This window comes from Bufo gargarizans, chromosome 5, assembly GCF_014858855.1.
Source record: "Bufo gargarizans isolate SCDJY-AF-19 chromosome 5, ASM1485885v1, whole genome shotgun sequence".
In the NCBI taxonomy this organism is placed as follows: domain Eukaryota; kingdom Metazoa; phylum Chordata; class Amphibia; order Anura; family Bufonidae; genus Bufo; species Bufo gargarizans.
The window spans coordinates 405,786,015-406,074,372 of NC_058084.1; the positions used below are offsets into that span (position 1 = coordinate 405,786,015).

Sequence of the window (288,358 nt, forward strand, 5' to 3'; positions counted from 1 at the left end):
GAAGAAGCACAAACCTTTCCATTATACATTTTCTCTGTAGATTCCACTCCTGATTTTGGCTTACAAATTCTGATGAAAAATACAGACCAGATACTGACCGTGTGAACGTGGCCTGTTTCCCATTCTTTGAAATCAATGTACGTGGGTGATTCAACAGACAGCTGTTGGAGTAAGCAGTAGAAGATACTAAACAGGAATAAACAGTAGGTTCTCCAGCATTGTTCACAATAAACTCCTGCTTTATTGAATATCCAAGTAAAAGTCCTTATAGGGGTTGTTCACCTTTGGGGGCCATTCGGGCAGACCCCCCCCCAGTGTGGCTGGACCTATGGAGGGAATCATACTTACCTTATCCAGTTGCTGGGTTCCAGCTACTTCGCTGCCCCGGCGCCACTGCAGGTCTCAGTTCTCCATTGACCCAGTGACGTGATGCATGGGGGACACGTCACCACTGCAGCCAGTCAATGGCTGCAGCAGCCATATCACAAACGTCAAATTGGATATTACCTGGAAGTTGGACTGGCACAGGAAGAATGAATGAGCCCGGAAGTATCAATCACTTAGTGGGGGTGATCAACCACTTTAAGGGCTTATGCACATATTACTTTCCCGTGTCCATTCCATATATTTTTTTGTGGCACATAAGCAGAACATAAGCATAACCGTTGACTTTAATGGGGCCTGAAAAAAAAAAATTACTCTGTGTGCATTCTGTGTCCGTATGTCCGCATGACCGTTTCGCAAAAAAATATAAACCTGTTCTATTAGGGGAAGGCCTTTTCGTTCCACAAAATGTATGTACACTGTCATACATGTGTTTTGCAAATTGCGGACTGTGTATACATGCTGATAGTGTGTACATGCTGATGGAAAAAACATGAACTATGTGTTTTGGACCCACATTGGGTCCTTACTAATAGGTTTAATATATATGTTGGAATATGTTGAATATGTCGGGCCTATCTACCAGCGACAAGGTGGCTTCTATCAGACAGCACCTACACTAACAGTCTTGCCTCTCTTGGGCATCTGGTCTACAAAATTCTGGACAATGTAGAATCTAGCTATGTGACACTCTGATTAAAAGCAATAGGCATATGGGGAGTACACACTCTAAATAGGGGAAGCCGCTCCCCCAAATATACAATGCAAAAGAGAGTTAGACCAGCACCTCCAAACTATGTATGAAGGGTGTTCAGGTTCATACAACCAGGTCTGGCTATGCTGGGGGGATCTGCCCAAAGCTCCCCAGGGGGGGACAACAACTTAAAGAAGTGTACATCCTGATAGAAAAAACATGGCCTACGTATTTCTGACCTATACCGGGTCTTTACTAATAGGTTTTATTATGTATATTGTAGTAAAGCGCAAGGGGCCGTCATTGACAGAAGATATGTGTCACCGAGGTTCCTGGCCTTGGTGAGGTAAGAGCAGGTAATTTTAAGTGGCAGCGGCAGCTAGTGCTGACTGACACTATTGGTTATTTAGTGTGGCTGTAAAGCCGATCCGGGTCGGCTCTTACTGGGAGCAGCCAAAGTGCAGGGTGGCTGTTCCCCACATTCCAGGCCGGGTTTTGGTTAGGGATATAAAACCCAGCCACAGTGAATCTGTGGAGTCTCTGTGGTTTGAGATCTGCATGATGTGTGTCGTACTAAAGGGCTGAGAGCCGCATTGCTGGGAAGCAGGCCCTAAAGCCTGTTGGGGACTGCTACTGCCAAAACCGCTGACAAGGTGAATGCTTTTTGTTCTGTGCACTTGCCATGGTGTGAATGAACACCAAGACGAGGAACTGTCATTTTTGTTTATGTGTGAATAAACACTGCATTACTTAAGTCAAAGACTTTTTTTTTCCTCTGTACTGCATCTGCTAATCTGCCTACCAGAGCGAATCCCCACAATATATATATATATATACTGAACAAAAATAGAAACGCAGCACTTTTGGTTTTGCTCCCATTTTGCATGAGCTGAACTCAAAGATCTGAAACATTTTCTACATACACAAAAGACCCATTACTCTCAAATATTGTTCATCTGTCTAAATCTGTGTTAGTGAGCACTTCTCCTTTGCCGAGATAATCCATCCCACCTCACAGGTGTGGCATATCAAGGTGCTAATTAGACAGCATGAACATTGCACAGGTGTGCCTTAGACTGCCCACAATAAAAGCCCACTCTGAAATGTGCAGTTTGATCACACAGCACAATGCCGCAGATGTCGCAACATTTGAGGGAGCGTGCAATTGGCATGTTGACTGCAGGAATGTCTACCAGAGCTGTTGCCCGTGCAATGAATGTTCATTTCTCTACCATAAGCCGTCTCCAAAGGCGTTTTCAATAGAATTTGGCAGTACATCCAACCGGCCTCACAACCGCAGACCACGTGTAACCATACCACATATTTTTGTTCAGTGTGTGTATATATATATACAGTGGGATGCGAAAGTTTGGGCAACCTTGTTAATCATCATGATTTTCCTGTATAAATCATTAGTTGTTACGATAAAAAAAAGTCAGTTAAATACATCATATAGGAGACACACACAGTGATATTTGAGAAGTGAAATGAAGTTTATTGGATTTACAGAAAGTGTGCTATAATTGTTTAAACAAAATTAGGCAGGTGCATAAATTTGGGCACCACAAAAAATAAATTAAATCAATATTTAGTAGATGCTCCTTTTGCAGAAATTACAGCCTCTAAACGCTTCCTTTAGGTTCCAATGAGAGTCTGGATTCTGGTTGAAGGTATTTTGGACCATTCCTCTTTACAAAACATCTTTAGTTCATTCAGGTTTGATGGCTTCCGAGCATGGACAGCTCTCTTTAAGTCACACCACAGATTTTCTATTATATTCAGGTCTGGGGACTGAGATGGCCATTCCAGAACGTTGTACTTGTTCCTCTGCATAAATGCCTTAGTGGATTTTGAGCAGTGTTTAGGGTCGTTGTCTTGTTGAAAGATCCAGCCCCGGCGCAGCTTCAGCTTTGTCACTGATTCCTGGACATTGGTCTCCAGAATCTGCTGATACTGAGTGGAATCCATGCGTCCCTCAACTTTGACAAGATTCCCAGTCCCTGCACTGGCCACACAGCCCCACAGCATGATGGAACCACCACCATATTTTACTGTAGGTAGCAGGTGTTTTTCTTGGAATGCTGTGTTCTTTTTCTCCATGCATAACACACCTTGTTATGGCCAAATAACTCAATTTTAGTTTCATCAGTCCACAGCACCTTATTCCAAAATGAAGCTGGCTTGTCCCAATGTGCTTTAGCCCACCTCAAGCGGCACTTTTTGTGCTGTGGGCGGAGGAAAGGCTTCCTCTACATCACTCTCACATACAGCATCTCCTTGTGTAAAGTGTGCCGAATGGATTGAACGATGCACAGTGACTCTATCTGCAGCAAGATGATGTTGTAGGTCTTTGGTGCTGGTCTGTGGGTTGACTCTGACTGTTCTCACCATTCGTCGCTTCTGTCTAGCCGAGATTTTTCTTGGTCTGCCACTTCGAGCCTTAACTTGAACTGAGCCTGTGGTCTTTCATTTCCTCAATATGTTCCTAACTGTGGAAACAGACAGCTGAAATCTCTGAGACAGCTTTCTGTATCCTTCCCCTAGACCATGATGGTGAACAATCTTTGTCTTCAGGTCATTTGAGAGTTGTTTTGAGACCCCCATGTTGCTACTCTTCAGAGAAAATTAAAAGAGGAGAAAAACTTACAATTGACCCCCTTAAATACTCTTTCTCACAATTGGATTCACCTGTGTATGTAGGTCAGGGGTCACTGAGCTTACCAAGCCAATTTGAGTTCCAATAATTAGTTCTAAAGGTTTTGGAATCAATAAAATGACAACAGTGCCCAAATTTATGCACCTGCCTAATTGTGTTTAAACAATTATAGCACACTTTCTGTAAATCCAATAAACTTAATTTCACTTCTCAAATATCACTGTGTGTGTCTCCTATATGATATATTTAACTGACATTTTTTTATCGTAACCACCAACGATTTATACAGGAAAATCATGACGATTAACAAGGTTGCCCAAACTTTCGCATCCCACTGTATATATATATATATATATATATATAATGTATTTTATTTTACTCACTTATATAGCGCTGACATATTCCGCAGCGCTTTACAGACATTCGCATCTCTCTGTCACCAATGGGGCTCACAATGTAAGATCCCTATCAGTATGTCTGTGGAGTCTGGGAGGAAATCGGAGTACCTGAAAGAAACTAACGCAAATACTTGGAAAACATACGAACTCCATGCAGATGTTGTCCAAGGTCAGATTTAAACCCAGGACCCCAGCTCGGCAAGGCACCTGTGCTAACTAGATAGATAGATAGATAGATAATCTAGATCATATATATAACAGATTAATTGAAAATAATTACTCCATACACATAAAACCGCAACGGCTAAATAGTAAATGCATGATTATGGCCCCAGAGTTATATACAGTACATATGGGACTCAATTTTAGCTAAATATAAAAATACCAAACCTCGGCAGACGGTGCTGCTCCATAGCTCCTGTGTGGAAGATTCGTCGAACAAACAGGAGTGGAATAATCCAGGCATGTGTGACCACTGATGAACATATAAGAAAATAGAGCAATATGGGGAGAAATACAATGAAAACGAACTACTGTAGATTAAATCTCACTTCAGAAAAAAGCATTTATCATGTAGTTAATACAAGGCACCTACTATTGTATTGTGATTCTCCACATTGCCTCCTTTGCTGGTTGGATTCATTAATCCAGGCATGCTCAACCTGCGGCCCTCCAGCTGTTGCAAAACTACAACTCCCAGCATGCCCGAACAGCCTACAGTTATCATCCTACAGCAGGGCATTGTGGGAGTTGTAGTTTTACAACAGCTGGAGGGCCGCAGGTTGAGCATGCCTGCATTAATCCATCACATTATACACTGCTCAAATCCAGGGGTTATGACGACCCTGCAATCCAGCGGTGGTGGCCATGTGTGCACACTATAGGAAAAAGTTCTGGCCTCTGTGGTGGCTGGGACTGTGGCAGGACACATAGGCACCCATGCGCAGCAGCTCCCGTCCTGGACACCTTGTATCTGCACTGCAGCTGTGGTTTCAACCCCTGGATATGAGCAGTGTATGATGTTATGGGAAAAATGTATCCAGCCAGCAAAGTAAGCAATATGGACAATCACATTACATTAGTAACTGCCTTGTATTAACTTTCTCTACATGATCAATGCAATTGGCTGAAGTGAGACAACCCTTTTAATGAGAGGAATCATTGCTCTAGATCAATGTGAGCAACCGTCGACTGTGAAACTAAAACTCCCAGCATGCACACTTACGTGTTTTTGTAACTCCCATAGAAGTGAAAGGTGGATTCTGGGAGTTGTAGTTTAAGAACAGCAAGAGCGCCAGAGGTTGCTGATCCCTGCCCTAGATTTATTAAGCCTATGGATGACAAAAGCTTAGACCGACTGTCTAGACCTGCGCCAGTTTATCACGGGGCTCAGGCTGGATGATAAATTTGGTGCAGAAATAGACACATTTGGTGAAGTGTATGCCAACTACTGGCTGGCTTAGTTTGAGATGGAAATTTTCGCCAGAATTGTGGTGCAATGTTGCACTAAATGATGTTGCCTATGAGGCCATGCCCCTTTCATATGTAGGCACACCCTGTTCGGATAAGCCACACCCCTTCTCAGGCTAGACCCAGATAAGTCTCTAAACCTAGATTTACCACATTTTAGAGAAATTTACGCCAGAATCTCAGTGCATTTGTATCAGTAATTGTGTGTCAATGTTCACATACAGCATAAATACAATACATTAGAAAAATACATGAAATCCGTCCTGAAGCTCAGTCCGAGAGGAGCACCAGTCTGTAGTGCCCGGATCCTAAAAACCTCTCTAGTCAGAAAGGTTTTCACACCCAGTCACCCCCTGATAGTTTCTTAGCCATTTCTGCAGTATGCATCTCCAACATGCATCTCTACAGAAGTCTGTAGGCCCCCAACAAGGGGATGTCATTAAAGGGAACCTGTTACCTGGATTTGGGGGATAGAGCTGAGGACATGGGTTGCTAGATCATCCGCAATACCCAGTCCCCATAGCTCTGTGTGCTTTTATTGTGTAAAAAAAAAGATTTGATACATATGCAAATTAACCTGAGAGGAGTCCTGTCCCTGACTCATCTCACCTACAGGACTCATCTCAGGTCAATTTGCATATGTATCAAATCTTTTTTTTTTACACAATAAAAGCACACAGAGCTATGGAGACTGGGTATTGTGGATGTGCTAGCGGCCATATAGCAGCCCATGTCCTCAGCTCTATACACAAAATCCCGGTAACAGGTTCCCTTTAAGGAGTGAACCAGCACTATGATCTGCCCCCTTACCTGGAGTTCACAGGTGGTACAGCCAGCATATTGAGTGCAGCCTGGTTTGCCCTCCAGGAGATAAAGTACCTATGTGCTATTAGAAGTTATGTATGATTTAGTAGGTATTTGACTTAGGTGAGTATCTCCACATCTGCTTCCTCCCCAAACATATGAGCCCCTGCAGTAGAGACAATTTTATCCAGGATTATATTACGTATACACACTTAGGTCTCATGCACATGACCCTGTCCACATTGTGTTCTTAACCGTTGTGAGACCTCAGCACACGTTTAGTAGTGGCTTTTGTGGGTGCACTTCTCCTGATAACCTCCTTCCACCCGCGGAGTGAAATAGTAGCTTTAAATAAGTGGTTTGGAGACAGCACACCGGAGTCAGCAAATAGCTTTGTATTCAGTCTTTATTTTACCAGTGGTACAATCTCAAGACATTTATTGCTTATGGCAACGTTTCGGGCCCAGTTCGGTGCCCTTTGTCAAGCTGAATGGCCGGTCAAACTGCTTCCACGGCACATTGTGGCAAAACACAGATCCGCAATATCTAGAAACCCTCCATGTGAAATCCGTATTTTTCTCAATCCCATCACTAGAAATGACTATTCTCGTCGGCTGTACAGAGAAGAATTGGGCATTTGAAGAATGGACATATGGAGACAGACAGCACAAGGATGACAACTGTGTGCGGTTGTTTTTTTCCAGACCCATAGAAATAAATGGGTCTGTGTGCATTCTACAAAAAATGCGGATTGGACACAAAATACATCCAGGTGCATGAGTCGGGAACAGATTGGAAACTTAGAGGGGCCCTGGAAAAAAAAAAAAACTAAAAGTACCCCCATGTTGTAGGCAGGTCCAAATTGACAGAAGATGGGACAGAAGTAGGTGGGGCCAACAATATCGTAGTGCAGCGCAAAATACTGCCCACAGTATGACTGTTCACAGTCATCATTAGGAAAGACCAGGTGATGCAAATTACAAAGCTTTATAAATACTCAGACTTTAACTTTATTCCAAAAAACAGCAGCCATGGGTTGTTTTAAGCAGCTGTCTAACACTCTACTCTGAAAATGAAAATAGCTGAGACCCACAAAGCAGAAGAAAGCTATAAATATATAAATAGCAAAGCGCTTTCAGGTTGCCTTTTCCTCCGTTTGAAATGTAATTAAGAAATGGCAGTTAACAGGAAGGTCTGGAAGACCATGAAAAATGTTACAGACAGCTGCTCATAGGATTGCTAGAAAGGCCATCAGAAACCCTACTTGACCGTAAGAGACCTTCAGATAGAGTTAACAGACTTTGGGGCTGTGATACATTGTTCTACTGTTCAGCGACACTTACACAAATATGACCTTCATGGACGAATCATCAAAAAACCTCTCCTGCGTCCTCACCACAAAATTCATCATAAGTTGTTTGCAAAAGAACATCTAAACAAGCCTGATGCATTGTGGAAACAAGTCCTGTGGACCGATGAGGTTAAAATAGAACTCTTTGGTCACAATGAGCAAAGGTAAGAAAGGCTGTACTGGGGAAGTTAGACTTATTAATTTTGGTGCGAGTGTCCGGTACACTAAGGGTTAATAATACAGGGTGTGGTGGGGTGTGTCATTAGGGGAGGGGCTGCGCTTTTATATAGGGGGCAGTGAGAGGGATGGGTGCCATTTTGAGTTTATCTTTAACAAGCTAACAAGCAGCAGTAACTTTACCTGATGGCTTCGGTGGAGGAGAAGATTGGAGGTTAAGGGTGGCAGCGGAGGCAAGTGGATCAGAATGGCTCAGGGAGCAGATGGCAGGGTTACTGCAGGGGGAGGCTAGTATCAGCATCCTCCCGTCATGGGAGGAATCCATATGTGCGGCGGAACCCTGAAGAAGGCATCCCCCCTTCATCTTCACCAGCAGGCATCGAGGGAGCAGTAGTGGGAACTGTGGGCTCTCCCTCCCCCAGGGCTTCTGGCTGGGAGGCCCGCTCGGCGAGGGAGAGATAGGAGCTGCAATTGGAACAGACTGTGCTAGATGTGGTCAGCAGGGGGCACAGGCCTTATGGAGCTGACAGACAAGAAGAAAATGTGTTGGGACATCGAGATGAGGATGAGGTATCAGGATTGATGCAGTGCGCACCCAGCATGATGGAGTCTGGGGTGGTGTCTTCTGGCGGCAGGTCATTGGCAAGAGAGACAAAAGTCAGGAGCCAGGATCATCGGCTGCGGGGTTCACAGCACCCGGGCAGCCAGGGGAGACAATGTGGGGATCACTTCAGACATTAGTTAGCAGCCCGGGGGGTGTGGGGGCTCACAGGAGTCATGGGGAGCTAGTTGGAGGCCTGGGGAAGCTATTAAGTAGCTTGGCAGGTTGGGTTGCGGGGTTGGGGGTAGCGGAATCATCTCCGTTACTGGCCCCCCATACGCCGCCTAGGGTAGGGGAATCAGTGTCTGTCCAGATTCAGGCTGGAGGGGGGGAGAGGACAGGCAGAGGTTGGATGATGCAGCAAAAAAAGAAGATTATGTGTGCTTTGAAGGCCCGTTAGGGATGCACATTTGAAGCAGGACATGCGAGAACGCATATGGAAGGGGGAGTATGTGGATATTTTCTCACTACTCTCGCTAGAGTATTTTATATTAGACAGGTCAAAAAAGGATGAGGGAAAAATGGATGACGATGATAAGAGCTGGCATAGACTTATCCCGGACAGCTTTTCCAACTGGTTACATGCTTTTTCCATCTTAGCGAGTGTTATTAGAGAAAGGACACCTGAGTGTTGCTAGTCTTTTTTCTGCTATGTAGGTGTGATAGGGGAGGCTTGCAGGGTTTATGGGGGTTTGGGTTGGCTCCGCTATGATGAACAATTTAGGCAGAGGAAAGCGGTTCGACCTAACATACGATAGGATCATAAAGATATTGGTTTGTGGTTAAAGGCGACGGCGCCATGGAGGCATGGGCAGTCCTTTTGGGGGGTTTGGGAGGGTATGAGCAGTCTACTTTCGCAGCGGCATCTGCAAAAGGGTTGTGCTTTATTGTTAATGAAGGAAGCTGCAGGTTCGGCGCAAAATGCAAATTTAAGCATGGGTGCCTAAATTGCGGGTGGAATCATGGAGCCAATCGTTGCTTTAAGACAAAAAGGGCCTGATGCCGCTGCAAAAGGGGCTGACTCCATTTCAGGTGGAAAAGATGGAACGGCTTTTAAATAGATACCCCGATCAAAAAGCGGCGGACTTATTAAGAAGGGGCTTCATGCAGGGCTTTAGTATTCCGTCAAATCCCGCACCAGTTGTTAGTTCACGAACAAATTTGCGTTCAGCATTAGAGCTTCCTGAAGTAGTTTCTGAAAAGTTGGCTAAAGAAGTTGTACTGGGTAGGATGGATGGTCCATTTGTAGAACCGCCATTAGTTAACTTGAGGGTTTTACCATTGGGGTTAGTGCCAAAGAAGGAGCCAAACAAGTTTCGGCTGATCCACCATTTATCCTTTCCAAAAGGGGCGTCAGTCAATGTTGGTATAGATCCTGAAATTTGTTCGGTGGTGTATGCATCATTTGATGTGGCTGTGGCATGGGTAAGAAAATTGGGTCCAGGTACATTATTGGCCAAGACGGATATTGAAGCGGCTTTTCGATTACTTCCAGTTAACCCTGACAGTTTGCATTTGTTGTTTTTGGGACAGGGGGTATTTTGTAGACAGGTGTTTGCCGATAGTTTTCTCGTTGTCGTGCACGTATTTTGAAGCATTCACTTCATTCCTGGAATGAGTGGTGGTGGATGTCCATCTATCATTCATTACTAGGATAATTTTCTCTGTTTAGGTCCGGCGAATTCGCGGGTTTGTTCATTGTTGAATACATTGCAAACGTTTTTTGCATCTTTCAGGGTGCCATTAGCGGAAGGCTAGATAGTAGGTCCTAAGACAGAGTGAAATTTTTTGGGTATAGTTATAAATACTGAAAAAATGGAGTGTTGGCTTCCGGACGAGAAGGTGTGCGATTTACGGGCAGAAGTGGAAAAGGCGAGGGGGCGCCCAAAATTCGCTTGGGAGAGTTACAGTCTCTGTTGGGTAAGTTGAATTTTGCATGCCGAATTATTCCAATGGGTCGGATATTTTCTCGGCGGTTGGCGGCGGCTACTGCAGGGGTAGTGGCTTCACGCCATTTTATCAGGTTGGGGCGGGAATTAAAGAGGGATCTGGAAGTTTGGGCTAGTTTTTTGAAGAATTTTAACGGGAGGGCGTTGGTTATGGGTGAGGTAATTGAAAGTTTTGACTTTGAGTTATTTTCGGATGCAGCAGGGGGTTTGGTTTTGGGGTTTATTGTCACAGGCAGTAGTGTGCAGATCATTGGCCTGAACCATGGGTTACTCGGGGTTGGGTGAAGAATGTGGCTCTTCTTGAGCTTTTTCCTATAGTTCTTGCAGTGGTCTTATGGGGCGATAAATTCACAGGAAGATCTTTTTTCATTGCGATAATCTGGGGGTTGTGCAGGCGATCAATAGTTTTACCGCCTCATCTCCCCCAGTGGTTTGGTTATTGCAGCATCTGGTGATACTCTGTTTATCGCTTAACACATGGGTGGTGGTGGTTCATGTACCTGGTGTGGCTAATTGTATTGCGGATGTTCTTTCTCATTCGCAGTGGGAGCGTTTTGGTCAGTTGGCCCTGGAAGCGGATCTCAAAGGGTTGGAGTGTCCGGGGTCCTTATGGGAGCTCTTGGAGGTACAGTAGAGGGTCTCTTGCAAGCCTCAATGAGCTCAGGTACATGGTTGGAATATAGTAAGGCCTGGAGTCGGTGGGAACAGTGGTGTGAGGTAATGGGGATGCGTGTGGATGAAGGGGGGTCCCATTGTTGCTATTCCTGGGTCATGTGAAAGAGGAGGGATGGTCAGTCACACAATTAAATACAGTTGCAAGAAAAAATATGTGAACCCTTTGGAATTATATGGATTTCTGCACAAATTGGTCATGAAATGTGATCTGATCTTCATCTAAGTCACAACAATAGACAATCACAGTCTGCTTAAACTAATAACACACCAAAAATTAAATGCTACCATATTTTTATTGAACACACCATGTATACATTCACAGTGCAGGTGGAAAAAGTATGTGAGCCCTTGGATTTAATAACTGGTTGAACCTCCTTTGGCAGCAATAACTTCAACCAAACGTTTCCTGTAGTTGCAGATCAGACGTGCACAACGGTCAGGAGTAATTCTTGACCATTCCTCTTTACAGAACTGTTTCAGTTCAGCAATATTCTTGGGATGTCTGGTGTGAATAACTTTCTTGAGGTCATGCCACAGCATCTCAATCGGGTTGAGGTCAGGACTCTGACTGGGCCACACCAGAAGGCCTATTTTCTACTGTTTAAGCCATTCTGTTGTTGATTTACTTCTATGCTTTGGGTCGTTGTCCTGTTGCAACACCCATCTTCTGTTGAGCTTCAGCTGGTGGACAGATGGCCTTAAGCTCTCCTGTAAAATATCTTGATAAACTTGGGAATTCATTTTTCCTTTGATGATAGAAATCCGTCCAGGCCCTGACGCAGCAAAAAAGCCCTAAACCATGATGCCCCCACCACCATACTTCACAGTTGGGATGAGGTTTTGATGTTGGTGTGCTGTGCCTCTTTTTCTCCACACATAGTGTTGTGTGTTTCTTCCAAACAACTCAAATTTGGTTTCATCTGTCCACAGAATATTTTGCCAGTACTGCTGTGGAACATCCAGGTGCTCTTGTGCAAACTGTAAATGTGGGGCAATGTTTTTTTTTTGGACAGCAGTGGCTTCCTCTGTGGCATCCTCCCATTAAAATCCATTCTTGTTTAGTGTTTTACGTATCGTAGATTCGCTAACAGGGATGTTAGCATATGCCAGAAACTTTTGTAAGTCTTTAGCTGACACTCTAGGATTCTTCTTCACCTCATTGAGCAGTCTGCGCTGTGCTCTTGCAGTCATGTTTACAGGACCGCCACTCCTAGGGAGAGTAGCAGCAGTGCCAAACTTTCTCAAATTATAGACAATTTGTCTTACCGTGGACTGATGAACAGCAACCCTTTTGGAGATACTTTTATGACCCTTTCCAGCTTTATGCAAGTTAACAATTCTTAATCATAGGTCTTCTGAGAGCTCTTTTGTGCGAGGCATCATTAACTTCAGGCAATGCTTTTTGTGAAAAGCAAGCCCAGAACTGGTGTGTGTTTTTTATTGGGCAGGGCAGCTGTAACCAACACCTCCAATCTCATCTCATTGATTGGACTCTAGTTGGCTGACACCTCACTCCAATTAGCTCTTGGAGATGTCATTAGTCTAGGGGTTCACATACTTTTCCACCTGCACTGTGAATGTTTACATGGTGTGTTCAATAAAAACATGGTAACATTTAATTCTTTGTGTGTTATTAGTTAAAGCAGACTGTGATTGTCTATTGTTGTGACTTAGATGAAGATCAGATCACATTTTATGACCAATTTGTTCAGAAATCCATATCATTCCAAAGGGTTCACATACTTTTTCTTGCAATTGTAGGTGCATTGCGGGTTTGGCTTTTGGGTTCAAGTTAAGTGGTCTCTCGGATGTTACTAAAGCATTTTGAGTCAAGCAAGTTTTAAAGGGTTGGAGGAGGGGTAGCGAGCAGAGGATAGGAGGAGGCCGGTGTCATTCGCATTGCTGTTAAAAATTGGTCGACAGGCGGAATTAGTGTGTAGTTCTTTGGGGGAGGTGCGGTTATTTAAGTTGGCTTTTTGACTGGCGTTTTCGGGGGCTTTTCGCTTGGGGCAGTTGGTGTGCAGAAGCGTTAGGTGTGTAGGGGGTCTTTTGGGGGAGGATGTGGATCTGTATCATGATAGGGTCATGGTTAGGATCCAGGTGTCTAAGACTGATATGGAGGGTAGAGGGTGCAGAGTTTGCCTGTTTGTAGCTCCAGGGTGTTTTTTATGTCTGCAGGATTACAGGTCGGGAGTGGGTTTTGATGGCAGTCCTCTTCTTAGACATGACGATGGGTCTTTTTTGTCGCGGTTTCAGTTTTTGTTGGTTTTTAGAAAGTGTCTATTAGGGTTGGGGGTGGATCCGACGGATTTTCCAGGGCATTCATTCAGAATTGGGCAGCAACGGAGGCTGCTAGGTTAGGGATGAGTGATGATTTTATTAAGAGGATAGGTAGATGGGAATCGTTTAGGTTACAGTTTTATGTGAGGTTAGGTAGTGTGTTTTAGAAAAGTATTGGTTGAGCGGTAATGTGTTCAATATTGTCATTTGAGGTGGCACTCCAGCATTAGTCTGGATTCTCTGGCATTCTTAAATTTTTTGGGGGGCGCTTCGGGCAAATGTGCAGCAGAATGGGAGTCAATTGTTCATCAGAAAGATGTCGTGCGGTAGCTAGGTTTGCAAGGTATGTTGTAGGGGGGGTGTTAAAAGAGGTTCACCGTTTTGCGTGTTTGGATCGGTCTCCCGACATTCTAGTGTTACGGGGGAATGATTTAGGGATTAGGCCGTTTAGGGAATTGATTAGGGACATAAAGTTAGATTTTTTGAGACTTTGGTCATTGTTTCCAAGTATGATTACGATATGTTCCAACATTATACCTCGTCGGAAGTGGCGGGAGGCACATTCGGTGGAACGCATTAATAAAGCTCGCATTAAAGTGAACAGAGCAATAGACAAGTTTGTGGATAGGCATGGAACAGTGGCTGTCAGGCATTTGGAGTTGAGTCGGTGTGGGAGAATTTTGAAGGTTGGACAGGGTTCACCTTAATGCGGTGAATATTGATTTGTGGTCTTTGGGTTTGCAAGGAGGGATTGAGAGGGCTTTAGGGGTGTGGAGGAACACGCAATCTTGAAGGAGTGAGGTGTCAAGTTGCGTGTTGTTGGAGGTGGGAGGTCGTTGAAGCTGGTGGAATGGGTTGGTAATTGAGAATGGGAGGGCCTCAATGGTGGGGCTGGACTCTCGTGGTTTGGCACTTCGTTGGTTCAGGGAGGCGTCCATCAGTTGGTTGCTCCAGGCTGGTGTTCTACGGCCGGAGGCAAGGTGGATTTGCTATGTTGTTTGTGGGTTGAGTAACTTTGGGGCTTTTAGGACCTCCCTTGTCTAGATTAAATTATTGTTATTTATGTTATGTACTTATTTGTTAATAAAAGGGCTCCTATGGCCGATTTAATCTGACTCTAGTTTTGTGTCTTTATTTGGGTAAGCGGGAATGGAGAGAGGAAAAAGGGGTTGGACTAAGTTAGAGAACCCAAGGAGTTAATCAGTAATTTAATCATGTTTGGAGAAAAAAGGGCACAGAATTTCTTGAAAAGAACACCTCTCCAACCATTAAACATGGAGGGTGGATCAATCATACTTTGGGGTTGTGTTGCAACCAACATAGGAACATTTCATGGGTAGAGGGAAGAATGGATTCAATGAAATTCCGACTAATTCTGGAAGCAAACATAACACCAACTGTAAAAAGTTGAAGTTGGAAAGAAGATGACTTCTAGAAATGGATAATGATCCTAAACACACCTCAAAATCCACAATAGACTACCTCAAAAGGCGCAAGCTGAAGGTTTTACAATGGCCCTCTCAGTCGCCTGATCTGAACATCATTGAAAATCTGTGGATTGACCTCAAAAGAGCAGTGCATCTCACAGAAATGTAAGACTTTTCCAAGGAAGAATGGATGAAGATCCCTCAAACAGGAATTGAAAGACTCTTGGCTGGCTACAAAAAGTGCTTGCAAGCTGTGATACTTGCCAAAGGAAGTGCTACTAGGTACTAACCATGCAGGGTGCCCAAAGTTTTGCTTCGGGCCCTTTGCCTTTTTTGTTATTTAGAAAATGTTAAAAATGAAATAAAAATGGCTTTTGCTTAAAATACAAAGGGAATGTGTCATCTTTAAGTGTATGCCTTTTGGAGATCATTTCATCTTCATCTTGCTTAACTGTTAACAGTAACAATACTTTTGACCAGGGGTGCACAATCTTTTGCATGCCACTGTTTGTGTCTATGCATATAGTTTGAGAGGGAGGTCACTGGTGACAGATTCACTTTAAAGGGACACTGACAGGCCCAATAACCATAATTAGCTGTACATATCCATGCACAGGTATTCTAATGTGCATTAAAAACATATAAGTATCCCGCCTGTCCACATTATGAATACAGTTAACTCACGTTTTATAACCTGAACTAATCGCTGTTTTTTCTGCCCAAGGGGCGGGGTTTCAGCTTCTCTTGCGCCCAGCCAGCATCAGCCCAACTGCCGTTTTTGAAGCGCCGCCCAGCTCATCAATATTCACTTAGCTGGGTGGCTTCTGCAGTCCCCGACCTTCCGAGATCCGGCACATGCCCAATAGAAAGCTATGGGCATCGGACTCGCTTTCAGCTTCTGCGCATGCGCCCGGCATGCATAGCTTTCTATTGGGCATGTGCCGCTGGGCGGCGCTTCAAAAACATCGGTTGGGCTGATGCTGGCTGGGCGCAAGAGAAGCTGAAACCCCGCCCCTTGGGCAGAAAGAACAGCGATTAGTTCAGGTTATAAAACGTGAGTTAACTGTATTCATAATGTGGACAGGGGGGATACTTATATGTTTTTAATGCACATTAGAAGACCTGTGCATGGATATTATGGTTATTGGGCCTGTCAGTGTCCCTTTAAGCCAATTTCTACTGTACAATAGGATCTGTTCTAGCTCTGTTTTAAGGCAAAATATACAGCATATTATGGAATATAGTATGACCATTTTACATGCTGTAATATATTAATGAATGCAAGCAGGCTTTAAGGTATAAATTGTATAAAATGTTCTATGAATATATGAAAATTGATATAAATATAAGCAAAATATATTCACATAACAGATATATATTGAATTATAAAATGTGATCCAGTCCAATAATACTGGCCGTGCAGCGACGTGGCTGTCCACTCTAATGTCATTATAAACTCATCCACCTCTGCACAACAATAAAAAAAGTAAGCGTGGTGTGTCAAATTAAAAGTCCAGATATTAAGTATCTATATATTGTCATGGTGATCCAACTATATACCAGTTAATCTTATTTCACATGAGTGATACGGAATGAGTCAGGGTCTGCTCTGGGAAACTGATGATTTTGCATGGAAGTTTAATAAGTTTTGGCTTCAATTATGTTCAGTGTTTTAGTTTTTTCCACATGGAGGCAATCAGTTTTTAAAGCATTTTTCATGCTTGCGAAGAAAAACTGAAGAATAATACCAGTGGGGTACATAGAGAAGTAAGGGCCCCATAGAAAGGATCAAACCAGCCCCCCCCCCCCCCATACACACACACACACACACACACACAGAATAGAAGTGTTTCTGCCTAAACCCCTGTCAATGACCATTGGGCCATTTTTCCACTGCTTCATTTGCTAAAAGTTGTTCCTTTAGAGGGTCGAGTCTTGACCAAGTTTTTACCTCCAGTAGAAGAGGAGATAATCCCAACTAAGATTGGGCCCCTGTTGCCCTGGGCCCCATAGCAGTCGCATGGTCTGCAACTATGATAGCTACGCCCCTGAATAACACTCTAGCAACTATCAGTGAAACGCACGTTGTATTTGGATGCCTTCCTTTTTTCCATTCCTTTCAATCCAGCCAGGGCTGCATGAAAAATGCACAATGTAGAACATGCTGCGAATTTTACTGAACGCAAAGATGATCAGTGATATACAACGCTCATGTGCACAGACCCGTTGAAACAAATTTGTCAAATTTCAGTCCAGATGAAATAAAATGGATTAAAATGAAATGAATGAAAATTAAATAAAAGAAATGCATTGAAAAGAAATTAGAAATCGGGCCAAGGTGTGCCACAGACCTATACATGCGCTGGAAATAAGACTGGCATGTATGGAGTCTGGAACACAAGCTGGTCAGCCATCACAAAAATCCAAAGAGTTCAATGTCGGTATTCCAGCCACTGAGGACAAAGGTTTCAAAAATCGTAACTCATTCCTTATTCTGCTCTAGATATTTTGGTTATAAAGTCTTTTCCCCCTCCAATCCTTTAATAGACTGAATGGTCTTAAAGTTAGTAAGTGAACTGGGCTCACACTGATGCATTGTTTATGAGGTACTGATGTTTCTCAAATCAAATTCGGATATTATATATGTTCTGGGATCTTTCTTTTTTCAAGCTTCTAGATATTCTACCAATATATTGTTTTCTACAAGGTCATTGTACTAGATAAATGACCCTTGTACTCTCACTTGTCAGTGGCTCTTGCATATTATGTGTGTATCCCTTTACTGTTGAGCGAAGAGAAATGGTTTTCCTAGTGAAATTGGTGAATTTACACCCACCACATCTTCTACACCTGAAAAAAACTTTTAAAGTAGTCCATGATGCAATAGATGCAGGAGGGGATAGTGGAGGTGAAATTGTAGGGGCTAATTTGGAAGAAAGATTTGGGACCCTGTTATAGACAATGGGGGGCCTCTCAGGCAGTAACTTCCCCAGTATCCTATCCTCTCTCAACAGATACCAATGTTTTTAAATTATATTCTCAATTTTCAAATCAACTTTAGTCAAAATCCGGTAGCGCCTGAGCTTCCGCCTCAAAATCCTCTTGCCTAGTTCAATTCCTACAAAGTCTTTTGTATTGACTAAGCGGTACGTTTAATAGTCAACTAGGTGGGTGACAGCTAGTTGGTGGGATGAAACTACTGTATTTCTACCTGAAGGTTTCCAAAATGTAGAACATACAAAGGAACGCTCATTAACTAAGATCAATGAAACCTCTGTTAGACGCAAATATAGTACAATATCTGTCCCAAAACAGTTTATAAAATGTAGATTTTGAAGTAAAATAATTATGAGTTTAAATGTAATTGATGCTAGAAAGTAAAAATAAAAAAAGTTTATGTTCTTCTCTCAAATCCCTATCCTTATTGTACTCACTTGAGGCCCAACTCATGGTCTATACATGTGTACAGAGAATTAACATACTTGTTGCCATGAAATTTGCTCAACTAAGTCTATAGCCTGAGTCGTATCCTTAACATAACTTGGAATATTTTTGACATATGGTCCTAGCAAATGATTAATGTAGCGAGATAAATTAGAACATATGGAGTCTATACCCGTCACATTGGGTCTGCCGGGAGGATTTTGTGAATTTACAATTTATAAATTGCAATTTATAATAAAGTATATAGAATAGTAACATAGAAATACACATTGAAATATAGGCATACAACCAAATTATAAAGGAAATATGGCAATCCAAAGTGGGGTGTAATAAATGAAAATAAAAATAAAAGTGAAAATTTGGAATAAAATGAGATGGGACGGAGTGAGAATAAGATGAAAGAAAATAGATTAAAGTGAAAATTATAAATTATGCATTTTCTGTCATCCAGTCCGCCATTTTTAAGTGATCCTCACTTCCATATTACAATTTTGGATACTGAGGGAGGGGATATGAGGCCCAAAATGCTTATGGCCTTAAAATTTGAATCTACTTTTGAATACTGCAACTACAATATATTATTACATCCATCAACCTTCCTACTGCAGTGCTGTAATTTGACCTTTGTGGAATTATAAGATCCAGAACACTTCACCAGCCAAGGATCTGTGGAACTGCAAGACACAACACGCCTCACAAAGTCCAGTACACATGCAGTGTACATCATACACATTCTTGTGAGTCTCGGGATGTCGGGAATGCCTATAACCAACATCTACGGCTGTGGTACATTTGACATCTATGGAGCTACAAGACCCAGTATGTTCCACAATCGGTGAACTGCAAGACACAGCACACCCTACCAGTCCGAGGTGGGGGGGACAAGGCAACCATTAACTATCTATCTACCTACAGTTGCTGGTAATAATACTAACTTTATACAGTTTTGAAGATTTATACTTTAAACCTAAGCATACCCCCTTAGGGTCATGAACTAACTCAGACTTATTGCTATATAGCTGGATTACTTTATGGTATAAAGATACTTAATATCTGGACATTTAATTAGACACACCACCACACCGCTTACTTTTATTATTGTTATGCCGAGGTGGATATGTTCATAATTACATTAGAGTGGATTGCCACATCGCTGCAGGGCTCGCACCAGTATTAGACTGGATCACATTTTAGAATTTGATATATCTTTTATAATAGAATATATTTTGTTTATATTGATATCCATTTTTATATATTTCTAGTAAATTTTATACAGTTCATACCTTGAGAGCCTTCCTGCGTTCAAATATTATATTTACTTTTTTATTATCCTGGCGGTACTGGGATTTTGGCAGTGCACTCGGTAAGAATTATATCCAGTTATAGAAAGTTTTCAAAGTTAAATACATGCATACACACAGGCGCTTATTATTACACAGCTGATTTAAAATGCCAGAAGTGGCATGTCACTTTTTGGAAGTATATTTAATTATGCATTGCTGCCTATCCCATTAAGGCCTCTTTCACACGAACGCGTGTCCCCCGTGGCCATGCTGCGGATCGTGATCCGTCCGTTCTGCAAAAAGATAGAACGTGTTCTATCTTTTTGCAGAACGGAACCCCACCGAAGCACTCCGTAGTGCTTCCATTCCGTGGTTCTGTTCCGTAAAAAGATAGAACTTGTTCTATCTTTTTGCGGAACGGACGGATCGCGGACCCCATATATATGGCGGAATGCACACGGCCAGTGCCCCGTGTATTGCGGACTGGCCTTAAGCGGGCTGCAATACGGCCACGAGGGACACACGGTCGTGTGATAGAGGCCTAAGGTCGATAGAAAAGCGCTAAAATGTGTTCAAGCACATAAAATACACAACTAAAATACAATTCAATAAAATTCAATCACGTATCAAATAGGCGCCAAAATAACAAGACAAATGAGAAAATCGTTTTAAAAAATGACCAGATTTCAGATGGATTGCGCTTCTGATCAGGTTTTGATAAATCAGCATGAGCATTTTGCCCGGTGAACGTAGCTTAATGATTCCATCACCTGCTTCTCAAGCAGCTGAACCTGAACTGCAGATCCGCAGTCATAATGTTAAACATTTGTTGTAATTTAGTTTTGCAAGATAAAAATTTGCAGTAATGTGGACTGATTTGCTAGCATTAAGCTCGTGACCCATGTCTGACGACTTAATGTGAAAACTGAAATTTATAATCTGTGCTTGTGACACATTTCTGAATCGAAAAGACATTCCTGAAAATGTGCAAATATCACACAGCAGTGTCAGTGCAATCTGCTCGAGAAATGTCTTACAGAGAACGATTATTCAAAGTAAAAACCATGAAGATGACGCACACAATTTACGAATTTATTGAGCATGCTTCACAAAGGAGAGGTAAATGTTATTGAGAGTTTGATTGTCCCTTTCACCGAGGTTAAAATTCAGCACTTAGAAGTAGTTCACCACCCGTCTGATGGACTGGATGTTCGCACTCTGGGCCTGCCATTCGTTGAACGTGCGGTAGTCTCCTCTCTCCACGATGTACATACGTCCACGGTAGTTGGGTTCTTCATACAGTACCCAGCTAAAATTTTTAAAAAGTAGATACTGAACACACATTCATAAAATGTATTTACATGGAAAAATTAACTAACATAAGACGGGTTTATCAGCGACACGTTCCAGATAATCTACCAGTCTAAAGGTGCCCCCCAGATCACCTAATGAATGAGCGAAAAGTTTTGTTCTTTGGAAGAAACATTGGTTCATGTGCACACCTAAATTATTGTTTCTGGGCAGCAGATCATGCTGTCTATTTAGCAGTCTACTTATAAGAAACAATGCAGTTGTATGAGGATGAGTGGTAGCAGTACCCATCGCTCCTCTCTATACTGTGGAGGTGATTGCAGCATGTGAATGTTGTGCTTCACCTCCACTGAACAAGCAGGCGATAGTTGGGGAGGAGAGCTTCCTTCCTAACAATTGTGTGCAGCAATACTGTGTAAAGCTGGAAGAAGACATTCATTCAATTTAGCCTGTTAATCTGCACTGTTGATCCAGAAGAAGGTAAATAACATAATGAGGTAGAAGCCCATTTTCTTCATCTTAGGATACAAAATTCTTCCAGACTCTAAATTTTGGCAAATAGAATAACTGGCTTCATTGCTTATGAAGCACCAGTCTTTGTGAATATGTTTGTTTTCCGCTGAGCTGATTAATTTGATGCTGTGTGCATTCACCACTAGGGGGAGCTATTTTCAGGGACAGCACAGCTCAATAAACAGTAGAATCCCTGTGTAGGGTTGCCATTGGCCACAGCCCTATAAGTTCTTGCCATACATATTGCTAGGTATATAATATATATATATATATTTATATATATAGTGAATACATAGCCTGTTGAGTTAGATACGTTGTATTTGCAGGTCCTATAGATTTGTTCTAGCCCAGTGTCATTTATGTTTCTAAGATTTTGGGGGGACTAGACTAAGCTGTTTACATAGTGTTTCTCTCAATGCCATACTCACGCTCCATCACCATAGACCTTGATGGCATTCACACAGTTCTTGTTCCAGCCGTGCCCTTGGAGAAAAGGACAATCTTCACAAAACTCCATGCATTGACCAGTGAAGTTACAGCCCTCAAACAGTTCCAGTCTGTAATGTTCTCCATGCTAGAACAAATGCAGAAAAGTGTGATTTATGCATATACAGAAGAGCTTTTTGTCAATGTAGCAAACGTAGTTACAACTACTTAGAGTTAGTCAAATAGTACAACTTATTGTGGGTTCTTCAAATCATAACTCTTGATGCCCCACCAAGCTGAACATTTCATGGCCACAGGATCTTCCTTTCATGTTTCTTTCATAGCTAACATTACACAAGGGTTTAGTAGACAAAAGAGTCTGGAGACTCTGCCAACAACACCAGGATGGTCAAGAGCATAGCCACCATGTGATTTTTAAATAAAAATATATAAATTATAATTCAGTGGGTTATCATAGTGTACATATGAAATGGGTGAATGTCAAATTAAGCCAATGCTGTGCCATCCATGATGCATTGTGAGACCACTTCAGCACCTCAGGGAAAGCACTTCTCAACACCTTCAGTTTCGGGAAGGGTGGTGGGTTATTATTTTACATTTTACTAGCAAAAATAAGCAACTTCTTTGCTGTCCAGCTGTCCACCCATAATCCAGTCAAATCTGGTTTGATTGGTCTCCCTGTGGTCAGGGAATAGGACTACAAGCCTGGCTGAAATTCTGCATCTGCACTGTTTTCTTTTCCCTCTGACACATGAGCAGTAAAGCAAGGTCTTCTTGCCCTGGTGTCAATGGTGTACTGTGCAGGAGCACTTCTATGAGAAAATGAAAGGTCCTGGTTTGCTGTATGTTATATAAGTATTTCTAGTTTCTGAAAACACGTAAAGTGATTGTCTTATCAAGATAAATCTATTTCTTATACCCTATTGTGACACCATAGACATCATAGAAGGAGTTCCTCACTTTGTAATCTTCTCTATGAGCCAGAGCAGCTCTATCTGTGGTGCACTGGGCTCATTCACTGTATTCACTGTATGGTTAACTGTTCACTTATATGATTACCGGAAAGTCAAACTTTTAAACTTTTCCTATATGGACTGAAGATGTATCTTATGGATAAGAACCATGGGCAGGATATAGGAAAAGTAAAACGTAGATACAAAGCAAAAGTACGAAAGGCAACAAACCATTTTGACTGGTCTGCTGGATCCCATGTGATCATTGTGCCCATTCCAGCGATGGAAGTCTGGATATTCTCCATGTTCCAGAATGTACTGCTGCCCTTTAAAGTCAGGGTGATCGTAACAGATCCAGGCTCCACTTTCTACACGGATGGAATTGACACGATTCATAAATCCCCTGTCTTGAAAGTTATCACAGTCTCCGAAAACCTCCAGTTTCCTTCCCGTGAAACATTTTCCCTCATAGAAAATGATCTAAAACAAGAAAAAAGAAAACCTCCTTACATGTACAGCCAAGAGCGTAGAAGATGGCACTGACTCCTCGTCTTGTGGAAATGTGATATATGTGATTGGTATCTAAAGTGAAGCTGCGAACAAAGATGTTTTGTAGAAAATAACTTGCAGATGCTTCTGTCAAATAGAAGTGTTTAATGTCCCTGCAGGGTGTACCCAAGAAATCACCCAAATCCAAATATGTATCGACTTATATACTCAGCTCTTAAAGCAATGATAATGTATTACTAATGTCTACTTCCATCACTGCTCATGAGCTCATGTTGGAAACTTCCATGACATTAGAAGGAATATTGCAACATTTAGAAAGACAGAACGTCTCAGAAAATAGTCATTATTAGTCATTTAGTCATTACTTTGATTTGTGTGTCTGTGTATTTCTTCATGACCCATGGGACGACTATCATCAAAATATTAAAAAGCTATTTCAGTCAAAACTGATATTGTCAATGGTACAAAGAATTTTAATTTTGAGCCTGAAGCCAGTAAAAAAAAAAAATTAGAAATTTACTCCCATCATTCAAAGGGATGAACGACCATAGGTCTTCTTTTTCAGTAATGCATGCTGAGTGGGATCGGAGGAAAGGAAGGAAAGTGAACAGACTAGAACTTGCCCCTTTCTATAGTACTGCACCTTGTAAGGTAAGGGAATGAACCATGCCAACATGGATTTAAAGAGGACCTTTCATGGGTCCAGGCTTTATAAGATAAGTAGCACGTTAAGTAGGGCATAAAGCAGGGATCCTATAGTGCTTACTATTATTCCTGGGAGCCGCTCCGTTCGCCCGCTGTGCCTTCGGGTATTTTCCCCGCTCAGTATGCTAATTACTAGCATCGGAACAGGGAGGAGGAGAGGCCAGGGTTTCTTAATGGGCGTCTCCTTCTCCCTGGCTGTAGCGCTGTCCAATCGCAGAGCAGAGCGTCACAGCCAGGGAGAAAAAAAACTCCCTGGCTGTGACGCTCTGCACTGCCATTGGACAGCGCTACAGCCAGGGAAAAGGAGATGCCCACTGAGAAAGACTCAGTCTCCGCCTCATTTTTTCCGATACTCCTCATCATAATACAAGGCGCCAAAATCAATGGGGGGCCACAGTGGACATCAAACAGCGGACGAAACCATCTGGCGAAACGCGTTGGATAAGTGGGGGAAACTGGGATGGTTTTTTTTTTGCTACTAGATAATTTTTAGGAATTTCAGAGGAGCTTTTTTATACTCTTCATCCCCTTGGCACTGTTGCTGCTCGGCACCACTATGCGCTTTAATTGATTGGAAGCCGTTATATACTATTCTTTTGGGAGATTTAAGTCTTTTTTCATTAATAGATATTACTGTAAATTACCTTAAATGTATTTTGATTCAAATCATGATTATTGTAATTTGTGCTCTTCTATGTATTATTAGTCCCCTCCCATTCGTCCCCCTTTGTGTATGTTTTTGTTCCACTGAATCATGCAGACTCCACTGTATGTCTTTTATTTATTGTATTCAATAAATTCAAAGATTTGGGGATAATTAAATGGTTGTGTGTATTTCCATGACCTGGGTATACACATGTGGCTGTAGGTTTCTTAATTCATATAGTTGCGCTCTGTTTGAGCGGACTATACACATCTGGCTTGCATTCCGCCGGTGGAATGCATTTTTGCGTTCCATTGCGACCATTTTCTTACGGTCACATGTTTTAGATACCTCCTGTTGTCCGGCCATCTTGTCCATGTGCGATTTGACCCTGGGACGCACACACATGATGTCGCTTGTTTACAGGTGAATATGATTAATATAGTTATTTGGATACTTTCATTCAGGCGATATGCGTCTTTCTTCATGTCGCACAGGTCCACTTTACCAGCTCTTCTACAGGTCATGGCTCTTACATTCTGACCAGATCTGGTCCTATCCTTATTTCTTTGATGCCACATTATATTTTGATGTAAGGTTTATATGTATTCATATATATAGTTATTGATGTAGCTGGGTTATATATGTCATGTCCTTATCTTTGGACATTAGTGGACTCTGTTTAGGTGTTGGTTTTATTTTTCACCAACACAAAATTCTATTGTATACCATTTTTGACATGTCTATGTGTTGGTGTTGTCTAATAAAAACAAGTTTTATTCATTGGTAATTGTGGGATGTGCATTTCTGTCGTAGTTCTCTTGACTGTACTTCAGTCCTTGTTTTTGCACAGCATCTGATGTGTGGACAGCAGGGGCAGATTGGCCATAGACCTTACAGGGAAATTTCCCGGTGGGCGGATGCCCAGGGGGCCAAGTGAGCCCTCGTCATGGCCGGCCAGTGGAAATTTTTTGGGGATGTATTTTGTACTCGTACTGGCAGTATTTTATGATGGACTGTGGTATTTGGCTCTGTTGGGATAGTATAATGTGACACAATATGATATTGCTGGCCTACTTGTGCTGGCCCTGCCTTCCATCAATTTAGACCTGAATACAAAATGGAGCCACTTTTAGTATTTTTTCCAGGGCCACTTTAAGTTTCCAGTCTGCCAATTTATTGGGTGGTTTTCTCCATGCTGTGCCATTTACATTTACTATGAGGCAGTCAGAATTTTTGGGGGGATGGGCTATATTTTGAGCAGATTTATAATTGTGACTTTATGTAATATAAATAAATAAATAAATAAAATTGCAGGTGTACTTAAAAAATATTTTTCTCAATGTGAAATATTTTTGTCAATTTTTTTTATATTTTTTGACTTTTTTTTATTTTTCACTTGTAGGGAAATATAAAAAATGTAATTATTTTTCCTATTTCCCACTGTTGACCAGCAGAGGGAGCTAACATAAAAAAAGTGGTGAATTCAATAATCTGGTTGCTGAAAAATGGGCCTGGCCCCTCTCCTCGCTGGTGACTTCACACCTCCCTTCCCCTTGTGATGGTGTACAAAAAGAGCGGGAGCAGGTGTTTTCAATACCACTGTGCAGCACCAGTTTGTTGGGATCTCACAGCAGTAAAGTACAGTGAATGCCCAGGACATGGGGGAAGTATTTAAACTGTTACCAATAGTGTGGAAATATTTATAGGGTTTTTTGGTATTCTCATTGGGGCACTGAACCCCCTCTCTCTGGCAGCGGCCAGTCCTCCTGCCCCCTGCGTCTCGTAGCAGCCAGTCCTTCCATCCACTGTCTCTGGTAGCAGCCAGTCCTCCTGCTCCCTGTCTCCATATCTCCCAACTGTCCCGGATCTGGGAAGGTCCTGGATTTCCGTGGCTGTCCCGAAACGGCTAAGGTATGTCCAGCTGTCTCTCTGTCCATAGGCTACATGCTGTGAACTGCACAGGCCAAATAGCCTGCGCAGATCACAGGTAGACCCAGTGAATGACAGTACATAGGGTTGAGAGCTGTGTGTGCCGTACTGTATCTGTGGGTGTCATGCACACAGAACCCTTTAGATATGGCAGCCCCCAGTGTGGCACTTTTAAATTTTTATTCTTAAACCACTGGTCACATTTTATTCTTTTTCTTGTTATATACTGTACACTCTTTGTAAATACTGTACAATAAGTACCAATTGTCAGAAGGAATAATCTTCTAGGTCCTTTATTGCAATGTATAAAATACAAAGCACTTCAGGACTGGACCCTCCTTCACATGATTAAGCAATCACATAGATCCTATTGTTACTGGCAGCGCAATATTCCACCAGACTACAGGGAAGTTGTGCTCCCAGTGCATATATCCACATGTTGTACGGGGGAAAACCCTATGTTGCGCCATTGTGTCTTTTTTCCTTAGAGTACTGTTAGTGTACTTACGTGAAAAAACTGACAGAACTTTTGCAATAAATATGATTATATATATATATATATATATATATATATAATCCATAGATGATTCGTGTGACGAATCTAACAAAAGGTGTGCAACATTTTGCAAATTTGTTGCCAAAAAACAACTGCAAGACACTCCAAAATAATGAAAGCAAAAGGTTGCCGTCATGGTTGCACTCCATGCTCGCTGCTGTCCCACTATCTGGATAAGGCACGGGCTTTAAATCACTCCCCTAGCTTCAGCCGAGTCCAGTCTTCTGCCCTCTAGCAGTGGGGACGGCCACCAAACTCCTGTGCCACACACTGCATCATGCAGCCGGACTGCTAGGCCTCTTCCTGTATCCTATTGGGCATGCGCTTCCTGGCCTTCAAAGGGCCAGCACAGCTGTACACAATCTGCGCCAGCCAATGGCTGGACTTCTGTGGGTATTTTAAAGAGAAGTGCTTGAGTAATAGGTATTTCTAGTTTGCTTGATCCTGCATAGGTGCTGTAATCTGTTTATATACCAGCATACCGACTTCTGCCTGATTCCCAGATTCTGACCCTGTGCTTACCTTTGGACTGTTTCACGAACTTGCAAGAACTCTACCTGTCCTGACTTTGGTCTGTTATTGTCTACAAGTTCACCTATTCCCTTGGTTCCCAGCAGCAGTGTCTCTGACATCCCACATGGAGACTACTCTAGAAGGTAGCAGCCTGGTGCATTCCCTGCAGATCCCTGTATAGGGATTAAAAGTGTGACTACCAAGGAGCCATTAGGATAACGCCCTTAGGTGTAACCCGTAGCCAAATCCATTGCTTGGGAGCTGGTTGGTCCATAACAGGTGCATCTTAATACATAACACCTTAAGTTTACATTGTCTAAATGATAGTCCTGATTAGTAATTCTGCCCCAATGATTTTATTATATGTAGAGGTATAAGATTCTTCATTAAGTACACTACTGCTTACAAATCACTAATCAGAAGCAGAGAATTGTCCCTCTATGTGCAGCCTCCATCCAGCCTAGTATATTCAAACTTGTAATAAAGTCAAATAAAGGATTTGTTGGATTCTCTGCTGTTCTATGGAACCAAGCGTAGATAAAACCAGGGAGGAATGGGTGTCAGGTCAATAACATGGACTATTAAATATGGGTGCAATGTTATACACCCTTCTGAAACTAGACAAAAGTGGTATTTTTGGCATCTTCACTGCGCAATAAAAATATGGTGTTTTTTTACCTCTAGGACATTCATTTCAGATTTCACAGTAGCATTGTATATTCTCGTTGACCCAGAAACGTATTTATTTCTCCTGGCAGTACGGTTACCTCTCACAGTGCTGACATTAATACCAATAAGTATATCCAGGCTTGAATACTTGCTTTAGGGAAAACATCTTTCAGAAACAGGAGTACTGAATGAAAGTTCTCCCCATGTCATATAAAAATTATGGAAAAATCTAATATTGCCTGTTCAGAGGGAAATGTTTCTATTGGTACCTATAGATACAAAAATGTTTAGGACTAGGAATGCCTGCAATGTGATAGTGCACCATTGATTTTCCATCTTGATAGTATTTAATGCAATTATACCTTAAATTATGAGCATGAAATTGAAATTGTATTAAATGTATGATGCCTTCAGGGTCGGTGGGTAGAGTAGGTGGCTGTCTAAGCAGCCACTTAGGTGAAAGTGCAATTTATGATAAAAAAAAAATGAAAAATGTATACTTTATAGACTATAGGTGCTGGGGTATGATGAATGCTTCTATGTATATCACTGATGAGGGAAAAATGACTATTATTTCAGACGACCCCCTCTAGTAGAGAGCCCCTCTTCGAAAGTACAAGATGGCAAATATCAAAAGAAGATAAAATAAACTTACACAAACATGAATCTTTGGATATCTGATTATAATGTGTGTGTATTGGCTTCATGTCAACAAACATACTAGATCATTATACCAACTGGCCACTAATGTAGTAGTAGTAGTACTTAGTATTAAGGCTCACCGCTTAGCATTAATCATATCAAATAAAATAAAATAAAAATATACCATATGTGTGTGTATGTAGCTGAATTAAGCCTGTTTACTTACTTTTCCAGAGTACTGAGACATCTTTGCACTGGACAGTGTCCAAACCAATGAAGGAGCCAACAAATGTGACAGGCAGAAAAATTGGACACTGCAATATATATGACAGTTCAGACAGAGGCTGATATCGCGAGCCTCATGGAACAAAACAGCAACTATAGAAGGTTTAACATTTCTGCTTGGTAGACACAATCCCCTGTATCCAACACTGCTGATCCCAGACTTTCAACATATTGTGGACATGCAGACAAAAGATTTGCTCTGCAGGAATTTGGCTGATGAGAACGGCACTTTCACTGCTCCTTTTATGTATAGAGCGAAAAGCATGAAGTGAAGAACTGCTCAGTGTTCTACGTGGGAACATTAGAGAGGTTTACTATATGCTGCGAATAACTTATAGAGATACAAATTAATCCACAAATAAATCCTACGAATGGGGCACAGAATCAGGAGTCTAGGTTCATGACCTGCTGCCAGGGAAACATTTGTTGTACAGTTTACTATGAAGCTAGTGGTTAGGAAAATACAGTGGGGAAAAGGAGCAAACTGTAGAGATTTAAGTGGGAATCTTAGGATATATTATGTCATAAATGCCAAATCGATATAAAGTGAATCACACGTGCTATTTAAAAAAATATATAATTCGATAATATTTTTGGATCTCACTGATGATAATCCTTTGCTTTTGAGCTTCTTAACCTTTATTAACTGTTATTTTTTAACCCTTGTCAAAGGTCCATGTGGGGGAGGGTCAGTGATGGCAGATTTCATGGTATTTAGCCGTTTAAAAGTCCAACGGTTTATTTTACATCCAACATAAGACTGGGCATATATCATCACTTGTATGGTACCCCATCAGAACAGAACATTAACTTCAAAACAATGTCCTAGCCCATGTGGGCTCCAACTATACAACAGATACCTCACATAGATACTCTTAAAGACAAGAGATCAGACTCACTCAGCCAACAGGTCATGTAGTTTCCAGGCTCTGACACTGAATAAGCATTTGAGGCTTGTATTTATTCCCACAGTAATGAGCCCAGTAGCTATACCTGGGATTATTTGAGTCTAGGGGAAAATGTTTTACTGGAGTTAGAGGGAATGGCAGGTTCCTCTACAAACCTACCCACCATTCCATAAAAATCCAAGCCCATAAAACACTGTAAAGAAAAGTGTCTCAGCAAACTACACTTTGCTGAAACCTCCAAGCTTTCCTGTATTCTTTTATCCCATCCATCTGAGCATTCTGGGGGACATTTTCACCTCCTCCAGTACTTTACCATACACAGTGTTACATTCTGTATTGCATTACTATACATTTTTTAACAAAACATGAACGGATCCAAGAGAAGCAAGAGGGGAGAAGGATACATTTTTTTAGGTTTTGGAATAAAGTTATGGAGGTTAATATGGAAATAAAAAAACTCCATTCAGGTTCTGTGGTTCCCGGGTTGTCTTCACTGGATTTCTGGTTCCTGCATGTAAACTTTCTGCACAGACATGGTCAACTTAACCAAACTCCTGAATCCATCTCATCTACGTATCTCCCAGGGAACGGAATAGTTTGGACTCTGTCCACAGTGAAAATGACATCCTGACCATAGACCAAGATGGAAACCAGGTAAAGGGTGTGACATCAGTAGAAGCTGGATTTTCAAAATAAGAGTGTCATTCCCAGAGGCTGATCCACTCAATTTTGTTATGGTAATGATATTATTAAGGTGGATTTGCTTGACCCGCTGGGTTCCAGAAAACCCCTTTAAATATGGAACTTGTCTTTTATAAATATGACGTGCATCACTTGCATCACGTGACATTTATTTAATGCTCATTACTTTTCTGGTGCATCTATTTGATAATTGGGTAGCAGTGTATGTAAAATGACAGCCCACATGTACACTAAAATAAACAAAAGAGTAGGAGAAAGGAGAAAAAGGGTTATGTCCTGGATTTTAGAAGTTTAATCCAAAGGGAAGACAATGTTACATAACTTCTCCATATATTCTGTGCTTCAAATCTGCTTCTGTATTACAATCCAAAAGTATGACATGTGGCAATGCCTGTAGTGTTGCCTTTTCAAAGGGAGTCTGTCACATCTAAAATCAGTTTCAAAGCAAGCATTAAGCTATACATGGTAGGTCCCCAGAATCATACCTATACCTGGTCCTCTGGTCCTCTGGACTATATATCTGCACACACTTCATCTATTATACCTCATACCTCACATATCAGTAGACTGCTGTATATACTATATATCTGTACAGAAAACAGGAGAAAAAAAGAGCTTAGAGTACCATAAGTTAGAAAAATATACGTTTTTATTAAATTCATGATAAAAAACACACATATAGTAAATGCCAAGGACAGGGTAAGGGAGCAGGGGAAAAGAGAACGAGCGCCATCCTGGATGGACACACTGGTCACAACATATAATGGTCTATCAGTGGGGTAACTGCAGATGTGGGAAAAACAACTAGTAAAGTATGGTACAATGACCAACCCATAGGTGCAGACCTTTAAGAATAATTAGTTATAGAGGGTGAGTGGAGATCAAAACATGGTCTAACCGCCATGGCTATAGTGCATAGTATATGGTGCAAGCAACATAGATAATACTATGTATAAACAGTGTACCAAATGGATCAGCAGTAATGGACCAGGCAAAATAGCTCAACGTTAGCAACACATAGCCATGGCTGGAAACCTATGATCAAGGACTCACCGATATGGGACCAGATGTGAACAGAAAAACCAGGATGGCGCTACCCCAACGCGCATTTCGGCGTGCCTTCGTCAGGGGGTAGCGCCATCACTGCGGACCAGGTATTTATGTCTCCTTCAACCAATAAAAATAAATATAAAGCAGCACTCACTCATCTCCTGGTGTGTTGGTGGAGTGGCGCGCGCAATCCGCACACTGTCACTTCCGGCAATCCCACAGCCGGCGTCCCGCCGACACGCCCACACCACATGACAAGTCACATGATCGGGCAGCGTGACGTACGGACGCTCGGGCGCGAGATGCCGTGGGTGGTGACGGACAGCGCGCGCACGCAACACAGAAGGGGAGGAGGAACGGGACGTCTGTGTCTCAAAAGAAAATGTAGTATATGAATTTAAAGGCAACATATGTGCTGGCATATCAAATTTTACAATTATATGGACAGCCCTACATTCGCTCATCATAGGTATGCACATATGAAGGTGACGACATACATTTTTACAAATAAATAACATAATGTAAATCTCATAGTGACGTATGAATGGATATATGATAATATAGACACTGGGTATATTATAAACATAATAAGCACATATATATATAATTTCATCATGCTGTGGCATAGCATAAACATATAAATATATAAATGTACAATTCATTAGCATGATAAACAGAGTTGAGGTATGGGCAGCGAAAGACACATCACATATAAATATATAAATGTACAATTCATTAGCATGATAAACAGAGTTAAGGTATGGGCAGCGAAAGACACGTCACAATTTAAGATAATGCCAACAATGATTAAATAGAAGATGACAAAAAATACATGAATCAAATATAGAGTGGATTCCGGCAGAAGCCATGTGTGATGGGTCAACCATGATTAAAAATAAACAATGAAGTTAGAAATGACAATCATATTAATACCCAAAATAAGATGCATGATAATGACATAAATAGATATACAGATATGAATATTAGATATGCAATAAAAATCTATATACAAAATGAAACAGGGTACAAGACCCAATGGACCAATCAAAGGATTCAATAAAAAAAGAGATAATAAAGTGACGAAAAAATTATTATTATTTTTTTTACATGCCATTTAGGAAATTCATGAATGGCGATAAAGACAAAGGTGCAGTTAAAGTGCTAGTGCATAAATGTGAGGGGGTGAGAGATGGTGAAAAAAGTGATGGAAAGAATAAAAAGTGCGGAGGAAAAAGGTGAAAAGGAATAAGGTGCTAGAGGATGATGATAATCAATAGATAGTCGATCCAAGATCCATAAACACGTGATAATGCTCAATTAACATCCATAATCAAAAATATCAAAAATATCATGTCAAATGGGTTAGTCGACAATGGCGTAACTAGGCTTCTGGAAAAGTGGACAACCACAATAGCGGAATCCAAAATTGCTTCAAGTAGAAAAATAATAATAGAGCAGACGTCCCTACAGAGCGATGTAAAAGTGCTGTGGAGGAAGACAAGAAAATAAATAAAGAGATAAGAAAGTTAATAAAAATGATAAAATTTAAAGGTAAATAACACACATGCTGTTAAAAGAAAAAATCGGGTCCACAGTCGTGGGCCCAACGGCTACAGAAAAGCAGAGAATCCCAGGTTTTCATTTAGACCCTCGGGACGTAGTGTCCCCAGGGTCCAAATCCAGCGGCTTTCACACTGGGCTAGCCTTTTAGATACACATCCTGCACGGAGGTCCACCTGAATACAATCAATCCCCTTTATTTTGAGGAGTTTCGGGTTGCAAGAGTGGAATTCCCTGAAATGCCTTGCAATCGGTTTAAGAACCTCACCATCCTTTTGTTCTTGTGCATTTAGGATATCCCTCACATGCTCCCTCACACGGACACGAAGTTCTCGCGTCGTGAGGCCCACATAGATCTTGGGACAAGGACAATGGGCGTAATAGACCACTCGTGTGCTGGAGCATGTAAGAGCATGGTTAATCCTGAATGTCTTAGTGCCCGAGGAGTCTGTGAAGTCTAGAGACCGCTCCATATTGGGGCACGCAGAACATTTGCCACACGGTCTGCAGCCGGTCTTGGGACTACCCTGTCCAAAGAACAGGGGAGGAAGAGTTGGTTGAAGGTAACCTCTGACCAAATTATCACGCAGGGTGTTAGCCCTGCGAGCTGTGACCAAAGGTCGTGGAGGTAAAAGTCTTTCCAAGACCGGGTCAGTTAATAGGATCGGCCAATGAGAGGCTAAGCAGTTCCTCATTTCGTCCCAATGGGAGTGATATTTGCTTATAAAGCGGATCCTATTGTCAGGTGTCTTATCTCCCTTTATTTGGAGAAGTTGGGCCTGTCCCTGCAGCTTTGCCCGCCGATATGCCTTTTTAATAGAGCGATGACTATAACCTCTCTTGAGGAAACGATCTTTCAGCTCACAGGCTCGCCTCTCAAAAGTTGCATCGTCGGAGCATATCCGGCGGATGCGTAAAAATTGGCCAATTTTTACGCATCCGCCGGATATGCTCCGACGATGCAACTTTTGAGAGGCGAGCCTGTGAGCTGAAAGATCGTTTCCTCAAGAGAGGTTATAGTCATCGCTCTATTAAAAAGGCATATCGGCGGGCAAAGCTGCAGGGACAGGCCCAACTTCTCCAAATAAAGGGAGATAAGACACCTGACAATAGGATCCGCTTTATAAGCAAATATCACTCCCATTGGGACGAAATGAGGAACTGCTTAGCCTCTCATTGGCCGATCCTATTAACTGACCCGGTCTTGGAAAGACTTTTACCTCCACGACCTTTGGTCACAGCTCGCAGGGCTAACACCCTGCGTGATAATTTGGTCAGAGGTTACCTTCAACCAACTCTTCCTCCCCTGTTCTTTGGACAGGGTAGTCCCAAGACCGGCTTCAGACCGTGTGGCAAATGTTCTGCGTGCCCCAATATGGAGCGGTCTCTAGACTTCACAGACTCCTCGGGCACTAAGACATTCAGGATTAACCATGCTCTTACATGCTCCAGCACACGAGTGGTCTATTACGCCCATTGTCCCTGTCCCAAGATCTATGTGGGCCTCACGACGCGAGAACTTCGTGTCCGTGTGAGGGAGCATGTGAGGGATATCCTAAATGCACAAGAACAAAAGGATGGTGAGGTTCTTAAACCGATTGCAAGGCATTTCAGGGAATTCCACTCTTGCAACCCGAAACTCCTCAAAATAAAGGGGATTGATTGTATTCAGGTGGACCTCCGTGCAGGATGTGTATCTAAAAGGCTAGCCCAGTGTGAAAGCCGCTGGATTTGGACCCTGGGGACACTACGTCCCGAGGGTCTAAATGAAAACCTGGGATTCTCTGCTTTTCTGTAGCCGTTGGGCCCACGACTGTGGACCCGATTTTTTCTTTTAACAGCATGTGTGTTATTTACCTTTAAATTTTATCATTTTTATTAACTTTCTTATCTCTTTATTTATTTTCTTGTCTTCCTCCACAGCACTTTTACATCGCTCTGTAGGGACGTCTGCTCTATTATTATTTTTCTACTTGAAGCAATTTTGGATTCCGCTATTGTGGTTGTCCACTTTTCCAGAAGCCTAGTTACGCCATTGTCGACTAACCCATTTGACATGATATTTTTGATATTTTTGATTATGGATGTTAATTGAGCATTATCACGTGTTTATGGATCTTGGATCGACTATCTATTGATTATCATCATCCTCTAGCACCTTATTCCTTTTCACCTTTTTCCTCCGCACTTTTTATTCTTTCCATCACTTTTTTCACCATCTCTCACCCCCTCACATTTATGCACTAGCACTTTAACTGCACCTTTGTCTTTATCGCCATTCATGAATTTCCTAAATGGCATGTAAAAAATAAAAAAATAAAATAAAATAAAAAAATGTCGTCACTTTATTATCTCTTTTTTTATTGAATCCTTTGATTGGTCCATTGGGTCTTGTACCCTGTTTCATTTTGTATATAGATTTTTATTGCATATCTAATATTCATATCTGTATATCTATTTATGTCATTATCATGCATCTTATTTTGGGTATTAATATGATTGTCATTTCTAACTTCATTGTTTATTTTTAATCATGGTTGACCCATCACACATGGCTTCTGCCGGAATCCACTCTATATTTGATTCATGTATTTTTTGTCATCTTCTATTTAATCATTGTTGGCATTATCTTAAATTGTGACGTGTCTTTCGCTGCCCATACCTTAACTCTGTTTATCATGCTAATGAATTGTACATTTATATATTTATATGTGATGTGTCTTTCGCTGCCCATACCTCAACTCTGTTTATCATGCTAATGAATTGTACATTTATATATTTATATGTTTATGCTATGCCACAGCATGATGAAATTATATATATATGTGCTTATTATGTTTATAATATACCCAGTGTCTATATTATCATATATCCATTCATACGTCACTATGAGATTTACATTATGTTATTTATTTGTAAAAATGTATGTCGTCACCTTCATATGTGCATACCTATGATGAGCGAATGTAGGGCTGTCCATATAATTGTAAAATTTGATATGCCAGCACATATGTTGCCTTTAAATTCATATACTACATTTTCTTTTGAGACACAGACGTCCCGTTCCTCCTCCCCTTCTGTGTTGCGTGCGCGCGCTGTCCGTCACCACCCACGGCATCTCGCGCCCGAGCGTCCGTACGTCACGCTGCCCGATCATGTGACTTGTCATGTGGTGTGGGCGTGTCGGCGGGACGCCGGCTGTGGGATTGCCGGAAGTGACAGTGTGCGGATTGCGCGCGCCACTCCACCAACACACCAGGAGATGAGTGAGTGCTGCTTTATATTTATTTTTATTGGTTGAAGGAGACATAAATACCTGGTCCGCAGTGATGGCGCTACCCCCTGACGAAGGCACGCCGAAACGCGCGTTGGGGTAGCGCCATCCTGGTTTTTCTGTTCACATCTGGTCCCATATCGGTGAGTCCTTGATCATAGGTTTCCAGCCATGGCTATGTGTTGCTAACGTTGAGCTATTTTGCCTGGTCCATTACTGCTGATCCATTTGGTACACTGTTTATACATAGTATTATCTATGTTGCTTGCACCATATACTATGCACTATAGCCATGGCGGTTAGACCATGTTTTGATCTCCACTCACCCTCTATAACTAATTATTCTTAAAGGTCTGCACCTATGGGTTGGTCATTGTACCATACTTTACTAGTTGTTTTTCCCACATCTGCAGTTACCCCACTGATAGACCATTATATGTTGTGACCAGTGTGTCCATCCAGGATGGCGCTCGTTCTCTTTTCCCCTGCTCCCTTACCCTGTCCTTGGCATTTACTATATGTGTGTTTTTTATCATGAATTTAATAAAAACGTATATTTTTCTAACTTATGGTACTCTAAGCTCTTTTTTTCTCCTGTTTTCTGCCGTCATGCTCGGAGCTTGTACCGAGTCATTTTCTTTCGGGTGTCCCCCTATATTTGGTTATTATACGGGCACTGCCCTTACTATATATGTTGGGGGACTTCTGGGGTCGTTTTCTTCTTTTTCTTATATATCTGTACATATTGCATCTATAATACTGTGTAATATATACTATATTCCATACAGTAAAAAAGGTATTTCAATGTATATTGGATAACCAGAGGCCAAAAGGGCAAGGAAAAAATGGAATGGAGCTATATAGATACTCTTAGGTGAATGCCTGAAGCTTGTCTCAGTGTACATGTTAAGTGTACATCCACAATGTGATGTAAACTGGGTATAAAATTGGACATGTACCTGAGATAACTGTTTACCCAATGCTCTTTTGTCTGACAACTACAGCATACCTCCCGATCCTCCCATGCTTGGTTTGGTGAATGGATAGAGGGGAGAAAAAAAATGCCAGACATCTCTGGTAGTATCTTATCATCTGAGAATAAAAAGAGTGGGCAGTTGAAATGCTAAGTGCCCAATTCTTATCTCTCAAATCACTGGCGGTCCAGGGAGAATTTGAAGGCCATGCACATTAGATAGTTGTCCAAACCTAACAGAATTGGCAGGTTTGGGCAACATACAGTAGATCTAATTTATACGACCCCCTTTTTATTCACATGTACAGAACTTATGTTAAGCATTTCTCTTTAAAGGGGTTCTCTGAGCTTTTAATATTGATGACCTGTCCTCAGGATAGGTCATCAATATCAGATCGGCAGGGGTCCGACGCCCGGCACCCCCGCCAATCAGCTGTTTGAAGAGGAGGCGCGTGCCGTGCCAGCGCTGGCTCCTCTTCACTGTTTACCTTCTCGCTGTCGCTTCTGCAGCAGTGAGCAGGTGTAATTACACCCAAGCCGCCCCATTCATTTCAATGGGACAGAAAGCTTCTATACAAGTGTATGGGAACGATCCGTCCCATTGAAATGAATGGGACGGCTTGGGTGTAATTACACCTGCTCACTGCTGCAGAAGCGACGGCGAGAAGGTAAACAGTGAAGAGGAGCCAGCGCTGGCACGGCACGCGCCTCCTCTTCAAACAGCTGATAGACAGGGGTGCCGGGCGTCGGACCCCCGCCAATCTGATATTGATGACCAGTGGCGGATTACAATAGGGACGTTCGGGTCGGCAGCCCCGGGCCCAGCACTGCTGGGGGGCCCAACGCTGACCCGAACGCCCACATACTGCGGCGGGGCACAGGAGCGCATAGCTCCCTGTCCCGTCGCCGATCACCGGCATTCACCGCATAGGCCTCAGGCCTTGTAGGCCGGAGGCCTATGCGGTAGTGAAATCCCGGCGCAGGCGTGCGTGATGACGTCATCGCGCGCCTGTGCCGGGACGCAGCACTGTGACGCGCCTGACTCATCCCGCCCGCCTTCCTCTACGAGCAAGCGCCTGGCCCTGGACATAGGTGAGTATTTCTTTTTTCATTTTTTGTTCATTTTTTATTTTTTTATTTAATTTGCCTACTTGGGGGGGACACAGGAGGACCTATTAGGGAAGATAAATCGATTACATGGGGGGGGAATGTGGGGGCTGTATGGGGCCAAATTATTATGGGAGGGAATACTATGTGGGGGCAAATTACTAGATGGGGCAGTGTGGGGGCAAATTACTAGATGGGGCAGTGTGGGGGCAAATTGCTATGTGGGGGCAGTGTGGGGAAATTGCTATGTGGGGACAAATTACTATATGGGGCAGTGTGGGGGCAAATTACTATGTGGGGGAAACTATTGTGTGGGGGAAATTGCAATGTGGGGACAGTGTGGGGTAATTTCTGTGTGGGGTAATTTCTATGTGGGGACAGTGTGGGGTAATTGCAATTTGGGAAAATTGCTATGTGGGGGCAAAATACTATGTGGGGGCAGTGTGGTGGAAATTACTATGTGGGGGCAGTGTGGAGGAAATTACTATGTGGGGGCAGTGTGGAGGAAATTACTATGTGGGGGCAGTGTGGGGCAAATTACTATGTGGGGGCAGTGTGGGGCAAATTACTATGTGGGGGCAGTGTGGGGCAAATTACTATGTGGGGGCAGTGTGGGGCAAATTACTGTGTGGGGGCAAACTACTATATGGGGGCAGTGTGGGGCAAATTACTGTGTGGGGGCAAACTACTATAGGGGCAGTTTGGGGGAAATTACTGTGTGGGGGCAAATTACTATGGGGGTATTACTATGTGGGGGCAGTGTGGTGGAAATTACTATATGGGGGTGTTGCTTTTGGGGAGGCACTATAGGGGCAATTCTATTATTTCTAGGGACACTATACAGGGATTATTGCCTGGAGCACAATAGAGGGTGGTATTATTACTGGGGGTCTCTAGTGGACATTATAGCTGCTGTGGACACTATAGGGACCATTGGGGTAATTTATCAAACTGGTGTAATGCAGAACTGGCTTAGTTGCCCATAGCAGCCAATCAGATTCCACCTTTCATATTTGACAGCTCTTTTGGAAATCCAGTTCTACTTTACACCAGTTTGATAAATTACCCCAATTATATCTATCAGGGGTCACTATTTTTTCAGCAGTATAGTTCCTGGGGCATTGGGGAGCACAACGGGCACAGTATTGGGGGTGGCAGGATGACACTGTGGGGACACCAGGATGAGGAGGTTGATGGAAAAATTTAGAAATCTAACGTGTCTCTGTTACAAACTGTAGAGACGAGATGCGGCTAAAAGAATTTGCCATGGTGGTCTGGGTCAAATGGAGGAGAAGAGGAAATAGAAGGTCTACATGACAGGAGATGTCACTGGATGTAACAGGTATGTGGTGCTGTATTCTCCTCCATGTCTTTTTTATTACAATTATATGTATTTTAAATTTGACGACCAAATTTTTCAGTTTAGGACCCAATTTGGGGTATTTTTTTTTTGTCTGAAGATGTCATATGGCCTAAGAAGAGACTGTGGCGCTCATAAAGCACCGCAGCCTCTTCATACAAAAAAAACTAAACTAAACTAAACTAAAATGGAGGGGGGGGGGCCCAAGTTGGGTAGACAGCCCCGGGCCTATCATGCACTTAATCCGCCCCTGTTGATGACCTATCCTGAGGATAGGTCATCCACATTAAAAGCCCGGAGAACACCTTTAAAATTCAGCCATTTGAGCTGAAGAACTCTCCTACCTAATTCACAGAAACGTGTTATCATTGAGGTCAGGTAAACTCTGTATGCATCTATATTAGGAGCAATCGGACTGTTTATTTTCCTGCTCTGATGTGAAGCAGTGATTTCATGTGTATACTTTGAGCTGCCATATACATGTTATCATTGTCAGTGATCTTACAGTTACAGTGGAGCAGGGGCGTACATAGAAATCACTGGGCCCCATAGCAAGAATCTGAATTGGGCCCCATAACCCCACCCACTACCCACCCCTGGCCCCTCCTACCTCCTGTCCTGGCTCCTCCCCTGCCACACCCCCATTTGCTAATAAAGAAATGTATACACGACCTACTGAAACCGTTAGGGATAAATCTTTATTTTTATTTTTTTATTAACCAAATTTGTTGCAGTAATTAAAAAAAAAAATTATACATATTTTAAAATAAGGATTTGTTCTGTGAAATAAAACAGAAATCAAATATTATAGATAACGCTACTTTCACACTAGCGTTAAAGTTTTCCGGTACTGAGATCAGTCACAGGGGCTCAATACCGGAAAAAAAAGCTTAATTTTGTTCCAATTTATTGTTAATGGGAACAAAACTTAATTGAACCGAACGGAATCCTCCGAAATTCATTCCGTTCCGTTTAGTTGTGTTCCCAGAATAGAGAGCAAACCGAAACATGTTGTAGTTTGCTTTCCCTCCTGGGAAAAACTGAATATCTGCCACAATAGAAAATTGATCCGTCCCCCATTAACTTTCAGTGGAGTTCATGACGGATCCGTCTTGGCAATGTTAAAGATAATACAACCGGATCCATTCATAACAGATGCAGACGGTTGTATTATCAGTAACAGAAACTTTTTTGCTGAACCCTGCCGAATCCAGCAAAAACGCTAGTGTGAAAGTAGCCTAAGCTAGATTAAAAAAATTATTAACTTACCTTGAAGATGAAATGGTTCTGCATCTAAAAGTCTAAGTCAAAAGAAGTAGCATGGCAGGGATCATAACTATAAAAAAAGTTATGGGGGAGAATATGGTGATGTAAAAAAATACTGACCGAGAGAATTAGGCCCCTTTCACACGGGCGAGATTTCCGCGCAGGTGCGATGCGTGAGTTGAACGCATTGCACCCGCACTGAATCCTGACCCATTCATTTCTATGGGGCTGTTCACATGAGCGGTGATTTTCACGCATCACTTATGCGTTGCGTGAAAATCGCAGCATGTTCTATATTCAGCGTTTTTCACGTAACGCAGGCCCCATAGAAATGAATGGGGTTGCGTGAAAATCGCAAGCATCCGCAAGCAAGTGCGGATGCGGTGCGATTTCCACACATGGGTTCTAGGTGACAGTCTATTCACTGTATTATTTTCCCTTATAACATGGTTATAAGGGAAAATAATAGCATTCTGACTACAGAATGCTTAGTATAATAGTGCTGGGAGGGTTAAAAAAAATAAAAAAAGTTAACTCACCTTATCCCCATGATCGCCTAGTTCCCGGTCGGTCTGTTCTTTAGCTGTGGCTAAAGGACCTGTGGTGATGTCAGATCACATGCTCCATCACCATGGTGATGGACCATGTGATTGGAGCATGTGATCTGACATCACCAAAGGTCATTCAGTCCACAGCTAAAGAACAGACCGGGATCTACACGATCATGGGGATAAGGTGAGTTAACTTTTTTATTATTTTTAACCCTTCCAGCACTATTATACTAAGCATTCTGTATTCAGAATGCTATTATTTTCCCTTATAACCATGTTATAAGGGAAAATAATACAATCTTCAGAACATCAATCCCAAGCGTTTGGGTACCAAACATGCGCGATTTTTCTCACGCGAGTGCAAAACGCATTACAATGTTTTGCACTCGCGCGGAAAAATCGCGGGTGTTTCCGCAACGCACCCGCACATTTTTCCGCAACGCCCGTGTGAAACCAGCCTAAAGGGCATAGGTCAGTTTTGCCGCAAAGGGAATGTCGTAAGAACAAAACCCATAAAAAACTGTGGAGAAATTGTGTTTTTTTCTTTTATTTTTTATTCCACCGCATTTGGAATTTTTTTGCCCGCTTCCCACTACATTGCATGCCATATTAAAGTACGACTTCTCCCGCAAAAAATAAGCCCTCATACATCTATGTGAATGGAAAAATAAAAAAAAGTTATGGCACAAGAAAACTAGGGAAGAAAAAAGAAAATGCAAAAACGAAAAAACCTCTGTTATCCTAAGAGTTAAAGGGGCTATCATATTTATAATACTAGACTAGAGGGTTTCATCTGCTGAAGAGCACAGTTAATACAGGAACTCTAGTCTCTCCACATGGGTAATGGGCTGGCGTACTACATGCAGCATATGGGCCGAGCAGCGCTCCCTGCAGTGACAGGCAAGGGGGGCACATTGTAAAGTAACACAGATATCACCCTGCCCCCCAGAGATTTGTAAACTAACACGGGCCCTCATAATATATATAGTCATGTTATGTCAGAGTCGGCCAGGCACTGCTGCAGGGAGTGCACTGTGCAGGCAGTGACACGGCAGGACTTACTTCAGACCAGCCAGGGACACAGCCGATGCTTCAGAATCTTCCTTCTTCTCTCCTCAGCTCAGGCACTCTGGCGACGGCTGACAGGGTCAGGAGGAGGTCAGGTCAGGATCAGGTCAAACGGGGGGGGGGGGGGGGGCGGGGGACCATTTCGGCTTGGCGGCGATTGCGGAAGAAGAGTTGGGGCTGCTGTTGAAGAAAAGCAGCCGCATAGCCGGCTGCATGTCATGAGTGGGCGGGGTCAAATAGTGTGGGCGGGGCTTTCTCTGCGCTACGGGCCCCCCAGTGCCGCGGGCCCCATAGCAGTGGCGTGGTCTGCCTCTATGGGCGGTACGCCACTGCAGTGGAGTTGCAGCTTGGTCACTATTTCAAGGATTATTCACAGTTCTGATAGATATAGACATCAGATGTCAGGTTGTCAAGTCACTAGTGTAACTTAATTATAATGTAATCACAGAGTACCTTCACCAGTGTAAAACGTAACCTTTACTGATGATAATTAAAAATCACCAAATGTGTGCCCTTAAAAAGCTATTAACAATGAGGCTGGGCAGGACAAGTAAAGAAAAATTGACTCACCCTTGCCCTATCAAACTATAGGCTCTGCCTAGCAAAACGGAATGGCTGCCCCGATAGGGGCGATCCCGTGTCAGGAACCTCCTGATAGGCCCTATATGTCCCTGACAAGGGATAGATACCGCCACCCGAGAAGAGACCTAATATGACTACAGTCCAATAGTAATGTCATAAGTCAATGCATGTATCATAAAATAATAAAGTTACAACAAAAATAATCGCACATAATACATACATGCTCCCAAGTAAACCAGTGGTGTCCAGGTTTTGATCACCAAAAAAGTGCGTCTTATAGGGCGAAAAATCCGGTATGTATTATGTGCTATTATTTTTGTTGTAACTTTATTATTTTCTGATACATACATTGACTTATGACATTACTTTAGAACTGTAGTCATACTAGGTCTCTTCTCGGTTGGCGGTATCTATCCCTTGTCAGGGACATATAGGGCCTATCAGGAGCTTCCTGACACAGGACTGTTTTGATAGGCAGGGCCTATAGTTTGATATGGCAAGTGTAAGGGTGAGCCAATTTTCCTTTCCTTGTCCTGCCCAGCCTCATTGTTAATTGCTTTTTAAAGGCACAAATTGGGTGATTTTTCAATTATCATCAGTAAAGGTTACATTTTACACTGGTGATTACACTGTTTTAGGAGCCTGCTAGCCCTCCCATATTTTTCACCTGTTAGTGCACTTCTAAACACTACTTGGATATGTGCTGATTCTGCTGTAATCACAGGACTTTATTATTTAGCAAGATTCTTCTACAAACAGAAAGCTTGCAATTCCATGTTTGGTTAACTTATCTTTCTGTCTCTTCTACCTACTCATTCTCTCTGAATGTTATACATATGATGGCCAGTGACCCCACATATGTGGCCATCTTTGTGCTTGTAATGAGGGAGGTCTAAAAATAAAATGACCAACAAAAGAAATGTTTTAAACATAAGCTGCTTAATGGTGACTAAGATTATCAAAATGTTAGTCATTTCCTCATACAACGACCACAAGAATTGTTTTTCTTTTCAGCTGAAATATTCAGGCTCTTTAATTTAGTTATTTCTTTACTATAGCACATCTAACAATTCAGTGATTTCTGTAAACTGTATGCAACATATAATATTGTAAATGCTATATTAACACTTCTGTAAAATAACTGAATAAGTTGATACAGTACAGTTGGTGCATCATGATTTCAGTATTTTGTTTGCTGTAATCAAAAATAAGGCTACACTGGTATAGCTTATCACCAAAGAGTGGTAAGAAACACTAGTTCTATGTATAATGAAGAAAGTGACACTGTTATTTTCTGTATTAATCGCAGTGATCGCTTGACTAGTAGTAGGTTTGAAATTTTGTGTCTTATTAGATGAAGATTAGCTGCTTGTCTCCAGCAGAGACGTGCCCAGCACTTGCTTCCTTCCCCTAGCTGGGGGTAAGCTAGACTGCAACTAAACTTGGACCAACCCTTCCTGCAGGAAGTGGTACTCACCCACTCCTCCACAGAGGGGGGGGGGGGGTTAGAATGGAATGGGAAGCTCCATTCAATGTACCTGTAGCTGTGCCATATTTGCTACCACCTGCTGGTGAACCAGGCACATTGCACGTGAACATAAACAGTTACAAAATAGGAAATGCACAGTGTTTGGACCTGAAATAAATACACATGATGACATGAGGTTAACCAGTAAAGACAGTAGCGGGGTGCAGAAGTGGTAATTCCCCTCTGGGGCATTACACAATTAGCAATGACATTCATGTGAAATCTTTTACATGTGAACATGATAAGTCTAGGGGGTACACAGCAGGCTCCCAATATTTATGAAAGCTGCAATACTGTAATAGATGGGGACACCCAAAGTATGCAGCACAGCTCCTCATTTCAGTGTCATGGTAGTTGAATAAGCCTATGAGATCTGTGTACACCCCTGTTTATAAGCATGCCGATATATGGCTATGTGTGTTTGCATGTGTAATGTCCCGGAGTGCCATTACCACTTCTTTTTGGCACCTTGCTACCATCTCCTATGTGCTAATGTATAACATCTAATGTATTTAATGTCATCACCTAATAATGTGCATATTTATTCCTGAAACTGTTATGGTCAGTGTCCCCTACCCCCTCCTGTGTAAAGGTTGTGTGCTGGCTAGCAGAGGACTGCCTGCTCTGCTAGGACCAGAGGCCCTGCCTCTGAAGCCTACATGGTTGCGTGTCTTCTCCTGGGCTTGCATTGCCTCCACCAAAGCTGTGCCGAAGCTTGAGGTACTCTAAATCCAGGACAAGAAGTTCCTAGGACCTTAGATTATAAGTAAGAGTAAGTATGAGTAAGAGACAGACTACAGCTAACTTAAAGGGAAATCAAGAGAAGCTGGGCGGGCAGAACAGGGGACCTGGGCGGGATAAAGCGTGAGTAGACAGGGCCTCTAGGTGCTGATTTTACGCCCACATAGCACCTAGAGGCTCATTAGCATATAATAAAAGTGTTTTTTGTTACAAAAACGGCTGCAGGGACAAATGTTAGAAACATACTGTTATGTAGTGCTTACATTAGCGCATCACTAATGTCAGTCAGCTACATAACAGTATTTCTGGTAGTAGAAGCCCTTTAAGTTCCAGCAGAGGAGGAAGAGTTTCCTATTTATTCAGCCAAGCATAGCACAGCTGAGGAAGCTATAGCATAGCAGAGCTGAGATTGTTGCAGAGAAGTATTTGCCTGCTATTAATGCCAATACCTGCTGATGACCAAAATATTGTTTGGAGGCGGTTTGGATTACCAATTTTTGCCAAGTAAAAGCAACTGTTCAATGTTACTACAAGTCTGGACTCCATTTATTCCACTTGTTCATCATCCAAGTTCAACTACCTCCTTTTGCACTGCTTCGGACCACTTCACATCTGGGATCCACGGATATCCAGGTAGGAACACCGTGACATGTGTACATAACATCTACAGAGACTGTAGGCCTTCCTGCACCACTCTGGCAATCCTACCTCTGGGTACCAACATTATCATCTACCAAGGGAGCCTTGAGCTTCCGCTGCTTAACCGCAGCTGGGGTTACGTTTACTTGCTAGTAGAAACCTCCCAAGGGGCAAGGGATACCCCAGGCGTGGCCTTAGTGGGCCCGTTGCATTATTTGGCATCACGAACAGGATGCGAATAGCACCCCACTGTGTGTCGCATACTGTTATACTAAAGAACAGGAGTCAAACAACAAAATTGTGTGCCTACCAACTTTATTTACTTGTTGGATTTACAAATCTGCCTTTGAAAGTGACTTTAATGACTGTGTTGTGGAGCGACCGAGGAAAAACGGTGGGTGCCGGCGCCCAAGGAATTAAATTGCCATTTTTACAGTCTATGGCGCAGAATCTTCTTAATGCCCAGAGGCACGAAACTGAAGGAAAGCCCCTCGCTGAAGCGCGAAAACCAAGCCCTGCCCACACGGAACTACTTTCCATTATGGTAGGAGGAAGTGAAAACTCCGCCCCCAAAGCTCCTCCTTCACTTCCAGTCTGCTCATGTGCTATAGAAGACAAGATGGTGCGACTTGACGCGCCCTCATCAGCCTGGGGTGGCATGTGCTGGGGAGGCGAGGATCACTATGGAGAACCAGAGCCTGGGGAGATTTATCTGTCGCAGACTAAGCGATCTGCTAATGAGGTACAGCGGGCGTCCCCCATGCCAGCTGGCGCAGCGGAGGCGGCGGGAGTTCCTATGCTGCCGTCCCAGAAGAGCTGGAAGCAGGACCGCTTCAATCCAGTCATGCCACTGAGTGTCACAGCCTTTGCAGCCTCTTCGTGGGACTATCGCAAATCGGTCGAGGACTGGGTTGTTGGCCTGCTGGAGCGGCCCGGTGACCCTAGGCTGGAGATGAGGACTGGAACTGTAGTCTGGTTCTCCGTCGAGCAGGGTTCAGCTTTCGTCCGAGACAACGAGACCGGGACGGAATATTTTGTCAATAGACGCTCAGTAAAGCGCCTGCGCCTGCTTTAAGACCACCATAACTTATATAAAAGGGGACTAGGTGGAGTTCACACCCATGAGGTCCAAGAAAGGTCCCTTTGCTGCCGGAGTAAACTGGCTACAGAAACCTATGGTGCCAGCGTCTGCCCCGGAGGTTTGGCAGTAGTACCCCGCTGCTGCAGAGAAGGTTGGAGCCTTGCAAGAGATGGCGGGAGGAGTGTTCCGCTACCGGGAGTGTCTGGAGCCCCTCGCTCCTGGACTGCCGCCACCACCAACATGCCAGCTGGCTGCGTTACTACCTACGTAGGCTATTTCAAGCCCAAGACAGTCTACCAACTGCCCTAGAAGATGGCTGCAGCCCCAGTGGATCTACTACCAGCGCCCCTACAACCTGAGGTCCCGGACCCATTTCCCAGGGCCGGAGCACCCCTCTCCTATGAGACAAAAAGTCGTGTTACCACCATGTTAGTACCTGATCCACCACAGGAGGGCAGTCTCGCTCCATCACTCAGTCAAGATTGGACTACCGGAGACAGGACCGTCCCCTCATGACCTTTTCAAGCTCAAGTAGCGAAGAGCTGGACTATCTCTACATTTAAAGAAAAACACCAAGGACTCTGGGAGCCAAGGGTGTGGACTGTTCCTGACGGGTGAGGGCCTTTTGGCATTGTTTTAATATGTTTTTGTTGCAGGTTGCCCCCATTTTGCCCTCACCCTGATGGTCATATTTGTAAGGACTCCCCCCAGTGGTCTTTATCTCCAAGTTGCGCTCAACAGCGCCACCTACCTCCCCCCCCCCCCCCTTCTTTTTCAGGTTATTTGGGAGCCTTTGCTAATAGTTCTGATGATCTGTGCTGCTACACTATTACCAATGTGGATTACAAAAAACTCTACTACCCATGTGGATTACAAATTACTATGTGCCTTGTGGATTACAACTAATGACATTGTTGACATGGATTATAATAATTTCCCTTGGATTGCAAAAACTTTTATTGCACTTAAAGTGACAGTGTAATGCACTTTACCTTCAAACCTTTAAGAAGAGACTATAAAGTGATTTATTTGCACTACTTTATTGCACTATTGCATCTATTTGCATTATAAAAAATGTGCCTTAAATATATTTGCACTAACGTTTTACCTTTTCAGCAACGTTCAAGAAATGTGCCTATTGTATGCATTCTTTTACAGGTGCCACAATATTTTTTATTATGCACTTATTGTCCAACTTATTCATCTTACCATTGTTAGCCATATGGACAGTATCTTACTTTATTGCTCACAATGGACTGCCTTTGGTGCGTCTAGTATGTTCCAAACACGTCCTATATTATTGCTCAATAATGTTTGCCTCTGAGTACAATTTGAACTAATGGTTCTAAACCAAGTGGTTTTGTGCTAAGTGAGAAAGTACATGTAGAACTAATGGTTATAGACCAGGTGGTTATGTTCCAAGCAAACGTAACACCATTAAGGCCTCTTTCACACGGGCGAGATTTTCGGCCGGGTGTAGGGCGTGAGGTGAAAATCGCAGCATGCTCTATTTTGTGCATTTTTCACGCAACGCAGGCCCCACAGAAGTGAATAGGGCTGCGTGAAAATCGCAAGCATCCGCAAGCAAGTGCGGATGCGGTGCAATTTTCACGCATGATTGCTAGGAGATTATAGGTATGGGGGCCCGATCATTATTATTTTCCCTTATAACATGGTAATAAGGGAAAATAATAGCATTCTGAATACAGAATGCTTAGTAAAATAGTGATGGAGGGGTTAGAAAATAAAATAAAAATTTAACTCACCTTAATCCACTTGTTCGCGCAGCCCGGCTTATCTTCTGTCTTCTTCTTTGATGATCTGTGAGGAAAATGACCTGTGGTGTCGTAAATGCGCTCTTCACATGGTCTGTCACATGATCCATCACCATGGTGATGGATCATGTGACGGACCATGTGATGAGCACAGTGACATCACCACAGGTCCTTTTCCTCCTGGGCATCAAAGAAGAAGACAGAAAAAAAGACGGGCTGCGCGAACAAGTGGATTAAGGTGAGTAACATTTTTATTTATTTTTTTAACCCCTGCATCACAATTTTACTAAGCATTCTGTATTAAGAATGCTATTATTTTCCCTCATAACCTTAATCATGTTATAAGGGAAAATAATAAAATCTACACAACACCTAACCCAAACCCGAACTTCTGTGAAGAAGTCCGGATTCGGGTCTAGCTACCAAACATGCCGATTTTTCTCATGCGCGTGCAAAATGCATTAAAATGCTATGCACTCGCACTGAAAAATTGCGCATTTTCCCGGGACGCTCCCGCATCTTATCCGGCCCTCACACGCGACGCCCATGTGAAAGAAGCCTAAGGGTGATCAGCTGCTGTTATCTCTGGAGTTGTAGGAGAAAATGTTCCTCCTCCTAAAATACTGAATTATTGGTGTGCTTTAGGTTTAACTAATCCTCTATGTCCTAAGGCTAGTGCACCAGGCTTAGGAAAAATATTTGCTACCTGTTCTAATCATCAAGGTGACATAGCTAATGTTGATCAAGCACCGTAGTGCTCAGGTGCTCGGGGTTCTGGGGCCGAATCAATTATGTATAATGGAAGTCAATCGGAGAACCCGAGCATTAAACCAGGTACCTCCTGCTCTGTAGAGGGAAGGGTGCCTGGTTCATAGGAAAATGTCAGAAATTGATGGAAACACCACCAAAATAGTTCTGGAACAGCATGGGGAGGATGTTTGGATGCATCTTGTACTCGCAGGTCACTGCTAGGAACGATGTTGTCCGAATAATACGCCACTTTTACAGACTGACAATAATACGCACAAAACCGAAGAAAAAAATCGATTTTAGAGGAAAAATTCATAGGAAACATTCTTTTCTATATATTTACTTGCATAAAAAAGTGCAAGTGTTGCCAAAAATTACAAGGAAGAGGCACTCCGATACAACCTGTATATCACATAAAGGAGGGCCTCATTCACATTGTGGTACAATTGTTCATGTAGTGGGACTCCTACACTCATAAAGCCTATGCACTAAGTGAAAGGGCTGCCAAAAATTACAAGGAACCGGCACTCCAAAACACCCTTTGTTACACATAAAAGAGGGCATCATACATAGCCTTGAAAAATTTTGGAGCAAGGGCCTGCTGATCTGACCATCTAAAACAGTATGGGCAAGGGCCTGCTGCCGCTTTGGTGACTCTAGATAACCTGGGGCTGATAGCACGCCCCCGTAATGGTGGTGATCCAGTCAGATGTCTGCCCTATCAACTTTCGATTTTATTTTCAGCCCAAACCATGTAGACCATGGGTAACGGTGGAATCATGGTTAGATTTTGGAGAGGGAGCCTGAGAAACAGCTATGGCTTCCACATCCAATCAAGGCAGCATGCGTGCAAATTACCTATTAAGTATCATTAGGTGAGGGCCTGCAGGTCAGCTGACCCTGTAAAAGAATTTAGGTGCAGGCCTGTAGGTGAACTGACCCTGTAAAATATTTTAGGTGTGGGCCTGCAGGTGAGCTGACCCTGTAAAAGATTTGAGGTGCGGGCCTGCTGGTGAGCTGACCCTGTAAAAGATTTTATGTGCAGGCCTGCAGGTGAGCTGACCCTCTAAAAAATTTAATGTGAGGGCCTTCGGGTGAGCTGACCCTGAAAAAGATTTGAGGTGCGGGCCTGCTGGTGAACTGACCCTGTAAAAGATTTTATGTGCGGGCCTGCTGGTGAGCTGACCCAGTAAAAGATTGTAGGTCAAGGCCTGCTGGTGAGCTGACCCTGTAAAAAATTGTAGGTGAGGGCCTGCAGCTGAGCTGACCCTCTAAAAAATTATATGCAAGGGCCTGCAGGTGAGCTGGCTTTCTAAAAAATTATATGCGAGGGCCTGCATTTGAGCTGACCCTGTAAAATATTATATGCGAAGGGCATATATGTGAGGGCATTATATGTGACGGATAAGCATGTTGATATGATGGAAGAGGAGGAGGAGGATGACAAAATGAAGATTCAACCATATACCCTTGTTTGTGGTGGAAGGAGTGCATGGGAATACAGTGTATTCAGTACATTATAAACAACACATTTAAAGTGCCTTTATGTTCAGCCGCTTTCCTCTGGTGGAGTCGAGAAGTCATGGTCAATCCAGGCCTTGTTAATTTTTTATAAGTATTTTCAGTTGACAGGTGGATACGCTTATCTGTTATAATGCCACCAGCAGCACTAAATACCCTCTCAGACAAAATGCTGGCGGCAGGGCTGGCCAGCACCTCCAAGGCATAGAGCGCCAGTTTGTGCCACGTGTCCAGCTTGGACACCCAGTAGATATAAGGCGCTGAGGGATCATTGAGGACCCTGACACGGTCTGCTATGTACTCCTTCACCATCTTCCAAAAAATCTCCCTCCTTGCGACACTAGGCCGCGCATCAGGGTGAGGGTGCTGGCGGGGTGTCATGAAACTGTCCCAAGCTTTGAGGAGTGTTTGAGAGTTGTCAGATGGATATTTTTGGAGCAATTTTTCAACAAGGATCTTCTGGTATTGGACCGTTTTGCTCTTCCTCTCCACCAGAGGAATGAGAGTTGAGACGTTCTATTTGTAGCAGGGGTCGAGAAGGGTGAACAACCAGTAATCCGTGTTGTCTAAAATGTGTATAACGCTCGTGTCACGGGAAAGGCAGCAAAACATGAAGTCAGCCATGTGTGCCAGAGTACCAACAGGCAAGACTTCGCTGTCGTCATCAGGAGGATCACACTCAATCTCCTCATCCTCTTCTGCCCACCTACGCAGAACAGATGGAATTGAACTTCTATGGGTAGTACCCTCTGTAGCGGAGGCAACCGTCTCCTGCTCCTCCTCTTCATCGTCCAATTCGCGCTTAGAAGACGAACTGAGGGTGGTCTGGCTATCACCCAGTGTAATGTCTTCCCCCATTTCCACCTTTTCCACATGCAAAGCATCGTCCTTAATTGTGAGCAGCGAGGGTTTGAGTAGACACAGAAGTGGGATGGTTACGCTGATAATAGGGTTATCGCCGCTCACCATCTGTGTTGATTCCTCAAAGTTTCCTAAAACTTCACAGAGGTCAGACATCCATGCCCACTCCTCGCTTGTGAATAGCGGAAGCTGACTGGAAGGGCGACGATCATGTTGCAGTTGGTATTCCACTACTTCCCTCTGCTGCTCACAAAGCCTGGCCAACATGTGGAACATGGAGTTCCAGCGTGTGCTCACGTCGCACAACAGTCGGTGAGCTGGCAATTTCAAGCGCTGCTCCAGCGTTGACAGACCGGCTGAAGCTGTCGGTGACTTGCGGAAATGTGCACACACGCGGCGCACTTCACCAGTAGCTCAGGCAAATTTGGGTAGGTTTTGAGAAACCGCTGAACCACAAGGTTGAACACGTGGGCTACGCATGGGATGTGTCTGAGCTTGCCGAGCTCCAGAGCCGCCACCAACTTACGGCCATTATCAGACACAACCATGCCTGGCTCTAGGTTGAGTGATGAGAGCCACATCTCAGTCTGGTCTCTTAACCCCTGCCACAGCTCTGCCGCTTTCCCACTGCAGTGCTACACTGCTTCCAGCTACCAACTGATGACTGGTGCTGCACGCGGATAATTCAGAGGTGGAAGTGGAGGAGGAGGCGGAAGAGGAGAATTAGGGGATGGAGCCACTAACGTAGGTGCTGGCGGAAACCCTAATTGACGTAGTGCCCGCAATCCTTGGCGTCGTTAGCACCTGTGCCAGGGTACGACTCGCTCCCGGCCTCCACAACGTTCACCCAGTGTTCCGTTAGGGAAATGTAGTGTCCCTGGCCGAATGCACTTGTCCATGTGTCCGTTAAGTGGACCTTCCCAGTAACTGCGTTGGTCAGGGCATGTATGATGTCACGGGACACATGTTCGTGTAAGGCGCACAGTGAAAAGTGGCGGCTGGGGACTACGTAACAAGGGACGGCCGGCGACATCAGGCTGTGGAAGGCCTCAGTTTCCACAAGCCTAAATGGCAACATTTCTAGGGCCAGTAATTTGGAAAGTTGAGCATTTAGTGCTATGGACTGTGGGTGGGTGGCTAGGTATTTGGGCTTGCGTTCAAATGCCTGGGGCAAGGACATTTGTACGCTGCGCTGGTATACGGAAGTGGATGTGGTCGCTGATAGTGCTTGTGAAGGTCCAGGTGAAGGCATCCTCACCTGCGCCTTCGACAGGGGATTGGCCAGCACATAACACAGGGGAAGAGGAGGCAGTGATGTGACCGCAGACACAGATTGTGGACCCAGGCGTTCATCCCACTTATTACGGTGCTTGGATGCCATGTGGCGGATCTTGCTGGTGGTGGTGACGTTGCTAGTGTTCATGCCCCGGCTCGTTTTCGTATGGCACAGGTTGTAAACTACAATTCTTTTGTCGTCTGCACTTTCCTCAGAAAAGCGCCATATTGCGGAACATCTACCCCTTGGCTAGGGAGATTTCCGCAAGGGGTTTCTCTGTGGAACAGTTGCGGGCCTCTGTGGTGTGGCCCGCTTTCTCATTTTTGCACACCCTACTGCCTCTTCCAGCCTGTTGAGGTGCTGCAGAATCCTCCCCCTCTGTACTGCTGTCCTTGCTCGGCTTTCCACCTTCCCAGGTTGGGTCAGTGACCTCATCATCCACCATCTCCTCTTCCACTTCCTCACTTTGATCATCCTACTGATTTGTTGACCTCATCCTCTTCATCAACCTCTTGAGACAGTAATTGCGGTTGACTCATTGGCAACTGTCTCATCATCATCCACCTCATTAAACACTAATTGCCGTTCCCCACTGTCATGTTCTTGTGACTATGGATGTTGAAGAGGTTGGGAATCAGGGCAGAAGATCTCATGTCCCTCTTCAAGCGTGCTTGGCAAGAGGGCCAAATCAAGTAATGGCGATGAAAAGAGGCCCTCAGAATATCCAAGTGTGGGATTACTTGTTTGGCCAGACTGTAAATTGTGGGAGGAAGGAGGTTTAAGGTGAGGATTGTGTTGACCAGACTCCTGGCTACTGAGACTGGACTTGGTGGAAGACAGGGTGGTGTTTTACCGAATGGAGGCATTATCTGCTGCAATTCAACCGTCCACCTGTTCGCACTGGTCTGACTTTAACAGTGGTGTCCTGCGCCGCCCTGCAAACTGGGACATGAAGCTAGGTATCTTGGATGATTGTTTTTCTTGTGCTCTGGCAACAGGCACTGTTTCTCCGCGCCCAGGGCCACGGCCTCTGCGTGCACCATCAGCATCTTGGCCACTTCCCTATCCCTTCTGCTTGCCTTCTTCATTTTAAATGTGATATATGCTTGAAAGTATGTCACACATACAGTAGCGTAGGATTTGGAAGTGTATGTGCAAAAATATTTACACAGGTAATGTCACAGTTCGCATTGTCTACGGAAAAAGTGTACTGGATGTCATTGATATTTTAGGGATGCGCACACTTTAAACAGGAGATGTGACACGGGTAATTTTACTGTCCGCAGGGGACACCATCTACGGAAAAAGTGTACTGGAAGTCACTGATATTTTAGGGTTGCGCACACTTTAAACAGGAGATGTGGCGCAGATAATTTTACTGTCACAAGGGGACACCGTCTACAGAAAAAATGTATCGGGTGTCACTGATATTTTAGGGATGCGCACATTTTAAACAGGAGATGTGGCGCGGATAATTTTACTGTCTGCAGGGGACACTGTCTACGGAAAAAGTGTACTGGATGTCACAAATATTTTAGGGATGCGCACACTTTAAACAGGAGATGTGGCGCGGATAATTTAACTGTGCGCAGCTGACACTGTCTACGGAAAAAGTGCACTTGATGTCACTGATATTTTAGGTATGTACACACTTTAAACAGGAGATGTGGCGCGGATAATAACTGTCCGCAGTGGACACTGTCTATGGAAAACGTCCACTGGATGTCACTGATATTTTAGGGATGCGCCCAATTTACACAGGAGATGTGGCGCAAATAGTTTAACTGTCCACAGCAGCATATTACACGGTATTTTTAGCAGGATGCGCTAAAAATTTATATTGCTGCTGTCACGCACAATAGTCCTTAAAAGAACTTTTGGGTCTCTGAAAAGATTTTTGTATAAAAATCTTCCTATTACACTCCCTACACTGTCTGTCCCTTCCTATGCACAGCTCTCCCTAAGGCCTCATGCATACGGCCGTTGTTTTGGTCCGCATCCGGCGGCCGCCATTGGTAAATCTTGCTTACACCCTTACATGAGCTTCTCTGGAGGTGAACCTTCTGTTTCCTTCCAGCCCTCTGTAGCTAGAGGGAGGAGTCTTAGTTAGTAAGTCAGTGTCCCCTACCCCCTCCTGGGTAAAGGTTGTGTGCTGGCTAGGAGAGCACTGCCTGCTCTGCTAGGACCAGAGGCCCTGCCTCTGAAGCCTACATGGTTGCTTGTCCCCTCCTGGGCTTGCATTGCTTCCACCCAAGCTGAGCCAAAGCTTCAGGTAGTCTAAATCCAGGACAAGAAGTTCCTAGAACCTAAGATTATAAGTAAGAGACAGACTACAGACTACAACTAACTTAAGTTCCAGCAGAGGAGGAAGAGTTTCCTATTTATCCAGCCAAGCATAGCAGAGCTGAGGAAGCTATAGCATAGCAGTGCTGAGATTGTTGCAGAGAAGTATTTGCCTGCCGTTAATGCTAATACCTGCTGATGACCAAGATATCATTTGGAAGCTGTTTGGATTACCAATTTTTGGCAAGTAAAAGCAACTGTTCAACCTTACTACAAGTTTGGACTCCATTTATTCCACTTGTTCATCATCCAAGTTCAACTACCCCTTTTTGCACTGCTTCAGACCACTTCACGTCTGGGATCCACGGATATCTAGGTAGAAACACCATGACACGTCTACATAACATCTACAGAGGCTGTAGGCCTTCCTGCACCACTCTGGCAATCCTACTTTTGGGTACCAATACTAACATCTACATAGGGAGCCTTGAGCTTCCGCTGCTTAACTGCAGCTGGCGTCACATTTACTTGCTCTATAAGAGGGACATACAGTCCTGATCAAAAGTTTAAGACAACTTGAAAAATGGCAAAAAAAACATATTTTACATTGTTGGATCTTAACAAGGTTCCAAGTAGAGCTTCAACATGCAACAAGAAGAAATGAAGTGAGACAAAACATTTTTTGAGCATTCAATTAATTGAAAATAACGATTAAACTGAAACCGACAGTTTTTCAGTTGATCCAAATTTTAGGACCACATGCCTTTAAAAGGCCAAATCTGTGCAAAGATGTGGATTCATTTTCTGTCAGGTAGTCACACGTTGTGATGGCAAAGGCAAAACAACTCTCCCTTTTTGAACATGGTCGGGTTGAGTCTCTCACAGCGCGCCATTGCTGCTGAGGTGGGACACAGTAAGACAGTCATTTGGAATTTCTTAAATGATCCTGAGGGTTATGGAACAAAAAAGTCAAGTGGAAGACCCCAAAAAAATTAAGCCGGAGGATCCAATTAGCTGTCCGTTAAGACACTGGACGATTCTCGACCCAAATTAAGGTCCTTACTGGTGCTGACTGCAGCCCTATAACCATCAGACGGCATCTGAGACTGAAGTGCTTCAAAAACAAAAAACGTCTTCAAAGACCTCGTCTCCTTGAACGCCACAGAACTGCTCGTTTGGACTTTGCAAGAGAGCACCAAACATGGGACATTCAAAGGTGGAAGAAAGTTTTATTCTCTGATGAGAATAAATTTAACCTTGAGGGTCCTGATAGTTTCCAACGTTACTGGCATGACAAGCATATCCCACCTGAGATGTTTCCTACGTGCCACAGTGGAGGGGGCGCCATAATGGTCTGGGGTGCTTTTTCCTTCAGTGGAACAATGGAGCATCAGGGAGTGCAGGGGCGTCAAACGGCCGCTGGCTATGTCCAGATGTTGCAGAGAGCATTCCTCATGACTGAGGGCCCTCGTCTGTGTGGTAACGACTGCGTTTTTCAACAGGACAACACTACAGTACACAATGCCCTCAGGACAAGGGACTTCTTCCAGGAGAATAACATCACTCTTTTGCCCCTTCCTGCGTGTTCCCCTGATATAAATCCAATTGAGAACCTTTAGGGATAGATGGCAAGGGAAGTTTACAAAAATGGACAACAGTTCCAGACAGTAGATGGCCTTCGTGCGGCCGTCTTCACCACTTGGAGAAATGTTCCCACTCACCTCATGGAAACACTTGCATCAAGCATGCCGAAACGAATTTTGGAAGTGATAAACAATAACGGCAGAGCTACTCATTACTGAGTTCATGTTTGGAAGTTGGATTTCTGTTTTGGGGGGGTTTCGTTTTTTTGGGGAGGTGTGGTCCTAAACTTTTGATTAGCTGAAAAACAGCCTGTTTCAGTTTATTTGTTGTTTTCATTATATTGAATGCTCAAAAAATGTTTTGTCTCACTCCCATTTCTTCTTGTTGCATGTTGAAGCTCTACTTGGAACCTTGTTAAGATCCAGCCATGCTACATATGATTTTTTTGCCATTTTTCAAGTTGTCTTAAACTTTTGATCAGGACTGTATTTCGTAGAAACCTCCAAAGGGGCAAGGGATACCCCAGGCGTGGCCTTAGTGGGACTGTTTCACATTTGTTTATGTTTTTATGGATTTGCAAACATTATACTTTGCAGAAGGTTTGCACACAAAGAAAAAACTCATCATTAAGGTTGTTAGAATTGAATGAAACGTTGTATGTGTAATTGTTATAATGATACATGGAAGTGATTACAATATTAGAGCAAAAGGAAAAGTTTATTGGGGGAAAACTGTGCAGTTAAAAGCATGTTGGGGCCCTCTAGCCTGGATACAAGCTGAGATACGGTTGGGCATGGAGACACACCGGTTTCATATGGTATCCTGCAATACATTTGTCCACAAATCTTGCAGTTGGCCCTGTAGATCCTCATAGGATGCTGATGCTGGATTATTCTACTAAAAGATGCCAGGAATCCCTGCCATTGAGAGGCAACACATGTGGCCAGCATGTACCAGTGCTGTTAGTGTCCCTCGTAGCACTACTAGGGGTGACCGACTGTCATATGTGATGGCTCCTCAGATCATCACACCAGCAGTTTGGGGCAGTGTGTCCCTCCACAGAAGAGGCAGAATTGAAGTGCTCATTGTGAGATCCCAAACAGAACCTGGATTCATCTCTAAAGATGATACGGTTCCAGTGTGTAGCAGTCCAGGTTTCGACAATACTACAAACAAAGGCAACAGTGACTGGTTGTCAATGGCAGGACATGTCATGGGTGCCGTGACACCAAATGTCTTTCTGCCAAGCACTAGGAAATGGGCAAAGACAGGGGTGTGTAAGGCTACTTTCACATCTGCAGTTTTGCTGGATCAGGCAGGGAACTGGGACAAAACTGGGATACAGCGCAGGGCATTTCATGCTCTGATGCTCATGTCAGAAGGGCTGAGCTTGGGATATGTCCGGGTTCAGCTCTGAGAGAACCCCTTTAATTGTACTGTGTGTGGCTTAGTCACTTGAAAGGGAGATGAGCTGCAGGCCATCAGTATCTAAGTACTGGAAAACCCCTTTAACAGAAAAATGCCTGCATGAGTACAACAACTACTACTATGCCCATGTTCTACTTCTTCTACTGTGAACACATTAAATTATAGTATTATCAACTCTTGGAGGACAATCAGTCACCCACATGAAACTAGCAACTTATCAACCCAGTAAATAGAGCAGAATCTACAGCAGACTGGATACATAACCAATAAAGCCCCATAATTAAAAAAGGAATTAGAAACCATAAAACTATGGGGCACGTTTAACCCTTAAAGGTTTTGTCCCATCTGGACATTTATGGCATATTAATAGGATGCCATAAATGTCCGATAGGAATGGGTGCAAGGTTGGACCTACATCTATCTAAAAAATGGAACCCTGCTGTGAATTAATAAAACGTTGCCCATGCATGGCTTTCTCCTTTCACTGCTATGGGACTTCTGAAAACAGCCGAGTGCCCACACCTATCAGACATTTATGCTATATCCTATCAATATGCCATAAAGGTCCAAACGGGACAAGCCCTTTAATCCTCTTTAATAAACCTTTGCAGCGGGCATTCGACCTCATGAATAATCTGTTTATGATTTCTTCAGATAATCACTATTAGCCAGCCAGCGCCTGCACGACATTACGATAGCAGAAAGTCCTAAATCTGAGGATATTTGCTTAATTGCTTCCAGTGTTTACTGTCAATGTGGCTTATATTATCACCATCAGGATTGTGTTGCAATGCTGATACATCTGATCTTAGTCTTTATATAAGCATATTGTAATATCCTGGCATGGCTTTAATTCACTCACTCTCTATAGCAGTAAAATGCTGAAGATAACCTCCAGCTGACAACTTGGAGCCCATGGTCATTGCTGCATGGTATTCTTAGGCTACATTCACACGACAGTGAAAAACATCTGTGTAACAGCCATTTTCAGAACCATTACAGTCAATGCGACTATTTACTTGCCCGTTTCTTTTTAGGCAAGTTAAAAACAGCCATTTTCAGAACCATTACAGTCAATGTGGCTATTTACTTGCCCGTTTCTTTTTAGGCCAGTTAAAAACAGCCATTTTCATGGCGAGATGGACCCCATTGAAATCAATGGAACTATTTTTAATGGCCACTTAGACAGGAGTGCATCCGTCTAGTGGGCGTTAAAGATGGGTACACTAGTGAAAAATTGCCTTTTAGGGGTTAAAATAAAAAATAAGTTACCCCCCTCATCCACTTGCAAGTGCAGAGACTGTCACGTCTCATTTGATGCAGAAGGACCTGATGACATCACCATGTGCTCCCAGCATGATCGCAGAAAACACGTGGTGACGTTATCATTAGTGTTGAGCAAAACAAGCTTTGGATGCTTCATCTAAAGTCACTTTGTTCAAAACTTCGGAATAATACTATACGGAGATTCGTCTCCGTACATTATTAAAATGTATGGGCTTCGATGAGCCGAAGTTAGTTAATCACAAAGTCGCACGTGATTTCGTTGAATAACTTCGGTAGTTGATTTTTAAAGTGGAAAACCACTTTGAAATTTGAAACCGAACTCAGTTATCATGCTGGGAGCCCAGGTCCTTTTGCATCAAATGAAGAATGACTGTCCCTGTGCTTTCAAATGGGTGAGGTGAGTAATTATATTTTTTTTTCTGGCATAAAAAATGGTGCACATTATTAATATTGGGTGTTTTGGGGGGGGCACTCTGGGGGACATTATTACTGCTGCTGGCCACTATGGGGAAAATTATTAATGCTGGAGGCGGCTATGGTGGAAATTATTATTGATGGGAGCCACTATGGGGGACATTTTTACTGCTGGGGGCTGCTGTGGGGGACATTATTACTGCTGGGGGCCACTTTATGGGACATTATTACTGCTCGGGCCACTAAGATGGACGTTATTACTGCTGGGGACCTATAATACTAAAACACGGGGGGCACACCAGAAATCATTTGAACAGAGTGCTGGCCTGGTATATATATATAACATGAATACAACCAGAAAAAGAAATACCATACAATGGCCGCACATCAAGATAATAAGCAATTTATTGAAATATCAAAGTTAAAAAACAACAACATGTACATGGGGCAGACCCCAAGGATGGTACAATAAAAAGTATGACAATAGTTTTATCAATGTGTGATAATGTCCCACAAGTAGATCAATACACAAGCAATTATGCCATAAAATCCCTACAAAAATTGTATCCCTCAATCCTACAGCGGGGACATAAACACGGTGGTAACACACATAGCATACAAAACCTATCCAGGAGGCATGCATTCAAGCCTAACGCGTATCGCTGGTTCCTAGACCAGCTTCCTCAGAGGTCCATGTACGTTGTGAACCTAGAAGTTCGTCCTATATAGTCAGTATCATTAATTATTTAATTACATAAATATAAATCAGATGTGGTCATACCTGTTAGAAAGATTAAAATTGGGTGAAGGAGCCGATAGGTGTCACCTAAATTTGTCCCGGTGCATGATCCATGCGCACCCGCAGGCGCCAGCAAAGCCGGCGTGTTGACAACGCAGGTGCGCATGCGCAAGATGGCTCCCGGAACAGACACCAGCGCCACGGTGCGCTCCAAACAGCGGAAGCGCAGTGAGGCGTCTGACGTCACGTCCGGGACCAACATCGTGACTACATCCCAATGGAGCGCAGGATGCAAATGAAGACAGACACAGCGATATATGGACACCGAAGACATATGTACAATATTCATAATTTGACATGATGAAATCAATTCATGGAAAAATGTATAAAGATCTTTATAAAAATTATAAAAATTATCATATAAAAATAACGCATTTATAAATCCACCTCCAATTGCATGGTTATTATATGTCATAATAAATATATATTCTGTAATGCAATAATAATAGTCACACATTTAACAATATCATATGACCCCAAATATCCACTTATTATCCAAATACAATGTGATTCATAAAAATCTAATTCATAAACTCTAAGAGATACAACTCATCACGTGCATGGTTGAGGTGGAGGATTACATTTCATATCCATAAAATCCATTATTATAATATTGTCCTCCACAAAGGTGCTTAACCCATGCTGAATCAAAAAAGATGTATAATCACATGCATAATTTAAGGAGAAAGAAATCACAATTCATATCCATAATATCCATCTGTCTCTTTACAAATAAATAAATACAATAAACCATACTTCAAAATAATGAATATAAAAATGGTATTCATATTGTAAAGAGACTATCCCACATTAGGACAGTAGTCATATATGCACTCCGCAGGCCAAAGGGAGTGGACCATGCACCGGGACAAGTGGCCAGAAAACCGCATGCGCATCTATGAGGAAGAGAACAAACCTAGGACATTTATAAATAAATAAACAATATAAATCTTATTTAATAATTATGGGGTCCAAATATTTATATGTCCAAACCAAACCCAATTTTCAAAAATACATTCAGTAATGGTCACAGCATATAGATAAGAATATATAATCTGAATGAAGACCAGGTTAACCACCCGAAAAAGAAGAACATGTGAGTTGGGAGTGTTGAATAGGAAAGGAAAAGAGGGAAAGAAGGGAAGGGAAAGAAAGGGGGGGGGGGAAGGAGGAAAAAAAAAGGGGGGGGAAAAGGGAAAAGGGGAAAGAAGGGATTTGGGAAATTTTGTGGATTGTGTTTACAATAGTACATGACCCAGAGTCCCTGGAATCACACGAATAAATCATGCCAAAACCCATGGTCCGGGGCCAGTGATCACACTTAAGTGCCATTTTGATAAGTCATTCCTCTATATATGATCGATAAGACAAAAGAGTCCAGAGGGAAGAGGTTCGTGATGCCGTGAATCCTATGTGAGCTTCAGTCCTGTGATCCTAGATGTGAAAGAATATATAATAATTGTAAATTAATGTGAAGAAAAAAGAGGAAAAAACAAACAAAGTGATATGTAGACCCATAAAGTTTGGGGATGGGTCTACATATAGAAACCAGTGGAGGTGAGTTCCTCATTGAGCCCCCCCGGCGATTGTGTACCTAGAGATGTGTGTACCCCTGATGCTGCCCCTGATCAAATCCAATCCCACCACCCGTAGGTCATCATACCTACCATTGTGGTGGTCCAAAAAATGAGTTGCCACTGATGTAAGTGGTTTTTCACCCTTGCTCCTATCTCTTGCTGCCAGCCGAATGTTGGATGTATGTTGTTGAACTCTCTTCCTCAATTCTTGCATTGTCTGGCCCACATAAATCTTCTCACAGGGACACAAAAGAGCATATACTACGTTCCTAGAACGGCAGTTGATGTATTGTTTTAAGTACAATTTAGAGTTGTTCCCATGAGAAAAGATATTGGAATTCAACATAAATTGACATGTGTTACAGTTCCCACAGGAATATGTACCATTGAGAGTGCTGGGGACCACTATGGGGGACAATATGTGTACTGCGGGTGTTGCGTTTTTAATTAAAAAAGCCACTGAAAATCAACCATTTTATTGGCCGTTTTTGAAAGGGTTTAAAGGACATTAAAGGGGTTGTCGCCTGTTGGTGTCTGATACAGTTCACGGCAGTGCCAATGTGTGGAGCTGTAACTATGGTCAAGGACAATATCTGTCCTTTGTGGCCCACTTGGTAAATGTGGTTCCTGCCCAGACACACTAGCAACTTGGCCAGGTGACGGCAATGCCGCATCAGCGTTTTCAAACTGTGATTCCGGCGACCATGTCCTCCTCTACCTCCTCATCCTCAACCTTGTCCTCAGCCTCCACTGTAGGCCCAGTTCTGAATAGTCCTACCACATACCACCTTTGTAGGGGACAGAGGTGTCACTTTTTTCTGCACATGGCCTGCCTGGGCGAACAGAGTCACACCGAGGAGGAACTGCTCTCCGTCCTTCAACAAGAAATCGAATCCTGGCTGTCTCCTTGCCAATAGAAATTCAGAACCATGGTCACCAATAACCGGCGCTCCGTCAAGTAGGACTGACCCATGTGCCCTGCATGGTGCACATCTTTAATCTGTTTTTAAAGCGGTTCCTGAAGTCTTCCACCCAACTGCAAGACATCTTGAAAATGGCCAGGAAACTGTGCATTCACTTCAGCCACTCTTTCTCAAAAAAAAAAACTCCCTCCTTCAGCAGCAAAGACAGAATGGTGTTTCCCAACATCGCCTCATATGCAACGTTTACACACATTGGAACTCCACCCTCCACAGGTTGGACCGACTATTTGAGCAGAGAAACACCATGAACGATTTCTTGATGATGCAGGTGGACAGGAGTACTCCCCTATGTAACTTCAACGTTAGCCAGTGACAGCTCATGCGTGACACCTGCTGTTTGCTCAAGCCCTTTGAGGAGACCACTTTATTTGTTAGTCACCAGGACTACAGGATGAATTATGTGATTCGACTCCTTCACATCCTGGAGCAGATGCTGATAAATGTGGCCGGCCAGGGGACATGAGACGTGGCGCCTACATCTCACGGCCATTGCCGTGAGGGCTGAACTGGCAGAGAAGGATGAAGAGGAGAACATTAACGCACAAGCAATGTATACAGAAAAAGGTGGTTTATCTGCACAAGTGAAAGGAGAGGACCAGGAGGAGCATGAGGATTATGAGAAAGACCAGGCAGATGACCCTGACACACTGTGGCAGTATGTAGTGGAGATGGAGGCAGGGAGTTCCTCTGAGTTCCTTGCGCAAACAGGCCAGATGCATGTTGAGTTGCTTGCGTAGTGACAGCCACATTATCACCATTCGGCAGAAGGATGACTACTGGCTCTCCACCATGTTAGACTCTCATTACTGTGCTAAAATGGGGACTTTTTTTTACACCTGCTGAGAGGGATGGTAAACTCAACTACTATAGAAACATCCAATCTAATCATTTGGTTGCTGCCTATGTGCGTCATCGCCCATCCTCACAAAGATCTGACTGGGGGGACCCATGCGCTCACACTCCACTGCCATGACTGCTGGAGGTGGGGGCAGGAGCAGTATGAGCTCCATCAGCAGCAAGTTAAGTCTGTAGTCTCTAATGAGCACTTTTCTTCAACTATTGAAGAAACCACTCACCAGCAGCAGCAAGACATGGAGCAGAACCTGAACCAGCAGGTTATGGCATACTTGAACTTCACCTCAACCAAGATCCCCTGGACTACTGGGCAGCCAAATTCAATTTGTGGCCGCAACTGGCCGAGTTTTCTTTAGACAAGCTTTTCTGCCCGGCCAGTAGTGTGGCATGAGAGCAGGTGTTTAGTGCAGCGGGGGGCATAGTTACCCCAAGGAGAACTCACCTTTCCACCCAAAATGTTGAGAAACTGACCTTTGTAAAGATAATTCAGGCCTGGATCAGCCAGGATTTCCACACGCCGGTGACTGATTCATCGGACTAGAGCATTCTGGAGGTGACTTTCTGACTGCAGTTTGCTGCCACACCAAAACTTGGCCACGTGCATCACTATTCTGATGCTGCCACCTGCCTAATTTCACACACCTGCTGCCTCTGCTGCCATCTTCTCCTACTGCTACCATCTTGAGCTGTTACTGCCACTGCTATTGCCCTCTACACCACCACTCTGTGACTGGGCCACTATGATGACTCCTCATGCTATTGCCACCCTCACCACTCTGTGACTGGGCCACTATGATGACTCCTCATGCTGTTGACACCCTCACCACTCTGTGAGATGGCCACTATGATGACTCCTCATGCTGTTGCCACCTTCACCACTCTGTGACTGGGCCACTCTGATGACTCCTGTTGCTGTTGTCACCCTCACCACTCTGTAACTGGGCTACTATGATGACTCCTGTCGCTGTTGTCACTCTCACCACTCTGTGACTGGGCTACTATGATGACTCCTGTCAATGTTGTCACCCTCACCACACTGTAACTGGAGCACTATGAAAACTCCTCTTGCTGTTTCCACCCTCACCAGTCTGTTCTGGGGACACTAGTGTTTGGCCTTGTTGACATCACAGTTTATTTTGCCATTCTGTCAGAACTAAAAAATGAAAACCACAACGGATCCTGTCTTTGGATCATCTATAAAGCCTCTGTCCAATGATAAGTGTTTTGCATCAAATGCCAAAAGCAGGAGTGGGTCCAAAACAAAGAAGATATGCAAATATTTTCTTCACGTCATCTCTATTTTGGACTTACTCCTGTTTTTACCTTTCCACTATTGCTCATAAACTACTTAAAAAAACTGACCAAATACTGACTGTGATAGAGTCCATTAAAGTCTTGCATGCAGGACTACTTTATCATATGAGTAAAACTAATATCAGATCAATATCAGCACATGGCCCAAACACATGCAAATTGAGCATGAGGCCTCTATCCCACAGTTAGTATTTTGTATCAGGATTTGCTCATGATTTGGAAGCTAAAAGCAGGAGTGGGTCCAAAATATATAATACATGCAAATACTTCCTTCACTTTTTAGACCTACTCCTGTTTTTGCCTTACCAATACTGATCAATTACTGACCAAATACTGACCATGTGAAGGCGGATGCTCAAAACACAGGATACATCTTATGTCTGATAACTTGGTGGTGAATCTCACGGGGGAAGAGTTGCCCTCGGGCTGTATAAGAGCCCTCAGTTTGGGGCTCGGATACAGCTTGACTGAGTAATTCGACCTTGTGGGATTTGAGGTAGATTTGTTTAAAGCAATTAGAAAAATTTACCTTCACAAAATGTTTAAGGGGGTCCCTCAGGTTGAGACACTGTGTCCGGAAGGACAAATACCTGTTTGTCCCGATCCTATGGGTTTCAATGTATCCACTAGGTTTGATTAAATGGAAATGAAATGTCTAGAGTTTCTAGTGGGTGATGAAACCTCAGTGGTAGAAAAGAGTCCAGAATTGTTCATGGGTGGTGTGAAATCCACGTTTTGTCCCTCCATGCCCGCAGGCTGCAGCATTGATATATTTCAGCAACAAGTGATGAGAGATGTCCGTGCGATAATCTACCCCGAGGCACCATTTAATATCAGTCGAGAAGAGCGTCAGGCTCTTGACTGACTACGGACCCGGGATGATTTGGTTGTGAAGCCTGCGGACAAGGTGGGCAACATGGTACTCATGTCACGTTCATATTATGTGGAGGAGGCAATGAGGCAGTTAACAGACCTGGAGGTCTATGAAGGGATGAAGGGGAACCCAGTGATGAATATACAGATGCAAATAAGGGAGCTGATTCAAGGCTTTATAGACATAGGTTTTTTGAAGAAAAACATGCTGGAAAAATTGGTGCCTGCCCATCCTACTCAGCCTTGTTGGTACTTCCTCCCAAAAATCCATAAATCACTGAGCCACCCCCCGGGACGTCCCATCGTCTCGGGGGTTGGCTCAGCAACGGAGCCCCTGTCAAAATACATAGATTAATTACTCAGACCACTGTTACCTTGTGCTCTGGCGTACCTGAAACACACCAACTAATTTTTGCTCGCGTTGAAGGAGATTCATTGGCAGAAAGGCGACCATCTAGTGTCCCTGGATGTGGAGAGCCTCTACACCCGTATCCCTCATGATACGGGTGTGGAGGCGATCCAATCCATACTTATGAATGTAGGGAAGAGTGAGCTCTTTTGCAGATTTGTTGGTGAGGGATTAACATTTATACTCACCAACAATGTCTTCAAGTTTGACAATAAGTGGTTCAGGCAAAAGTTAGGGACGGCCATGGGGACCCCGGTCTCCTGTACATTTGCAAACATGTATTTGGCTAGGTTAGAAGACAGGTATGTGTTTTCTCTATCCAATGCATGTCTGAAATACATCAAAGTATTCCTCCGTTTCGTGGACAATGTCTTTTTGATATGGTCAGGAACAGAATAATTGTGTGGAGAATTTGTGGCGTATTTGAATAATAATGATATCGGAGTGAAATTTACACCGATTTTTGGTGGCACATATTTGGAATTTTTAGATGTGGCTGTGGTGGTGAGAGACGACGAGTTGGTCACGGAGGGCTTCAGAAAGCCCACGGCAACCCACTCCTTGCTCCACCATGGAAGCTACCATCCTAACTGGGTGAAAAAGTCCCTCCCATATGAACAGTTTATTAGATTGCGGAGAATCAATAGTCATACAAGTGGCTACCTTCGCCAAGCTACAGAGTTCAAGCAGCGGTTGTTGTCCAGAGGGTACCCGGAGCATGAGGTGAATGCAGGAATGCAAAAAGTGCTGAGTGATTTTTCCCAGCATGATTTATTGAAAAAATCTAAAGGAAATAAAAAACAATTGACGAAAAGGGGACATGGAAATGAGGATAAAGAACTGGACAGGTTTATCTTTACCTTCAGGTTCAGCCCGATGGCCGAAAAAATACAGTCAGTCATTTTCCGCAATTGGAATATTTTGGAGAGGGATCCATCCCTAGCAATGATCACTAAGAATAAACCCGTATCTCTTTTAGAAGGTGCCATACCATAAAAGACGAAATAGTGAGAAGCAGATTTGTCACTCCTCCAAACACCATAGGAAATTTCAGATGTGGGGGCTGCTCCCTGTGTAGACGGAACTCTCAGTCAAAATTTATCAGGTGGCTTGTTTGAACTATAAAGTTCGCAGCTTTATGAACTGCCGCAGCACATATGTTGTGTACATGGTGACCTGCGGTTGCGGCCGGTTTTATATTGGCAAGACGATTCGCTGCATGTTTGAACGTGTTAGAGAACATGTGAGTTCAGTAGACACAGGGAAGGGCTCCCCCAGACTCATTGAACATTTTAGGGAAGTGCACGCTGGAGATGTGAGTTCATTAAAATTTGCAGGGATTGAGTCTGTTGCTCCTCCCTTGAATGGAGGAGATAGACATGGCCAATTATTGCAGTGTGAAGCTTGATGGATATTGCGGACACAGGCTACAGGAAATTCAGGCTTGAATGATAGACTGGATTATAGTGTTTTGTTGTAACTTGCATAAATGCTCTGTGACAAAATATGTTGAATGTAGCAGTTTGTTTTTAACCAATGTGTATCAGCACCAGGAGGGCGTCACTGATTGCACAGCTGATGCCTTGACGTGAAGTGCTTTAAGAGGTGGGGTGCAGGTGCACACACCTGTAGCAGCCTGACGAAGCGCATACTGCGTGAAACGGCCGTCGCTGCATCCAGTGTGCAGGGAAGTGACTTCTAGCTCTGGTGCCGCGTGTGTTTTGCTTGATGTGGCAATAAAGCAATATCTATGCTTCCATGATGGTGAGTGCTGTCCGCTTTCCTTCTATGAAGAAGTTTAACATTTTTGGTTGGGTTTGCCTTCTGATGTATCAGAAGAAGGGAAAAATAAACTGTGACATCAACACAAACTTACTGCCGACACACTCCCCTCTGCACTCTGTCATGGGGCCACTACTTGTATCAGTGTGTTACACACCAAGTTCTCAAGCAATCTATGTTGAAACAGGAGACAGTGATAAATGAGACAGCTCTTTCACTCTACAGTGGAGTTTGAGTGGGTAAAACAATAGCTTATCTATCAATCAGTATGGACACCCCAACAACAGCGAGATGAGAACGCTCATTCACAATTTGGTAGAATCAGATTCTCAGTAGCTTAAAAGAAAACTAATGTGGGCACATGGGGCAGCAGCAGGCACAGTATTGGTGGAATCTACAGGATTGCAGTGTTAAAGGGGCAGTTGGATAGGGGGTTCTTCGCTATAGGGGGTGGAAACCGACTACAGAAGCAATGAGCCAAAGTCAGGAGGGTAACCTAATTTCCTGGGCCCTCAAGCAAAATCTGTAACAGACCTCATCTACAGTGTGGCATTTATTAATACTGTCTAAAATGTCTTCTATGGCAGAGGGGGCTGCACACCCCTGACTAAAGATGTCTGCGCAGTAAACTCTGCAGTCTTTAGGAGAAATTACAATGACAGTCCCGACTGGGGATGAGCAAATCGACTTCAGATGAAACATCCGAAGTTGATTTGCTCATCCCTAGTCCCGACCAAATGGAGAAGATAAGGAAAGTGAACAACTGAAATCAGTGAAGATGTCATCTGTGAGTCCTTACATTTGTTATAGCTATGACTGTTTCTTGTAAAAATGTTTACATCTCTTTATTAGAAAGTAAGGTCACTTTAAATTATTCTGCAGGGAAGGATACATTTTCCTACTCTGACTAGGGCACCAAAATACCTTTTCCTGGCCCTGCCCAGAATAAACAGAAAACACACTAAACTAGAACACAAAATACAATTATTAAATTAAAGATCTAGGAATATAAAATAAAGTACAAACTATCTGGAAGAGAATGCATCTAGCAAATGTTACACCCAGCAACCAGAATGATGTAAAGCCTTAATATACAGTCAGGTCCATAAATATTGGGACATTGACACAATTCTAACATTGTTGGCTCTATACACCACCACAATATATTTGAAATTAAATGAACAAGATGTGCTTTAACTGCAGACTGACAGCTTTAATTTGAGGGTATTTACACCCAAATCAGGTGAACGGTGTAGGAATTACAACAGTTTGCATATGTGCCTCCCACGTGTTAAGGGACCAAAAGTAATGGGACAATTGGCTTTTCAGCTGTTCCATGGCCAGGTGTGTGTTATTCCCTCATTATCCCAATTACAATGAACAGATAAAAGGTCCAGAGTACATTTCAAGTGTGCTATTTGCATTTGGAATCTGTTGCTGTCAACTCTCAAGATGAGATCCCAAGACCTGTCACTATCAGTGAAGGAAGCCATCATTAGGCTGAAAAAACACAACAAACCCATCAGAGAGATAGCAAAAACATTAGGCGTGGCCAAAACAACTGTTTGGAACATTCTTAAAAGAAGGAACGCATCGGAGAGCTCAGCAACACCAAAAGACCTGGAAGACCACGGAAAACAACTGTGGTGGATGACCGAAGAATTCTTTCCCTGGTGAAGAAAACACCCTTCACAACAGTTGGCCAGATCAAGAACACTCTCCAGGAGGTAGGTGTATGTGTGTCAAAGTCAACAATCAAGAGAAGACTTCACCAGAGTGAATACAGAGGGTTCACCATAAGATGTAAACCATTGGTGAACCTCAAAAACAGGAAGGCCAGATTAGAGTTTGCCAAACGACATCTAAAAAAGCCTTCACAGTTCTGGAACAACATCCTATGGACAGATGAGACCAAGATCAACTTGTACCAGAGTGATGAGAAGAGAAGAGTATGGACAAGGAAATGAACTGCTTTAGAGATGGCCTTGCGGTTCGCCTGGCGGTGGTTTCGCGGTGAACTTTGCGTGTTCGCGATTCGCCGAACATGCGAACATATGGAGATATTCGCGCCCGCCATATTCTTTTACATTGTGAAGAACTTTGACCCATGACACATCCATCAGGTGGTACAGGACAGCCAAATGAGACGTTTCAGCACATGGACATACCCCCTACCTTCTAAATAAACCTGATCTGGCTGCCATTTTACATTCAGTGTTTTGCCAGTGTAGGGAGAGGTTGCTGTGTGAAGCAGGGACAGGCTGTTAGGGACACCAAACGCTAGCTAATAGGGCTACAAAAGTCATTTTAAGGACTGGTATAGGTGTGCTATCGATAGGTGTGATACACAGAGGGGTGCGATATACTTATAATATACTTTAATAATGAGTCAAAAACACATAGATCTATATAGTGATCACCTGGAAGTCAGGGGCCTAGGGGCTAGGGGCTTACTAGGGCCATTTTTAGGTAAGGTTCCGGACGGGGTCGCTCTTATCAGGGTGGGTGGTCAGTGGTTAGGCTACCAGGGCCAGAATAGCACCCCCCTGTAGGGGCAATATCAGGGACAGTTCTTTGCCCACCCTGTCCTTCAATACCACATCACGTCACGACTGTCCTACGGAGTAATCCAGAGACCAAAAACGATCCTACGCGTTTCGAAGCCTACGGGCTTCTTCGTCCGTAGGCTTTGAAACGCGTAGGATCGTTTTTGGTCTCTGGATTACTCTGTAGGACAGTCGTGACGTCACGCCGCACGTTCCGGAACCCTGTACCATCACAGCTCCCTCGCGCGCACGCCAGCCACCGGCCGGGGCGGCATACGCGCTTCGAGGTTGAGCAGGAAGAAAACAAGCAAGAAGCACCGCAAAGTCATCTCATTCTGTTGCCACACCGGACAGTCGGTGCATACCTTACCTGACCAAACCCCTGACCCTGCCGGAATAAGGTAAATTACCAAACTAATACTATTAATTACATCTCCAGCGCTGGTACCGAACATTAGTTTGTTCATTTTTTTCATTGTACATACCACTTAGGATCGGAGCAGCCGTCATCCAACCAGGTACTCAGCAGCGGCTCTGTCTGCCTTAGCGCACATAGAGAAAACCTAATAGCGACAGCGCAGGCACTATTGTATATATATATCCAATTATTGGTGTGATATACCAGTCGTCCCCCCAAAAAAATGATTGAAGCGGGGTGTTATATACCAATATACTTTCTTTATAGTGCATTTGCTCATGCGCGTACGCGAAAAATATATTGCCAATATTTCGCATTGAAAAAAATTATGAATGGAGATCGCAAATTCGAATAATACATCTGATAGGTCACTGTCCATGTTGTGGGACTATTTGTGCACTTCTAGTAATTATTTCTTGGCTGCAAATATGAGCTGAAGGTTTTTCAGGTTCGCCTGCCATTAAAATAAATGGGTTCCGCAAACTGTCCCGGCAGATGGTCGTCCATCACTACTGCTCATGATTCTAAGCATACCACCTCATCAGTGAAGCATGGTGGTGGTAGTGTCATGGCGTGGGCATGTATGGCTGCAAATGGAACTGGTTATCTTGTATTTATTGATGATGTGACTGCTGACAAAAGCAGCAGGATGAATTCAGAAGTGTTTCGGGCAATATTATCTGCTCATATTCAGCCAAATGCTTCAGAACTCATTGGACGGCGCTTCACAGCGCAGATGGACAATGACCCAAAGCATACTGCAAAAGCAACCAAAGGGTTTTTTAAGGGAAAGAAGAGGAATGTTATGCAATGGCCAAGTCAATCACCTGACCTGAATCCGATTGAGCATGCATTTCACTTGCTGAAGACAAAACTGAAGGAAAAATGCCCCAAGAACAAGCAGGAACTGAAGACAGTTGCAGTAGAGGCCTGGCAGAGCAGCACCAGGGATGAAACCCAGCGTCTGGTGATGTCTATGTATTCCAGACTTCAGGCTGTAATTGACTGCAATACGGAATGCTAAGTAAATTAGGGATGGAGGGGTTAGAAAAATAAAAATAAAAATTTAACTCACCTCATCCACTTGTTTGCGCAGCCCGGCTTCTCTTCTGTCTTCTTCTTTGATGGACAAAGGACCTGTTGTGACGTCACTGCGCTCATCACATGGTCCATCACATGATCCATCACCATGGTGATGGATCATGTGATGGACCATGTGATGTGCGCAGAGACATCACCAAAGGTCTTTTTCCCCCAGCTCATCATAGAAGAAGAAAGAATAGAAGCCGGGCTGCGCAAACAAGTGGATGAGGTGAGTTTAATTATTTTTTATTTTGTTTTAACCCCTCCATCCCTAATTTACTTAGCATTCTGTATTAAGAATGCTATTATTTTACCTTATAACCATGTTATAAGGGAAAATAATACAATCTACACAACACCTAACCCAAACCTGAACTTCTCTGAAGAAGTCCGGGTTCGGTTTTGGGTACCAAACATGCCGATTTTTCTCACAGGCATTAAAACGCTTTGCATCGCAGAGAAAAATCGCCCATTTTTCCGCAAACGCACCTGCATTTTTTCCCGCACGTCACCCGCAACACTCGTGTGAACCCAGCCTAAGGAGCTTGTAAGTGATTGACAGCCATGCTCCTGCTATAATAGCTGGGAACTTATGATTGCAACCATTTAAACTCTTAGATGCCATGAACAACAGCAACTGCAGCATCTAATTGGTAACATGGGACCTCATAAGTTGCTATGGACTCAGGAAGCCTAACAATGGCCTCTAGATTTGCCATGGTCTGACATGTATGAAAGCCTATTAGGCCATGCCAGAGGTAGGTTCTAATAGACTGCCTGTCAGCAGAATACCCAGAGACAGGAATAGTACACTGTACTACATATGTGATCAAACGACAAGTACAAGACCTACTTTGGAACTAATAAGTAATGCAGTAAAGAAAAACTTAAAAAAGGGTTTATGTGTGGGAAAAAGAAGGTTAGAATACAAATTCCAAATATTAACAATAAATGATTACTGACACATTCATAACAACCGATAAAGGTATCACGTTATTTATCCTGCATTTATCCTGCATGCTGAACACTATAAGAAAAAACATTTCCATATGCCATAATTGCTGTTTTTGTCCCTCCTGCCTCTCAAAAATAACAGAATAAAAAGTTATGAAAAAGTTGTATGTACTCCAAAATAGATTCAAGTAAAACAGCTAGTCACACACAAAAAAAGTTTATATGGGAGTGTTGCAGAAGTTGCAATGGTTGAGTATTTAAACACTTACTGCCAGGATTGGCCCCCGCAACTGCTTGTAAAATGCTGTTCTTGCACCCATGCCTGCTGAGGCCAGTGTTTGACTGCAGCAATCACGTGACCAAGAATAAGCTGTCATCACTTCTGGACCTGACCTGAAATGGTTACGATGGGAGCCACAGCATTCAAGGGGACAAATTTTCGAAAGATAATTTTTTTTTTATTTTTTGGTACTTTTTTTACTCACTTTCCTTCTTGGTTTACAGTTTTCAGATGTCAGACAATCTCTTTAACTGTATTCTGAAGTTTAGTTCAATTATGGCCATACTAGATTTACTTTTTTTTTTTTTGCTTTACTACTTTTGCACAATAAAATTCATTTGTTTTTGTGTCATATTTTGAAAACATAACTTTTTTTCTGTTAATAGTTAGGGTACTTTAACACTTGCGGTTTTCTTTTCCGGCATAGAGTTCCGTCACAGGGGCTCTATACTGGAAAAGAACTGATCAGTTTTATCCCCATGCATTCTGAATGGAGAGTAATCTGTTCAGTTTGCATCAGGATGTCTTCAGTTCAGTCGTTTTGACTGATCAGGCAAAAGAGAAAACCGCAGCATGCTACGGTTTTATCTCCGGCGAAAAAAACTGAAGACTTGCCTGAATGCCGAATCCGGCATTTTTTCCCATAGGAATGTATTAGTGCCGGATCCGTCCTTCCGTTCTGCGCATGCGCAGACTGAAAAAAAGATGAAAAAAATAAATGCCGGATCCGTTTTGCCGGATGACACTGGAAAGAATGATCCGGCATTTCAATGCATTTTTTCGTCTGATCAGGCATTTTTAAGACTGACCAGGATCCTGATCAGTCTTACTAATGCTATCAGTTAGCATACGTTTTGCCTGATCCGGCAGGCCCTGCTTGACGGATCTCTATGCCGCAAGTGTGAAAGTACCCTTACATACTTAATACGGTTGAAAAAGACATGTCCATCCAATTCAACCAAGGGATGGCCGAGAATGTGAATTAGGGAAAGGGAGTGAGACCCAGACTTCTACACATTTATATATTCATTATTGTTATTTAGTTCTAGGAGATCATTTAAGACTTTTTTCTTAAACTGTCCACTATTCCTGTTGTGACCGCCTCCAGAGATTCACAGTTCTTAACTTTTTCTTCTCCAGTCTGAGGCAGTGTCCCCTTGTCTTTTGAGGGAATTTTATATGGAATGGCTTTTCACCATATTGCTTGCACGGGCCATTTATTTATTAATACAAGTTCATTATCTCCCCCCTGAAGGCTGTATTACACCAGCAGATTATCTAGCCAATTTCTGTCCAATCAGACCAAAAGTTAGTGTGCATAACAAAAGATCTGTGTGTGTAAATGGCCATCTGACCAATGACTGGTCAGCAAATCTGTCAGATAATCTGTTGGTGTAATACGGCCCATAGTGGACTCTTCTCAAGACTGCATAAATGTAATTCTTTTGGTCTGTCCTCATAACCACTATTTGTGGCTCTTTTAAAACGATAGTATTTATGTTCACAATATGTTGTGTATCTGCTATTGTATGTTAATGAATACTTGTTTTTGACTCTTTGTGCAATAGGATAGCAATGACATTAAAAGGTCTTGTATCATGAGATATATTGATTGGATCAGAGTAGACCATTGAAATGCTGTCACTTTCCTACGCTGCACTCTGCTGCCACCATCAGGTTATAAAGAGATGCACACCACGCCAAAATAAAATGCTAATGAGGTAATGATTATTAATAGGCGATAAGGATTGATCATTGTAGCAATAATTAAAATGTATTTTTAAAAAACACCAAAAAAGCGCAGAAGAACATATTTCATGTACAGAATTACAATATTCACTTTCAAATACTTTGCATTTTGATCATTATTATAAGACCTATTATTATCATTGTAGTACATATTTGTAAGGACATTTGATTGGGTATTTATTTTATTTTTTTCTGATGTATTGCTGCTGCTACAATATTGCGATTTTCCTCTTTTTCTGGCTCCGTAGAGTCTCTTATGTTATCTTAAATGTCACCAAAATATACAGTATGTAAAAATTACAAATACAGTATCTTCCAAGTGGAGTAAGTGAAACTGTACTAATTTCTTCATCAGCACACACATTTGGGGGAATGTATCATTCTTTCTACACTAGAATTCTGGAGGTAAGAAGTCACAAATTTTGGTGCCTACCAATTTTGAACACAGAGATTTATCACTATGACTTTTTTTAAAAGTCACAAAGTCACAATTTCACTGCAGTCAGGGAGTGGCTAAAAAATAGAGAACCATAAAGTTTTATGATCAAAGATACACCAATCGGGAAGTGATGTGATGCGAGACAAGCCTTTATGTGCTTTTTGGTCAGCAGTGCTTTGCAACTTGTAACTCTCCGATGGATGCCATTTTTGCACAGTGTCTTTGTTATCGTGGAATTGCATTCACTGGCCTTAACTGAGGGAAGTGAAGCCTGTAGTTCTTTAGATGTTTATCTTAGTTCTTCTGTGTCTACTTAGATAAGTCGTAAATACGTTCTTGGTGAAGTTTTAGTAGGCCGGACACTGCTGGGAAGGTTCATCACTGTTCCAAGTTTTCTCCATTTGTGGATATTGGCTGTCACTATGGTTTGCAGCAGAACCAAAGCCCTCTCAATGGCTTCATAATTCTTTCCAAACTGATAAATTCAAAGGTGTTTTGCCAAGTTTACAAGTCATCCTCTATCCACGGGATTGGGAATAACTAACTGATTGGAGGGGCCCAACCACTGGGACCCCACCAATTCCAAGAACAGGGGTCTTGTTCCTCCAATCTATGGTATTTATTGAATTTTTGGCATTGGCCATGGACCTTATGTTAAGCCACACCAAACCATATAAATAAATTGCTGAGACAGGAAGGTTTTGAAATTGACCAGCAAAACAGTACTGTGTAAACTTCACTAAGCCGTGGATACATGGACCTCCACTATCGCAATTCTTGGCAGAATCAAATATGGCATGTTAGACACATTCACACACTTTTGCCTTCGGTATTACTCAACTGGGACTCAATAGGCCTCATTCATTTCTTAAAGTGCTCTAGTGAAATGAAAGTTGAGCTCTGATTGGTTGCTATAGGAAACAAATACATTTTTACTGTAAAATAGTTATGATGCATCAGGCAATAAGCATTATGCTGTCAAACCACACAAAGGAAACAAGGGGTCTTTTCTTCTTGTCCATCCTTTATACAGTACTCAAAAAGTTAGGGATATCTGGCTTGTGGGTGAAATTTCAGGACAAACCTAAAATGCACTATAACCTTTAGGCTACTTTCACACAGGCGTTTTGGCTTTCCGTTTGTGAGATCTGTTCAGGGCTCTCACAAGCGGTCCAAACGGATCAGTTTTGCCCTAATGCATTCTGAATGGAAAAGGATCCGCTCAGAATGCCTCAGTTTGCCTCTGTTCAGTCTCCATTCCGCTTTGGAGGCGGACACCAAAACGCTGCTTGCAGCGTTTTGCTGTCCGTCTGACGAAACTGAGCCAAACGACAATGTAAGTCAATGGGGACGGATCCGCTTTCTATGACACAATCTGGCACAATAGAAAACGGATCCGTCCTCCATTGACTTTCAATAGTGTTCAAGACGGATCCGTCTTGGCTATGTTAAAGATAATACAAACGGATCCATTCTGAACGGATGCAGACTGTTGTATTTTCTGAACGGATCCGTCTGTGCAGATCCATGATGGATCCGCACCAAACGCGAGTGTGAAAGTAGCCTTACAGGTAAACTTAATATGACCTTCTCTAAACTTTTGAATGCACATGTCCAACTGTTCAATGTTTTAGTACTTTTTGCACAACTTGCTGTTCTCTAACAAGGAGCTTAAAGGGGTTCTCCGGGAATTAAGAAAATGAAAATACGTAAATATTATATAGTATTACTTTATTATAAATATATTCCCAAATACCTTTCATTAGTTATAATGGCTCGTTTTGTCTAGGGAGCAATGATTAGGAGAAACAAAATGGCCGACGTCTTGTTAGTACACACAAAACCTGTCCTAATCACACAGCAGGGCAAGTTACTTCACCACAATAAGCCATAGTGCTGCCTCATCCTCCTCTCTGTTCTGACTGTCAGGTATTATGATCCTGACTACAGTTTAATATGATATTTAGCTAAATCTTTGTGGGAATGGAGTTCATCAGGAGGCATGAAGTACAGAGAGGACAGACTGTGGTAATGGAGACTGCACACAACTGTTGCTGCTTATTAGCCACATCTGCTCATGAACTCCGTTCTTACAGAGATTCAGCTAAAGATCTTATCATCTGTATCCCTGACAAGTAGAGAGGATGAGGCAGCTCTCTATCTCAGTGTTGTGAAGTAACTTGTTCTGCTGTGTGATTAGGACAGGTTTTGTGTGTACTAATAGGACAGCTGCCATTTTGTTTCTACTAATGATTGCTCCCCTGACAAAACAAGCCATTATAACTAATGTAAGGTATTTGGGAATATATTTATAAGATAATCACAGCCTGATGAACGTTTAAAATAAAAAAAAACAAAGCTTTATTTAAAGTCTGTTTAAAAAGAGGGTGGGGAAACCCATATGTCACAATCTGTGACCATCAGGCAACTAATCTTAGAAATGTATACAGAGAGGGGAGCAAATATCTCTGCACATTAAGAAGATTAGGGTAAGACCCGACTTGCTAGCTGGAATAGCTATGTATCTGCAGGTCGGGATAAATGGACACTAAAGTCAGTGTGAATGGATGCACTATGTGTGTATCATCGGTGATCCTGTGATCACCGATGATACACACATAGTGCATCCATTCACACTGACTTTAGTGTCCATTTATCCCGACCTGCAGATACATAGCTATTCCAGCTAGCAAGTCGGGTCTTACCCTAATCTTCTTAATGTGCAGAGATATTTGCTCCCCTCTCTGTATACATTTCTAAGATTAGTTGCCTGATGGTCACAGATTGTGACATATGGGTTTCCCCACCCTCTTTTTAAACAGACTTTAAATAAAGCTTTGTTTTTTTATTTTAAACGTTCATCAGGCTGTGATTATCTAAGTATTATAGGAACGTCTATCAATCCAATTGTTTTTGTGTGTAATATATTTATAAGGAAGTAATATTTAAGTATTTTCATTTTCTTAATTTCTGGAGAACCCCTTTAATGGCAAAATCCACAACAGGCTTTTGATCCATGAATCGCCCAATTCATTTCCTGGTTCAATTAGAATTGGTATTTAAACAGTCCTCCTCATCATGCTGTTCACATTTTGACATTATGAAACCAAGATGACACCTAACAACTGATCAGCAGCAGGATGTTCTCAGACAAAAGTGGCCACTGAGCTTAGAGTGTCACAGAGTGCCATCAGCAGGTTGAAACAGAGATACAGAGACTAGAGGAGTCAAAGAAAGGCATAGAAGTAGACGTCCTTTGGCCACATCCCACACTGATGACCACTTTATTGTGAACAATGCCCTGCTGTACCAGATGATGAATGCCACACAACTCCCGACACATTTAAGGTAGTTGAGAGGCACCCAAGTGTCATGTCAGACCATTCAAAACCGTTTACATCTGCGTGGTCTGTGTGCTAGACAACCTGCAAGTGTACCTGACCACAGGTGTCATCCTCTTGCATGGGCCAGGGAGCACCTATGCTGGATGAGGGACAAGTCGGCCTCAGTGCTGTTCACTGATGGAAGTCGATTCACGCTGAGCAGAAATGATGGCTGCCAACTATGTTAGAGACGTCAAGAAGAGCGCTATGCATCAGCCACTGTTGTCACCACATGAGCCTTTGGTGTTGGTGGAGTTACAGTGTGGGCAGGTGTGTCTAGTCAATACAGAATCGCCCTATACTTTGTGAATGGTACAGTGACAAGCCCATACTACTTAAATAACATCATTAATCCAGTCTTTGTGCCTCTGCATGAACAACACAGGCCTAATTTCATATTTATGTAGGACAATGTGCCAGCTCATCGAGGTCACCTCATTAGGGAATGGCTGCTGGAGACTGGAGTACCTCAAATTGAGAGGCCTGCACTTTCTCCAGACCTGAATCCCATTGAAAACCTATGGGATAAGCTGGGTCTCCGTGTAGAGGGTCATAACTCTGTACCCCAGAACCTCAATGACCTGAAGGCAGCCCTTCAAGAAGAGTGGGATGCCATGCCTCAGCAGCCAATAAGTCGAATTGTGAATAGCATGAGACGTCATTGTCAAGCTGTATTTGATGCTAAACATGATACGTTTTTGAGATATTAACATTTTTTGTGGGGGTATACCTAACACTGCTGTTGGTTTTTGTTTCAATAAATAGTTTGAGATGAGGAAGTCACCAGTGCATGCTTCTACTTAAATGCCCTACTTTCATGATATAATATCACTGTAGCATGAACATTTTATATTTTTCATAAATTTCACCTGAAAGCCAAGTAGCGTATATGTTTTTTTTCAGCAATTTTTTTTCCTGTCATTTAACCCATAATAAAAGGCTATGGGCCAGATTTATCATTAGCTCAGGTCAGAATAATGGAGTGAAAAAGTCCCAAAAAAATGCGCAAACACTAAAACTGCGCACAAATTTGCGACTTTTTTCTGCTCTGCACTATGCTCGCCAGTTTTCTGAAAGTGGGCGTGTTTTCTTATGTAAATGAATCTCTAGACAGATTTACTATTGGGACTATTTAAAAAGTCGCTAAAAAGTCGCAAAAAAGTCGCAATTTCACTCCAGTGAGGACCATGCTTATCTTATGAGACTTTTTAATAGAACATGCGACTTTTTCATAAAAACGTGCAACTTTTTCGCAAAGATGTGCGACTTTTGTAAAGCTGCTTACTGACGGATAAACTGCTACCGTCAAACTACAGTTATTACAGTCTTAAAGGGACGATCATAAATCTGACTTGGCTAAAACTGACTTTAGCCATATGTGAAAGTGGAGTGAGCTGTCAGAGTCATGATAAATCTGGCCCTATAGCTTTACTATATTGAGAGTAGTGTTTTTTATGATTAGAAATCTAAAACTAATTACTGGTTTATTCACAAGCACAATATATTATTGTAAAGAAACCAGCAATATAAAAAAGCTATAGTCTTTTATTATGGGTTAAATCAGGAGGAATAAATCTGAAAGTCTTTCCCAAGATTCAAATTTGGGATCTCTACATGCAAAGCTGACCATTTACCTCCAGACCTTTTCACATTGAGGAAGGTGTTTTTTCTATACTTAGAAAGCTAACACATATAATTGGTTTCTTTTTAATTATATATTGTGCTTGTTAATAAACCAGTAATATGTATTAGTTTTCTAAGTTTAGAAATCCAGTAGTATATATGATATTTAAAAGGTAGAACATAGCTCTGCCTTCAGTATGCTGATGTTTAGCTCTGTCAATCAAGTGGAGGTGGGAGTGTGTAGAGCACAGGGGTTGTTACAAAGCAGTGTTCCAAGGATTCTGCCCCAATTTCTGGTGCTCCAACTTGCTCATTTTAATATAATAAAAAATAAAAAAAAAAGATATCTCTGCATATGTTTAGCTTACAGAGGAAAATGTATCATTTTAATCAGCATGATGCGCCCTACCAGGCAATATTTATGGTGTAATAGGGTTGATCATACTGTCAACCTATTTCAGCCAATGTAATTATGTGACATCTCAAGCAGTACCTTTTTTTTTTTTTACTATATGTAAGTACTATAGTACCCCTTGGTACATTAGCTATATTATGTATTTTATAATATTTATATATTTTGTCAATTTTTTTTTGTAATCTGCACATTTCCTATATACGGCTGGTGATGAAGGAAAATTTGAAGGATGAGCTATTGGTTCTTATATATCAAGGTCTACTGGGACTTTTTGAGTATCTGGCTTTTATGATAAATGTAACCGAACATATGTTCTTCTGCATAGGTATATTTTGATCTCCTCACAGGATTATTCACCCAGTGGATAGCTAACTTTTGGGAAATGAGTTGGAAATTTTGGAGTTGATTGAGCCTGCTGGTCACATTTTATAGACTGACTATATCTGTCATGCTCCTTTTTGTACATTTTCTTTGTACTTTTATATCACAATGCATTGTATACCTTGTATGTATGTTAGGTCCCTATCTACTAGTAACCTCACTGCATTGTAGGTATCCATAGGCGTTTGTGGTTATCACCACCAATAGTAACATCTATGTGTTATACATCTTTTTTGTACCCTTATGTCTGGATTCTCCAATGGTACTCTACTGAAAAATACACAACAGCGCACACAGAGCAGTACCACTTGATATGTCTGGGGAGGTGGTACGTGTTGGTTCCACTCACCCTCAGCCTTTGTGCATTACCTGAGTAAGGGGCTAGTCCTGTCCCAAAACATTTTGGGCCAGATTTATCATTACACTTACATCTTACTCCACTTTTGCATATGTCCAACATCACTTTTCGCTAAGTCAGATTTATTAATGGTCCTTTAATACTGTGATAAACGTGGTTAGACGGTAGCAGAGTATCCTTCAGTAAGCGGCTTTACAAAAGTCGCACGTCTTTACGTAAAAGTCACATGTTCTATTAAAAAGTCGCCTAAGATAAGCATGGTCCTAACTGGAGTGAAATTGCTAAATTTTTTGCAACTTTTTTAAATTGTCGCAATAGTAAATCTGTCTAGAGATAAATTTACATTAAAAAAACACGCCCACTTTCAGAAAACTGGCAAGCATAGCGCAGAACCAATAAAAGTCGCACTTTTTTGAACAGTTTTAGCGACTTGAGCTAATGATAAATCTGGCCCTTTGTTTTTACATATTTGACAAACAATGTTGACGTTGAGCCGTACATCTGGGACCTTATTGGCAAAAGCTCCTTTTTTCTCCATTCCATATGTTGATCTCTTTTTTTTTTTTTTTTTTTTTTTTTTTTTTTTTACAATAAAAATTTTTATTACAGTCTCTCAATTCTTAGTAACCCAAGTGATTATATGTGCGTATATTCCACTCATCTTTTCAAAATATTTAGAAAACCCTCCCCTCCCTCCCTCCCAGTTTGTGGTGCGTCAAAGTAGGACCCTTATATATAAAACAACTTGATCTCAGCTAACCAGACCTCCAACCACCCCATATCCTGGTCCATTGATATTCATTTTCCCTCCGTCTGTATAAAAAATTTTCGTAGTTCATTACCTTATCAATTAAATTTATCCATGTGTTTTTGTTTGGAGTAGATCGGGCAAACCAGGTGCGGCTGATCAAAACTCTAGCCAACATCAATACTCTACTCAAAAAAATCTTTTGATACTTATGATTTTTTAATTTGGAGAGATCATTGAGAATAAATACTTGTGGTTCAAAAGGAATTCGAATTTTTAGTTTACACATAATATAGTTATTGATACCGTTCCAGTAGTTTATAAGTTCTGGACAGGTCCATATCATATGGAGAAAGTCTGCTCCTACAGTGTCACATTTGGGACAGTTGGACGTGTCTCTTAACCCACATTTGTTCATCCACAATGGAGTAATATATAATCTGTGGCAGATATAAAATTGTATCAGGACATGGTTAAAGTTCTGGGATAGTGAAGATAGATTCCCAAAAATATTATCCCACCCTTCTATTTGTACATTCGGACAGTCCACCTCCCACGCTTTTTGTCCTGGAGAGTGTATGTCACTAAACCGTGCTTTAAGTAATAACTTATATATATTTGAAATTTTTATTCTAGAATGTGTACCTCCTACCCAATCATTCAGAAAGGATACATTATCTATATCCAACAGCCGCTTATCATCCAAGCTGGATAACACAGAACGCAATTGGAAATACCTAAACCATGAAAGATTTTTTAAATTTTGTATCATTTCTATATAGGATTTAATTTCTCTATCTTTAACTACCTGTGAGATATATAAAATTTTATTCTTCTGCCAAAATGTGTCAGCTGCAATTTCATCCAGCCTTTGTAAATACAAATTATGCCAAAGAGGCGTAAATGTAAGTGAACCCTTAACTTTCAACCATGTCCTAGTTGTAGCCCACACCTTAAGGAGTAGTTTTATAGTCTCTCTGTAGCCTTGCTCATAGCTCTTCAATAGGCCAGATTCCAACAAGGAAAAAATATTATTGTGGGCATGACTATTTACCAACTTCCCCAGTAGTGCGCTATGCTCTGATTCATAGCATCTCAATAGCTGGGCTGCAATAAAGTACCCCTTAAAGTAGGGGAGATTTAAACCCCCGCACTCCACTGATCTATACAAATACTCCAACTTAATTCGAACTCGCTTTCTTCCCCATATTAAATCATTAATTAGTCTCTCTATAAGTTTAAAATGTTTGTCTTGTATCCAAATAGGTGTATTCCTGAGCACATAGAGCAATTGTGGTAATATCACCATTTTGACTAGTGAAACTCGATCAGCTCTAGATAGGGGAAGTTTCAGCCAAATTCCTATTTTAGCTCTGATCTTTACTATTATGGGGATCAAATTAAGTTCTACAAAATTTTCGACCCGAGGCGATATCGTCAAACCCAAATATTGAAAAGTATCAACAATATCCAACTGTGTAACAGGAATCTCTTTCTGTGGTAGGGGGTCTATTGGAAGCAGACTAGTCTTGGTCCAGTTTATAAGAAGACCAGAAACCTCACCAAATAATTTAACCATTTGAATAATCCTAGGGAGAGTGGTTTCCGTATGATCTATAAAAAACAGAACATCGTCTGCATATAGTGAGATACGATCTTGTGTTCCTAGCGTACCAAATCCTTTGATCTGATCGTCCTGCCTAATGGCCATCGCAAGGGGTTCGATATATATATCAAATAATAAGGGAGATAGTGGGCAACCCTGACGGGTGCCTCTGTTTAACTCGATACTGCTACTCAAAATTCCATTAAGACTCAATTTAGCCCTTGGAGATCCATACAATAGCCTAAGAGTACGTATAAACCTCTCTCCAAAGCCCATCCTAGCAAGAACCTTCCAGAGGAAACGCCACTCCACCCTGTCAAAGGCCTTAGAGGCATCTAATGACAGGATGGAGCGGGCGGTCCCCCCAGGGGCCTGGATATTAGAAAAGAGCCGGTGTAGATTGTAATGTGTACCCTTATTTTTAATGAAACCGCTCTGATCCGGATGGACTATGGAGGAGATGACCCCAGAGAGCCTTGTAGCAAGGACCCTCGCCAAAAGCTTTACATCTGCATTAAGCAGTGAAATTGGTCTGTAAGATTCTAAATCTAGAGGGTCCTTGCCTTTTTTTGGAATTAGTATCACTGTAGCCTCCATCATTGAATCTGGCAACCTCCCATCCTCCATTGATTCAGTAAAGACCTCCAGTAATCTAGGAAAAATACAGTCCCCATATTTGCTATAAAATTCATATGGAAGCCCGTCTGAACCAGGAGTAGAATTAGGTGAACATAATTTAATAGCTCCCTCAAGTTCCTTAATTGAGACCTCCAGTTCTAATGCTTTCTTTTGGTTCTCAGTAATAGTTGAAAAGTTAATCCTATCTAGGTAGAGATCTATCTTATCGTCTGTAATATTAGAATCAGCCTTATACATATCAAGAAAATAATCAAAAAAGGCCTTCTCCACCGGACCCTGACCAGTAACTGTTCTACCATCCCTCACTCGAACCTTCTCTATATGTTTTTTAGGTTGTTGATTGGAGATTACTCTGGAGAGTAGCCTACCGGGTCGCCCAGAATCAGTAAAATATTTTTGCCCTTTAAAGAAAAGATTCTGTTGAGCTTTATCCAGTAAAAAATTAGCATATATTTGTGTGGCTTTTTGCATATTTTCCCTATTTTTCTCCGTCTTATTTATATGGAAGGATTCTGTCGCTAAGATCACATGTTTCTCTAGATTTTTCTGTTTTTTTCCATATTCTCTTCTAAGATTCGTGATATTACTAACCATCAATCCCCTCATGTACGCCTTAAAGGTATCCCATACCACTTGAATTTTTGCTGAGCCGTCGTTGATATCCCAGAATCGGCCTATTTCATTTCGAATTATTTCATGTGTCTTTATGACTGATAGCCAGTAAGGGTTTAGTCTAAAGGGAGGTTTTGATATATATCTATCCTGAGAGAAGCATAATTCAAGTACTAACGGGGAGTGATCAGATATTGACCTTGTTTCATATTTCATTCGTTTTATCAATTTCATATATTTGCTATTTATCAGTACTAGGTCAATTCTAGACAATGATTTACCTGCTTTACTAAAACATGAAAAAACCCTTTTCCCCTGTCCCAGATATTCCCAAGCGTCCTCAAATCCAGCCTCCAGGCAGAACCGTGCGAGGGGGGACCCCTGGACCGTACTGTCACCCCTAGCACTCATAGAGACCCTATCACGTAAAGGATCGATGACACAATTAAAATCACCAATAATCAATGTTGGACATTCTGGCCATTTATCCATGAATAATAGAAGAGAGTTAAGAACCAGAAGAGAAAATGGCGGAGGGATATAGACAAAGGCCAAAATACATAACTCTCCCCCTAACCTGCAATATAGAAAAATAAATCTTCCCTGTTGGTCAACAGAGGATGCCTCACAAACGAAGTCAATAAGTCTATGTATCAACACCGTAACACCTCTCGAGTAATTGGAGAGGGTAGAATGATACGTATGCACAGCCCATCCCCTGTCGACCACTCTAGTGGTCTCCTCAGTAAGATGGGTCTCGAGCAAACATACTATTGCTGGTAGATGGGCCTGAGTCAAGTCAAAAACCGCTTGTCTCTTACTTCTTTCCCCCAAACCACGTACATTCCAAGAAAAAATTCTAATCATCGTCATCAACAATGGTTAAATGGAAGATTAGGAGAGAGGGAAAAAGGAGAAAACAAGATGGAAAAAGAGAATAATAAACTGAAAAAAAAAGGGAACCACACCTACTTTGACGCACCACAACCCAACCCCCCCCCTCACCCCCCTCCCACAGGCAACCCACCACATATTGTAGTAGATTTCTTTCCTATGACCAACCCTCGACCCTCCCCCCAGTCAACCACCCCCACACCGCCATTTTGAAGCAAAGAAGACTACATTTAGGGGTATGAGCCCCTTATATTACTAATTATTCCCGTCAATTCATAACCCAATTGAGTCATCGATTGTTTCGCTCAATCCAGTCCGCGGCTTCTTCTGAGGTATCAAAAAAAAAAGTTTTATCTTCAAAAATAATCCGCAGTTTGGCCGGGAATATAAGAGAATATTTAATATCCCTCTCTCTTAGCTTCTTTTTAACAATCATGAATGTGCGTCTCTTTTCTTGTATTTCTTTCGAAAAGTCAGGAAAAAAGGCCAGTCTAATCCCGTTATACACAACCGGTGAGGATTCCCTCGCCCTTCTCAGGAGGACATCTCTGTCCCCTGAAGTCAGTGACTTAGCAAGGATTGTCCGAGGTTGTCTCCCTGGAATTGGTTTTCCTCCTGGGACCCGATGAGCTCTTTCAATCATGAAAAGAGGAGAAAATGACTCTTTACCAAAGTTCTCAAGAATTAGTTTCTGTACAAATTCGGTTGGATTTTTTCCTTCCTCACCCTCTGGAATCCCTATTATTCTCACGTTATATCTTCGTGACCTATCTTCAAGGTCCACTACCTTTTTCTTCAGGAGATTATTTTCCACTTTAAGTATAGAAACTTCCGTATTTATTTTTTTGGATTCCTTCTGTATAAGGGTGACAGAACTTTCAAGGGTGTTGAGTCTGTCTCGCATTTTGGTCAATTCATCTTTTATTAGTCCCACATCAACTTGAATAGATCCAAGTTGGGTTGTAACCACCTGTATTAAATCTCCGTTCTGTTTAACCGCTAGGAGTATTTCTTCCAGCGGGGACGAATTGTCATCAGGGATAACTTCCCCCATTATTCCATCCTCCTCCTCAGGGTATCTAGCGCCTTTTTGTATTTCTCGCTCAGTTACCTCTAATTCATAATTTTTTTTTTCAGAGAATTCCTTTTGTCCGCCCCTCGTATTGACCCTTGGGGATTTCAGAAACTGGTCAAGTTTTGTTGGTTCAGCCGTTCTAGACCCATGTTTCTGACCTGATAGATCGGTCGAACGCCTTGGGGCTTTTGGGCCCATATCTTATTCCTCTTTATTTTTTAATTTTTTAATTTTTTTTTTTAAATATATTTTTTTTAGATATTTATTTGATTTTTTTTCCCCCTTATTCCGCCTCCTTTCTCTCTTTTAAATATATACCTTTTTTTTTTTTTTTTTGCTCTCCTTCTTTCTCTTTTTTTTTTTTTTTGTTCCTTTTCTTTTTCTTTTTTTTCCTTTTTTTTTTTTTCCTTTTTTTTTTCCTTATCCCCCTTTTTCTTTTTTTTTTTCCTTTTTTTTTTTTCAGTGCCTTCTTCTTAGTTCTTGTTTTTTTTCCCTTTTTTTTTTTTCACTCTTCCCTTTTTTTTTTTATTTTTTTATGTCCACTCTTCTTTATACTCTTTCTCCTCTTATTTCCTTTTTTTTTTTTTTTTTTTTCCCCCTTCTCCAGCTTATATTTTAGACTTTAAAGTTGGCTTTCTTGTGATCTTATGATCAAATGCAGCTTATAATCATATGCAATCATACACAACTTATTCAAAGTCCGTTCAAGGTTAGTTGGAGTCAGCAGTTATAGGGAGGTTAGTCACTAGAGGAGAGAAGCTTATAGCTTCTTCAAAAAACCATCAGATATGAGGGAACACAAGGTTACTCACTGACATCAGAGCAAGGGGGGTAGCGGATCAGGCAGGAACCGGAGGCACACTCCACGGAGGTAAAGGAGAGAAAACCTCCAGACGGCAAAACTGTTCACAGTGAAATGGAGAGCAGGAAAGGAGGCAGGAGCGGCAGCATCAAGCACGGCACAATCAAGAAAGAGCCGGAGGCAGCCTGAACCTAACAGCCGATATCAGCAGCGTGGCAGGCTTTGGGCAAAAGGCAGCAGCGCTGATCACACGGTCCCGGTCACAGAGAGGGTAGATGGAGGATTCGGCACACAGACGCCAGCATAGTCGAAGCGGCAGCGAGGTAGCAGAGCAGCGGGGAGAGCCGGGAGCGCGACGTCCACTACGTCATCACGTCACCACCTCGACGGGGCGATTCGCCATATGTTGATCTCTGGTTTGACAGTTAAGGTGGGGCCTGACTCACATTGGTAACAACTGTATGCTGTTTGGGTAAAGTAATTATCACTACCTCAATATTTTATACCAATACAAATTTATTTTTAAATCAACAGTATGGTCATATGGATATGAATAGAGGAGGATGATGAGCACTAGTGTGGAACCCATCACCAGGAAATTCACTGTTAAACCAGGCACAATGCCTTGCGGGGCTAATGATACCTTTCAGTTAGAGATCTGTTGCTTCATTGTAGAGAAAAGGTACATCTATCTATCTATCTATCTATTCATCTATCTAATCTATGTATTTCATTCCCTTTAATTATTATATCACCTGCTATATTCTTTGTAATGATATGCCTTGCAATGTAGTGAGTTAGGGATAGTTATATAACAAACCCCCATTGTGCTAAGAAGGCTGCCCTCCAGTCCTGAGTGATTATCTCAGAGACATTCACATTAAAATAATCTAATCTAGCTATCTATCCATCTACCTAATCTATCATCCATCTATCTAATCCACCTAATCAATCCATCTATATAATCTATCTATCTATCTAATCTATCCACTCACCCAAAAAGGATTAAAACACAAATATTACATCAATTCCATTTGCTATATCTTTTTAGACAATCAATAACTGCCATATGTGTGTAAGACATAATGAGGAATAAGATGAATAATGTCTCTGCAAACAACCCTCGCAATGTCCTGGCTATACAATGGAACCTGGCAATGTTATTCTGTATATCCTAGCGACAACAATCATGCTTGCAGGTACAGATACCCTACCTGGTTGTCAAAGAGCTGAGAATGCATACAACCTGAAATATATATCTGATAAGTTGTCCTGCACTAAATCTAAATTGTATCAGCTTGTGTAAGAACTGCTTTTAGCTAATGTACCTTGTAAACAATGTTTCACAGGTTTTTATAGTTCTTATGCAGCAGGCTGCTGGGGAAGGTGGAAATGGATGGTAGTCATGGCACTGGTAGGAGTAGTAGTGGTTCACGGTAGCTGTGCTCACGCTGGAGTGATGCGATGAATGGAGAGTGCACCCTTTCCTCCTTTGGGGCCTTTCCTGAGTTCTGGGGCTCCTGTGTGGTGTTAGGTGGGGTGCCCTTGATGTTGTGAATTACAGGTTCAAAGCAGGGCTGATGTAGGCCGTGCAAGGGAGGTGCAAGGTAATAATCAGTGTACGGGTAACATATCCAGTGTTTTTTTACTGATGTAGCTTAGGCAATTCATATACAATGATGATGGTAGCATTCAGTTCAGACTCTCCAGAGTACATACAACAATCCCAATCACAAACACTTTCCAAAGCTGAACATTTGTTAATTCAGAGTCTCTCTTTTAGATCCAAACTACTTTCCATGTGAACCAAAGGAGTGCATATTCACAATATGTGCTACAATTCCCACAGTAGAGTTTAGATCCTCCAGCGGTAGCTAATCAGCGGTAAAAGTGTGCTGGGTGCCTGAGGCGATATACAGTTTCCACTAGCAGTAAGGACTGTAGCTATAGAAGAGCATTTGCTCTTATTGTCTGACCTTTGCACCAGTCTTTTACCTTGGCCTTCAACAATATGTATATTCTGTCCTTCTTTCTCTCTGAGGATGGTGGCAGTTGATGCAAGGATGAGGGTTCCTTACAGCAGGTCTCACTTTAGCACAGACACATGCAGATGCTTCCTCTCTCCGACTACTTGAAATGAACAACTAAGCTCCTGACCCAGAGGGCCCTCCTCCTCCCACTGAGCAAGGCACAATAACTAAATAGTGTTCTCATTTCAGCTCTTGGATTACAGACGTCACACAGAAAAAGTGCTTTAACATTAACAATGGATATTAACCTATTAACCGAAAATTAACTATTTGCAGTAACCTTTTGGGGTACTGCACTTCTCCTTACTGTACAGATGCATATACTAAGACCCAGTAACGCTCTGGCAACTTCTTCTTGTCTTTGTCCTGCAATAATTAGGTTAAGGCATGTGCAAAATAGACAGTGTAAATATAAGCCTAGGCATTCAATCACAGCAGTTGGGATGTGCATCGACACATCTTTCAATATGGCAAGGTGCATATCAGTCCATAAAAAATGCAAAAACAGTCCATGGCAAAAACTGCTAAAAAATACAATACAACACAAGGGTCTTAAAAGGGTTCTGCACTTTGTTCCTCTGGATAGATCATCAGCTTCTGATTGGCGGGGGTCCGACAACCAGGACCCCCGCCGATCAGCTGTTTGAGAAGGCAGCGCCGCGGCCTTCTCACTGTTTACCGCCGGCCCAGTGACGTCACGACTAGTATCACTGGCCTGGGAGCGGCTAAGCTCCGTTCCCTTGAATGGAGCTTAGCCCCGCCCATGCCAGTTGATACAAGTCGTGACGTCACTCGGTCAGCGGTAAACAGTGAGAAGGCAGCGGTGCTGCTGCCGCTGACTTCTCAAACAGCTGATCGGCGGGGGTCCCGGGTGTAGGGACCGCCCCCCCCCCCTCCCCAGGCATGCCACTGGGTCTAGTAGTTATGGCAGGTGGGTCACTCCCACAGAAAAACATCCTCTAGGACAGTGGTGGTGCCAGAGGCGGCACTCAGAGCCCTCTCTGTGGGCACCCTCTCCCTCGAAAAAGTCTACAGTGTACCAATATGCCTAAGACTGGGTACGCTATGAACAGCACAAGCAGTGCACTGAATGTAGGCAGGCTATTATAGCTAAATTATAAAGTTCATGAAAGATATGGCACTTTGCGGTAAATATGTGTAATGACCAGCAACACGCACAGGGAGGAAAAAGGGAAAGTTCTGCCCAAGGGAGAGGGAAAGGTGGTGACCCCTAACTCTCCTTGCGGCTGGCACCTGACTGCCCTGACGTCCCTAGACGGGTTCCTCACCCGTGCGGCGATCACGTGCCTAAACCCTGGCTTTCCCTGAAATGAACCCTAGATAATGAACGGGCCGGTGGGATCGCTAGTCCTCACCACTGACACTAAGAGGGAAACACCAGGGAGAGGACAGACAAACACAGACAAACACAAACACCCAGGTGGACGACAACAACTGTCCAACAGGGATCCGGAGGGTAGTGTTCTGGATCAACTACCAGAGAACACAGCAACACAGCTCCAGTGGGTCAGAATAGATGTCCAGGCAGGAAGCTCTATATCTGGCAACCAGAGAAGTGTGAGAGGGGAATATAAGGAGGATTGGGAGTGCTGGACAAGGAACAGCTGAGAGAAGGAGCTACGGATCCCTGAGTGAGCCAAAAGGGTTTGCAAAGCAAACCCAGAAAGCTACAATAAGGAAACATCCCTATCTTACATAGAGCGTGCAGCCAACCGCTGCGACCTCCTGACCCCGGGTACAACGGAGTCAGGTGTGGCTCTTGACACCCTCGTGACAATATGTGTCCTGGGGACACTTTGGAGAAATGGTCATACGATTGGTTCCATCACCAAATCACTGTAATGCTGAGCTGTTAATGTACCTGAAATAAAGATTGGAGGAGTCCTGCCACCCCACACCATAATCCCAGAAGTGCGATCTTTCCTTGGTGTTGCCTACATAAGCGAAAGTCGTCACTGAAAAGGATAAACCTCCATTTCATCTTCCATTGCCATCTTGCTGTGCACTATGATAACCTTTAACAGAGGTCACGGGAGGTCAATGGAATATCTGCAGCTGGACATCTGCTTCACAGCCCATTGTTGAGCAAACACCTTCTGATAGTTTGTGTAGACCAGGGATCAGCAACCTTCGGCACTCCAGCTGTGGCGAAACTACAACTCCCAGCATGCACACCTTCTTGGCTGTTCTCAGAACTCCCAGAGAAGTGAATGGAGCATGCTGGGAGTCATAGTTTCACCACAGCTGGAGTGCCGGAGGTTGCTGATCCCTGGTGTAGACATTGTTTGCAGCCTTAGGCTTGGGATGTGAAGTCCAGTTTCACTTGCAGTACATAAAGGATCACTACGGACCATTCTTCTAATCACACAATCCATCTGTGCATTGAGTCATCTCTGTGCACCGACTGCTATCATCCCACATAGCTTGACCCGATTTTTGAGGTTTCATGTGGCTGAAAAATACTTTGCTTTTAATTCTGTCTTTTATGCCTCTCCCACATGCCACAGATTTTTGCTAGCTTGAAAATGTAATCATCTGCAGATGTTAGTGACACCTGCTCCTTCCTCGATTTGCATAACCTTACGGCTTGTCCTTCTTAGTGTTGCAATTTTCAGTGTTGAGGAGTGTATATTCATGAGCATGTCATAATTATCTGAATGATGCAAGTCCCACCTATGGGACTCCTACCCATGTGAAGAACTGTGGCCCCTGTTACATCCAAGTGGAAAAAAATGGAGATGTGGCCATGTGGCTTTCTCCATTCAGTTGTATGGGAGTCACCTCTCCATTCAGTCTCTGCCTAGATGCAACAGCCAGTGGTTGCAGCACCAGGCAGGTGACCCCCTACCTTTTTTGAACCCCTACCTGTCAATTCCAGAGGATACACTATAAGACTACAATCACATGACTGTGACAAAAAAATGGGCATGAAAATCAGACAAACTGTCAGTTTTTCATGGCCATTTTCAACCATTTCTGCTGCCACTTTCTGTCAATTTTTAATGATAATTTCGCATCTGTTTTTAACAGCTGTAGGAAGGCGCAAGGGTACGTCGTTGACGGAAGGTATGTGTCACCGAGGTTCCTGGTCTCTGTGAAGTAAGAGCCGGTAATTTCAGGTGTGAGCGGCAGCTAGTGCTGATTGACAATTTAGCTATTGTAGTATGGCTGTATAGTTGATCCAGGACGGCTCTTACTGGGAGTAGTCAAAAGTGCTGGGTGGGTGACTGCTCCCCACGTTCCAGGCCGGGTCTTGACTCTGCCTATATCAAACCCAGCCAGCAGTGTCAGCTGGGTATGGATCACTCCTCTCTGACAGTGGAGCGCTGTCAGTCTCTGTGTTTGGAATATGAGGCTTTGTGGCGGGCTGGAGGGCTGAGAGCCACACGCTGGGAAACAGGCCCCCTAAAGCCTGCTGTGGACTACTGGAGATAGAACTGCAAACAAGGTGATTTTTTGTTCTGTGAAGACTGAAAAGTGTTGTTTTGTTTTGGCCTTATGTGTGAATCAACACTGAAGTTTTGCTTTACAAACAGTTTTTTTTTGCCTCTGTACTGCGTCCGCTTACCCTGTCTACCAGAGCGAATCCCCACACAGCCGTTTAAAATAGCCATTAAAAATGGGTGAATTCATTTGGCTTTTTTTCAATGGCGTCTGACTGGCTGTGAAAACGGCCAAAAATAGGACATGTCCTATTTTTGGATGGTGGTTATTCACTGGCTTTTATGTCTACGTGAATAGCCCCATTGACTTCAATTGGTTAAAAAAAACAGCCGTCACACTGCCATTTTTCACAGCCTGGTGAATGTAGTCTAAATGTCTGAGATAAGACTTGCACCCATGTCAATATAAGGGTTTTCCCACTAACACTGTGATGGCTAACCTCCGGCACTCCAGTTGTGGTAAAACTACGACTCCCGAGATGCACACTTGCTTGGCTGTACTCAAAACTCTATAGAAATAAATGGAGCATGCTGGGAGTCATAGTTTCTCCACAGCTGAAGTGCGTTAGCCATCTTTGCTAACAATACTCATTCCGCATCCACAGTATAGGGGACAAGCATTTGATTGCTAGGGGCCTGACCTCAGGGAACTGCAGTAAGAACTGATGTCTCGGAGGGCCATGAGAATGGTGGTGTGCATGAGTGACCACAGTTCCATTCACTTCTATGAGACTGCAGAAGATAGTAGTCCCATAGCACTGAATGGAGAGGAGGTCATGCATATCCACCACTTCTCCATTCTCATGGGGTAATTTAGGACTTCCATTCATAATAATTGCTAGAACCTACACCCCCTGAACTTCATGGTCGCTGTTATGGCACTTAACAGGTTGAACTTAGTGTTAGGTTCCCGTCTTACAGAGATCGCCTTGACGTGCGGCAGACGGCAACAAATAATTTAGCACAAAATAATTTGCCAAGCATCTCTCATTTATAAGCATAGCATTAGCAATATATTTCCTTTTTGTACTTTATTTGGTTTGCAGAGTGTTGTTGCAGTGTATGTTTTGTTCTATGTTGTGTTTTCAGCCATGGCGACGTGCGCCTGCGCATTGGGATGTGCTGACTGACCCCCTTTTTTTCTTTGCATAATAATTGCTTAGGATAGTAGGAAAGCCCCTTTTAAGACTAGCACCATGTACATTCCAAAAGAAGGTAACTACCATGTGGGCTCGGTTGACCCTTTTGTCCCTATAGACTGGGCCTGGTGCGTAAAGCACCTAAATTTTACTATCATGGACAGTGATCATTTACGTTTTCACTGATTTAGCTATAATTCACTTATCAATGAGTCTATCAATTACTGCGATCTTATATTTGTCTTACTTGAAGCCCTCGGTCCAGCCACCCCCATAGCTATCGTCTATACCTTCTATTCAATGTGTCTAAAATCTTTATAATCACTGCTCCCTTGTAGAGATTTATTATCTATTAATAGGGGCTATATTTGGGCTGTGTATAATTTTCATTCTAACTGTCCCTCCTCGTCGTGGCTTATCTGTGCCCTAACTATAGTGTTTCCATTGTGTCTGGCCGACTGCGTTCCACAGTGGAACGCAAGTCCACCGGTGATGACGTTCTATCTGGACGCAAACACACACGGCCTATCAGCCTAGTGCTGAGGTGCGCTCCACTCTGGAGCGTACGGCCCATGACGTCACATCCGGGCGTCATGGCCGGAAGTCGATTATGCGGCGTGCGTTCCACAGTGGAACGCACGCCCCTTTACACAATCGCTACTGCCTGGAATCCTTACCGGAATGATGAGGGGGCTGGTTCTATATCCTAGCCCAGACACAGGGCCTATCAATTATCGTCTAATAGGGGGTGTTGACTATAAGAGGGGGCTGTTCAGAGAGGCTTACTGTTGGACCCTGGGAGGAGTGACTTCTATCTGTCATGGGAGGATGTGTCGTCCATAGGCACCAACAGTAAGTAACCCGTGGTTACCACATTGATACATTAGGGGTATGCCATTTTGTTATTAAATGTGACACACGCTTTATCACATGCCTTTGTCATATAGGGGACTCAAGATGAATAGGCTTTTTACCCTAAGCGGTTGTCCAATTTGATTCAGGACGTATCTTAAGGTATGCCTATTTTCCCTATCCAGGCTACACTATGAGGGTTTTATTTAGCACATCTCTCTATTGATCGGCCACTATATTATGTTTCAGCTTATCGTTGCCAGTTATATCTATGAACACTGGACTCTGTGAACACCATTGCACCATTGGTCTCTGTAAGTACTATCTTGAAGGCTAACCATGGCCTTGTTTGAGAGACCGAGCGTGGCTGTATATATGTATTGAATTTCCCCTGGACACAGTGAGTGACTCCCTTGAATAAGGCTTTTGCTGGTGGTGGTCCCTCACGAAATTTATTTTGGTGCTTGGATGTAGATCTATGCATATATACATTTGTATATTCTCCTCTCTTTTCTACAGATATCCACTCTGGCTGTACCACGCTAAAAATACGTGCCTTAAACATCAAGACTGTTGGTGTATGTCCCTCCCTCCTTTTCTCCCAGCAAGGTCATCTGGTCCAATCTTTTAAGTGTACTATTGACCGTCATTTGACACCATTGTTTGCCGAACGGGTGTATCACGGATGTCCCAATATTCATTGGGCCTCCCTCCGTTCGACAATTTTCAATCTAGTTATCTATCAAAATCCTTTCCCCCCCTGATGATCCCACACCATGGGGGAAACGCGTTGGGGTTGAGCACAGAATTTCCTGTGTGATCAATAGTTATCCTCTTAGGTGTCTTTTATTGTTTTGTGTAGTCGGTTGCACCGTGTACCTTTTGGTATTGTATACCATCAGGGCTGTATACATTGTGCATTTTGTTGCATCCGATCCTTTCTGTCCATGCTTATACCAGTCCACCATTAGATCATTTATCATCAGCCCATACACAATAGGGCCAACTAGGAGTTGCCAGTTAGGTTCGAGGACGGGGGGTCTCCACCTTTAGGAGTCGCCCCTGGGCAGAGGGCCTAGTCCTAGGTATTGGAATTAGGGTCATCTTTTTTCCCCGTTTCTCATTAGTATCTTGGTGGACGGTTATGCGTATGGACACTATAGGACAAATTCTTTGCTGTATGAGTAATATTAAAGTTTATCTTTCTGTAAGGGTTATGTTGTAGCTGGACCAGAATTTCTTACCTTTAACCCATTATATAGATTTATATCCATTTAGGCTGGATTTTGATTAACTACCATGTAGAACTCGTATGTGGCTGCAGCATATTGCCATGGTTAACCTACATGTTGTAGGTTGGACAAACACAGGTAGTTTGTTCCACGAGATGCGGTTATTACAAAAAATAGTGCAGGTCGGGATGCGGCGCAAGCCCATACTAATATCAGGTTGCTAGAGTATTACCTCCATGTATACTGTTGCCCATAAGGTTACTAAAAGCCGTAATGTTTGTTTGTTAGCAAATTACCACTCATATATCTCAAACAATTGCTTTCCCCCTACAGTGTTGAAGAAATGAACAGAAATCATAGAAGACAAACCCACGCCTCTAGGGCATTGTGCCCCTGCTTTGTTCTTCCTCTCAGTAATCCTCTGGCAATAATACACCTGACAAATGATCTCTCTATCAGGGAAGGAAGTGACAGCGGGTATTAGACACAGCGAGGTATTGACATCCTGCAGCTGCTAAGTGCATTCTCCATGTATACGTGGAGCCGGATAAGCTCAGATCAGCAGAGATTTGCTGCATCCTGGTGCAGGGCGGCTTAATGACCTTGTAAGAAGAAGAAATATTCCCTGTACCAGAAGAGGTCATGCTGGGTCAACCTACAGTAGTTAGAATAATTACCTAGTTAATACGCCCCACATAGTGCATACCATACATTTTTATGACAAATACATTTATACTTGTCCCCAGTATGAAAATGACAATAGTGTGGGTCAATTTCATGGTCTTAATTAAAGCAGGTCTCTCTTTGGACGCTCAGGTTACTCATTAGTACGGCTGAGATATTTCGGCAACTTGTAGCGCAGCACAGTATCCATACTGGCACTGGCCTACCGGTACTGTTCAGACTTTCCTGGGCTAGAAAAATATTTGGTCAGTACTCCAGAGGGAAGAAGGACTAGCCTGGAAAAGCCCTCACTAATCATAATGATTGTCATATGTGAATATATTATATTATAATACTAATAATACACATGTACACAGGTCGTAAAGAATATCTGTCATCAGGATCGGCCCTATTAAACCAGGGACGTACACAGATCTCATAGAGCCCCATAGAAAAACAGTATGGCCCCTACCCCACCTAGTTTCCCAATACATGCACAACAGTCACTCCCAGGCAACGCAAAGTGCAATGGCCCCGATATCTAAAAAAAAATTTACAGTGGCGTCCAGCAGCCGGGGAAACCAGGGCTGCCGGGTGGCCTGTTCTGACGTAGGAGCCCTGGGCCAATGAGGTGGTGCGCAGAGGCTCCAGAGCTTTAGGACGCGCTGCTGGCAGCTGCACACAGCGTGCATGGATGCCAGTGTGAGCTGCTCTCTTCTTGGTATAATAGGCTGGCGCCTGCATGTCCTCTGGCTCCCCCTGCTCTTCCCTTGTGATATTAAAGACTCCCCTGGCTTTTGAATTTCTGAATTGGTATTGCGACTACTTTTTTGGTTTCTGGCAATTTGGTATTTTGGCTTACTCACAATTTCCATAAATATTGTCTACTGTCCATAGAGGAATGTGGCTCCAAATACAGCTTGTACTTCACTGCAGACTGTGGACAGGCACCGCAGGCTAACTCCTATCACACACTGCTTGCTAATGGAGTCTATAGGCTGAGGTAGCACTCTCACCTCCACTAGTCTCTCCTTATACTCTCTCAACACATTGGTTTTCTGTTATTCTTCTGTTCAGGCTGGCTTACTCTTGGTCTGCGCACAACTCAGAGGGGTAGCTCAATGTCAGCCCTTCCAGGTACAGCAGGTTCAGCCCTAGTTTTGGTCGTCCACTTCTTTAATCCGAACCTTCCGTCTGGCTGAGGTATCTGACTTCTTGTAGCTTTCCTTGGCTGAGAACTAAACTTATGCTGCCCTTCCTTTTTTCCTTGCAGTTTTCTTTGTCTTAACTGCTGCACTTAACTGACTTCACACTCACTAACTTCCCTATCCCCCTGCTCTACATATATATGTAGGGGTGATTGGGTGTAATTACATGGAAGAGAACACTAGCCTGTTAGAAGGAATTACAGCAATATACATACACAGCATAGAATGATATTCTGCAAATACCCTTAAACATACAGGGCCCCATTAAGGAGTGGGGCACTGCATGGGGACAGGTCACCTGACAGTTCACTGCTATTGTGCACAATAATTAACGGCATAGAAAGCGGCTGAAGAGGGGAGGCTAGAAGGGAAAAATGGTGGAGTCACTGATGATACCGCCACAAGGGTATGCAGCTAACTGTTCTGGTGACAGGTCCTGCTTAAATGATATTTTATCAAATATGTAACAGAAAGCAGACATATTAAGGAAACATCTCTTCTGTCTATAAAGCCTATATATTGAGATTCATAAAAATAATTTATTCTTATTAAAACATTGCAGATGTACAAATTCCCTGACTGATACCAGAGACACAAAAGTCAATTTCTATTACAGACTGTCTGAATTTCCATTTTATTGTTAATCCTTATTACGCCAGGGGTATAAGCAGCAGGAAGTAAAATGAGATGGATGAATAACAATTGTTCCTTTTTACTCCATCATTAGTCTTTAAGCACCAATATCCCAGAAATGCTATTTAACCATGGTGTGCATGAGTGACCACAGTTCCATTCACGTCGATGAGACTGCAGAAGATAGTACCATAGAAACCATGAACTTTAGAGATCGCTAGACTTCTAATCTCTGCTATATCTGAGGCTGATATTAGCTAGGTGAACTAAATGTCAACCAAGGTAATTTAGAACCAAAATATTATGGAGAGCATGGTCTTCAGTATTTCATGACATGAAAAATGCAGTAGTGTGTTTTGTTTCATATCTTGGATATAGTACTAAAAAACTAAACGAAAATGTGCAATTACTTTGTGTTTGAAAACATGAAAGGTCCTGATTATTACAGTACTGTAAACTGCCAGGATCTGCAAGCCAGCATTCCTGGGGCCCAGACTCTATATGACACCCTTAAGAGTTGTATGGTAAAACTGAATACAACCTCAGGTGGAAGGATAGCCATCAACTTCCTTAAAGGCTATAGACACATTTGAGGGCATTTTTTTGTATTGCATTTTATTTACTCATTTACTAAATAATAATGTGGCCTTTTCCCCTACAGCCTGTCGTTTTACAGCACCTGCAGACTGTTTCTTCTGCTTTTGAGTGAATCTGTCAAAAAGCTGCTCTGATGACTCCTGACGGCTCATAATCACTCATTTAAGCCAAATTATTTACTATGAAGCCAAAAGCAACAGTCTGCAGCTACACTGAAAGTGAAATCTGTACAGGAAAAGCTGTGGATTTTTTTTTTTATAAGAACCAATTGAAAAATAATTCTTATCCCAAAATAAGTAGAATACAATAAGCAAAGAAAAAACTTTCCCCAAAGTTGTCCATAACTATTACTTCTGACAAAGAACTAAAAGCAAGCGTGAAAGAGGAGATAAGTAAAGTACTTACAGTAGGTGTCCTATCTGAATCTATATATGGGGGAAAGAGGGTAACTGGCAGACACTGTTTACAGGGACAATAAAGGAGGTACTATTTATAGGGGCAACTGACTGCCAACGCAGTATCGTATAAGACATTGCTTATAGGGGCAGAATGGTGGCAGGCACTGTTACGGGATGCTATAGGGTTACATTTTGCACAAGCAGGGATATGCAGCAAAACAATTTAGTTTAAATGTCTGTGCAAGTTTTAGAGAGGTGGAAGAAGCTTAGAAGAAGCTCTCATCTATTTGAATGGGAACTACTATACAACCAGAAAAAATATTATCAGCCACAGGTCATTGTATTTCATCTGACTGCTTTTCTAGTACTGTATTCCTTTGTCCTGTACCACACTATTATTTTATTACTTGGTCACTATATGTCTGTATTAGTGTGCACTCTATTTTTATGTCTTTTGACAACTATGCAGAATTATTTGGTTTCTATATGGTTGTATTAGTCACTATGCAGCAGCATTATTAGGTCATTGTATTCAGTTATGGAAAGGCAGTATTATTTGGCTATGATATGGCTCTACTTTATGGTCATGGCATAGTGATATTATGTGGTCACTGGATGTCAGTTTTAATGCTTTTGGCAGAGACAAATTTATCTTCATTTATGCCTGTTTTATGGTGCAAATGAAACCAGAAATCTGCAGAAGCTCTGATCTGTTGTAGATTTCTGTTTAGGCGCACGGACTGCTGGACGATGTGCCTAATTTATGATGAGGCCTTCGCCTTGTCATAAATGTGGTGCATCCTTCAGCAGTGCAGGGGTTATCAAGATCGGTACAGAAAGCGTCTGTCTAGATAAATCTGCCCCTCTCTCCCCAATAGAGTATGCAGAGCGGAGAACAGTCAGGGTTATTATTGGGGCCAGATGAAAATGGTTCTTCTATTATGTAGTGTTGATCGCAAATTTTTATCGCGAATATCAGAACTTCGAGAATTCACGAAGATGTAGAATATAGTGCTAAATCTTCATAATCGCAAATATTCTAGATTTTTTTTTCATCAGTACCTTCACTGCTTCTTGCTTGTTGACCAATGAGAAGACTGCAATGTCTTTGTCTGAGCTTAGCAACATCCCTAGCAACCAATAGGAAAGTTGCCTACCCCTTACTATATAAGAACCTCCCCAGCAGCTATTTTCTGCTATTTTTTGCAGTTCTGAGAGAGAGAGCAGTGTTATTGCTGCACTCTGTACTTTGCTCAGTCATCTGGATCCTTATTTAATTACATTAGTTAGTTAGTTAGCTCATATATATAATACAGATAGTTAGTGGGAGATAGTCAGTGTAGGTTAGAGAGTGATATAGTCTAGCTGATAGGTTCCAGTGCAGGGTGTTAGGTAGTGTGTTAGGAATTACTGTGCTGTGATAGGGATTAGTGTCTTTGTCTTTCGTCTTTGAAAAAAAATTTAGTAATTTTCTGTCTGTTTTTCTGCCAACCATTTTCTCCAGTCTCAGGAAACTTCTAGCAACTTGAAAAATGTAGCAAACGTGAGCCACACCTGTATTGCATGCGCAATACGTGCATATTACATTGACGATTTTCGCAATCAAGAAAATAATGACTGGAGATCACGAATTCTAGAATTTGTGAATTTATGGTGAATATTAGGCCAAAAATTCACGAAATATTGCGAAAACGAGTATTGCCTATGCTGCTCATCACTACTATAATGTGTCCAGGAACTTCAAAAGAGGGTAACTAACAGCATGTGATTAATAGTTTTTAATAGCCAGTTTAGGCAATAGCAGCTTTAGTGGCATGCAAAGGTATGGGTACCCCTGGTCAAAATTGATGGTGATATGATCTCCAAAAGGCATAAAGGAGTACCTTGGAAAAGTATGGGAACCCAGTGAAATTTGAGCGCTCAGATAACTTTGACTAAGGTCTCAGACCTTAAATAGCCTGTTACGGTTAAGGCTTGTTCACAATCATCATTAGGAAAGGCCAGGTGATGCAAATTTCAAAGATTTATAAAAACCAAGACCCGTTTAACCGTACCCCAATAAACAGCAGCCATGGACTCTTTTAAGCAGCTGCCTAACACTCAATAGAAGGTCTGGATTGGAAGACTAAGAAACATCTCAGAGACAGCTGCTTATAGGATTGCTAAAACCCCCGCTTGACTGCAAAAGAGCTTCCTTCCGCAAGATTTAAAAGACTCTGGTGTGGTGGTACATTGTTCTACAGTTCAGTGACACCTGCACAAATCTTCAAGCAAGAGTCATCAAAAGAAAACCTCTCACAACTGGAAGATTTTGCAAGGAAGAGTGGATGAAAAGCCATCAAACAAGAATTGAAAGACTCTTGGCTGGGTACAAAAAGGGTTTACAAGCTGGGATACTTAGCAAAGGTGGTGCTACCAAGTACTAACCATGCAGGGTGCCCAAAATCTTGCTATGTGTCCTTTTCTTTTTCAATATTATGAAAGTATAAAAGATGGAAATAAAAATTGTTTTTGCTTAAAATACAAAGGGAATGTGTCATCTTTAACTTTGTGCCTTTTGGCGATCATTTCATCATCAACTTGTTTAACTTTTCACAATAACAGTAATTTTGAACAGGGGTGCCCAAACTTTTGCATGCCACTGCAGACTGCATCATCCAATTAAAAATAGTTAGGGGTCTGATAGCAGCTCCAGCAGTGGAAGTTGACACCAGAACTAAACCGTTCAGTCCATTAAAGTGAATTGAAGCAGCACTGCAAAAACCAGCTCTGTCTACTACACAATGGACAGAGCCATGTAGTTCCTGTGCCAATTACCTGGCCCTGGAGTTGCAAGTAAACAGCTGATTGGTGGGGGTACAGAATTTTGGCTGGCCCTCACCAATCTAAGGCTACTTTCACACTAGCGTTCGATCGGATCCGTTCTGAACGGATCCGCTCATATTAATGCAGACGGTGGCTCCGTTCAGAACGGATCCGTTTGCATTACCATGAACAAAAAAAAAAAAAAAAAATGTTTTTTTTTTTTTTCTTTTTTTTCATGATAGTGCAAACGGATCCGTTTTGACTTTACATTGAAAGTCAATGGGGGACGGATCCGCTTGAAGATTGAGCCATACTGTGTCAACTTCAAACGGATCCGTCCCCATTGACTTACATTGTAAGTCTGGACGGATCCGTTTGCCTCCTCACGGCCAGGCGGACACCCGAATGCTGCAAGCAGCGTTCAGGTGTCCGCCTGCTGAGCGGAGCGGAGGACAAACGGTGCCAGACTGATGCATTCTGAGCGGATCCGTATCCACTCAGAATGCATTAGGGCTGGACGGATCAGTTCGGGGCCGCTTGTGAGAGCCTTCAAACGGAACTCACAAGCGGAGCCCCGAACGCTAGTGTGAAAGTAGCCTAATATGGATGGCCTAACCTGAGGATAGGTCATCAATATCAAAATCGTGGACAACCCCTTTGTGGTCAGCACGGCCATCATTTCAGCAGTGAACCTGTTATAAGTGTGATGACAGGATCTGTGTATTGTAAACTATCCCAAAATTAGAGCTGACAGACACGTCGCTCTACAAATATCATAGCCTGCGTCTAATCTTTGCTGAGGTCATGTTGTCAGTGTTGGGAATTCATTTACATACATTGCATTTCTGTCACAGTTCACGTGAGGACACATTCCCAGAAATTTCAGGTTTACAAGGCAGTTTGGAATCATTTTAAAAAGAATAGTAGAAGATCCCTAAGAAGATATTTTCCTGTTTAAGAACATTATTATTAAAATCTAATCTTTGTATCTCTTTATCTGTGTACATTTCATAGTCATCAAAATGAACACGGTGTCTTTTCATTCTGCATGGCTTTCAACGCAATAAGTAGTTCAAGGCCAGGACTGCAGGATTTTATTAAATTTGATGAAAAGGACTTGATGGATTTCCAGCAACCCCAAGGGGGAGAGCCGGGAGGAGGCGAGTGGTAATTGCGGCACTGATAGGAGCAGTGGTTGATTCACGGTGGCTGTCCTCACTCCAACACTCCCTGAGCTATCTGGGGTTTCTGCCTGGAGAGGTGGGGTGCCTTTGATGTTAGCTGGATGGGTGCAAGGTAGAAGGCGATATGTGGGGACCAGCAGATGAATGGTGAAACCCATTTAATTGCAATACATAAAGTCTCTCTTTACTGAATAGATAATGGGAGTAGTAGTATAATCTCCAGCAATGGGCACGGTTCTGGAGTATGTTATAGAGCATGCTTCTCTCAGTAGTTGTGTATAGGCAGTTGCAGTGATGGTAGTAATCCTCCCTGAGTTTCACTCTAAATTCACTTTGCAATCTTCCTAAAAAACCATTGGCGGGCAATTCAGTTGTCGTTAAGTCTGCAGTTCCCATTGCAGGATGGAATCATAGATTCGGGTGGCCAATCAGTCTCAAAGTCTGGTGGGAGCCAAAGCAATATACCCTTTTCACAAGCAGTAAAGTCTTATTGCCATAAACGTGCAGTGCCTTACTGTCTTTCCAGGCATGACCTTGATGACTCTAAACCTTCTGTAAATGTCTGTTCTTTTTCCCTCAGGGGTAGTCTCTCAGTTAAGTTGTTCTCTTTTCTTCAGCTTTTCAGGAATGGTGTTTATTCGATGAGGCTTGTCTTTGGGCCTTGAGTTCTTGAAAAACAAGGTCTGCTAGGTCAGTGCAGATTCGGGTCCTAGAGGCAGTGTTTGGAGGTTACCTGCATTTGTTACAAAGCGAAAATAAGAAGCCCAGGAATGTGAGATCACCCATAATGCCACCCAGCCAGCCGATCCATAGATAACCATCCCTTGTGATATCACAGCCCTAAAAAAATTCTCATCTCGCACGGTAGCCACCATTTCACTGTGAGCTTAGTATAAGGAGAGATGTGGCAAGGGACAGTGTTGTTGAAAACAGTTTAAAAAAGGAATATTAAAAATGGAGATATCAGGGAGACTGCAAGGTTAAGTGTAATCACTGGGTGCATCAGTTTTAGTGGACCCACATTCAGAGTTAATCCCTTATTTTAGTGATACAGTTACATTGTGTCATATTCCAGGACGCTGTAATTTTTTGCCCTGAACATTTGTGCAGTAATACGAAATTGATTATAGCGAATGCCTTCTTTTAGCTATTGCATTTAATAGCATCAGTATTAGGCCACGGATAAATAGTTTGCCCTGAACATGTGTGCAGTGGAACGAGATTTATCATAGCGAAGCCTTCTGTTAGCTGTTAACTTACGTAGCGTCACTTTGATGCCATGGTTAAATACTTCATCCTGTACATGTGTGCAGTGGAACAAAACTGATTATAGCGAATGCCTTCTGTGAGCTGTTGCCTGACATAGCGTCAGTATGACACCACAGGTAAATACTTTGCCCTGTACATGTGTGCAGTGGAGTGAAATTTATTAAAGTGAATGCCTTCTGTTAGCTGTTGCATTACATAGTGTCAGTTTGATGCCACGGTTAAATACTTCGCCCTGTAAATGCATGCAGTAGAACAAAATTTATTATAGCAAATGCCTTCTGTTAGTTGTTGTGTTACAGTGTCAGTATGATGCTACGGTCAAATGTTTCGCCCCATACATGTATGCAGTGGAGCAAAATTGATTAAAGTGAATGCCTTCTGTTAGGTGTTGTGTTACAGTGTCAGTATTAGGCCACGGTTAAATATTTTGTCCTGTACACATTTATCATAGTGAATACCGTATGTTAGCTGTTGCCTTACATAGCATCAGTATGACACCAAGGTTAAATACTTTGCCCTGTACATGTTTGCAGTGGAACAAAACTAATTATAGCAAATGCCTTCTGTTAGCAGTTGCGTTACATAGTGTCAGTGTTAGGCCACAGTCAAATCCTTCGCCCTGTACATGTCTGCAGTGTAACGAAATTTATTATAGCAAACATCTTCTGTTAGCTGTTGCATGACATAACGTCAGTCTGACTCCATGGGTAAATACTTTGCCCTGTACATGTGTGTAGTGGAGCAAAATTTATAAAAGTGAATACCTTCTGTTAACTGTTTCATTACATAGTGTTAGTATGACGCCAAAGTTAAATACTTCGCCCTGTATATGCGTGCAGTGGAACAAAATTGATTATAGCGAATGCCTTCTGTTAGTTGTTGTGTTACATAGTGTCAGTATTAGGCCATGGTTAAATGTTTCATTCCGTACATGTATGCAGTGGCGCGAAATTGATTAAAGTGAATGCCTTCTGTTAGGTGTTGCATTACATAGCATCATTATTAGGTCAAGGTTAAATACTTTTCGACAGCAATCGATCACTGAGGAAATTGCAAAAAGACAACAGCATGTGTGTACTCATCCAACGGCGCAGAGGCTGAACATGCATCTGGCCAAGTTACTGGTACTACAGCCCCTTCCTTTCTATGTAATTGACTATGGAACTAGTATGTAGTAGAATATGGAAATCATTCTTTTTTAAGCACCCCTTAGGAACGCCAGGTCTTAATGATGACCATCATCATCTTTTGCTGGCTTTAATTCTTTCAAATCATCCTTTGCAGTCTCCATGTCTGAGAAAAGTCAGCAAGATGCAGAGAGAGGAGGAGCTGGATATTCCTGATTACATTCTCATTGATATGATGTGGAAAAGGAGGAAAAGCAAATGGCAGAAGAAGGGTCTTCCACCTGTAGGGCATGAGAGCACTGGGGTTGGAGAAATGGGTTCTTTCGGGAGACGGGGGGCTTTCTTCTTTTGTCACCCCAGCAATGCGCCATGACCGTTTTTCTCTCCTCTTTTATCAGAAACAACTGCCAATCACCTGCTGTGCCACGATGTAATTTTCATATAGTTTCAGGATGCAAAAGTTAAAGTTAAGTCTAACTTTAATTATAAGGTAAAATGTATATAGTCAGCGCTGGCGTCAGCACCCGGGCCCACTGCTCCTAGGGGGCCCACTCAGGTCTATGCTGAAAATCACTGTACAGGGAATCCCCGAGTGCTACTGAAGATCCCTGTATGGGGAATCCCTCAATGTTACTGAAAAGTCAGGACTCTAGTTCTGGCTCAGGAGTCCCTGCTCTGAGTCCATATATGGCTATGTCTATATATGGAGTCAGTGCTATGAATATGAAAGGGGTATCCCCAACCATTATCAGTATGCTTGGGGACACCCAGTGTATTTAAAGGGAACCTGTCACCAGTTTTATGGTGTCCTAACTAAGGGCAACATAAATAAGTAATGCTGGGTCACTTTCTTTAATTGACCCATTCAATCTGCCAACATATTGTATTGAAAAGCTCCAGCTGATAATGATGAGTTATGATTATTTATGAGCTCCTGACTCTCCCTGCCTACCTGCGGCTGATTGACAGTTTTTTTCCATATGAATCAGCAGCAGGTGGGCAGGGGAGTGGCTATAGCTCTGAATTAAAAAAACACTCGACTCACTGACATCACGCTGGACTCAAATCAGCTCATTAGCATGCGGCATGTGGCATCTTTGTGTGTATATTATGAGGTAACTATCTGTCACACCAGTAAGTGAATACATCTAAGGTACTTTTTAGTAGTTAATGATTGTATATAATTAGTTAGATTATAATCAAATATCCACATGACAGGTTCCCTTTAAGTCTAATTTAGCCTATATTTCTGAAATGTTTCTGCCGGGATTTGAACTCACAACCTTCTATATTAGAGGCAAGAACCTTAACCACTGAGCGATGGAGCTCAATGCTAAACCATGCTAGAAAAACCTTAAAGTAGTTTCTCATGTATTAGGTATTCCTATACAGCAGAAGTATAATTTTATATTTATTTTTGTAATTGTAAAAAAATGTATGGCACAAAATTAATGTGTAATTACAAAAAATAGATATATATATACAGTTGCAAGAAAAAGTATGTGAACCCTTTGGAATGATATGGATTTCTGCACAAATTGGTCATAAAATGTGATCTGATGTTCATCAAGTCACAACAATAGACAATCACAGTCTGTATGTGAACCCTTGGATTTAATAACTGGTTGAACCTCCTTTGGCAGCAATAACTTCAACCAAACGTTTCCTGTAGTTGCAGATCAGACGTGCACAACGGTCAGGAGTAATTCTTGACCATTCCTCTTTACAGAACTGTTTCAGTTCAGCAGTATTCTTGGGATGTCTGGTGTGAATCACTTTCTTGAGGTCATGCCACAGCATCTCAATGGATTGAGGTCAGGACTCTGACTGGGCCACTCTAGAAGGCATATTTTCTTCTGTTTAAGCCATTCTGTTGTTGATTTACTTCTATGCTTTGAGTCGTTGTCCTGTTGCAACACCCATCTTCTGTTGAGCTTCTGCTGGTGGACAGATGGCCTTAAGTTCTCCTGCAAAATGTCTTGATAAACTTGGGAATTCATTTTTCCTTCGATAATAGCAATCTGTCCAGGCCCTGATGCAGCAAAGCAGCCCCAAACCATGATGCCCCCACCACCATACTTCACAGTTGGGATGAGGTTTTGATGTTGGTGTGCTGTGCCTCTTTTTCTCCACACATAGTGTTGTGTGTTTCTTCCAAATAACTCAACTTTGGTTTCATCTGTCCACAGAAAATTTTGCCAGTACTGCTGTGGAACATCCAGGTGCTCTTGTGCAAACTGTAAACATGCAGCAATGGGCTTTTTGGACAGCAGTGGCTTCCTTTGTGGCATCCCCCCATGAAATCCATTCTTGTTTAGTGTTTTACGTATCGTAGATTCCCTAACAGGGATGTTAGCATATGCCAGAGACTTTTGTAAGTCTTTAGCTGACACTCTAGGATTCTTCTTGACCTCATTGAGCAGTCTGCAATGTGCTCTTGCAGTCATCTTTACAGGACAGCCACTTCTAGGGAGAGTAGCAGCAGTGCTGAACTTTCTCCATTTATAGACAATTTGTTTTACCGTGGACTGATGAACAGCAAGGCTTTTGGACATACTTTTATAACCCTTTCCAGCTTTATGTAAGTCAACAATTCTTAATCGTAGGTCTTCTGAGAGCTCTTTTGTGCGAGGCATCATTCACATCAGGTAATGCTTCTTGTAAAAAGCAAACCCAGAACTGGTGTGTGTGTTTATAGGGCAGCTGTAACCAACACCTCCAATCTCATCTCATTGTTTGGAGTCCAGTTGGCCGACACCTCACTCCAATTAGCTCTTGGAGATGTCATTAGTCTAGGGGTTCACATACTTTTTCCACCTGCACTGTGAATGTTTACATGGTGTGTTCAATGAAAACATGGTAACATTTAATTCTTTGTGTGTTATTAGTTTAAGCAGACTGTGATTGTCTATTGTTGTGACTTAGATGAAGATCAGATCACATTTTATGATCAATTTGTGCAGAAATGCATATAATTCCACGGCGTTCACATACTTTTTTTTGCAACTGTATATAAAATCATACTTCTGATATATATGAATGCGTAATATGTGGGAAACTACTACTGAGGTTTTTAGCCATAATATATGTTCAGCAGCTTAACATGAAGCTCTAAGGCCCAGTGGTTAAGGTTCTTGACTTTAATGTAGAAGGCTGTGAGTTTGAATCCCAGCATAATCATTTCAAAAACAGAGGCTAAATAGACGCACCAAACTTTTTAATTTGTGTAACTATTTTTTTTTGGTTGGGAAAGGTGGCAACCCTAACAGAACCCCTGCTCCCCGGTGACCCCCATAACTCTTTTTATAGTTATGTCTACAGAGATGTGAGGGGGCTCATTCCAGGGGAAATCTGTCTTTTTTGACAATCCCCCCCCCCCCCCCCCATTTTGGGGTGTGTATGACTTGATCACTTTTTATAAAATTTTCTTGGGGGATAAAAGAGATGAAAAAATGGCAAATCAGCCTTTTTTATTTTTTTCTGTTGCATCCTTCACAATATGGGCTAACTTTTTTATTTTTTAATAGTATGGGTGTTTTCGCATGTGACAATACCCATCATTTTATTCTTTTTTTGCTCATTTTGGGGGAAAGTGGGGTGATTTTACGTTTAGATTTTTTTTATATTTTCAAAACATTTTTTTTTTACTTTTTTTTATCGGATTTAAACTTATACAGAATAATGGAAATTGCTCCATTATTCTAAATACAAATCACTATTTCACAGTTTAGTGCTGCCACCTAGTGGCCTGAACTGGGATATACTAACAATGAGCCTGGAAGCCTAGTACAGGCTGCGGCTCATTTTTAGAACAGGATGATTTCCCTAATCTCGGGGAAGGCGCGTCTGAGCAGGAAGCCCGCGCTTCCGGTTTTTAACACTCTCAGATGCCATGGTGACATTTGACAAATGCCACTGAGATTTATCGCCCAAGGGCTCACATAGACCTAGAGACGGCCCTGTATGTAGTAATCAACTATTGGCCCCATGTGGCGCCTTTATTTAATTCTCATATAAAAGGGACATTTTCAGGAGAATGCAGGCCACAACAGCAATAATTTGCAGATTGTGCCACACACCTAACCAGCCAAACCCCATACCATCAAAAGCCCCTGTTTGGCCACCATATTATATGGCATCTACTAGTTTTCAGGCTTATGTCCTTTATGGCAATAATCCAGCTGCCATGTTTGATCCATCCACCATATTCGGCCCATCAGGTTTTAACCCTAAAACATTTTTAAAGCGAAATACCATCCGGTTTGAGCAAGTGGATTGTTTATGCATCTTTGGGCATGTCTGATTCTGTTGGCTTATGCTGCTTGGTGCTATTCAGCAGTGATGCTGCAGATGGTGTTTGTGATGTTCTCCTTGAGTTAATCCAAGGGATGTTGATTGTTCATGTACATTTTCTGCTTTCATTTTCCCCACGGATAAAAATCACATGTGGACAAGTCTGGGAAACGTGGTGGCCACAACTCCTTACTCACAGTTCGCTCCTCCATAAACAGTTCATGAACCCACACCAGTGAGTTCTGTGACGTGCAGCATGTTGTCCCATCTTGTAAAAAGCAGGACATTTTTTCTTCTGTAGCATCACTGCTGAAGAGCTGCAAGCAGCATTGGCCAACATAATCCGATGTTACCAAAGATGCATAAACCTGTTCAGGGACCACTTTCAGCATCTTTTGTGTGACTTGTGGGTAATTAAAAAAAAACAATCCATTTGCTCGTTCATTTTGTCATACTATTGCTGGAGGCGGGCTACTATTTCGTAGTCCACCCTGTATATATTATATATAAGTAAATATTTATCCCATATGGCAAATGGCGTAATAGAAATAAATAAAAAAAATCTAAATTACTGATTTGCCCTTTTTTGTCACTTCACCTACCCCAAAAAATTTAGTAAAAAGTAATGAAAAAGCCTTACACACTCCAAAATGGGATGGTCCAGATCATGAGCCCTCACACAGCTCCGTAGACATAAAAAAAAAAAGTTATGGGTTATAGTATTAAAACGCAAGAAAAACTAAACATATTACACACAGATTCTATTTGCTGCGAATTTATTTGTGGCGAATCGTGTTAAATAACAGCTATTTCCTGGCTGCAGAGAGCCTTTATAGGGGTGTAGAACACTGTGCCTTGCAGTAACATGCATAGGGAGTCTGCTGTGGTAGTGAAAAAATACTGAGAGTCAGTATGACATGCATATGATAGGCGTCACTCTTAGAATCACTGAACACTTCACTTATTTGGGCAGTTACGGGGTCAAAACTGACCAAATAACTCAAGTGTGAACTCAGCCTTACAGGTCGATGTTAGCGCCAGGTATAAAGAACCGTGCAGAGGCCCAAGATCATACTGTAGCGTGAAAGAGCACAATCCTTTTACACCGTCGTCAGCTGATTCCATATAGATGTCTACAGAACCTGTTCTATTAAACGCTTATACAAGTAGAGCCCCACTGACAGAGTGGAGAGGGTGTCAGCAGTAAGTTTGTGTGGACCTCACTGATTATTTTGCCCTTCCTCTGATCCCTCAGAACAATAACCCCCCAAAAACGGATCCTGTTTGTTCAGCATCCGCTTTCACTCGGTCAGCATTTAGTCAGTAATCCATCAGTATTGCTATAGCCCAAAAAAACAGGAATGGCTTCAAAACAGAGATGATACATAAATGGAATATTTGCAAGTCTTCTGTGTTTTGTACCCACTCCTGCATTTGGCTACCAAATCATAAGCCAATTCTAAAGGGACCATACAGGTCTTACAGCTGCTACACAGAAATGATCCGTTGTGCGTCCCTCTGACAGATCAGAAGAAGTGTACTTTATATAGGCAGTAAACATATTTTGGATTAGTACGTCTACATTAATAATACAATCAAGTGAACTAGATCAGAAGAAGGGTCAAATAAATGATGATGTAAATCAGGCCAAAAAGGAAAAATAGGGGCCCAGTCATGGAGTGGGGAGAGTGGGAGAACAGTTTGAGAAGTCCACAGTGTGGTCCAGTGACATAGTGCGGAGTTGGCAGCAGCAGCAGCATTAGGAGACCACAAAGTGGCCATTTACATAGTATTGAGGTGAAAGCAGCATGAGGAGGCCACAGACTGGCAAGGTGACATGGTGTGGAGGTGGCAGCAGCAGCATGAGGAGATCACAGAGTGGCCCAGTTACATAGTGTTAGCAGCAGAATGAAGAGACCACAGAGAGGAAAGGTGACATAGTGCGGAGGTGGCAGCAGCAGTAGCATGAGGAGGCCACAGACTGGCAATGTGAAATAGTTTGGAGATGTCAGCAGCAGCAGCAGGAAGAGGCCACAGACTAGCATGGTGACATAATATGGAGGTGGCAGCAGCATCGGCAGCATGAGGAGGCCCCAGAGTGGCACAATGACAGAGTGTGGAGGTGGCAGCAGCATAAGGAGGCCACAGACTGGCAAGGTGACATAATGTGGAGGTGGCCGCAGCAGCATGAGGAGGCCACAGACTAGCAAGGTGACATCGTGTGTAGGTGGCAGAAGCAGTATGAGGAGACCTGAGTGGTGAGATGACAGCAGCATAAGGAGACCACAGAGTTACCCGGTGACAGAGTGGGGAGGTGGGTGGCAATAACAGTACCTGCTGATGATGGTGGGTGTAAGAAGGAGCACTTGGCATCAGATGTGTGGCATTAGGCGGGTGGCAGCATCAGAATAGTAGCTGAAGCAGGTAGCCAGAAGAAACCAGTCTCTTTTGTCAAGTTTTGGGTGAGGCAGCATGGATGATCTAATCCGATGCATCAGGCATTGGTGGGTGGAAATCCTGGCTGATCCACGCCTGATTCATCTTGACAAAGGTCAGTCTCTCCATATTTTGGGTGGACAGGCGAGTTCTCCTTGGGTTAACTATGGCCCCTGTTGCACTAAACACCCGCTCTGATGCCACACTACTGGCCGGGCTGGACAGCTTTTCCAGGGCAAACTTAGCCAGTTGCGGCCACAAATCCAGTTTGGCTGCCCAGTAGTCCTGCGGATCTTCAATGTGGGGTGGCAGGGTGCTGTCCAAGTATGCCACCACCTGCTGGTTCAGGTTCTGCTCTAGGTCTAGCTGCAGCTGCTGGTGAGTACTTTATTCACTAGGCGGGCTAAGAAAGCTGCTCATCATCGACTCTAGACTCAAGCTGCTGCTGATGGAGCTGGTACTGCTTCTACCCCCCTACCCTGCCACAGCAGACATGGCAGTGGAGCAAGAGCGCAGAGGGCCCACCCCAGTCAGACCTGCGAGGGAATGGATGATGGCGCAGATAGGCAGCGTCCAACGGACTACATAGGATGCCTCTATATAAGTTCAGTTTGTCCTCCCTCTCAGCGGGTGTAAAAAAGGCCCCCAATTTGGACTGGTAGCAAGGGTCCAACAAGCATCCCTCTGCCGAACGGTGACAATTTGGCTGTCACTACCCAAGCAAGTGAGCATGCAGGGGGCCATTTGCGCAAGTGACTCAGAGGAACTCTCTGTCACTGTTGAAGTTGCAGATAGCTGGAACTTATAAATAAACGACCCACTGGCTTGATCCCAAACTAAGGAGCATATAGGTGAGCCCTTTAAAACCCTAAGAGCTCTCCCTGACTGCTAAGCACATGCAAGGGTCTCAATGGTAGACGATTGCATGCCCACGTACCTAAGACTGTGTGACACCTGAAAACCCTATAATAGTGAGGGGACACGACCACCGTCTCCCTGCACTTAATACGGACGGGGTCAGGGTCACCTAGAATCAAGCCAGCAAGGAAACACAATAAAGGAAAAGACTTATCTGAGCAAACAGCAGCAGCAGCAGCAGTGAACACTTCATCCAGGAAGTAGTATAAACCGCAAAGTGAGGCAGTATGGGAGGGAATATAAAGGAATATAATCTAAATAAGTGACACCTGGCAGAAGGAAAGGAGATGACAAAGTGAAACCAAAACAAAGAACATCATACAAGAGGTCAGACCTTCTCACAGAACTGGCGGTGACAGTACCCCTCCCTCTACGGGTGGACTCCAGACACTCAGAGCCCACCTTCTCAGGATGAGACCTATGGAAAGCCCTGATGAGACGAGTGGCCTTAATGTCCGCCACTGGGACCCACATCCTCTCCTCAGGACCATAACCCTCCCAATGAACGAGGTACTGAAGAGAACCGCGGATAATGCGAGAATCCACAATCCTAGAGACCTGACATTCAAGATAACCATCAACAAAAATCGGAGGAGGAGGCAAAGAGGAGGGTACAGTGGGTTGGACATAAGGTTTTAATAGGGACCTGTGAAAAACATTGTGGATCTTCCAAGTCTGAGGAAAATCAAGACGGAAGGCAACGGGATTGATGACGGACAAGATCTTGTAAGGCCGTAATTTCTCTCTGCAGAGGAGAGTTTCCTTGAGAAAAAGGCACACGGTCGCCATTTGGCAGGAGAGGGACCCTGAGATAAGACCGCACCCACACCCACCTCAGAAGCATCCACCTCAACAATAAAATGTAGAGAGACATCAGGTTGTACTAAAATGGGAGCGGAAGCATAACACTCTTTAATACTAGAAAAGGCTTTAAGCGCATCTACCGACCACGAGGAAAAATCCACCCCCTTTTTAGTCATATCAGTGAGTGGCTTAACAACAGAGGAATAATTCAAAACTAACTTTCTGTAATAATTGGCAAAACCCAAAAACCGCATCAGCGCCTTCTGATTCTCAGGAAGCTCCCAATCAAGCACAGCGCTGACCTTCTCAGGGTCCATCCGAAAACCAGAAGCGGAGAGAAGAAAACCAAGAAATTGAATCTCCGGAACCACAAACACACATTTTTCCGGTTTAGCGTACAATTTATTCTCCCGCAGAATCAGCAAGACCTGACATAGGTGGTCCCGATGAGTCTTGAAATCAGGAGAAAAAATCTAAATGTCATCTAGATACACCAGTACAAATTTCCCCATTAAATTAGAAAAAATGCTGTTCACAAAATGTTGGAAGACGGCCGGAGCATTCATCAAACCAAAGGGCATAACCAAATTCTCGAAATTACCCTCAGGGGTATTAAAGGCTGTCTTCCATTCGTCTCCTTCCCTAACCCTGACTAGGTTGTATGCCCCTCTTAAATCCAACTTAGATAAAACTTTAGCCCAACAATCTGGTTAAACAGGTCCGGGATCAGAGGAAGCGGATATGGGTCACGAATCGTGATACGGTTAAGCTCCCTGAAATCCAGACAAGGTCTTAAAGAATAGAACCAAAAAAGAAAAGCCTCAATGTACAACCGTAAATTAGGGCAAGTGATGAATAACCATATAAACCTATAGTGTTGTTAAACAAACAACAAAAGAATGCCCAATGTATTCAAAAAATATATATTTTATTTAATTATAATAAACATATCATGATTTATAAAATATTCGAGATAGCAAGAAAAAAGTATGAAGAGTTAGCAGAAAACCGGATGCCGCAATCCACTGGCCTGTGTCGCTGCTTCCCGCCAAAAGATGGAAAGCATGTCAAGTATGCCAGTAGTATGCACCGAGGTGATTCACAGCATAATAGCCCATATATTATGACTATTGTGAATGGTGATACATATGATCATCACCCTGGTGCATAGCCACCAGATGAATCTCAGCTCAACTCAGAGTGTAATTAAGGAGAAATGATCAAACAACTGCTAGAATCTAGCAATAAAGGAGAAAAAGGATGAAGCCCTCACATAAATGAGACAGCACACAGAACCTTATAACAAAGGGTATAGAGGAGCTCATCTGTGGATATCAGATAGAGAGTTAAAGCATACCATGAGACATGATGGAGGGTAAATGCAGCAGGCACGGGACAGGCTAGGAACCTCGAATACATTGGGCATTCTTTTGTTGTTTGTTTAACAACACTATAGGTTTATATGGTCTTAAAGAAGCATATTTTTTCTTAACAAAAAAAACCCCAGCGGCAACAGGTGACTTTGAGGGTCGGATGTGTCCCTTTCTCAGGCTCTCAGAGATATAAGTACGCATATCGACTCTTTCAGGTTGGGAGAGATTGTATAATCGTGATTTTGGCAGCTTGGCGCCTGGGATGAGATTAATAGGGCAATTGTACTCCCGGTGAGGGGGCAACTCCTGGACACCACTCTCGGAAAACACATCAGAAAATTCAGAGAGAAAAGATGGTACAGTCTTAGTAGAAACCTCTGAAAGAGATGCCCTGAGGCAATTCTCTCTGCAAAACTCACTCTAACCATTTATTTGCCTTGCTTGCCAATCAATGGTGGGGTTATGTTTAGTGAGCCAGGGTAGCCCCAACACTAGAGGAGTAGGTAATCCGCTTAAGACGAAACATGACATATCCTCAACATGAGCGTCACCCACCGTCAAACGGATATTGTGAACTATGCCCTTTAACGATCTTTGAGAAAGTGGAGCGGAATCGATAGCAAAAACAGGTATATCCTTTTCCAAAGTGCACACCTGTAAACCATGCGTTGTTGCAAATTGATTATCAATGAGATTGACAGCTGCTCCACTATCTACAAATATCTCACAAACATTGTTCTTGCTGTCTAGCGCCACCCTGGCAGGTAGGAGAAAACGGGAACTACAAGCAAACGGAAAACCTTCAATTTCCGCATCAACCTTGCCAATAGTAGCAAATGGAAAGTTTTTAGAGGTTTTTTTTATTTTATTTTTTAATTTTTTATTACCCTCAGAAAACTCCATGAATCTCCTAGAGGGGCAAACATTAGCCAAATGATTTATAACCCCACAACAAAAACAAACCCTCCTCTGAGAGCTGAATCCTCTACTATCAGAGTCAAGCAAACCCATCTGCATGGCCTCCTCCTCAGAGGGGATTGAGACAGACTGAGACCCCTGCGCAGTGAAAGAGACAGCCCCAGTGTCCTTGGGCTGAATATGACAGGAAAGAGTAGTCTCCTCTCTCTCTCTAAGACGCCTGTCAATACGACCAGCAGAATCGGTCACCTGAAACTGAGACACAGTTTTACGGAGATCTGCTAACTCCAGCGAAAAACCTTGCATGCGGTCAATCAAGGCTGAAACCGCATCCATGCTTACGATGGTTTTTAGCGGTTTATAATGTCACGGTTGAAGTTGCAGATAGCTGGAACAATTAGTCTAAATAAGTGACACCTGGCAAAAGGAAAGGAGATGACAAAGTAAAACCAAAACAAAGAACGTAGAGGTAGAGAAGAACGTCTGTCAGACCTTCTCACAGAACTGGCGGTGACACTCTCTGCCTCCATCTCCACTACATACTGCGCCAGTGTGCCTGGGTCATTTGTCTTGTCTTCCTCATCTCCGTCTTGCTCTTCTGGCTGCTCCTGCTCCTCCTCTCCTGTCACCTGAGTAGAAAAACCACCCGTTTTATTACACATTGCTTGTGCTCCAATGTCCTCCTCCTCCTCCAGTCCAGCCCCCACAGGGCTCATGTGGCCGTGTGTTGTAGGTATCACGTCTCCAGTCCCCTGACCAGCATCTCTTCTAGGATATGAAGCATGGAATGATGTTGTTCATCTCGTAGTCCTTGCGACTGACAAATAACGTGGCATCTTCAAAGGGCCTGAGCAAATGGCAGGTGTCACGCATGAGCTGCCACTGGCTAACTTTGAAGTTACACAGGGAAGTACTCCTGTACGCTTGGATCATCAAGAAATAGTTTATGGCCTTTCTCTGTTCATATAGTCGGTCCAACATATGGAGAGTGGAATACCAATGGGTGGAAACTTTGCATATCAGCCTATGTTGGGGGACGCTGTTGTGCTGCTGTAGCTCAAGGAGGGTGTGCTTGACAGTGTACGATGGTTGGAAGACTTCAGGAAACGCATGACAACCAGATTGAACACGTGTGCCATGCAGGGCGCATGACTAAGCCCTCCTTGATGCAGAGCCGACACCATGTTCTTTCCATTGTCGGTCATCATGGTTCCGATTTTGAGTTGTCGCAGAGAAAGCCAGGATTCGATTTCTTGATGAAGGACATGGAGCAGTTCCTCCCCTGTTTGACTCCGTTCACCCAGGCAAATGAGGTGTAGAACAGCGTGACACTGCCGTTCCCTGTACATGTGGTATGCTGGAGGAGCACTGTGAATTGTCCCTGCAGTGGAGGCTGAGGACAAGGTGGTGGATGAGGAGGCAGAGGCAGACATTGTTGCAGGACCAACGGCGTGAGAACGTGGAGGCAGAAGCGGCGTCACCTGGCCAAGTTGCTGGTTTGGCTGGGCAGGAACCACATTTATCCAGTGGGCCGTAAAGGACATATATTGTCCTTGACTGTAGTTACAGCTCCACAAGTCGGCGCTTCCGTGCACTTTGGCAAACACCGACAGGCTCAAGGATTGGCCCACCTTCTATTCAACATATTTGTGCAGGGCTGGTACTGCCTTTTTGGCAAATACAGTTGCAAGAAAAAGTATGTGAACCCTTTGGAATTATATGGATTTCTGCACAAATTGGTCATAAAATGTGATCTGATCTTCATCTAAGTCACAACAATAGACAATCACAGTCTGCTTAAACTAATAACATGCAAAGAATTAAATGTTACCATGTTTTTATTGAACACACCATGTAAACATTCACAGTGCAGGTGGAAAAAGTATGTGAACCCTTGGATTTAATAACTGGTTGAACCTCCTTTGGCAGCAATAACTTCAACCAAACGTTTCCTGTAGTTGCAGATCAGACGTGCACAACGGTCAGGAGTAATTCTTGACCATTCCTCTTCACAGAACTGTTTCAGTTCAACAATATTCTTGGGATGTCTGGTGTAAATTGCTTTCTTGAGGTCATGCCACAGCATCTCAATCGGGTTGAGGTCAGGACTCTGACTGGGCCACTCCAGAAGGCGTATTTTCTTCTGTTTAAGCCATTCTGTTGTTGATTTACTTCTATGCTTTGGGTCGTTGTCATGTTGCAACACTCATCTTATGTTGAGCTTCAGCTGGTGGACAGATGGCCTTAAGTTCTTCTGCAAAATGTCTTGATAAACTTGGGAATTCATTTTTCCTTCAATGATAGCAATCCATCCAGGCCCTGACAAAGCAAAGCAGCCCCAAACCATGATGCCCCCACAACCATACTTAACAGTTGGGATGAGGTTTTGATGTTGGTGTGCCGTGCCTCTTTTTCTCCACACATAGTGCTGTGTGTTTCTTCCAAACAACTCAACTTTGGTTTCATCTGTCCACAGAATATTTTGCCAGTACTGCTGTGGAACATCCAGGTGCTCTTGTGCAAACTGTGAACGTGCAGCAATGTTTTTTTTGGACAACAGTGGCTTCCTCTGTGGTATCCTCCCATGAAATCCATTCTTGTTTAGTGTTTTACGTATTGTAGATTTGCTAACAGGGATGTTAGCATATGCCAGAGACTTTTGTAAGTCTTTAGCTGACACTCTAGGATTCTTCTTCACCTCATTGAGCAGTCTGCGCTGTGCTCTTGCAGTCATCTTTACAAGAGGGCCACGCCTAGGGAGAGTAGCAGCATTGCTGAACTTTCTCCATTTATAGACAATTTGTCTTACTGTGGACTGATGAACAGCAAGGCTTTTGGAGATACTTTTGAAACCCTTTACAGCTTTATACAAGTCAACAATTCTTAATCGCAAAAATTGAAATAAAGTGAGTCACTAGGTTTCAACGGTACTTGCGCCGCTGGTCTCCCGAAATGAAGTGGGTTCTTCACAAATACAAAGTGTTAATATAGTGGGACCGCGCTGCTCCTTATTCACACACAAAGCGTTTTTCCAGGAATGCAGGTAATCACTTTCTCTGGCTCAAGACAGACCCTCTTCAGTTGGATAACAGTGTGCTTTCACACAGATTGAAACTCAGCAAATCTATGCTGGATCATTGAAGGATCTTCTGCAAGATGTCATAAATCACACAATAGTGAGAGTACCTCCGGCACAGTTAAAACTTTCTGCTTTATTATACTCACAGAACTAAAATGATTATTCAGCATATCAATATAGTAATATTCTTTCCGCACAGCCCGACCCGGGTTTCACATAAAGCTTTGTTAGGGGCGAGAATCCACCACGCCTAGGGTGGGCAGCTATTTAAACCCCTCCCCCCCACATGGCACACCTGATGATTGCATTACTAATCTGATTACTCCAGGGATTTCTCCAAAGGACTCGTCCTCCAAATAAAATACATAAAAAACAAATAAAAATACAAGTAAAATACACTCCATCAAGCATTAAAATTTCACAAACAAAAATCGCAATGATTTATTTTTATATTTTTTTCTCCTTCCCCATGCTGACTCTCCCCTTTGGGAGTTATGATCTAAACACGACTAGATTAACCAATGACTGACTACAGAGATGCTTCATTCATGAATTCACTAGTCCAGGTGAGTGCCCTCCCCTTCTGGACAATTCATTGCTCCACTACTCTGGCGCAATACAATGTCAATACCCCAAATACACCTAAGGCTACCTTCACACCCGCGCTCGGGGCTCCGGAACTCACGGGCGGAGCATCCACAGTCACAAGAAGATGACGGTGGGGAACGCCAATTAGTGTTTCACGAGGTGGATGATGAGACACAGTTGCCAATAAGTCAACGACAATTAGTGTCTCAAGAGGTTGATGATGAGGATGAGACACAGTTGTCAATAAGTGAGGTTTTGTTAGGTCAACAAGTCAGGAGGATGACCTGAGTGAGGAAGTGGAAGAGGAGGTGGTGGACGATGAAATCACTGACCCAACCTGGTAAGGTGGCAAGCCGAGTGAGGACATCAGTACAGAGGGGGAGGGATCCGCAGCACCGCAACAGGCTGGAAGAGGCATTGGGTTGGCAAAAAAGGAGAAGGCAGGCCACACCAAACAGGACTGCAACTGTTCCATGGAGCACCCCCTTGCAGCAATCTCCCTTGCCAAGCGACTAGGTGTTCCGCAGTCTGGCAGTTTTTTTAGGAAAGTGCGGACAATAAAAGAATTGTCATTTGCAACCTGTACCAAAATGAGCAGGGGCGTGAACACTAGCAACCTCACCACACCAGCATTATCAGCCACATGGCATCAAAGCCCCCTAATAAGTGGGCCGAACGCCTGGGTCCACAATCAGTGTCTGCGGGTCACACTACTGCCTCCTCTTCCCCTGTGTTACGTGCTTGCCAATCCCCTGTCAAAGACCCAGGCCTGGATGCCTACCACCCTGCACCTGGACCTTCGCAAGCACCATCAGCTGGCACATCCACTTCTGTGTCCCAGCGCAGCGTACAGATTTCCATAGACCAGGCCTTTGAACGAAAGCGCAAATATCCAGCCACCCACCCACAGGCCATAGCACTAAATGCGCACCTTTTCAAATTGCTGGCCCTGGAAATGTTGCCATGTAGGCTTGTGGACACTGAGGCTTTTCGCAGCCTGATGGCAGGGGTGGTCCCTCGATACTCAGTCCCCAGCCGCCACTATTTTTCCCGGTGTGCCTTCCACGCATTACACCAGCATGTGTCCCGTAACATCACACGTGCCCTTACCAACGCAGTTATTGGGAAGGTCCACTTAATGACTGACACATGGATAAGTGCTTTTGGCCAGGGACACTACATCCCATGCCTAGCCCACGTCTTAAAATTTAGCGGCTCAGCGGCTTCTCAAAACCTACCCCAATTTGCCTGAGCTACTGGTGAAGGTGCGCCGCTTGTGTGCCCATTTCCAAAAGTCGTCTACAGCTGCCGCCGGTCTGGCAACGCTTGCAATTGCCAGCTCACCGACTGTTGTGCAACTTGAGCATACGCTGGAACTCCACGTTTCACATGTTGGCCAGGCTTTGTGAGCAGCAGAGGGCAGTAGTGGAATAACAGCTGCAACATGGTCGTCACTTTTCCAGTCAGCTTCCGCTCCTCACAAACGATGAGTGGGCATGGATGTCTGACCTCTGTGAGGTTTTACGCAACTTTGAGGAATCAATACAGATGGTGAGCGGCGATGCCGCTATTATCAGTGTAACCATCCCACTTCTGTGTCTACTGAAACGCTCGCTGCTCACAATGAAGGAGGATGTTTTACATGTGGTAGAGGTGGAAATGGGGGAAGACAGTACACAGGGTGATAGCCAGACCACCCTTGCGTTATAAGCATTTTGGCCAACACCGATTACTGGTTGTTCACCCTACTCGACCCCCGCTACAAAGAGAACTTCTCATCTCTTATTCCTGTGGTAGAGAGGACTAGCAAAATGGTGCAATATCAGAAGGTCCTTGTGAAAAAATTGCTCCCAAAATTTCCAGCTGACAACACTGGCAGCAGAGTACGTAGTTCCATGGGCAACCGAGGAGGGGAGACGAGGGCCAGTTCCACACAGGCACACAGCAGTTCCAACAGAGGCAAGGTAACACTCTCGAAGGCCTGGGACAGTTTCATGACCCCCGCCAGCAACCTCACCCTGATGCGCGGCCTAGTGTCACAAGGAGAGAAGAGTTTCGGAAGATGGTGAAGGAGTACATAGCAGACAGTGTCAGCGTCCTCGATGATCCCTCTGTGCCTTACAACTATTAGGTGTCCAGGCTGAATATGTGGCACAAACTGGGGCTCTACGCCTTGGAGGTGCTGGCCTGCCCTGCCACCAGCGTTTTGTCAGAGCGTGTATTTAGTGGTGCTGGGGGCATAATAACTAATAAGCGCATCCAACTGTCAACTGAAAATGCTGACAGGTTGACTCTTATCAAAATAACCAAGGCCTGGATTGCCCCTGACTTCTTCACTCCACCAGAGGAAAGGAGCTGAACATAAAGGCACTTTAACTGTGGCTTTTATGGTGTATTGAATTACACCACAAAAAAAGGGTATATGGTTCAATCTTCCTTTTCTCGTCCACTTCCTCTATCATATCAACATGCTTATTAGGCTGCCCGCGCTCCTAATTGTTTAGAGGGTCAGCTCAGCAGCAGGCCCTCAACCATAATTTTTTCAATGGTCAGCTCAGCAGCAGGCCCTCAACCATAATTTTTTCGATGGTCAGCTCAGCAGCAGGCCGTCAACCATCATTTTTTCAATAGTCAGCTCAGCAGCAGGCCCTCAATCTTAATTTTTTCGATGGTCAGCTCAGCAGCAGGCCCTCGCCCATAATGTTTTAGATGGTCAGATCAGCAGCAGGCACTAGCCTCTAATGTTTTAGAGAGTCAGCTTAGCAGCAGACCCTCACCCCTAATGTTTTAGATGTCAGCTCAGCAGCAGACCCTCAGCCCTAATGTTTTAGATGGTCAGCTCAGCAGCAGGCCCTCGCCCCTAATGTTTTAGATGGTCAGCTCAGCAGCAGACCCTCACCTATAATGTTTGAGATGGTCAGCTCGGCAGAAGGCCCTCGCCTCTAATGTTTTAGATGGTCAGCTCAGCAGCAGACCCTCGACAATAATGTTTTAGATGGTCAGCTCAGCAGCAGGCCCTCACCCATAATGTTTCAGATGGTCAGCTCAGCAGCAGGCCTTCGTCCTTAATGTTTTAGAGAGTCAGCTCATCAGCAGACCCTCAACCATATTTTTTTTGATGGTCAGCTCAGCAGCAGACCCTAACCCCAAATTATTTAGATGGTCAGATCAGCAGCAGGCCCTCGCCCCTAATGTTTTAGAGGGTCACCAGCAGGCCCTTCCTCCTAATGTTTTTGAGGGTCACCAGCAGTCCATCAATCATAATTTTTCATGGGTGTATATGATGCCCTCCTTTATGTGTAATAAAATGTGTATTGGAGTGCAGGTTCCTTGTAATTTTTGGCAGCCCTTTCACTTAGTGCATAGGCTTTATGAGTGCAGGAGTCCCACTACCTGATCAATTGTACCACAATGTGAATGAGGCCCTCCTTTATGTGATATACAGGTTTTATCAGAGTGCCTCTTCCTTGTAATTTTTGGCAGCACTTGCACTTTATATACAAGTAAATATATAGAAAAGATGTTTCCTAACAGTTTTTCCTCTAAAATCAATTTTATCTTCGGTTTTGTGCATATTATTGTCAGTCTGCAAAATTTGCGTACTACTCGGACAACATCGTTCCCAGCAGCAACCTGGGAGTCCAAGAAGCATCCAGACATCATCCCCATGCTGTTCCCGAACCATTTCAGTGGTGTTTCCATCAATTTCTTTTTTTTCAATCAGATAGTTTTTATTAAACATTTTTACAACATTATACAAAGACATTTTGACTCTTTCGCTACATAATATGTGACATAATGGACAAACAGAGCCATCATGAAAACCCAAAAATTTAAAAAACAGAAATGAAAAAAAAAAGAAAAGAAAAAAGGAAAAGAAACCCAACCAAATCCCCCCACCCCTAGCGAAGAGACGGTCCACCCTCTACTCCGGACACCTATCTGTAGTGTCCCACTAGGTAGGGGTGGGCACTACACAAGGGTCAATTGGTGTGCGCGTTACTCCTACTCACAAGGAACAGAAGTGTTATATTTAATTGTGCATTTTATGTATGCTCTAATGTGTTTTAACATGCAATGTACCCCTGTATGATGCAACAGCAGGCCTAGTTGGGTGTAGTTAGACATCCCAGACACTAGAGGGAGATAGGGAGCCCCTAGTATAAATGTCCAGGCCTAGACAAGGAGTGGGAGTGCAGAGTCAGGAGTCTGAGAAGACAGAGGTTAAGAAGCCTGCTCCTGACATGCAGCTGGATAGCCCTGGCTGCTAGTGATGTCCAGGAGGCTAGTGAGAAGCTCCAGCCTGCCTGAGAACAAGAGAGCCTTAGTTAGCTCTGAAGACACCCCAGTTGCAGGACCCAACCTCCTGGGAGAAACCCACAGTCATCCACTTTACAAGAGAGGGCGATCCAGGGTATGCTAAGTGACCCTGATGGGCAGATGAAACTAGAAAGTGCAGCAAGAATCTAATACCTGAGGAAGATAGTAACCAAGGATTTAAGCCACCCTTTAGGCATCCGGGCCTTGGGAGATAAAGCCAGAGCAGGAGTTCTAGAAAGGACAGTGTACATTGATTCTGAGGAAAGGTACAACCTGCTGCTGAGTGCTTGTGAAGTTTACCCTCTGCGTATCTTGCATGAATATTGCCTGCCATTGTGTGAATAAGCCTACTTGTGGAACTGTGATTGAAAGACTGTACTACTACCTGCTGTACAAAGTTGGATTGTTCAGTAAAGTTACGTTTGGTTCACTATTCTACTTGTGTACCTCCATCATTCCAACTACCAAACGGCGTGCCACCGTCCAAAGGCACTGGCGTCACAAATCCAACAGGGACCTTGCCCCAGGCACTCAAAATACCTGTAACATCCAGGGCACCTCATCCACCATCAGACCTGGTCCCTATATACAGAGTGTGCCCCAGAGGAACCGTGTCTACCTCTCCTTCACTGCCACGCGCCTGCCCAGGGTTCTTCAATATAGTGAGTAACCCTCGATTGCCCATAACCGTGACCTCACTTCGTCATACCCTGCAGGTCTGGCGTGTTGCATATCAGTCCGTATATAGAAAGAAAACAAAGGTTTTCTTCCTGTCCGTATGAAGAGCCTAGTAGCAATTAGTGCTATCCTTTTAATCCAATCCTCAGAGACGCATCTTGTCACCACCTGGAACAGTTCTTAGACATACTCAATTCCCACATCACTTTAATTCCATTAACGCATATCTCAAATTATCATTTTCTTGTATTTGAGGCATCTGACAAATTAAGTGGAGAAGATCCCATTTTTTGCCAGACCTTACTGGCATTTTTGCCAGACCTTACTGATCAGGTTGATAGTCGGCATTCCCACGGCACTAACTGATAAACCACCCTGTTCCAATAGTGCTATAGGGGATTTACATTTTATAATGTGGGCTACTAGTCTTACCGCTGCTCCTCCACCTCCTGGAGTCCGTCCCCATCCCCCCAAATTCTGCATCTGCGAAGCAATAAAATAGAGCCATGGGTTAGGAAGAGACAATCCCCCTGATTCCTTTCCTCTTTGCAGAGTCTCCGACCTTATCCTAGCGGATTTTTTCCTCCATATCAAACATCTAAATAGGCTTTGTATTTTAAAGAAAATCCTTTGCGGGATCCACACCGGGGAGTTATGTAAAACATGTATAAGTTTAGGCATCAAGATCATCTTAAGGAGATTGCACCTACCAGCCATCGTTAGTGGCAGCTTACACCATGTATTAATTTTATCCTTCATATTGGTTAGCAGTGGCTCAATGTTTATGTATCTGTTAATATCGGAGGAAATGGTAATACCCAAATATTTAAAACATTTAACAACCTGCAGCTGGAAGGACAGAAGGGAGGAGCCAGGGGGAACCGGGTCTAATGGAAATAGTATTGATTTGTCCCAGTTAATGCGAAGACCCAATCTGTCGCCAAACCTCTGTATGAGGAACATTATGGTATCAAGAGACTCCTCTACATCCCCAACATATATTAGCATATTATCCGCATATAATGAGACCCGTTCTTCACCGCGCCCATGGGAAATCCGACTATCTGTCTGGACGACCTCAACAAGCAAGCGGTTCGATCGCTATAGCAAAAAGGAGAGGGGACATCCTTGTCAAGTGCCCCTTTCCAATGCAAAGGGCTCCGATGTGATGCCATTAGCCTGAATGCCACCAGAGTTTTGGTATAGCAATCGCACCCAAGAAATGAAGGTAGGTCCAAAACCCATGACCCTCAACACTTCCCATAAATATTGCCACTCGATACTATCAAATGCCTTAGCTGCTTCTAATGATAGTATTGCCCGAACATCCCACCGCCTCCGACCCCCTCTGAATGTTAAGGAATAGCCGCCTAAGATTAACTGATGTTGATTTATCAGGCATGAAGCCAGCTTGGTCCTCATGAATAATGGTAGTGATTACAGATTGCAGTCTGTTCACCAAGACCTTTGCTAGAATCTTAACATCAGAGGTCAGCAGGAAAATGGGGTGGTATGAGTCAGGGCGAGACGGGTCTTTTCCTGGCTTCAGCAGCACCGCCACTGTTGCCTCCCTCATAGAATCGGGAAGGCTTCCTTTCTGAAAGGCCTCCAAAAATAACTCTAATAGCTGGGGCAGCAGGACGTCGCCATATATATTTTTTTTAAACTCTGTCTACACCAGGGGCCTTTTCATTCGGGAATGAGCGAATCTCCATCTCCAGCATTTCTAACATTAGAGGCTTGAGAGGTCTAGTTTTGAGGAGTGACAGACAAATGGAATAGCTTTATGTAAAAGAATGCTCACTCCTCAGGAGTGTGTAGACAGTGTAGAGTCGACATTGCCTAAACTTGTCAGCCATAATTTAGGTAGGCAATTTAAGAAATTCCCTGCTGCCTTTTTTGCTTGCTTACTTCAATCTTTATTTGTCAAACAACAAAAGTCCTCAAATGGGACGCGTTTCGGCACATGTTGCCTTCCTCAGCCACATGTGCCGAAACGCGTCCCATTTGAGGGCTTTTGTTGTTTGACAAATAAAGATTGAAGTAAGCAAGCAAATAAGGCAGCTGGGAATTTCTTAAATTGGATTTTGTGTGGGGATCCCTCCCCTTTTCCCGTGCAGCCGTAACAGGAACGTGAGCTGTTGATTTGGATTATCATAATTTAGGTATGGACATATATGAACAAGACAACTAGGTTCCAAATAATACAGCCCAGGTTGATATATCTTTTGAGCCCGACTATATGGTTCAACCATCTCTTCACTAGCCCCTCCCCTGCCCCCCAAACAACGATACATTACATATGCATCAACAGGTAACAACAAAATACCCAATACAAATAGTAAAAAAGGTAAAAAAAAAAAACGGAGATAGAAAAATTTCCTGGAGCCGAGAAACAGCTAGGTAAAATGTTCAGCCGTGAAAAGCTGACTACAGACATATTATGAGACATCACCCCCGGCCCACCTCCCACAGAAGCCAGCGTTAGAATTAGTAGTTCTCCCATTCTACTTAACCATAGTGCAGAGTAACATTGCAGTACATAGCCCCGTATATAGAGAGATCATTATATATAACATTCCAAGACAATAGATTACAGGGGAAAGGATAGAAGAAAAAGATGGGATAAGATCAAGTAGATAATATATAGGAAAGGAGGAAAGAAAGAAAGAGAAACAGAAAAAAGGGGGAGAACAATATATAAACGCATGGCATTTATCCGGCGCTATCAAGCAGTGTTACGACCGTTCCGCATATCTCCTGCCGGAGTGGAAAAGGGGTCCCAAGGGTGCCAGCATAATAAAAGGGTACATCACAAGTGTTAAAATTATTTAAAACTCCCATTCCACTGAACAATATTGCAAAGTAACATAACATTGCAGTATATTACCCCGTATATACTGTATAGAGAGTATTACACATGCCCTTTCAAAATAATACGGTACGGGGGAAAGGAGAGAAGAAAGAGATGGAATGAGACAGAGTAGATCATATACAGGGGAGAAAGGAGGACCAAGAAAATGAACAGAGAGAAAAATAAAGGCATTTGGCACTCATCCAGCACTTTCAAGCCGCTTTACGCCCGATCTGTAAACTTCCCGCTGTAGTAGAGGGAGGGGGGTACGCTTGATCCGTATTTCTTCAGTGCCTTGATTGAATGTTCGTTAGCTTTCAGCCATTGCGCAGCATCCAGAGAAGTATGAAATAGACAGACTTCGCCTTGAGCAACCACTCTCAGCTTGGCGGGATATAACATGGAGTATGGGGAGTTGCAAGTCCCATAGACGGCATTTCACCTCTTGGAACTTGGCCCTCTTACCCTGTACCTCGGTGGAGAAGTCCTTAAATATGGAAACTTTATTCCCGTTAATAAGGAGTTCAGTATGATCTCTGGCCTTCCTGAGAATTAAATCCCTGTCTCTGGGACCCCCACCAATCTAAGATTATTCCTGCGTGATCTGTTCTCGAGGTCATCAGTTTTGGCCAATAGTAGAGTCACATTATGTATGATCCTGCCAATGTCTCGTTTTACAGGGGGCAGCTGGTCTTCCACATTGCTTACTCTGTCTTCCACCTCTTTAATCCTCTCATTGACTTTTTTCATGTCCTGTCTGACATTTTTTTGCAAATTACCCATATGGGTAGTAAGGGTGTTTAGGGAACTGTTGCAGGACTGTATCGCTGCATATATATCTTTTATAGTGGGTTCCCCATCAGATTTGGGATTGCTGTCTGTGATCAAATCATGCCTGCTAGATGGTGCAAGCAGGCTAGAGATTGAGTTTGACTGCAGGGTCGCCATTAAAGGAGCTGCTTCTGTTTTATTAGGTGCTGGAGAGAAGAGCATAGGCTCAGCCATCGTGTTATTGGGGGCAGCAGCCACCGGAGCCGGTGTAGGGAGCACTGAGGATGAGCGGGCATATTTACCCAAGCGGGCTGCCACATCCGCGGCCCGTGCTTCAGAGAAGGTGCCATCTTGCCTCAAGGTAGCTGGAGGCCCAGCGTCTTTCTGTTCCCTCTCCTTATTCCCGGGATGCTTCATATCGGCGCAAAATGTGGCCACCGGTATGGTAGCAGCGGCTGGTGGCACCTGGGAGCGGTTTACACAGTAGAAGGAGGATGACGGAGAAGTATAGAAGGTAGGACGGGAACCTCACAGCGCTGCATCCTTTCACATGTTCGGCCAGGCCACGTCCCCCGTTTCCATCTATTTCTGACCTTTTCATGTGAACCAGACACCCTCCCCTCTTCAGAGCAGGGGGTGCCTGGTGTAGTAAAGCGCAAGGGGCCGTCATTGACGGAAGATATGTGTCACCGAAGTTCCTGGCCTCGGTGAGGTAAGAGCCGGTAATTTTAAGTGTCAGCGCCAGCTAGTGCTGATTGACACTATTTATTATTTAGTGTGGCTGTAAAGCCGATCCGGGCTGGCTCTTACTGGGAGCAGCCAAAGTACTGGGTGGGTGGCTGTTCCCCACGTTCCAGGCCGGGTTTTGTTTTGGGATAAAAACCCAGCCAGCAGTCTCAGCTGGGTGGATTATCCTCCATCTGATACTGGAGCTTTGTCAGTCTGGGTGTTGGAGCCTGAGAGTTTGGGCCGGGACTAAGGCCTGCTATATTGTTTGGGGAAAAGCACGTGGACGTCTGCTTCAACCAAGGACTTATGTGCTGCAGCCTGGTGTGAACAAACACCAGACTCAAGGTGACAGTTTTTCATTGAAACTGCCTTTTTGTTGTCACTTTACTTATGGGTGAATAAAACACTGCACTGTTTAAGTTAAAGACGTTGTCATTGCCTCTGTACTGCGTCCGCAAGCCTGTCTACCAGAGCAAATGCTCACACTGTTTAAAATGCTCGGGTTCTCCCATTGACTTCCATTGTGCTCGGGTGCTCGGTAGAGCACCTGAGCATCCCGAGGTGTTCTACTCGAGCACCCAAGCACTTTGGTGCTCGACCAACACTAGTACAAGTTCCAGCGCAAGTAGGTGAGCCAGGTGTGTGCAGTTAGAGATGCTAAGAATAGTGTTGAGCGCGAATATTCGAATATCGAATTTTTTTTGCGAATATCGGCACTTCGCTAATTCGCGAATATTTCGAATATAGTGCTATAAATTCGATATTTCGAATATTCTTTTTTTTTTTTTTTTCAGTTTTTTTTTTTCTTTCCCACTTCCCTAAAGTTGTTCTTACCTGTCCTTAGGATTCCTGGCTCCAGTCAGTGCCCGTTGCCGCTTGTGCCGACTTCCGTGCTCATGGAGTGTCCCCATCACCATGGGAACGTCTCCATATACTAGAATGTACTGTCGGATTTGAGAATTACGTTGAAATCGTAATTCGATTAATTCAAGTTATAATAATCGAATTGCGATTTCAACTTAACACTGCTATATTCCATATTCGTTAATTCTAGCCTAATATTGAATATAGCAGTGCTAAGTTGAAATCGCCATGCGATTACTTCGAGTTATATTAATCGCATTGCGATTTCAACTTGGACCTGGTTTTAACTATGGTTGGCTTGGTAGAATTAGCGAATATGACGAATGTATTCGTCATATTCCACAAAACGAAGATAACCAAGTATTCTCCATCTTTGTTTTAGCTACCTATTCATCAACTTCGCTAATTCTAGCAATCATATAGGAAAGTTTACTATAGAGACAGCTAAGTTTAATTCGCTATGCGGTTATATTACTTAGCTTTTTTTTTAAATGAATAGAATAATTATAATACCTGATAATTATTATAATTATTCTATTTATAAAAATAAAAGCAAAGTAATATAATCGCATAGAGAATTAAACTTAGCTGTCTCTATAGTAAACTTTCCTATATGATTGCTAGAATTAGCGAAGTTGATGAATAGGTAGCAAAAACGAAGATGGAGAATACTTGGTTATCTTCGTTTTGTGGAATATGACGAATACATTTGTTATCTTCGTTTTGTGGAATATGACGAATACATTCGTCATATTCGCTAATTCTACCAAGCCAACCATAGTAAACCAGGTCCAAGTTGAAATCGCAATGCGATTAATATAACTCGAAGTAATCGCATGGCGATTTCAACTTAGCACTGCTATATTCCATATTAGGCTAGAATTAACAAATATGGAATATAGCAGTGCTAAGTTGAAATCGCAATTCGATTATTAGAACTTGAATTAATCGCATTGCTATTTCAATAGGAGAGTAGCCTTTAAGTTAAAATCGCAATACGCGATTATTTAAATCTCATATTAATCGCGATAACTAGAATAATGATGAATATTCGATTTCGACGAATATAAAACTAATAATCTATCGAATATTCGCAAATTTCGTCGAAATCGAATATGGCACCTGTCGCTCATCACTAGCTAAGAACAGGGCATGGGGGCCCAATTCAAATTCTCGCTATGGGGCCCAATGATTTCTATGCACGCCCCTGGTCTCATGAGAACCATATACCACAGTGTAGCACACTATATTGCCAATAAGCAGCCCCTATGTGGTGGCCATCAATAGCTACCATCTTCTGTCCTCCTCCAGTTTCTGATTATAATATGGAGCAGGCTCAGGAAGTGAGATGCAGCCACAGCAGTTGAATTCAGGAGGGCATATGCGATAGCTGGCCATGTATATGAGTACCTGATTCTCACAGCTTTAATTATCCCTGAGAGCTCATTATGTACCCAGCGGCATAGAGGCGGGCTTGGGTGGCCCCATAGGCATCGGCCCACCGGGAAATTTCCCTGTAATGTCTATGGCCAATCCACCCCTGCATGCAAGTGATTACACTCAGTGTACATTGCTGTGGAATATGTTTGTACTACATGAGCAAGAGGAAATTTGACAAAAAGGGCAAAAGTTAAGAGGTTTAACTGCGGAGGCAATACATGGAGTTCAGTCAGTGCCGCACCTACTGAGAGGCGAGACTCAGAATGAGGAGGCGAGGTATGTAGGACAGCAGTGTACAGGTTACATATGCCTAGATAAGGAGGATAGCGCGTCCTCTGGTAAATGCAATGTTTTGATGTAGAGAACAGCTAAACAAAGAGGACGTTCTCCAGACGGAGAGAAGCCATGGGCAAAAGGAGAAATGTTCGACAAATATTATTCCTGGAACTGGTGTCTCTGATTTCTATCAGGAACATAAAATGAACATGCAGGGTTCAGAAAGTTCAGTCAGCAACAAAAACAGCTGAAGTGCTACGGTCAGCACAAGCCTTGTTATTGCTCTCCTGAACCTGCATGCTACACAGCGTCCAAGGGAAAGAGGCCTGAAGTCTCTTCCCTTTCATGCGGCTATAACACCACATCTATAGCTGAATCCGATCCCTTACTGTACCCATAGACAGCCCAGTAAATCCCAACAAACTGAAAGTGTACCTGTACACATAGAGCATCAAAGTGTACCTGTACTTTCATAAAACTTTTGATATGTCATAGTAACAGATTAAAGGGGTTTTCTGGGATTATTTAACTGATGACCTATCCCCCTAAAGCAGGGGTGTCAAACTCAAATTCATCGGGGGCCGCATCAGCAGTTTGGTCATCCTCAAAGGGACGGTTGTATCGGACTTATGGGGGATCTGTGGGTGACACTTATGGGGAATCTGTGGGTGACACTTATGGGGGATCTGCCCACCCCTGGGACCGCCCCCTAAAACCGCCCCTTTAGAGAACAGGGATGCAAGTAAAATTTGGGGGGGCTATAAAAGTCCAGCCCAGCAAAGAAACCCCCCAGATGGGGATGGCACTGTTAATGGGGGATCTGGGGATGGCATCCACAGATCCCCCATCCTATAACAGTGCCATCCACAGACCCCCCCCATCCTATAACAGTGCCATCCACAGACCCCCCCCCCCACCCCATAACAGTGCCATCCACAGACCCCCCCACCCCATAACAGTGCCATCCACAGACCCCCCCACCCCATAACAGTGCCATCCACAGACCCCCCCCACCCCATAACAGTGCCATCCACAGACCCCCCCCCCACCCCATAACAGTGCCATCCACAGATCCCCCACCCCATAACAGTGCCATCCACAGATCCCCCACCCCATAACAGTGCCATCCACAGACCCCCACCCCAAAACAGTGCCATCCACAGACCCCCCACCCCAAAACAGTGCCATCCACAGACCCCCCCACCCCATAACAGTGCCATCCACAGATCCCCCACCCCATAACAGTGCCATCCACAGACCCCCCCCACCTCATAACAGTGCCATCCACAGACCCCCCACCCCATAACAGTGCCATCCACAGACCCCCCACCCCATAACAGTGCCATCCACAGACCCCCACCCACCCCATAACAGTGCCATCCACAGACCCCCCCCCCCCCATTGCAGCTCCAGTACAGACTAGTTATAAAATGTGTACAATTAATAAGGATTCTATTCATGAGGCCCCCTCTGCAGTAGAACATTCAATATAGCCACATCCTACTCACAGGGCTGTTATCTTAATGCTGGCCGGCCGGGCAGACGAGCGGCAGCGTCACGACTGACGTCACATGCCTGCGCCGCCTCCTTCATTCAGAAAGTAGGCCGGGCACATGACGTCAGTCGTGACGCTGCCGCTCGTCTGCCCGGCCGGCCAGCATTAAGATAACAGCCCTGTGAGTAGGATGTGGCTGTATTGAATGTTCTACTGCAGAGGGGGCCTCATAAATAGAATCCTTATTAATTGTACACATTTTATAACTACTGGAGCTGGGGGCCGGAGCACAGTGAACACACCGGCCCCCAGCTCCTCCTCCCAGTCCCTCCCCGCTGATACATCGCAGCCTGCGATGCTGGAGCATGGCAGGCTGCGATGTCAAAAGGTGGCGGAACGCCGTTCCAGTGCGTTCCGCCAGAAAAAAAGCCCTGCCGCTCATTATGCGATTTATTATCACTTCCTGCAGGGGCCGCCTGCAGGAAGTGATAATAAAAGGTGAAGGCTGGCGGCCAGCGGCGGCTACGCGGGCCACATGACGAGGTCTGGCGGGCCGCGGGCCTTGTGTTTGACACCCGTGCCCTAAAGGGTCAATAGTTATAAAGAAGAAAGTGAAATAAAAATGAAAATAATATATATAAAAAGAAACACCACTATATTGAATTTTACATATAAAAATATATACACAATAAAAAAAAAACATATTAGGTATTGCCATGTCTAAACTATTAAAATATTTAAAAAAATTAATGTACGGTGAATGCTGTAATGGGGAAAAAAAGGAAAAACGCGATTCACCATTTTTTGTCATCTTGTCCCTCCCAAAAAATTTAATAACAGTCACCAAAAAGTCCTCATAAAGCTCTGTAGACCGAAATATAAAAAAGTTATCGCTGTCAGAATATGTCAATGCAAATAAAAAAACCTATAACAAGATTGGTGTGGCTGCATTCGTATTGAGCCGCATAATAAGGACGTCAGGTCATTTTTAGCGCAAAGTGAACGCTATGATGTCGAAATCCCCCAAACCATGTGTCCCACAAAAAGAGCCCTCTTATAGCTATGTGAACTGAAAAAAAAAAGTTATGGTTATTGGAACTTCCAAAATACAAAAATTAAAATAGGTCTCTACCCCCAAAGGGTTAAAGGGGTTATCCAAGTCTATAAAATGCCCCCCTATATGCTGGGCCCCTCACAATGAATATACTTACCTGGCTCGCTGCGCCGCTCCTGCTGCTTCTCCCCGTGCACAAATTAAAACATGTGGTGTCGGGGGGAGCAGCCAATGGCTCCCTAGCATCGCAGGTGACGCTAGGGAGGCTTGTCCCCGTCACCGCCTGCCATTGGCTGCTCCCCCCCGACACCGGAGGTTTTCATCCGTGCATTGGAAGAAGCAGCAGTGGCGGTGTAGTGACCAGGAGCCACGCAGGGAGCGGGGAGCCAGGTAAGTATATTCATTGCGAGGGGCCCGGCATTTTGTAGTCTTGGATAACCCCTTTAAAGGCATTTTCCAGTATTAATATACTATGATTTCTATCAGATATACTCATGAAGTAGCTTTCTTCATGTACATCATTCTTTTTTTCAGTTTGGACTTGTCTGACCCATTTCCACCATGAGCACAAATCTGTCTGGTTTCGTTTAATCCTGTATGTAGCACTTCCTGTTCCTGTTTCCAACCAAACCCATGATGCACTTCTCCATTCTCCACTACAATTCCAGCACCGCCCCTAACAACGCCCAGCTAGTTTATGGCTCCTCCCACCCAACTAGAGACAGACACTCCCCCATCACTGCCCGTGTTGATGCTTTGACACGCCCATGGATACAACATCACAGGAAATAGGAAAGAGCTGGCTGGCTCTGTCCAATCAGTGCTGCTGTTGTCAGACTGTGCAGGGACACACCTCCAACTGGTAACACCCCTCTTTACCCCTACTGCAAGCTTCTGTCCATCATGGTCATGTGACCACAGCCCAGAACAGGAGATAGGAGCAATAAAGATAAAAAAAATACATTACAAAATTACAGCTTACCTTCACTCCAAAAATCCCTTTAAAGGGAACCTGTCACCGGGATTTTGGGTATAGAGCTGAGGACATGGGCTGCTAGATGTCACACAAATATTTAGACAGCACTCCTTGATGATGATAAATAGTGATTTTATTTCATTTCATATTATTTCAGCCGGAGTTAGTGGTATATCAGTTGCGTGCAACGTTTCGGGCTAACATTCGCCCTTCATCAGGCACCGGCTGTACACACACCGTAGTCCTCAGAGTGCCTGATGAAGGGCGAATGTTAGCCCGAAACGTTGCACGCAACTGATATACCACTAACTCCGGCTGAAATAATATGAAATGAAATAAAATCACTATTTATCATCATCAAGGAGTGCTGTGTAAATATTTGTGTGACATCTACAGTTCTTGAGGTGGAGCTACAGAACACAACCCGGACGCGCACCCACCCTTGCCTTTTATTGAAAAGAGTGCTGTGGCCTATTTAATTGAAAAGATGGGTTGCTAGATGGCCACTAGCACATCCGCAATACCCAGTCCCCATAGCTCTGTGTGCTTTTATAGTGTAAAAAAACGATTTGATACATATGCAAATTAACCTGAGAGGAGTCAGAGCTTGAAAATATGACTCTTCTCCGGTCACACAAGTAAGATATCACTCTTTTATGTTAATTTGCATATGTATCAAATAGTTTTTTTTACTCAATAAAAGCACATAGAGCTATGGGGAGTGGGTATTGCGGATGTGCTAGCGGCCATCTAGCAACCCATGTCCTCAGCTCTATACCCAAAATCTTGGTTCCCTTTAAGGTAAAGAAATGCAACACGCCAGACCTGCAGGGTATGACGAAGTGAGGTCACAGTTATGGGCAATCGAGGGTACTCATTATATTTGAAGAACCCTGGGCAGGCGCGTGGCAGTGAAGGAGAGGTAGACACAGTTCCTCTGGGGCACGCTCTGTAGATAGGGACCAGGCCTGATGGTAGTTGAGGTGCCCTGGATGTTACAGGTATTTTGTGTGCCTGGGGCAAGGTCCCTGTGGTATTCGTGACGCCAGTGCCTTTGGCTGGCGGCACACCGGTTGGTGGTTGGAAAGATGAAGGTACACAAGTATGCAGTGAACCAAACGTAAACTTTACTGGACAATCCAACTTTGTACAGCAGGGAGTAGTACAGTCTTTAGATTATTACAGTTCCACAAAAAAGGGGCTTATTCACAAGTATGGCAGGCAATAGTCATGCAAGTTACACTGAGGGTAAATTCCACAAGCACTCAGCAGCAGGTTGTACTTTTACACTGTCCTTTCTAGAACTCCTACTCTGGCTTAATAATTCCCAAGGCCCGGATGCCTAAAAGGGTGGCTTATATCCTTGGTTACTTCCTTCCTCAGGTATTATACTGCTTGCAATGGTTCCTAGGTTCCTCTGCCTATCAGGGGCACTTGGCTTACCCTGGGACGCCTCCTCCTATCAGGTGGGTAACTGTTGGTTTCTCCCAGGAGGTTGGATCCTGCAACTGGGGTATCTCTTCAGAGCTAACTTAGGCTCTCTTGTTCTTCAGGCAGGCTGGAGCTTCTCAACAGCCTCCTGGACATCACTAGCAGCCAGGGCTATCCAGCTGCATGTCAGGAGCAGGCTTCTTAACCTGTGTCTTCTCAGACTCCTGACTCTGCACACCCTCCCCCTGTCTGGGCCTGGACATTTATACTAGGGGCTCCCTATCTCCCTCTAGTGTCTGGGATGTCTAACTACACCCAACTAGGCCTGCTGCTGCATTAGACAGGGGTACATTGCATATAACAACACATTAAAACATACATTAAATGCAGAATTAAATATGACATTTCTGTTCCTTGTGAGTAGGAGTAACACGCACACCAATTGACCCTTGTGTAGTGCCCACCCATACCTAGTGGGACACTACAGAAACATGACAATATTTTATGATGAGCATAGTGTTATTACAGTGTCTCCAGATTGTAAAGGAATATTATCATATGGCGGTGATCACTGACAAGAAGTATCCGACCAAATAATTCTGCAGAGCTATGCGCCACATTGCTTTACCTCAGGTATTGGCTTAATCACTGCTGACTGAAAGTATGTATTAAATATGACTGTTTTGAGTTGAGTCAATGTTTTCTCGTCATAGCACTCCCATCTGGTGACGACTACGTGTTTTGACAGCCCTGCTGAGACGACTCCGAAAAAAACAAAACCTAGGCACAGAGAGGCAAATGTTCTCTGATCCATCTGTGCATGATGAGTAAGATGACACAGTAAGTGGTACCTTTAAATGGCATTAACAGCATGCTCGTTAGTGAACATGTGAAATGTGCGTGAAGCTCCAGGGTCACCGTCAGAAAACAGGGACAATGCCGACATGCATCATAAACCCTGCATATAACGGCCTATTCACACATCCGTAGCGTATTGCGGATCCGCAATACACCCGGCCGGCACCCCCATAGAACTGCCTATTCTTGTCCGCAATTGCGCACCAGAATAGGACATGTTCTATTTTTTTCCGGAGCCGCGGACCGGAAGTCCGGGGCCGCGCTCTGGAAATGCAGATGCGGACAGCACACTGTGTGCTGTCCGCATCGATTCCTGCCCCATACAGAATGAATGGGTCCGCACCCGTTCCGGATAATTGTGGAATGGACACATTCTACGGACGTGTGAATGGACCCTAGTAGCAGTACAGGACAGAGGGACCTGTCACCTCTCCTAACATGTCAGTTTTAGTAACTACTTGCATTCCCTATGTAATAACAATTCTGGAACATCTATTCTTATTACGCTATATTATGCCAGTACTGTAATATTCCTGCTAGAAGTTTACAAATAAATCGCCAGCAGTCTGCAGTAAAGGTATTGCTGGGTGTTACCATCAGCAGGTGTGTCTGGCTCTATCCAATCAGTGCTGCTGTTGTCAGACTGTACAGGGACACACCTCCAACTGGTAACACCCCTCTGTACCCTTACTGAAAGCTGCTAGCAATTGATTTATAACTTCTAGTAGAAATAATACAGGAATGGCACAACATAGAGCCATAAGAATAGATGCTTCAGAATTGTTGTTACATGGGGAATGTAAGTAGTTACTACAACTGACATGTCAGAAGAGGGGACGAGTCCTCTTTAAAGGGAACTTGTAAGGAGGATTCCTGCTGCCAGAGCCTCGGACACCATGAAATCCTGACATGTTCCCTTGTTACAAACAACTGGAGCATTTCAGAGAATACCTAGTATGAAATGTAACCCCCCATTCCATACTGTAGTAACTACTAGTAAGCCCAATGATCAGCAGCCACTGCTGGAAAAATTGTAGTATTACATGACGACTTTACAAGAAATGTCCATCCATGCAGTGGTGTTCCCAGGGTGTTTGGCACCCGGGGCAGGTCTCTGACATCCCCCCCCCCAATACTTGACCACATACCTTTTACATCCAGGGACATCTCCTGTCATGTAGACCTTCTCTTTCCTCTTCTCCTCCGTTAGACCGCCATGAGAAATTCTTTCAGCCGCATCTCGTCTCTACAGAGTTTGTAACACAGACACGTTCAATTTCTCAATTTCTCCATCAACCCCCCCCCCATTCTAGTGTTCCCACAGTGTCATCCTGCTGCCATCCACAATACTGTGCCCGTTGTGCCCCCCAATGTCCCAGGTACTATACTGCTGGAAAAATAGTGACCCTAATAGACATAATTGGGGTAATTTATCAAATTAGTGTAAAGTAGAACTGGATTTCCAAAAGAGCTTTCAAATATGAAAGGTGGAATTTGATTGGTTGCTATGGGCAACTAAGCCAGTTCTACTTTACACTAGTTTTATAAATTACCCCCAATTTCCCTATAGTGTCTACAGCAGTTAGAATATCCCCTAGAGAGCCCCCAGTAATAATAACACCCTATATTGAGCTCCAGGTAATAATGCCTGTATAGTGTCCCCAGAAATAATAGAATGACCCCTACAGTGCCTCCCCAATAGAAAGGCCCCCCTGCTGCCCCTACACAATAATTTTCCCCACACTGCCCTCACACAGTAGTGTCCCCCACGCTGCCCCCACACAGTAGTGTCCCCCCACACTGCCCCCACACAGTAGTGTCCCCCACGCTGCCCCCACACAGTAGTGTCCCCCACACTGCCCTATACAGTAGTGTCCCCCAAACAGTAGTGTCCCCTACACTGCCCCCACACAGTAGTGTCCCCCACACAGTAGTGTCCCCCACATTGCCCATATAGTAATTTTCCCCCCACATAGTAATCCCTCCCATAATAATTTGCCCGCCCACTGTGCCACACAGTATCCCACCATTTCCCCCCCCCCCCCCCCACGTCCTGCTGTGTGCACCCCCCTCATGTCCACCAAAGTTGGCACATAAAATAAAAAAATTTGGCCCCACACAATATCTGACCATATTTTCCCCCCACACGTCCTCTGTCCTGTGTGCACCCTGGCCCCCTCAGGTCCCCCAAAGTTGGCACACACAAAAAATCTAAAAGCTAAATACTTACATGCGCTTGCTCGCAGAGTCCCGGCACTGTGCTGCTGAGTCCTGGCACAGCGCGCCTGCCCTGGGATTTCACTACCGCATAGGCTTTAGGTCTACTAGGCCTGAGGCCTATGGCGGTGATCGGCGGCGGGGCAGGGAACTATGTGCTCCGCTTCCCTGCCCCGCCAGAGTATGTGGGTGTCAGCGCTTCAGCAATGAGCACTTCCATCTGTATTGAAGGAAGCGCTCATGCGCTCATTGCTTCTGGGTCTGCTGGCACCCCCGTGAGAGCCGGCACCCAGGGCGGAAGGCAACCCCCCCCCCCTCCCCGGAACGTCACTGCATCCATGTAAGGGCCTCCAGAGCTAGAGCAGCTCTCTGCTCTAACTCATAGTGGGGTGTCCAGAATGAGGGAGATTCTCCTCTATGACATCCATATAGCCAATAGTACTAGTATTCTGGTTAGACTAAAGGCATATACCACAAATGGCTAGAGAGTCTCCGTCATGCAGGACCTCACTTTCCAACTTCATGACAGTCAAGTGTCCAGAATTCTATTAAAATCCACATTCCAGGCACTGTAAGGGTACGGCCACACAGTCAGTTTTCCTGATGTGGTTTTGGAAGCCAAAATCAGACATATATGTATATAGAGATATGTATTTACTGATCTATACCTCTATATACATAAAAAAAAACAATATATACCCCAACCAGGGAATGATTACTCAAACTTTTGTAGGTTCTCTATATACATATGTAGATAAAGTGAGGCACCAAAATAAGAAAAAAGCCAAGGGGGTGAATACTTTTGCAAGGCACTGTAGATATATATATATATATATATATATATATAAAGAAATATATTTACTCATCTACATCTCTGTATACGGTACATATATATATCTATATATCCAATATGCCTGTCCCAAAAAAAAGTCGCCACCTGGATTTAACTAAGCAAATAGTTATGAGCCTCCTATTGGATAATTACTGCATGGGTGATTATCTTTCAGCTGGCAATAAGTTATTTAACCCCAAGTGGTGCAATGAGTTGCTTCTCATTTCTTAACCACCTCAGCCCCCCTAGCTTAAACCCCCTTAATGACCAGACCACTTTTTACAATTCTGCACTACACTACTTTCACGGTTTATTGCTCGGTCATACAACTTACCACTCAAATGAATTTTACCTCCTTTTATTCTCACTAATAGAGTTTTCATTTGGTGGTATTTCATTGCTGCTGACATTTTTACTTTTTTTTTATATTAATCGAAATTGACCCCAATTTTTGCAAAAAATGAAATTTTTCACTTTCTGTTGTAAATTTTTTCAAATAAAACTACATTTCTATATAAATTTTTCTTTAAATTTATTGTTCTACATGTCTTTGATAAAAAAAAATGCAATAAGTGTATATTTATTGGTTTGGGTAAAAGTTTTAGCGTTTACAAACTATGGTGCAAAAAAATTAATTTACGCACTTTGACTTTCTGAGCACCTGTCATGTTTCCTGAGGTTCTACAATGCCCAGACAGTAGAAACACCCCACAAATGACCCCATTTCGGAAAGTAGACACCCTAAGGTATTTGCTGATGGGCATAGTGAGTTCATGGAAGTTTTTATTTTTTGTCACAAGTTAGCGGAAAAAGATTTTTATTTTTCTTACAAAGTCTCATATTCCACTAACTGGTGACAAAAAATAAAATTTTACATGAACTCACCATACCCCTCACGGAATACCTTGGGGTGACTTCTTTCCAAAATGGGGTCTCATGTGGGGTATTTATACTGCCCTTGCATTTTAGGGGCCCTAAAGCGTAAGAAATAGTTTGGAATCCAAATGCTTAATAAATGCCCTGTGAAATCCTAAAAGTACTCATTGGAATTTGGGCCCCTTTGCGCACCTAGGTTGCAAAAAAGTGTCACACATGTGGTATCGCCGTACTCAGAAGAAGTAGGGCAATGTGTTTTAGGGTGTATTTTTACATATACCCATGCTGGGTGAGATAAATATCTCTGTAAAAGACAACTTTTCCCATTTTATTATACAAAGCTGTCATTTTACAGAGATATTTCTCTCACCCAGCATGGGTATATGTAAAAATACACCCCAAACCACATTGCCCTACTTCTCCTGAGTACGGCGATACCACATCTGTGACACTTTTTTGCAGCCTAGGTGCACAAAGGGGCCCAAATTCCAATGAGTATCTTTAGGATTTCACAGGGCATTTTTTACGCATTTGGATTCCAAACTACTTCTCACACTTTAGGGCCCCTAAAATGGCAGGACAGTATAAATACCCCACAAGTGACCCCATTTTGGAAAGAAAACACCCAAAGGTATTCCATGAGGGGCATGGCAAGTTCCTAGAATATATATTTTTTGGGCACACGTTAGCGTAAAATTTTTATTTTATTTATTTTAGATATTTTTTTTCCTTACAAAGTCTCATATTCCACTAACTTGTGACAAAAAATAAAATTTTACATGAACTCGCCATGCCCCTCACGGAATACCTTGGGGTGTCTTCTTTCCAAAATGGGGTCACATGTGGGGTATTTATACTGCCCTGGCATTTAAGAGGGCCCTAGAGCGTGAGAAGTCTGGAATCCAAATGTACATTTTAGGAGGGCATTTTTAGGCATTTGGATTCCAAACTACTTCTCACGCTTTAGGGACCCTAAAATGCCAGGGCAGTATAAATACCCCACAAGTGACCCCATTTTGGAAAGAAGAAACCCCAAGGTATTATGTGAGGGGCATAGTGAGTTCATGGAAGTTTATTTTTTGTCACAAGTTAGCGGAAAATTATTATTATTTTTTTCTCACAAAGTCTCATATTCCACTAACTTGTGACAAAAAATTATATTTTACATGAACTCGCCATGCCCCTCACGGAATACCTTGGGGTGTTTTCTTTCCAAAATGGGGTCACATGTGGGGTATTTATACTGCCCTGGCATTTTAGGGGCCCTAAAGCATTAGAAGAAGTCTGGAATAAAAATGCTCTCCTAAAAGGTACTCATTGGAATTTGGGCCCCTTTGCGCACCTAGTCTGCAAAAAAGTGTCACACATGTGGTATCGCCATACTCAGGAGAAGTAGGGCAATGTGTTTTGGGGTGTATTTTTACATATACCCATACTGTGTGTGAGAAATATCTCTGTAAATGACAACTTTTTAAAAAAAATTATACAAAGTTGTCAATTTACTGAAATATTTCTCTCACCCAGCATGGGTATATGTAAAAATACACCCCAAACCACATTGCCCTACTTCTCCTGAGTACGGCAATACCACATGTGTGACACTTTTTTGCAGCCAAGATGTGCAAAGGGTCCCAAATTCCAATGAGTAGCTTTAGGATTTCACAGGGCATTTTTACACATTTGGATTCCGTGAGGGGTATGGTGAGTTCATGTAAGATTTTATTTTTTATCACAAGTTAGTGGAATATAAGACTTTGTAAGAAAAAAAAAAAAAAAAAACAAAGAAACAATTTCTGCTAACTTGTCGCAGCGATTTTACGGTGTTTTTGCAGTGATCAGAAAAAAATAATTCTGTCATTCTGCGTTTTTTGTAGAGTCTATAGAACATGTCCTATTCTTGTCCGCAATTCCGGACAAGAAAAGGCATTTTCTATATAGTTCTGGCAATGTGCGGATCTGCAAAATGCGGAAAGCACATTGTCGGTGTCCGTGTTTTGCGGATCCGGATCCGCAAAACACATACGGACGTCTGAATGGAGCCTTACAGGGGGGTGATCAATGACAGGGAGGTGATCAGGGAGTCTATATGGGGTGATCAGGGGTTAATAAGTGACAGGGGGGGTGTAGTGTAGTGTGGTGATTGGTGCTACTTACAGAGCTGCCTGTGTCCTCTGGTGGTCGATCCAAGCAAAAGGGACCACCAGAGGACCAGGTAGCAGGTATATTAGACGCTGTTAACAAAACAGCATCTAATATACCTTTTTGGGGTTAAAAAAATCGCATCTACAGCCTGCCAGCGAATGATCGCTGCTGGCAGGCTGTAGATCAACTTCTTAGCTGCGCGTCGCTGTGAACGCATGCGCATGCGCGCATTCACGCAAAATCTCGCCTCTTGCGAGATGATGCGCCAACGCGTCAAGGAGGAATAACCCGGCCGCCCGCAGGACGCATCCCTGCGTTAGGCGGTCGGGAGGCGGTTAAACAACCATGTTGAATGACACATCTCGTGATCGTGAAAAAGATGTTAGTCTGTTTGAGAAGGGTCAAATCATTGGCATGCATTAAGCAGAGTAAACATCTAAGGAGATTGCAGAAATGACTAAAATTGGGTTAAGAACTGTCCAACGCATTATTAAAAACTGGAAGGATAGTGGGGACCCATCGTATTCGAGGAAGAAATGTGGCGGGAAAAAAATCCTGAATGATCGTGATAGGCGATCACTTAAACATTTGGTGAAATCAAATCGAAGAAAAACAACAGTAGAACTCAGGGCTATGTTTAATAGTGAAAGTAAGAGCATTTCCACAGGCACAATGCGAAGGGAACTCAAGGGATTGCGACTGAACAGCTGTGTAGCCGTAAGAAAACCACTAATCAGCGAGAAAAAAATGAAAAATAGGCTTCAATTTGCTAGGGAACATAAAGATTGGACTCTGGAGCAATGGAAGAAGGTCATGTGGTCTGATGAGTCCAGATTTACCCCGTTCCAGAGTTATGGGTGCATCAGGGTAAGAAGAGAGGCAGATGAAGTGATGCACCCATCATGCCTAGTACCTACTGTACAAGCCTGTGGGAGCAGTGCTATGATCTGGGGTGGCTGCAGTTGGTCAGGTCTAGGTTCAGCAACAGTATGTGCTCCAAGAATGAGGTCAGCTGACTACCTGAACATACTGAATGACCAGGTTATTCCATCAATGAATTTTTTCTTCCCTGATGGCACGGGCATATTCCAAGATGACAATGCCAGGATTAATCAGGCTCAAATTGTGAGAGAGTGGTTCAGGGAGCATGAGACATCATTTTCACACATGGATTGGCCACCTTAACCCCATTGAGAATATTTGGGATGTGCTGGAGAAGGCTTAGCGCAGCAGTGGGACTCTACCATCATCAATGCAAGATCTTGGTGAAAAATGAATGCAACGCTGGATGGAAATAAATCTTGTGACATTGCAGAAGCTTATGAAAACAATGCCACAGCGAATAAGTGCCGTAATCAAAGCTAAAGGTGGTCCAACAGAGAGATTAATTGCCGAGAGATTAATTGCCAAAGAGAGTAAAACTAACCCTAAAATGTTCTTCAATTATATAAATGTTAAAAAGTATAAATCTGAAGGTGTCGGCCCTTTAAAGAGTAATGAGGGGGGAGTCGCAGAGAGGAGTTAATTTCATTAACATACTGTGATAAAAAGAAACAGAATATATTTATTAGCACGGTGTCACCAAATGGACTCAGTACAGACCTGGATATCAACTAAGGGGTTAAGTTCATTTTTTTTACCATGGCCTTGCTTTAACCTGGAAAGACTACTGCGCTTTATCTATGTTTGTAAATCTAACAATAAATAAAGGTGAATCCTGATAACTTGAGCCCCGCGAATTCCGAGCCCCACGCATGTTTTCCTTTCTCTGTACTCCATCATTCACATGCAGTAACACAGAGAGTGAACTTCAGCCCAGTTTGCCTTCTGTAAGGACAAAGCTGAGCCTAGCAGAGGGATCTTTGAGGTTGTTGCGTGCCGCACAGTGTGGGCTGAGTACACTGCTGTTTGGAGTATTAAGGAGGGGCACCGCAGATGGAGTGGTGAGATTTGGGCTTAAAACAACTGCCTTGTGCGACCTACAGCTTCACAGCTGATTAGAAGTGGTGACATGTTGGCATAATCCACTTCTTGCATATCCCCCTGTTCACATTATGAACTCTTTTTTGCAGATCGGTTACAGACCTATTCATTTCAATGGGGCCGCAAAAGAAGCGGACAGCACAACGTATGCTGTCAGGATCCGCGCGTCTGTTCCGTGGCCACGCAAAAATAGAGAACAAAGGTAAACATGTCTTATTATTGTCTGTTTAGCAGACAAGGATAGGACGTTTCTATTGAAGTGAAAGGAAATGTCAGCATTCACACGGCCCTTATTGGCAGAATATCTCTTTGTGTAATCATTAGAACTGAATAGGGCCCTATTCAGACGTCAGTGAATCATGGATGTGTGCAGTCGGTGTAATGTGTGTGTTTACATATCAGTGATTTTAGTGGGTCAGTGGAAAAAACATGGAGGCATGCACTAATTTGGTCCGTGATGCAGACCAAACCTATTGCAGTCTATGGGTCAGTGAAAACCATTGATACAACACGGATGGCATCCAAATTCAGATTTTCACAGACCATTGGTAAGAGTTCACGTGGAAAGCAAATTTCAGCCTAGTAGTGAATGAGGAATAAGAGTGATAAAGGAAAGGTGTATGGTAAAAAATATACATAAACCTCTGAAATGTATGTATACTAATGTCAGAAGCCTGACTAATAAAACTGGGGAGCTGGAATTAGTGATGTGTGAGGAGGACTATGACATAGTGGGAATAACTGAGACATGGCTGGATGATAGCTATGACTGGGAGCAGTTGATGTACAAGGTTACAGCCTGTTTAGAAAGAATCGTCAAAACCGGAGAGGGGGAGGGGTCTGCCTTTATGTAAAGTCCTGTCTAAAGCCCACACTCCGCAAAGATATAAGTGAGGGACATGAACATGTGGAGTCAGTGTGGGTAGAGATACATGGCGCTAAAAACAACAATAAATTACTAATAGGAGTTTACTATAAACCACAGAAAATCTACTACTAAAAGAGATAGACGAGGCGGCAAATCATAATGAGGTGGTTATTATGGGGGACTTCAACTACCCAGATATAGACTGGGAAACTGAAAGCTGTACATCCCATAAAGGAAACAGGTTCTTGGCAATAACCAAAGACAATTACCTCTCCCAACTGGTTCAGAACCCGACTAGAGGGATGGCCATACTGGACTTAGTATTAACCAATAGGCCTGACAGAACAACAGACGTGCAGGTCAGGGACACCTGGGAAATAGTGAAGATAAAGTAATAACCTTCCAATTATCATTCAAAAGAGCGTTTCTACAGGGAGGAACAAAAATACCAAACTTCAAAAAAGCTAAATTTAGCCAACTAAGAGAGGCCATAGGCCTAACTAACTGGGACAAAGTACTCAAAAATAAAAATACAGCCACAAAATGGGATATCTTTAAAAGCATCCTAAAATCTCATTGTCAGAGGTACATACCGTATGGGAATAAAAGGTTAAGGAACAAAAAGAAACCAATGTGGATAAAGAGGACTGTAAAGAAAGCAATAAATTACTAAAACAGGAGGGTAGCACAGAAGCACTGAAAAACTATAAGGAAAAAAATAGAACATGTAAAAAACAAATAAAAGCGGCTAAACTAGAGACCGAGAGATTAATTGCCAAAGAGAGTAAAACTAACCCTAAAATGTTCTTCAATTATATAAATGTTAAAAAGTATAAATCTGAAGGTGTCGGCCCTTTAAAGAGTAATGAGGGGGGAGTCGCAGAGAGCGACGAGGAGAAAGCAAAGCTGTTAAATAAACTGTCAGATGAAATGCTGAATATAAAAATAAATTGCCCATTAAAAGTGTGCTGTCTGACCTAGGAAGAAGTACAACAGCGACTTAAAAATATTAAAATAGACAAATCACCAGGAACTGATGGCATACACCCCCATATCCTGAGGGAATTAAGTAATGTCATAGCCAGACCCTTATTTCTGATATTTGCGGACTCTATACTGACAGGGAATGTCCCATAAGATTGGGGCATAGCAAATGTGGTGCCAATATTCAAAAAGGGTCCAAAAAAAGAGCCTGGAAACTATAGGTCGGTAAGTTTAACATCTGTTGTGGGTAAACTGTTTGAACGTTTTCTGAGAGATGCTATCTTAGAGCATCTCAACGGAAATAAGCAAATAACGCCATATCAGCATGGCTTCATGAGGGATCGGTCATGCCAAACTAATTTAATCAGTTTCTATGAGGAGGTAAGTTCTAGACTTGACAGCGGTGAATCAATGAATGTCGTATATCTGGACTTCTACAAAGCATTTGACACTGTACCACATAAAAGGTTAGTATATAAAATGAGAATGCTCGGACTGGGAGAAAACGTCTGTATGTGGGTAAGTAACTGGCTCAGTGATAGAAAACAGAGGGTGGTTATTAACGGTACACAGTCAGATTGGGTCACTGTCACTAGTGGGGTACCTCAGGGGTCAGTATTGGGCCCTATTCTCTTCAATATATTTATTAATGATCTTGTAGAAGGCTTGCATAGTAAAGTATCAATTTTCGCAGATGACACTGACATGTGTAAAGTAATTAACACTGAAGAGGACAGTATACTGCTACAGAGGGATCTGGATAGATTGGAGGCTTGGGCAGATAAGTGGCAGATGAGGTTTAACACTGACAAATGTAAAGTTTTGCACATGGGAAGGAATAATGCAAGTCACCCGTACATACTAAATTGTAAAACACTTGGTAACACTGACATGGAAAAGGATCTAGGAATTTTAATAAACAGCAAACTAAGCTGCAAAAACCAGTGTCAGGCAGCTGCTGCCAAGGACAATAAGTAAATGGGTTGCATCAAAAGGGGCATAGATGCCCGTGATAAGAACATAGTCCTACCACTTTACAGATCACTGGTCAGACCACACATGGAGTACTGTGTACAGTTCTGGGCTCCTGTGAACAAGGCAGACATAGCAGAGCTGGAGAGGGTCCAGAGGAGGGCAACTAAAGTAATAACTGGAATGGGTGGACTACAGTACCCTGAAAGATTATCAAAATTAAGGTTATTCACTTTAGAAAAAAGACGACTGAGGCGAGATCTAATTACTATGTATAAATATATCAGAGGTCAGTACAGAGATCTCTCCCATCATCTATTTATCCCCAGGACTGTGACTGTGACGAGGGGACATCCTCTGCGTCTGGAGGAAAGAAGGTTTCTACACAAACATAGAAGAGGATTCTTTACGGTAAGAGCAGTGAGACTATGGAACTCTCTGCCTGAGGAGGTGGTGATGGTGAGTTCACTAAAGGAATTCAAGCGGGGCCTGGGTGTATTTCTGGAGCTTAATAATATTACAGGCTATAGCTACTAGAGAGGGGTCGTTAATCCAGGGAGTTATTCTGATTGCCTGATTGGAGTCGGGAAGGAAGTTTTTATTCCCCTAAAGTGGGGAAAATTGGCTTCTACCTCACAGTTTTTTTTATTGCCTTCCTCTGGATCAACTTGCAGGATGACAGGCTGAACTGGATGGACAAATGTCTTTTTTCGGCCTTATGTACTATGTTACTATAAGTGGAGGGCAAAAAACAGACACAGGGACAAAATAGGGACCTTTCACAGATATCTTCACAAATGAAACACTGGTTGTCTTCTCACGGACCTCTTCACCGGCATGGGTGCATAAAGCCTAAAGCATCATGCACACGTCTGTGGAACATGGACCGTGAGATACCGGCCTGGATTCCTGCTGAGTTCCGGAGCGCACGGTGTCATTGGTTGCTATGACGCCATGCGCCCGCTGCTGTACAGTAATACACTCGTATTATCTATTTTGCGGACCGCACATCGCTGACACTCTCATAGAAAATTCCTTTTCCTGTCCGCAATTGCGGACAAGAATAGGACATGTTCTATTTTTTTGCAGAACGGAAGTGCGGATACGCAAATGCAGATGCGGACAGCATATTCCGGCCCCATCGAAAATAAATGGGTCCGCACCTGTTCTGCAAAATTGCGGAACGGATGTGGACCCATTTTGCGGGCGTGTGAATGGAGAGGGTGGCCTCACACGCTGCAGACTTTGTGGCAGAAATTTCTGCAACTGAAAATCAGCTTTATTCATGTGAAGGGAGGTGTTTTGGCAGCAAGCACATTGATTTCTACAAGCCCCATGTACAGCGACTCCCTGAGGAGCTGGTGTAGAGGATAGGAGTGGTAGTAGCCCTCATGAAGTGTTGTGTCACAGTGGACTCTCTCAGACTGGTGCTCCCTAGGCATTGATGGAGTGGAAATATAGTACTGAAGAAGGATGTCACAGTTAGGGTACTTTCACACTTGCCTTTTTCTTTTCCGGCATTGAGTTCCGTCCTAGGGGCTCTATACCGGAAAAGAACTGATCAGTTTTCTCCCCATGCATTCTGAAATGAGAGCAATCCGTTCAGGATGCATCAGGATGTCTTCAGTTCAGTCTTTTTCACTGATCAGGACAGAGATAATACCGCAGCATGCTACGGTTTTATCTCTGGACAAAAAAACTAAACACTTGCTTGAATGCTGGATCCGGCATTTTTGCCATAGGAATGTATTAGTGCTGGATCCGGCATTCAAAATACTGGAAAAGGTGAAAAAAAAATGCGGGATCCGTTTTTCCGGATGACACCAGAAAGACGGATCCGGCATTTCAATGCATTTTTCTGACTGATCAGGCATTTTTCAGACTGATCAGGGTCCTGATCAGTCTTACAAATGCCATCAGTTGGCATAGGTTTTTTTTTTTTTTTTACTCGTTTTATTGAAAAGTAACAAGGTAAGGCATCAATACAGATACAATCGTACAAGATTGTCAATATACTATACATGAACGACGTGAACAACAAAGTTATCCCACAGTCAATGATAAATATATATATATGTATCAGCATCATTGTTTATCTCATGCAGTACAAATACAATAAAGCAGGTAAATGCTACAAAAGCCTGTATTAGCTGTCTTTTTACTATAGGGTTAAATTATCAGGTATTGTGGTACTGTTAGGTAGGGTCAATGGCGATTCACACCAAATGCCCCATACTTTCAGAAAATTTTGAGGACATTTTCTATGTTTAAACATTACATTCTAACTTTTTCCAATGCCCTATTTTAGGCAGGTCATCCGCCATCCATTTAAAGGGAGTCTGTCACCCCCATATGGCCATATACAGTGCTTACATGGCTCTGTAGCACACCTATACAGGATTGTAACGGTACCTTTGTCTTTGTCTTTAGACTTGCACCAGCAGGAAAAACTAAGTTTAATTCATATGCAAATGAGCACTCGCAAGTGCCTAGGGAGGAGTTCAGTGTGTAAGTGCCTAGGGAGGAGTTCAGTGTGTAAGTGCCTAGGGAGGAGTTCAGTGTGTAAGTGCCCAGGGAGGAGTTCAGTGTGTAGGTGCCCAGGGGAGGAGTTCAGTGTGTAAGTGCCCAGGGAGGAGTTCAGTGTGTAGGTGCCCAGGGGAGGAGTTCAGTGTGTAAGTGCCCAGGGAGGAGTTCAGTGTGTAGGAGCCCAGGCTGCTCTGCCTTCTTTTCACTTTACTCCTCCCCAGCTTCTTCCTTTGCCCTATCGATGAGGCAAGAGACTTGGAGGGCGGGCAAAGGCAGAGGCTGGGAGGAGTAAAGTGAAAAGAAGGCAGAGCAGCCTGGGCACCTACACACTGAACTCCTCCCCTGGGCACTTGCGGGTGCTCATTTGCATATGAATTAAACTCAGTTTTTCCTGCTGGTGCAAGTCTAAAGACAAAGACAAATGTACCGTTACAATCCTGTATAGGTGTGCTACAGAGCCATGTAAACACTGTATATAGCCATATGGAGGTGACAGACTCCCTTTAAGAGCTATAACCTTTCAAGCTAGGAACAGGGTTTCTCCCAAGAATATTTTATTATAGTGTGTTCACCCGTCCTCATCTAATATGCCCAATAAGCACACCTTGGGGCACAATGGTATGGGTCCTAAGCTTATGGTTGAAAGTACATCAAGCACTGCCTGCCAATATGATTTGATATAACTACAATTCCACATCATATGCCAAAAATCGGCGTTCGCGTGTGAGCATCTAAGGCATCTGGAATGAGACGTCCTGCCCATCTTATGCAGCCTGGTGGGAGTTAAATAACTCCTGTGCATTATAAATAGTTGTATAAATTCTGCAGTAAGATGAGGGATGTCCCCCCTCCATCTAGTTTCAGCCATCAGTGGTAGTGACGACATGTGATTCCCCAAAAGGTGTGTGTAAAGTGCAAAAATTATTCCTTTCGGTCCTTGTGACTTAAAGGGGTTCTGCACTTTCATTTAACTGATGATCCATCCTCTGGATAGATCATCAGCTTCTGATCGGCAGGGGTCCGACACCCAGGACCCCCCGATCAGCTGTTTGAGAAGGCAGCGGCGCTCCAGCAGCACTGCGGCCTTCTCACTGTTTACCGCCGGGCCGCCCGCCCACTGATGTCATGACTAGTATCAACTAGCGTGGGCGCGGCTAAGCTCTGTTCACTTGAATGAGGATAGATCATCAGTTAAATGAAAGTGAAGAACCCCTTTAATAATTCCTATTAAAGGGTATGAGGATATAGATCTTACATTGTTCTTGAATTGTTCCCTGAGGACATGCCTTATTTGAAAATATCTGAAAAATTGGGAGCGTATCAATCCAAATTGTTCCTGAAGTGGAGAAAAGGAACGGAGAGCTCCATCTTGATAAATATCTCGTAGTGTGGTTATTCCATGCTCTTTCCAGATATTTATCCCTTCAATGTTTTGTAAATGTGAAAACAATAGATTATCCCACAGTGGTATAACACCTGCCCAATCTTTGTATTGGCAAAGCTTTGCATCCCTCCACACCTGGTGAGCCAACCTGTGTATCTGCAAAGCACGCCCAGAGATTAAACCGATATTCTCTAGTCTCCACTGCGCTCATGAATAATATAAGATCATCCGCGTATAGACCAACTCTGTCCTCCCGCTCCCCCATCGCCACCCACTGAAATACAGGATCTTGGCGTATTCTAAGGGCTAGGTGTTCTATGGCAATAGCAAACAATAGGGGGGAGAGAGGGCATCCCTGCCTCGTACCCCGCTCCAGTGGAAATGAGGATGAGGCATTACCATTTATCAGTATATGGGCCCTGGGTCTCTTAGATATTATTTGGATCCATTTAAGGAACGCTGTTCCAAATACAAAACTTTTCAGAATCTCCATCAAGTACGGCCATTTTAAAGAGTCAAAGGCTTTAGCTGTATCTAATGAGGCCATAGCCCATTGTCTACTGTTGTGCTATGACCTGTGCTCTGTGAATATTATTAGACATCAAGCGACCCGGAATAAAGCCATCTGATCTTCATGTATGACGTTGGGTATTATTTTATTTAATCTGTTGGCCAGGATTTTTGTGAGCATTTGTATTCTAGATTTAGGGCTCATGCACACAACAGTATTTTGCGTTCAGTATACTGGAAGTTTTTGGAGTTCAGTATGGGGTACATATACTGAACCATTCATTTCAATAGTTCAGCAAAAAATACTGAAGTGTCTCTGTGTGCATTCCGTTTCAGTATTTCAGTATTTCCGTGCCGTGAAAAGATAGAACATGTCCTATTCTTGTCCGCAAATCACGGTGCTTGGCTCCATTCAAGTCAATGGGTCCGCAAAAAAAACGGAACACATACGGAAATGCATCCGTATGTCTTCCGTATCCGTTCCGTTTATGCTGAACCATCCATTGAAAATGTTATGCCCAGCCCAATTTTTTCTATGTAATTACTGTATACTGTATATGGCATACGGAAAAACGGAAAGGAAACAAAAAACGGAACAACGTATCCGTAAAAAACGGACCGCAAAACACAGAAAAAGCAATACTGTCGTGTGCATGAGGCCTTAATAAGGATATGGGTCTATACGACGCACAATCCAATGGGTTCTTGTCTGGTTTCAGCAGTACCACTATGGAGGCATCATATAGAGAATCTGGGAGCTTCCCTATTTGTTGAGCCGCTCTGTACATCTCATACAATTGTGGTCCAAAAAAAACATCTAGGGTGAGCCCATCTGGCCCAGGCGATTTTCCATTTGTTAGGCCTCTAACCGCTTCTTAAATCTCTACTAATGTTATTTCCTCCTCAAGTATGTCTCTATCACTAGTGGCTAGCTGAGGGTGTGTTACTTCCTCCAGATAATTATCAAGCTCATTGTCTGAATAACATACTCTAGATTGGTATAGGTCTTGGTAAAACTTGCGAAAACAGCTGTTTTTATTAACAATATGGGCCAAAATCTTCCCTGCTTTATCTCCCATCTCAAATGCTTGCTGTTTAAAGAAGAACAATTTACGGCTACTTTTTTTCTTAAGATGAATCATATATAATCTCCCCTTCTGTAATCAATCCCTCCTGTTTGCCTCAGAGGGGTCAGAGGTAAACCGGGTTTCCTATTCCTTGACACTAATACTCAGTGCCTTCTCTTTTCGCTGTGTATCCTTTTTGATATAAGAGATTGAGGATTTGAAGCAACCTCTAAGATATGCTTTCAGTGTGTCCCACAATAGCAGAGTATTTGATTCTTCATTGTGTAACTCTAGAAACACCCTAAGTTGGTCTGGTACTATGTCATTATTTGTCATGAGAGCAAGCCAAAACGGGTGTATTCTCATTTTAGGTTGGGAGTACGTAGTGTTTGGTACATTAAATTTGGCTATCACCGGTGCATGGTCTGACCTACCTTGAGGGCCATAAAAGATGTCTGTTAGGTCCATATAAATGTTGGGAGTGCCTATCATATAATCTATTCTTGATAACGCCCCTCTTGAGGGAGTGAAGCATGAGTACTCGATTAAATCTGGATGTTTTTCCCTCCAGAGGTCCATCCATCCCATTTCCTCAATCCAAGTGGATAAGGCGGTGGTTGTGTTATGTGAAACGGATGTAGACCCAGCAAGAAATATATCTAATTGGTTGTTCACGACCATATTTAGGTCCCCCATACATAGCAGTCTGGCATGCGGATATTGAACTGCAAAACTTGCTGCGGTCTGAAGGACCGAGATACTAGCTGGAGGGGGACAATATATGTTCAAGAGTACATATGGGATGCGGTTTATATTGGCAAAAACTAAAATATATTTTCCCTCTGGGTCCGCCTCCACATTATAAGGCTCCCATCTAATGGTACGATGCACTAGTAATGAAACCCCTTTGGAGTGTGAGTTACCAAAGGCATTTCCCATCCACTGTACTCAAAGTTTTTTCTGCCTACTGTGTCTGTTGTCAAATGGGTTTCTTGTAGGCCGAGGATATGCGGGTTGTATTTATGGATATGTGAGAATACTACAATTCTTTTTCCCGGATTACCCATCCCTCTCACATTCCAGGACATAACACTCAAGGTGGCCATAGTGCTGTCAGCCTGTATTTTCCCGGATGGTCATACATCATTAAGACTATGTGATTGCAACCTGCTCTCAGATCCTCCAGTAGGTATATCCCAGTCTTTACGTACATTCTATTATCACATCTTGCCTTAACAAAACAGTTGAACAAAGATGTCCAAAATCTTATGATATTGTGGTGAAAACAACAACAGTAATAGGAGATAAATCTCCCTGTGGTTATGTGATCAGGGACCTGCATAGTTCAGATTGTTCAAAATCTATGCAGGTGTCTGACCGGCTCCTCGTGTGTTATACATTAAACTGACAAATTATCAGTAAATGCTGCCATAGGCATTGCAACTCCCTCTGAACCGATTGTGAATAACATTTCAAAATCTGCATCGGCGGATTTCTTTTAACTATAGTAAGGAATTAGCAATGAGTGTCTTCTGATGGGAGAGTCCTCTTCTTCAAGTCAAGTGAAGGCAAAGAAGAAAGGATAATTAAGTCCAACGACGTCAGGTCGGCGTTGCCCTGCGCAGTTTCCTGGACACCCAGGGTCCGTGAAGAAGTGCAATTTCCCATCTTCTGCCACACATAGGCGAGCTGGATACGCCATTGCATATGGTAAGTTCAGGTCATGATTCGCCTTTTTATGGATACAAAGGTCACCCTCTTCTTCTGGAGTTCGGCCGAGAAATCAGGGAATAGTGATTATAGAATGCTTGATTCTTGCACGGCTGAGAATAAGGTCTCTATCTTTCCAAATTAACATGCGTGCCAGTAGAGGTCTAGGAGGAGCACCGGGTGGTGGTGGTTGTGCCGGTACACTATGGGCTCTCTACCGTGTACGCCATGGAGAAGGCCGCCTCCGGAAAAGTAGCTTTAAACCAATTCTGCAGGAAAGTGGATAAATCAAATCCCTCTGCTCTTTCAGGCATGCCCAGTATGCAAACATTATTTCTCCTGGCACGGTTTTCCAAGTCGTCGCACTTTTGTCTCCATAGAGCAACTGATCTCTCTAAATGTTGAATCTTTGCTGGTAAGGGTCGTGTGAGGTCTTCTAAATCTGAGATTCTTTCCTCTGCACCACGTACCCTTTCTCTAAGTTGCTGTACATCTTGCCTGAGTAGGCCGAGATCCACTTTCACCTCCTCTATCTTTGTAGTGAGGGAGGTCTGACATGACAGGATTGCAGACATGAGTTGGTAATGTACCTTTTTCAGGGTGAGTTCGGGTGCTTCTGCGTCTCCAGTAGTCGCCTGCTGAGCTGCTTGCCCACGAGTGTGTTGAGTGTGCGGTGTTACGGCGGGAGCGGTGCCATTTTGGGCCTCTTGCAGGGCATATTTTTTTAAGCGCTCCGCCGCCGCTTGTGCTTTGTTGGGGCTCATGGTTAGGTTTGGTAAGTTCCCCTGCTGTTCTGCACTGTACCGAAGTCTTTTTAGGTTATTTCAGCGTACAGGATTAAACAGGATGCAGATCAGGAGCCGGAGCGATGTTCAGACATATCCGCTCATGTCGGCTGCTAGTCACGCCCCCCAGTTGGCATACGTTTTGCCGGATCACTCTGCCGTAAGTGTGAAAGTAGCATTAAATGTAAAAGTCTTTTTTACTAAGTGCAACATAGAATTTGAAATACATACAGTACATACATACATACAGTAATATTTCAGCAAGGATATGGAGGCAGGTTGGTTGGTGTAAAATCAGCACTTAGGTGATACTGACCTACTGATTGGTGATGATGGGTGTCTTGGCTGTAGTCCCTCATCTTACAACAGTGTATATAGATATGGATATAGCAGTTCACTCTGCTGTCTGGAATCTCAAGGCTTTTTCAGTCACAGAAATTTCTGCAACAAAATCTGTGAAGGCGCCTTTATAGGCCTAATAGTCTACATTGGGCGACACAGCAGGCAATTATAGTTAAAAGAGGTGACAGTTGCATTTACATGAGAGATCGCTACTGTGATCACTCGTCCCCACGAAGAATCATTGTTTCTGGGCAGCAGATCACTGTTTAGACAGCACGATCTGCTGCCCAGAAACAATGATTTCGGTGACCTTATCATCAATGCTTCCACCTAATGAATGAGCATTTGCTCATTCATGGGGTGATTGGAAGCACTTGAGACAAGACAGTTATCGGGAACGACTATTCCTAGTGATAGCCAATAACTGCCCCATGTAAAGGGGCCTTAATGTGGTTGCCTCACTTCAGCAAATGGCATTTATGATGTAGAGAAAGTTAATACAAGGCGCTTATTAATGTATTGTGATTCTCCATTTTGCCTCCTTTGCTTGCTCATATCCAGGATTTACAGCCACCGCTACAATCTATTATTATAGACCTTTTAGTGTCACGCACAAATGCCATGTATGACTTAACGTCTCACTGAGTATAATGTGTGGTAAGATATTGGCATAAGCTCCTGGTTATACTAGGAACTCTAGACTCCTCTGCATTTGTGTGATTTAGATTGTTGAAACTATTACTACATTTTAGGTGTGTCTGTGATTACATGTAGACTGGAGCACACAAGATTCCTTAAAGGGGTTGTCCGAGTTATGGGAAAAAAAAATACAGCACTGTAAATCTGATGGTCAGCGATATATAACTAAGCCAAGCAAGTTTTATGCAAAAAATATTTAATTCCTCAATTCCCTGGTTCTCTTCTGGCCCTTTGTTTACTTGCAAAATATGTGCCCCTACCCCTGCACTGCTAAGGGAGTGAATACAAGTGCTGCCCTGAGTGACATGTCTGCCTGCTGGGAGACTCAGCAGCATGTTCTATGTGTAGGACTACAAGTCCCAGCTGTACAATGACACTGCTGATACACACAGGGTCTTCCCCCTACCTGCAATGCTCTGCAGAACTTCTCTTTCAGCTCCTGTGCCCAGCATTTGTCTCCTCACTGCCTGCAGCTACTCAGTGAACACTTCAGCTCTGAGTCTGTGCAGCTGAAGGGGTTAAAAATCCTGGGAGAGAGCAATAAGCAGCAGCTGGCAGTGCAGGGGGCGTGGCCAGCACAGTGACGTCTTGTGTACAGATCTCTCAGGCTTGTGCACGAACATTATCAGAGCAGGGGGAGAAGCTGACATCACAGGTCATGTGACCCTCAGTGAACTCTGAGAAACCAGCCACTGGAAATAAAGTGAGTGAATTGGAAAGCTGTTATATTTGCCTAGTTAGAAAGATAGAAAGAACCAAAAATTAACTTGGATAACCTCTTTAAGTTAGAGGCAGCTCCAAGTCCTATTTTTGCATTCATTATTACTGAGAACCAGGGGCATACTTACCATGAAGGCAGACCATGCGACCCAGGGGCAGCGCACTGAAGTGCTTCTCATGTGTCTGACACAGAGGTTGACTGCATTTTCTGGTACCTGTATAAATTCCTAAGCACTGAGCTCCCCCTAGTGGTGGCTGCAGGCAGCCAGTTTTGTAATACACTGTCTGAAGGGAATCTACACATTTATCCATGTATTCATTCTAGTGTCTGGGAAATATGGTATTCAGGATGAGCATCATATAAAGCCCCTCTTCCATTTTTTATGACATAGTTGGATAAACTGGGTGATAATTTATTCCACTTAATAAAAAAATATCAAAAACTTGTCAGAAATCATGCTTTGCTTTATTTGTTGCCAGAGAATGTTAGAGGCACGCCTATTAAATAAATAGGGGGGGTGGGGGGGGGGGGGTGAGGAGGACATATTAAGCTTTGGTGCAACATATGGATCACTTGTGGTTAATCTGAACCAGAGTAAGTGCACCGTATCCTTCAAGGAGGTCAAGGTGTTGTATTAGTAGTAGAGACCTAAAATGTTGTTGGCTAATAGGGTTGCAGTAAAACCGTCTACGTCTCCAGTTAAATGGATTATTGAGAAAAATTCAGACTCTGCTGTTACCTTGTAGTTATAGTCTATGTAGGGAGGCTCAACCATATCGGCAGATTGTATAACTGTCATGGGATATTCTCATCTGAGATGGTTATAGCATAGTATATGCCATAGGGGCAGCATGGTGGCTCAGTGGTTAGCACTAGTGCCTTGCAGTGCTGGGGTCCCAGGTTTGAATCCGAATCCATCGGCATGGAGTTCGTATGTTCTCCCCGTGTTTGTGTGGGTTTCCTCAGGGTCCTCCGGTTTCCTCCCACACTGATAGGGAACTTAGATTGTGAGCCCCATTGGGGACAGAGAGATGCTAGTGTCTGCAAAGTGCTGTGAGATATAGTAGCGCTATATAGGTGCATACAATACATTAATATCTTACAAGTAAGGATCCCACATTTGAAAATATCGGGAGAACACAGAAGCAGCCAAGTGTTTCCTAATTACAGCATCTCCTCTCTGGAGGGACAAATATGGGATTAAGGAACTCCATCCCCCAAGATACAAAGGACCAAGAGAATTTCCCTTTGAAGGTTGACTTCAGGAATCAGGGCAGATTAGAATATAGCATGTTTGCTTCTATATTTCCCTGAAGGCTGTATTCCTCGCAAACACATTCCTATTTTGGTAAGTAGAACAGGAAAGAGCAACTAATTAAATCTTTCCTAAGTCATAGGCCCCCAAATAAAATGTGTTGTTGGATACAAGCACTTAACACAATGTGCTGATTATGAGAAGGATTTTGTTATTACTGCTTCAAGAACACCTGATTTATTAGTAAGGCTTTTAATACTTCTGGAAAGCCTGGAATGTGCAGAGTAATTGTAGCTTATCAACTAGGAAGATAAAGTCTCAAATCCATGGAGCACAAAATAAAATGCATTCTTGTGAGATTATTCGTAACATTTAAAAACCCCTTATTTATAAGGACTAGACAGTAGCAAATGGCTATACTGTAGATTATGTTCTTAAGAAACATAGAATGTGTCGGCAGATAAGAACCATTTGGCCCTTCTAGTCTGCCCAATATACTGAATACTATGGATAGCCCCTGGCCCTATCTTATATGAAGGATGGCCTTATGCCTATCCCATGCATGCTTAAACTCCTTCACTGTATTTGCAGCTACCACTTCTGCAGAAAGGCTATTCCATGCATCCACTACTCTCTCAGTAAAGTAATACTTCCTGATATTACTTTTAAACCTTTGCCCCTCTAAGGGTACTTTCACACTTGCGGCAGGACGGATCCGACAGGCTGTTCACCATGTCAGATCCGTCCTGCGGCTATTTCACCGTGCTGCCGAACCGCCGCTCCGTCCCCATTGACTATAATGGAGACGGGGGCGGAGCTCCGGCGCAGCACGGCGGTGCACTGCGAAAGCCGCCGGACTAAAAAGCCTGACATGCAGTAATTTTAGTCCGGCGGCCTTTTGCCGCGCACCGCCATGCTGCGCCGGAGCTCCGCCCCGTCCCCATTATAGTCAATGGGGATTTTGAATGAGTTCTCTTGTAGCCGGGTACATCTGGAAACGCCATGTGAAGAGCGATACATTTGCTTAATGTCTGATTCTGACCATTTTGTGTCTAAGTCTCTGCCCCAGTCCTGGGTATATATTTTGTCAAGAGGGTATCTGAGCTGTTGTAGAAGGTTATAGGTCTGTGAAAGTAAGTGATTTGGGAGATGTAAAGTTGCCATTAATTTTTCAAATGGCGTGAGGTCCCTTCCTAGATTTGAGCTCTTCAGGTAGTTCCGTATTAAAGATCTAATGTGTGCTTTCAGCAACAAATGTAAGGAAGTGGCATCTAATGGGTCAGCCTTCTCCTCTTTGTCTAAATATGAGACTATTGGAATTTGTATTGTCTGTTGTCTTTAGTGGTATGTTTATGTATTTCGAATGGTATAATTCCGGTATGTCTGCGATTGACATTAGTGATTAGTGGAGAGAGGGCTGGGCTGAGCCTATCTTTGAGTGTGAACCAGACTTTTAGCGTTGATTTGGTGACTAGATTTGTTGTATTGTGGATTGTTTGTGAGTCATATTTTCCCCAGATCAATGCACGCAGCGGGATGTTCGTTAAGTGCTCTTTTAGTGATACCTATAGTTTTGAGCAATCTTTCCTCACCCAGCATATCAGTCTAGTGAGATGTAGAGCTTCATAATAAAGCCGCCAATCTGGGAGAGCCATGCCGCCGCGTGATTTATGCTGGGTGAGAAGAGACTGACCAAGGCGAGGTCTCTTTCCCCTCCAAAGATACTTGTGATTTTCTGAATAGAAGAAAAGAAAGAGAGTGGAAGAGGAATAGGGAGGGTTTGGAGCAAATAGAGTAATTTAGTTAGAAGAATTGCAGTGTTTAGGTTTTTCCTGCTCATCCAAGAAAGGAAAGGCAATGACCACGAATCTAATGTCATCTGAAATATGTTGAGGATGTGGGCATAATTAAGTGTGAGAAAATCTGGACATTCAATACCCATGTTCATGCAATCTCTGACCCTTCGTAAGCTGATTCTTGGGTTTGGCACGGCAAAATGAGTATGTAAGAGCCACCTAAGAGAGATACTGGAGCCATTAGAAGAGCAGAGATGCCTTGATTTCAAGGCACAGAGAGTCTGCAGGACCAACCCTGTAAACAGCTGGATCCTGGACTCCAGGCAGAGAAATACAGCGACCCCACAGCTTAGCAGGAAAACAGACGTACAGAAACTGAAAAAGGGCAACTGGTTTGTAGAAACACTGAAGTAAGCAGAGGTAACAAATGCAAGGCCTGAAAAGATGTGGATTATGTGAGGGACTGTTAACAAGGTAGTAGTGTTGATCGAGTACCAAAGTGTTCAAGTGCTCGAGTAGAACACTTTACAGAGCACACGAGCACAATGGAAGTCAGTGGGAGAACCCGAGCATTAAACCAGGCACCCCCTGCTCTGAAGAGGGGAGGGTGTCTGGTTCACAGGAAAAAGTCAGAAATTGATGGAAACACCACTGAAATGGTTCGGGGACAACATGGGGAGGATGTCTGGATGCATCTTGGACTCCCAGATCGCTGCTGGGAACGATGTTGTCCGAGTAGTACGCCACTTTTAGACTGACAATAATACGCACAAAACCGAAGATAAAATCGATTTTAGAGGAAAAATTGTTAGGTAACATTCTTTCCTGTAGATTTACTTGTATATAAAGTGCAAGTGCTGCCAAAAATTACAAGGAAGAGGCACTCCGATACAACCTGTATATCACATAAAGGAGGGCCTCATTCACATTGTGGTACAATTGTTCGGGTAGTGGGACTCCTACACTCATAAAGCCTATGCACTAAGTGAAAGGGCTGCCAAAATTACAAGGAACCGGCACTCTAATACACCCTTTATTACACATAAAGGAGGGCATCATACACACCCTTGAAAAATTATGATTGATGGCCTGCTGGTGACCATCTAAAACATTAAGGGTGAGGGTCTTCTGCTGAGCTGACCATCTAAAACATTAGGGGAGAGGGCCTGCTGCTGATCTGACCATGTAAAACATTAGGGGTGAGGGCCTGCTGCTGAGCTGACCCTCTAAAACATTATGGGCGAGGGTCTGCTGGTGACCCTCTAAAACATTAGGGGTGAGGGTCTTCTGCTAAGATGATCATCTAAAACATTAGGAGTGAGGGCAGCCTAATAAGCATGTTGATATGATGGAGGAGGAGGAGGAGGATGAGGACGAGAAAAGGGAGATTGAACCATATACCCTTTTTTGTGGTGTAAGGGGTGCATGGGGATACAGTGTATTCAATACACCATAAAAGCCACATTTAAAGTGCCTTTATGTTCAGCCGCTTTCCTCTCGTGGAGTAGAGAAGTCAAGGGAAACCCAGGCCTTGTTCATTTTGATAAGAATCAACCAGTCAGCATTTTCAGTTGACAGGCGGATGCGCTTATCAGTTATTATGCCCCCAGCAGCACTAAATACCCGCTCTGACAAAACGCTGGCGGAAGGGCAGGCCAGCACCTCCAAGGTGTAGAGCGCCAGTTCGTGCCACATGTCTAGCTTGGACACCAAGTAGTTGTAAGGCACCGAGGGATCACTGAGGATCCTGACACAGTCTGCTACGTACTCCTTCACCATCTTCCCAAATTTTTCCCTCCTTGTGACACTAGGCCACGCATCAGGGTGAGGGTGCTGGCGGGGTGTCATAAACTGTCCCAGGCCTTGGAGAGTGTTGCCCTGCTTCTGTTGGAACTTCTGTGTGTTCCCCTCGGTTGCCCAAGGAACTACGTGCTCTGCCGCCAGTGTAGTCAGCTGGAAATTTTTGGAGCAATTTTTCCACAAGGACCTTCTGGTATTGCACAATTTTGCTAGTCCTCTCCACCACAGGAATGAGAGATGAGAAGTTCTCTTTGTAGCAGGTCGAGAAGGGTGAACAACCAATAATCGGTGTTGGCCAAAATGCGTATAACGCGAGGGTCACGGGAAAGGCAGCATAACATAAAGTCAGCCATGTGTGCCAGAGTCCCAACAGACAAGGAGGATGACTCTCAATCTCCTCATCCTCTTTGGCCCATCTGCGGTGAACAGATGGAATAAACCCGCTATGGGTGTACCCTATGTAGCGGAGGCAACCGTCTCCTGCTCCTCCTCCTCATCATCATCCAATTTGTGCTGAGAAGACGAACTGAGGATGGTCTGGCCATCACCCTGTCTACTGTCTTCCCCCATTTCCACCTCTTCCACATGCAAAGCGTCCACCTTCATTGTGAGCAGCGAGCGTTTCAGTAGACACAGAAGTGGGATAGTTATGCTGATAATAGCGTCATCACCGCTCACCATCTGTGTTGATTCCTCAAAGTTGTGTAAAACCTCACAGAGGTCAGACATCCATGCTTACCCGTCACTTGTGAAGAGCGGAAGCTGACTGGAAAGGTGACGACCATGTTGCAGCTGGTATTCCACTACTGCCCTCTGCTGCTCACAAAGACTGGCCAACATGTGGAACGTGGAGTTCCAGCTGGCAATTGCAAGAGCTGCTGCAGCGTTACCAGACTGGCGGCAGCTGTAGATGACTTTCGGAAATGGGCACACATGCGGCGCACCTTAACCAGTAGCTAATTTGGGTAGGTTTTAAGAAACCGCTGAACCGATAAGTTGAACATGTGGGCTAGGCCACCAAGTTATGGCCATTATCAGACACAACCATGCCTGGTTGTAGGTTGAGTGGCGAGAGCTACAGCTCAGTCTGGTCCCTTATACCCTGCGGCGGTGTGCCGTTTGTCGCCTAAGCAAATTAGTTTCAGCACGGCCTGTTGCTGCTTCCCCACTGCAGTGCTACACTGCTTCCAGCTACTGACTGATGGCTGACTGCTGCTGCAAGATGAAAATTCAGAGGTGGAAGTGGAGGAGGAGAAGGGTGGGTGGCAGCCACTCCACTAATGTAGGTAGTGGCGGAAATCCTGATGGAAGTAGGGCCCACAATCCTTGGCGGCGGTAGCACCTGTGCCATCCCAGGGTACGACTCGCTCCCGGCCTCCACAACGTTCACCTAGTGTGCCATCAGGGAAATGTAGCGTCCCTGGCCAAAAGCACTTGTCCATGTGTCAGTCGTTAAGTGGACCTTCCCAATAACTGCGTTGGTCAGGGCACGGGTGATGTTACGGGACACATGCTGGTGTAAGGTGGGGACGGCACACCAGGAAAAATAGTGGCAGCTGAGGACTGAGTAATGAGGGACGGCCACCGCCATCAGGCTGCGGAAAGCCTCAATGTCCACAAGCCTATGTGGCAACATTTCCAGGGCCAGCAATTTGGAAAGGTGCGCATATAAGTGCTATGGCTGGTGGGTGGGTGGCTAGGTATTTGCGCTTTCGTTCAAAGGCATGGGAGTATGGACATCTGTATGCTGCGCTGGGACACAGAAGTGGATGTGCTAGATGATGGTTCTTGCGAAGGTCCAGGTGCAGGGGGGGAGGCATCTTGGACAAGGGATTGGCCAGCATGTAACACAGGGGAAGAGGAGGCAGTGGTGTGACCCGCAGACACTGATTGTGGACCCAGGCGTTCGGCCCACCTAATAGGGTGCTTTGATGCCATGTGGCAGATCATGCTGGTGGTGGTGAGGTTGCTAGTGTTCACGCCTCTGCTCATTTTGGTATAGGTTGCAAATGACAATTCTTTTATTGTATTTTATTACTGTGTTAGGCCTCATGCACACAGCCGTTGGTCAGCCGTTCCGGGGAGGGCGCAATTTACGGTCCACAATGCACGGGCACTATCCGTGTAGCTGCTGTGATGGATCCAGATCCACCTGCACAGCAAAAAAATAGAACATGTTATATTTTTTTGAGGTGCAGAGGAATGGACAGAAACCCCACGGAAGCAGTCCGTAGTGCTTCCATGAGGTTCTGTGCCTCCATTCTGCACCGACTTTCCCTTAAAGGGATTTCAATTTTCAGGAAGAAACCAAACTCTCTTGGCATGCCGGAAATAAAAAAAATAGACCATTACTTACCTAGCAGATCAGGCTTTGGGTTGCAGCCTGTTTAAATGTATTTTCTAAATATCTTCCATAAAGAAACCGTTAACATGAGCACGTGTCTGAGCCGCATAAAAAACTTGCCGAAGAATGATGTGAAAAACAATCCCTACGGTTGCATTACCTACACCAGTTAAAACTAGCCTTGTTAGGCTTGGTTTACACATTGTGATTTTTGTGTCGTCGCCAAAGATCTATCTAAAAAAAGTGCAAGCTGACTCATTTTCAAGCAATTTGATTGCATTTAGGATTTCAACATGTTTGACAAGAGACAGAGCTTTATGGGAAAGGGGGCAGGGCCTAAGATGCACCATTTTGCGCCAAAGAAAAAAGTCTATTCCTCAAAACTGCAGCAATTGCAAGCAGTTTTACCACAACAAAAAACGCATAAACCCAGTCTTAGGCCTCATCCACACAAAAACATATTTTCTATCTGCATCTGATCCGCATTTTTTGCAGGTTGGATGCGGACCCATTCCCTTCAAAAAGCCTGCAAAAGATGCGGACAGCACACCGTGTGCTGACAGCATCCGTATGTCCATTCCGCGGCATCCATAAAGAATAGAACGTGTCCTATTCTTATCCGTAATGTGATATAACAGTTCTATTGGAGGCTGGATGTTCTGTGTTGACCACATCTGTATGTCAGTTCAGCAGCACCTGCAAAAAATAGAGCATGCCCTATTCTTGTCCGTAATGTGATATAACAGTTCTATTAGGGGCTGGATGTTCTGTGTTGACCGCATCTGTATGTCCGTTCCGCAGCACCCGCAAAAAAAAGCATGTCCTATTCTTGTCCGTAATGTGATATGACAATTCTATTAGGGTCTGGTTCGAGTTAGTTCTGTTCCACCAAATGCAGAACGCACACGTACCCGTGTTTTGCAGATCTTCAATTTGCGGACCACAAAATAGGCTACGGCCGTGTGCATGAGCCCTTAGTGGATGGTAATTATGACTTAAATCAGGCGTCATCAGCAGGCAGTGTGATATACATTTTGTTGTTCTCAGAGATCAGTACACGTCCCGCTATTGAGCTTTCTTCTTTACATTTTAAATCCCGCTATTGAGCTTTCCCTTTGTAAATCCATAGGCATTAATAAGGAGTTGCTCCCCCTTGCAGATATACAGAGATTACACTTACCAGTAAACCGTTTTTTTAGGAGCCCATAACCATCTGCACAGGAAACAAGACCATTACCATGTAGTAAGATCTATAGTCCTATTAGAAGCTAATACTTAGAATCATAATCCCTATCTACCTAACTAAAAGCGATCCAAACATCCTTTTATTTTGAATAACGTATTTATACTTGCATACTATGTTTTAATTTTTTTGGGTGAGAATAAAAGAGCTGTTGTCATGAGCTCATGGAAAAACAATTACCGGTAAGTGTAATCTTCATATTTCCATTATCTCCCATGACAGCACCTGTGAGAGAGTAGACTAGATAACCTAGGGTGGGGCCATGGCCTGAAGAACTTTCCTGCCAAAGACGTCATTAGACAGGAGATCTAGTCTGTAATACCTAAAAAAAATGATAATTACACTTACTGGTAATTGGATTTTCCAGAACCCATGACAGCACCATAGAGAGAGAGATGGATCCGCCCCCTACAACTGGACAGGAAGCCCCAGAGCAATCAAAAAGGGAACACACACTTCCTCCCTCAGTGAGCCATACAAAATAGAATTCCTATAACCTCATTCTTGCTTTTTCTTTTTACTTGAAAGACAGAAACTATTCTAATCAACCATAAGCACCAGGGAGGGAATTAGAGGGGTGCTGTTATGGGTTCTGGAAAATCCAATTACCGGTAAGTGTAATTACAATTTTTCCCTTCACCCATGACAGCACCATAGAGAGATCGAATACCAGAGATAAAAAAAACACCCATCAGGAGGGACATGCTTGAAAAGTAATCTTGAGCTATAAAGAACCCAAAGGCTAACAAGAGGTCCAAACTAAAAAGGTGGGAACAATAAACATCCTAACCTAGGAATTTCAACATTATACCTTAAACCCAGGATAATCTTATATGGGTTTGTCATCAAGTGTTAACATTAATCATAACAGATTTAACAAAACATTATTACAGGAGTACTTATCTTGACGCAGAATGATCAAACTGAAGATGATTGCTGAACACCGATTCCTTTGGTGCAGATTATAGTCTGAGACAGATTTTTCTTTCTGCCTCACCAACAGTTCCCCAGGAGAGGCCCTTCCGAGATATGCCACCTGCACTGTTGAATCTTCAGGGAGCGCGTAGCTGGGAACTCACCCGGCATGCTCCCCACCCAGTGATCCAAGATTTACTGGAGGACCACAAGAACTTCAGATGCCAAAATCTAAAAATGTTCTTTCAATCTCGCATCCATGATAGAACCCTACCATGTCATCAATCCCTTTTCTGAAGGAGCTCACGGATCTGCTGCAAGAGGTCCAAAGAGCCCCCTGGACCCTTGAGACCTCCTAGGGTCCCCCCGCTGGAAACTACAGCACGAAGGACCCTAGCAGACAACCACCGACCCTCCAGGGACTCCCTGGGAAGTTCAAGATTGGCAGCAAGTATTTATAGGGTTTTGTTGGTGAGCCATACTTCCTGTAAGCCATCCAGACTAAATGGACTAGTCCATCTTCTTACTCCCAACCAGGAGCCATATAGGGCTATGTTGGTACGCCATATGTCCTGTAGGCCATTCAGACAACATGGTCCAGCCCATACCTTCACTCCCAACTAGGTGACTTATAGGGCTCCAAACCATCTGGTCTAGCCCATCTTCTCATTCTCCACTAGGAGCATTATAGGGCTTTGTTGGTGTGCTATGCTTATTGTAGATGATTAAACTACAAACTGTCAATCAGACATAGCCACAGAACTAGATCACCATGCAGGCATAGACATAAAGGTAGATCGCCACCAGGCACAGCTGGTCACATGGACATCCGCTCAGAGCCAGGTACCCTCATCCAGATACTGTTGCAAGAACCATCAATCATCATGACACGGCGGCACAAGCCGCCAGCCCAGACATGGCAACCGAAGCCACCTACCATGCAGACAGGGCCGCAGAAGCCGTGAACCATGCAGACTCGGCCTATGCAAAGTAAGCACCTGATCAAACACAGCTGCACTAGATAAGCCCAGCCGCATAAGCAGACAGCTACAATGCAAAGCTGGGGGAGCAGTCATTCCAGGCAAGCATAACATAGGAGCAGTCAGCTCCATAGGTACAGTGGATATAAAAAACTACACACCCCTGTTAAAATGTCAGGTTTCTGTGATGTAAAAAAATGAGACATAGATAAATAATTTCAGAACTTTTTCCACCTTTAATGTGACCTATAAACTGTACAACTCAATTGAAAAACCAACTGAAATCTTTTAGGTAGAGGGAAGAAAAAATATAAAAATAAAATAATATGGTTGCATAAGTGTGCACATCCTTAAACTAATACTTTGTTGAAGCACCTTTTAATTTTATTACAGCACTCAGTCTTTTTGGGTATGACTACCAGCATGGCACATTTTGACTTGGCAAGATTTGCCCACTCTTTGCAAAAACGCTCCAAACATGTCAGATTGCGAGGGCATCTCCTGTGCACAGCCCTCTTTTGATCACCCCACAGATTTTCAATCAGATTCAGGTCTGGGCTCTGGCTGGGCCATTCCAAAACATTAATCTTCTTCTGGTGAAGCCATTCCTTTGTTGATATGTCATGCTGAAAGATAAAGTTCCTCTTCATGTTTATCTTTCTAGCAGAAGCCTGAAGGTTTTGTGCCAACATTGACTGGTATTTGGAATTGTCCATAATTCCCTCTAGCTTAACTAAGGCCCCAGTTCCAGCTGAAGAAAAACAGTCCCTTGGCATGATGCTGCCACCACCATGCTTCACTGTAGGTATGGTGTTCTTTTGGTGATATGCAGTGTTGCTTTTGCCCCAAACATATCTTTTGGAATTATAGCCAAAAAGTTCAACCTTGGTTTCATCAGACCATAATACCTTTTCCCACATGCTTTTGGGAGACTTTAGATGTGTTTTTGCAAACTGTAGCCTGGCTTTGATGTTTTTCTTTGTAAGAAAAGGCTTTAGTTTTGCCACTCTACCCCATAGCCCAGACATATGAAGAATACGGGAGATTGTTGTCACATGTACCACCCAGCCAGTACTTGCCAGATATTCCTGCAGCTCCTTTAACTACTTTACATCCGGGCCATTTGTCCCCCTCCTGACCAGGTCTAATTTAGCAAATCTGACATATCTCACTTTATGTGGTAATAACTTTGGAACGCTTTTACTTATCCAAGCCATTCAGAGACTGTTTTCTCGTGACACATTGTACTTCATGATAGTCATAAATTTGAGTCAATATATTTCAACTTTATTTATGAAAAAATCCCAAATTTACCAAAAATTTTAAAAAATTCATAATTTTCACAATTTCAATTTCTCTGCTTTTAAAACATAAAGTGATACCTCATAAAATATTTATTACTTAACATTACCCATATGTCTACTTTATGTTGGCATCATTTTGGAAATGTCATTTTATTTTTTTAGGACGTTAGAAGGCTTACAATTTTAGAAGCAATTCTGAAAATTTTTAAGAAAATTGCCAAAACCCACTTTTTAAGTACCAGTTCAGGTCTGAAGTCACTTTGTGGGGCTTACATAGTGGATACCCCCATTAATGATCCCATTGAAGAAACTACACCCCTCAAGTTACTTAAAACTGATTTTACAAATTTTGTTAACCCTTTAGGCGTTTCACAAGAATTACAGGAAAATGGAGATGAAATTTTTAAATTTCACTTTTTTGGCCAATTTTCCATTTTAATCAATTTTTTTCTTTAATACATCGAGGGTTAACAGCCAAACAAAACTCAATATTTATTACCCTGATTCTGCGGTTTACAGAAACACCCCACATGTGGTGGTACACTGCTGTATGGGCACACGGCAGGGTGCAGAAGAAAAGGAGCGCCAAATGGTTTTGGAAGGCAGATTTTGCTAAACTGGATTTTAGATGCCATGTCCCATTTGAAGCCCCCCTGATGCACCCTTACAGTAGAAACTTCCAAAAAGTGACCCCATTTTGAAAACTAGGGGATAAGGTGCCAGTCTTATTGGTACTATTTTTGGGTAAATATGATTTTTTGATCATTCATTATAACACTCTATGAGGCAAGGTGACCAAAAAATTGGGTGTTTTACATAGTACATAACATAGTACATAAGGCCGAAAAAAGACATTTGTCCATCCAGTTCGGCCTGTCATCCTGCAAGTTGATCCAGAGGAAGGCAAAACAAACCTGTGAGGTAGAAGCCAATTTTCCTCACTTTAGGGGAATAAAAATTCCTTACCGACTCCAATCAGGCAATCAGAATAAATCCCTGGATCAACGATCTCTCTCTAGTAGCTATAGCCTGTAATATTATTACACTCCAGAAATACATCCAGGCCCCTCTTGAATTCCTTTATTAGCACAGTTTTTATTTATTTATTTTTATAGCGTTCATCTCAGGGGTTAGGTCATGTGACATTTTTATAGAACAGATAGTTACGGATGTGGTGATACCTAATATGTATACTTTTTATTTATTTAAGTTTTACACAATAATAGCATTTTTTAAACAAAAAAATTATGTTTTAATGTGTCCATGTTCTGAGAGCTATATATTTTTTTATTTTTAAATGATTTATTTATGTAGGGGCTAATTTTTTGTGGGATGAGGTGACGGTTTTGTTGGTACCATTTTGTGGGATATATGCCTTTTTAATCACTTGGTATTGCAAAGTTTTTATTTTTTTCGATGTTCATCCAAGGGGTTAGGTCATGTGATATTTTTAGAGCTGATTGTTACGGACACGGCGATACCTAATATGTATACTTTTTTAAATTATTTTACTTTAACACAATAATAGTATTTTTGAAACAAAAAAAATGATGTTTTAATGTGTTCATGTTCTGAGACCTATAGTTTTATTTTTTTGAGCGATTTTCTTATGTAGGAGCTCATTTTTTGCGGAATGAGGTGACGGTTTTATTGGTACCATTTTGTGGGACATACGCCTTTTTGATCACTTGGTGTTGCACTTTTTGTGATGTAAGGTGACAAAAATGGCTTTTCTGACACAGTTTTTATGGTGTTTATCGGACTGGGTGGATCATGTGATATATTTATAGAGCCGACCGTCACGAACGTGGCAATACCAAATATGTTTGTTTTTTTTACATGTGAAACAATATTTATTTTACACTTTTCATCCCCCATAAGGTCATACAAGACATTGAACTTCCTTCTTTTTTTTATTTATTTACTATTGATTTCTCCTGTAACTGGGGGGGCTGACATAGTAGCCCCAGTTACAGGGAAAATACACCCCCCCAGAGAGGCTGTACAGCGGTATACTGCGCTGTACAGCCTCAGTGCAGGGCTGATCGAGGTTTGTGAAGACCCGACAGCTCCTGCACTCACCCAACTCAGGCGGTCACATGACCGCCGGGCCAGAACAGGAAGCGCATAGCTCTGTAGACACAGAACTCGGTGAGAGCTGTGTACAGGTCCTTCTAAAAAAATGTGCATATTGTGATAAAGTTCATTATGTTCTGTAATGTACTGATAAACATTAGACTTTCATATATTTTAGATTCATTACACACCAACTGAAGTAGTTCAAGCCTTTTATTGTTTTAATATTGATGATTTTGGCATACAGCTCATGAAAACCCAAATTTCCTATCTAAAAAAATTAGCATATTTCATCCGACAAATAAAAGAAAAGTATTTTTAATGCAAAAAAAGTCAACCTTCAAATAATTATGTTCAGTTATGCACTCAATACTTGGTTGGGAATCCTTTTGCAGAAATGACTGCTTCAATGTGGCGTGGCATGGAGGCAATCAGCCTGTGGCACTGCTGAGGTGTTATGGAGGCCCAGGATGCTTCAATAGCGGCCTTAAGCTCATCCAGAGTGTTGGGTCTTGCGTCTCTCAACTTTCTCTTCCCAATATCCCACAGATTCTCTATGGGGTTCAGGTCAGGAGAGTTGGCAGGCCAATTGAGCACAGTAATACCATGGTCAGTAAACCATTTACCAGTGGTTTTGGCACTGTGAGCAGGTGCCAGGTCGTGCTGAAAAATGAAATCTTCATCTCCATAAAGCTTTTCAGCAGATGGAAGCATGAAGTGCTCCAAAATCTCCTGATAGCTAGCTGCATTGACCCTGCCCTTGATAAAACACAGTGGACCAACACCAGCAGCTGACATGGCACCCCAGACCATCACTGACTGTGGGTACTTGACACTAGACTTCAGGCATTTTGGCATTTCCCTCTCCCCAGTCTTCCTCCAGACTCTGGCACCTTGATTTCCGAATGACATGCAAAATTTGCTTTCATCCGAAAAAAGTACTTTGGACCACTGAGCAACAGTCCAGTGCTGCTTCTCTGTAGCCCAGGTCAGGCGCTTCTGCCGCTGTTTCTGGTTCAAAAGTGGCTTGACCTGGGGAATGCGGCACCTGTAGCCCATTTCCTGCACACGCCTGTACACGGTGGCTCTGGATGTTTCTACTCCAGACTCAGTCCACTGCTTCCGCAGGTCCCCCAAGGTCTGGAATCGGTCCTTCTCCACAATCTTCCTCAGGGTCCGGTCACCTCTTCTCGTTGTGCAGCGTTTTCTGCCACACTTTTTCCTTCCCACAGACTTCCCACTGAGGTGCCTTGATACAGCACTCTGGGAACAGCCTATTCGTTCAGAAATTTCTTTCTGTGTCTTACCCTCTTGCTTGAGGGTGTCAATGATGGCCTTCTGGACAGCAGTCAGGTCGGCAGTCTTACCCATGATTGCGGTTTTGAGTAATGAACCAGGCTGGGAGTTTTTAAAAGCCTCAGGAATCTTTTGCAGGTGTTTAGAGTTAATTAGTTGATTCAGATGATTAGGTTAATAGCTCGTTTAGATATGATATGCTAATTTTTTTAGATAGGAATTTGGGGTTTTCATGAGCTGTATGCCAAAATCATCAATATTAAAACAATAAAAGGCTTGAACTACTTCAGTTGTGTGTAATGAATCTAAAATATATGAAAGTCTAATGTTTATCAGTACATTACAGAAAATAATGAACTTTATCACAATATGCTAATTTTTTTAGAAGGACCTGTATGCAGCAATCTAGAAGGCAGGGACACCTGGGAACTGTCCCTGCCTTCTCTAAGGGTTGCCCTGCTGTCACTGACAGCGGGCAACCCGATCTGCAGCTGCACAATTAGCGATCTCTGAATGGATGTTCAGAAACGTCCATTCAGAGATAGAGAACCACCTCCCGGACATTTATAGTCAACGGGCAGATGCGAGGTGGTTAATGTAGGCCTCTTGGTAGCCTCTCAGACAAGTTTTCTTCTCATCTTTTCATCAATTTTGGAGGGACATCCAGCTCTTGGTAATGTCACTGTTGTGCCATTTTTTCTCCACTTGATGACTGTCTTCACTGTGTTCCATGGTATATCTAATGCCTTGGAAATTCTTTTGTACCCTTCTCCTGACTGATACCTTTTAACAATGAGATCCCTCTGATGCTTTGGAAGCGTTCTGTGGACCATGGCTTTTCCTGTGGGATGTGACTAAGAAAATTTCAGGAAAGACCAACTAGATCAGCTGAACTTTATTTGGGGTTAATCAGAGGCACTTTAAATGATGGCAGGTGTATGTTGACTCCTATTTAACAGGATTTTGAATGTGATTGCTTAATTCTGAAAACAGCTACATCCCCAGTTATAAGAGGGTGTGCACACTTATGCAACCACATTATTTTAGTGTTTTTTTTCTTCCCTCCACCTAAAAGATTTCAGTTAGTTTTTTAATTGAGTGGTACAGTTTATAGGTCACATTAAAAGTGGAAAAAGTTCTGAAATCATTTATCTTTGTCTAATCTTTTTACAGCACAGAAAGCTGACATTTTAACAGGGGTGTGTAGACTTTTTATATCCACTGTATATGAGGCGATGAAAATAGTCACCCTGTCACAAATACTGAAATAGCACAGGCTCAAGGCAGTGAGCCAGAAAGGCCTGGACCCAAAGGGGTAATAAGCCAGCCAGGCATATACTCAAAGGCAGTAAACCTGGAAAGGCAGCCAGCCTGCTAAACAGACAGAGGCCCAAAGGCAGCCAGCCAAGGACTCAAAGGCATCCAGACAGACAGGTAAAGACTCAAAGGCAGTCAACTGACCAGGCACAGACTCAAAGGCAGTCAGCCAGACAGGCATAGACCTAATGGCAGTCAGCTGACCAGGCATGGATGCAAAAGAGTTCAACCAACCAGGCATAGATGTACAGGCGCTCAGCAGACCAGGCTTTCAATGAAGCAGGAATAGATGCAAGACATTCAGCTAAGCAAGCATAGATGCACAGGTGGACCGCCAACCTGGCATTCAGCAAAGCCGGCACAGATGCAAAAATGTTCAGCCAGACAGGCATATAGACACAGACATACAGCCAATCATGCACAGGAGTTCAGCCAAACAGGCGGGCATCGGAATTCAATGAAACCAACATAAGATCAAAGGCATTCAGTCTAAACCCAATAGGCAACCAAGCAGGCCCCAAAGCTATTAGCCCCCCCTAAAGCCAAGAGGCAGACGACCAGGCCCCCCTAAAGCCAAGAGGCAGACATCGGGCCCTGAAGCCAAGAGGCAGACCACCGGGCCCAATATTGCTGTGTAACCTAAGTTCAATCCATAAGGTGTTCCTGGTTTCACAGCCCTGGAGGCTTCATGATCCAGGCTCCTCTGTCCAAAGGACAGGAAACCACACTGAAGAAGAAAGTGGGTGCTCCTTTTTTTGATTGCTCTAGGGCTTCCTGTCGAGTTGTAGGGGCGGATCCATCTCTCTCTATGGTGCTGTCATGGGTGAAGGGAAAAAAGGTATTCTGAGAACTCCACGTAGCTGTCCTACAGATCAGATCAATAGAAGCAAAGGTTCTCTCAGCCCTAGTCACGAGAGCTGAGAACTGAAAATTGTTTTCTAAAACCCTGAAACTGCACAAACAGTTGAGGGACACTCCTCCATTCTTTAGTAGCCTGAAGGTACAAAACCAGGCATTTTCTGACGTTTAATCTATGAAACCTCTACTCTCTTTCATTTGAAGGCTTTTTGCAAAAGGGAACAGTAAATCTGAAATCATCTCTGGCAAAAAGGCAGGATATGGGTTGAAGAAGATCATATCATCCAAAATCAGAGTGTAAGGGTGAAAAGCTAACAAAGCAGAAATTTACCCCACTCTCCTAGCAGATATCCCTTCAACCAAAAAGGCTTATAAGATAATAGATTCCAGAGGCTCAAATGAAAGGTCAGACAGGCTGGAGAGGACCATGTTAAAACCTCAAGGAGGGGACCTAATCCTAAAGGAAGGTTTCAATCGGACAGCAGTCTTAATAAACCTCCTAATTAGAGTTGAGCGAACACCTGGATGTTCGGGTTCGAGAAGTTCGGCCGAACTTCCCGGAAATGTTCGGGTTCGGGATCCGAACCCGATCCGAACTTCGTCCCGAACCCTATTGAAGTCAATGGGGACCCGAACTTGTCGGTACTAAAAAGGCTGTAAAACAGCCCAGGAAAGGGCTAGAGGGCTGCAAAAGGCAGCAACATGTAGGTAAATCCCCTGCAAACAAATGTGGATAGGGAAATGAATTAAAATAAAAATTAAATAAATAAAAATTAACCAAAATCAATTGGAGAGAGGTCCCATAGCAGAGAATCTGGCTTCACGTCACCCACCACTGGAACAGTCCATTCTCAGATATTTAGGCCCCGGCACCCAGGCAGAGGAGAGAGGTCCCGTAACAGAGAATCTGTCTTCATGTCAGCAGAGAATCAGTCTGCATGTCATAGCAGAGAATCAGGCTTCACGTCACCCACCACTGTAAGAGTCCATTTTCATAAATTTAGGCCCAGCACCCAGGCAGAGGAGAGAGGTCCCGTAACAGACAATCTGGCTTCATGTCAGCAGAGAATCAGTCTTCATATCATAGCAGAGAATCAGGCTTCACGTCAGCCACCAATGCAACAGTCCATTGTCAGATATTTAGGCCCAGCACCCAGGCAGAGGAGAGAGGTCCCGTAACAGACAATCAGGCTTCACGTCAGCCACCAGTGCAACAGTCCATTGGCATATATTTAGGCCCAGCACCCAGGCAGAGGAGAGAGGTCCCGTAACAGACAATCTGGCTTCATGTCAGCAGAGAATCAGTCTTCATGTCATAGCAGAGAATCAGGCTTCACGTCACCCACCACTGTAAGAGTCAATTTTCATAAATTTAGGCCCAGAACCCAGGCAGAGGAGAACGGTCCCGTAACAGACAATCTGGCTTCATGTCAGCAGAGAATCAGTCTTCATATCATAGCAGAGAATCAGGCTTCACGTCACCCACCACTGTAAGAGTCAATTTTCATAAATTTAGGCCCAGAACCCAGGCAGAGGAGAAAGGTCCCGTAACAGACAATCTGGCTTCATGTCAGCAGAGAATCAGTCTTCATATCATAGCAGAGAATCAGGCTTCACGTCAGCCACAAATGCAACAGTCCATTGTCAGATATTTAGGCCCAGCACCCAGGCAGAGGAGAGAGGTCTCGTAACAGACAATCAGGCTTCAAGTCAGCCACCAGTGCAACAGTCCATTGGCATATATTTAGGCCCAGCACCCAGGCAGAGGAGAGAGGTCCCGTAACAGAGAATCTGGCTTCATGTCAGCAGAGAATTAGTCTGCATGTCATAGCAGAGAATCAGGCTTCACGTCACCCAACATTGGAACAGTCCATTGGCATATATTTAGGCCCCGGCACCCAGACAGAGGAGAGGTTCATTCAAATTTGGGTAGCCTCGCAATATAATGGTAAAATGAAAATAAAAATAGGATTGAATGAGGAAGTGCCCTGGAGTACAATAATATATGGTTAAGGGGAGGTAGTTAATGTCTAATCTGGACAAGGGACGGACAGGTCCTGTGGGATCCATGCGTGGTTCATTTTTATGAACGTTAGCTTGTCCACATTGGCTGTAGACAGGCGGCTGCGTTTGTCTGTAATGACACCCCCTGCCGTGCTGAATACACGTTCAGACAAAACGCTGGCCGCCGGGCAGGCCAGCACCTCCAAGGCATACAAGGCTAGCTCTGGCCACGTGGACAATTTAGAGACCCAGTAGTTGAATGGGGCCGAACCATCAGTCAGTACGTGGAGGGGTGTGCACACGTACTGTTCCACCATGTTAGTGAAATGTTGCCTCCTGCTAACACGTTGCGTATCAGGTGGTGGTGCAGTTAGCTGTGGCGTGTTGACAAAACTTTTCCACATCTCTGCCATGCTAACCCTGCCCTCAGAGGAGCTGGCCGTGACACAGCTGCCTTGGCGACCTCTTGCTCCTCCTCTGCCTTGGCCTTGGGCTTCCACTTGTTCCCCTGTGACATTTGGGAATTCTCTCAGTAGCGCGTCTACCAACGTGCGCTTGTACTCGCGCATCTTCCTATCATGCTCCAGTGCTGGAAGTAAGGTGGGCACATTGTCTTTGTAGCGTGGATCCAGCAGGGTGGCAACCCAGTAGTCCGCACACGTTAAAATGTGGGCAACTCTGCTGTCGTTGCGCAGGCACTGCAGCATGTAGTCGCTCGGCTGCCCAGGGGTAAGGACAAGCTGTCCTCTGTGGGAGGCGTATCGTCATCGTCCTGCCTTTCCCCCCAGCCACGCACCAGTGATGGACCCGAGCTGAGTTGGGTGCCACCCCGCTGTGACCATGCTTCATCCTCATCCTCCTCCACCTCCTCCTCGTCCTCCAGTAGTGGGCCCTGGCTGGCCACATTTGTACCTGGCCTCTGCTGTTGCCAAAAACCTCCCTCTGAGTCACTTCGAAGAGACTGGCCTGAAAGTGCTAAAAATGACCCCTCTTCCTCCTCCTCCTGGGCCACCTCCTCTTCCATCATCGCCCTAAGTGTTTTCTCAAGGAGACATAGAAGTGGTATTGTAACGCTGATAACGGCGTCATCGCCACTGGCCATGTTGGTGGAGTACTCGAAACAGCGCAACAGGGCACACAGGTCTCGCATGGAGGCCCAGTCATTGGTGGTGAAGTGGTGCTGTTCTGTAGTGCGACTGACCCGTGCGTGCTGCAGCTGAAACTCCACTATGGCCTGCTGCTGCTCGCACAGTCTGTCCAGCATGTGCAAGGTGGAGTTCCACCTGGTGGGCACGTCGCATATGAGGCGGTGAGCGGAAAGGCCAAAGTTACGCTGTAGCGCAGACAGGCGAGCAGCAGCAGGATGTGAACGCCGGAAGCGCGAACAGACGGCCCGCACTTTATGCAGCAGCTCTGACATGTCGGGGTAGTTGTGAATGAACTTCTGCACCACCAAATTCAGCACATGCGCCAAGCAAGGGATGTGCGTCAAACTGGCTAGTCCCAGAGCTGCAACGAGATTTCGCCCATTATCACACACCACCAGGCCGGGCTTGAGGCTCACCGGCAGCAACCACTCGTCGGTCTGTTGTTCTATACCCTGCCATGACTCCTGTGCGGTGTGGGGCCTGTCCCCCAAACATATGAGTTTCAGAATGGCCTGCTGACGTTTACCCCGGGCTGTGCTGAAGTTGGTGGTGAAGGTGTGTGGCTAACTAGATGAGCAGGTGGAAGAAGAGGAGGAGGAAGTCGAGTAGGAGGAGGTGGCAACAGGAGGCAAAGAATGTTGCCCTGCGATCCTTGGCGGCGGAAGGACGTGCGCCAAACAGCTCTCCGCCTGGGGCCCAGCTGCCAGTACATTTACCCAGTGTGCAGTTAGGGAGATATAGCGTCCCTGGCCGTGCTTACTGGTCCACGTATCTGTGGTTAGGTGGACCTTGCCACAGATGGCGTTGCGCAGTGCACACTTGATTTTATCGGATACTTGGTTGTGCAGGGAAGGCACGGCTCTCTTGGAGAAGTAGTGCCGGCTGGGAACAACATACTGTGGGACAGCAAGCGACATGAGCTGTTTGAAGCTGTCTGTGTCCACCAGCCTAAATGACAGCATTTCATAGGCCAGTAGTTTAGAAATGCTGGCATTCAGGGCCAGGGATCGAGGGTGGCTAGGTGGGAATTTACGCTTTCTCTCAAATGTTTGTGAGATGGAGAGCTGAACGCTGCCGTGTGACATGGTTGAGATGCTTGGTGACGGAGGTGGTGGTGGTGTTGGTGGTACATCCCCTGTTTGCTGGGCGGCAGGTGCCAACGTTCCTCCAGAGGCGGAGGAAGAGGCCGAGGCAGCAGCAGCAGAAGAGGCCGAGGCGGCAGCAGCAGAAGAGGTAGCAGGGGGAGCCTGAGTGACTTCCTTGGTTTTAAGGTGTTTACTCCACTGCAGTTCATGCTTTGCATGCAGGTGCCTGGTCATGCAGGTTGTGCTCAGGTTCAGAACGTTAATGCCTCGCTTCAGGCTCTGATGGCACAGCGTGCAAACCACTCGGGTCTTGTCGTCAGCACATTGTTTGAAGAAGTGCCATGCCAGGGAACTCCTTGAAGCTGCCTTTGGGGTGCTCGGTCCCAGATGGCGGCGGTCAGTAGCAGGCGGAGTCTCTTGGCGGCGGGTGTTCTGCTTTTGCCCACTGCTCCCTCTTTTGCTACGCTGTTGGCTCGGTCTCACCACTGCCTCTTCCTCCGAACTGTGAAAGTCAGTGGCACGACCTTCATTCCATGTGGGGTCTAGGACCTCATCGTCCCCTGCATCGTCTTCCACCCAGTCTTGATCCCTGACCTCCTGTTCAGTCTGCACACTGCAGAAAGACGCAGCAGTTGGCACCTGTGTTTCGTCATCATCAGAGACATGCTGAGGTGGTATTCCCATGTCCTCATCATCAGGAAACATAAGTGGTTGTGCGTCAGTGCATTCTATGTCTTTCACCGCTGGGGAAGGGCTAGGTGGATGCCCTTGGGAAACCCTGCCAGCGGAGTCTTCAAACAGCATAAGAGACTGCTGCATAACTTGAGGCTCAGACAGTTTCCCTGGTATGCATGGGGGTGATGTGACAGACTGATGGGGTTGGTTTTCAGGCGCCATCTGTGCGCTTTCTGCAGAAGACTGGGTGGGAGATAATGTGAACGTGCTGGATCCACTGTCGGCCACCCAATTGACTAATGCCTGTACCTGCTCAGGCCTTACCATCCTTAGAACGGCATTGGGCCCCACCATATATCGCTGTAAATTCTGGCGGCTACTGGGACCTGAGGTAGTTGGTACACTAGGACGTGTGGATGTGGCAGAACGGCCACGTCTTCTCCCAGCACCAGAGGGTCCACTAACACCACCACGACCATGTCCACGTCCGCGTCCCTTACTAGATGTTTTCCTCATTGTTATCGTTCACCACAACAACAAAAATATTATTTGGCCCAATGTATTGTATTCAAATTCAGCTGAATATAAATTTGAGGCCTAGTATTTAGGCGCTGGGTGACCGGTATGGATTTACTGACAGAATTAGACTTGGAAATGCACAGTAGCGTGTGTGTGAAGTTATTCTGAATGACCCTATGTGCACCTTGAATATTATATACCCTTTTAGGGATAGATTTCAAATAGCTCTGATACAGCAGAAACCACTAAATTATGAAATTGCTAAATTGGGAATTGTATTTCAACCCAGAACAAAAAATGTGCTTTGACGGACACTAAATAACTTGCCCAGCCAGAACAGTACAGCGGTAACGACAGATTTAGCGGGATATAAATTTGAGGCCTAGTATTTAGGCGCTGGGTGACCGGTATGGATTTACTGACAGAATTAGACTTGGAAATGCACAGTAGCGTGTGTGTGAAGTTATTCTGAATGACCCTATGTGCACTTTGAATATTATATACCCTTTTAGGGATAGATTTCAAATAGCTCTGATACAGCAGAAACCACTAAATTATGAAATTGCTAAATTGGGAATTGTATTTCAACCCAGAACAAAAAATGTGCTTTGACGGACACTAAATAACTTGCCCAGCCAGAACGGTACAGCGGTAACGACAGATTTAGCGGGATATAAATTTGAGGCCTAGTATTTAGGCGCTGGGTGACCGGTATGGATTTACTGACAGAATTAGACTGGGATATGGCCAAAAAATAACCACACTATTGCTGGTTAAATGCACTTGGTGTGACAGCTTGACCAACCACACTACTGAGGGTTAAATGCACTTGGTGACGGGCGCAGCTTGCCCCTGATGTAGTATATGGCCAAAAAATAAACAGTCTATTGCTGGTTAAATGCACTTGGTGTGACAGCTTCACCCTGATGTAGGCTTTAGCCAAAAAACAACCACACCATTGAGGGTTAAATGCACTTGGTGACAGGCGCAGCTTGCCCCTGATGTAGTATATGGCCAAAAAATAAACAGACTATTGCTGGTTAAATGCACTTGGTGTGACAGCTTCACCCTGATGTAGGCTTTAGCCAAAAAACAACCACACCATTGAGGGTTAAATGCACTTGGTCGCAGCTTGTGCTGGCGCACCACAAGACACAAAATGGCCGCCGATCACCCCAGAAAAAAGTGACTGACAAACGGTCTGGGCAGCCTAAAAACAGTGAGCAATTGAATTTCAGCAGCTCAATGATGCACAGCGGCAGATCGATCGATTAATCAAGTCCTTTGGAGGAGTTAATCTGCCTAATCTCGCCCTACTGTTGCAGCCGCAACCTATCCCTATGCTGATCAGAGCAGAGTGACGGGCGGCGCTATGTGACTCCAGCTTAAATAGAGGCTGGGTCACATTGTGTTCTGGCCAATCACAGCCATGCCAATAGTAGGCATGGCTGTGACGGCCTCTTGGGGCAAGTAGTATGGCGCTTGTTGATTGGCTGCTTTGCAGCTTTTCAAAAAGCGCCAAGAAAGCGTCACAAAAGCGCCAAGAAAGCGACGAACACCAAACCCGAACTTTTACGAAAATGTCCGGGTTCGGGTCCGTGTCACGGACACCCCAAAATTCGGTACGAACCTGAACTATACAGTTAGAGTTCGCTCATCCCTACTCCTAATCCATGAGTGGTCACTCAGTTTACAATCAAACAAAACACTGAGCTGAAATTTGGACTTTTAAGATTCTTAAGACCCTCCTGCAGAAAATATAGGACCAGCGAAATATTTTGAGGCAGAGAAATGTCAAGATTAGTTAGGATATCTAAGGAAAGTATTCTAGATCCTGACAAGGGTAGAAATGACCTGGTCAGAAAGACCTCTGGACATCAGGAATCAGCTTTCAGGATCCAGGCTGCCAGATGCAGTTTTCCAGTTGAAAGAGAGAACCCTGAGATAATAAATCCTCAGAATGGCAGAGCCTATGGACCGTAGAGGGTAAGCCTCCTGAATCAGGTGAACCCAACTCTGCTTGGCCGGAAGGGGCGATGAGGATCACTTTTGCCTTCTCCTTCCTTAATTTCTAAATTACCCTTGGGAGAGGAGCAAGTGGAGGAAAAGCATAAATGGTATGTACTTTTGCCAGTTTTCTTTCTAGGAACCATCAGATATCTACTACTCTGCATTATTTTTAAATCACATTTGGGCTCCTATGCTCGTATTACTTTGGCCCTAATCTTAGTACAAGATTAGTGACTCCTTATCAATGCTGGCATGACCTGATTACCTGTCAGCTGGTATGTGGTCAGAGTATGTTAAATGGAATGTCTATCTGAAAACTACCTATTATTATATCGCAGACGACTTCACCTCTATGGGCCCATAATAATCCCATGGTAGGCGCTGGTAGACTGCTGGTCATGTGGCAAGCTAGGTCATGTGATTAGTTTCCCTTTAGAGCAGGAATCAGCAACCTTCAGCACCCCAGCTGCTGTGAAACTACAACTCCCAGCATACAAACTTACTCAACTGTTCGGGTACCTCCCACAGAAGTAAAAGGAGGATTCTGGGAGTTGTAGTTTCAGAACAGGAATGCCTTAGGGTATGCGGCGACCCTTCATTTCTCGCAATAATCCGATCCACTTTCTTGGATATAAAATACATCAAAGTATCAATTAATTTTCAGTTGTTTCTCATTTTATTAAGTGCCAACATTATTTTAAGGTTCATTTTATTAGAATTGTATTGTTTTGTAAAACTCCCAAGCATTTCTGGGGAGATGTGTTTTATGTAAATCATCATGATCATATAGATAATCTAGGGAAGGGGGCATCTTCAACAACAATGGAAACCACCACCCCTGTCCCCTCCCCCTTTTGGTCTTGGTGCCAAAAAGGCACCTTTATATAGGATGTGTCTGTGGTTACTATGCAAGCTTTAACCTGAAGAAGGGGACCTGTGATTCCTGAAACACATTGTATTGCTGAACAAACAAAGCAGAACACTTTCTATTGAACATCTGTGATGGTTCTTTGCGTCGAAGGGTATTTATTCAAATGTTGCACAGGAGGTATAGCAAGCTTAAACCCAGACTTGTTCTCAATGTGTCTCATAGTGGTGGATATCTACTGAGACACCATATACTTTTCTCTGTTCCTTGACTATATCAAGTACCATATCACAATCCAAAGGATAAAGACTCTTGCTACATGTAAACCCCAAATTTAAGCAAACTAGTTATCGATTGAGACTGAACTAAGTAACTTGACGCATGGTCCAGTGTTTCATTAAAATGCAGGAGACAAGGTCCTAGGAGTAACGAGAGGCTCTCTGCCATGGTATGCCGGCACTGTTTACCAACCAGTTTATTCAGGTGCACGATGGATCTCGTGTGAAGGGAAATGGAGTAGACATTACGTTTAGTCATCACAATCTGTTGATTTACCCTTGCTTGAGTTTCCAAAGTAAATGTGCTCTGTATAAAATATTTGCTACCGAAGACATTTGGTAATCAGACTTGAAGACCAGGCGCAACATAGCATATTATTTTTCAAAAGACAAACGCATCCCAGTCCTCAAATGTAATGTAATGTGGGACAAATTGTTCCTATACTACACCCCATGTGCTATAGATTACGCTAATCTCAAAAATTAAAATATTCATGGCCTGTTCTTACAATAAATAGCCTGAGGGAAGGGGGTCTAAAGATCTCAGAGTCAGGAAAGCTGTTTTATAAAGCTCCACTATTACGATTACACCATGCTCACATTTTGGTGAAAGATGAAGAGTGTGGCATGAAAGAGGTTATTTATGTAACATCAGATACTTCAGCAGGCTTTACACGTGAAACAGATGGGGACTGACCTCATAGAGAGCTTACCTGACCATCCTTCGAGACACCCTATTCAAGCACAGCCTCATAATTCATAGGAAGCAAAGGTCCATTGACACAGGCAGATATTCTGCAGGTTACTGAGCATGGTGCCTATTAAGTTCCATTTACATGCAGAAGCTGTTTGTACGGGGGACACACAATCATTTGACCCCCATGGAGTTTTCAGCGACATTTCAGCAACAGTTTTACATATATTCACATATTCCTGCTATTGGCATGTGTAAACAGACCCTAAAAGCAGAGTATAGATACTGAGGGGGCACAGATTTTGTAGCACTTCTTCTCCTTCAAGGCACACCAGTGGGGGGGGGGGGGGCAGTAGATGCATCTCCTTTATCATTTTCTATATTCTTAGAGTAGAAAATGACTTAAAGGGAACCTGTCACCAGTTTTATGGTGTCCTAACTAAAGGCAACATAAATAAGTGACTTTCTTCAATTGACCCAGTCAATCTGCCAACATCTTGTATTGAAAAGCTCCAGCTGATAATGATGAGTCCTGACTATTCATGAGCTCCTGACTCTCCCCGCCCACCTGCTGCTGATTGACAGTTATTTGCCATATGAATCAGCAGCAGGTGGGCAGGGGAGTGGCTATAGCTCTGAATTAAAAACCACTGGACTCAAATCAGCTCATTAGCATGTGGCATTTTTGTGTGTATATTATGAGGTAACCATCTATCACACCAGTAAGTGAATACATCTAAGGTACTTTTTAGTAGTTAATGATTGTATAGAATTAGTTAGATTATAATCAAATATCCACATGACAGGTTCCCTTTAAGTCTACACTAGCAAGAGAGCAGGGGTATTAAGACCGGCATCTAAAACACCGTCTTAATATATGACCCAATGAACGCCCACTTTATTAGCCACAACCATCTAGTAGTGCATTGGACCTCCTGGCCTTCAGAACAGCTGGAATTCATCATGCCGTACGTTCTACTAGGTGCGGAAATAGTTCTGCAGGAATACCGTCATGAATACATTATAGTTTGTTCAAAGTTCACTAAATTAACCACTACAGGACCGCCGTACGCAGGATTGTGTGATCACCCCATATAGACTCCCTGAACACCCCCCTGTCATTGATCACCCTCCTGTAAGGCTCCATTCAGACATTTTTTTTTTTGGCACAAGTTAGCGGAAATTGATTTTTATTTTTTCTTACAAAGTCTCATATTCCACTAACTTGTGTCAACAAATAAAATCTCACTTGAACTCACCATACCCCTCACAGAATCCAAATGCGTAAAAAAAAATTTGACATTTATATTCCAGACGACTTCTCACACTTTAGGGCCCTAAAATGCCAGGGCAGTATAAATACCCCACATGTGACCCCATTTTGGAAAGAAGACACGGGGCATATTGAGTCCATGAAAGATTGAAATTTTTGTCCCAAGTTAGCGGAAAGGGAGACTGTGAGGAAAAAATAAAAATAAAAAAAATTTAAAAATCAATTTCCATTAACTTGTGCAAAAAAAAATTAAAAATGTCTATGAACTCGCCATGCCCCTCATTGAATACCTTGGGGTGTCTTCTTTCCAAAATGGGGTCACATGTGGGGTATTTATACTGCCCTGGTAGTTTAGGGGGCCCTAAAGTGTGAGAAGTAGTCTGGGATCCAAATGTCTAAAAATGCCCTCCTAAAAGGAATTTGGGCCCCTTTGCGCACCTAGGCTGTAAAAAAGTGTCACACATGTGGTATCGCCGTACTCAGGAGAAGTTGGGGAATGTGTTTTGGGGTGTCATTTTACATATACCCATGCTGGGTGAGAGAAATATCTTGGTCAAATGCCAACTTTGTATTAAAAAAAAAAAAAAAAAAAGGGAAAAGTTGTCTTTTGCCGAGATATTTCTCTCACCCAGCATGGGTATATGTAAAAAGACACCCCAAAACACATTGCCCTACTTCTTCTGAGTACGGCGATACCACATGTGTGACACTTTTTTGCAGCCTAGGTGGGCAAAGGGGCCCACATTCCAAAGAGCACCTTTAGGATTTCACAGGCCATTTTTTTTACACATTTTGATTTCAAACTACTTTGCACGCATTTGGGCCCCTAAAATGCCAGTGCAGTATAACTACCCCACAAATGACCCCAATTTGGAAAGAAGACACCCCAAGGTATTTCATGATGGGCATAGTGAGTTCATGAAAGTTTTTATTTTTTTGTCACAAGTTAGTGGAATGAGACTTTGTAAAAAAAATAATAATAAATTCAGCATATTTTGCTAACTTGTGACAAAAAATAAAAAGTTCTATGAACTCACTATGCCCATCAGCGAATACCTTAGGGTGTCTACTTTCCGAAATGGGGTCATTTGTGGGGGGTTTTCTACTGTCTAGGCATTGTAGAACCTCAGGAAACATGACAGGTGCTCAGAAAGTCAGAGCCGCTTCAAAAAGCAGAAATTCACATTTTTGTACATAGTTTGTAAACGCTATAACTTTTACCCAAACATTTTTTTTTTAAATCAAAGACATGTAGAATAAATTTAGAGAAACATTTCAATATAGATGTCGTTTTAAAAAATAAAAATAAAAAATGACAACTGAAAGGGAAAAATGACATTTTTTGCAAAAATTTCGTTAAATTTTGATTAATAACAAAATCAGTAAAAATGTCAGCAGCAATTAAATACCACCAAATGAAAGCTCTATTAGTGAGAAGAAAAGGAGGTAAAATTAATTTGGGCGGTAAGTTGCATGACCGAGCAATAAACCGTGAAACTTGTGTAGTGCAGAATTGTAAAAAGTGGTCTGGTCATTAAGGGTGTTTAAGCTAGAGGAGCTGAGCTGGTTAAATGGTGGTTAACTGCAATTTTACTTCAAGCCAGAAATGCTAGGATTAAGATCTGGCGGCTGTTAAATCCAGGGAAGCAAGGAAAACTTGCTGTCATGTTCAAGGAACCAATCCATAACTATTACCCTTGTGGCATAGTGACCTTATCCCACAGAATAAACAGCTGCCATGCAAGGCTCAATTTCGTTGGATACATTTCTTAGGTAAGCCCTATTGTGCAAATGCCCATACGCAAGTATCAGAGGAACAAAGGCATGCCAAGAAAATATTGCCTAGACCAGGGGTGCACAACCTGCAGTCCCCAGGGCCATGGTTTGCGGCCCCCACCCTGCTGGGCAGAAACATAGCTGATCCTGCAATCAGCTGCGTTTCTGCACAGAGCGCCGCACAGCAGATGGATCACAGGTTTTGCTCCTGCACTGTAGCAGGAGCAGAAAGGGTCCCCAGCTATTAGTGAGAGCGGGGAAGCCGAGGAGAAGACAGAAGCGCTTTATTAGCGCTTCTGCCTTCTCCTCTATGAGCACTCTGCAGTGTGGACCCAGCGATCATGTGATCGCTGGGTGTCTCGGGAACAGGGGAGCGCTGCCCTGGTACAAAGCCTCCGCAGCAGCTGCTTTCCCTGTAACTGGGGCTCCTTTGGATGCTCCAGTTACAGTGGTAATAGTACAAAAAAAAAAAGCCACTTATTGTCTCCCAAAAAGGTCTTCCAGTGACCTCTTGGGGACAAATTATGTGGTAAAAATATATTTAAAAAAAAAAAAAAAAAAAAAAAAAAATTAAAAAAAAAAATGTGAAACCGAAATAAATAAAAAATTATAAAAAGGAAAAAGTGCCTAATAAAAGAGTGTTCACTGTCCCACCACAGTCTTTTTATGAAAAAGTGCAATATTTAAAAAAGTGACAGTGTGCCCCAGTCTTTTTATGACCTCTTGGGGGACATATTATGTAGCAGAAATATATTAAGTTAAAAAAAAAAAAAAAAAAAAGATACATAAAAGAAAAAACACCCACACCAATCAAAACCGTCACCATTACTGCCTCATTCACGTGAAACTTTTCATATTATATAGCAAAACGGCCTACACAAAATAGAGAACTAAATATAATAATTTATTTTGGTGTCCGTTTGCATATTCAAAGAATAAGGAGCTATAGTTTTTAAAAAAAATATACTTTTTAAAAACGTTTTGTAGTTTCCCCCAAATAAAAATTGTTGCAAAAATGATTTTGGTAGTCCAACAAATAAGATATAGTTACAACCATTTGAACCACCACGCGCGCTAAATCACAAAAAAAGTGTTTGGTCCTTGAGGCCTTTTCGGGCCTGGTCATTCAAGCGTTAACCAATTGGCGCCTTCCCCACTAGCAAGGTAATGTGCTTACTGGTCTCTGCAGGGCGCCTATAACTGGATTGGCAGGAGATGGTAGTAACCAGTGAGCTCCGTCCTCTGCAGTGAAGGAAAACGCTGATTTATAAGTAGGAGGCAGGATGGAAGGAAAGGTCGCCACTTTTCTGGTAAAAAAAAAAAAAAAGATTTTTGACAAGTTTCTGCAGCATGGCCTCTGAAATCGAAAATTCATAATTACCTGCTCCACTCCGATCTGGTCCTCTGGCACTGCCCCCGCTGCCTCCATCTTCCGGTTCCTGCTCTGTTTACACCTGTCAGTGCATGGCCATGGCCACTTGCACGGCTCCAGTCAATGACTGGCTTCAGCAGTGACACGCTGCTTGTGGCCACATCACCGCCTAAGCCAGTCATTGTCTGGAGTGGTGTATGACCATGTCCATGCACTGCCAGTTGTAAACAGCAGAGGCAATTCAAAGAACCAGAGAGGCGGGGAGCAAGTAAGTATAACTCTTCGGTTTCAGGGGTTATGCTGCAGCACGCTATTGGGGACAATTACTGGGAAAAAGTGTTCATAGGAGCGCTCATATCTTATATCTGGCCAGTATAATCGTGCAGCTGATAAACAAGGAATCGCTCATTTGTCGGCTATTTTGCATATTTTAATCAGGCAGAAAGATGTCCGATCATCTGCAGCACGACTGTGGCAGCGATCACTTCTCCCCAGTCACTTTGCACTGGCTTGTGTAATAGGCAGATGAGTGCCAATCAACTTTTTGTTATTTGCGGCGCCTTGAAATACAGCGATGTGACAATGCAACCCCCAGACCAAAAGAGGTTGTGCACCCCTGGCCTAGACCATGAATCCTCCCCCACATCCCTAAAACAGTGCCAGCAGACAAGGGTGCATCGATTCATGCTGTTTGCACCAAATGACCCTCCGATCAGCATGTTGCAATGGAAATGTTTTCTGACCAGGTAATTTTTTTTCCGCTGCTCAATTACCCAATTTTTGCCCAGAACAGCAGTGGCTCTCAAACTAGTTGTCTGTTATAACCCATCTGTTTTAAGAAGAGAGGTTTTGCGCTTGGACAAATTAATTGTTGCACCAGCATTGGATCCAGCTGCAAATTGCTTGACCATGCACAGCTTGTTCATCAGGTCACTCAATTTTACTATCCTCCTCAGACTTTTCAGCAGTGAGTTCTTAAGTCCACAGGATCCCATTTGATGTTTTTCCTTGATTAGAACATTAGTACACTTGGCACTGCTACACAAGAGAACCCCACAGGGTTGGCAGTTTTAGCAATACTGGCCCTGGCACTTGACCATATACTTGTTCAAAGTCCCTCAGATTGTTCGACCACCCTATTCTAGTGTCACAGTGAAACCGATGCACAGTTGCTCACTTGATCTCATGCTGTATGCAAGATTTCTATATCCCATTTTCATACATGTTATGGATAAACATCTATACACTAAGATGTCAGCACTACAGTGTTAGTTGCGGATGTGTGAATGGACCCTCTTTTGTGGTCCACGAATTGCGGACACCGGCCATCTGCGTTCCACATTTTGAGGACAACACATGGCCGGCACTCTGCTAGAAATGCCTTTTCTTGTATGTGGCTGCGTACAAGAATAGGCCATTTTTTTATATATCTGTGGATGGAGATGAGCGAATTTCCACTTATGAAATTCAGTTTACACTTCGTTGGTAAAAGGTGAATTGCATTTTGAGTTATGGTCTGTGGTAACGGAATCCATTTCTATGACAGAATGCCTTCAGATGCATTTTGTTATTCAGTCCGTCATAATAGAAGTCTATGGGCTGCAAAACAGATCCGTCCCGTTTCATTATGCAGGAGAAGACTCCCCTGCATAACGGGACGGATCAGTTTGGCAGCCCATAGACTTCTATTATGACGGACTGAATAACAAAATGCATCTAAAGGCATTCAGTCATAGAATTGCGTTATGAATTCTGTTACCACATAACACAGTTCAGCTTCTACCAGTAAACGAAGCATGAATGAAATGCAAAAACATGAAATTCGCTCATCTCTACCTGTGGAGTGAATAAATAAAAATCTGAATTCACGCACAAATGTATTTTCTTTCCTGCTAGTTTTTTGGAGGCCCGTATGCTGAACCATTTATTTCAATAGTGTGCAAAAAAAAGCGTTTGCTGAACTGCAAAATACATATGGTTGTGTGCATGAGCCCTAAGAGGTATGTCCCAACACAATTTAAAATGCTCTTTTAGGAAAATATATTACCAGCCAAAGGTTATTCCATCATGAAATAAAGATTAGTATTTTTTTTTAATTATGTAGAATAAGGCTGTATATATGTTTTTTTTTTTGGCAAATAATCCATTCACAATGTCATAGGTTTATTATTGGGCAGTTTCTCTGCCTACAAGATATTATCCACAGATTCTTGGTTTACTTTTGCAGTTCTCAAAACTTAATTTGACTCAGCAGAGATCACATGCCTCTTCACAGGAAAAGTGTTATAACATGAACAGAGTTGAGAAAAAGACCTTAATCCTAACTTCTACAAACCTATGAATACAGAATCAACCTAATCAAACTAATATGAAAAGTCGCTATTCTAAAAATATTCATCTAATTGCATATTATAAGTTATACCAGCAAGAATTAGTCTTTATGTAGAAAACCATGATTTAAATCAAGCCTTACTGACTAGTGATTTAAACTGATTTAAAATCAGTTTGATTTAAAGGGACACTGACAGGGCCAATAAGCATATTGAGGTATATATATGGCAGTACAGGTCTTATAATGGGTATTACAATCATCTAAGTATCCCCCCTGTCCACATTATACATACAGAAAACTGAAGTTTTATAACCTGCTCCAACGGTCTTCAATCTGCCCAAGGGGCGGCGTTTCACCTCTCTTGCGCCCAGCCAGCCTCCCCCCAACTGCCGCTTTGAAGCGCCGCCTAGCTCATGAATATTCAGTTTGCTGGGCGGCTTCTGCGGTCCCCGCTCTGAAGCGCTGCGCTGAACAGTGCCCTGCGCATGCGCCGGATCTTGTGAAGTCGGGGACAGTAAGCGCCGCCCAGAGAAGTGACTATTGATGAGCTGGGCGGCGCTTACTGTACCAGACTTCAGAAGATCCGGCGCATGCGCCGGGCACTGTTAAGCGCAGCGCTTCAGAGCGGGGACCGCAGAAGCCGCCCAGCAAACTGAATATTCATGAGCTGGGCGGCGCTTCAAAGCGGCAGTTGGGGGAGGCTGGCTGGGCGCAAGAGAGGTGAAACGCCGCCCCTTGGGCAGATTGAAGACCGTTGGAGCAGGTTATAAAACTTCAGTTTTCTGTATGTATAATGTGGACAGGGGGGATACTTAGATGATTGTAATACCCATTATAAGACCTGTACTGCCATATATATATACCTCAATATGCTTATTGGCCCTGTCAGTGTCCCTTTAAATCGAATCCACCCTGCTGGTCACCAATTTTCAGTATACAGCGAGGACAGAAAAAAAAACCCGATCACAAGGTCTGCAGCTGTTTTATTTACAAGTTTACACTGAACAATGATAGAAACACTGACGTTGAAGCCTGATTACGTAAAGGGTAATCTAAAAAGGCATGATTGAATTGATTACATGATTATAAACAAACTACACTGAAAAATTAATGCCGGTAAAAGTATTGGCCAGAATATTAAGAAATATGATATACAAATTGAAAGTGCGTGATTGGAGAGGTGTAGATGTAGGTATCTGCCCAGAAATCAGATCTTCGCAGAATCTGAATTAAAAACAAAAAAAGGCGGCTGTGACCATCCCTATCTTAACATCCCTGGAACCTTTCCGGTCCCAGAAGAGGTCCCAGGCTTTGCTGGCATCAACACCTCTACTGGGAGGGGAACAGTTAACAGAGAAGCCTAGTTTTGAAGTAGAACAGGCAGTTTGCTTATTCAAGTAGACTATTTTCCCAGTGTCCGCAGCTTGTGTAGTGGAATTACATTACGGAGCAGGAAGACTTCCCTTGTGAACCTACACCATCAATTTTTTCTGCTTCCAAAATTATTCTTTTGAATACATCAACAGCAGTCTGAAAAACAAAAGCAAAAAACAAAAAAAAAAAACATTGTCACAGCAAGTTAAAAGAGGGCCCATCCCCTCTCCTGACATTTCTGTTTTACTAACTACATGCCCAACGTAACCGTTGTGGAGCTTCTATTCCTCTGACTGGGGGCATTCCTGTATTATCCCATTTACAAGTTCATGAATAAATGAAGTCTGCAATAAAGGTCTAACTGGGCGTTACCAGCAGGGGAAGGGAGCGTCTGCACGGCCTGGCATTATCCAATTGGTGCTGCCATTGTCAGACTGTGCAGTAACTGCCAACACCCAGATGGCCCTTTAATGCAAACTGCTAGTAATTCATAATGTCAAATTAGGGCCCATTCAGATAGCCATATGAACGGGTGCAGATTTATTTCATTTCAGTGGGGCCGCCGTGTGCCGTCTGCATCCGTGGTTCTTTTCCACGGCTCTGCAGAAACAATAGAGCTAGTAGTTACTCAAAGATGTTGGGAGGGTGACTGACTATATAAAAGGTGGCCGTACATTTTACATAGATGTTAAGCAAGAACTATTCCTCTCCACACCATACACGCTCTGGTAAAGCCAACATTCAAGTCCCCATCTTTCCTTCATCTAGCATTGGCCACCTTAGTGAAACAGAAGTGCACTCCTATGGCTGGGAACCCCTTAAAAGGATAACAGTCATATTTTCACTCAAAAATTCTATTTTCATATATGTTGTTGCTGCTGCGATAATCCCTAATCACCAATTGTGTTCACATACCACTTGATAGCAACGGCTCCTCAAGACTTCTGACTATCTTCTCAAGATGGCCGCCAATGCCCCTTTCACACAGGCGAGAATTCCATGTGCATGCAATGCATGAGGTGAACGCATTACACCCGTACTGAATCTGGACCCATTCACTTCACCGCTCATGTACACAGCCCCATTGACTTTCACACATCACTGGTGCGTTGCGTGAAAAATTGCAGCATGCTCTATATTGTGCGTTTTTCATGCAACACAGGCCCCATAGAAGTGAATATGGCTGCGTGAAAAATCGCAAGCATCGGCAAGTGCTGATTCAGTGCGATTTTCACGCATGGGTTGCTAGGAGACGATAGGGATTTGATTATTATTATTTTTCCTTATAACATGGTTATAAGAGAAAATAGCATTCCTAACACAGAATGCTTAGTAAAATGTCCATTGAGGGGTTAACAAATTTAACTCAACCCATCCACTTGATTGGAGCTCCTCTTTCTACTTTCTTCAGGACCTGGCTAAAAGACCTTTGATGACATCACTGCTCATCACATGGTCCATCTCCATGGTGATGAACCATGTGATGAGCGCAGTGATGTAACCACAGGTCCTTTTCATCAAAAAAAAGACAGACACGCCAGGCTGAATAAAAAATTATTTTTCCCGCAACGCACCCGCATCTTGTCTGGCCCTCACATGCGACGCCTGTGAGAAAGAGGCCTTACCCTGAGGCTAAGACCTCCCTCCCTAACCACACTGAAATCATACAGCTCATCTCAGGAACACGCAGCCTCACCAACCAATCGGCTTTCTCCAGACTTAAACACGCCCTCCGTCCGAGTAGCTCATTGTGAATATTCTAATCACAAATATTGGCACTATCCAGGTCCGAATGGAGCGGGCTCTCAGCATTTGAGACTGCCCACTACTACGTCCTCAATCTTCTGTATAAAGAAGATAAGAGACGGAGGACACCTAGCAACGCTGTTTTAGCGGCACCACTGAAATGCCCTGGGGGAGGAAAGAACATGCTGCAATTACTAGGTAATTCAAAATCTATACAAAAGTATAGTAGGGAACTAAGGTAAACTTAGTCAGACCACTCCAATTACATTAAAATAAATGAAAAAATTATATAAATACCCTTTAAAGATGGCGTCTCACTTCAGCAAATGGCATTTATTATGTAGCGGAAGTTAATACAAGGCACTTACTAATGTATTATCCATATTGCTTCCTTTGTTGGCTGGATTCATTTTCCACCTCATTATACACTGCTTGTTTCCATGTTACAACCACCCTGCAATCCGGCTGTGCACACTATAGAAAAAAGTCAGTCTCTGGTGGCCGGGACCATGACACTGCACATAGGCTGGTGCTTTTTCCTATAGTGTGCAAGCACAACCACCGATGGATTGCAGGATGGAAAAATGAATCCAGCAGAGGCTCCGTATAGCATCTGTTTTTTTGGGCGGATCCATTTAATAAAGCACATCCTTGTCCGCAAACGATAAAATAAATAGGACAGGCGCTATTTTTTATTTATTTTTTGCGGGGCAACGGACATACTGATGCGGACAGCACATTGTGTACTGTCCGTATTTCCGTATTTATTTTTTATTTTTTTTGGAACCCTTTGAAATGAATGAGTCCACATCCTATCTGAAAAAAAAATAAATAAAAAAAAAAAAGTGTATCGGCACGGAAAAATGTTCGTGTGCATGTAGCCTTAGACTAATGCATCATAAATAAATAACTACTGAACAGTAAAAATGTGAAATTTACATTATATTAGATAAAGGATGAGCTAATTTCATATTTTGAAATTAGTTTACGGTTCATGTTGTGGTATAATGCAAATTGCGTTATGGATTCCATTACCACGGACCGTAACGCAAGTCCATGAAAGAATGCATAGCGGTCGAAATGCCTTTAGAGGCATTCCGTTATTCATTCAGTCGTCATAGCCTGCATAACTGATCCGTCTGGTCCAAGTTATGCTAGAGCCCTCTCCTGCATAACAGAAACCGGACGGATCAGTTAGGCAGGCCATAGACTTCTATGACTGAATGAATAACGGAATGCCTCTAAAGGTTATGAGCCTTTGTTAGGTTGAGCATGCTCAGTGTGCTGCTATCAGTTCTCTAGCTAAATGTCTTATGAAACACAGGAGTGTCAGTGTGCTGCTGATTACCGAGTAGAAGGGACGTGACCGGACGGTATATCAGGCAGCCAATCTGTACACAACACTCATGAACCAGCACAAACTCACAGCAGGAAAGCTAGGGATTGTAGTCTGAAGCTTTGTGAGGGAAGATCAGGCGCCATCATACTCTGTTGTAGGATCCCACACAGGAGCTAGTTCTTAAAGAGCAAGGATGCTGTGCTAAGGCATCCCAGGATGGAGACTCGCCTGTCGATGGTACTCCAGTTCCATTGCAGAGCTCCTTCTCCATCTTCAGTCCCCAGAAGTGTGATATGCAGCCTACATGCACGCCACCCTTGCTGGCCAATCAATGGCAATGGTCGCTTGCCATGCCTGCACACATACCAGGAAAAAGACTAGGTGGCAGCAGTGCTGTGTGTAGATGGCACATTACACTTAGTCTGGTGGAGGAGGGAGAACAGCACTGGAACTAGCGTTTTTTTTTGTAATTGTTGCACCCTGCCTCATCAAAAAAAAAAAAAAGCCTCAATCTCCAAAAACCCCTTTAACTATATAGAAACATAGAAAACCTCCACTTATAAAAAGGTTTGAAAATGTTTAAAAAACCCACCTGATTCTCTTTAGCTGAAGACTCCAAGAATGCTGCGTTCCAGGACTCTGCTAAGGCCTTGCCTTCTTCATAACTGATCACTCTAAGAGGCACATTCAAGTAGTGTTAATACATGACTTTACGAGATGTCAGCATGGGGGGAAAAAATATAAAATAAAAAAAATTCTGAACCATGTATGAGAGTAACACTGAGTCAAGCCAACCCTAAATAGGGCTGCAACAATGACAACACAGTAAGGGAAAGGCAAGGGGGATACACCAGATTTCTGACTGAAAGCAGGACCATTCGTGCACATGATTTTTCCAGGCGTCAAATGGGACAGTCAGAAATGTATGCAAATCTATGGCAAGTTTCCGATGAGTGTTGCCTGCGGGAAACACGTGGTCTCGCAGCCTGAACTCTAATGCTGAGGTCCCATTACATGAGCAGAGAGCTCAGGCGGGGAAATGGTGTTCTCACATGGAGCAAGTTTCCTGCAGACATGAGTGGGTTGCGATAGAAATGCCATGTGGATTTCCCTGCGTTTCCACAACAAACTTCGTACATGCATGCGTTTCTTGCAGGATTTTCACCTGAATTGTTGTTGTTTTCCCCCAAAACTTCAGTAGTCATTAAAATACAGATAATCTGCATCAAAAACAGCAATACATAGTATGTGGTTTTTATCTTGTTTTTCCACACTTTTTGCCTAATGATTTTCTGCACACACATCAAGGGTTTGTTTCATCTAACACAATCGCTAGGATATGCCATCAATGTCAGATAGGAGCAGGTCCCACACCCATCTCCAGAACAGGGACCTTACGCAGAGAGCACACTGTGCAAGCGCGGCCACCTTCCATTCACCACACAGCAGTGAAAGATGTGGCGTACACGTGCGGCGCGCTCTTCTTTCACAGCTATTGGACTTCAGAAAATATCCGTGAGCACACTTGGCCATTATCGGAAATCCCATACTGATGGAGAGCACACCAATCAAGCATGGTGTGCGGTCCTTCACTTTGGGGGGGGACCCATTCTGGAGAAATGACTGCACATGCAGCGATATGCCAATCTGTTAGATGAGCCAACCGCTTGGTGCCCACTGCAACCAGAGATCAGCTTTCAGTTCTTAAACTGCTTTAGAAACCTGGAAGGTAAACTGAGCGACGGTCACTGGCAACAAGACCAATTCTGTGGCAGGTTAATGACTGGTTTTATAATATGTTCTATATAAATGTGATTGAATAGTCCCAGGATTCGTTGCTTCAGTCTTTCCACATTTATTAGTTCACTACATCCTACATGTACACACACGTGTAAGGCCACAGACTGATACAAACCTTTCCATGTGCAAATCTTTCTTGTTTCCAACCAACATTATAGGAACCCTGGAAGAGAGAGAGATACAGTCAGTAGAGGTTATGGGAAAAAAATAAAATTTAAAAATCTGGGACTGGATTTTAAAAAGGCAAGACCACTTACTGGACTTTTCCCACCATATCCAACAACTTCTCATGAATAATTTTAATCACTTCAAAGCTGAAAAGAGAAGAGACTGGTTATTAAACATAAGAAAAGTTAGTGTTTGAGAGCTTTTAGGGTGCATTTACACGATCACACTGGGCTTATTCTTATTGTAGGGAACACATGCTTTTCTGAACCCTTGCTCCCCTATAATCTGCTTGGGTGTAGGTGCAGCAGATCGCCCAATGAAGCAGCAGAATGCATGTTCAATGAATAAAATGATCTTTGCTGTGGACACCTCAGTTCCTGGGGAACAGATCCTGCCCAGAAACAGTGGGATGTTATCATTTCCCCCATGCCAACTAGAGGCCAGTGTAGTTTTCAGTTTAGGAGCAGACTGCTGGAGCTACGCCAAATTTATGACGAGGTGCAAGCCTCATCATAAGTTAGGGGCAGCCTCCAGCAATGAACAGGGATCTCATCCACTGGCACAAAACACTGGTCTATGATAAGTTAGAATGAGTCTGCATGAGGGTAAGTAACGACAGTAGCCATGATCGTTGCATGTAAACGCAGCTCTTCACCTCCACTGACGAGCAGGCAACCGTCAGGTCCTTCCCAATAACTGTTTGATGTTTGGCACTGAGTAAGGGCTCATTCACGCGACTGTATGGTCGCCAAGCCTGTGTTGCAGACTGCAAACAGCAGGTCCGTAATACACATACACCAGCCATGTGAACTCCATGCTGCAGATCCATTGACTTGAATGGGTCCACGATCCACAAGATACGGCAAGATAGGACATGGTCTATTTTTTGCAGAGTGGAAGCACAGATGGAAATACTCAGATATCCTTCCGCAGGCCTTCGGGTCTGTGCCTCCGCACTGTAAAATAAAATAAAAATAGGCCACACAGTCGATGACCGTGTTTTGCAGTCCGTAACACAGGCATGGCGACCAGTCACGTGAATAACCCCTAAATGTGCCTTTAGGAAAAGACCCCTGCCTCAATGTGTCCACAGCATTTAAAACCACTGCCAGGTGACACGAACATCTCATGACGAGGGCACCTACTGACTGATATTAGGCAGACGATGTTTTGGAAGCAGGAAAAAAGTGAAATAAAAAATTATATATATATATATATATATATATATATATATATATATATATATATATATATATATATATATATAATCTGAGCAACGTTAACTAGGCCGAACGAACTGACAGCTAAACAACTAGGTCAGAGCATCTCAAACTGTATGCAATGAAGACTACCTACTAAGGAAGGACAAACCGTAAGCTGCCGACAGTCATGGGTGCCCAGGGCTCTAATGCTTAAGGGGAGCGCAGGCTAGCCCATTTCAGGTCCAACCCAAAACAGAGCTGAACAAGCATAAATTGCTGAGTCACTGCTAGCCATGAAAGGGGTCACAACAGAGTCACAGATCGAAAAGAATGGCCATGATGACCCCTAAACGATTGTGCTAGAAATCACAAGACGACTTCAGAGGTCTTGAGGAGTCCATGTCTAGATTGCTCACAGCCATTTTGGTTACCCAATAATTAGGTGGTTTTTAATGTTATGGCTGATCAGTGATTAAATCAATGGCCTCCAGCTCTGCTGGGGTTAATGGTGGCACCTGCCCAACTGCAAAATCCAATAGCCACCCCCAGGGACACCAAAAATCGTAACCTTCCACAGAACATACCTTTTGATGGAGGTAACCGAGTATACAAGGATGTACCCATTTATTTCTATGGAGTACGTCTGAGGGATAATGGAAAATTCATCCTAGGAAACAAAACAAATCCCTTTTTATCCACACAATTACAGAAGATTTCACATCAAGCCGGGCAGGAGGACCACGTCTGTTCCCATAGCAACAGATCTAATTAATTCAATCACAGCAAGTCAGCACAAGTAGCGGTGCGGCAGAGATGGGGAAGGGGTTCAGAGACCACTCAACGTGTTCCAAACGGCATTTATCACGTACATAAAGTTAATTCAGGGCACTTCCTAATGTGCTGCGATTGTCTTTGTCTCCTTTTTCTATCACATCACACACTTCCTGTCTCCATGGCTACAACCACCCTGCAATCCATCAGCGGTGGTCGTGCTTGCAGAATATAGCAAAAGGAGTCGGCCTCTCAGGAGGCCTGGACTGTGGGAGCGCACATAGGCTGGAGCAGCGGTAATGATGATAAATGCCACTTGCTGGAGGGAGGATATAGATATAGCCTGAAAGCTTAGACAGGTCTGCATGTCACCGATCTAATAGTTATCCCGTCCTGTGACTAGACAACTGTTTCTATCCAACCATAATGTTACAATGGGGTGGTCAATGCTGCTTTCCACCAATCCTTAAAGAGGTTCTGCACTTTGTTTTAACTGATCTATCAGATAGATCAGCTTCTGATCAGCACCGACACCCAGGACCCCCGCCAATCAGCTGTTTGAGAACACAGCGGCACGCCAGAAGCGCCCCGGCCTTCTCACGGTTTACCGCTGGCCGAGTGACGTCATCACTAGTATTAACTAGCGTGGGCGGGGCTAAACTGTCCACTTTAACAGAGCTTAGCCCCACCCCACGCTAGTTGATACTAGTCATGACGTCACTGGGCCATCACAGACCCCCACTGATCAGATGCTGATGACCTATCCAGAGGATAGATCAGTTTAAACAAAGTGCAAAACCCCTTTAAAGAGGATAGAGGGGGGGGGGGGCGCGATTGCAGTTATACAATGGCAGACATCACCCATAAGTTACACCGATCCAGCATGTCAATGAAGCCATATGGATGGGATGTGAGCAGGGCCCAGCACTGACATTTCTACACTTACCTGGCCAGCAGTGTCCACTAGCTGAAGCTGGTAATCTTGTCCATTCACAGAGATCTGTTTAGTAAATGCTAGAAGAGAGAAACGTGGTGTGCATCAGAGCCACGCATTAACAGGACACATTTTGAAGTACATTTCAGGTACAGCCACTGGTTGCACTGCGGATCCCCATATTCCACAGTGAAATAGCGGAGGAGCTGCAGCGGTTACAGGAGCTGTAAAGTGAACGAAAGCAAACACTTCTTCCACAGAGATGTCTGCGCAACTTGACATGCACATGGACTTTAAATGCAGAGTGAAGCGTGTGGCAACTAATATGGGCAGAATACTGCGAAAATCAGCAAACTACACCTGGCTTCACCCTCATGGCCACATAATCCGGGGTTCATACTTGTCCTCACTGCAACGGTGACCTGTGACCCAGTGACATGTCAACACTACAGCCACGTCAACAGGATGTTTATACCAGAGCAATGGAGCCAGAACCCACAGCAGGGTCCAGGCAAGTATGAACCCCACAAAGGGTCAGCCACGCTGAGATCTTAGACGACCTCTATTACATTACTGACCTGCATGCACCGACTGTCTAGTAGCCCCTTATTACATGCCCCGCTTCACCTGTGCCAGACTAAGCCGATGACAGTCCTGGTCTCGGGACACCCCAGAGAGAAAGAACTTGGTAACTACAAAAAAAAAAAAAAAAAAAGACCAGAGTACTGCAGTCTGACAATGACAGCCTTAGTGTCCATGCATGCAGACAGCACACAGTGTGCTGCTATCCACATTTCCGGAGCGCAGCCCCGAACTTCTGATCTGCGGCGCCGAATTATTATTATTTTTTTAAATACAACATGTCCTATTCTTGTCCACAATTGTGGACAATAGGCAGTTCTACTATGGACGTGTGAATGAGTCAAAAAAATAAAATTAGAAAATATATATATTTTCATTCTATCAGAATCCGCTTCAAAATTATGCAGTCAGACAAAATGTGTGAAATTAGCCTTAGGCTACATGCACATGAATGTTTGTGTCTGTTTTTGCGGATAGGAGGCACCCATTCCTTTCAATGGGCCCACAAAAAACAGACAGCTGTTCCGTATCAGTATGTCCATTTTGTAGTTTTCTGGATACAATGTGTGCAGCAAATGCTTAGCATGTGGACCGATTCCTGATCCACGCATCATCTTTGCCTTCAGAGTGGTGGTGGTCGGGCGACTGGTTATCGCAGCCCTAGCTCCATAGAAGCGAACAGGGCTCGAGTGTAAAACAGAAGGCATCCGGTTTTCACTGATGGTTGCCAGGAGATAGGAGTTGTAGGTTGCATGCATTTTTCATGCGTGAAGAAAAACAACCCGGGTGGAAAAAACGCACACTGAATGCAATCACAGAAAATAAAAAATTAAGGATTCAACTTCCATGCAAAACCCATCAGTTTTTCCTTGAAAAGATCCTGCTGATCCATATCACTCATGTGAAGGCGGCCTTAAAGGGGTTCTCCAGGAATTAAGATACCTAAATATTACTTTATCAAATATATTTCCAAATGCCTTTAAATTGCTCTTTAGACAAAACAAGCCATTAGAAGTAATCAGGAGGAAGAAGGAAAAAAAAAAAGCCGCCATTCTATTAGTACACACAGACCTGTCCTAATCACACAGAAGGACAAGTTACTCCAGACCACTGAGCTAAAGAGCTGCCTCATCCTCCTCTCTGCTGGTCAGGGATTATGATCCTGAATATATCTGATAAGATGTTCAGTAGAATCTCTGGAAATAGCGTTCATGAGGAGACATGAAGTAGAGAGAGGAGGGACAGGACAGACTGTGGTTATGTGTGGCTGTGAAGAGACTGCATACAGTGTGCTGTCCGCATCTTTTGCAGCCACATTGAAAATGAACGGGTCCGCACCTGGATGCGTAAATGGACCCCAACTCGTGGCATTTATCAGGTAGAAAAAGTTAATACAAGGCACTTCCTACTGTATTGCGATTGTCCATATTGCCTCCTTTGCTGGCTTCATTCTTCTATCACATTATACACGACTCGTTTCCATGGTTACAGCCACCCTGCAGCACACTATAGGAGAAAGCACTGGCCTCCCTGGTGGCTGGGACTGTGGGAGCACATAGGCTGGTGCTTTTTCCTATAGTGTACAAACACAACCACCTCTGTTGTATTGCAGGATGGTCGTAACCATGGAAACAAGCAGTGTATAATGTGATGGAAAAATGAATCCAGCCAGCAAAGGAAGCAATATGGACAATCACAATACATTAGTAAGTGGTTTGTTCTAGCATTTATTCTATAGAGAAAGTAATTTGCTGAAGTGAGACAACCCCTTTACAGTGCCCAAACATCATGCAGATTATCGCTAACAAGCATTTGTACGAACATTTGTAACATCCTAGAGTATGTTACTAAACTGTCAGGTGTATATGTATTGTCATCTTGTGTAGTCTAACATGGTATTTTCCTGTGTATACATTCTCCAGGCCTGTTTGATATTAAGCTGCAATTTCCATGTGCACCAGCAGGTGGCAGCAATGTATTTAGCAGACCATAGCCAGTTTAGTATATCTAGGCTGGAATAGTTCATTCCAGTCTAGTCTCCCCTTTGTGAGCAGAAGTGGGCTGTTCCCATGTCCTGTCTCATGAGGAGGAGAAACAAGTTAATTAAGTGTACCAGCTACCCCTGCTAGGGGTAGGCTGTGTTAGTAGGAGCTCCCAGTTACAGGGATCCCAACCTAGGATCCAGCCTTGGCTGAGGCCAAGGATCACTCTTCCCAGCCTGAGCCATCTACCTCAGCTGGTGACAAGCAAGCAACACCTCCAGAACTACAGATCTCCAGGAAGAATCATTCCCTGCGAGTACTTATCCAGAGTCCAGGAGAAGCCAAATTCCTCCTCATCTAGTCAGGCCCATACTAAAGCAGAAGATAAATACCTGCCAGATTCTCCAGGAACATAGTATAGAAGCAGAAGAGATACTGATCCCTGCTGGGACCCAAGACTATTGCTGTAACTCATGTGGATTTATGCTGCCATTAAGTAAAGACAAGTTGGATTATATCTCCAGTCTGGATCTCATTTACTGCTACCAAAGTTCCTCAGTTACTCCTATTAACAACACTCATTTTATTGCAAGTGAGCCAGGATCCAGGAGTCCAACCGTACCAAGGTAGGAGACACCGTTGACACTACCATATCTGCTATACAGAGACATTATCCCCCTCTGGCATTCCTCACCTGGTACATGAGCTGTAACATCTTAAAGGGCCCTGCTACAGTACCTGCGCACGCTGCAATTGGCGTCATGAACAAACTAAACTCTTATATACATATCCTGACCCACTGCATCATTGGCCACCGTACCAGTGTCCTGCTCATTGCATTAAGTGGCGTAACGAACAGGAGACTTAATATTGCACCAGTGTGCTTTGTCAGAATCCAGCTTACTGCACATTCATTAGCCATAATCTGCTTGTGTAACAGTGCTGCCGACTACCCCATTAATGAGCGAAACGCCTCGTTTATGCGGTCAATCATTGTTTGCCAGCAGCAGGTTGTGGTGTCTAAACGGCCTCTGCGGCCCATAAACAGTGATTCTATATGGGGATATGCAATGGCATTAGCAATTGCTCTTGCCTATACTGTGGAGGAGATCGCTGCATGTAAATGCATCTGTCTCCTTCACCAATGAGCAGGAGGTTGTCAGGAAGCAATGCCTCTTTCCTAACAGTCTGCTCAATTGAACAGTAAAGGAGCCTTTGGATAGAGCACAGCTTCCCTCCGAGTAGGGATCGACCGATATTGATTTTTTAGGGCCGATACCGATAATTTGTGAACTTTCAGGCCGATAGCCGATAATTTATACCGATATTCTGGGAATTTTCATTTTTGAAAAAATAAAATTCCCACAAATCTGCTGAAAATTAATGTTTATTGTTAATGTGTATTTTTTTTTTTTGTAAATCTTTCTTTCATTTATATTTAATATTTTGGAGTTTATTATTTTTTTTGTAACTTTTTTTTTTAAACTAACTTTTAGCCCCCTTAGGGACTAGAACCCTTGTCCTATTCACCCTGATAGAGCTCTATCAGGGTGAATAGGAGCTCACACTGTCCCTGCTGCTGTGTGCTTTGTGCACACAGCAGCATGGAGCTTATCATGGCAGCCAGGGCTTCAATAGCGTCCTGGCTGCCATGGTAACCGATCGGAACCCCAGCATTACACTGCTGGGGCTCCGATCGGAGGAGCAGGGGAGAGGGGATCCTGTGGGGGGGGGCGCACTGCGACTGGGGTGGGGGGGGAAGCACCACTGCTTAATACTGGGGGGGAGGGGGGGGCGCACTGCGCCACCAATGTCTGATACTGGGGGGCGCACTGCGCCACCAATGAAGCTTAATCTCTAATTTATTCATATACAGGAGGCGGGAGCTGCAGAATCACATAGCCGGCTCCCGACCTCTATGAGCTGTAGCTGCGATCCGCGGCACCTGAGGAGTTAACTACCGCAGATCGCAGCTACCGCTCATAGAGGCCGGGAGCCGGCTATGTGATTCTGCAGCTCCCGCCTCCTGTATATGAATGAATGATAGATTAATCTTCATTGGTGGAGCAGTGGCCATAGCTCCTCCCCTCCTCCTGTCCCCTGTACTTTCATTGGCTGCAGCGGCAGGAGCAGCACAGGGGGAGGAGACACTGCTTCCTTCTCCCCTGTGCTGCTGAGGGAACACGGAGAGCGCTGTCAGCAGCGCGATCTGTGTTCCCCATACACTATCGGAATATCGGCAAAATAAATGCCGATACCGATAGTGTTCAAAATCCTGAATATCGGCCGATAATATCGGTAAATCCGATAATCGGTCGATCCCTACCTCCGAGTACAGCTCACATTACAGACTAAAGATAAAGCTCTTCTTCCATCCATTTATCTTCTGAGTAGAGGCTGAAACTGGATTAACCATGTACATTTACAACCCCATCATTAGTACAGGGCCCCTCCTGGCTCTAGCTCCTAAGTGATGGTGGAGAAGTCCGGAGGTTCACAATGAAAACGGAACTCCGCTTTTATTTCTTCCCCCTCCATTACCGGCAGTGTATGGAGAACAGCCAGGTGGCTCAAAGGTGAACGTGGAATAGCACAAGAGGGTTCAGGGAGTTTGTCATCAGCCTGTTGTTCAGTCTCAGCCATACCCAGGAAAGGAGGGAGCCATTAACCCTGTAGAGTTACCTACTGCAGAGGTTTTAGAGATCCTGCGCCGACTACTCTGCTCCAGCATAACCCTCTGAAAAACGTAAAGTAACACTGGATCCTTCGTGGTCCCAATGACCACAAAAGACAGTCAAAGGTCTCATACTCAAAGGGACAGATTTACCAAGACTTCAAGACCACTGGAAAAAGACGCACTAAGTTTATTAAGAGGCAGGCTTGTATCTAACCCTTATAATGCCCCCCAAAATGCCCAGGCCACTTACACAGGTTGTACTTACCTCGCTCCAGGCACCCGCATAGCTCCTGAGGCCCGCCACATGGATTAAAACATCAGACAACGGGAGGCCAATGCTTGTTCCAGTGCAGGCATCAGAAATGACACAGGTGCCATGGAGCGAGGCAAGGATAACCTGTTTGACGGGCCCGGGCATTATAGGGGTTGATAACCCCTTTCAGTGTTTTTTTTTTGGGCACCCATTCCACCAGCCCGTGGACCAGAAGACAGCTATGAACTACACATTAAAGACAGTAATACACAAGTTTGGTCCGTGTCCGATCCGCCTTTTTTGTCGATTGCACATGGACCCATTAATTTCTATGATTCAGCAAAAAAAATAAAACAATTCTGACAAAGATGTCATCCATGCGCTGGCCACATCCGTATGGCAGTTTCCCAAACCTTAGAACATGACAGATTCTTGTCCATTTGGGGATAGGAAGTTCTAGTGACAGGAGTGAGAAATTTACAGAGAGCATGCGGTTGGTATCCGTATTTTGCAGATCTGCAGTTTGATGATCACAAAACATAAGGTTGTGTGCATGAGGCCCAAGCCAGTTTCTGTGGGAAATTATAGTAAACCTCATGGGTTGCAGGAGGCCACAACCCCTGATGCCAAGTGAGAATAGTGAAAGCATGCTGTAAATAGATCCGCACAAACGCATCCGTTCAGATAATACAGCCGTCTGCATCCATTCAGAACAGATCCGCATTATCTGTAACATAGCCAAGACGGATCCATCTTTAACACCATTGAAAGTCAATCCGTTTCTATTGTGCCAGATTGTGTCATAGAAAATGGATCTGTCCCCATTGACTTACATTGTGTGTCAGGACCGTTTGCCTCCTCATCAGGCACACACCAAAACGCTGCAAGCCGCCTCCAGAGCTGAATGGAGACTGATCGGAGGCAAACTGATGCTTTCTGAGCGGATCCGTTTCCATTCAGAATGCATTAGGGCAAAACTGATCCGTTTTGGACCGCTTGTGAGAGCTCTGAACGGATCGCACAAACGGAAACCAAAACGCCAGTGTGAAAGTAGCCTTATATACACGCTATAGTTTACAACTTTTACTCCACTTTTGTCATGTAAAATCACTGACAGGCGTGCTGACATTTTTAGCCTCCAAATTTCATTTCTTCACTTCAAAAGCAACAGTTTTAGTCCCGGCCGCTGCATAGATGTTGCGCGTGCAAATTGCGTTCCCCAATTAACAAAACGGCCGCGCAACAGCTGTGTGCATGAGGCCTTATTGGAGATACAGAAATCATTCATTTTAATGGAACATAACTGCATTTTTAAGACCTACTCTAGAACCCAAGTATGCAGAGAGACCCCTCATACAGTGGTGTGTCTACAGTTTAAAGGGGTTGTGCCAAACTATCTATGGTACTGACGAGGGGACGCCGAAAGGAGTGCCCAGCAAACCTCAGCTGCCCCGAGAGGATTGGCAGAGTGCAGACTCAACTTCAGTTCATACAAGGAATCAGTGAAGGTCAAAAGCAGATAGTCCTACCGCTCAGACTTTCATCCCCTATTCCGCGAATACAGGAAAAAGGTAAAACCTGCCACAGCCCCTTTAAAGACGACCAGGTAATGAATTGTAAAGATGGCTTAAAGGGAAAGAAAGAAGGAAAAAAAAAAAAAAGCCCCCCACATAGATGTGTATGTCAGACGTGTAAACTGGTATTTGAACACTGCATGTTTTACTAGTGGACGACACCAGAACCTCCGTCAGGGGGTAGAAGACAAGAGCCAATGTTAGATGCCGCGTTGTAATTTTTCCTGCAGGGGACACAGTAATGCCCTGTGAATGCCAAAAAGCTTTTTGGGCAGAAGTAGCATTCCAATGTAATAGACAAAAGACAGTGGAAGACAAAACACGGACACTTACTGTTTTCTATTGTCGGATCGTAGGAGTCCACAAACTGTCCTTCAACAAACTGGATGGTTAGTGAAGACTTTCCTGGAACACAAAGGAAAAACAATTACCGTACATTATGAGAAGACATGAACAAATACCAGTCTGAGGACTCTGAACAGTCCCTGGGGCTCGGTCACAGAGCCGACATTCAGGTTAACTAACGAAAACGGATCCCAAAATTCAGTTCATGGACTTCATGCCAGACATCTTATATAGAAACACTAAACCTAGAAATAAAATCCTGAAAGTACAAAAATATACTGGTAGTCGCTTTCACCATTTGTGTGACAGCAATCATGAAGTGCTAGAAAACGAAAAATTTTATATAAAGCCAACATAGAACATGGGTTAAAGGGGTTATCCAAGGCCTATACTGCCCCCTATATGCCTGGGCCCCTCTCGCATCATTCCCCAGCATCTCCATCGCTGGATGTTTCCATGGGGTGAGGCAAGGCAATAACAGGCCACAGTGGGAACGAGCCTCGAGCATTGCGGGTGACACTAGGGAGGCTCGTTCCCGTCACGGCCACCTGCCCCGAAAGGTTCTCATTTCAACTAGGAGATGCAGTGGCACATAGTGACACGGGTGCCGGGGAGAGAGGTAAGTACCATCTGTGTGAGGGGCCTTTATAGCCCTTGGATAATACCTATAATGTTCTACTGACCTGCTCCAACTTTTGCCAGAGCGGTGGTGGGGGTCAACTATACTGCCCTGAGAATAAAGCCAAAAAGGACCGGCACTCGCTTTCTTGACAATATGAATAAACTTTTATGGTCCATTCACACGTCCGTAGTGCATTGCGGATCCGCAATACACCCAGCCGGCACCCCCATAGAAATGCCTATTCTTGTCTGCAATTTCGGACATGTTGTATTTGTTTTTTACGGAGCCGCGGACTGGAAGATACACTGCACGCTCCGGAAATGCAGATAGACAGCACACTGTGCTGTCCACATCCATTCCGTCCCTATAGAGAATGAATGAGTCCACACCCGTTCCGCAATTTGTGGAGCGAATGCGGACCCATTATTACAGACGTGTGAATCGAGTCTCTTCAAAGCATAATAAGATCATCAGCGAATAGTTTCCGCTTAAGCCTTTTTTCATACTACAATTTGAAAGCAGTCACCGATACCATCATGCTTTGAATAAAAGTTTCTTCATATCACAAAGAAAATGAGTGGCGGTCCTTCACTATATACCAGTGGGACCCCTTCCCTGGACATATGCAAACCGCAGTGCCAACCCATCGTCTCCGATATTTGTCCTGAGGATAAGTCATCAATATCAGATTAATAGCGGTCTGACAATGGAGCCAGAGGCACGGGTCCATGCAAAGTGAGGAGGCGGTGGTGAGCCGAGCGGTACATCTGCATCCGTTCTGTCGTCTGCCGCCGGTTGTGCAGTAGGAAGGCAGAGTGGATATTGAGCACCTATCCTGAGAAGTCATCCTTCCACACATGAATTTGGCTCTGGTATTTTTTCTGTGGGTTTCTTGGCAGTGTGTGTATACACAGTCATTATGGAGAGCGGCTAATACAGAGAGCGTGTAAGCGCACAATCTTCGTACAGACTGGACAGAGCGGGGAGGCTCCTGCTCCAGCCACCTGACAGCTAGTCTCCGGACTGAGGAGGAGAAGGGGCAGCGATAGACTTTTCTATAGTCCTCACTGATAACAGTTTCAAGGGAATAAATTAAGTACTGGAATTATTGTTTATGCATTTAGTACTTAAAGGGGTTTTACAATTTTGTTTAGCAACTGCCCGCAACCTGCCCCCTGAAACAAAAAGATCCCCACTTACCTGGTCCTGGCTACATCTTCCAGTCCCCCACTGTTCACAACCAGCAGTGCATTGTCACATACACCACTCCAGTCAGACTGGCTTCAGTGGTAGAGGGGTCACTGCTGAAGCCAGCGATTGCCAAGATTGGTGCACATGACCATGCACCGCCACAAGAAAACAGTGCAGGGACTAAAGGATGAACACCATGGAGGACTGGCACAGTGTAGACCAGGCAAGTAGGAATCTTCTGTTTCAAGGGGCCATGCTGTTGACATTTCACAAGATAGAAAACCCCCTTTAAATGGATTGCCCTACTACAACAACTTATCCACTGCCCACAGAATGGAGGGGAATAACTGCTGCCCCCACGATCACTAGATCAGAGTCCTGTGTTCCCGTTTATATGGAGCGGCGAATGTGCACCTGAAGCCCACTCCATTCGGTGGACACCGATCTTCATTCAAGTGATCAGTGGAGGCCCCAGCGGTTGGTCCCCAGCAGATGATACTTTTGTCCCCCATCCTGTGGCTAGGTGATACGTTGCTACCAATGGTGCCGAAAATTAAACTGAACATAGCCAGCAACTACAGACCTAGAGCTCACTGCAATCTTTCACCAAGAACTGAAAGTGAACACAGAATAAGGCCTCTTTCATGTGGTCGGGTCATTTCCTGTTTGCGGGCTGATTTTTTTTGCGTGTACCCCGTATGCATTCAGTTTCCGTATTTCTGTTCCGTTGAAAGATAGAACATGTCCTATTATTGCCTGCAAATCACGTTCCATGTCTCCATTCAAGTCAATGGATCCACAAAAAAGTACTCCGTATGTCTTCCATATCCGTTCCGTTTTTGTGGAACCATCCATTGAAAATGTTATGCCCAGCCCAATTTTTTCTATGTAATTACTGTATATGCCGTACAGAAAAACAGAACAAACAAAACTGATCTGTGAAAAACGGACCGCAAAATAAAAAAAATAAAAAAGCCATATGGTCGTGTGAAAGAGGCCTAAGAACAGAAACATCTGCAACTGCCCACTCTTCGAGACGTCCTTAGAACTCAGAAAATGAAGGCTTACAAAAAGTGACGCCACACTGAGGCCAATGTGAGGAACATCAACCAATTTGCTCAGAGGGTTCCACCTAGAGACCCAACATTTCTCAGTGCATGAGCTGCCCAATCTTACTCCACACAGTGGGGGGAGAATCCTGTGATGTCCCTGATGGTTCAGTGACTGTGGGAAAGGTCAGCATTCTGAAGCTACAGAAAGGAGAGAATGCCCGTGAACCATGGGGTCACCCGAGTCCTGCACTGATGTTTCCAGACCAGAATCAGCAACGGGACCCGAAATGTCATCATGTCAGGGAAACATTACAACGTGGAATTACCATGGTGTCATGGACTGTTCCCTCTCACTGTTCTGGAAGTAGAAGAATCTTCTGGCCGACTACCTTATGGCATCAGGTGATGGATCTGCGTCTGCGTGCTAGATACATGCAAGTTAACCTAGCGCTATGAACACTACCACCCACCTGGAGCATTTTTATTATTGCATTGTACTCATTAGGAGGTAAAAATTTTACCACCTAGGAAACAGTTAAAAAATAAAAACTGGCAGAATGAATGCGTTTTTCTATAATTTCACCCTCATTTGGAATTTTTTCCCCCCTGCTTCCCACCACGTTTCATGCAACTGTAACTGGTGCCATTAAAAAGTGAACCAAGTCCTGAAGGGGGGGGGGGGGGGGGGGGGGAGTCTTGAAAGGGTTAAAGGGGTTCTGCACTTTTAATTAACTGATGATCTATCCTCTGGATAGATCATCAGCCTCTGATCGGCGGGGGTCCGACACCCGGGACCCCCGCCGATCAGCTGTTTGAGAAGGCAGCGGCGCTCCAGCAGCGCCACTGCCTTCTCACTGTTTACCGCCGGGCCGCCCGCCCACTGACGTCACGACTTGTATCAACTAGAGTGGGCGCGGCTAAGCTCTGTTCACTTGAATGGAGCTTACCCGCGCCCACTCTAGTTGATACAAGTCGTGACGTCAGTGGGCGGGCGGCCCGGCGGTAAACAGTGAGAAGGCAGTGGCGCTGCTGGAGCGCCGCTGCCTTCCCAAACAGCTGAACGGCGGGGGTCCCGGGTGTCAGACCCCCGCCGATCAGAGGATAGATCATCAGTTAATTGAAAGTGCAGAACCCCTTTAAGGTACTTAGGACCTCTTAGTAATTTAGAGATGAGGGTTAGGCACAGTTAGAAAAACAGTTAACCCTTTGACAGAACAGCTCAATAATGAGTAAAATGTAATCCTACAAATTGCCTCCGAAGATGTACATAGCCTTTAAAATATTATGGTTAAACGGGTATAGCGCAAGTTTTAAGCTTTTGTTACTCAGGGCTCATGCACACGACCGTACTGGCTCCGTGCCTGTCTTGCGGACTGCAAATAGCTGGTCTACAATATACGGACACTGGCGGTGGTGCAGACCCATTTACTTGAATAGGACTTCACCCATCTATTGCGGAGCGGAGTCACGGGTTGGAATCCCACGGAAGCACTACAATCCCACGGAAGCGACCCCCATTCGCTGGATGCCTGGGGGACCCCCACTGGGTATTACTTTAACATGTAAAGTACTATTCTGCCATTAAGGCCACAGGAAATGGTTTTTGCCGTGTGGCATTCAGCCGTATCTTCACTTTTCCGATGACATGCCCGTATTAGCGTTCTCTTGCAGGCCGAATTGTACTTTTTGGGGCACATACAACGTATTGATTTACTTTACAATATCAGACATGCATAAGGCTACTGTCACACTCATTTGGTGTTGATCCGTCATGGATCTGCACAGACAGGTCCGTTCAGATAATACAACCGTCTGCATCCGTTCAGAACGGATCCGTTTGTATTATCTTTAACATAGCCAAGACGGATCCATCTTGAACACCATTGAAAGTCTATGGAGGACGGATCCGTTTTCTATTGTGCCAGTGAAAACTAATCCGTCCCTATTGACTTACATTGTGGGTCAGGACTAGGGATCGACCGATTATCGGATTTACCGATATTATCGGCCGATATTCAGGATTTTGAACGCTATCGGTATCGGCATTTATTTTGCCGATATTCCGATAACGTACTGGGAACACAGATCGCGCTGCTGTCAGCGCTCTCCGTGTTCCCTCAGCAGCACAGGGGAGAAGGAAGCAGTGTCTCCTCCCCCTGTGCTGCTCCTGCTGCTGCCGCCAATGAGAGGGCAGGGGACAAGAGGAGGGGAGGAGCTATGGCCACTGCACCACCAATGAAGCTTAATCTCTCATTTATTCATATACAGGAGGCGGGAGCTGCAGGATCACATAGCCGGCTCCCGGCCTCTATGAGCTGTAGCTGCGATCTGCGGTAGTTAACTCCTCAGGTGCCGCGGATCGCAGCTACTGCTCATAGAGGTCGGGAGCCGGCTATGTGATCCTGCAGCCAGCTCCCGCCTCCTGTATATGAATAAATTAGAGATTAAGCTTCATTGGTGGCGCAGTGCGCCCCCCCAAGCCCCCCAGTATCAGACATTGGTGGCGCAGTGTGCCCCCCCTCCCCCCAGTATTAGACATTGGTGGCGCAGTGCGCCCCTCCAGTATTATGCATTGGTGGCGCAGTGCGCCCCCCTCCCCCCCAGTATTAAGCAGTGGTGGCGCATAGGGCCCCCCACCCCAGTCGCAGTGCGCCCCCCCCCCACAGGATTCCCTCTCCCCTGCTCCTCCAATCGGAGCCCCAGCAGTGTAATGCTGGGGCTCCGATCGGTTACCATGGCAGCCAGAACGCTATTGAAGCCCTGGCTGCCATGATAAGCTCCATGCTGCTGTGTGCACAAAGCACACAGCAGCAGGGACAGTGTGAGCTCCTATTCACCCTGATAGATCTCTATCAGGGTGAATGGGACAAGGGTTCTAGTCCCTAAGGGGGCTAAAAGTTAAAAAAAAAAGAAAAAGTTACAAAAATAAAAATAAAAACACCAAAATATTAAATATAAATGAAAAAGAAAGATTTACAAAAAAATAAAATACACATTAACAATAAACATACATTTTCAGCAAATTTGTGGGAATTTTTATTTTTTTTTCAAAAATGAAAAGTCCCAGAATATCGGTATAAATTATCGGCTATCGGCCTGAAAGTTCACAAATTATCGGTATCGGTATCGGCCCTAAAAAATCAATATCGGTCGATCCCTAGTCAGGACGGATCCGTTTAGCTCAAACTGACAACAAAACGCTGCTCCAGAGCGGAATGGAGACTGATCGGAGCCAAACTGATCCATTCTGAGCTGATCCTTATCCATTCAGAATGCTTTAGGGGCAAAACTGATCCGTTTTAGAGCACGTGTGAGAGCCCTGAACAGATCTCACAAACTGAAACCAAAACGCCAGTGTGAAAGTAGCCTTAGGCTACATTCACACGTCAGTATTTTTCTATAATCCGAATTTCGGTCCTTTTTTGCGGATCCGTTCCTGAAAATGTTTCCGTATGTAATCCGTTTTTTGCGGATCCGCAAAAAACGGAAACATGTATACATTTCAATAATCAAATAAAGTTGTTTGGATTTCTTTGAAAATAAAAAATTTTGTTATGTGTTTCCAGGAACGGATTCCGCAAAAAACGGATGACATACGGAATGACATCCGAATGTCTTCCGTTTTTTTGCGGATCCATTGACTTTGTATTGTACCAGGATCCAAATTTTGCGGAAAAGAATAGGACATGTTTTATATTTAAACGGACATGCGGAACGGAACAACGGAAACGGACAGCACACATTGTGCTGTCCGATTTTTTTCCAGGACCCATTGAAAATGAATGGGTCCAGATCTGGTCCTGATCTGTTCCGCAAAAAACGGAACAGATCAGGAAAGAAAAAAACGGACGTGTGAATGGACCCTTAATGTGTTTTTAATAGCTTTGCACAGTAATAGCACATCTGAAAATAGTCTGTCTGCACATCCTTCCGGTGATGTAACCCTACGTGGGCCGACTCCTCGCAGAATGATATGACGTTTTTGTTAGTACCATTTTACAGTATATAGGATTTGATTTTTAAGAAACTTTATTAACCATTATTAATTGGACACAGACAGCACACGGATGTCAGATGCGTGCTGTCTGCAAGTTACAGAACATACCCTATTCTTCTACATTTTGCAACAATAGCCATTTCTACTGACAGGTGCGAGAACATTGCGGAATACACACGGCCGGTATCTCTTCTCATCACTAAGATGGCGACCCGAAACAGTTCGGGAAAAAGGTTTTAACAGTAGAAATTAATTTCTGAAATTACTTGAAGTCTTGCGAGACTTCGCAAAGTAATAAATTTTGGCTCATAGGAGCCAATACATTCTAACAAAGTTTTATGTGCATCTATTCGCTCATCCCTAGCTGTGTGTATATATGTATATATACACACACACACACACACACAACTTTGAAAAGGCCATCTATTTCAGAACAGGCTGGGTACCAATCTTGGCATTCCCACTGATGAGCGGACTGGAGGGGGCACACACTGCTTGTGCCAGGTCCAGCGCCACACTTTTGGTGGTTGATGTGCCTGGGATGGGAGCTCAGCCTCAGTCCCACTCACTACTAGAGATGTAAAGAACCCTTCATAGAGCCTCTGTCAGCATGGTCAACCCTATTAAAATCAGGTATATTGCACTGGTAGGGTAGACCCTGCTGATGGAAATATTTATATCTTTGCGTTCCAGGGTTGCGGCATTAGGTGGACTTATCGTTATTCAACAGCAGAGCAAATTCACAGTGCACGGGGGCTGACGATGTCATTCCACCCAGGAGCATTCCTCCTCTGTCGCCATAGGGGTCTCCACCAAGTCTGCTCAGCAAGCAGATGGAGAGCGCAGGCACCAAGTTTGTGCACAACACCGCTGGCGGCAGGGGGAGTGTAGTGAGCACTATGGACAAAGCTGGAGCGATGCTCAAGGTGCTATATCCCACCCCTCGATGCTCCAACTGCCCGATTTGAGTTCATAACTCAGCAACCCAGAATGCTACAGAGAAAAGCACCATATCACTACAATCAGCATAATCAACCCTACCGAGCAATAAGCCTAGTTTAATAGGCTCTTTAGAAGGGTTGGCCCATCTGGATACTGCGATAGAATGTCATGTCCAATCAGTGCAGGTACAACGTCAGGACCCGCTCCCATCTAGAGAACAGAGTCCCCCTGTGAATGGAGGGGAAGCCACATACGCCAAGCTTACTCCCTTCATGGTTATAGGTCTGCCATTTTCACAAGTCCCCTACAGTGAAGGCAGAGGCCACACACCGGCGGTATCCTGCCAGGCCTCAGAGGTGGGGGCCGCACCTACTCAATGACAAAGCCTACCCACAAGTGTCCAGATGGGACTAGGATTTGGGGGGGGGGGTACCAAAATCTGCATGAGGCGGCTTATAGGTAGGCTTGATCATAGATCCAAAGTTAATTTGTTCAAAAACTTCTACAAGTCAATGGTTTCCATACAGCATTAAAATGTATTGGCTCCATGGAGCCAAACTTCATATCTCTGAAGTCACAGGAAACTTTGGCAAATTACTCCAATATTACTATCGGCATCTTTAAATACAATTTTAAAATTGGAATCTGAAGTGGGCTTTGGTACAGGACTGAAGCCGACAGCGGTATTCCTATCAGCGTATTTAACACTGGAATCTGAAGTCATCCACCGAAGTCTCACGCGAGATGCCGTTTCACTCCACGGAGACCATACATTTTTACGCTGCACGGAAACAGCATTCACATCGGAGTATTTGAACAAATCCACTTCCGATCTATGACCTAGAGAGTGGCTTGAGCCTCATTCTAGGCCATACACGCTCCTCCGGAATTCTGGGAAGGGGTGCAACGGAGCTCTTTAAATGGGCCTTGAGGAGACACGACTTGGATATTGATGGGACTGCCCCTTTAAGGGTGCAGCAGACTTGTGCCTCTCCATATGGCGGCGCTCTCTTGGGCACTCGTTCATCAGGACTGGGGACCCCAGGTCTGGAGAGGATGGCACCTGTGCCCACTCCAGACCACATATGCCATAATGCCAGTCAGGGGTGCTCCTGGCACAAAACACCATCTTGGAGACCCGTCAGATGCACCCCAAGATCACATCACTGGGAAGGCAGCAGCCGCCAGGGATGGGCAACCAAAGTAATTGGACAAAAGGTGACAGGAGGACTGGCTGGCACAAGGCTAGAGGTCACCAGCCAGGCCCATCACCCACGGACCCTCAGCCTGGCAGCACATGCGGGCAGCAGCCGCCTCCAGTCCCACGCACGTGTAGCGGCCAGGGGGGACACTCACCCACGGAGCGGTACCCGAGGATGGCGATCTTCCGCGACTTGGACTGCGGCATCTTTGGCGCCTCCACTGTTTTGCCTTTGGTTAGACCCGAAGGCGCTGCATCCACCGACAGATGATGAAGGAGGAAAGCGGAGCGACCGGAAGCACAAGCCCAAGTTCCCTTTGCCTGCACACGGCCTCGCTGCTTGCTCCTGCGCGCACACGGAAGGAGTCAGCCCGGCTTTATATCCCGCCTTCTCTCTCTTCGGCACCGATTTGTTTTTATTATTCCGCCCGCCCTCTCTGCTGTCCGGAAAAAAACTCGCTGCGTCACCCCAGAATGCTCGCTGTGGCGGGGAGGCTTGTGATTGGCGGATACTTGTGGCAGGGGGCGGGGTGCGTGTCAAATACGGCGTTTCTATTGGATGTAGGTTGTGCCCTTCTGACGGCAGGATGCTAAAATATTAGGGGGGAGGGGCTTCGGCGAAACGTTTTTACGTAAGTTATTCGTCGCTTGGTGGTAGGAAACTGGTTGCGTGGGGGTGAGTGACGGCGGCGGCGCGCACGGTCACCGACATGTTGGCAGAGCTCAAGATTCCCTGTAGACGACGGGGGTGTCGTCGCCAAAATGGCTCCTAGAGTGGAGACCGTATGTTGTGTATGCGGTGCGACTGTTGGAACCGGTGTGCGTCAGTGAAGGTGACCATGATTTTGCAGAGAGTGCTGGGGAGGGATTGCCCAATTTCAATTTGCCCTGCAGTATGGGGAGCTTCTTTTCTTCTTGCTCTCACTATGCAAAGTTGGATGTTTGCCTCTTGGTTGTAATGTGCCAAGGCTTAGGGAGCCCCTTCCAGAAGGTGGCGCTAGTGAGCTGGTTCTCTTTCCCTGAATGTTTTCTCATTGAACATTGCCCATAAGTTTCCATGCGCAGATGGGCTCTTTAAAGAGGACCTTTCACTAATATACAAACTCAAAACTTAACTATACCTGTGGGCAGAGCGGCGCCCAGGGGTCCCCCTGCACTTACTAGTATGCCTGGGCGCCGCTCCGTTCGCCCGGTATATGCTCCGGTGTCTCAGCTCCGTCTGTTGTATTGGACTGATTTTTTTTGTAGGAGGCGTGTCCCTTGCTGTAGTGCTGGCCAATCGCAGCGCACAGCTCATAGCCTGGCTATGAGCTGTGCGCTGCGATTGGCCAGCACTGCAGCAAGGGACACGCCTCCTACAAAAAAATCAGTCCAATACAACAGACGGAGCATATACCGGGCGAACGGAGTGGCGCCCAGGCATACTAGTAAGTGCAGGGGGACCCCTGGGCGCCGCTCTGCCCACTGGTATAGTTAGTTTTGAGTTTGTATATTAGTGAAAGGTCCTCTTTAAAGGGGTGCTCCAGTTTTCCTCAGGATAGGTCATCGATATCTGATTGGTGGGGGTCTGACTCCCGGTATCCCCCGCTGATCAGCTGTATGAAGAGAACACAATGTCGCTGCCTCCTCTTCACTGGATGACATTGCAGCTGCAGTCAGTGTAATCACAGCTCCACCGTCCCGCTCATCTAAATTAGAGGGAGTGTAAATACAAGGGTTGAGCCAATCGGGGTAGGAACGACCTTAATAATATGGGCTCCGTCCAACTGTAAAATGTATGTCCTCGTGGAGGTCTTTGCGCACTTTCTGAGACTTACCTTACTTTTCCTCTATCACGTGTCAGTTTGTTTATTAGCATAAATGACTGTATTAAAATATGGAGCTGAACTCTTTGTGCCTCATTAATGAAGCAAAGTTCGGCTTAGTATTTTGATACGCTAATTTATGGCAATACATGAAGTGACATGTGATAGAGGCAAAGTAGGTCTTGCAATATTTGCTGAAACTTCAGAAAGACCTCAGTGGAGCACATACATTTTACAATAAGACAGAGCCTATATTATTAACAAAGTCTTTAATCTAATCAGATACAGAAATCCGAACCTGTTTCACTAAGCCCTAGTAAATACAGTCGTGGCCAAAAGTTTTGAGAATTACATAAATATTGGAAATTGGAAAAGTTGCTGCTTAAGTTTTTATAAAAGCAATTTGCATATACTCCAGAATGTTATGAGGGTGATCAGATGAATTGCATAGTCCTTCTTTGCCATGAAAATTAACTTAATCCCCCAAAAAACTTTCCACTGCATTTCATTGCTGTCATTAAAGGACCTGCTGAGATCATTTCAGTAATCGTCTTGTTAACTCAGGTGAGAATGTTGACGAGCCCAAGGCTGGAGATCATTATGTCAGGCTGATTGGGTTGAATTGGCAAACTTGACCTGTTAAAAGGAGGGTGATGCTTGAAATCATTGTTCTTCCTTTGTTAACCATGGTGACCTGCAAAGAAACGCGTGAAGCCATCATTGCGTTGCATAAAAATGGCTTCACAAGCAAGGATATTGTGACTACTAAGATTGCACCTCAATCAACAATTTATAGGATCATCAAGAACTTCAAGGAAAGAGGTTCAATTCTTGTTAAGAAGGCTTCAGGGCGTCCAAGAAAGTCCAGCAAACGCCAGGATAGTCTCCTAAAGAGGATTCAGCTGCGGGATCGGAGTGCCACCAGTGCAGAGCTTGCTCAGGAATGGCAGCAGGCAGATGTGAGCGCATCTGCACACACAGTGAGGCGAAGACTTTTGGAAGATGGCCTGGTAGCAGCAAAGAAGCCACTTCTCTCCAAAAAAAACATCAGGGACAGATTGATCTTCTGCAGAAAATATAGTGAATGGACTGCTGAGGACTGGGGCAAAGTCATATTCTCCGATGAAGCCTCTTTCCGATTGTTTGGGGCATCAGGAAAAAGGCTTGTCTGGAGAAGAAAAGGTGAGCGCTACCATCAGTCCTGTGTCATGCCAACAGTAAAGCATCCTGAGACCATTCATGTGTGGGGTTGCTTCTCATCCAAGGGAGTGGGCTCACTCACAATTTTGCCCCTAAACACAGCTATGAATAAAGAATGGTACCAAAACACCCTCCAACAGCAACTTCTTCCAACAATCCAACAACAGTTTGGTGAAAAACAATGCATTTTCCAGCAGGATGGAGCACCGTGCCATAAGGCAAAAGTGATAACTAAGTGGCTCGGGGACCAAAACGTTGACATTTTTGGTCCATGGCCTGGAAACTCCCCAGATCTTAATCCCATTGAGAACTTGTGGTCAATCCTCAAGAGGCGGGTGGACAAACAAAAACCCACTAATTCTGACAAACGCCAAGTGATTATGAAAGAATGGGTTGCTATCAGTCAGGAATTGGCCCAGAAGTTGATTGAGAGCATGCCCAGTCGAATTGCAGAGGTCCGGAAAAAGAAGGGCCAACACTGCAAATACTGACTCTTTGCATAAATGTAATGTAATTGTTGATAAAAGCCTTTGAAACGTATGAAGTGCGTGTAATTATATTTCACTACATCACAGAAACAACTGAAGCAAAGATCTAAATGCAGACTTTGTGAAAACTAATATTTGTGTCATTCTCAAAACTTTTGGCCACGACTGTACAGTTGTTCTGTACCAGTCAAGTGAAGGAGCTTCAGTGTCGACGGCGCACAGGTAAACAGCTGATCGGATAGGTCATCAATATTGGAACCCAGACAACCTCTTTAGGGTCTATTGGTCTATTCACAGATCGCAAAACAGGAACACCGGCCGCCTCCACCCCATATCGTGCAGTGGACCTGACTTCATGTATCATTGTGTTTATTTACTTATTTATGTTTATAATCTTGTAACCAATAAATCTGCATATTTTTATAATACCGGTGTATTATTGTATGATGCAGAACTACATGTTTATCATGAACGTCATCTCACGTCAAAAGAACTTATTATCTGAGGAAATAGTCGGACTCAGATGTGAATTGTATCGATTAGTTTGTCTACAATTCACCAGGTCATGATTTCACGAATTTATGACAAATTTTATAAATTTAAGTTTTTCATGGTTAATTATTTTATGACCATAATTAATTATTCTTAATTTAATTATTACCGCCTGACATTACACAGGATTAGGACATCTGTCTGATTGTGTAATCCTATTTTAAGCTCTCTTTGCTTCTGTTCTTTAGACCTTAAGCCTAGGGCAACACAACGACATTTGTCGCACAACAATAAGGATACAGCTACACTGCAACTGCTGTGCCCTTTGCACTTTAATTGACAGGGGCAGGTAGGGAAAACATCATCACACCTGGCCCTGTCAATCAAATTGTAGAGAGGGCAGAGCCTCTAGGTGTAATGGCAACGCTCCTATTCCTGCTAGAGGCTCATTTGTGTACGTTAAAACATAATTTTTCTCAGCAATATGGGCACATATGAACATGGGACCAACACAGAATAGATGCCTTTAGCTGCCAAGCGCACATGTAACAGGTCAGCCAGTGTCATAGGTACAAATCTGCTGACAGAGGTCCTTTAATAAGCAAGGTGACAGACTCCGAAAACGACTTGTTTTCAATTATTGATTTTCTACTTATTTTTCTTCTGTGTATTTTAGCCTTGTGAACATACCCTCAGTCTGATGATCATTTCCAAAGTCCTCTGTTCCTTCACAAAAGAGTTGGATTTTTACCCTGTGGTTGGTTTCTGCAGTCATATTAATTACGTACATGAAGTAATTACTGTCCGACCCTTGGGGAGCTCCAGTGTGGCGTTGCTGGAGCAATGGGGATTGAAAGGTTAATAAAAAATTAAAATTAAAATCATAGCCTTAGCTTCGTCAAATTTCAGAAAATGCTAAAAAAAAAACTTTTAAAGCCCCCCCCCCCCCCCTCCCCCCCCCATATGCCCGGGTTCCTGACACACAATGTACTTACCTTGCTCCCCGGCACCCGCGTCGCTTCTGGTCCCTCCATGGCCGCCGCTGCATCTCCCTGTCGCGCTGATAAAAATATTCGGGGGGGGGGCAGCCAATGGCAGGCGGTGACGGGGACAAGATGAATGTTGGGCAAACCTAACAATGTTGGCGAGACCAGCTCCATCCAATATGCATGAGGGAATCCTGACTCGTCGTGTCCCATTACCTCTAGGAGGGGTGCTCTCATGCTCTGTTCTTTTACACAATCTGTTTGTACATATGGTTTTTGATAATTTTTATCATGTGGTAGCTTTACCTGTTCTTATTTATGTAATAAATGGTTTGAACTACAACTCCCATCCTCTTTCTTAACTATTTGTTGCATCATACGTTGTCAATTATTGTAACTCTGCAGTGGAGATATTAGGCAAGGACCAGGATTGAAATCGGTGGGTAACCTTGGAAAATGGGGTAGGCCGAGTCCTCAGACGTGGGGACCACCTTTAGCTGCACCTCTGTGCACCGGCTCATAAAGGGGGGTCCCCAGTCTATGATGTCCACATGCCTACTGATAATGCACTGCACAAAAAAAAAATGTCAGGCCCGTCAAGGGGGCAGCGACTTCCTTGCTTCAAGTCAAGGTAAGCACACCCCCTAACCGTCCCCTCTCTTGTTGGATTGACAGCCTGCAGCGCGGCCAGGATCGCATAAATCTTGCGCATGTGCGGTGCGCTCCTTGGTAAGGTGCGATCTAGTCTACGGCTGTCGCTGTTAGCCGGGTTCCAGCGGAGCACTGCGCATGCGCGAGATTTATGCGATCCTGGCCGCGCTGCAGGCTGTCAATCCAACAAGAGAGGGGACGGTTAGGGGGTGTGCTTACCTTGACTTGAAGCAAGGAAGCCGCTGCCCCCTTGACTTCAAGCTGACCGGCAAGATAGCGCTGATGGCGCTTAAAACATTGTTTTTTGAACCTACGGAGCATCAGACTAACCGATCAAGCATATGATTATTAACAGACTGGGGGCTACTATAAGGTACTGCTGGCAGTTTTATATGCGTTGTTTAGGTGACAGGTTCCCTTTAATTCATAGTTTTGATGCCTTCAGTGTAAATCAACAATTTTCATAGTCATGAAAATAAAGAAAACTCTTTGAATGAGAAGGTGTGTCCAAACTTTTGGTCTGTACTGTATGTATGACTAGTGTGTATCCAGGAAGTTATAGAAAAGGTATTATGATATTATTTTGAAAGGTAGAATTTGTAAAAATGTGTTTATATAGATTTAGGCAGAATAAATTTGTCAGGTTCTGCTGACCTGGTGGATTGGACTGATTTGCATTTTGAAGAATGAATGACAGCTGGAATTTTTGAAAGATTTGCTTGGCTTGAGTGATAATGTTCTGTAGCTTCGTAATAGACATGACTCTTTTGGCCAGCAGAGAGAGCAAGCATATTTCCTGTCCAGTCCTCACCTATGAACACTGTGTATTCTGTCTTACCATTAGAGATGAGTGGCGTTTTCAAAAATCGATTCGGCTGCTCTGCCGAACTTTGACAAAAAATTTGATTCATTACAAATTAGGGTACTTTCACACGGGCGTTGTTCGGATCCAGCAGGCAGGGCCAGCAAACGGAAATATGTTTTTTCCAGATTCGGTGATATAACGGTTCGGTCTCATCCGGAATAACGGATCTGGTATTTAAATTTTTTTAAAACATCAAAAGCAAAAATAGCTCCTCCTATGTCCCAGCGCATGCGCAGACCGGAAAACCGCTCCTGTATTTTGTGGGTTCACATACCGTAAAAGGGACGGAATGGAAGACATCCTGATGCATATGCCTTTACCAGGATATGATGTACACTAACGCCACTTTAATGCAGTGGCCGGGTCAGGTGGATAATAGTCTGTATTTGTTTATGACGCCAATTGCAGCCTGCGCAGGGTACTATCACAGGGTCCTCCCAGGGTGTTATAACGCACGTCCCAGATTAGGAATGCCAGAGTGGTATAATGGCCTATAATGTCTCTATAGGTTGGTGATAATTGTGTTAACGGTGTCTCCTACCTGGGTACGGCTGGACTCTTGGCTCACTTGCAATACATTTTAAGTGTAGTGATAGTAGAAGTAATAGAGGAATTTTGCAGCAGAAATGATGTCCAGACCTTTAGGTAAAGTTCAAACGTTTCTTTACTGAAGATAACTTGTATCCAAGCAGTATACAGCTTTGGTCTCTTGTCCCAGCAGGTTTTGGCAATCATTTGCAGAAATAAATGCTTCTGCTTTGGAGGATAAGACATCTGCTTGGTAGCTTTGTAATTGTGGTAGGAACTAATCTTCTGCACTTTTCTGTAACTCTGTTGTATGGGGACAGACTAGCTGAGGAGGACTGGCTTCTCCTAGGTCTCTGGACTTAACTCTCAGATGGTTTCTCAGGGGATGCTTTCTTCCTGGAACTGGAGGTTGTCTGTAGTTTTCTGCTTCTTTTCATCCAGCTGAGGCTGAAAGTGCTGAGACTGGGAATCTGATCAAGTCTCAGCCAAGACAAGATCCTTGCTGTCTTCCCAGGGGTTCTCCTGAACGCTATCACACAGCCTTCCCCAAGAAGGGGGGAGGCTACACTGCCTCTAACTTCCTTCTCCACCCATGCTGCAGGATGTGGGAACAGCCCACTTTGCTCACAGAGGGGGAGCTAAGCTGGAATAATCCATTCCAGCCTAAATATACTAAACTAGGACTAGTACCTGGCCATTGCATTGTTGCCACCTGCTGGTAAACCTTGAAAATTACAAGGAACAATTATATTTAACATGGTTTTAGATGCACATTTGTGAAGACCTAATATAAATTACATCAGATGACAATGTAAAGGCTCTCTGAAGATAGTAGCGGGGTAGAGGAGTGTAGTAACACAACTCTGGGGTGTTACACATACTGAACGGATTGCTTTCCATTCAGAATGCATTAGCACAAAACTTTTTTTCCTGTATTGAGACCCTCGGATTTCAATACCGGAAAAGAATAACATTAGTGTGAAAGTACCCTTACTTAGTAACGATTCACATTACATTGTATGGAGAGGCCGCAATGAGGGGAAACGGCAAACAAATAATATACACTCACCACATCCATTTGATCATGGAGAGGTCGTCACAGCCATCTTGTCTGAAAAAAAAAAAAGGCAATTTTCGCACACTCTGACGTGTGACATCATCAGCGGCATGACATGGTGACGTGCCAGCGCGCGAGAATTCTCACGTTTTCTTCAATCAAGATTTCTGCAACAACCGCTCCTCAATCAAATGGATGAGGTGAGTATGTTTATTTTAACAGCTTTTTCAGGAAAAATTTATTTGTTGCCACGAAGCGCCAGGAAATTTGTGGTGAATTGAATTTCTCTTGAAATTCGGATCAAATTCCACTTTGTTAACTTCGATTTGCTGAACACTAATTATCATACACTAGGAAGGCCTTCTCTTGGCGATTTATTGCCAATTTTGCTGTAATAAAATGTGGAAAACGATATTTAAAATGTATCGAGTAAGGTTTTCCTTCTTTCTGCTAGATTTAAATTCTTCCCCTCCCCTGCAAAAAATAAATAAAAAAATGGATGTTATAGGGTATGTACACATACGATGTAAAATGCAGGGAAAAAGTCTGCTGCAGATTTTTCTATGGATCTGCATCAAAATCTATGGATTACATGCGGCTGTGCAAATGATTTCACTGCTTGTCAATTTCCATGCGGATTCAGTTAAAAAATTTTTAATCAGCGTGAAAATTTGTTTAAAGAGGACCTTTCTCCTGGAAAAACATTGTGAACTAAGTATCATGCCATATACAGCGGCGCCCAGGGATCTCACTGCACTTACTAGTATACCTGGGCGCCGCTCCGTTCTCCCGGTATGTTCGGGGACTTGGTTATAGTAGGCGGAGACTTCGGACTCTTGGTTATAGTAGGCGGAGTCTGCCCTTGTTCTGCTGGGCGTCTCCTCCTCCTAGGCTGTAGCGCTGGCCAATCGCAGCGCAGAGCTCACAGCCTGGGAGGTTTTTTTCTCCCAGACTGTGAGCTGTGCGCTGCGATTGGCCAGCGATACAGCCTAGGAGGAGGAGACGCCCAGCAGAACAAGGGCAGTCTCCTCCTACTATAACTAAGTCCCCGAACATACCGGAGGACATAACGGGAGAACGGAGCGGCGCCCAGGGATAATAGTAAGTGCAGTGAGATCCCTGGGCGCCGCTGTATATGACATGATACTTAGTTCACAATGTTTTTCCAGGTGAAAGGTCCTCTTTAAATCTCATCCACGTTGTAGCTACAGTAAAATGCTGTGGATTCTCTGTGCACAATTTCATGGCTCTGCAGTATATATGCAGGGTCGGACTTGCCCACTAAAGTACCAGAGGATCCTCCGATGGGCCCAAGCTCTGACAACAACGTAGTGGTGTTCCTCACTGCCAAGAGTTTGCACACGACCACCACTGATGGATTGCAGGGTGGTCTGTAACCATTGTGATAAAAAAATGAATCCAGCCAGCAAAGTAGGCAATATGGATAATAACAATCTATTAATAAGTGGCTTGTATTAACTTCCTCTACATGATAAATGCCACTTACTGAAGTGAGACAACCTCTTTAAGGTGTCTAAAAAGTCGATTTTTCTCTCTGAAGAATCAGCCTTGCTTTCCGATCCAGTGGAGAGAAAAGCCAATTCCTTACTGAAAAAGACAGTATTGCTGCTGCATCTACAAAAATTGCTTTCCCGATCGTCCTTGGCAGCACGCACCACAGGGTTAAGTCCCCTAGGTATAATTAGGAATTGAGGTCAATTAGCAAGCCATAGATTGTCAATTAACATAGTACCTCCCAGTATAAAGCCTCACAGAGCCATGTATTTTATCTTCTCTAGGTAACTTTAGAAGAGACCATCGCCCACAGTTATCCCCTCCAGGTGTGATACTTTTGTGCCTCACCCTGAAGATGGAGGCGAGTATGTTTTTCCCCAGTGCATATTGATACAGCACCTCGCTCCAGTCTCTGCTTGCCTCCCTCTGTACATGGATCTGGGTTGAGGCAGCAGAGACGCGCGCTATAGCGGACGTCACATGCGCGAGATGATACTGGGGAATCGCAAGTCGTGCGTGTGCGTGCTCACACTGGCGTCTCACGGTATTATTTAGCTTCCAAAGCACAGCTACCATGTGCGCTCACCAGGACGCTACACCCGCTGCTTGCCAGGGTAAGTAAGGGTAGCGTATGGGGATAATGGCCATTCGGCAAGATTTGGCATAGGCCTGGGATGCGGTCTGTTTCCTCCCATCTTCTATCTTTGATTAAATCAGAGCCTCAAATAAGGAAGTAAAAACATCTCATAACTCTACTCCACCACAGTATATCTTGTCATCAGCTGACCGCTCCTTGTCTGAGGGAGAAATTGACTACGGTTCTGAAGATATGGAGTATGCCATGCTATTCTGTAAAGAGAAGCTAGGGGGTCTTCTCAAGGCAGTCAAGGATACTATTGAAACTGACAGATGTTTCTGACAAGTCAAAATGTAAATTATTTTATTTTCCCAAAACGGGAGGTAAAGTGTTTCCAGGGAACCTGTTACTAAATGATTGGCTAAAGCAGGATTGGTACAGACCAGATAAAAAGCCAGACCCAAGTTCCAGATTCAAGTATACTTATAAATTAACGGACTATACATGTAAAGAATGGATGTCGGTCCCTAAAGTAGATCTCCTGGTGGCCAGATTGTCTAAAAAAGCAGTCTTTCCCTCTAAAGCTTCCTTAATCAAGGATCCTATTGATAAAAAGGCAGAGTCCCTCCTTAAAAAAAAAGCATATGCGTTCACTTCATCTTCCTGTATGCCTGCCCTAGCCTCTGTACCAGTTGCAAGATCTCTACGGATCTGGCTTTCCCAACTGTCCCATGACCTAGAGCAGGCATGCTCAACCTGCGGCCCTCCAACTGTTGCAAAATCTTGCACGCGGTGAGGGAAGGACGCTCGCAAGATGCCAGCTTCCTCACCACGCCTGAGCAGAATACCGAACGGCACCAAATTTCCCCAGGGCACAGGGCAGGCAGAAGGATGCGAACGATGCCTGGCCCTGTCAATCAACACTTAGAAGGCGTGACTTCAGGTGGGAGACAGGAGCCTCTAGGTGCAGGAGCAACGCCCCCCTGCTCCTAGAGGCTCATTTACATATTATAAAAGTAAGAATTCTACAGTAACGGGGGCACGGCTAATCATTAGAATAGCAAAGTTAGGTGCAGCTGACATTAGCACATCGCTAATGTCAGCCAGTTTAATACTGAAAATTCTAGTGACAGAAACCCTTTAAAACCTTTCGGTCTCAAAGAAGAAGATCCCCTAGATTTCGGAACAGACAGCAGTTTGACAGACAAAGGGGGTTTCGGAAGAGGCAAGAAAGACCTGACCAGGAAAAAGGATAAGAAACCCGCGGAACATTGACGCCAGGCCTCAGCCCCTAGTAGGGGCAAGATTAAAGGGAACCTGTCGCCGGGATTTTGTGTATAGAGCTGAGGACATGGACTGCTAGATGGCCGCTAGCACATCCGTAATACCCAGTCCCCATAGCTCTGTGTGCTTTTATTGTGTAAAAAAGCGATTTGATACATATGCAAGTTAACCTGAGATGAGTTCTGTACATGAGATGAGTCAGGGACAGGACTCATCTCAGGTTAATTTGCATATGTTTCAAATCGTTTGTTTTACACAATAAAAGCACACAGAGCTATGGGGACTGGGTATTGCAGATGTGCTAGCGGCCATCTAGCAACCCATGTCCTCAGCTCTATACACAATATCCCGGTGACAGGTTCCCTTTAAAGGATTTTGCCGCAATGTGGAGAGATACAGTATGTCAAACAACGCCTGGGTTGTTTCCACTATTCAAAGTGGTTATGTCTTGGAATTTACAGAATACCCTTCGATATCTCATAAATCAATTAAATCCAGTGATCTTTCAACTGCTAAAAGAGTTCAAAGGAAAGGCAGCCTTGGAACCGGTGCCTTATGCGGAAGTAAGGGAGGGCGTTTATTCGACAATCTTCCCGGTTCCCAAACCAGGAAACAAGCGGAGACTAGTGGTAGATCTAACGTACTTAAGTACATTGCCAAGAAAAAGTTCAGTATGGAATCAATCTGCCCAGTGATCTCATTACTGTAAAGAAAGAGCTATATGGCATCAGTAGATCTCCAAGATGCCTATTTACATATTCCAACCCTTCCAAAACATCGAAAATATCTGAGGATAGCGGCACGGAGTATCTCATCTGCAGTTTACCTGTCTGCCATTCGGCATAGCATCAGCCCCCAGGGTGTTCTCGAAGGTAGCAGTGGTTCTGACTGTAGCGTGGTCCAATCACAGCCAGGGAGAAGGTGAGCCTTTTTTATCCACCCTAGCTGTGACGCTCTCCGCTGCGATTGGACAGCGCTACAACCAGGGAGAGACACCCATTGAGAAACAGGGCAGTCTCTTCCTTCCTGTACCGATGCTATTCATTAGCATACCACATGGGAAAAGTGAACGGCGGGTGAACAGATCAGCGCCTAGACAACCTAGTAAGCTATCTTGCATCCCTGCACTATGCCCTACATAACCTGCTAGTTAATTCATAATGTCTGGACCCATGAAAGGTCCTCTTTCAGGAAATAAAACATCTGGGATTCATCCTGAATTCAAATCAAATGAACGTCAGACTGTCCTCAGAAAGGATAGTTGCTATCCACAGAAACATCTTGCACCTGATCTTTTCTCCCAAAGTATTGTTTCGGCGGGCCATGTCTGTATTGGGTCTATTAACTTCTTTGGTGAATGCAGTACCTTGGGTGAGAGCTCACTTCAGGGGTCTACAGAATGCCATCTTGACAGCGTGGGACAGGAGTTATCACTCACTGAACACGAAGATTGTGATACCATGGTCAACTTGTCAACAGCTCAAGTGGTGGATATCATCCAATCGCCTTCAAGAGGGGAGGAGTCTGCAACCTCAGACCCAGATTCGTCTTACTATGGATGCCTCGTCCTAGGGCGGGGGGGGGGGGGGGCTCATGTCAATGATCAGTGGGTACAAAACAAGTGGAGTACCACAGACTCCAAGAGATCTTCCAACTGGAGGGAGCTGAGAGCAGTACGCCTAGCATTACTTAATTTTGAGGAGCAACTGAAAGACCACAGCATCTTAATCCGGTCAGACAATGTTCCCACAGTTTGCTATATAAAGAAGCAGGTGGGAACAAGAAACAGCAATCTCTCCAAAGAATGCAGTCTACTCATGGAATGGGGAAAAAAACGGACCAAAGAAATATCAGCAGTCCACATAAAGGGTTCACTGAACATAACAGCCGACCTGCTCAGTCGTAGAAAAATTTACCCGGGAGAATGGAGTCTCAATCCAGCTGTATTTGTGGAAATCTTAAATCGGTGGGGGAAAACTCATATAGATGTTATGGTGACAGAACAGAACAACAAGACCGAGATGTTTTGTTCCATCTACCGTTCTGCACAAGCACATGCCATCGATGAATTATCAATCAGCTGGAAGAAGGGTCTGATGCTCAGGAAAATTCAGCAGGACCAAGCGGAAGCAATTGTAATCCTGCCTTACTGGCCACAGAGAACATGGTTCTCCCTGGCTCTCCTTCTATCCAAAGGGAGAATTTGGTAAATTCCGTCCCTGCTAGATCTCCTCAGTCAGGATGGTCTTCTCCATCCGAACCCAAACAGCCTCAAATTGATGGCCGGGAGACTGAGCCAGACTCTTTAGTTCACCCAGGTCTCCCCGTGGAAGTGGTCAGTACAATCCTGGCAGCCCGGAAACCGGCTACTGTGAAAGTCTGCAACATAGTATGGCCTCATGCAATTTTTGTGTCCACAAATTGTGCGTCCGCTAAAAAAAAAGGATGCGGCATCTGTTTTTATTTTTTGGAGGATCTGTTTTTTTCCACAGATCCCTTGCAATAAATGCCTATCCTTGTCTGCAAATGTGAAAAAAGTAGGACATGCACAATTTTTTTTGCTGAAGGGAAACGTGGACAACGGACGCGGAACAGAAACTGATAAACTATCAGCATTTTTTTGCTGACCCATTGAAATGAATGTGTCCCCATCCTAGCCGCAAAAAAAAACAAAAAACGGAACGGAGGCCGAGGTCGTGTGCATGAGGCCTATGGCACATTTTTAAAACCTGGTGTCAAAGCAACTCTCAAGATCCGGAATCCCTAAATATAATCATACAATTTCTTCATGAAGGCTTCAAAAAGGGGCTGAGAAGTTCAAACATGTTAAAGGTTAAATTTATAGCGATAAATGCACAGCTTCAAGGAAGATTCAAGAATAATCCATTAATCCGCACTTTTTTCAAAGCCTTGAAAAATATGAATCCTTCCTTATATTCTCCAGTTCCATCCTTGGATCAGTCAGTTGTATTATCCGCCTTATGTAATAAACTATTTGAGCCTCTGGAAGAAGCTTCCATTAAACATATTTCTGCAAAGTCCTTATTTCTAGTAGTGATTGCGTCAGCAAGGTGTATATGTAAGTACTCTATCCTGCAGAGAACCGTACCTAAGAGAAGCCCTAGTTTGGTCCTACGCAGTACACCAGGATTTTTACCCAAGGTTGCCTCAATTGCTAATATTAACCATGAAATCTCTCTACCAGTAATCCAGATGAATACTCAAGACCAGGATCAGAGTCATCTGCTTGATGTCAGGAGAATAGTTCTGAACTACCTTCAAGCCATCTCATCGTTCAGAGAATCTCTTTCTACAATACCAAGGTGCAATTGAGGGTAAAAAATTCCAGTAGAGAAACCTTGGCCAAATGGATTAAACAAACCATAGAATTGGCCTACTTGCAGCATCCCACATATGTGTGTAAATGGGACACTTCAATCATCTGAATATATTTATCTATTGAATTGCAATGTATGGTATTCTTTATTATCTGGCTGACAAGTTCATTTTCATCCATTTACCCCTAGGTGGTGCTGGCACCACATAATATATAGTGGGTGTGTGTCTATCTTAGAGCAGGAGAGTGTGAGAGGAGGAGAAGCAAGTTAATAGAGGAAAGAGACGGGCTAAAGTCATCATGTAGCTGTTTTCCTTTCCTCTGGGCCCTGATCAAGCCTGGAGAAGACTACCACAGCAACCAAGCACCAGACAGTAAGTCTATAGACCAAGATGCAGAGAGCCTAGCGAGGGTAACAGCTAAACTTAGCTTATGGACCTCATTAGCACAAGTGACCAGGAGTAGCTTTTTAAATGCCTGGACACAACTGGATGATTATGGCCATAATCGTCCTTATCCACTACACAAGCCTTCCGGGTCATAGTGGGAAAAACCTTTCTTGAAGAGTTTCCTGCCAAATAATGAAGCAGATGTGTTTGCCTGCCGCGAGGGGAATGCCCTCAAAGGAGACTCCTAAATAAATAGATAATAGCATCTTTAGTGCTAGAGTGCTGTAAAGAGTGAACTCGGGATTACCACCGGGATCCTTGCCAGTAAAGTATCAGCATTAGAAGAATTCCTCCATTGACAACTGCCATTGCCTGATAATAGAATTACCAGTGAACTTATTATTATTGCTATACAAAACGCTTTTCATTGATGAACTGTACCAACTGTCCAGAGACTATTGATTTAGTAAATGTTCAACCGACTCCTCATTCTTACTACTACTCTCAACATTTGCACCTAACGGTGCTGGCGTCATGAATACAGGCCCAGCTGCAAAAGCACCTCACACCCAATTACCATTAAGGGCACGTGCACTTCCTTCTCAACATGCATCTCTTTTTGGGCCTCAATTAGATTAGTGTTGAGCGCGAATATTCGAAAAGCAAATTTTTTTCGCGAATATCGCAACTTCGCGATTTCGCGAATATTTTGAATATAGTGCTATATATTCGTAAAAACGAATATTCTTTTTTTCCACAAAATTACAGTACACATATAATTGATTGTTTCCCAAAGGTCCAAAAGCTCAGATCTTACTCACATTGCCTAGAAAGTGATTGAGGCGCGAATCTTCGTAAGGCGATTTTATTAGCGCAAATGCGAATATCGGCACTTGTCCCAGAACAGAGGCAAAGGGCTTTGCATTCATACATTAGTGAATTGAGTTGCGAATCTTCGTAAGGCGATTTTATTAGCGCACATGCGAATATCTAGACTTGTCCCCAGAACAGAGAGGCAAAGGCCTGTGCATGTGCATTCATATAGTATAGCACCATATTCGCGAATACTTCGAACTTCGTAAAATTCGATTTACGAATATTCGTATTGTTTATTTTAGTTTCCACCTTACAGATTACATTGATCTGTACTCTGTCAACTACAGTCATCACCCCCCACTGTATCTCGATTGATTCACAAAAGTCCAAAAGCTCAGATCTTACTCACATTGCCTAGAAAGTGATTGAGGCGCGAATCTTTGTAAGGCGATTTTATTAGCGCACAGGCGAATATCAGCACTTGTCCCAGAACAGAGGCAAAGGGCTTTGCATTCTTACATTAGTGATTGAATTGAGTTGCGAATCTTCGTAAGGCGATTTCATTAGCGCACATGTGAATTTTGCATCTCATAATATGTATTATGCGATGCGAAAATTCGAATTATCGCATATGCGAAATAATAACGAATTCGAATATTCGCGAATATTTTACGAATATTCTTTTGAATATTCGCGAAATTTCGCGAATTCGAATATGGGACATGCCGCTCAACACTAAATTAGATGTGGTTCTTGAATCTCTCAGTGAAGGTAAAGGTGTAGCTTTCCTTCGAACTAAGAAGAAAATTTCCTACAAACCTAATTTCCGTTTTCAAAATACAAGATCTCCTAAGTATAACAAGAAGACTAATTTTGCCACTAGACAAAGGTACCGTAGTTTAAAAATAAACAAAATGAGTCACTTCCCTTCTAGAAGAAAACTGTGAGTCAGAAAAGTCAGGATCTTTGACTCCAGACCCATTTTCATCAAAGGACTCAAAGAATTTACTCAAGTGTGTGTTAGCTGTACCAAAGCCACGAGGGAAATGCTTCTCGGGCATTATTTTGTGGTGCACTGTGGTATTTGACTCTGCTGTGGTGGTATTTTGTGCCGTACAATGGTATTGCTGGCTCTGCCTACTTGCGTTGGCCCCACCTACTTTTGTTGGCTCTATCGTCTATTAATTTGGACCAACCTATGAAATGGGGCCACTTTTAGTTCCCAGTCCGCCCTGAGAACATCTATGGATCTTGGTGTACTTCCAATAAATAATAACCGTATCTTCTTCCTTCAATTCTTCCGTTCATTCAGGAGGGATTTCAAAAGAATGTAAAACCTAATACTCTCAAAGTTAACTTTACATCTATTAATCAGTATTTTATATGTCCATCTGTGACCGCCACGTTTGTTTGGGTTCCTGCTTATTTGCCTGTGATCCTGGTTTTATGTTTGTCTGGACCGCTGGTGTCATGCAGGTCCGCCAAGTGACTGGGACCATCCTAGAAGGTAGTGCTCCGGTCACTCCGCTGCGGCGACGACCAGATCCCTGTATAGGGGTTAAAGGGTGAAAACCAGTAGGGCACCAGAATAACGACCCTAGGGTTTGGCCCCAAGTCAAACCGGTCACTTGGCACAGTGTTAACCTCTTCCACTGATGCACCTGTTCCATAATAGCTTGTTCAGCTATGTAACCCGCTGTTCTTCATTGCTATGGTTCCTTCCTGGCCTGTTAGTGTGATTATGTTTGTGCCTGGTTATTTATTTATTTCTACTCTGGATCTTTCCGTTTTCTGTAGGCTTGTGCTATGTTCAGGGGTTTTCCTGACCCCGGAACATGAGTTACCTTGACAGATCAGCCTCTTTCAGGAAGTCAAACTCTTTGTTCCTTCAGTTTGCTGGCCCTAAAGCTGGTTGTAGATATAGCAAAGCTTCCAAGATAGATTAAGAATACAGTTAAAGAGTGTTACAAACTGGAGGGAGTTAACCTTCCTTCAGTAATCGGAGCACATTCTACTAGAGCCACAGCCCCTTCTTGGGCAGAAGCAGTTTCGTTCAATATACTTGTCCTCACAGGGAATTCGGTAACAGGATATGTATCGCGGATACTTGATCTTCCGTGGAGCTCTGGACACGACTCAAGGCACCAACGTGTGGAATACCAGGTCACGCTCCATAGACCGGCATTGGGCTGCAGAGTGGGACAAGGCCAAGCGTGATGTGTGTCCACTCACATGACTCACTCTCAAAAGACTGAATCTTCAGCCAACAACACAAGTTCATAATGTTCTTAAAATGTTAACAGAGTATACCAGGTAGCTGCCATGCCCATGGCACAGACCATTTATTCAATTACATACTAGACCAGGATCATACTACTTAGGGTTTAATGGGGTGCATAATTTAGATTTTATATGGTTTTTATTGTGTTTTTTTTTATACAGATTGTTGCCTGAAACAGTGATTTTGTCTTTTTTTTTTTTTTAAATAGTATTTTATTACATTCATGTTGTGGGTTGCTTGAGTGCCAGTACCCAATTTGAGATGTAGTATCCCTGAAGGAGCAGTGGAGACATTTCTAGTATTGTTTATTAAAGAATGGATGCTGGAAAGGTTTAAAGTAGAGTAATTTTCATGTGGTAATTTTATTGAAAGAGCACTCCCGGTCCCGCTACTCTGGGTGTTAGGCCCAGAACAATTCTTATTAAAATGCCCTCATGAAGAGACAGGGAAATGGTGCTCAGAAAAGTCTGAGTATTATGGAAGCACAGCAAGAACAAGCTAAATTTTATAGAGGTACTCGCCAAGGATGTCCCCTCTCCTGACTGCTCTTCAACTTATTTATAGAACCGCTTGCTATTGCCATTATACAGGATAGTGGGATATTAGCGATACAGAAACCTCGCTGCCAAGAATGATCTATATTATGGACAAATTTGGTTATATGTCGGGTCTAGAGATTGAGTTAAGACTGTCCTCCTTCCATTGGATAGAATACAGGTGCCAGTAGAGATGGGGATAAAAGTTTTGAGTACATCTGAATCATTCCGGTATCTTGGCATTAAGGTATCTGTGAATATACACGATTATACTCACCTTTTATTTGATGCCTTTAATCTCTAAAATGAGAGGAAAAATCTCTATGTGGAGATTGTATGTCTGGTCTGATTGGGATCCTAACTAATGACTCTTTAATAATTATTATTTTTTTCTTCTCTTTTTCTCTCCAGCACGGCAGCCCTCAGGTAAGGGAGGTGAGAGGGTATTGCAATGGAATAATGGAAAATAAAGATACTGATACTGCCTTTTAACTGTAATGTTTTATACATTTATTAATAAAGATGAAAAAAAAAATACCAAGCTAAATTTGCGGAAATAAAGAAGAGACTAAGACAACATGATGTTAAAGAGGTTATACAATAATACAAATAGACCACAATGCCCAGGCCCCGCCTGTAGATGATACTTACCCAGTTTCCAGCATCTGCATCCCTCTGGATCATTGCATGGCCATCGTTGCATCGTGGGTGACACTAAGGAAGCTAGTCACCGCTGGCGGATGTTTTGAACCGCACAACGGGGAGATGCAGCAGTGGACGTGCAAGAATCCAGAAGGACGTGGGTGCTGGGGACCAGGTATCATCTATGGGAGCGGCCAGGGCATTGTGGGGGTATTTGTACTGTACTGCCCTGGAGCAGTGGGTACTTTGAATTTGGACATTTGTGGACATTTGCCTTACTTAATTTCACTTGAAAGGGTTAACTTGCAATTGCTTATGCTATTTAATACTAATAAAACATACATTTTAGATGTATGTTTTATATATATATATCCGGAATACCGAGAGACTTTTGGGACTTTGAATAAGAAGCTGGTAATTTTCCACAGCTGCCATAGGGTATAAAGAAGAGCATATTTTGGAGGGAAAAAGCCAGACTTGTTTACCACCAAAACCAGACAGACCTTTTGAATGTCTGGTTTAGCTATGTTGTTATGTCTGGAAACTTGTTTTTGTCTGGAATAACTGCTGAGTCATTGCCATCATTGAAGCTCTAATGTAAGTCTATGACAGGAGTTGTAACAATATATCTGTTTCTGCTGAGTTCCTCCACTCCACCCCTTCCACTAGGAAGGTTCCAGTCTAGCTAAAAAAAAAAGGGTATATAAGCAGAACAGTCAGATCCCCTAGTGTTCTGCAGTTAGGGCTCAGTGCTTGGAGGGAGAGATTCATGCCAGTCTGCATGAGTGACCAGAAGAAGACGCTGAGCCAGCCCTGTGACCAAGGAGCCACTCGGACTACTGAGCTACAAATCGTGGGCAGGAAACCAGCCTTCTGAGAGAGAGGGAGGGACAGCTAGCTCAGGCCTTTCCTCAGCATCAAACCCTTCTTCTGCCAGGGAGGAGATTGGAGAAGCCAGCCTGTATTGTTTTGCACCTGAATTCCTCCAGTAAAGAAGCACGCTAGTTAACTGCAAACCCTGACTCTCTGGACTTACAATATTTTCCAGAGAGCAGCAACACATGGTGAGACCTCAACAGTGTACGGGGGACCCAGCATAGCATTGGGGCCACCCCAAACCTAGCCACTGCAGTACTATTGGCTAATCCTTTTAAATATGCTATGATATTTCCAGCCAAACTTAAAAAGAACCTGTCACTGCCTCTGATATGTCTGTTTTAGTAACTACTTGCATTCCCCATGTCATAATTCTGGAGCATCTATTCTTATGGCTCTAGGTTATGCCGTTCTACTATTCCTGCAAGAAGAAGTTTATGGTTATAGGTACAGATGGTTGCTACCAGTCTGACACTATCCAATCAGTGCTGCTAGTGTCAGACTATCGAGGGACACACCCCCAGCCGGTAGCTCCCATCTGTACCTATATACATAAACTTCTAGCAGGAATAAGAAAAGAATGACACTTAGAATTGGGGGGTAAGAGAACTAGATTTAGGGTAAGTATAGTGTGGTTCTAGATGATAGATTGTCATAAGGAGATTTCTCTAAAGATGGATTATTTCACAGAGAATATTGGCACGCCTACACCTCAGGTGGTATGGGATGCTAGGAAAGTGTATTTGAGGGGGTTGCATTTCAGGGAAACCATAAATATAAAAAAAAGGTGAGCACATTGGAAGATAATGTAGTAAGTAGGCTGGAAAATGATGCATGCAAATGTTTGGCTAACCCTACTCCTCTAAACAAAGAAGAAAAATGGTTAAGGGCTCTAGAAGCGTATATAAAAAAAAAAGTCTAATTAGATCAAGCGAATAGAACTATGGTGTTGTCTGGGCAGAAACACTTTTTAGAACCCAATATACCTGGTAAAATGCTTGCCTCTTTGAGTCACAATCTGAGAGAAGCAAAGTTTACGTCGGGTATTTGAAATGAAAAGGAGAAGCTGCTGAGAGACTAATTCTCCAATGAATTAACTCTAATTAAAGAGTTTGTGAAATACTATACCAGACAGTGATGGTGAACCTTTTACAGACCGAGTGCCAAAACTGAATCCCAAAACCCACTTATTTATCGCAAAGTGCCAACATGGAATTTAACCTGTATACTGCAGTCCAATATAGTATATCTTCCACATACTTTATCATTTAGCTATAATATCCTGCGCTGCCTCTGCTGTTCATAGCGCTCCCTGCGCTGATGAATGGCAGGAAATGTCTAAGGCATATTGGTACACCATAGACTTTTTCCAGGGTGCGGGTGCCCACAGAGAGGTCTCTGGGTGCCACCTCTGGCACCCGTGCCATAGGTTCGCCATCACTGTACTATACTATGATGTATAAATCTATGATAGATAAGAAATATTTGCACAATATTAATCTACTTTGAGGCTTGAATGGTGCAGGGTCTAGCAGAGCAGAAAGAGCGGGCGCAGGACAGGAGCTCAGCATAGCACATTACTCCTCTGCTGAAGCCTGGCATTGTATCTACAGTATACCAAGCTTTAGGAGAGTAGCATTGGTACAGACAGGAGCAGCTGTGTGCTATGGAGCTCCTGTCTGTACAGTGCTCTTTGCGGTTGCAATTGAATTCGTGCTTCCATACACAGCAGTGTAGTTATATTGCATGGAAAACCCCCCAAAAAGTATATTAGAAAAAAAATCATTTTAGGGCATTTACAGTAGGTTTTAATAAACTTTATTTATAGGTTTAGGTATACTTTTAATATTTGGGATTATATTAAATGTTAATAGTTAACTTGCTGATTATCTACAGGTACTTCTCAATAAATTAGAATATCATCGAAAAGTTCATTTATTTCAGTAATTCAGTTCAAAAAGTGAAACCCATATATTCTATAGATTCATTAGAGGGACCTATTTTAAAGGGACTCTGTCACCACTTTCTAACCCCCACTTTTAAAACTATAGTTCTGTCCATGGAGCCCCTGTGATTTCAATGGTGTTGTTATATGCGAAATCCGCAGGCTCGTTTTGATAAAAAAACCTTTTATCTAACCTGTCAGTCATGAGGATAAGGTGCCCAGGGCGTTTCTCCCGGTCTGAACATGCCGCCGCCGCCGTTGGTGCCCAGCTCCTCCTCTGATCCTTTCAGCGCCGCCTGAATGTGAAGAAATACGCCTCCGGCTCTCCCTCAGTCCCCCCTCCTTTTCTAAAATTTCGCGCGTGCGCACAGGCCTGTGCCTGATGCGCCCGTGCAGACTTTTCGATTCAGCCTCATTGAGCGAAGTGCGCATGCGCACTTCGCTCAACCTCCCGATAACGCGAACACTGCCGCACGCGCGGGATCTTAGAAAAGAAGGAGGGGGGACTGAGGGAGAGCCGGAGGCGTATTTCTTGACATTCAGGCGGCGCAAATTCAAGGCAGAGGAGGAGCTGGGCACCAACGGCGGCGGCGGCGGGCGGCATGTTCAGACCAGGAGAAACGCCCTGGGCACCTTATCCTCATGACTGACAGGTTAGATAAAAGTTTTTTTTATCAAAACGAGCCTGCGGATTTCGCGTATAACAACACCATTGAAATCACAGGGGCTCCATGGACAGAACTATAGTTTTAAAAGTGGGGGTTAGAAAGTGGTGACAGAGTCCCTTTAAGCATTTGTTTATTTTACTGTTGATGATTATGGCTTACAGCTAATGAAAAAAAAAGAATATATAAGACCAATAAAAAAATAAAATAATTAAATACAGAAATGTTGACCTACTGAAAAGTATGTACAGTACATGCACTCAATACTTGGTCGGAGCTCCATTTGCATGAATTACTGCATCAATGCGGCGTGGCATGGAGATGATCAGTCTGTGGCACTGCTGAGGTGTTATGGAAGCACAGGTTGCTTTGATAGCGGCCTTCAGCTCATCTGCATTGTTATGACTGGTGTCTCTCATCTTCCTCTTGACAATACAGGTCAGGTGAGTTTGCTGGCCAACCAAGCATCGCAATACAGTGGCTATTAAACCAGGTATTGGTACTTTTGGCAGTGTGGGCAGGTGCCAAATATTGCTGTAAAATTAAATCAGTATCTCCATAAACCTTGTCAACAGAGGGAGGCATGATGTGCTCTAAAATTTCCTGGTAGACCCCGCTTTGACTTTGGACTTGATATAATACAGTGGATCAACATCAGCAGGAAACTTCACACTGGACCCCAAGCAATTTGGATTGTGCCGTCTTCCTCCCGACTCTGAAACCTCATCTCCAAATGAAATGCAAAATTTACTTTCATCTGAAAACATGACTTTGGACCTCTGAGCAACAGCCCAGTCCTTAGCTTTCTCCTTAGCTCAGGTAGGACTCTTCTGACATCTGTGGGTCATGAGTGGCTTGACACGAGGAATGCGACAGTTGTAGCCCATGTACTGGATACGTCTGTGTGGCTCTTGAAGCACTGACTCCCGACACAGTCCACTCTCAAGGCGGCGGTTATCCCTGTTGCTTTTGCATCTTTTCCTTCCACTCAACTTTCCATTAATATGCTTGTATTATCACAGCTTAGACAATAACCTGTCAGAAGGTTTCATTGAGACAAGTGGTATATCAAAAAACTACTCACAGACTATCACCCTAAAACATAGCCTGGATACTTTTTTTTTTTTACAATATTCAAATTTTCTGATATACTGACTTTTGGATTTTCTTTAGCTGCAAGCCATAATCATCAACTTTAAAAGAAATAAACACTTGAAATAAATAACTCGCGTGTGTAATGAATCTATAGAATAGGAGTTTCACTTTTTGAATTTAATTACTGAAATAAATTAACTTTTTCGATGATATTCTAATTTTTTTGAGATGCACTTGTAGAGCTCCATGTATCCCCTTTATTGGGTAAGGTTAGAAAAAAAGTTATGCTTTGGGAAAAAAAATTGCCACTCTCTATGCCTGGGAGAATAGCCTTAAAGGGGTTTTCCGAGATTTTGATACTGATGACCTGTCCTCAGGATAGGTCATTAGTATCTGATCGTTGGGGGTCCGATACCAGGGACTGCCGCCAATCAGTCGATTGAGAAGGCACCAGCACTCCTGTGAGCGCCAAAGGCCCTCTTGCAGATTATCAAGCACAGCGTCGTACATTGTATAGCGACTGTGCTTGGTATTGCGCTCAGCCCCATTAAAGTGAATGGGGCTGAGCGTGATATCAAACACAGGCACTATACAATGTATGGCATTGTGCTTGGTAAGCTGCAAGAAAGCCACTGTGTTCACTAGAGCAGTGTTTTCCCAACCAGTGTGCCTCCAGCTGTTGCAAAACTACAACTCCCAGCCTTTGGCTGTGCGGGCATGCTGGGAATTGTAGTTTTGCAACAGATGGAGGCACACTGGTTGGGAAACACTGCACTAGAGGTCCGATGCCTTCTCAAACAGCTGATCGTCGGGGATCCCAGGTGTCAGTCACCCATCCATCAGATATTGATGACCTATTCTGAGGATAGGTCATCAGTATCAAAATCTCGGAAAAAAAAACTTTAATTAAGATGTCTTTACTGCTGCAAATATTGTATATCATAGGCAACTCACCTGGGACAATATCAGAAAAGGTTTTCTGAAAATTTTAAAGACTTTTTAAAGAGTTGATGTTGAGAGGAAGACAATTTTACATGACTATTAAATGTTTATCCCTTCCTGATCTTAAGGCCATATTGGTCATTACAGCTGTTCAAACCGTCTTTTGTGTTCAATGGCCAAAATATCTTTCTGGGAACGTTCTTTCAAAGAAAGATCTTTTGTCCTGATGATAATGGTCTGTCATCGGTTGGCTAAAATGATTGTTTTGGTTAAAATCATCTATTTTAATCAACTTCAGAATTATATGTAGAGTCACTTTTAGGGGGTATTATTTGGCACACTGGCTGAAACATATAGCAGGATGGGATAAACTGCTGATTAACAAAGATTCATTCATTGATAAGGGGGCATGAAAGTGTATAATAATCAATAGCAATTGGACATGGGTATATTTCTATCAGTTCCATTAATTATGTGTACAACTTTGGTGTACTGTAGTTATATAATGTCTGGCAAAATATATATTTGGTTAAAGGGGTATTAAGGTTTACACCAGTGTGGAAGAATTTATTTGATTTGGACAACATGTTGGGGGAGAAAGTATACTGGATTGGGACCGTTTAAATGGAAAATATAATTTAGGTCCTGGAGGTTTGTTTTATTATCTGAAATTTGTGAATGCATTTAAAAGCGGAGGATCAGAGACTTTATAAATTAGTGGAAGTTCCTAAAGTATTGGTTTATTGATGAAGTGGAATATAGCAGCGCTATATTAGGCACATAAAATAAATAAAAAGAAAGATGGAAAAGAATACCCAGTTCTCAAAGAAACATTGGATAGAAACAAGACTTGAGGGAGGATTTTAAAGTTTTTTTTTTTCTCTCTTTCTTTTCTGTTGTAGGGTGAGCGAGTTGACAAACTATGGAATTTGTCTTGTGTGTTTTGTTGTATGAAGAACAGGCCTCCACAGGATGGAGGGGGAATGTAATATTAAAACTTAACTTTTACTTTGTCAGATTAAAAAGAGCAAAAAATGTCACAAAAAAAAAAAAACATATCTCGGGGTTGTCAATACTGCACCCACAGTCTCAAGTTCACTATTACTAGGAATTACTTCACGTTTAACAAGATCTACGACCAGCTGAGGGGCATCGTGATGAGGACTTCTTGTGCCCCATCATATGGCTTCTTTACCTTTTTTAGATGTAGTTATATCTAAGAACGACGTAGAAGCCTAAAGGAAGTGCGTACGTGCGTACGTGCGAAACGGCCGTCGCCGCTTTGGACTTGTGCGATTGTGGCATGTGTCCGCCCCTACCTTCGGTAAATGTGGATTCCTTGTATTTTGCCAATATTAAAGTGAAGGATTACTCTTAAGCAAACTGGAGAGTGCAGCCTATTTTTCTGGATCTACTTGTGCACATTTCATGGACTATATAAGAAGAGCAGAGCACTAATCACAGCATATACCTGGGCAGAGTCAATATCTCCTATGAAACCGTTTCAGAAGGTTGGTGTCACAGTCTCTCCTGTGACAGGACTCAAAAGATCTAGGAGACTGGCTGCACGTGATGTGATCTGACAGCCTCTCTGGTTTCAATCTTCTGTGTTGTTGCTGGGTTTGACCACACCTCTGGTCTCAGGTGTAGCTTAAATGGTCATTACTATTTCTCTATTTAGTCTGACCTCACCCATCAAGCTATGCGGTCTATAGCTCCTTTTGGTTGTGAAGATCTGGTGTCTGGTTCTCCTCTGAGTTCCTGCTCGTCTGCATATATTGGAGTTAAGGGTCTTTTTCCCCATTTCTTGTTTGTGCTTTTCCCCTACCTTTTGATATTGGGCCTGAGGGAGTCTCTTGTTCTATCAGCTGGGAAGGAACAGGTCATCTCTTGCCCTGACACTATTTCCAGGGTTCTTTAGGGTCAGATAGGGTCCTAGGTTACAGGATTTGAGTATTCCTGTTCATACTTCTAGTAGTCAGGGCTCGGGTTAGGGATTCACTAGATGGTGACCCTTTTCCCTTCCCTCTTGTGTTCTGTGTGGAGTTATCCTCCTACACCGCGCTGAGACAGTTGGCAAGTAGTGCCATCCCGTTGCTTTCTTTAACTTTTGGAAGAATTAACACATGGTGTGCTGCCTACAGACTCCAGCAAATGAAAGTTTCAGGTGAACAAATTTTCCACCTACAAAAAGTACACTTTTGGGACAGAAACAAGGCACAGTGCAAATGTTCAATTTATTATAGATTATCATGCTATAGTATTCAATATCCGATGCTCATTGCTTAAAAACAAATGTATCAAACAGCAATTTGACTTTATTTTTATTTACATGGTAAAAGATAGAATTCAAGACCTTAAAAGGAACCGGTCATGTTCAATGTCGTGTCTGAACTGCAGGACCCAGGTTATAGAGCAGGAGGAGCTGAGCAGATTACTTCACAATATATATTCAGAGCTGAAGAGGGTCCAGAGGAGGGCAACTAAAGTAATAACTGGAATGGGGCAACTACAGTACCCTGAAAGATCATCAAAATTAGGGTTAATCACTTTAAGAAAAAAAAGACAACTGAGAGGAGATCTAATTAATATGTATAAATATATCAGGGGTCAGTACAGAGATCTATCCCATCATCTATTTATCCCCAGGACTGTGACGAGGGGACATCCTCTGTGTCTAGAGGAAAGAAGGTTTGTACACAAACATAGAAGAGGATTCTTTACAGTAAGAGCAGTGAGACTATGGAACTCTCTGCCTGAGGAGGTGGTGATGGTGAGTTCAATAAAGGAATTCAAGCGGGGCCTGGATGTATTTCTGGAGCATAATAATATTACAGGCTATAGCTTCTAGAGAGGGGTCGTTGATCCAGGGAGTTATTCTGATTGCCTGATTGGAGTCAGGAAGGAATTTTTATTCCCCTAAAGTGAGGAAAATTAGCTTCTACCTCAGTTTTTTTTTGCCTTCCTCTGGATCAACTTTCAGGATGACAGGCCGAACTGGATGGACAAATGTCTTTTTTCGGCCTTATGTACTATGTTACTAGTATATCTTGTATTTTATCCATTTAGAGGGGTTTTCAGAGAAAGTTCATCAGTATCTGATCGGTGGGGGTCCGACCTCAAGGACCCCCGATGATCAGCTGTTTGAGAAGGCACTGGCACTCTGCCTTCTCGCAGCTTTCCCTAGGTCAGTGACATGTTCATCGGTCATGTGGCCAAGCCGCAGCTCAGTCCCATTCAGGTTAATGGGGCTGAGCTGTGAGTCCAAGCACAGCCACTACACAAAGTATGGCACTGTGCTTGGTAAGCTGTGAGAAGGCAAGAGCACCAGTGCCTTCTCAAAACAGCAGCTTGGCATTCTATATATTATGTTCCTCCTGGTCTACAACATGCTACCCAAAGACAGGCCTGCATGTACAACACAAAAGGTTTCCTTTAAAGGGTTGTCTGGTCTACAAAACCCATTTTCAAATACCCTATTAGGACATAGGAATGCCTGACCTGCCTGCTCAGCCATTCACCAGCCACAGTGGTGAGCCACCTTTGGTAGTTATTTGCTGAACATGTACTCCAAGCAGTTTCTAGCAAATCAGGCCCAAGAGGCAGTAGAGAGGAGTGCGGACCAGAGAAGCATCTGAACAGCAGTAGATCAGTAAGGGGAGTAGTAACCATTTATTCTTTTTTGCTTTCTCTGACCCCATTTATATTTAAAATTGTTGCATCAGAATACCCCTTAACTTCCTTGGCAATATAAATTAAAAATTGGCCAATGATGAGCCTAAGCAGATTGCCTTTTGGAGCCTGATTTCTTCTAACCTAAGTGCCCTTTCTCCACTTTTGGAAAGTATCAGATATATTGCATATTTTCTTGTTCTTATTCAGTTTTGCAGATTGTAAGTTTGTGTACTTAGTCTTCCGGTGACAGCCATCTTGGTGCCTCTGACCTTCAGCGACCCAGCATAGAGAGGCTTCAATTTCACACCCCGAATCACCTGGCCCTACTCCTTGCCCTCTTCAAATCTTTCCCTATAACTCTGGTTTATACTCCATTCATGGTCCTCACACTATTTTTATAAAAATATTCCAACACGTTTAAAATGTAATTGTGAATACACCTGAAAAAAAAAAGCGAAAAAGAACCCAAAAACATGGAGTACATTCTTTTTAGACAGCAGCAAGTGCAAGGATGATACCGTGGAGATTACAATAAACAATGCATTTTTATTGCCCCGTGTAAAAGTATGTGCACCCTCCAGAACATTAAAATTATTTGCAAGCTGAATGGGATTCCCCTTAGTCCTCCCTGACCCTAAAATAAAAATGTACACACTCCCTGCCAACCCATCTGTAAATATACCAAAAAAAGTAAATAAAAAAATTACAAACATGGTTTTACAGTTTACACAAAAAATATATTTATATATAGATAAGTTTCTCTGGTTCTTTTTCTTCGAGAACTAGGTATTTACATTACAGTACAGAATATCAGTTTTTGTAGCAATGATAAAACAATGTGCATTTTTTTTTAACAATCAATGGTTTATTGATATGGTGAAATCATTTACTATTCACCGGTTTGGTGTAATTTTTTAAAATTTAATGTAAAAAATAAATAAACCTAGATTTTTTTTTGTTCAGTGTCTCGTACATCTGTGGGACATTAGAGGTCATCACTGCAGGATGGACGCATATTTGTATCTACACAGCAATGGTGGGACTGAGGTTTAGTCATGCGTCAGATGTAGATTACAGTATAAGTCACTTTGCTTTCAGGTGAGCAGGAAAAATGAAAGCTGTATATTGCTGCAGCTCAGACATAAGTAGGAGGAGAACTTTCCTTATGGTCCTACAGGAAGCTGGGAACCATGCTCCTTCACCATGTGGTTCTGTGGGAGGCTAAAGATGTATCTCTTAAATATGGGGTTGGTATACATACCTCAAGAAGCATACAGTATATGCTTGGCCTAGTTAAACAGCAAGGTGATGGGGGGAGTGGACAGCATCTGATTTTGGTGCTAGGATGGTCTTTGGCACCTTGTTCCATGCATCTCCAACAGTCACTGGTATAGAAATCTCATTGACATTCACATATAATACAGTGTCTGACTTTGCACCACCGTGTCCATTGCATTCAGGGGAGGCTCCTGCATTATTTATATATATACACACTGCACACTAGCTTAGGACCATGCCTTAGCATCAAACTTTTCAAGAACCCGAAGGTCAAGATTTTTGAAAGCAGGTAAGTGTCTATTTTGATATGTCAAACTAAAGAAGAAAAACAATGAGCAAAGTAACAATCGATCTACTGTATCACCATCGGATATCTCCCTGCCAGCGCAGTATTGAGACATGGCTAGAAAGGAAGCCATAGTGCCATGCCATAACTCTTCATAGAAATCTTCCACCCATCTATTGCAGTCAGTGTTTCCAAGGCTAGTTTGACACAAAAACATCATTCAAGTGTTTTTTTTCTAGAGAAAATGGGATCATAGGTTTGGGTGGATCAGTCTGCCTCACTTTCCTTCCTTTTGGCACCTGCAGGAGATGAAAACAATGAGTCATACATTGTTGAAATTTCTTTAGGCTGGGGCTACACAGCAATTTTGGCCACAACACCCATGCCATGACCAAAGATCGCTGTGTAGCGGTACAGCCATTGAACTGAATGGGTTTGCAGCATGACTCACAAGTTGTCACGACTGAGACCCCAGAATCACAAAAAATAAAATAGTGGTTGCATCAACTTGCCAGTCACACTGCGATCCCATTCAGTTCAGTCGCTGCACTGCGACAGAGATCTTTGGTTGCGCAACAGGCGCTTTGTCCAAAATTTCCAGTCAATCCAGAATCTAATAATAAAAAATTTCCCATAACCAAAAGACTGAGAAAAACAATTAAGAGACCCTTCCAATTAAAAAAAACAAATTGGTGGTAACCTATAGTAATGTTTTATTTTGGGCAATGAAAGCAAAGAGTGGGCCCTTAACAAAAAACTGACTAAGGCCCCATGCACACGGCCGTGTTTCACAGCCGTGTGCGGGCTGTGGAACCGCGGCCTGGATCCCTCCTGAGAGCAGGAGCGCACGGCGTCACTGGTTGCTATGACGCCGTGCGCTCCCTGCTGCCGCCGCAATACAGTATTACACTGGTATGATCTATACCAGTGTATTACTGTACTGTGCCGGCAGCAGGGAGCGCACGGCGTCATAGCAACCAGTGACGCCGTGCGCTCCTGCTCTCAGGAGGGATCCAGGCCGCGGTTCCACGGCCCGCACACGGCTGTGAACAACGGCCGTGTGCATGGGGCCTAAGTCCTTTCTATGTGGTGGATTGTACTACCACATGCCTCCCCCCCCCACCCCTCAGTTTGGGCATTAGTGTGCCCAATACTTGTTCAATAACCCATTTAGGCCCCATGCATACGGCCGTGGAACCGCGGCCTGGATCCCTCCTGAGAGCAGGAGCGCACGGCGTCACTGGTTGCTATGACACCGTGCGCTCCCTGCTGCCGCCGCAATACAGTAATACACTGGTATGATCTATACCAGTGTATTACTGTACTGTGCCGGCAGCAGGGAGTGCACAGCGTCATAGCAACCAGTGACGCCGTGCGCTCCTGCTCTCAGGAGGGATCCAGGCCGCGGTTCCACGGCCCGCACACGGCTGTGAAACACGGCCGTGTGCATGAGGCCTTACCCAGGAGAGAGTTGGTGGAAGTTTCCTCTGATAGCTTCTTCCTCAAGTATACAATACCCAAGCTGGTCCCCATGGCAGCCAGCTACCTCTATAATACAAGCACATGGTACGTAGAGTTCAAGGAGAAGACCCTTTAACTGTACCATTACAAGTACATTGTATATACAATAAAACCTCTGCAGAAAACCACCTCTTTGGAAAGAAAACCCCCTTATCCAGACCAGATTTTCAGCTCCATCATAAACAGTCGAGTCACATCATTATGACCACTTTCAACATCAGCAGTGTGTAGCTCATGAATGAAGTCATGAGCTGTTTGGAGGGTATATAAGGTGTGCGATAGGCTGTCTGCTCACATATGCGTCATTGCTGTCATGGAGTTGTAAAAAGGAATGATTAGCAGCTTTCAGGCCAAGGGCGGCAGTATTCCTGAAACTGCGCAGCTTTGAACAGTTCACAGCTTCTGTGAGTGGACGAATGGCACCACTGCAAATAAGTGACATGAAAACTGTGAAGCACCATGTAGTATGATGTGAGAGGTGAACGTCAGCTACAAAAGGTGTAAGAAGGCAGACGGATACTCTACAGTGGAGCAGCTCACCACCAGCCGTGTCTAAAACAGTTCAACGAATCCTCCAGTGTACGAGTCTCTGAAGCAGACGGATGGTCACGGCACCTCTGCTAAGAAACTTGCATCAGCAGAAAAAAGGCTTTAATTTGTGCAGCTGTATCAGAATTAGTCCTCTGCTCATTGGCAAAGGGTTGCCTTCTCCAAAGAGTCACATTTTTCAGCCTTATCGAACAACTGGATGTTGGCGTGTCAGGCGAGAAACATCCTGCAACCATTGCTGAAAGAACAGGTAGCGCTATGGGCTGGGGAATGTTTTTGTGACATTCTCTGCGCCCACTAATCCATGTGAAAGGCACACTCAACTGATTCGAGTATGAATTCATCCTTGCAGATCACGTACACCCATATGTGCTGCTGTCCACAGAGGTTACTCTGGGTATTAGCTGCTGGTCATAATAATGTAACTCGACTGGGCATATTATTCATACTGCTATCTGCTATGAGAACAATAGGATCACCCGATGAACGAGCTTTTCACTTGTTCATTGGGTGATGGATGGCACATCTGGATGGGCAGATTGTCGAAAATCGGGCAGTCTGAATCCACCTTTAGTCCCTGCAATCTGGGAAATAAAAGCCACAATTACCATTTCAATTGTGTAATAAATAGGGGACGGGTCTTTTACCCACCTGCAGGAGACAGAACCAGTGCTTGCAGAATATCTGAGAGAGAGATAATTCCAACAATGCTATGTGCTTCATTCACAACTACCAGTCTATGGACCTAAAAAACAATGGTACACGCATAAAATTCTATACACAAATGTTCTTATTTCTGTGGCCAGCGCAAGAGAAATATAGTATTACATGACAAGGATTCAAATGCAAAGTAATGCATGGATGTGCTAGATCCTTTCTAACAGAGCAGGGTTCCAGGTAGAGAACTCCCTATGACGTATATATGCCCAGAACATGAAACCTGGGGTTGTCTTGATGGGAAAACCTCTTTAAAAGGGGTTATACAACACTAAAATGCTCCCCCATATGCCGGGCCCCTCACACTGATTCTATTTACCTGGCACCCCGAGCCGCTCTTGGTCCCCGGACTGCCACAGCTGCTTCTCCCCATGCGCGGATGGAGGGGGGAGGGTTGGTTGGGATTTGCAGACAGGGACAAGCCTCCCTAGGTCACCCGCGATACTAGGGAGGCTCATCCCAGTCACCGCTTGCCATTGTCAGCCCCCCTGACACTGGACCTTTCCATCCGCCCACGGAGATAAACGGCTGTGGCAGTGCAGGGACCAGGAGCGGCGCAGGGAATCTGACACTGATGGTACACGTCGCCCACATTTTCTATTCATATGACTGTATACTAAAAAGGGCATCACAATCAAATCCCATATTCACTGTTTAAGGCCAAACATGATTATCCAGAATAAGTGTCTGAGTGCCCCATTAATTGGACCCCGTCAATTATAAAAACGAGGGCCAGTGCTCCCCAGTTTGAATGAGGTGGGGGTAATGCCTGCAGGCTACCCCTCCAGTCAGCTCTATGGGGATGCCATAGATAGCTCATGCTTGTACTCCGCTATCTCCGGCACTGCCATAGAGTTAAATGGAAAATAAAAAATAGTTGTGGAATCGCACTCACTAGATCTTGGTCGTCCGGTATGCAGCAGCCTACCTGGAGTCCAAGATTCATCAGGGCTCCTGCGTAACAAGTCCCAGAAAAGAAGATGGAGGCAGCATGTCCGGTATAAAAACCCTTTAATGGGAACCGCCAAGTGAACAAGCGTGCAACAGGTCGTGACGTTTCGGCTGATCCACAGCCTTTATCAAACACAATGTGAAATCTAAAAGTACCTGTTTAAATACATTAAAACGCACCCACTCACACAGGAGTGGCCAATAACACAGTGAATAAGGTGCTGATGTCATCAAAGAAATGCGTCCTCCAGTGCTCCTACATAGTGTCAGTATACACCCACCATAGGTATAAGATCCATTACCCCACATACCTTCAGGGCACACATGTTCCTCGGCGTCCCTAGACCTTTGCCCATCCCTATAGTGGCAAGCCCTATAAGATTAAAAATTTCTTTACGTGCAGATCACGGGACGTGATATACATGATCACGTGCCCGTGTGGCCTTATTTACATAGGGGAAACCACAATGGAAGCCAGGGAACGTATTAACTCCCATAAGAGCAATATTCGCAGGGCCCAGATTGACAAGCCGGTGGCGAAACACTTCCTGGAACGTGGACACTCAGTCAACCAACTCAGGTTTAGAATCATTGATTCTGTCGGCCCTCTGAGACGTGGGGGTGACAAGGATCGGATTCTACGTAAAAAAGAGCTTAAATGGATCTTTGAGATGAGAGCACTCCAGCCATTTGGAATGAATGTAGACTTCTCTGTGACAAATGTGTAATTGCTCCAAGTGACCTTTGAACTGGTTCTCTGTATAGTGTTTTTTAATTGTACTTTGTTTTTTATTAATTCACATTTACACAAGTTTCCAACACACACTGGATCATGGCACACTGATAGACTATGGGGCTCGCTCCTGCCTGCGCCACTGCTGTGAATGTGGGTGTCTCCCGCTGCACGTCACTGATGTGGGCGGTGTTGGATCCTGGATGCGTCTCTGGCAACACGGGGCTGGCTGGATGATAGAGGCGCGGGGCCATGACGTCACCTAGGCCGGGTTTCGGCTGGAGACATGGAGGTTGGGAGACTCTGCCCGCACCCCGATTGTGCCAGATGACGTAGTGTGGTTGGCGGTGAGTTGTGACTACCGCACCGCTTGATTTAGGATCCGACCGCTGACGCTGATGACGTGGGGATGTGAGGTGATCGCTCTCATCACGTGGAGGTGGGCGGACCGGCTCATAGGCGTCCCTGGCAACGGCACACATGACATGAGATGTTTGAGATGACGCGTTGATCGTCAGGGCGGAGTCGCTCGCGATCAGGTGACTTCGGGTTAGTCAGGTAGTGACGTAACTCCTCCTTCCCTGACATGGCGGCCTAGGGACGCCGAGGAACACGTGTGCCCTGAAGGTATGTGGGGTAATGGATCTTATACCTATGGTGGGTGTATACTGACACTATGTAGGAGCACTGGAGGACTGGAGGACGCATCTTTGATGACATCAGCACCTTATTCACTGTGTTATTGGCCACTCCTGTGTGAGTGGGTGTGTTTTAATGTATTTAAACAGGTACTTTTAGATTTCACATTGTGTTTGATAAAGGCTGTGGATCAGCCGAAACGTCACGACCTGTTGCACGCTTGTTCACTTGGCGGTTCCCATTAAAGGGTTTTTATACCGGACATGCTGCCTCCATCTTCTTTCCTGGGAATAGCGTTAAATGGAGCAGCGCCTCCTTTCAAACAGGGAGCTCAGGCACTCCGTTCTAGTTATCGTTGGGGGCCCAAGCAGTTGAACCCCTACCAGACACCTATTCCCTTATGTTGTCATAATAGGCAACACCTACAGGTTAAAAGGTCACATGTCGCCATATGCAAATAAAGAGGTGTTCCTAAACTCCATAAAATCTATTTTATTTAATCTTCTAAAAAACATCTCAAACATGGTAAAAAAATAAATAAAGAAACCGCTTATGCATTTCGAACTATGTATGACCTTTTCTTACTCAACATCTCAAACATGGTACAAAATACGCTTATGCATTTCGAACTACGTATGACAAGTCCTTACTCATAGCCACTTACATTGGTCAAAACTCATAAGCTTTTTTTTTAATCCAGTTTTTTTTAGAAAATTAAATAAAATACATAAGATTTTATAAAGTGCTGGAGCGCCTCTATTTGAATTTTCACTACGGTGCTGGTTTCCAAATCGGGATACTCCTCCCTGCCCCCACTATCGGTGGCTGATCTGAAGGTCCAAGTGGTGAGCTAAAAACTGGTCAACTGGTATTGCTGACTGATATCCCATAAGAGTACAGCAGATTGGGCACATGGTCCTTACCTCTGCCTTGACTATTCGGTCCACAATCGTCTCCAGTGTTTCTAGCTTACTGCATTTTACTACACCTTCGAAATACTGCGAGCGGTGTTCCAGAGCCTGCGTCACCGTGATGTCTAAATTATTATAGGTTTTCTCAGCAGCAAGGTTCTGAAAATGAATTATGCATCTGTCAATCAAAAGTACGGTTAATTATAAGGAGATGAAGGCAGGCCAGAGCACATGACAGGCGGCACATCCACTGGGGAAACGAAACACTGACCCTCTGTAGCCATATACATGGCACCCAGTCCGTGACCAGTTAGTGGAAAGATTTTTACACAAAAGAACGAGGAGTAGTCCAAAATTATGTTAACCCCCTTCCCATCAACCCAGCATGACCTGTGAAGAAATCTTCTGGTCCCCGCCTAGTAACTTGTGTATGGACGTGGTCCTCCGCTGTAGTCAAGGATTGTCTTCAGAGGTGAAGTGTCCCAGAATGGCCCAGCAGGGATCAGGTAAGTATAGATCTCTGCACAGGTCCTGCTGGATGAGTGGACGGAATAAAAAAAATAAAATCCTGGAGAACCCCTTTAAGCTCACATGCCAGTATTCTGTCTTATTTAGCCAATATTGGCACTTTGATCAGTCTTTGTCACTGGGTCAATGTTCTATTACTGGTATATTGGACACATTATCCTAACGTGACATTTTGGGAATATGCTACATACAATACTCTTGTCTTCTGACGATTGGCACACAGAGATGGTCGTGTTAAAGGGGTTGCTTGGTTTACAAATCCCATAAAAAAAAAAAAAAAAAAAAAAAAAAAAAGAGTAGAATCTGAGAATTCCTTCTTGGGGGTCTAAATTAAAGGGATATTACAGCAAAAAACATGTCACCTATCCACTTACTAGGTGATAAATGTTGGTTTGACCCCCCCCCCCCCCCCATGGGGGTGAATGAGCATGCGAGATGCAGCTCGATTTAAACTCTATTGGAGTATAGGAAACAGCCAGGAGCTCTGCTTAGTCATCCCTTTAATTAGCCAGAGTTAAGAGCAGCTTCAGAGAGCATCACTCTGTCTGAAGGAGCCAGGACCTGTGTGCATTAAATGGACAGCCCACTCATGTCAATGGGCACCGTGCAATCCTCCATTTAACCTGTGGTGGCGCTGCAGGGAATTTGAACACTTGCTGCTTGGCTTCCTTGCAGAGTATGGCTGATTGCTGGGAGTCCCTGTAATTCGTTTTCTAGCGAGGACTGTTCTCACAAAATACAGTTGTCTGCAGCCGACAAACCCTTTAAGGTGACCAGCAGAAAATGGAAGGGGCAGAGTATAGCGGCGACATTCAGAGCGTACACGGAGGTATCCAAGGAGATCCTGGGGGATTATTCTAATTTAATCCCTTCAGTTTTCAACCATCTAACGATTATGTCACCAGCGTTAGATAAAAGTGACGTCTGCGAAAACCTTGACAACTGTAACTGATTCTGCTTAAAAAAAAAAAAACTTGTGTAGTGGAAAGGCGTGAAATCTCTTTAATTAGGCCAGCTATTTAACAAGCACATGGTAACTGAAGACATCACATCCACCCTGGAGGAACAAGCGCTGTTCAGATAATTAAAGGAACAGTCCACTCCGTAAACTCAACGTTACAATATTTCACATGTTAAAGTGACATATCGCTTAAATCACGTTTTTATGATAAACATGATTCTTTTTAGAATTGAGGGGGTTTTAATTTTTTTCCGTGTCGCTATATTTAAAATAAATATTATATACCGTAATCCTGCAAATTTTACACAGGCCACTAGGCCTAAATAATGTTAAGACTCCCCAATTATAGACACATTCCCAAGAATCAATAATGCATGTGAAGATAAAAAAAACTTTGTAATACAACTTATTATAGAAAAATGCCCCTTTGGTTACTTATCAGGCACCTTTCCTCATCCCTTTCCACCTTAAAATGTTCGCTCACCCTGAATTTAGTGATCAAAGAAAGAAGATGGTTTTTCAGCATCACTGAGAGATCAGGTTACATGCTGTCCATAGAAGTCTATGGAGAGAAGAGGAGGAAGCAGCTGCGGAGTGGAAAAGGTAGCGCCACACTAACGCTTCTGCTGGCTCTAGAAGGTTTTGATCTGATCGTATGTCTGTACAATGTCCTCCAGACTGATGCTTCAATTGAGGGTGCGCTACAGAGTAATAGGAGAGCAGGATCACCTCTTCTATACGTGTGCTGTGTATGGGAGACATCATAGAAGCGGGGCTTCTACGCCTTCATTGGCTTCTATGGGCAGCTATAACCTGATCTCTCAGTGAAGCTAAAAAGCCATCTTTTGTTTTGAGATGGGTCTGATTACTGAATTCAGGGAGGGGGAAAGGAGGAAGAGATTGGTAAGTGGAGTCAAGGGCAATTTTCTCTAATAAGCTAAAGGTGGATTTACACTGTGCAATCATCGGGCAGAGATGCTCGTTCATCGGGTGATCCTGTCGTTCGTGCAGGCATCTAAATTATTTCTGGGCAGCAGATCATGCTGTCTAAATAGCGATCTGCTGCGCAGACACAATACAGCTGTATGAGGACGAGGGGTCGCAATAGCCATCCCTCAGCCTCATCCTGTGGAGGTGATGGCTGCGTGGATATACAGCACTTCACCCCCGTTGCTTTCTTCCTGACAATCTTTGCTTGCTCTATTGATTTATGGAAAGTCGTTGATAGCTAGAGGTACACTTTAAATAACTTCTTCCTATATTTGGATGCTGTTACACAAAGTGTCCAGAAGAGGTCTTCAGTGAGAAATGTGAGTAATGAATACTAGGTAATGCGACTGTACAACAATATACTGAACTGGCATTTAATAGGAGTTATAAGTATATTTTGGATAAAAATATGAGTTAAACCCATCCACAGAAGCAGAAGAATGATATACAATATATACTTACAATGACATCAAACTTGGAATAAATATCTACAACTTTCCCTGGAATGAAAAAAGAACGGGTTAAGATGCAGATAAAACAGGTCTTGTTCAACAGTATTATCAAAATGGATACAAAGTCCTCATAATTCCTGTTATTTGACTGCACAGATTACAGGAAATCTAATGGCTTTTTATGCTGCTTTATGGTTTAAAGTTAGTTTTAACTGTCGCAATGAACTCTGCAACTGCCGCACCCCGTCTACTTTGACTGACAGGTCCTGGCAGTGTAATCACGATCACGTCTGGCCCTGCCAATCAAAGTGCAGAGGGCGTGGCAGTTGTAGAGAGAGCAGAGCCTCTAGGTGTAACAGCAATGCCCCCATTGCTCCTAGAGGCTCATTTGCATGTAATAAAACATCATTTTTCTCAGCAGTGCGGGCACATAGAAACAAGAAACTAACAGATGCCTTCAGCTGCCGAGCGCATATGTAACAGGTCAGCCAGTGTCATAGGTACAAATCTGCTGACAGATGCGTTTTAAGTATTAAAACAAAAACTATATAAATATGGTATCGCTGTAATGATACTGCCCCAGAGAATGAAGGTAAGAGGTCTGTTTTACCTCATAGAAAAATATGTCAAAACAAATCCCATAACACTAGGCCAGAAATGTGTATTTTTCCAATTCCACCCCATTTAGAATTGTATTCCAGCTTCCCACTACGTTGTATACAATATTAAATAATGCCTTTAGAAAATACAACTTGTCCCACAAAATAAGAAACACAAACAGGCTCTCATACGGCTATGCAAACGGGAAAAATATTATAAAAATGGCCCTTAAAAGGGTTAAACAATATTCTTCCTGGGACCACCCATTTAAATCAAAAGGAAACTGCACAACCCTTAACGGCAGGTTTAAAGGGCAACTCTTATTTTAAACAAACTTCTAATCGGTCACAGTGACACGGCAGCAGTTTTGATCAGTGGATGCCTGGGTTCAATGATCACTAAAACGAGGAGGCAGAAGAGTTCCAGCGCGAGCCCATCCGTTTCTATTCAGACCTTGTAGGACTCTGCTGGCTGCTTGCACAGTTCTTTAAGGGTAACCAAGCACAGCGATCAGAAACAAAGGGCGACATGTCACCAAGACACGTCACAGGCTTGGTAAAATGAAAGCAGGAAAGCATCCATGAACTGCCTGACACAACAGTGTATGTGGAGGGGTTTATACAACCTCATCCACAAATGGCGGAAAAAATCTGCGTGCCCATTCTGCTGCGGAAATGCCACAGACTGGCACAGCGAATATTACCCTTTACAAAGCAGAGGGTGACATCTTCAGCAGAGAATCCCCAGAGGCCCTGCACTAGGACCAAGTGAATCTTGAGCACAAATACTGATAACACTGACCAGTCTATCCGTCTGTCTGTCGTATATATAGGATATTTAGTGTACATTAAAGGGGTTGTGCAGGGTGATGATATTGACGATCTATCCTCAGGATAGGTCATCAATATCAGATCAGTGGGGGACGGAATTCCCAGATTCCTACTGGTCGGCTGTTTGAGCCCCGCTTCCTTTCCACTGCTCACGGTGTGCGGTCTAGCTTGCGCATTCATTTGAATGGGACAAAAATCACACTGCCCCGCCGCTACAAGCTAGACCGAGGACGCAGCGGTCACACAAGGGCCACGACTCCTTCAAGCAGCTAATCGCTGGGGTGGATAGGTCAACAGCACTGCACAAACCCTTTTAAAGGGCCAGTTCACATGAAAAACACACAAAAAAGCATGGACTTTCATGGAGCTGTTTTTTTTCCTGCTTTCTATTCATTCCAATGGGAGATTCAGCGCTGATTGTGCCCCAAGGTAGGACGTGATGCTTCTATGTGTAAAAAAGAAGCAAGTGCTGCTCCCCATTGAAATGAATGGGAGGCTGTTTTGAGGTGTTTTTGGAGCCGATTTGAAGCTGATTTTGAAGTTATGGATTAATTGTCAGCAGTCTGCAGTAAGGGCACAGAGGGGAGGTAACCAGTTGGGGGGGGGGGGGGTGTACCCACACAGCCTGAAAATAGCAGCACTGATTGGATAGAATGAGTCCCACCCCCAACTGGTTACCTCCCCTCTGTACCCTTACTGCAGACTGCTGACCATTAATCCATAACTTCTAGTAGCTATATTAAAGGAATTGCACAACATAGAGCCATAAGAATAGAGGCTCCATAATTGTTATTACATGGGGAATGTATGAAGCTATTAAAACCGGCTTTTCAGGAGAGGTGAGAGGTCCTCTTAAACGAATGTGTACTGTATAACTGATTATTTGACAGTAGTATGCAATGATGAGGATGTGCTGATGGGACCTTACCCGACTCGTCCACAACTGGCAATGCAGAAACTCGTCTTTCTACAAATATATTCAAAGCTTTGATGATGGGAGTGTGGGGATGTATGAAGGCAATGTTGTGGTAAGTCCCTATCCCAAGTTCCTCTAGGTTTTTCTTCATGAAGGCAGGCTTTGGCATTTCTGACACCTAGAATGAGAAAGCAATTAAAACCATTTAATTACCTGAAGCCTATAAAGACGGTCATAGAGCAATCACATTTAGATAACATTGTAATAAAGTTAAGGAGAACTCAGCAGAAGTCCCCAGAAGGCCGAGGCAAGTAGTATACAGGTTTATTTTTTGTGGTATTCATTAGCCCAATTCCAAGAAAATCAGGAACAATGACACATCTGCTGGGGTTGTAAGAGACATGGGCAGTAATCATTTCACGTGTGTGGGCACAAGGTGGGTTTTCGCTTTTTAAAGAGCAATTTGTGCTCTCGCTTTGTAACAGAAACTTTGAGAACTTTATTGAAACTTGGGAATCTCAATTTCTTGAAAATAAAATGTACGCAGCCACTCAATCCATTGCAGTTGTCAGCTCTTTTTTTTTTATTCTGCCCATGTTTTGATAAAATCTTTCCCATTTGAGGTACATTTCACCCCCGGAGCTCTGAGCCTGAAACAGACAAATCAGTGTTGGTCTATAAGGAGCCCATGCATTGCTTGCCTGGGGATACGTTCCATGTCACACAGCAACTCTTGTACGTGGGTCCGATTACCAGAGCTTAGGACTGTAAGGCAACACATTTAATAAGCTTTTAAAAAATACAATAAAAATCTGATTGAAAAAATAAATAAAATGTTAGAACTAGTTTTGAGAAGTCCCCTCATCCATCCCTAACTCCAGTCCTCGGGGTCCACCTGCCGGTCATGTTTTTAGGATTTCCTTAGTATTGAGCAGGTGATGGAATTAGTGTCAATGTATCAGGACTGACCACAGGTATTCATTCTGTGGAATATTCTCAAATCATGACTGGCAGGTGGGCCCTGAGGACCGGGGCTGAGGAACACTGCCTTATGGGATGGCGATTAGGCCGATACAGTGCAACATCATTGAAAAGTGGTCTTCTGGGTGGAGTGGTCTTCCTAAGGTTTCATACACATTCGTATTTTCCAATTGTCTGCGATCTAGATTTTTTTTTGCAGATAGCACACTGACCCATGCATTTCTAAGGGGCTGTGCACACGTCCGTAAATTTCTGTGGAATTTGTGTGGCTGTTAGGCAAAATTATAGAACATATCCTATTCTGGTCCATATTGTGGAGAGAGAATAGTACTTTCTATTGATTAGAGTGAGGAGAATACGAAATGCACAAGGAATGTATTCCCATTTTGTGGATCCGTGGACCAAAATACGGACATGGCCATGTGGATGAAGCCTTAGGTCTTCCTCAAATGAGAGTTTTTCTCACCCTTGTGCTGTCCATATTAATAACAGACAGCACATGGACCCATATACATTTTCTTTAAAGGGCTCAAGGGCCGAAACTTGTCCATTCATATGTTTTTTCCCAATGGGGCTGCAAAAAAACGGAAAATGTCTCAGTGTGTATTCCGTATCTGTATGTCCGCAAGTCCATTCTGCAAAAACATAGAGCATGTCCTATTCTGGTAAGCAAAAAAGCTGCGACGTCACACGGACGTCACATGACTGCAAAATACATACGATCATGTGCAAGAGCCCCAATACTGATAGCCTCGCCACAGGATAGGTCATCGATATCTGATCAGTGGAAGTCTCACTCCCAGCACCGCCGTCAATCAGGCCACGGCATCTTCCCAGGACAGTGGCAATGGGTTCATTGGTCACATGACCCATTTGCAGATCAGTCCCTTTCAAGTTGGCTGCAATACCAAACGCAACCGCTATACAATGTACGGCGCTGTGCTTGGCAAAGCCTCTTCAAACAGCTGATCGGCAAGGATCCAGGGAGTCGAAACCCCACCGATCAGATACAGATGACCTATCCCAACAGGCCATTAATATTAAAATCCCCCCCCCCCCCCCAAAAATAAAATAATAAACTTTAATGGATCCATGTGCTTGATCTGAAAAACTCAGTGAATGTCCTATTCTAGTCCGTCTTTTCATGGACCCCGTTTTCTGTGGATGGAAAAAAAAAAATATCTGACTCTTCATGTGAATAAGCCCCAAGACCTAAAGAAGTTGTTTGGTATATATAATATATGGTGGAACTGAAAGTCTAGATAAGGGGGTGATCTTCTCAAAGAGGCCATCTTTTGGAATGCCTTCTGTGAATACCTAAAAATGGGAGTTCCTGGGAGGTTTTGTGGCCATTCCTGGGTGGATTGGGGCAGAGATTAAAACTGTCCCAAAAACAGGGATTCAAATGTTTATATGCTCCCCCACGGCGTACTCCAAAGGGTGAGTACATAAGCTGTACTATACAGTCCCAGCCCCTTTAGGTATAAGAAAATTATGCCAATGACATCACGAAAATAGGTCATCATTCCCACTCATTAATACCTCTATTATCACATTACAGCATTAACCATGAGAACACTGGGAGCAGCGATTCACTCCGGGATCTGCATCACTCTTGTCAGATAGAATTCAGGAAGCCCGATCCTTCCAACATGTGACAAGACAAGAGCATTAACTACATGACGACGTATTCTCCTCAGTGTTCCCGAATCATATTCATCTACCAGATCTGTGTAGACTATTTCCCTCTTTATCTCCTCGGTAATAAAGTGCTCGTTGAACAGTTCTACAGATGGTACGGCATGAACCGTAGCCTAGAGTGCGGAGAACAGGACCAGGTGGAAATGTAAACTGATGGGCAAGACATGGATTTAAAGGGGCTGTCCAGGGTCTAGACATTGATGACCTATCCTTAGCATAAGCCATCAATATAAGGTTGGTAGGGCAGCCCCCACCAATAGGTTGCCTTGGGCAGCCGCCAGCACCAAAAAAAATAACACTGTGGTAGGAGCTGGAATAAGACAGTAGCTCCATATACTGCGTAGTGGCCATGCCAGGTTACTGCAGCTCCGCTTCCACTGTTTGGGCTCTTGTGCTTGTAGCGCCCTTCTCTCCGTTATTTCCGGCGCCTGGACCTCCTCCAATCTCATGTTTATTATCTACCTTAGGGTAGGTCATCAAGATCTAGTGTCTGGACAACCCCTCTAAGTCTTGGTGATACTAGTGGTAGAACTACCATACGCAGTGTTAAATGATGAGATTGTAGGAACTAATGGATATTCAGACATTTACTCCATCCGCCATAAAAGATAGATATGAAAAAGCACTCGCTTCTACTACATTTTAGGAGTTGCTTTGAAACAGTCAGCAAGCTTGTTGACAGACATCCCTGTTTAACAACCGCAGAATGGAAATTCAGCTCTGGACTATAATACAGGTTATACAGGACACATACAAAATGATTAAAAGGAGTTGTCCTATAGGAAACACAATTACCTATCATGTCTGTAGGTGATAAGGGTCTATCACAGTACCCCCACTGAACACAAGAATAGGGGAGGGTCCCATGTCTCCCGTTTGAATGCATTAGCGGCTGGGAGTTCACGGTGCATAGATTTTGAATTAAACTACAGTGCACATGCATGACCACTACTTCATTGAAAAAGGTGGACATGGGACCAGGGTTCACCTAATCAATGGGACCCTCAAGTGTACAGAGATCATCTAGCCTGTGGATAAGTGTTCATTATGGGACAACCCCTTTAAAGCTGGCCATACATATTAGTTTGATTTTGTTGGGTTTGGCTGACCATTTAATTTGTAGGGTTCCTCTGGTCATCTGAGGTCAGGGGAATCTGAGGATGGAGCACATTCGCTTTCTCCCCTCTTCCGATACACTACAGATGCATGCTCGGCAGAGCCTGCATAGCTATGGGAGGATCTGAGAGACCGCTTTCCTCCAACAGTTCTCATGTGTATGGCCAGTCTAGGTCTTTTTACAAATCTGCTCAACTTATGTAGATTAAATCTAAATATGAACTGTAAAATGGGCTTGGGACATGACCGGGCTAATAGGACACAGAATGGGAATTGGAAAGTATTTTCTTGAACGGCAGTGGATTCCCAGGATACTCATGGTCAAGTCTGTGAGAGGGCAGAGAGGTCTCCAGCTGAGGTAGCGTTATGTGTCCTCACTGATGACGTTCGAAGCCATAACTGCAGATGGTTCCCACTTATAAATAGACAATGACATAGGAGAGGAACATGGCTGTCTTCAGTACTTACAAAAAGCTGAAGAAACTTGAGGATCCTCTTGTGGGTGAGTATATAAAGTGCATTCCCGCTGACTGGGTCAATTACCGGTAACCGGTGGATTTTGTTTTTGATGAGTGAATACACTGCGTCGTACAGGCTAAGCGAGAAACAAACACCATTAAATTGTATTAGCGGCAAGAGCAACATGTGCACTACCTTACATAAAGGTCCTGGTTAGAGGACACACGGACACCTTTACAGTCAATGGCATGAGTAGGTTTAACATGATTCTCAGTCATTAAAGGGGTCGTCCAGGTGTTTAATATTAAAGACCCCTCCTGAGGATAGGTCGTCAATTTCAGATCGGCAGAGGTCCGACTCCCAACAGCCCTGCAGATCAGCTGTTTGAAGATACCCCAACACCTCTTACCAGGCCAGTGACATCATGTTTATCAGTCACTTGGCCCAAGTTCAGCTCAGTCCCATTTAAAGGGAACCTGTCACATTGAACATGGTGTTTGAGCTGCAGGCATGATGTAATAGAGCAGGAGGAGCTGAGAAGATTGAGCTATAGATTTATGGGAAAAGATTCAGTAAAACTTGTAATTTATTCATTTAATTTCCTGCTCATTCTGGGCCTTGAAGTCCAGGAGGCGGTCCTATCAGTGATGGACAGCTATCTGTATACACAGTCTGAGAGGGAAGCCTGTCCATCACCGATAGGACCGCCTCCTCAGAGGGAAGGCTGTCAATAACTGATAGGACCAACTCTCTGACATCAAAGCCCAGAATGAGCAGGAATTTAAATGTATAAATTACAAGTTTTACAGAATCTTCTCTTATAAGACTATATATTAATTTGCTCTGCTCTATAACATTCTGCCTGTAGCTTACATTGCAATTTCATGGTGACAGGTTCTCTAAGTGAATACCAAGCACAGTACCAAGGCCTCTTCAAACAGCTAGTTTTTGGGGGCGTCAGGTGTAGGACCCCCACTAATTCAGGACATATCCTGAAGATTGGTCATCAATATTAAACACCAGGGAAACCCCTTTAACCACCTCCGGACCGCCTAACGCACGGATGCGTCCGGAAGGTGGTTGATCTATTCCTCCTAGACGCATCCGTGCGTCATCTCGCGATAGCCGAGATTTCCTGTGAACGCGCGCACACAGGCGCGCGCGCTCACAGGAACTGAAGGTAAGCGAGTGGATCTCCAGCCTGCCAGCGGCGATCGCTCGCTGGCAGGCTGGAGATGTGATTTTTTTAACCCCTAACAGGTATATTAGACGCTGTTTTGATAACAGCGTCTAATATACCTGCTACCTGGTCCTCTGGTGGTCCATTTTGTTTGGATCGACCACTAGAGGACACAGGCAGCTCTGTAAAGTACCACAAAACACTACACTACACCCCCCCGTCACTTATTAACCCTTTATGAACCACTGATCACCCCATATAGACTCCCTGATCACCCCCCTGTCATTGATCACCCCCCTGTCAGGCTCCATTCAGAGGTCCGTATGATTTTTACGGATCCACTGATACATGGATCGGATCCGCAAAACACATGCAGACCTCAGAATGGAGCCTTACAGGGGGGTGATCAATGACAAGGGGGTGATCACGCATATAGACTCCCTGATCACTTCCCTGTCATTGATCACCCCCCTGTCATTGATCACCCCCCTGTAAGGCTCCATTCAGACGTCCGTATGATTTTTACGGATCCACAAAACACATGCGGACGTCTGAATGGAGCCTTAGAGGGGGGTGATCAATGACAAGGGGGTGATCACGCATATAGACTTCCTGATCACCCCCCTGTCATTGATCACCCCCCTGTCATTGATCACCCCCCTGTAAGGCTCCATTCAGACGTCCGTATGATTTTTACGGATCCACGGATACATGGATCGGATCCGCAAAACACATACGGAAGTCTGAATGGAGCCTTACAGGGGGGTGATCAATGACAGGGGGGTGATCACCCATATAGACTCCCTGATCACCCCCCTGTCATTGATCACCCCCCTGTAAGGCTCCATTCAGACGTCCGTATGCGTTTTGCGGATCCGATCCATGTATCCGTAAAAAAATCATACGGACGTCTGAATGGAGCCTTACAGGGGGGTGATCAATGACAGGGGGGTGATCACCCCATATAGACTCCCTGATCACCCCCCTGTCATTGATCACCCCCTGTAAGGCTCCATTCAGACCTTTTTTGTGGGCCCAAGTTAGTGGAAATTTTTTGTTTGTTTTTGTTTTTTTTCTTACTAAGTCTCATATTCCACTAACTTGTGTCAAAAAATAAAATCTCACATGAACTCACCATACCCCTCACGGAATCCAAATGCGTAACATTTTTTAGACATTTATATTCCAGACTTCTTCTCACGCTTTAGGGCCCCTAAAATGCCAGGGCAGTATACCCCACATGTGACCCCATTTCGGAAAGAAGACACCCCAAGGTATTCCGTGAGGCGCATATTGAGTCCATGAAAGATTGAAATTTTTGTCCCAAGTTAGCGGAAAGGGAGACTGAGAAAATACAAAAAAAAAAAATCAATTTCCTCTAACTTGTGCCAAAAAAAAAAATATATTCTAGGAACTCGCCATGCCCCTCACGGAATACCTTGGGGTGTCTTCTTTCCAAAATGGGGTCACATGGGGTATTTATACTGCCCTGGCATGTTAGGGGCCCGAAAGCGTGAGAAGAAGTCTGGGATCCAAATGTCTAAAAATGCCCTCCTAAAAGGAATTTGGGCCGCTTTGCGCATATAGGCTGCAAAAAAGTGTCACACATGTGGTATCGCCGTACTCAGGAGAAGTTGGGGAATGTGTTTAGGGGTGTCATATGACATATACCCATGCTGGGTGAGAGAAATATCTTGGTCAAATGCCAACTTTGTATAAAAAAAAATTGGAAAAGTTGTCTTTTGCCAAGATATTTCTCTCACCCAGCATGGGTATATGTAAAATGACACCCCAAAACACATTCCCCAACTTCTCCTGAGTACGGCGATACCAGATGTGTGACACTTTATTGCAGCCTAGGTGGGCAAAGGGGCACACATTCCAAAGAGCACCTTTCGGATTTCGCAGGCCATTTTTTACACATTTTGATTGCAAACTACTTCTCACACATATGGGCCCCTAAATTGCCAGGGCAGTATAACTACGCCACAAGTGACCCCATTTTGGAAAGAAGACACCCCAAGGTATTCTGTGAGGGGCATGGCGAGTTCCTAGAATTTTTAATTTTTTGTCGCAAGTTAGTGGAATATGAGACTTTGTAAGGAAAAAATAAAAAAAAAATCATCATTTTCCGCTAACTTGTGACAAAAAATAAAAAATTCTAGGAACTCGCCATGCCCCTCACGGAATACCTTGGGGTGTCTTCTTTCCAAAATGGGGTCACTTGTGGCGTAGTTATACTGCCCTGGCAATTTAGGGGCCCAAATGTGTGAGAAGTAGTTTGCAATCAAAATGTGTAAAAAATGGCCTGTGAAATCCGAAAGGTGCTCTTTGGAATGTGTGCCCCTTTGCCCACCTTGGCTGCAAAAAAGTGTCACACATCTGGTATCGCCGTACTCAGGAGAAGTTGGGGAATGTGTTTTGGGGTGTCATTTTACATATACCCATGCTGGGTGAGAGAAATATGACCAGGGGTCTAGCAAGTCATCTAAAATGCACTATTTTTTACGTTTCAATAAAAAAATAAAAAAATAGCTCCTGGGTTGGACTCATGTTTGGTGTCCTGGGCTCTCTACATAACAGGTCTAGCGACCTCCTGATTGGATGCCAGAGCAGTCACTCACAGCAGAGGGGCATGGCTTGGCAGCAATGTGGCACCGAGGGGGAAGAAAACCTGGACTTCTCAGTCATGCAACCTGCAAGAAGATCATTATGCATTTCTGCACTGCTCTATCAATCACCTATACAGTCATGTCATCAGTTTGGCATCTCAAGACTGCTGACAGACTGTCAACAGCCCCAGTCAGTGTAGGACATGGCATTCATAGGAGCTGTCACTTTATAGCCCATCAGAACTGGCATCTGTGTGACGCTGATAACCGGCACCAGTAACACTGGTACAGGCAAAATGACAGCGTGCATGTCCTCGAAGACACCTGCACAACTGCAATCCCATTCATCTATAGCCCTACCTTGCATCTGGAGTTATATTCACCAAAGGCTTGAAGGTTTCTTGCAAATACAATTCTGCAGAAACAAGGTAAAGTTAGCAACAAACACAATGAATGGCAGGGCACCATCTAGATTATAACCGTATACTCTACAGTGGAAGAATCCTCCTTTATAGACATTACTCATTAAACACTTCTTTTTTCACACTTTTTTTTGCAGTTACTGCAATTATATTCACTAAATCTGTTAATAAATGCAGTGCGAGGGACGTGCTTGTTCAAATAGTCTTGAAATTGTGAGAGTTAATAATGACATAATGTCCTTACCCCTCCAGGTCTCTATCTTGTGCTCCTCTAATTCATATATCTGTACCTGTAGTGAGAAACACGTGACAGATGCAAATTTACTTCCAGTCCATACAGTAGCACCATGTTCTGCACGACTGTACACAGACAAACCATTCAACACCACGTCTTCCCCTTGTGTACTAGTCCCCGAGGCACAAGTTCACAGGTGCAAATGTGACAGGTCTGGAGACCGTGATGGGGAGATTTCTAATTATATGTGATCTCAATGAAAAGAACCAAATAAAATACAATGTATGTATTAAGTACAATGACTCTTTGGTTTCACTTACACCAGCCATAACAAAGACCACCTGCCTAATATTGTGTACGTCCTTGTGCCACCAAAAAAAGCTCTGAGGCGTGGATTCCACAAGATGTTGTGAGGTGGTGCCACCATGGTTCAGATTTTTTTTTTTTTACCAGCACTTCCCACACAGACGCTAGATTAGATGGAGATCTGGGGAATTTGGAGGCCAAGTCAACAGCTTAAACTCTTGTTCCTCAAACCATTCCTGAATAATGTTTGCAAGGTGCATTATCCTGCTGAAAGAGGCCACTTTTCATGATGGGGTGTACTTGGTCTGTACAATGATTAGGTACGCGGTACACATAAAAGTCACATTCACATTAATTTCAGGACCTATGTTTTCCTAAAAGAACACTCCAGGAATATATAAGTGAGGGACATGAACATGTGGAGTCACTGTGGGTAGAGATACATGGAGCTAAAAATAATAAATTACTAATAGGAGTTTATTATAAACCACCTAATATACCAGAGTCCACAGAAAATCTACTACTAAACGAGATAGACGAGGCGGCAAATCATAATGAGGTGGTTATTATGGGGGACTTCAACTACCCAGATATAGACTGGGAAACTGAAAGCTGTATATCTCATAAAAGGAAACAGGTTCTTGTCAATAACCAAAGACAATTACCTCTCCCAAATGGTTCAGGACCCGACTAGAGGGACGGCCATACTGGACTTAGTATTAACCAATAGACCTGACAGAACAACAGACATGCAGGTTGGGGGACACCTGAGAAATTGTGACCATAAAGTAATAACCTTCCAATTATCATTCAAAAGAGCGTTTCTACAGGGAGGAACAAAAATACCAAACTATAAAAAAGCTAAATTTTGCCAACTAAGAGAGGCCATAGGCCTAACTAACTGGGACAAAGTCCTCAAAAATAAAAATACAGCCACAAAATTGGATATCTTTAAAAGCATCCTAAAATCTCATTGTGAGAGGTACATACCGTATGGGAATAAAAGGTTAAGGAACAAAAAGAAACCAATGTGGATAAACAGAACTGTAAAGAAAGCAATAAATGACAAAAAGAAAGCATATAAATCACTAAAACAGGAGGGTAGCATGGAAGCACTGAAAAACTAAAAGGCCTCTTTCACACGGGCATCATATTTTTGGCCCAGATAAGAGGCGGGTGCGTTGCGGGAAAATGCGCAATTTCTCTGCGCGAGTGCAAAACATTGTAATGCGTTTTGCACTCGCGTGAGAAAAATCGCTCATGTTTGGTACCCAAACCTGAACTTCTTCACAGAAGTTCGGACTTGGGATCGGTGTTCTGAAGATTGTATTATTTTCCCTTATAACATGGTTATAAGGGAAAATAATAGCATTCTGAATACAGAATGCATAGTAAAATAGCGCTGGAGGGGTTAAGAAAATAATAAAAAAAGTTAACTCACCTTCTCCTCTTGATCGCGTAGTTACCGATCTCTCTACTTCTTGAATGATGAGCTGTGGTGACGTCAGATCACATGCTCCAATCACATGCTCCATCACCGTGGTGATGGAGAATGTGATCTGACATCACCACAGGTCCTTTAGCCCACAGCTCATTATTAAAGAAGTAAAGAAGAGACCGGGAACTACGCGATCAAGAGGAGAATGTGAGTTAACTTTTTTATTTATTTTTAACCCCTCCAGCACCATTATACTATGCATTCTGTATTCAGAATGCTATTATTTTCCCTTATAACCATGTTATAAGGGAAAATACAGTGAATAGACTGTCACCTAGAAACCATGCGTGAAAATCGCACCGCATCCGCACTTGCAAGTGATTCGTGAAAATCACCGCTCATGTGCACAGCCCCATAGAAATGAATGGGTCAGGATTCAGTGCGGGTGCAATGCGTTCACCTCACGCATTGCACCCGCACGGAAAACTCGCCCGTGTGAAAGGGGCCTAAGGAAAAAAATAAAACATGTAAAAAAACAAATAAAAGCGGCCAAACTAGAGACAGAGAGATTAATTGCCAAAGAATAAAACTAACCCTAAAATGTTCTTCAATTATTTAAATGGTAAAAAGTATAAATCTGAAGGTGTCGGCCCTTTACAGAGTAATGAGGGGGGAGTCGCAGAGAGCGACGAGGAAAAAGCAAAGCTGTTAAATATTTTTTTCTCCACTGTATTCACTGAGGAAAATAAACTGTCAGATGAAATGCTGAATGTAAAAATGTATTCCCCATTAAAAAAGTGTCCTGTCTGACCCAGGAAGAAGTACATCAGCGACTTGTAATAGACAAATCGCCAGGACCGGATGGCATACACCGCGTATCCTAAAGGAATTAAGTAATGTCATAGCCAGACCCTTATTTCTGATATTTGCCGACTCTATACTGACAGGGAATGTCCCACAGGATTGGCGCATGGCAAATGTGGTGCCAATATTCAAAAAGGGTCCAAAAACAGAGCCTGTTGTGGGTAAACTGTTTGAAGGTTTTCTGAGAGATGCTATCTTAGAGCAGCTCAACGGAAATAAGCAAATAACGCCATATCAGCATGGCTTCGCGAGGGATCGGTCATGCCAAACAAATTTAATCAGTTTCTATGAGGAGGTAAGTTCTAGACTTGACAGCGGCGAATCAATGGATGTCGTATATCTGGACTTCTCCAAAGCATTTGACACTGTACCGCATAAAAGGTTAGTATATAAAATGAGAATGCTTGGACTGGGAGAAAATGTCTAAGTGGGTAAGTAACTGGCTGAGTGATAGAAAACAGAGGGTGGTTATTAACGGTACACACAGATTGGGTCACTGTCACTAGTGGGGTACCTCAGGGGTCAGTATTCGGCCCTATTCTCTTCAATATATTTATTAATGATCTTGTAGAAGGCTTGCATAGTAAAGTATCAATTTTCGCAGATGACACTAAACTGTGTAAAGTCTAACACTGAAGAGGACAGTATACTACTACAGAGGGATCTGGATAGATTGGAGGCTTGGGCAGATAAGTAGCAGATGAGGTTTAACACTGACAAATGTAAAGTTCTGCACATGGGAAGGAATAATGCAAGTCACCCGTACATACTAAATGGTAAAACACTCGGTAACACTGACATGGAAAAGGATCTAAGAATTTTAATAAACAAACAGCAAACTAAGCTGCAAAAACCAGTGTCAGGCAGCTGCTGCCAAGGCCAATAAGATAATGGGTTGCATCAAAAGGGGCATAGATGCCCGTGATGAGAACATAGTCCTACCACTTTAAAAATCATTAGTCAGACCACACATGGAGTACTGTGTACAGTTCTGGGCTCCTGTGAACAAGGCAGACATAGCAGAGCTGGAGAGGGTCCAGAGGAGGACAACTAAAGTAATAACTGGAATGGGGCAACTACAGTACCCTGAAAGATTATCAAAATTAGGGTTATTCCCTTTTTGAAAAAGATGACTGAGGCGAGATCTAATTACTATGTATAAATATATCAGGGGTCAGCACAGAGATCTCTCCCATCATCTATTTATCCCCAGGACTGTAACTGACGAGGGGACATCCTCTGCGTCTGGAGGAAAGAAGGTTTGTACACAAACATAGAAGAGGATTCTTTACGGTAAGAGCAGTGAGACTATGGAACTCTCTGCCTGAGGAGGTGGTGATGGTGGGTACAATAAAGGAATTCATGAGGGGCCTAGATGTATTTCTGGAGTGTAATAATATTACAGGCTATAGCTTCTAGAGAGCGGTCGTTGATCCAGGGAGTTATCAGATTGCCCGATTGGAGTCGGGAAGGAATTTTTATTCCCCTTAAGTGGGGAGAATTGGCTTGTGCTTTATTGGCTTGGATCAACTTGCAGGATGACAGGCCGAACTGGATGGACAAATGTCTTTTTTTGGCCTTATGTACTATGTTACTATGTAACAATACCAAGGGCAATACTCTGCCTCCACCAACCTGTCTTCTTCCCATCCTGGTGCCATCTCTTCCCAAGTAAGCAACACACACCCTGCCGTACACATGATGTAAAAGAAAACATGATCCATCAGACCAGGCCACCATCTTCCATTGACCCATGGTCCAATTCTGATACTTGCCCATTTGTAGGAGCTTTAGGTAGCGTACAGGGGTCAGCATGGGCACTCTGACCCATCTCTGGCTACGCAAGTAGTGATGCCCTGTCTGATTTGACACCCTTCTATCATAGGCAGCAGTAACTTTTTTTTTTTAGCAATTTATGCTATACTAGCTCTTCTGAGGGATTACACCATATGGTCAACCTTTGTTCTCCATATACATCAATTTACTATGGTCACCTTAAGAAATAACTGATGTTTCAAGAGCATCTGTTCCGGTGTAGAAGACTGCGGAATCTGTGGTGCGATGGAATGGTCAGTAGTGGTGACAATCTTCCTTTCACAGGTTGTATAAAAGCTCGAATTTCTCAAAACGCCTTAAAATCCAAGAGCCACTAAATAGAGCAAGGGATGGTACTTACCATTGGAGACTTGTAGTATCGATGCAATATATTGATGAAGTCTGTAATTGTTAACATTCCTGAAATAAAGCACAATATGAATTAATGGAGCCTCTTTTCCCATTTAAAAAGGAAGACATGGAAAATGCAGTGCTTTCTGCAGGCGGCATGTTATAGGGCAGGAGGGGCTGAGAAGATTGCTATATAGTCCAGTGGACGGGCCTACTGTATTCCGTAACTGAACGCGATCTCTTATGTGCATAGTCACACAGGGAACATTATGAATGAGTGAATCAGACCGCCCACTGGACTCCTAAATCCCCCAAAAAGCTAAATGTATGTTAAGTTATGCTGAAACTTTAAAAAAATTAAAAAAAAATTAGAAGAAAAAAAAAAAATTATATTATATATATATATAATCATCTGCTTAGCTCGTCCTGCTCTGCATCACACTGACTCAATCAGCATGTTGTTTCACGTCAGCAAATGGCATTTATAAATATTTAAACATTAATATAAGCCACTTTCTAATGTATTGTGATTGTCCATATTGTCTCCTTTGCTGGCTGGATTAATTTTTCTATCACATTATCCAGGGGTTACGACCACCCTGCAATCCAGCAACGGTGGTCGTGCTTGCATACTATAGGAAAAGCATCGGCTTCTCTGGTGGCTGGGGCGGCAGGAGTGTGCATAATCCAGCGCCATTTCCTATAGTGTGCAAGCACAGCCACCACTGATGGATTGTAGGGTGGTCCTAACCATGGAAACAATCTGGGTATAATGTGATGAAAAAATGAATTTAGTCAGCAAAAGAAACAATATGGACAATCACAACACATTAGTAAGTGCTTTGTACTAACTTTCTCTACATGATAAACAACACCATTTGCTGAAGTGAGACAACCCCTTTAAATGTGAAAGGTTCCCTTTAATTCAGCATCTCAGCTGTAAAGTTCAGGGCTGTACTGACTAGTGGAGGTCTTGTCCATGCTATCCCGTGGTCAATGTATATACTTGGCTTCATACCTATGTAATCTAACATGTTCGTCAACAACAGGGTCTAGATGTTCGACATAACGAGACCTCTAAATACAATGGAGTTGTATTGCTCTCGCCAAGCAATAGAACGGAGGCCAATTATGGAAATAACAATAAGATTATTTATCCCTTTGACTAATGACCCCTCTGAGGCCTAAACATGACCGTAAGCCATCACTGGCTGTCGGCTGACCACTATTCCTTCCACCTCCCCCATATACATGCATACATGGCTCAATGGGGAGTAAAGGCGCTATTATACTGGACGATTTTCGGGCCAATTGTTGGGGAGTGTTCATAGGGTGCTCATTCCCTAGAGTTGGCCAATATAATTGTGCCTCCAATCAGCCGATAAAGAAGCAAGCTCTGATTTGCGTCCTTCAGGACAACAGATGCCCGAATATCGGCAGCATATCTCTCTATGTAATCAGAAACGTACTGCCAATAATCAATAGACCTGAATGGGGGAAGAACGACTGCAGTAACAATGCTTTCTTTCCCATTCACCATGTATCGACCTGTGTAATGGGCGCCGACTATCATGTATGATCGGCGTTTGTCCTGCCTGAATATCGGACCCTAAGGGGCTCTGGCAGTGGCTTATCTCTCCTGTAATCAAAAGGATCAGTCGCTGAAATTTAGCATGACCGATCCATCAGTCCCCATCCAACATCACCTCGTCACACACATAAGATAGTCCGCCTGTCCAGCCAAAATAGTCAGGTTTAGCCGACTTTACTAGTCATCGTACGGGCATTGTAACACTACAATGAAAATAAACTAGTATATCCCTGACTGTATCCAACTTTTTTACTTGATGCAAAAATAACCCAACTATATCTGCGCATGTGCTGAAGGCACTCCGTTACTGTTCAAGAGGATGTGGTCGGCAACAGCCGAGAAAGCATTGGCTAAATCACACGACCATCGCTATCCTGCATCCTATGGACATGGAGTGTTTACATACCCCATACATGACCAGCCGGGGGCCTCCTCAGCAGCAGGGGGCAGGTCTGGTGATATTTACAGATTGATATGCCACAACAGTACAGTTTAGGGTCTTTTAGCCCTAGCCTAAGGTGGCCTTATGATGCACAGAGATAAGGCACTGCTTACCATCAGTGGCAAGCTCTGAGCCGGAGGGTGGGGGGGAGCTCAAAGCCTGAGGGTAAAAGACAACTAACTATATGCTATACTATGTGAGCCGTCTTGGCCTTTGAGAGGGAGTTATTTTTATATAGACGTCTTTTATCAACATCTTTTTCCAAGGACCTCTCCAAACCCACATTCCAGATCAGAGGAGAGCGGTATTTAACTCTGTCTCCATAGCAGCAGTTTACACCCCACAGATGTGCAGCGACATAGGAAGTTAGCAGCTCCTCACTTTCTATATAGTTCTGTGAGGAAACCCATGCTCGGCCCAATGACTTTAAGGGTCCATTCACACATCCGCAATTCCATTCCACATTTTGCGGAACGGAATTGCGGACCCATAGCGGCCCCGATCAGAATTGCGAACCCCCACTTCCGGGTCCGCAATTCCAATCCTGAAAAAAATAGAACATGTCCTATTCTTGTCCGCAATAGCAGACAATAGGCATATTCTCTTAGTGCCGGCAATGTGCGGTCCGCAAAATGCGGACCGCACATTGCCGCTGTCCGTGTTTTGCGGATCCGCAAAACACACACGGATGTGTGAATAGACCCCAATAATGAGAAGAAGATATTTTTTACCATTGCTCTGCATTATTACACAGGGAAAGCTGGTTTCCCATTGCAGGCTTCCCTTCGAGCTGATTTAGGACAGCTTGGCTTCCGGAAGCCCCCCTGGTTTGCTTGTATGGTTTCTGCTTTCTCGCAGCTTCGTTTCTGTGTCTCTCCGGTGTACACAGCTCTTGTCATTAGTGGGACAGTATGGGACCTGCCTCCTCCTCTGTAAACTAAACGTGCCCTAAAAAGGCAGAAGGAAAAGCCTTGCCTTAAAGCGCAGGTCACACTACACTGAACTGCAGCCTCGGATTCAGATACGCAAGACAAAATCTTTCTGGAAAAATAACTGCTGCACGGTGTCCAATCCCAGAAGAGCCCCTGATAAACAGCCGCCAGACCCCAAAACATTTATGGACCCTCCAAAAACAGCCAGTAACAGAAAAAAAGGCATATTTAGTACCATTATAGAAAATGTCAGCTAAAGAGGATGATGGTCCAATTATCATCTGTAAAAACAGGCACAAAAGCTTTTATTCAACACTTAAATATAAATCCCAAAATTAGCGGTCAGTAAGCAAGACATTTTTACCCTGTGTGCCCTGCACTCAGCTGTATGCTTTTCAGGCGTTGTGCCAGGGCACGTGGAACTAAAAGTAAGGCTTAGGGTTCATTCACGCATCTGTATGTATTTTGCAGTCAGCAAAAAATATGGACGACATCTGTGTGATGTCAGTGTTGCATCCGTTTTTTTTTTGTTTTTTTTGCAGACCCATTGCAAGAATGCCTAACAGACAAGAATAGGACACGTTCTATCTTCGCGGCATTGCGGAATGGACATACAGATGCAGAGTGCACATGGTGTGCTGTCCGTATTTTAATAATTTTTTTAACAGCCCAATTGAAATGAATGGGTCTGCACCTAGTCCACAAAAAAATGCGGATCAGATGCAGACCAAAAATACATTCGTGTGAATGGGGACTAAGGCTGAGCGTCAGCGCATCCAGTGTGATGAATCATCACAGAACGATCCAGTTATTATGCCAAGAAAATTCTACAGTGCATCATTCGTTCATTAACTTACATGTATACGACGTGCAAAAAATAAAATAATGTTAAAAAAAAAATTGACCTAAGAAAGAACTAATGCAGAACGGATATAACTGCTGCTGGACTGGAGCTCACCTACAAAACTCTGGTTTTTCGTTTCCCATAACGGAGCAGCTCTTACGCCATTAGCTACCAGCGCGAAAAAGGCCTTCTTTACCTGCAGAGGGAATAAATGGAGATTTGGCAACACTGGGACGTTCTTAATTACGAATAGTCGTTAAAAGCAATTCACATCATTTATACAGCATTAAAGGGGTTTTCTGGGTGCTTAACACTGATGGCCTGTCCTCAGGAGACGTCATCAATATCTGATCGGTAGAGGTCCAACTCCCGGGATCCCCTCCGATCAGATGAGGCCGCAGCATCTTCCTAGGCCAGTGACGGCACATTCATCAGTTACATGGCCTAGGAGCAGCTCAGTCCTATTCAAGTGAATGGACCCGAGCTGCAATACAATGCATAGCCACTATCCAAACGACAGAGTGGTACTTGGTAAGACAAGAGGGGGCCATGTTGATTACCGGGGGTGCCACAGCCTCCACAAGCAGCTAATCTGCGGGGGTGTCAGACCTCCCCTGAGGGTAGGTCATTAATATTAAACACCCAGAAAACCGCCTTTAACATGTCCATACATCAATGCACCCTGTGTCACTCGAACAGTAGAGGTTCACCCGAATAGTTATTCCTCCTGATCCCCTCCATCCCCAAACGCATACACAATCTGTCTGGAGAGGAGAAATCTCCCTTCAGAGCAGAGGATCAGGTCTGATAAAAATTCAAGTTGCCCGATTCCACCCCCAAATCTGGAGATGAAAGGAACACATCCATTAGAAATGTTTTTTTTTAAAGAATTAAAAAATAAATAAAAAATCATTTCAGCAGTACATTAAAAAATAAAATACAAAATATTGTCCTTCTGCATCAGTCAGCACAGAGATACAACTCCTATACAGATAAGTAACCTATTGTCAGTTTACTGCTGCAATGAAGGGAAGATGCTATCTGTTAGTATAATAGTAGATTAGTAGAATTTGGTTAATCGTATGACAGCATTATTTTTCTCTTGGTAGACCTAGATAAAGATGCTCACAGTACAGCATTGCACTATTCATAAAAAAAACACATGACATAGAAGATTCACATATAGGCTGTTAATATGTCAAACAATCTGATGGTAGTATCCCTTTAATACACATAAGATGGTCAGACGGCCAATGTTACATTAATTTGTATGCCCAGCTTAGGGCTCTTTCACACTTGCGTTCTTTTCTTCCGACATAGAGTTCCGTCGTCGGGGCTCTATGCCGGAAGAATCCTGATCAGTTTTATCCTAATGCATTCTGAATGGAGAGAAATCCGTTCAGGATGCATCAGGATGTCTTCAGTTCCGGACCGGAACGTTTTTTGGCCGGAGAAAATACTGCAGCATGCTGCGCTTTTTGCTCCGGCCAAAAATCCTGAAGACTTGCTGCAAGGCCGGATCCGGAATTACTGCCCATGGGAAAGGCATTGATCCGGATCCGGCCTTAAAGGGAATCTGTCACCAGGATTTTGTGTATAGAGCTGAGGACATGGGTTGCTAGATCGCTGCTAGCACATCCGCAATACCCAGTCCCCATAGCTCTGTGTGCTTTTATTGTGTAAAAAAAACGATTTGATACATATGCAAATTAACATGAGATGAGTCCTGTTCCTGACTCATCTCACGTACAGGACTCATCTCAGGGTAATTTGCATATGTATCAAATCAGTTTTTTTACACAATAAAAGCACACAGAGCTATGGGGACTGGGTATTGCGGATGTGCTAGCGGCCATCTAGCAACCCATGTCCTCAGCTCTATACACAAAATCCCGGTGACAGGTTCCCTTTAAGCTAAACGTCGTTTCGGCGCATTGACGGATCCGACGTTTAGCTTTTTTAGAGTGGTTACCATGGCTGCTGGGACGCTAAAGTCCTGGCAGCCATGGTAAAGTGTAGCGGGGAGCAGCATACTTAGCGTCCGCGCGGCTCCCGGGGCGCTCCAGAGTGACGTCAGGGCGCCCCACGCGCATGGATGACGTGATCACATGGCACGTTATCCATGCGCAGGGGCGCTCTGACGTCACTCTGGAGCGCCCCGGGAGCTGCACAGACTGTAAGTATACCGCTCCCCACTACTACTATGGCAACCAGGACTTTAATAGCGTCCTGGCTGCCATAGTAAGACTGAACACATTTTGAAGACGGATCAGTCTTCAAATGCTTTCAGTTCACTTGCGTTTTTCCGGATCCGGCGTGTAATTCCGGCAAATGGGGTACATGCCGGATACGGACAACGCAAGTGTGAAAGAGGCCTTAAAGCATTAACCAGTGCAATTAAAACCATACTCCATGGCCTGCCAACCGTTAGAAACGGTAAAGGAGCTTATACTCACCTCGCCTATATCCCCCGCCACTGCTATTCTAATGGTGCCTGGGTCCCCCTGCTCTCCACTTCCTTATCTTACACATATTTAACGGGAACCTATCATGTGTTTATCACCCCATGAACAAACTAGCCCTTATTATAATTACTAATTTCAATAGTATATTCCTCCCCCTTTTTTTACCTTAGTAATATAGTACCTTTGCATTCCCTGTTATTCATTTTCCGGACAATTATTAAAATGAATGAATGACGTAATAAACAACGCCCCTTTTATCATCTACACTCAGCTTTTTTTTTATTCTGGCCACGAATTCTAGTCTTAAATCCCGCGCATGCACGCTGTCTGATTAGTGTAATGTTCTAAATGCAAAACCAAATAAGGTGTGGGGCAGCAGGGAGAGTCTGAACAGCGAGGCTGGCTGCTGCCCACCCACTGCACAGTACAAGTCAAGCAGGAGAACGCTTACCCGAGATGTACACTCTGCCTGCCAAATAACTCCTGCTTGTGCTGGTCCACCGGAAGGGAGGATGAGCTGACGCATGCCCAGTTTACTTTCAGCTATGAATGTGCGTCATTACACTGATCAGACAGTGCGCATGCGCAGGATTTTGAGCTTCTGAACAAGTGAATAGGGGAGTGGCTACAGCGCTGATTTAAAAAACAAACAAACGCTGGACTCCTATCAAAGTTAGACGGCACGCTGGACTCAAATCAGCTCATTAGCATGCGGCGCGTGGCATCTTTGTGTGTGTATTATGGGTCTAACCATCTGTAACACCAGTAAGTGAATAAATCTAAGGTACTTTTTAATAGTTTCATGATAGATTATAATATAACTCATTATATACAAATACCCACATGACAGGTTTACTTTAAGCCTTCTTAAGATAACCTGACTACTTTTGCTAGCAATTTGATGCAAGCATCGGGATAACATATCAGTACATATGCGGAACGATACTGACCAAGTCGGAGGTGAACCCATGAACCCAGTATTACGAGATGGCAGGGATTCTTATCTATTAAACAGTCTGTCTTATGAACTCAGCCCCTGTCCTTTTAGAATTCCTGGAGGTTCAGCCATTAGTTCCATAATATGAATGCTAAAATGGATTAATACTCCGGCTTCTGAAACTGGCCTAAATGCAGGCTACAGCCAGTTGCCCAATGTTCCTAGAAATTTGCTATTGACACCCAACTTTGTTATGTCTATTAGAGGTCTTGGGGACTTCTTATTTTTGGTTCTAAATCTTCTTTCCAGTAGTGATTAGCTCTTCAAGTTTACAGTAATGTGTCCAAACCAATTAAAGAGGACCTTTCACCACTCCGGACATGTCTGTTTTAATAGCTTCATGCATTCCCCATGTAATAATTCTGGAGCCTCTATTCTAATAGCTCTATGTTGTGCCATTCCTGCATTATTTCTACGAGAAGTTATGGATGAATTGCTAGCAGTCTGCAGTAAGGGCACAGAGGGGAGGAAACCAGTTGGGGGTGGGACTCTCTATCCAATCAGTGCTCCCATTTTCAAGCTGTGTGGGAACATCCCCCCAACTGGTTACCTGCCCTCTGTACCCTTACTGCAGACTGCTAGCAATTAATTAATAACTTCTAGTAGAAATAATAAAGGAATGACACAACATAGAGCCATAAGAATAGATGCTCCAGAATTGGTATTACATGGGGAATGCATGAAGCTATTAAAACAGGCATGTCAGGAGTGGTGAAAGGTCCTCTTCAAGTTCTACAAGAAGATCCAGCCAATTAATCCACGAGGATCTAATGACATCACTGCAGACTGAGGAGCTAATAATCTAGATGTTATCTGAGCTGTACTGAGGGATGTTCTCTACACCACATCAACAGAAATGAAGCTGCAGTTAATAACGGATAAGAAAACATTTTGTGGTCAAGTCAGCACAAGACACAACATAAACTCTGACCTACAAACCGAACAAAACATGAGAATTAGAAAGAAAAAAAAACTGCATAAAAGACAGAATGCAGTGCAGCAACCCAGCCTGAAGCTTACAAGTCTAGAACTGGCTTTGAAGACTGTTAAAACCCAGCAAAGGGAATTCCGTTCCTTGAAGATTTGAGAGAATAACAGGAAGGATGCCGGCTTTGAATGAGAAATCCCTGACAAGAATAAATCTTTCATGTACAAAGTAAACACATCTTAAAGCAAAAACAATGAACAAATCCAAATAAACTTGTAGTCAAAAAGTAGGAGACCGTCCCGTCCCTTCCCGGAGGCGCTAAAGAGCTCCCTGCTCGCCAACAGATGATGTTGGGTAGAGAAGGATCGGGTGAAATAGATTTTTTCACCTAATCCTTTTGTTCTTCCAGGAGATAAGCCGTCGCCAGAACTGTCTGCAGCTTTCTCCCCTCTCCCCTTGAATACACATACAAGTTTCGACTAAACCGAATGTGTATGTGAATGGGGGAGTCAGGAGAGAAACCTGTCGGCCACACACACTAGGTCGGTGTCAGCTGGACACTCCTTTGGCCAAAGCTATTCCTCCTGACACCCCTATACATATTCGTGCGCGACTTGGCTAAAACATACACTGACCACTGTTAACTGACATGATTGGCTGGATGTTACACAAGGTAATAGGGTGTCAATTGATCCACTGATAAATCTCAAAATATACTGCAAATTGTCTGTCAATATATCACTGACCACAAAAACTGCATGTCGAAATCATCAGACTGTATCTGAGGACAGTTGAGGTCAATACTAGATGCTGTGTAAGAAGGGGAATAATCAACTACAACAGACCTGAACAACTAAATATCACCGCCCTACCGCAAACCAACACATTAATGTTCATAACAGTACAGAAGTATAGCCTGCAGGTCCCGTGCCCCACATCTGCTCTCCGCAGAGGTGGAAGTGTAGTCTTACATGGCTGGCTATAGTCTGCCAGAGGGGACTGGTTCATACAGTGGACCACCTTCCATGGCAGTCATATGCCCTAATAGGCCATCTGCACCCTATCTTATTCATGCCTCTGGAGAACCAAGGAATAATCCCTAATTTTGTCACAATTCAACAGATCAACTCCGAGATACAAAGGTAGACATTATACGGATGAGAACTCACTTGTAAGGTAGTGTCAAACACAACGAGCTTGGAGCTGGTGGGCACAATGTCGTAACACTTGTGGGATTTCATGAAGCGCATGTATATCTCACCCTCCGATTCTTCAACAGCTAGAAGATACAAGTCACTGTTAGTACTGTACACACACAATCCATACTGCAGCCACATGGATCCATATCATCTGTTCTTGGAGCAAAAAGTTCTTGGGTGGTAGGACAACTGGTTTAATCATTATTTTTTGTGCATGATACTTAGATCTGTGGGGGGCGCTGTGACACAAGACACTTTAGGTCTCATATATAAATACGCTTATAGTTTTTAGAATATCCATCCATCATCCATTCATCTATCCAGCTAATCATCCAATCTAATCAAGTCTCTTCACATCATGTTTGAAGGGTCTCCCAACTCCGCATGGTTCCCTTCCTGCCCGATTCCCTACAGAAAATCACACCAGTCTGCATACGGCCACATACTGACTCCTCGGTGCATGGATCGGGAATGAAACGCACTTTCTTAAAGGGGCTGATGACTAATGTAAAAAATGAAAATCAGACACCATATAGTACATGACAATCTCTTTCTAACAAAGCCAGAAGCAGCCCTGTACCTCACATGGGTCCACAGATCTCCCCATGTATTGCTCTGCTAGGTTTATATCAAGCTGGCAGCTCGGGAGGCCTGTCCTTTCGGCGGCAGCTCGGGAGGCCTGTCCTTTCGGCGGCAGCTCCATCTCTATCACAGCTCGAGAAGAAGCTGAAACTGAGCATGTGCGGCCTTCTCAGTGAGCCGGACAAATAAATAAGATCCAGGCGCTGGTTTGAAAACTGTAGAATATTCTTTATTGGAAAAGCCCTTTAGTTCTACAGACAAAAGGCATTGCTTGTTGGTTCAGAGACAGGGAAGCATAACAGAGGACATAGCAGAAGCAATCAAGGACTACTTTCTTTTGTATAGTACATGATTGTACTTCTAAAAATTTTATACACCAGTCTTAGACCTCATGCACACGAACGTATGGATTCTGCAGTCCGTATAGCGTGGATCTGCCAAATACGGATACCGGTCCTGTGCATGGCCCATTTTCCTAACAGAACTGACTATTCTTGTCCGCAAAAAGGACACGTTCTATAATTTACGGAACAGCTGCACGGATGAGGACAGCACCCGGATGACATCCATTCTATTATGGACCCACAGAAATGAATGTGTCTGTGTGCATTTTTTGAGGATCAGGATTGGATCCCAATAATGGTCTTGTGCAGGCATGCTCAACCTGCGGTCCTCCAGTTGTTGCAAAACTACAACTCCCAGTATGCCAGGTGGCCTACTGCTGTCAGCCTACAGCAAGGCATGGTGGGAGTTGTAGTTTTACAACAGCTGGAGGGCCGTAGGTTGGGCATCACTGGTCTTGTGGGCCTTTATGCCCATTGTCCAGCCATGAGTACGTGCTGCAGCTTCTGGGTTAGAGGGCGAGACTAGATGGCCATAGCAAAATGTTGCAGCTAGCCACACCGTCTGGTCTCAGCCGGACAGTCATTACAGGCTAACGCAGCTATTTCATCTGGTGCTAAAATGCTAATAAGAACAAGTGCAGAAAAAAGGGGAAAACAAACATTCTGCATTATGACAAGGAATTTGTGATGGGGGAAAAAAATAAAAAATAAAATCTTAATCCACAGATGCTTTGCTTTCCTATAATTACCATACTTTTTGGCAATTAAGATAATTAGTTTTGTTCCTGGGATATTTCCGCCTGCCCAGAGAATCTGCTCTAAGAAACACACGATTTTATTTCTGACTAGCTGAAAAAGGAAATCTGCAATGTATTTCCAGATACAGCGGCTGCTGCAAATCTGTTCCCCAGAGATCTCTAAAAACCATTGCATTATACACTGCTCATTTCCATGGCTACTACCACCCTGCAGTCCATCAGCAGTGGCCGTGCTTGCAACACTATAGGAAAAAAAAAAAGCGTCAGCTTCTCTGGTGGTCAGGACAGTGGTAGCACACACAGTGCAAGCACGGCCACCACTGATGGACTGCAGGGTGGTCATAACCATGGAAACAAGCAGTGTATAATGTGATGGAAAAATTAATCCAGTCAGCAAAGGAGGTAATATGGACAACCACAATACATTATTAAGTGTCTTGTATTAACTTTCTCTACATGATAAATGCTATTTTGTCACACTCGTGTGTGGGAGGAAAAGGGGATACCAGAACAAGGCCTGGAAACTAGGGAAGGAAGATGGACATCTCCTAGAGAAAACCCTAACTCCAGTCCTGACAGACTCCCAGTATGAACAGGCCCCAAATGTAGGCAAGTTCATACACCGGATACCTAGAATCCTATCTCGCCCTATAGGACCCTGGAAATAATGTCAGGGCTGAGTCTACCTGTTCCTCCAAAGGGAAGGACGAACAGGAGTCTCCCTTAAGCTACACTTTTCAATAAAGCTTTGGTAGCACCAGGAACTCAGCAGAGAACCAAACACAAGCTAACCACAAGTCCAACAGAAGCTACAAACCGCAATACATAGTGGAAGAAACAACAATAAATAGAGAAGGTAAAGTGACCACAATAGCCACACCTGGGGAAAGAAGTTGTGGCAAGCACCAGAAACAGACGTCATTTGATCCAAAAGGAAAACATTTCAGATCAAACCATGTGTTGCCAGTCTCACAGATCTCCTGCCACCTGTCGCGGAAACGTCCGTACTTCTCGGGACGTCTGACATATTTGCTATAGTGAGAGTAGGCCCGGCGCTATAATAAGGCAGACCAAGTGGCTGCCTTAGGGCGCAGAGACACCGAGCCAAAAGGGGGGGGGGGGTCTGTTCTTCTCAGTGTGGTCCTGGTATCTTCTCTTTGGGCTCCTGACAAGTTTGAGGACCTTTCCCACTCAGCCAATCAGTGGCCGCAGCTGTGTCACGTGTCAGGCCAGTGATTTCGCGATGAGCCAGCCACTGGCCTGACACGTGACACAGCTGCGGCCACTGATTGGCTGAGTGGGAAAGGTCCTCAAACTTGTTGGGAGCCAGAGAGAAGATACCAGGACCACACACAGAGGAGAAGGGGAGCTGCTGCAGATGGAACCAGGGCCAGGTGAGCAGAATGTTTTTTTACACAACATTAATAGAGGGGAGGATGGGGGGGGAATGACAGAGGGGGAGAAATGTCACATTTCTCATCCCACCCCATGTCACATTTCTCCCCCTTCTATGTCACATTTCTCATCCCACCCCATGTCACTTTTCTCCCCCTCCATGTTATATCACTCCCACCGAGGGGGTCGCCAAAATGTAGCTTCACTTGTGTTGGCAGAAATCCTTGCACCGTCCCTGCACAGGACTATACGTATGTTGCAGTCTGCAAAACACGGATAACATCCGTGTGCATTCAGTATTTTGCGGAATGGAACAGCTGGCCCCTAATAGAAAAGTACTCTCTTATCCATACGGTTCACAAAAATAGTGGAACAGACACGGAAAGAAAATACGTTCATGTGCATGAGGCATTAGGCTGAATTCACCTGTGGTTCTGACTCTGCAACGCAGTCCAGTACAATACACGTAGATGGAGCTTTCAAAGCTCAACCACATGTAGGGGGAAAAAAACGAGCATGCTGTGGATTTCTGCAGCACGTCACTTAGGACACAGATCTCCCCCCTTCAATGCATGAAATCTGCAAAGCACAAGGAAACCGTCCAAAGAACTGACAAGCGTTCTTCGCTGTGACAGGCTGCCCATCCAAAATAAGAATCTCATCTATGCCATCATGTCACAGGAAGGGCCACTTGTGGTTACACAGAGGATTCCGTCACCGCTGCCATCTGTTCAACCAGCGGCTACCAGCTTCAAATTCCTCACATTTCTCCAATAGCAAATATCCCACGATGGAAAAAAAATAATGCAACTATGTAATCCCATTGTGTTTAAACCTGAACTTGGCCGAGTGTGATAGTAATTTGTTGGAGTGGGCAATAAACAGCGATCAGTAGAACAGGGGAGACTGGCTGCTGCGGCAAACACTGCAGCACTTACACGTATAGCAGGATCTCGATGCATCTCAAAATGGGGAAGAATGGATTTTATTATTTACTGCTAATGGATCATGCAAAACTAAATTTCCTGACAATCTAGGTTTACTCTGCTGTTACAGGGAATTATCTGGTAATGCATAAATAGATATGACAATTACAACATTAAAACAACA

The 288,358-nt window shown here is 43.7% G+C and overlaps 3 protein-coding genes and 1 long non-coding RNA gene across 5 annotated transcripts in view; 1 reads left to right on the forward strand and 3 right to left on the reverse strand.

Moving 5' to 3' along the window:
- Positions 1–20,684: 20,684 nt before the first annotated feature.
- CRYGN (crystallin gamma N) lies at positions 20,685–29,559 on the reverse strand. The gene is made up of 4 exons (XM_044292776.1): positions 29,214–29,559; positions 23,049–23,297; positions 21,846–21,991; positions 20,685–20,902 (listed from the first exon to the last, which is right to left on the reverse strand). Exons 1-4 carry the CDS (start codon positions 29,232–29,234, stop codon positions 20,767–20,769), a joined length of 552 nt encoding a protein of 183 aa, XP_044148711.1. The 5' UTR covers positions 29,235–29,559; the 3' UTR covers positions 20,685–20,766.
- LOC122937760 lies at positions 23,903–239,060 on the forward strand. The gene is made up of 4 exons (XR_006389912.1): positions 23,903–23,978; positions 140,050–140,176; positions 148,334–148,446; positions 239,001–239,060. It is a non-coding gene; the product is annotated as an uncharacterized LOC122937760 (long non-coding RNA).
- Positions 194,997–220,274, reverse strand: RHEB (Ras homolog, mTORC1 binding). Its single transcript, XM_044292775.1, has 8 exons — positions 219,938–220,274; positions 210,766–210,837; positions 203,377–203,444; positions 202,244–202,326; positions 200,547–200,603; positions 200,405–200,452; positions 199,082–199,163; positions 194,997–195,560 (listed from the first exon to the last, which is right to left on the reverse strand). Exons 1-8 carry the CDS (start codon positions 219,987–219,989, stop codon positions 195,468–195,470), a joined length of 555 nt encoding a protein of 184 aa, XP_044148710.1. The 5' UTR covers positions 219,990–220,274; the 3' UTR covers positions 194,997–195,467.
- Positions 239,061–249,144: 10,084 nt separating the features above from the next.
- The window catches only part of PRKAG2 (protein kinase AMP-activated non-catalytic subunit gamma 2), a 454,044-nt gene continuing 414,830 nt past the window's right edge, over positions 249,145–288,358 (reverse strand). Inside the window, exons 1-11 of one of the 2 annotated variants that reach the window (XM_044293638.1) lie at positions 284,140–284,245; positions 278,695–278,776; positions 274,782–274,840; positions 270,007–270,052; positions 269,701–269,755; positions 265,558–265,684; positions 261,304–261,469; positions 258,956–258,993; positions 256,027–256,173; positions 252,715–252,808; positions 249,145–250,292 (exon numbers count right to left, since the gene is read on the reverse strand). In XM_044293638.1, coding sequence (XP_044149573.1) covers positions 250,261–250,292; positions 252,715–252,808; positions 256,027–256,173; positions 258,956–258,993; positions 261,304–261,469; positions 265,558–265,684; positions 269,701–269,755; positions 270,007–270,052; positions 274,782–274,840; positions 278,695–278,776; positions 284,140–284,220 — 927 coding nt within the window. In that variant the 5' untranslated portion in view covers positions 284,221–284,245 and the 3' untranslated portion in view covers positions 249,145–250,260. Of the gene's footprint in view, positions 250,293–252,714; positions 252,809–256,026; positions 256,174–258,955; positions 258,994–261,303; positions 261,470–265,557; positions 265,685–269,700; positions 269,756–270,006; positions 270,053–274,781; positions 274,841–278,694; positions 278,777–284,139; positions 284,246–288,358 lie in introns of those variants that run through there. The other variant, XM_044293639.1, reaches the window with a different exon arrangement.

What these genes read in the sequence shown, in the direction of transcription:
- RHEB (XM_044292775.1), bottom strand. Translation starts at nt 219,989, where the DNA reads ATGCCGCAGTCCAAGTCGCGGAAGATCGCCATCCTCGGGTACCGCTCC. An exon ending in CGATCCGACAATAGAAAACA is followed by an intron (nt 203,445 to 210,765) that starts GTAAGTGTCCGT and finishes TCTCTCTTCTAG; the next exon opens with CATTTACTAAACAGATCTCT. An exon ending in AAAGATTTGCACATGGAAAG is followed by an intron (nt 199,164 to 200,404) that starts GTTTGTATCAGT and finishes TGTGCCTCTTAG; the next exon opens with AGTGATCAGTTATGAAGAAG.
- CRYGN (XM_044292776.1), bottom strand. Translation starts at nt 29,234, where the DNA reads ATGTCTCAGTACTCTGGAAAA. An exon ending in TGTCTCAGTACTCTGGAAAA is followed by an intron (nt 23,298 to 29,213) that starts GTAAGTAAACAG and finishes TTCTTGTTTTAG; the next exon opens with ATCATTTTCTATGAGGGAAA. An exon ending in AAGGTCTATGGTGATGGAGC is followed by an intron (nt 20,903 to 21,845) that starts GTGAGTATGGCA and finishes TAAAAATTTTAG; the next exon opens with CTGGGTACTGTATGAAGAAC.